The sequence below is a fragment of the Ammospiza nelsoni genome, chromosome 1 (genome assembly GCF_027579445.1).
Source record: "Ammospiza nelsoni isolate bAmmNel1 chromosome 1, bAmmNel1.pri, whole genome shotgun sequence".
Lineage (NCBI taxonomy): Eukaryota > Metazoa > Chordata > Aves > Passeriformes > Passerellidae > Ammospiza > Ammospiza nelsoni.
In genome coordinates, this window is record NC_080633.1 from 69514200 (window position 1) to 69800025 (window position 285826).

At 43.1% G+C, this 285826-nt stretch overlaps 8 protein-coding genes across 11 annotated transcripts; 3 read left to right on the top strand and 5 right to left on the bottom strand.

Moving 5' to 3' along the window:
- Window positions 1-42782: 42782 nt before the first annotated feature.
- Window positions 42783-151563, top strand: SLC22A23 (solute carrier family 22 member 23). Of its 2 annotated transcripts, XM_059470931.1 has the most exons (11): window positions 42783-44120; window positions 60798-60901; window positions 66120-66274; window positions 116418-116586; window positions 121794-121921; window positions 128313-128402; window positions 133915-134017; window positions 137008-137240; window positions 139876-139908; window positions 141701-141824; window positions 147154-151563. In XM_059470931.1, exons 1-11 carry the CDS (start codon window positions 43590-43592, stop codon window positions 147503-147505), a joined length of 2022 nt encoding a protein of 673 aa, XP_059326914.1. In that variant the 5' UTR covers window positions 42783-43589; the 3' UTR covers window positions 147506-151563. The 2 variants fall into 2 exon arrangements, with proteins under 2 accessions (XP_059326914.1, XP_059326922.1); XM_059470939.1 differs by lacking the exon at window positions 128313-128402.
- Window positions 151564-152535: 972 nt separating this feature from the next.
- PSMG4 (proteasome assembly chaperone 4) lies at window positions 152536-158587 on the bottom strand. Of its 2 annotated transcripts, none has more exons than XM_059476827.1 (3): window positions 158358-158587; window positions 158174-158249; window positions 152536-153073 (listed from the first exon to the last, which is right to left on the bottom strand). In XM_059476827.1, exons 1-3 carry the CDS (start codon window positions 158532-158534, stop codon window positions 152952-152954), a joined length of 375 nt encoding a protein of 124 aa, XP_059332810.1. In that variant the 5' UTR covers window positions 158535-158587; the 3' UTR covers window positions 152536-152951. The 2 variants fall into 2 exon arrangements, with proteins under 2 accessions (XP_059332810.1, XP_059332819.1); XM_059476836.1 differs by having other exon boundaries at window positions 152536-153069; window positions 158358-158585.
- Window positions 158588-172083: 13496 nt separating this feature from the next.
- On the top strand, window positions 172084-174691 carry LOC132078547 (tubulin beta-2 chain). Its single transcript, XM_059480772.1, has 4 exons — window positions 172084-172212; window positions 172701-172809; window positions 173080-173190; window positions 173399-174691. Exons 1-4 carry the CDS (start codon window positions 172156-172158, stop codon window positions 174457-174459), a joined length of 1338 nt encoding a protein of 445 aa, XP_059336755.1. The 5' UTR covers window positions 172084-172155; the 3' UTR covers window positions 174460-174691.
- Window positions 174692-186239: 11548 nt separating this feature from the next.
- On the top strand, window positions 186240-188981 carry LOC132075669 (tubulin beta-1 chain). Its single transcript, XM_059476301.1, has 4 exons — window positions 186240-186354; window positions 186997-187105; window positions 187383-187493; window positions 187702-188981. Exons 1-4 carry the CDS (start codon window positions 186298-186300, stop codon window positions 188760-188762), a joined length of 1338 nt encoding a protein of 445 aa, XP_059332284.1. The 5' UTR covers window positions 186240-186297; the 3' UTR covers window positions 188763-188981.
- Window positions 188982-189120: 139 nt separating this feature from the next.
- On the bottom strand, window positions 189121-208104 carry BPHL (biphenyl hydrolase like). Its single transcript, XM_059476314.1, has 7 exons — window positions 207934-208104; window positions 204911-205014; window positions 202757-202923; window positions 198472-198625; window positions 196032-196163; window positions 192324-192447; window positions 189121-189342 (listed from the first exon to the last, which is right to left on the bottom strand). Exons 1-7 carry the CDS (start codon window positions 208041-208043, stop codon window positions 189255-189257), a joined length of 879 nt encoding a protein of 292 aa, XP_059332297.1. The 5' UTR covers window positions 208044-208104; the 3' UTR covers window positions 189121-189254.
- Window positions 208105-216127: 8023 nt separating this feature from the next.
- Window positions 216128-239477, bottom strand: RIPK1 (receptor interacting serine/threonine kinase 1). The gene is made up of 12 exons (XM_059474719.1): window positions 239255-239477; window positions 234732-234943; window positions 233005-233158; window positions 231954-232091; window positions 229413-229641; window positions 228414-228563; window positions 227173-227249; window positions 224051-224141; window positions 221322-221882; window positions 219738-219809; window positions 217752-217904; window positions 216128-217078 (listed from the first exon to the last, which is right to left on the bottom strand). The coding sequence occupies exons 2-12, from the start codon at window positions 234881-234883 to the stop codon at window positions 216792-216794; spliced, it is 2064 nt and encodes a 687-aa protein (XP_059330702.1). The 5' UTR covers window positions 234884-234943; window positions 239255-239477; the 3' UTR covers window positions 216128-216791.
- Window positions 239478-242865: 3388 nt separating this feature from the next.
- LOC132083709 (ribosyldihydronicotinamide dehydrogenase [quinone]-like) lies at window positions 242866-252382 on the bottom strand. 2 transcript variants are annotated; one of them, XM_059488555.1, is made up of 7 exons: window positions 252284-252382; window positions 251891-251950; window positions 250328-250492; window positions 249378-249508; window positions 246552-246665; window positions 246067-246168; window positions 242866-244904 (listed from the first exon to the last, which is right to left on the bottom strand). In XM_059488555.1, exons 2-7 carry the CDS (start codon window positions 251895-251897, stop codon window positions 244731-244733), a joined length of 693 nt encoding a protein of 230 aa, XP_059344538.1. In that variant the 5' UTR covers window positions 251898-251950; window positions 252284-252382; the 3' UTR covers window positions 242866-244730. The 2 variants fall into 2 exon arrangements, with proteins under 2 accessions (XP_059344538.1, XP_059344529.1); XM_059488546.1 differs by having other exon boundaries at window positions 251891-251943; window positions 252284-252348.
- A 4111-nt stretch (window positions 252383-256493) lies between these two features.
- Window positions 256494-262876, bottom strand: LOC132081111 (ribosyldihydronicotinamide dehydrogenase [quinone]-like). The gene is made up of 7 exons (XM_059484646.1): window positions 262825-262876; window positions 261573-261737; window positions 260571-260701; window positions 259519-259632; window positions 258109-258201; window positions 257044-257224; window positions 256494-256713 (listed from the first exon to the last, which is right to left on the bottom strand). The coding sequence occupies exons 1-6, from the start codon at window positions 262829-262831 to the stop codon at window positions 257051-257053; spliced, it is 684 nt and encodes a 227-aa protein (XP_059340629.1). The 5' UTR covers window positions 262832-262876; the 3' UTR covers window positions 256494-256713; window positions 257044-257050.
- Between the last annotated feature and the right edge of the window lie 22950 nt (window positions 262877-285826).

Sequence of the window (285826 nt, forward strand, 5' to 3'; positions counted from 1 at the left end):
TGCTGGGCAGACACAAGCTGTGGCCTCTCCAGGGTCTGCTTACCTGCAGGCAAACTTTTGTTAGATTTGATTAAGAGTTCTTCTTTTCTCATATGATGAGCAGCAAATTTCTAAGTCCTCCGTTAAATCAGTGTGTTCAAAATACTCCCAGACCAACAGAAGTCTCAGAAAAAAATGTCATCTTCCATAAAATATGGCTGAAGTTAATGCAGGTGCTGTCTTGAGTCCATGATAGTGAACACATCCTCAATCAAACAAATTGAAAGGAATTGCTCAGTTTAGGAGGAAAACGTTGATGGAAAGCAGCTGAGGTGAACATCCAGAAACATGCCCTCTTTCCAAAATGTAAGCATTTCCGTCTACTGATTTTGAAGAATGCATTATCCAGATTGTTAGCATTGCAGGAGTGGTGCTCAGATATACTTGCACACGTTATCAAGTTTGAAATTACTTTTCCTCCATACAAATGTATCTACATGTAGAGTCTAGCTATAATCTGCTTCTTTAAAGTCTCTATTGCCTTATAGTAAGCTGAAAATTAGATAAGTGAGTCTGGCTTTACAGTTTGAGCTCTTCCTGACTTCCCTATGATATAATGAACTATTAAGTACCTGGACCAGTTTTGCTGAACCAGTAAGCTCTGAAATATCTTCATTTTCTTGTGCTGCCTTAGAAACCTTTTGCTCCTGTGTGGAACTCAAAGATGCTTTAATTTTCTGGGATATCTTTAAGAGATACAGGCAGAGCAGATGGTAATATATTTGTGTACCTGACAGTGTCATCAGCATTCTAAGAATGGTTGAATATCTAATACTATATTCTAATACTATACATATTCTATTTATAGCATATATTCTATACTATATACTATTCTAATACTAATATTATAGTCTATAATGTAATTGTATATAATATTATACTATCTATTCTAATACTATACTCTGAGAAATTACTCTCAAAGTAAATGTTATATATGCTATGTTCTGCATGAATAAACCAAAATACATAATTAAGTTTTGAGATGTCCAAAGGCCAACCAATGATAGTTATCATTTACTTTCCATTCTAGATTTCTTTTCTGAAAGCCTTTATCATACAAATTCCTTTGCAATTACTTACAAGACTTGCTGATGAGCAAGGGCAGCTAGTTTGAGTCCTCCTAACCATTCTTACTTCTTTTTCTTATCTTTATTATACTGTATGGCCAAGTGACAATCTTGACTCCTAGTGGAAAGAAAAGGGTGTTTGGTTTTGTCCCTTCAGGTTTAGTTTCTAGTTTGATCAGCTATGGTGCCACTTGAATGTGGTTGTATATAATTAAACCTCTGTGTGTGTTTTTGTTTTGCTTGGGTTTTGTATTTAATGTAAGACCAGTGCCTGTCTTGGCTGTGGCTTGGCTTACACTGGTTCTGCAGCTTTGTAGCAGAACCCTGAGAGCTACTCACTCAGAAGAGGAGAAGAGAAACCATTAAATTCGCAGGGTACCAAACTGCATGTGTTATTAGCATTCTGCAACATCTTTCTCTGGAATAAGGAAGCATCCAGGAGCCTTTCCCAGGATTAGCTAGCAATGTGAGAGTGAAGAGTGGTCTCACCTGCCCAGTGCAGAGCACTGATCATGGAAGCAGGTTAGGAATGGGATCATGAAGTCTGACTGTGGTTATTGCCTTGGTTAATGAGGCAATCTCTCAAGCAGGATCTACTGCTTCAGTGCTTAGCCTATAGCTTGAAGTCATGGCTGCACAGAAAGCCTAGAGGTGCAGAAATCTCCCTTGAACGTGTAGCAACACTGAAAAGATTTGATTCTTTTTTGTTAGGTTGGCCCTGAGAAAAGAAGTAATGCTACAGCTGAGTTAAGCTGTGAGGATCCTTGTAAGCCGTAGCAGGAGGCTGGAACATGCCATACTCCATACCAACATTTTTAATGGAAGTTATTATAGGTTTATTTAAAAATTCTAGAATTATTTCCTGGAATGGATTGGAGTGGAACATTTTTCCAGGTGAAAAGAAAATAACTGCCACTGAAAAAGGTGAAAAAGCTTATCTGGAGAGTAACTGAATAAAAATGGTCCGAGATGTGGATCTCAGCATAAGAGTTGCCGTTGAGATGTCAGACTGTAGTAGAGGCAAATGCAAGAAACCTTCTTGCTCGTTAGCTTTTAATGCTCTCCTCTGTCACTGGTTTGTAGGTACAGTGTTTTACTTATTTATGCCCAAGGTGATATATGTGAATGAGAGCTGGCAGCAGCTGCTAAATAATGGATGAAACACCCGAATTCTGCTGGTGGCAATTTCCACAGAACGGGGAGTCGGACTGAGGGCTTGCTGAGCGCTCTGCTATTGCTTCCCTGGCAATGGCAAGAAACTTCCAGCAAGTCCTGGGATGTCTCAGTGAAGAATGTCTTTCTGCAGAGTGTACCTTGACATCTTACATCACGGTCTGTTTAATTTTCTAGCTGATTGCTCCCATTTCTAATGAAGAGTCTGACCAGCACTGGCATGCAAGAATAGCAATTTCCCCTTTCCACCACCTTTTGCAGAGCTTTCAAAGTGCATTCTTAAAGCCTTTATGCACAATTTCTAATGAATAAGCTTTGCTAAGAAAGACAGCAGAAATGTATTAATTAGAGTAACCTAATGGGCTGGCTGAGCTCTGAATACAGCAGTGGCAGGAGATCACTGAAAAGCTTCTGCCCTTATCTGGCCTTAATCATATATCTTGGTTTCCAGGGCACTTGAAGGCTTTATTTTGAGTGCTTCACAGATACACTGACTAATATGAGAACAGGGTCATTAGTGTAATAAATCTCAGGTAAGTGTAGAGGTACCCTTAGGAAACCTTTCTATATTTGGCTGCTGATAGCAGTTGTCGGACAAGTCTATAAAAAATAAGTGTTGACATATGGTGTAGGGTACTGATACACACAAGTCAAATGGTAATGCTGCCATTTTTCCAGCAAAATGAGGCCTGGCAGTCTAAGCTTTGGCAACATGGCTCTGCAACATGCCTTGCTTGCCCTGGAGCAAGCCAAGCTCCTCCTTGCTGGGCAGTGGTGTTTGTCTATACAAGACAAACACTAAAGGTCTGATTACAGTTCAGTGACTTGCTCACAAAATGTTGGATTTTTCTCTCCACTAACTGAGGGACTTGAGTCCATAGCCCAGCTGGCAAAATAGGTATTTTTAACCTCATTTGTAGGAGGGACAGGAGTTGGTTGGGCTACAGCAGCCTGGTTAAAAACATCTGACCATCCCACGAGCTGTGGTCCAGGATTCACTCTGCTTCCTGTTTTAGCCAAGCAGGGCTTGACTTCAGTGGGACTTCATTTGCCTCACCCTTTTGATGACCCTGGGCTTGCAGGGTGTGTGGGAGGGGTGCTGGCTGGCTTGATCTGTTTTGCTCTTCAGTCCTGAGGGCTTATCTAAAAGTTCACACCGGATAGGAGTGGCTGGAAAACGTGTGTAGAGGAAGAAGAGGAACCAGCCTGTTGTGGGACTATCAAAGGGACAACCCAGTGACATTTGCAGTAAACCAGCTGCCCTCCATCTGGAGCTGCTGTGCTAGGCAAATTGGTGGGAAAGGGATTTTAATCCTTACCTGCCTAATCCCAACCTGCAGGGGATATCCTGCAGTACAACAGTGATGGAGAAACAGCTACCCTGCCTCAAGTAAAGCTGTCAAATGATGCTCAAGGATGTTTGAAAGCACACCAGCAAGATTGTTTAGTGGGCCTGCCTTTGGACAGTGTGATTGAACTGCATCCTAATGAGTTTGTTGCTAATTCCACCCCAGCTTGCTCTGTTACTGTAAACTGATGGAGATATCTCTGCTGGCTCCCTTGCTCCGGCACACAAAGGCTGCTCTGTGTGCATGTCTGCAACAGTGTCACTGTTTTCTTTCTTGTTTTTAATCCTTCATTCCCAAGTGATTCTGGACAGATTGTTTTTCTTTCTGTATAGCTTTGTAAGGATAATGAAGTAGCAGAAGCTGTGGGGGGGCTGTGGAGGAGAGAATTAACACTCTGTTCCTAGCTTTAGGATGACCAGATGCATGAGGGGGACCTGACCCAGGGAGGGCTGTTCCCCCTGCAGTCCCTGCACAGCTCCTGCTCTTAGGCTGGGACACAGCTCCACTTTGATTAAAAACAAAAATGGCCAAAGAAAGCTGAAAAAGGAGAAGGGGACAGTGCTAAATTGTGCATGTGTGCCATTGGGTAATCTCAGAGGGACAAATGCACAAAATCCAACACAATGGTCCTGGGACACAAGTGTTACCTACCTCTTTGTGGCTCTGTGTGTGTCACTTTTGTCATTACTTTTCACAGGTCTGGAAGAGTCTCTGTTCATCTCTGGGTTTGACAGCAGCTGCTTTTTTGGCTGTGGCATGTGCCCAGCAGCTGAGGGGGATGGAGACTGGGGGTAGATCCTGTACAGTGAAGCAGAACCACAGGGTGCAGGGGAGTTCAGCACTGTGGATTAGAAAGCCTTTCTGTAGGACAAGGTGTAAGGGATGGCATCAAAGGGGCTGGGGAAAACAGCCATTTTCTGCAGAGCCATGGTGGCACTGCCCTGACCTGCTCTGCACTGCTGGGCAGGCAGTTTTGGTAGTGCAAAGTCATCTTCTGTGGAGGGTAAATGGGGCATTGGGTTTGGGGAGGGGTTGTCTGAGAAAAATTGGCTTCCTTCTCCATTACATTATAGCATGAATGAGGAAGGTAAAGGATATGTTACCTAGAATGAAACCTTTGGTGCTGGAAATACAGCCCCCTCAGACCATCCAGAGGCTTTCATTTGGTCGCAAAGATGTGTCTTTCCTACTTACTCTGTCTGAAACTTCTTACTAAAATTCCTGACAGCTTTCAGAACATCACAGACCCACTCTCTTCCCCCTTGCTGTGGAAAATGAGACTTTGGTGTCTCCTAGTCAAAACAAAACTAGTTAATAGGTATTGGGAGTAAAACCTGCTTTCTAGTCCCTCTCTTGACCACCAGCCCTGGTGGCACAGGCTGCTGTGCTCTAAAGAGGGAAGCTGGCTGCTCACAGGTACCTGGCTCACACTAATAGGGCTGCTAGCAAATATTTAGCAAAATATTTAGCAAAAAAACCAAAAATCTTTAAGCAAATATTTAGCAAATGTCCAGAGCTACCAGTAAGAAGGATGTTTTTGAAGCAGTTTAAACAATTCTGATCCTTTACAAGGTAGTGGTTGTAAGGGCTGGGGATGTATTCCAGCTCTTCCATTACAAAGAATGACTGTCATTGTTGTGCATTTTTCAGCAATATCCCACTGTGTGGGGCTTCCCTCTAACTTTAAAATTGTCCTGCTCACCTTTAACCCACAGTGAAAGTGCTGATTCAGCATATAACTTGTGCTGTGGTGTACCTTGCCCCCTTAAACTGAGTTAGAGAGAATGAAGAGCACTTTGGATTGCTTTGCCTTTTTAATCTCTCCAAATAATAATTTTGCTTTAATCTGGATTTCCCAGTTACCCAAAATATTTGTTTTTAACAGTAACTGGGGAATCCCACTTCCGAGTGAGAAGTTAGTGTTATTTATATTAAACATGATCAGGGTTTTTTTATTTTTGTATTTATGTTTCGGATTTTCTATTTATTTCTGCTTTTACCCACCTACTTCAGCTTTCTGGAGGGAACTACACCACTTGTCCAGCAAACAGTTGTCTCTAAAGCCCAACTGCAGGCTTGTCATGAGGCATTTTTGTGGGACTTTCCTCCATGGACTCCTTCCAAGGCTGCCTGTGCTGTTCCTCCCCAGTCTCATCTGTTTCACTGCAGAGTTTGCTTTTTATCTTTGGTATAAATGGTCATTGTTCAGCAGTAGAAAATAATCAGGCCAGAAAACCTGGCTTTGTTCCATCAAGTCAGGTGCTTTTTTTATCCTGCTTGGGAGTGGGGGTGGGGGGATGGAAATGAACCCCTCTAGCTCTGTGTTCCAAATGGCTTTTTCACCTTCTGTGGTGGTTCTTTTGCCTTATGGATGCTGATAGTTGCGGCTGGAGGAGGAAAGCATCTTATCAGTGCCTCTCAGGGCTGCAGTGAGAGAGAGACAAGGCTGACCATGCTGGCAGCTGCCTGTGCCTGAAGGTACAAAAATCTGCTGCAGCACTGCACACGTGCCACACCACAAAGGATGGCTACTTCTTCCCTTTGGGCAAAACACAAAAATGTTATTTCTGAAGTGAAGGGGAGGAGCTACAGCTTAGGGGAAGGGTGATGTTTTCAAAAAAACAGACAAACCCAAATGCATTCTTTTTTCCCTCCCTCTACTCTATTTGCTAATGATATGACTTCTCCTAAGCTGTAAACAATATTTGAAAGTCTTCCAGTCTCTAAGCTTGAGAATGTCAAGGAAAAAAAAAAGGGGGGACAGGGGGACAGTTTGGCAGGAATGCTATGGACCTCTTCCTTTACTTTCTGAAAGCAGTTCAGGCAGCCCCAGGGACACTCATGCTATAGTTATTAGTCGCACTGAGTGCTCAGTCTTTCAGAGCCTGTTTACTCTCGGTAAGAAAGGGGAAAGTCCAGCAACAGTAAATCTGCAAACATGAACACATGCCTTCATATTTCCTTGGGGTTTTATTCCCAGATTTGGCATTTCTGATGACATAATAATTAGAATGGAGTACTCTGCATAGTTAATCTGCTATTGTTTACTGATAGATGAGACCTAATTTAACAAAGATCTTCTTTTCTTCTTCCTTGTCCCTATGTGTATTTATCCTTTCCCTAGTTTTTAAGTGCCTAGGGTTGCTTTTTAACAAGTCTGACTATCACAGGAATTAGCAGTTGTTCTCATTGAAATTAGCTGCTGCTTTTCCAAATATTCTCTTTCCCTTCTTTATTTAAAATTTAAATATTTGTTCACAATGTCTCTGTTTAGTTATCTGGACTGCACAGATGTCTGGAGGCATGATACAGGTCTGAAGGTGTGGTATTCCTCCCAGTGGGACAAAAACTAATGCAAGCAATGCAGGCACTGATGACTCCCAGGGCTAGGAGGGTTACTAGAGTACAGCTAAAAGCCCTCTGAAAAGGAGCCAAGAGGTTGACCCTGCAACTTCAGTGTCATGTCAAAAGGAAGGTGCCAAGAGGATTAAACTGTCTTTAAAATAGAGAGTATTTTTAGAGAACTGGGCTTTTAAGTTACATCTGTTTTGCTCGTAAACTGACTCTGGTCTGATTTTGCAGAAGCTCGACTGTTAATTTTCCTGCAAAGCAACTCTGAACCTCTTCACTTTGTAAGGTTTCAAAGCATTGCTGTGTTTGAACACGTCGTTCAAGTCTGATAGGTCCAAGCTGAAGTCATTTTGCCGGCTGGATGAATTTGACTATCCTGAATGTGCAGAAGGTGGGGTCAACCTGATCCAAGATTTTCAGTAGCAATAAGGAATTAATGGCAAAATGTGAAATTTCAGACCTTGCAAATGCTTGTTTTAGCAATTCATAGATATTGTGTGGAAAAAGCACTCTGAGCATTGCAGCTGCTAAGTTTTGTTTTATTCTGTGGAACAGAGCTATCCAGTGGATAGGGAGAATGTCTTTTAGTGTAGTCTTTTATTTGTGCTTTGTAAGATATTAGCAGAGGAATATCCAAATGAAGGGGAGGCAAAAATCAAGACCAAAAATCACTGCCTCATTAGTCATGTGAGCAAACAAATTTCATTGAGGGGTAGGAATGGAACAAAAGCAATAATTGAACACTAATGTTAACGTGACTTTTATATGGCTGTTACTGGAAACTATGTGATCTTGCTATGTAAGACTTTTTTCAGATCCTTAAGTTCTTCCACTAAAAAGAAAAAAACAGCATTAGGAAATGCTGACCTAGCTGGTATCTATGAATAGTCTTCTCGGTAAGCATTCCAACTTGTGAGCAAAGCTTTGAAATCTTCCCCTGCTTGTAATGGAGCTGAATGAGTTCAGCAGTAAATATGCAACAAGTGTAATGCCCACTTCCTCTCTTTGTTCCCCCGAGAGTCATTCCAATGAAACAAATCCAGTGCACACTAATAAAGTGGGTAGGTAGCTATTGCAGCTTAATAGCTTCTGCTCGACCATTTTCCTTGGCAAGGAGCTTAAGGAATATTTCCAGTGAGGTCATGGTATCTTCATCATGGGCTCTTATCAGGAATTGCCTTTCCTGGTGTCAAGTCCCAGTGCTGCAGATACGCTGCCCTTTGGAGCCCTGGGCTGCACAGGAGACACAGAGTTAAACACACAGCTGATCCCCACAGCCCATTGTTATTGCTGCAGCCTTCTCCACTTGCGCTCAAAATGTTTTCCAAATAGAATATTTATTGGGAATTGTTCTGCTTGATTTGCCCCTTTTTTTTTTTAATATAGCTGGCAATTCCTTGCATCTTGCTAGAAAATTTTTAGCAATGATACCTCCTTTCTTCAGCTTCATTTTAGTGAGGTGTAGGGTAAAAATATTCTACTTGTGCTACCTCCTGAATGTCGTGCTCCATCAGGTCCAGTGCAGATACCTGAATAACACACCCAAGTGTTGAGCAAATTTACTGAGCTACAAAGGATGATGAGAACATATCTTCCTTTGGGTCATCTCCTGCCTGCAGGAACTTGCCCAGTTCTGCTGTAGGATACCAGATAAACAATGGGATCTCGGGGTGGGGTAATGCAGGAAGGTCTAAAAACTGTTTCTCACTGCCTGCAGGTAAAATAAGTGCAGACAGAGTAGAGAAAAATAAATTGTTAGTCAAGATATTTGCATTGTATCCATGCACCTTGAGCCATGAGCTTGTTGAACACTCCTCTGCAGAAGAGGACCTGGGCCATAATTTGGCCTGATCTTGTGCCAGTGTTGCTGCATCTGATCTGGGCAGTGCCCCAGCCTAGAGCTGTCACCTCCCTGCCCAGTTCAGGGACTCCTTGGTGGAGGCTCCCTGTGCAGGCAGGGGGTGGGGACAGCAACTGTTTGAGCCAAAAATGCTGCTGGGTTTTACTCAGTGAGCTGTGCCGTGAGTTCCCCTACCCACCCCCTGAGCAGATCTTATGCTGAGTAAGTGTTAACAGTGTGAACCTCCTCAAAAGAGGAACGGAGTCATCCTTCATCTGCAAAAGTGCGACTGCCTGTTCCCTCTTTGGTCTTCTAGGGATCTTTGGCAAATGGTGAAATAAACTAGAAATAAATGCTGTGGACTGAGGAGCTGGTAGTGCCTTACCTTCCAAAGGGTTTGCGTTCATAGCTTGGCATCTCTGAGATTTGTCCTTCTTTTGATGGTTTTCCATCCTCTAGCAAGGTGGGAGTCTGCATGGCACCATTCTCCATGGCAGGAGATTCATGTGGGTCTGCTTAGGGCATCTCCACCTGTTTGGACCCTTACTCTGATGTTTTAGGTATAATAAGCATATTGAAAATACCCAAAGGAGTCCCTAACTACCAGAGGTTGAAAAGGAGGTAAATAATGTGACTATATATGCCCCTTGCTTAGAGAGACTATAATGCTGATAATTTGCTTGGTGTCCTCTAAACTGATGCTCTCTGTTCAGTTCTGCATGATTTTCTTCCTAGCTTGGTATAAATGCATGCTCTGCTCCTAGAAGATAGATTATCTAGAAATCATGCCTGAAAGACTTTTTTAATTTGGCTTCAACATCGAAAAGGAACTCAAGTTCAGATGCATAATATGATTAAGTGCAGTCCAGTTTCAATCAGAACCTGTTATTTTTGCCACACAAACTCCAAATTGAAAAGGGGAAGAACATTTCTGATGAGCAGCAGACTAATTGAAAAATTTAGAACATAGTTATTTAGTATCCTGGGTCAAAGTCAGTCAATGGCTGAGTAGAATAAAAAGATCTTGAAACACTTATGTTTAGAATATATTTTAATGGTTAATTGCTTATTTCAGAAAGTTTCTCAAAATTGCTTAAGCTTTAGGAAATCAAGCCAACATAAAACCGGAATTTCTCCATTACTTTGTTCTTGGTTTTTTTTGTTAAGAAGTAAACATTTACATCTGCAAGTTTGGGCACGGAGGTCATGCTGACAGGCCTGTAGTTCCCCAGATTCTCCTTACAGCCCTTCTTGTGGATAGAAAATAATTAGCAATAATTGTGCCTCCAATTAACCTGGTTGGTTATATGACCCCATGCAAGGCAAAGCCCGAACATGTTACACATCCAATGCTGCTACTAGTAACTTGTTCAAATTTTTACACATGGGTGGCTACTATTTATAACGGTTTCTATAGCTGAACCCTCAAGAGTTACTTTTTGCCTCCCAGAACAACAATGTCTAAAATGTTGTGCATCAAACTCTGCTTTGGAGGTTGGTTTTATGTGCCCAACCTTTTGAGAAGATTACTGATTTAAGGAGTTCTGCACAGTCCTTGCAGCTCCTGAAAACCTGGCCATTGTCATCAGTGCTCACTTGTGGATGCAGGGCCTGACTTTTTAAGCCAGGTAACTTAAATGTCTGCATCACATCTTAGAGCATATTTCACATAGTCCCTACATATATTTGGTGCATTCTGGTACTCTCCAGGCAAACACACAGCTACTCAGAGCCCCTCCCCAGAGCCATCATGTTCATAGTTAATGGTCTTCAGCCACCTGAGAGCTATGACAAGAAGTTTCTACTATTTACACTTGCCCCGTAGGCCGCAAAGTGCTGCCTCTGGCATGGCTATCTACAAAAAGGGCTGGTTTTCCATCTGTGGGTGTACTGTGCTCCCTTTGTGGAGCACCTGATTCCACCAAACTGTAGAGGAGCAGGAAGCAGTGGTGGAGTGTGGATCTAGGTGCTGCACCCTTCAGGGTGCGGGCACTGTGACCACACGTGGTCTGGAGTGAGCAAGGAAGAAACAGGAATGGGTGCCCATGGTCTCAGCAGAGGAAAGTGCTGCAGAGGTCTGTAGCACCTCCTGCAAACTGCTGCAGTTGTGAGGACTCGCTGCTGTTGTGAGGCTGCTGCTTGGTGGTCTTCTGTCCTGTTAATGCAGGCAGCAATGGGCTGCCTAGTCCATCCTCATAAAGGAAGCCTGTTTTGTAGAGGACATGATGCAAAGAGCCTGCAAGCTTGAAATATCTGGATGTCTTCCAATTTCTATTCCCAGAAGTCTTGTTCTAGCAAATGCTGTTGAATGTACACACAGTACAAAGGGGGTGCAGGGAGAGGCTCAGCAGGAGATGGGATCATACAAAACATCATCAGTCTTGGACTGTCACAATTAAATAGTCTGCTCTAGATGTTTTTAAGTCAAGCTGGAATGATTAATTGTTTGTGGAATCCCATTACCTGACAAAGGCTCCAACCTGACTCAAATATATGATCAGCTACAGTTCTGCATTTAGGGGCTTGATTTCCAGTCTTGCTGTAGTCATGCTTTTGGACTTCAGGATGCAGCTAAGCAGGAATACCCAACTTGTGTGACAGCCATTGGGAAAAATCCAGATATTGGGAGAATCTTCACCCACTCCAGCAAATGGATAGTCTTCATTTGTCAGTCTATCACAAGGGAAAATAAACAAAGATTTCCCCCTTTCTCAAACACCCAAAATTTCTGCTTCCACTGAGTTCACAGCAGTTGATAGTCCCTAAATTGCCCAAGACTGTAATTGTTTCCTGTTTATTTAGGTTTAGATATTCATAGACCCAGTTTGAAAAATTACTATACCAGAGTCAAGTAATGAAGTTTGCTTAAGGAAGTCTTGCAGTCCAAGCAAAAACTGGAAAAATTTTCCCTCTTCTTTCACCAGCTGAGGGTGAACTATTGACAAGTACAACAGAGCCAGGCTCTCTCCAGCCTCATTTAATCTCTTTAAACCTCTGCATGCAAGAGCTAGGTTCCTTCCCCATATGCTCCTGGGAGCATGGGAACAAAAGAGGAATTAATGAACTACCTTGAAAAACCAGCAACTTGGAAAAAATAAACCATAGCAATATAAACGAGCAAAGGAAGAAGAGCAAAAATGTATTAGTCATGTTTTAACTGCTCTCAGAACTCAGTACGCTTAACAGTTCAAGACAGAAACCCCAGCAGTTTCATGTTCAGTTCTAAACATTAGCAACTTACAAAGAAATGAAGTGAGGTCTCCTGAGAATGAAATTGTTTATGTCTATTCATATGGTCAAACAAGGGTTTTTGCTGTTTGCAACCTCCCTGCTTACTCCTTCATACTTTATTGTGTTCAGGACTTCTAGGCAAATTCTTTTTATAACAGTAGACAGCTTTGCCTGGGTTTCAAGAAAACTTATTTCATAGTGCATGACCTGAGTGTGCCAATATGTTTTTAATTTACGAAACCTTTTGAGTGGATGAACTTGAGACCTGAACAAGAGCTCTCAGGCTTGAATATTTTCTTGCTTGAAGAAACCATACATCAGAGGTGAAGACACTTAGAGAACCATTCAATCCAGCAAAGCTGCCAGGTGTCCATCAAAAATTGGGCTCCCATCTTGAGAGTATTTTCATTTCTCAGCTGTCAACAAACTCTGTAATTTTTCATGCCATATCTTCACCACTTGTCTAACTCCCTTTCTCCTCATGATGCAGTAAACATAAAGGAAATATTCAAAGTGAGACTGTGTGCTTTGCATTTAATAGATGTTGTGATCTGACCACAGGCCCCCAGTGACTGCTCATTGTTCTCATTCCTTTGGCATATTGACTGTGCCAAAAAACATCATCCTCTGTCTGCTATCAAAGACATTTCCCCCTCCCTTTCCTTCCTCTCACCAACTCCCTTTTTCTCTCATTCCTGCATTATGCTCTCGTAGTATTTCAGCTTTCAGGAGTGTTTGGTACAATTTTTGGACATCCACTTTAATGGGCTCATTCTTTGCATCCAGTTCTGATTTGGAGGCATTAGACCCTTCGTGCATGATGTGCTGGAGTTTTTTTTTTTGTGGTAGTCTTTTTAAAATCAATATCTGTGTGTATTAATTGCAGGCACAGGGTTAATGCTGTGGGATCACAGGTGACCTTTAATTTTGCTGTGTTGCTTCAGAGCCTCAGAGCCTGCAATTCTAATCAAGCAGGTTTGCTGTCTTTACTGTGTTTCCCATAGGATGTTGCTTGCAGTGATATTTGGATGATGGAGAAAATTACATCTTGGGAAAACCTTTAGTGATTTTATATACGTGGCTGAATTAAGTGGTAGTGCATGAACAGCAGTTGCTATATGAAAATTACCAATGATAATGTTTTAAACTGAAGTGACATTTCACACTATTTTCTTTAAAATTAATGCCTAGTGCCTCATTTAGCTATTTCACTAAGAATGCGTGGAAGAGGGTATTTCCATGAGTTTTGAGAGTACTTTTTAGCTGTAGATTAAGATGTTGTTTAAAAAGGGGCCAGAGTGATGGCCCAGCCTTTTCATATCTGATCACAAGTCTAGTCTTTCTGACAGTTGTTCAAGAGTCTCTCAAAGAGGAAAAAAAAGGTCTAGAACAAAACCTTAAATCAGAACTCTATGACTGGAGGTCTGCAATTAGATTTGGGAGGTCTGCCTGGTATTTTGGTCTGAATCCAAGCTGTTCAATGTCAGCACCACATTACCATCACAGATATCAATGTGGCTTATTATTTCAAGTGCTGGAACCAGCAGGACCTGAAGAAGCTGTTCAGCCTCAAAAGTAACGGTCCATGACCCAAAAAAACTTCCAAGTGAGATGAACAAAACCAATGAGAATTGATCTAAAAGAAGCACAAAGGCACAAGACTGACAAGACTTGTCAGCCCTGGAAGCAGAGACCTTGAGGCACATGAACTCAGTGGTCCAGGTGCTATATAGTCCACATGGCAGAGGGGACAGAGCAAGTGAATGAGACGGATCCGTGCTGGCTGTATGGAGCTGGGTCTAGTTATGGAGGACATCCCATGGAGAGGGCGTGAAGATGTTTGTTCCATTCTCTGGTAAGAGGCCTATGAATTGGCCTTTGCCAATAGGAAGCAGAAATTCAGACTGATACGCTCTTGTAAAGAGGCTGGTGACTGCCAAAGACTAGTGGATTTGTCTCTGTACATTCATCACAGCTTGGAGAAAGCTTGAGTGAACAGTATGTCTTGCTATACTAGTTCCAGAATGAAGCATAATTTCCTTCTGCAATGCTCCTAGTCTCAGTGCACTTCATTAGAGCCACCAGCCTGAGATTTGCTCAGTGGGAGCAGTGGCATTTCCAGCATCTGTTGAGCTGACTTTCAGCCCTCTGCTGCCAGTAGATTCTGTAGGTAACAGTGGAGACAGCAGAAATATCAGCATCAAAGAGAAGAAATTAAAAGAAAGAGTATGGGAAGTGGGATTTTAAATACAGTTAGTTTTCATATCTATTTCATATCTACTAATCCTGTATTGCTGAGAGCTAGCACTTAAACCAAGGGTCACTGAAGCAGAATAAATGGGCAAAAGATTTTGAGCAACACCTGAGGAGTAGAATCCCCACTATCGACTTTGAACAGTGGGAGCAAAGGAAACTTTTTATTTTCTTGTATGTATCCGGTGTTACAGACCAGGAACCTCCCCTTGTTATGTCAGAGCAACTGTTCTCAAGTTTAGCTGTGAGCAAGGGAAGCTGGGGAATAAATGTTTCTCTTAGAAACACAGTTCACAGTGTGCTGGACTTGACTTCTAATCTGGAGACATGATATTGGCAGCACTGACAAGCTACAGCTATGGAGGGAGTTCTGCCTTGCCCCAGAAGGAGAGAGGGGGGCAGAGCATCACAGGTGGGAGCCTAAAAACTTCCCTTGGGCTTGAAAGGCTGAGCTCTACAATCACTCTAAGCAAAGCTCCAGACCCACATAACATAAGCTGTGTTTTACAGTCAGTGACTATGGAAAGCTTATAGCTTTTGAGTTGCTTTGGTGATTACCTGTGTCTGTCACATGGCCCTGCAGCTGAATGGCAAGATCACAGGACAAGCTAGCAGGGGAGAAAACTGACATTATTCCTGGTGGAATATCATGCTGAGACCCTGGCTTCCTGTTGGAAAAACAGGAAATATTGGGGTTTTTTTCTGGAAGGATGGACTAGTTTCAGTGCTGGGGCACATTCACAAAAGTCCCTCTGCCTTTACAACTGGGCAGTTTTTTGTTCCCACTGTCCTCAGAATAATAGCTAAAAAGAGAAAAAGCTTTTGAGTAGGTTCATTTTATCTTGCCTGTAAAAGACTGAGACCATGGGAGTTTGTATGCTTTGGGGTTTTGGACAACCCACTCCTAAATGACCCAGCTGGTTGGACTGCTACTAGCTGTTCAGAGACACCACTATATAAAGTGCTTCACTGTGAATTTTTTTTTCAGTATTGAGCTTAAATTTTCCTTTTGGATTCTTGCTGCCTCTTCCTAGAGCACTTAAACAACAGCCAATCAACTGCAAAATTAGGAGTAGGGATGGACAGGTGGTCCTTTCCTTAGCTTCTCAGCACTGAACTGTCAAAACTACTTGTCTAGTTTTCTGTTGTAAACACGCCTAGGTGTGAATTGCTAAAGAGCTTTTTTTATGAGCAGCAATGAAGTTGATTGTTTCAGGTGATTTGAAAAATTTACAAGGTACATTGTTAAAAGGCATATGCTTTTTTTCCTTCTTTGTGATTTGTATCCTCAGTCTCTTTATTATTAACAGAATTTGTCTGTATTGATAAAATTTGAATATTATTCTTTGAATATTACTCTTCTAATTGAGGGAATCTGGAAGGTCAGCTGTTTTGCATTACTGGTTTGCATTTGTGGGATGATGATGCAGAAGTGGAAAGGTTCTTTTGTAGGTATGTGCTGACAAGTTAAGTGTTTGGTACAACTCTGGGGCAATGAAATTACTGCTGCAAACTTTTGCAGCTGTATCACAGAACAGAAATACCTACAAAGATGGAATACAGTGTACACACAAGATCTAGAAGTTTTGTTTGCTTTATTTTTTGAGCCACGCATTACTTCCTTTAAGCGTAGTGAATGACATAAGTTATCTCTTTCTATACTATTAAACATTTTAAATTATCATCCCCACTCATCCTTAACATATATACACTCCTGCCTCAGAGGTGTTTTCAGCAAGCTGAAAGTACACCCTCTTACAAGTAAGTGTGGCTCTCCAGGCAAAAGTCCAGCCCTCACAGTGAGCCTCATCCTGGGCAGGATGAAGCAATCAACATCAAGATCTCCACTGAGCAGAGACTCACAGAGGGAAACTTGTTGCTGTTTCACTCTGCAGCTGAAGAAACATACAGTAGTGGCAGGGAGCCTTGGGGCAGCTGGTTTAAGGATTGATTTTGCAAGCTGTTCCTTACTATCTGACATTCATAAAATTCATCTTGAACAACTGGTTTTCCTACTGAACTCTTCAACTCTGACCAGAAGAGGATCCTGCTGGCTGGACACATTCAGATCATTTCTGGAGCTACACAAAATGGTACCAGATGCACTGAGATCAGTGAGTAGAGTTTGAGGGGTTTTTTTTCCTGTCAGTTGTAAGAATTTGCTCTAATCCTTCCCTGGGAACTTAGCTAATGTGAACAGTAAAGGCTCTCCCCAGAGACAGCCTCCCATTGCATTCAGCTCTGTACTCAGAAAATGGGGCTGGATTAAAAGAGCACAATTGCTGCTGGGCAGTTGGTTTGTGGCCAGCCGTGTGGTAGAATAGCTTGGACATAAATTTTAATTTAATGCAGAGTTGCTAATCAACATCAAGCATGTGAATGTCAGTGGCTGATAAATTTAATTGGATGTTTGTTTAAGAGCATTAAAGGAAGTATGTGCTTGAAGCATCAAAGAGTAAGTCTTAGAACTTCAAACAATACTCTGGTTACATTTTTGGGAAGGGCTGTCACCAGATCTGTGCTCTCTGGCTGCTGCAGTGATACTCTATTGCATCAGTTTCTGAATTTGCATGGCACTTACTAAAATATGTGTGAACATAAATAGGTTATGAAGGACAATATACATGTACATAAATACACTTTGGAAGAATGATGTCAAAAGAACATGGTTGTGGTGGGCAGCAAAGACCTAGCTAGCATCAGGAATGCCTGCCAAATCCTGATTTGCTCCTCCTGTCATCCCACCACCATGTATTGTGGGCGCAGTTCTTGTTTGATCACACACTGCATTCCTAGCAGGACCATGAATGCAGAGCATGGCTCTGGTGAGAAGCTGGGACTGTGGGAAGAAGCCAATTTCTCCAAAGGAGCACATGTGTGCTCTCTCTGTCCACAGTAGGTAGACCAAAGTTTTTAGCCATGCCAAGGAAATGTAGGTCAGGCTTCATGAAGAAAATGCAAACAGCAAAATGCTGCCATAGAATTACCTGGAAAGATGGAAGAATTGCTGGTCCTGGAGCTCAAAGTAAGGCAGAGCAACCTCTTTCTGCATCATGGGAAACAAGCGGACTAAGTGGCTTCCACTTTCTTTCCCCATATTCCCATCCCATTGGCTCTGAATCCTTGTTTTGTGCCTCTTTTTCACTAAGAACTAAAGTTAGGAGATAGATGACAAATGGGGCAGGCATTGGTAGAAGGGGAAAGGAGCCTTTGGCAGCTGAATATGGTCCTAGAGAAAGGCATTCCTTCCCATCCTGCAAGGCACTGCAGAAATTTTGCAGCTCTTGGTTGCTTCCAGTTGGCATTCTGTGTGTGTCCACCTGCAGTCTCATGTGAAGGATTAAACCCTAAATGTTTAAACTGAAATAGCAGAATATGCACTCTGAATATGTGATGTTGACCTTCCCAGAAAGCTGCATCCTTCTGTGCACCAGCAGCTTTCCTGTAAAGTGAGGGTAATACAGCATTTTCAGTGGCATTGCACAAGAGGGTTTGTTAATACGTCAGAGCACTTGGATGCTGTAGGGATGTGTGGTGAGGATGAGGCCATAAGGAAAGGATTAATTTTGTCCCTACAGTGGGGACTGAACAGTGCACCATAAAGAAAGCCAAGGGCTACGAGCTGAGTGACAAGACAAAACATTGAATGAGTTCTGATTAAGTGACAATCTTTCATTCTTGTGTTGGATGATGCAGGAACACCAGGGGAAATGCTGTATGGAGTGTTTTACTGAAGATTGTACAATAATTCAGTTTCCAATCACATGAGTACTAAAGTGGGTGACTTGCCTCTTTGTGAGGAATGCAAAACCACTCCTAAAGCACACACAAGCATCTACCTTAAACAAAGAAATACAACCAAAAAGCTTCATCTTTGTAAATTTGAAGTCTGTGCCATTTGCCAGGTATTGGATCCTTCAGTCCTGCACATAGACAAGATGACAGCAATGGCAAGCTGATGTTCTCCAGGCTAGTAAGTGCTAGAGGTCTGGAGCTCTTTTGCCAGCAGCTGAGTGTTGATAAATGTTGATCCATAGCAGGGGATTTGGATAGCCTGACCTTATCCCAGATTTGGGAGGGGGCATACTGAAGAAGGCATAGACTTTTTTTGTTGCAGTCTTTGTCCTATGCTTGTTTTCACTGAAAAGATTTTGGTACCTTCTATTACTGTCTTGGGCTGCCCAACTACACTGGATCACCTTAGACATACATTTTAAAAATTATCATTTCTCATAACCCCATCCTGCATAAATGGCCAAACCATTGTGCATTTTTTGTGGGAAGTGTCGGGTATATTAAATGCAGTTTTGTCTACAAGATCCTGTCAATCTGTATGTACTTGCAGAAATGGCTTGAGACTGCGAGGCAGAAACTGTAGGAAGCTTTAAAATCTCTTGCTGTAACAACCATGGCAATCAGCAAACCTAAGTCATGCTCTGACTCCCAAATTTTCTCTGAACTTAAGAAATAAATGTAGGGCTTTGTCAATCATCTAAGAATTGCTATGCATGGTGTAACTACATGCCAGAAGAAGGGAATATCAGCCTCTCCTACAAGATCATACTGCTCTACTTATTTTAATCACTCCGTTAGTGGTTAAAATTCAGGGATAAATCTGAGTGTCCTAACAATGTCCCTGTGAATGTACATCTTTCTAGGGGAGAGCATGAGTGCTTTGTTCTTCATTCCAATAACTTGTCTCCAAACACTCCTACATCTTTATTTTGCAGGACATAAACCAGGATGTCAGGAAATGCCAGGCATGAGAAACACAGTGAGAAACACTGCGATTCCCCCAAAAAAGTAGACTGTGCAAGGGACAGAGTGTAAGGTACCGGTTCCCACAGGGATGCAGCTGGCATACCAGTATGACAAGGTATAATGATGGGCTCCTGACTGATCACAGCTAGGCTTTTGTCAGCCCCTTCAGGAAGAAGCTGAAAGAATGATGCAACCTCCAGTAAAACACATCTCATTCCTTCTTGCTGTCCATCTTAGGCAAATGATGCAACACCTGGGGCTGCTGACACATTGAGCTGATCTCACAGCTGACTAAGGAGAGGCAGTCAATGAAATGTGAGACTATGCCCACAGCACAATTCAACGGGCTTGATTCTTTTGTACAGTTTCTTATGATCAAAAATTATTAGATCAGCAGAAAAGAAGACCAAAAGAGATTATATTCTCCTAGGACTTCCTAATTTTAGATTACAGAGTGAGTTAGTCAGATGAGACACATTTAGAATGAATAGGAGCATCTTTCTGTGCATGCTTGGGAATTCCTTGCTCCAATCACAAAAACCCACTAATAGAGCAGTAGCAAAGCAGGAGCTGAAATTCTCATTTCAGTCAATTTCTGCCCCCACTTACCCCAGTGCAGACACATTTCTGCCTGGTGCTCTGGCTTAGCTGCAGCCAAGGACTCGAGGTCACGCCTGGAAGATCTTTACTGATGCTATTGATGCTTGTACTGCAGAGCTCCCTGCCCAATTAGATATAGAAAAATCCATATTTTAAATATTTTTTTAACTTGAGCACATTGCATCTAGTGCTTGAGACAGTGTAATTACAACAATTTGTCACTGTCTGTAGTGTTGCTTCTCTGAAAAATAAACAGAGCTCCTACAGTCTTTGAATATGTGCTGACATTAATCAGCTTTTCCCTGATTGTAACTATCATCCTCAGTAGGTATTCAGTTAATGGTCCCTCTTTCGTTGTGAAGCTTGAAATAACAATATTTGGAATATAATGCAAATAATTTCAAGGTTTCTTGCTAAACATATTGTAACCCTTTTTTAGTTCAAACAATGATATTAATGATACTTTAGAGGGAACATGGAGCTCTTTGACACCGTACTCCAAGACTTCCTGGTTAACAATAATAAAACCTTTCTGCAGTGTGATACTAGCTAGACCTCTTGCAGAATATCTTCAGGAGTGGAATATTGCTCCTCTGGGAGCATAACTCCAACTCTGTCAGCAGGGCAGGCCAAAGCCAGCACCTGCTCAGGGTGCTACCAAGGCAGCTTGCAGCACCATCAGCCATCTGTGGCTGCTGCACCACCGGTGAACAAGGAGTGAATCCTCAAGCACTAGCATACATTCAAAAGCAAAATCCCCTAAATCAAGTAAGTGTCCACAAAAGAGGGAGAGAAGAAATGGCAAAAAGGTATTGAATTACCTCTGGGATATTGTCACCCAAATATTAATAGAAACCAAGAATTTCTAGGCCAGGTCTCTAAAGCAAGCCCTCAGAGTCACATTAGTGTGTATGTGAACTGCAAAGGATTTCACAAAACCTCTCACCTGAAACAGACAGCACACACAGGCTCCAGCGTCTCCTCCCCAAGAATAATGCATGGAAGGATGTACAAGAGACACGTCCCATCTCAGTCCCACCCTGTTCTCTAGTAATTGTAGGCTGGCTAAAGATCTGAAGTGCAACACTTAATTTCTCTTCTTAGGTTTGTGTAATTATTTGTAGCTTTATTCCCAGTAGTCAGAGAAATGGTTTGGTCTCTCTCTGAATTCTGCTGTGATCACTGACACCCTGAGGCACAGAAGCTCTTGCTCTTTGTGAAGTCCTTACCCTCCCAATTTTGTAGTCATCACCTTTTAGAGCCATCAGGCCTCTCCCGTGCCATTGTGTCTTGAGTTAGAGAGAACAGAGTTTCTACACCTTGGATCATTCATAATTTATTATTATTTTCCACCTCCCATTTCTAGCTCCTCCTTGGAACAAGAAATGACACCTAAACTTGAGCCTTTCTAGGTCTTTGGCTGCCCCTCTTTTTCCTTTTTGAAACATATTTGGTTATTCAACAGCCATTTTTTAAGATACGCAGCACTGAGCATGCTGTTGCAAGAGGCTAGGCCATTCATCACTCCTTCATTCCTCTTAAACAATATGACCTTTTGGCATGATAATCTTAATCTTGTCACTTATTCTTGTTTCCTTTTGACAGAAGTTGGAGACTGACCATAAAACTTCACTGAACTGTGTAGATCTTAAAAACGTGTCCATTTTTCCCTAATTTATCTGTAAATTAAGTTTAATGAAAGAAAAATCTGGGTAGAGGAAAAAAAACAGAATTTATTTCTCCTCTACCCACATGACAGTTTTTACTGTTCCATGCAAAGTTTAAGGATTTCAACCACAGATGTGTTGTCTTGACCTGATGTGTATGCTTGAGATAATTAGGAGCAGAAGTAGACAGTTGGAAAACCTACAGGTTTTTATATGAAATAAAATCCATACCAACCTAAAAAGCTAAGATAAACAGAAATGCTAATCTTATTTTCTTTTCTCATAGTATATTTTCCCCCAGACTTTTATTTCTGTAACTTTGCAATACTGCAACAAATAAAGAAATCACAGTTTGAGTCAAGCTATGGCCAAATATATAAGATGCAGAATCCTGGAGACATTTGACATCACAGCATTATTAACCTTTCATTTCATTAAGATCTAGTGGGTAACTGTACTTCCAGGCTTTTGCATATAGACAAGCATTTGGATAGCAGGACATGTGATTATAAATTTGTGCTTATACAAAAGCTTCCAATGTATCAGCCATCCCCTGGATGCTGTTTTACAGTGTCAGCAAGTTTAATGTTTATTAACCATGGGGTGAAACAGAAATGTCAAAGCAATACTGCTTCTCAGTTTACTGTGCAGCACTCACAGGCTAAAATGCACCTGAAAGCAGAGGAAGGCTCATGCAGTATTCAGGACCCAGCCCAGGTGAGAAATTACATGCATGACAAGCTTGATATTCTGCCTGGGTTTTGCACAGTGAGGCTTGGCTCACAAGAGCTGTGCCTGATGTAGGGTTTAATAAGGCAAGGGAAAGGAGGGGGTGATGGGGAACCTCACCTAAAGCAGATTAGGATGCTGGGCTCATACTGCTCTGCAGGCTGGCACAAAGCAGAGCATTGACCAGAGCCAGCCAAAACTCTTGTTTCGTTGGTGGTTGCCAGGTAGCGTGAGCCTTCTGAAGGGTTTATTATCCAAGTAACAAAAGAGGAGGGTGAGTTTTCACTGACACAGAAAGATTACATTGCTGAGGTTCATCTCTGCACAACAATTTTTTCCCCTGTTGTTGCTTTTTTTCTGTCTTATTCCAAGTAAAAAGAGAGCATGTCGGAAGTGGGAGAGCAAAAGCAAAGCTCAGCCTGTAAAAAGACTGGAAACTTGATCTTTGAGTGATTTTAAGATATTCCAGAACTTTTCAGGGACCAGGAATCTGTAAGTAATCTGGGGTGAGCTACTGCCTCACCCCAGGACTGCATTTAAGATTGCTGAAGTCAGTGAAATTGTGGACTGGTCTCTTATCTGTGGAGAAATATGCATCCCAGAGTAATTGCTTAAATGAAGTAATGGTTGGTATGTGTATCCCAGCCCAGGGTTTCCCAGGTTAAGGGACACAGCCAGCATCTGTATGTTTGGCAACAGCAGGACACACATTTTTACTGCTAGTGCCACCAGTGCTTACAAGGACATGAGCAGGTTTACCAGGGAAGGGAACAGAACAAAAGAGGTTTCTCTGTTTTTTTATCAACTCCTTGCATGACCTCTTGGCCCATCTATCTCAATTAAGAATCACGTTTAAACTTGCAATGCTTTATTTGAGCTGCCTACTCTCAAAATGCAGCCTCCAGCTCTCAGCTATTTTGACCTTCACGTAGCTCAAAGCAAATATTGGAGGGGGGAGGGATGGGTATGATATTTAAACCTTACAAAAGGCTGGGAAAAGCCCAATTCTCTTTCAGTCTTGTTCCCCAGAACACCAATATCTCCAACTGATAGCTATTACACAGGCCACTTACTTTATCCTGACAGTCTCTGCTGGAGTTACTGACCACAGCTGGACTCCTGTATTTCAGAAATGCTCACTCCAGAGCTCAATTGTGTGTTGGGTGAGACAGGATCTGACTGCTGTAGGAAGCAGCAGGGCTGAGCAAGGCAGACACAGATGCTGAGGGCTGGAATGCAGAAAGTTTTGCCGTCTCTGGTCTAGGAATGTAAATGAAATAGTTATAGCAGAAGAAATTACTATAGCAAGCTAAGTAATCATGATGCAAATCAGAAAATTTTTTAAAAATTACTGCATCACCAGTTACTTTGACTTCTAGTTTCTTATCCTTCTGTGCTACACAAGAGTTTCCCATAAAGAATTATTTTTACTGTTGTTATTGAAATTGTTAACAAGAAAGAGCTTAACTTACAAAATAATTGTCACTTCCTGCAGTGTTTTTTTTTATTTTTTTTTATTCCATTATGTGCAGCACTCCAGCCTGGCCACAGGCTCCAGTATAAGTTTTCTGCTTGCAACAGGAATTTACTCTGCCTGGTAGCTTCTCTTTCTACCCCTCAGCAGCAAGCCACAGGCACTGAATGGCCAAAAGTGGCCCATGTTGAAATTTGTTCTCCTGAATGGATCATACTTGTCCTGGAAATGGCCAAAGGACTTTTGTCTTCAAAGCCCTCAAACCAGCAAGTCCATTTTGAGCACAAGGCTCAGAGGGCAGGGCTGCCTCCTGCCCTGGTCAGATGGCACCCAGTGCCGTGTGAGCACACCTGGCTGAGGGCTTTTCTTCAGTATTGTGAGTCAGTCCTGGCAGGAGAAGAGTTTTTTGAGGGATGAGAGAAAGGACTTGGAATTGCCATGTCTTTTGTGGGATTTTTTGCCTGCTAACAATACTTCCTATGCAGACTGCTTTTCACATTGTGTTTTCTTCCTCCCCCTTGGGACAAACACTGCTTTTCTTTACCAAAAGGAAGGATGTAGTTGCTTACAGACCTGGGGGAGAGAGAGTTTGCCTCTGCTGTCTTTGTTGTATTCGTTTGTGGGTTTCGTAGCCTGTTTCTTAAGATAAGCAAAGCTTGAACAGTCATGTTTTCTGTCTGTCTCCCTACACAACTATTCTTGAATTTGTTGACAAATGCAATTTTAACTTGATAAATGTTCTTGAGATATCAATGATACTGTATTTCTGTAAGTTTTCAGGAAATAGATGGTAGTCCAGCAGGAAAGATTGTGCTAACATTCTAAGATGCAAGGTAATAAATTGACTCTTTACAGCGGAGAATCCACATGGAAGAAAAAACAGGTGCCTGTAATTCTTCCATCTGGATAGCTGCTATAGAAAACAGGAAGAGGGCATGCAAAAATTAAATATGGTATTGCCAAGACACGAGCAGCACTAATTATATATATATATATATATATATGTATATATGCAAGTGGACCATACAGGGTATGCTTAGGAGACAAGGTGATGGTGCAGCCACTTCACTCAATGGGCAAGAGGAAACTTATTTAGGGGAAGGGTCAGGAGGTAGTTTAGTTAAAAATGCTGGCTTTGGGAGTTGAAGATGAGGGTTTGAGTCCTTTCTTCCTGAGATGGGGTAGTGGGTAACCCTAAGAAGGGGATTAGTCTTCAGTCGTTGGCTTACAAGACCAATGTTTTTATAAACTATTAGAGTTAATTAGAGTTTGAGTCGTTTATTTTCTAGGGCGGCCGCAAGGGGGAATAAAGCTAGAATGATTGTGAAGTGAATGAGGCTAGTTGGCCAATGATGATGGATGGGTGTTCTACTGCTTGGCTCTGTCCCCAAAGAAGAAGGGCATTCTGCAGCCCCATTTGTGCAGGCAGTGGCCAACAATCCTTCCTGGAAACAGGAAACCTGCTGAGGAATTTGGGCAATGGCTACTTACTAATCTAAATTAAGAGCCTTGGGGAGGACTCACCAGCTTTGTGCCTTAGTTTTCATATTTGAAAGTGAGCTGTTCTGAGCTCTGGTGAGGGTGGTGCCTGCAGCATCTGTGCTGTACCCAGGCTCTGTGTCACAAATGTTAATCAAGAGCAGCAGCATGAAGGGCAAAGGTACTGGTTGTAGAAAAGGACAGTGGGTCAAAATCACTTTTGTCATCCCCTATAAATCTCCCAGTTCTATCTCTAGGACTGAAACCTAAAATTGCTGAGTGTGCAACTTCTGTGTGTAAGAGCACAAACCTTAAATTGCTAGCACTGCATTACCCCGCACTTGAAAAGCCACTGCCTGTATTTTTAACTGCACTTAGGTTGCACGCTGTCAAGGGAAGCTAAAAATTCTATCTCTTTGAATTCAATGATATTGATGATCCTTTAAATATCAGAGAGGTAATTTCTCTGCAGTGTGCCAGCTTCTGGACTTTTGTGACTTTCCAGCACATGCAGATGAGGAAGATCTGTGTGTGCTTGTCTATCATGGATTATCACCAGTCATTACAGAATTATTTCTCAATATTATTGCTCTAATTTGTGACAGTTAGCTAAGATAGCTGGAATGTTTTAAAAATTATTTTTTAAAAGAAAAAGGTTGTTCTGGTAGAATAATCTACCAGATGTCTGTAAATAACAGACAGCTACGATGAAGCCACTTGTGGGCTGAGAGCAAGTTCTCCACTGAGACGTGAGGAAATCATGGGAACATCTGCCACTGCCCATGCAAATGGCAGGTCCCAGCTGTGCGTGACAGGGGAGGGAAGGGAAAGGAACCTTCAGAGGATGCACCTGGCTGAGGTGAAATATCATACTGTTGCAATTAATAAAAGAACAGGCACACTTGTCCTGGAGTAAATGTACTGGGGTCTAAGATACCTTCTTTCGAAGAGTAAAATACCTGCCCTATCCTGATGCTCTTTGAATAAGGCTGTTAAAACCGCTGATGTAACTTAAATCTAGAATTCAAGGCTGTTTGGTGGCTTAATGCATTGGGCCCCTTGCTGGCTTATGGAGGGACTGATATAGACTTCCATTCCCACCCTAAATCCTTGATCTTGCCCTTTCAGGGATATCAGTTCATGACCCCATTGGTCACTTCAAATGAGCTACTTGACCTGAGTGAGCAGAATAGCACTTGGCCCCATGGAAAATGCTGCACAGGCAACACAATGTCTGTCAGGGGAGGAAATAAATCATGTTGTTCCTAAATGATCACTATAGTCAATTTAAGAAGGAGTGCTTATATTCTGAAAAGTAATTGCTGTCCAATGGGTTTTTTTGCCCAGCCATGACCAAGCACTTTCTCTCTAGGAGCAGCAGGGCAGGAGGAAGGGATTGTTTGTCAGACCTCCAGTGGGAAACTGGAAGATTTGCAGAATAAATAACATCAAAAGCCTAATCAAAGTTGAGTTTTTCCTAGTAGCACTTCAGGGTCCTGTTTCGCTTTTTGCTGTTTCCAGCAGCACACAATTAGTGACCAAACCTGCCAATCTCTGAGAGCTGGACCATTTTGATGGAATAATTGGGCTTTATTGGCTGTCTCTTGAGGACTCATTATTATGCTTACAAAAATGGGCAGTTCAGCACAGTCCATATTCTCAGTATATTTTACTGTAGTTCCACCATAATTCCACCACCACTGCACCAATTACATGAGTGGTGTGTGAGGGGGGCATGGGAAAAGGTTTTGCTCAAACACAATTCTTGGGTCTGGCAGCTCTTGACTTTCAGAGGGGAAATGAAGTTAGGGAAGGTGGAGGGGTGAGGAGAGACTTGTCTGGTGTGCATTAGGCCCCCAGTACTGACAACCAAAATCTCTGCATCCTCATGCCAAACTTGAAACTGTCATGGGGTAGGACCTGTGCAAATCATTGCTCTGTGTGCCTCCCCCATCACTCCCTCTGTGAAATGACCCTGGTGAATATATTGACATGGCAGGCTGCAAAGAATAGGCTTTGGATGTGGGTTTATTATCTTGGAATGAAACTTGCAGTCCATGTAACATTTAATAGTAAGCAGAGTGATGGTGTGCGGTTTATTTTATAGTTGTGTGTGTGGCCTAGCAGAGAAAGCTTTTATTAATGTGAGTTTTGCCTTGTGGTAATTTATCCATGCACTTAACTTTGTTGTTGAAATTTCACACCTTTAGCTGCTCTCTGTGTTAGACAGTGAATGTCACCCAACTATTCCCCAGCTCACTGCTATGCACTAATTAGTTCAGAATAGAGCTCTGGTGAAACTAAAGCCTAGTCATATGTGGAGATGGTAAAAAGTAAACTGAGACAGAAGTCCAGGGGTGTGTCACAATGGGCTCTGCATCAAGGGACAAAACAGTCAGAGTTTGTTTACAAAGGACTGGAATTCAGCTATTGAGGATTTAAATTCTTATGTATTGTGTGACATATTGCTGTGCCAATTACCTACCTGAAAGAGCTAACAACAGAATTCAGGGGCACAGAGACATACACAGTTTTTCTGCTCTATCTTGAAGAAAATAATTTCATGTTCCACTCAGAAAAAAATATTTCATAAAAATAATTGTCTTGTATAATTAGAACTTAGAGCCAGACCACCACTGGATCTAGCATGTTATATTAATATTCATTTGATTGCATTTTTGAAATATTACATGGACCTTTTTTTTACCCTCTTCTTTCAGGAGCTTTTCTCTATCTACCCAGTATTCCAATTGAAGATGACAGCAATATTCAAAGTCTAATCTATTGAGTCCAATTTATCAGTTTACTTGTGCTGAACCGATAAGCTGCACTCATTGTTTAAGATAAGTTCTTATATTTCAAGGAGGCAATATGAGCTCACTCATACAATTACATGAAACACCACTTGGCCTGTGGGGACACTCCTGCTGTGTATTGTTTTCATCTCATCTGTTTCAATGGTATCATCACCATTTGCAGACAGCTGATGACACCAGCTACTTATCAGTCCATTTCTGCTCTTGCTGACAGCTCAGTGTAAATTGCCTAAAAAGGGTTGTGCTGGTTTTCTTTGCATGTTGCACCTGCTGGAGAAGTTAAACTCAGCAATACAATTACAACACACAGCTACGTGCAGCTATGTGGTACATTTAAATATCGACAGTGCCTTCAGACTCAAACTCCAAAATGCATTTGTACCCATTCCTTAATTATTTCATAAAATGCCAGAAGCTTGAGTGAGCTATGAAAGCATGAGCTTGGGATCTGTGGGAAGCACTGCTGGCTTTGTCTTATTTTCAGCAAACAAACAAAACTTGGAGTGTAGTTCACTCCTGCAAAGACTATCAGCACAAAATATATGCATATTAAGCACCTATTATGAGGACTCAGCTAGGACTTAACTGGTACATTTTGTGGTAGATCTTTACTAGTCACAAATTTCACTTCAAGTGGGTGCAGCTCCAAACTCACTATTTTGTTTGTTGGACTTAGTTTGTTTTGAGACTTTTACTTTTGCTTTCAAGAAGAAAAGGCTGAGTTCTTTTCTATGGCATAGCAGGAGAACTGTTCTCAAATTCTCAGTGAATTATGCTGTTTAAATCCTTAAAAAATCCCAAGGTTTCCATGGTGTCACTAAAAGGAAAGCATCATCAAAAGGAATGTCATTGCTCTTGCATAAACGAGGATGGAAATTACTCAAAGAAAATTAGTTTTTACCCTCTTCCACAAGGAGTGAAAAAAAACCAAGAAAATTCTCCCTTGTGTGCAGTCTGTGACCCCAGACTGCGTCTTTAGCAGGGGCAATTAGAGAAATTATCTTTTCGTTTGCTGGATTACACCATCCTGCTGCTATTTCTGCTGCAGAGTAGAATGATGCTTTCAGATGTGAGCTCCAAAAAGAGAGGTGGGTAGGATCCAGGGCATACTGAACTTTATCCAGCTAGCACAAATCCCAAGTGTCTCACTCACCTCAGGACAGCTGAGAGCACCTCTTTTTCCAGGCTATGAATGTGTTGGTCCTCACAGGTTGGCACTGAACCTCACAGGTGAGATAACACAAGAAAAGTGCTACTCCAGCCCAGCACAGCTCCTTGGAAAACCTGTAAATTCATTACTTTTTTTTTTTTTTTCCCAAGGATGCCTGGAAGGCATCACTTTTAAAGGCAGTGGCTGTCATGACTAGTTTAATTAGTACTTTTGCACTCTAGTTCTACTAAATTTAGCACCTCTGTCTGCTAATTTACAGTGCAGCTGGAAGGCATTGGATATAGATGGAAAATGAAAAATAATTGCCCTGGCCTTCGGGACTATAATGATGACAGAATTTAGTAAATAGCTACATTTTTTCCCTCTCAGGAAAAAAAGCCAAGACATGATCACAAATACCTGGAAACAACCAATGTGTTAAATAATTGCATTCCATGTACAACCAGCAGAGTGTACAGGGTATTATTGACTCCTTTTCAGATCGAGTCCCAAGCAGGATTGTACAGACTGATCCTATTAATTACCACCTATTTGTTATCTGGAAGTAAGAAAAAGGTGGGGTTTGTATGTGGACTCTGGTGGGAAGTCAAGGTCTTTTAGTCCTTATTATCTTCCCCTGCTGTGCATAGGGACTGACAATTCACTGCCAGAAAGTTCCTGTGTGCAGGAGGAGAGACACATCCTCTTCCTCTACTCCCAGGGAGAACAATAGGGTTAAATAGTTCCATGTTATTTTTCACACTCTCTCCAGAGACTCATAAAAGTTTTCCTCCTCATGCCCAAAGGAGCACAGCCTCCTAACAGCCTCGGAGGAATTTCAGACAGATCGTCTCTCCCCAGGGTATCAGCCAAGCCTTAGCAGCACAGTCTAAGCTGAAGATCCCTGGGATGTGTTGTGATACCTCTCACCCCTCCTTGAAAAGTGAAGAAATGAAGAGGAAAAAGAAATTAAAAGCTGGAAGTGGATGCCACATTAGCTCTCAAAAAGAGCTAGTCTCTCCTCGCCGCGTCCTCTCCTCCTGGACCAAGTCCCTAAGGGAGGAGATGTGGTCACTTTTCTCCTCACAGATCCAAGGCAAAATGAAAGGACTTTGCACATTCCCAGCTCTCCTGTGGCTGGGTGGGAGCCCTCATCTCACCAAGGAGAGTGGGGGAGGCAGGTAGCGTGGGAGCCCTGCTTCCCTGAGGCTTGGTTTTGCAAATCATTACTGAAGACTCCCCGTGCCAAGACACAAGGGATGGAGGGTGTCACCTCACTCTGCCTCCTAGGTCTTTGGGGAGTTCATTTTGTAAGAAACTACAGAAGTCACCTTTTCAGTACAATCCATAGCTAAGGAACATGATTTTTGTACCTCACTATATATTAGACCTTGGGAAAAAAATAATGTGTGTCTGTGCATGCACACAAAGCCAACAAAACAATTCATACTAGCTGGATATTACAGATGTTTTTGAAAATGCATTTTCCTTAAGATCCTGAAATCCTACACTATTCCTACTGTTTAAAGAATATAGAGGAAAGCACATGCTTTATTGTGCCCTGTGCTAGCGTGGCTGACTGAAAGGATTGGGGTGGATAGACATGTAACAACCAATGTAAGGTAGCTTTGTGCACTCAGTGTTGCTCTCTGGAGGCATCCAACCCTGACCTTCAGCTGTAAAAGCATGCTAGGCTCCTACCTTCAGGCATCTGTGTTGGATTTAAACTAGATGCTGGAAGGGCAAGGGAGATTGGATAGAGATCAAAATTTCCCCCACCACCAGCAATTACAAATGCCAATTGCCTGTTGGGGAATTTGAGGTGCTTCATGGTACTTTAGTGGTACTTTGTCAGCCATAATTTATGCTTTGCTTAATCTATAGTTCTGGAAGACAACTTTTCTCTGTTTGCCCTGGGGTTTTTTGTTTGGTTTGTTTGGAGTTTTTTGGTTTGTTTTGGGTTTTTTGTTTGTTTTTGTTTTGTTTTTATCCAGCAGTGATTCTACTATTCAGAAACCCAGTGACAACAGATTTAGTTTCTCTAACTGCAAAACTCAGATGCAAATTACTTGTAACTTAATGTCCAGAAAAAGCTTTTGTATTGTTTCTGTCTTCTCTTTCTGGGGGAAAAGAAAAATTGCTTGAGGCAAATTCTAGAGGTGTTGGGCTTTTGTATATCCCTACAAAATAGATGAGATTCTTCAAAGTAAACAAAAAAGTCAGTGATACATTAAGTTTTCTGAATTCCAGAAAGGAAAAGGGAAATGGGAATTTCCTGATTGAAATACAATGCACTTTATCTTGGGGGGGAAAAAAATCTTACTAGCACTGTCATTATATGCTGAGCAAGATGAAAATACATCCTTAAGTGGAGATGTAGACTTGAAACTCTGTTCAGCAGCCTTGTGTACAAGCTGTGACCCTGGTGTTTCAGAGCATCTCAACAAATGCCCAACCTCGCTCGTATAAAATGAGATAATGGGAACCATGGCTCTTAAAACCACAAGGGAAGTTTTCCAAAAAAAGAGAAAGGACTAAACTGTGTTGGGCAAAATTATAGCACTTTATAAAAAAGTACAAGTGGTTCGGTGCCTGCTATGTGAGGGTAACAGCAGGAATGCTCCCAGATCATTCACTGGGTATAGGAGGTGTTTTCAGGATCTGGATAATTCCCACAAACACTAAGGCTTACCAAATTATTGAGAATAATATCACAGTAAAGCCTTTGCAGTCAGGGAGGGCTGTAAGCTGGGAATTTGGCACACAAGGAAACTGTTGCAGAATGTATTTATCCAGGGGATACTTTTGAAACTGTTAATAAAATCTGAAAACAGAACGGATTTAAAGCTCCTCCTCAAGGAGAGGCTACAAATTGGGACATGAAATGTAAAATGTTACAGTTTGTTCCTCTCTACACAATACAACATCCTGCCAGCAACAAAGAAGTTCCTCTTCTGAAAACTTTGTTGCATACTACTTGTTGTGGGAGGTGGAAGGAGGTTCGGAAGTTCAGTAAATACCTACGGTCAAATCAGTGATGAGTCCTTAGACTCCCATCCTGGAAGACCTTAAATTTCCCCAGAATATTGGATTCATTCGAAAAGGGGTTGCAAGTACTATGGACTTCATGAAAACTGTGTCAGGTACCCTGAAAGGAATAGGCACATAAATAAAAGAGAGTGAATTCACTTGTTTCAATCAATGACCTGATGGAATACATCCACCAGAACAGTAGGAATCCCAGAATTTCCCTCCTTCTGAGGAACTGGAAATTTCCCAGGAAAATGCCTACAGAACAGGATAATCCCAAATACCCTGACTTTACAGAGCATATGCCTAAACTCATCTCCTCCCAGAGATATGTGTAACATACAGTTTCCCGTCAAAATCTGATCAGAGGCTCTCAAGGTTCTTTTGAAGCCTGAGAACGTCACAATGTCAATTACAAGATGTGCTACAAATGTATGGGTTGGATTTCAACCCCGTGCAACTGGTGACTCAGCTTTGCCTGTTTCAGGCCAGCTATCAATTTGCAGAAGGTCACTGAGGTCCATTCCAAAATATTTTTTCTTCAGCCAAACCAAATGCTGACTGTTTTGCAAAAAGGTGAAGCTGACATTAATGTTTTCCATGACAGTAGTGGCCAGTCCTTAAAATGGAAGGAATAGAGATGCCTAGTATCAGTCACAACTCAGGAGCTTGCAGCTTATACAATGAAAAGTCTGATTCAGAGCTCACTGGAGTTTTAGGTAAATTTACTTAAAGAAAACAACAGCCCCTGAACTTTGTCCAACTTGGACTCTGTTCCCCTTTTTCTGTTTTTAAAAGAAGTAATTATTAGTTTTGTACCATTCCTACTTTGTCCACTTTTAAGATGGTGAGGAAAAGAAAATTTTGTCCTAAATTTTAAAACTTACTATCTGTAGTTTTCTTCACTTTTTAGTAAGGTCAATGCTCATTAAGCACTGCACTGGTTTGCCTGGAGGTTTTGGAGCTGGTTGGATGCTTCATTCCCAACAGAGTGAACAACATCCTTTACATCTACATTCATCAGCTGGATAAAGGCTTGCCCTCAAATCTGAAAATAGTGGAAGGATGTGTTTAAGTATCTAAGAAGAAAGTTTTAAAATAACTGGCTTCAGAAGCATTTTCCCATAGCAACATGCTTTTAAAAATAATTGAGGGAGATTAACAGAGAATTCCTGCATAATTACACAAATACATCTTCATCTTTTACCAGGGGGTTCTTAATCACAAAAGCATGCTGCAGAGGAGAAGCTGAATGGGCACCAGTTAATCATCTGCTCCAGGTGGGCTTATGGAACTAAGCAGGAGCCAGAGAGGTGCCTGGTCAGGATAACAGTCTGACACTGAATAAGGAGACCATGAGTAGGTCAACACAACCAGCCTAACAATCTCCCTCCTGCCTAAAGCCCAGGAATAGTGTTACAGCTAATTACCATACAGAGCCTTTTGTCAAAAACCAAATTACCAGGAACATTTGATCCTTACGGAATAGAACTGGAGATAAGAAATGTCCTGCTTAAGACAGCTGGCAGGACAGCTGAAAGAACACAGAAGGCTTTTGCCAAGGTAGGTTTGGGCTCCCTGCCTATCTCATTCCAAACCACCACAAAACTGGTGGAAGCCTTTGATGTTCTCCTGTGACGCCATCACAAGCAGGAACAATTTGCAACATTTGCCATCACTAGTGCAGACTTTTTACTTTGTAAGTAAAACTCTTAAAACTCATTGCCCAGCTGATGTCTTCCTGAGGAAAATGGCTGGGCTCCTGGCATGGCTGAAAAGAATGTTTACTTGACACCAGGTACAGGTTTGCCAGCAAGACTCGGCCTCCTCCTTGCCAATTGTGGCCATCAGGATTTCCTGTTCTGCTGGTTGACCATCCATTGACCACCTGAGTGGGCAGTGGGAGGCAGGGAAAGGCCACAGCAAAAACTGCTCATGAATAATCCCTTGTTATCTCTTAATTACAAACAGAAATCTTGTATGGATGAAAGTCTAATTACTTTTTCCAACATCATCCTGTACCAGGTCTGCTTCTTCATGCAATTGTTTACAATCTGCTGTTTTCTTTGGGTTTTTTTAAGCCTGGGGAGGTTTTGTTGCTGTTTGTTCCTTTTTTAAGCCAAACCTCTCCAACTCCAGATGACTCACCCCTTGTAGCATTTCTTCTTGATCCAGGTGTAACATCTCATTCTCTGCTTGCTGCTGGCAGCTTTTCCATCCTAACAAAAACTTTTCTAACTAGATGTCTGCAGCTGCAAAGGAACTTGAGTTTCCAGACTGTCTTGTGTATTTTCAGACTTCTCAGACTCAGCAACCTCACTGGACAGCAAAAGGAAAAAGCTGGGACAAGTCTGCAGTGGGTTATTTGTTGAAGTATACATGGTATGACTAATGCTCCTTACCTTTCCTCAGCTAGCTGGGTGTGTGCTGAGCAAACATCTTGGCAAGCTCCACGTGACAGCCAGACCCTACTGGTCCAGAACAAAGCTAGCTGGAATTTCACCCTTCAGCTCACATGCACCAGGTCCTGGGGTTCTAGTAGTGTAAAATATAGAGCTCATTGGATGAATAATGGGGCCTACCTCTCTCCTTCTCTCCTTTTCTCCCTTTTTCTCTCTGTTTTATTGTTATTTATTTATTTATTTATTTCAGGAGTCCAGAGACTCCTTGATTTCAAGCTGCATAAATTCAAGTAAAAAAAAACTCAATTATGATAGAAATGCTTGGCATTTCCAGGGTAGTGGTTAACAGCTCAAGACAACCATTGCTAGCATGCTGGAAAGTGGGTTTTGACCTTTATGAGGTAAGATAGAAATCAGTGGTTATGCCTGAAGAGACAAAGTCTGCCAGACTGACCATACTGCAGAGCTGTATTTGCACAAGCTGCCTTGGCTTCCACATAATTACAAACTATTTAACTGTAGCAGTGCAAGCCTCTTATCTCTCAAATCTTCAAATGTTTATAGGAAATACAACCAAAATGTTAAATATTGTGCTATGATTTTTCCCCCAACTTCTTTTTTTCCTCTTTTGTTCCTAAGATCATTATTTTGTTTAATAGGAGAATCAACATGCTCTTTCCACAACTGGAACTAATTAATGCTCTTATTTTCCTCTTAAGCCTTTTGTGTGCTGCCATACTTGGTTTGTATGTAGACAAGAGAGAACATGCTCTTCTCCTTGACATTTTGGAAAGGATTTATCAGGAGAACAATGAGTTGAGCTGTGAGCCACAGGTGTAGGTATCCACTGTGGATGGGCAGTGGCAGAGTATCAAGGGCTGTGCTTTTTCAGGTCAAATGAGGAGAGGAGAGAGAAGGAGAAGGGACCTACAATGGCCAGCCAGTCTATCTGCAATCAGGTCTTGGAGGGTGCAAGCAGCAGTGAGTGCCAGATAACACACAAATAGATGGGTATATAGATGTCAACATCTTTAACTGAGACTTTGCTCCTTCTCAGCCTCTCCATGTGTAACATCCTGCTGGGCCTGCATTGAAGGATAGAAGAAAAGGCTAAAGTCCTTCTGTTGTACCTTGAACCAGCTCCCAGCCCATGTCTGACCCCATCATGGACTCGGGAAAAAAAACATTTGGGTGCTAGGTGAGTCTGAGCTTGCATATACAATATAGGAGCAAGCAGGGAAGGAAAAACTCCCCATCAAGAATGCTTCTTAACCAGGTGTAAAGGGGAGAAAAAAATCAAAGGCAAATATTTGATGTGCAAATAAAGTTCTTGATTATAGGTTCCATTTTTATTAGATATTCCAGTTAGGTCCTGCAAGATTGGAAAACTTGGTGATTCATACATTTTAGACTTTGAGTTCCTATCCTTATATTTGTTCGGTTACTTTCTGTAGCATATACATGTGCTTGCACAGTTAATCTGCAAGCAAGGTGTAATTTATCTGTCTGAGGACTGCACTCTGAGTCACTGAGTTCCCTCAGGGTGTCCTGGTTCCTTTCCTTCAATAATCCTTAAGGAATGTCCTAGGTGCTGTCTGGTTTTTGCTTTCCCTTTAGAAACTGAGTTACACAGTGAAAGCGACAGTAGCCATCTGCATGAGGCCGGCTGTGACTCCCATTATAGGTGAAAATGTGCCCATCTTGCTCCTGAAATAAGTATTACTATTTCAGCCTCGGTATTTCTGTTAAGAATCTGTCAGCAGCCTTAGAGGAGGATGCAGAAAATATACACATATTTTTGCACTAAGTGGTTTTTCAGCATCAGATGTTCAGCTACCATGTTATGACCAAGGGAATGTAAAATGAATGCTGCTAGAGACATTGGTCTTTTGAAGCAGAAATCCAGCTCAAAGCCTATTTAATTTAATTTAATTGTTCATTTAATTTCATTTATTTAATTCTACTATTTGAAGTCTGTTTGAAATAAAAAAGCCACTGGACTGACTTAATTTCTACTTGATTTCACTGCAGTCCATTGAGGCATTCAAACAAGCTGTGTCTAAAATTATGTACACTGTAGAACTTGTGTAAGCATTGGTTAATGTTTTGCATTGTTTTAATGTATACACACAGACAAAAAGCCCTACATCTAAACACCATGAAGAATGCAAAATTAGGCACTTGAAAGCCAAAAATTACTAAAATAGCTCGTGTAAGTCCAATTTGGCTTCTTTGTGTGTTCACATAATGTCTGTGTGTTATACACATACATATATATATATAAAGTATATAATACTTGTGTACATACAGTGAGAAAAGCCTTTAATTATGTGACTACTTTTTTGTCTACAGAGTGTTTGCTTTATGGAGTGAACAGGATAGACCTGCTTTGCATGTGGGTCACCTTACTGGGAAGCCAGCTGTTCCCAGTACAGCAGTGACTCGTTAATTGTAGAGACAGGTGATTCACAAATGAGGTGGGAGACTGGATGAAGCATCACTGCTTCTCCAGAAAATGAAATTCATCACTTAAAAAGTCAACTGGCTAGCTGCTGACAGGTATACAGAGAGAGCTCCTGAACTGCCCTCAAGGAAAATTATCAGGACAAGGTTATGCAATTCAAGTTGAACCTCACTGTTCTACATGACTGTGGGGCAGGGGATCCATGTAGGAGCTGCCCTGAAGGCAGGTTGGAAGGGGAACCAATTTCTAGCTAGGAAATGGTCAGAGCAGCTGATGGAGGTAAATTCTTCTGGTGGCAACAGTGGGAACAGCTTGGTCCAGGTTGTGAATCTCCATCTTGCTGTACAGTCATTAAGAGTCCACATCAGTACAATTGCTTTTATTATTAGACAAATTCATAAACTTAAAAAAAGAAAAAAAAAAAGGTAGTAGAACCAAGTTTACTTTCCTTAAACCTTAAGTCAGATTAACTGACTCTAATTATCTTACCTAGTTTTAATTCTTTATTAATCCTGTGCTATATCAGCTGCTCCATCACTTGGCCCAGGAGTGATCTCAGGCTTCTCTCTCTTCCCCAAAGGACTGTATGATGCTATTCCAGTTGCATTTGTCTAATTTGTGAGTCCATGCCTTGAGACTCTGGAATTTGTTTTGCAAAACCACTGCACAATCACAGTTGCCAACAGGATCTGGGCTTCAAAAATGCAAAATGCTGCACTGTAGTCTAGAATGTTAAACTGCTGCAAGCACCCAAAACATCAAGGTTTTTACCTTAACCCATCTGCCTCTGAGATTACCAATATCAAAAGAAGGTAATAAACCTTCCCCTTACAGAGACACCATGAAAATAAATGCATCAATATTTGTGAAGCACTTGGATACTTCAAAGGGGAGAATTATAAGTCCCATGATGGCATTAATCATTAGTTTTTGAGAGCAGGGTGGAAGATAGTAAATTAAATAAGTCATGGGGCTCCATACCAAACATGGAGAAAACAAAGTATTGAAATGCTTCTCATTAAGACACAGATACTCAAAGGTATTTTAAGTGCTGAGAATCAAGCTTCTTAGATGAGCCTCTATTGGTTTTTTATTTACTTTTATTTTTAACTGAACAAAACAAGAGATCTGCAAGAAAAATTGTCAGTGATTATGTTATTATAGGTTGTAGCATAATGCACTATTCAATAAAGTTTGCATCAGAATGCATGTGCACCAGATCTAGGGCACAAATTGACATTGCCCAAGCAATCTTAGTTTCAGCATTTACCAATGTCACATTGCTTGACTTTGCAACACATACGGTTTTTTTTCAATAATTAGTGTACAAATAATTTTCTCTGGTTTTAGGATAATACCCAAAGTCATCCACATTCCTCCATGTGGCCACACCTGTAGGAGACAGGGGATGGGAACCCTTCTCTTGCTTCATCCCTCCCTATATGGGGTACATACCTCTGGCAGCAGGGTAAATGACACAAATAATTGGTTGTCATCTTTTTTGAATCAGCATAGGAGGGACAGAACATTTTGCCAGTAAGTTTCACCAATGTTTGCTGACATCAGAACAACAGTGGAAGTCAGGCATTGTTGGTTCAATCAGGATCATAAGAGGGCACACTGAAATAAGCACAGGCTTTTCTAGCTGCTCCTCAGGTGGCTTCGCCCCTTTTACCACTTTCAACTCATTCTTCTTTCTTTTGATTTATCTTACCTCACATCCAGCTTTGACAATACTCAACTGACCCTCATGAGCTGAAAAATCCCTTGCAGCATTTTGATAAAGCACTACACGTCCAGATCCAACCCCACAGCTAATCCTGTTTCAAGAGCAGGGGAGACTAGAGACCTCCTGATCTTTTTCAAATTGAATTTCCATATGATCCTATGAAGACACCATGCTTTCCTCCAGTATTTAAATAGTCTTCATTCCAATAGGTAAGTTTATTGATCAAACTTTGTACCAAGTAGCTTTGGTTAATACATTGTCATAATTCCACCTCTACAGTACAAGATTCCTTTAGACAAAAAAGGCAATGAAGCATGCATCCCATAAAACAATAAAATACAGCTAAGGTTGTTGCTATGAAATGAAGTTGCTGCAAATTCCACATAAACCAGGAATTTATGCCAGGAGTTCTTCAAAGTACTGTGGCTGGCCTTCCAACAATGTGAAAATGTTAACACCAGGGCTAAGGGAGCTTGATTTTTTTTTTCCTTCCCTTGTGTAAACATGATAATATTTCTCTGTGTCCTGGTTTGAAAGCCTCTTGAGCTGCAGTGGGTGCCAATAGACAGGATGTTTGTTCTGCAACAGGAGGCTTGTTCTGCAACAGGGCAATCAAACTGCTCCTGTCAGAGTAGGTCATAGTCACCTTCTCTGTTCCTCCACTGCAAACTGTTGATGACCCAGGTCATAATGGTGCACAAATTTTCTAATATAACGCAGTGAAGGTGGATAAAATAAACAATAACACATTGATTTGTTTTCTTCTTGAATACAGCTTATTTTTTAAACTGTATCTTTTTGTATTTCTGTGAAGGATTACCCCACTCCTGGTTCTTCTCTCTCACGTCAAGAAGGCACTGCTGGAGAAACCTTACTTGACCACAAAATGTAGCTCCTCACGAAGCCTTGCTCAGGAGACAGAGTTTTGATGCTTAACTTCAGCATTTACTCCTATGTAGGGTCTACCACCCATCTGAAATATTCCTTTAAAACAATTTTCATTTCCTCATTTAAACCAAAAAACAGTTTTCACAGGAGTATGTGAAGGCATTTCTCTTTTTTGAAAGATTTTTTTTCCCATAACATTTTGCTTCAGTAGTACTTATTCATCAAAAATTTATTTCTTAGCTCCTAGAAATGTGTTTTCTTTCCTCTTTTGTCTGCAACCTTCTTCTACTCAGAAACAGTCTCTTGAGGATCACTGTTTCAAGGGCAGAACTTCTACTATGCAAAATATGTAACCCTCAGGAAAATGCTACCTTTGAAATTTTTCCGTTCCAAACAAAAACTCAGGATGTAGAAGCAGCCCAGAAAAGGTGTTTGGGATGAAAATGTTTGATCAGTTTGAGTAAGGGTTGTAACCTCTCATTACACATTTTTCATTGTACTGTATGACTTTATTCTCTTTCTACAGCTCTACTACACCTACTTGCTTCTCTCTAATGGTTCTTTTCCTTCCCGTTTCTCCCCAGTTTTCAATTCTTTGCTTTCTTCAGTCAAATTTCTCTGTCCTCAGAACTTGCACTTGAGACCTCCATTCCTAAAATTCTCTTCCCCTCAACATTTTGATCGAAGTCATAATGAGGCCTTTTCCCCTTAGTGGGAAAAGACAGTGAGTGGTAGCTGGGAGTTTCTAGAAGACCTGTCACAAATGATCACATTGCAGAAGAAATGTAGGTATTGGGCTAATCATGAGCTCACAAAAAAACAAGCACAGAGAAAGCAGATCTTTTGATGGGATGAGTGCAGAAATGCTGCTTGGCAAGAATGGGTAAGAACAAACACAAAAAAACCCAATACAACAAATAAAACTTAACTAGAAAGAGCATCCCAAGTAGTGGGAAACCATTTGATAAGTACATCAGTGGTAAGAGGAAGTCAAAAGCAAGTGGATTACTCATCAGAGAGAGAAAGATATTGACTGATGCCAGAGAGGGCTCAGACTGCCTCAGGTCTTCTTTGCACCAGCTAAAAGAGGTCACATTTGATCAGGGGACTGATGTGATACACATTAATGACAAGGGAATAAGGTTTTCAGCCCAGGCTGGGGCAGAACAAGAATACTTAGGTAACATCAAGATGTTCAAAGCAACAGTCTGGCTGCACTTTATGCCAGGGTAGTGAAGGAAGTGGCTCAAACAGCATTGGAAACACTCATGTTTATCTCTGAGAATCCAGGGAATAAATAAGGGCAAGAAATAAGCAAACTGATGCCTGTCTTTAAAAGTAGCATTTGAAAATAAATAAATAAGCCAGTTTTTCACCCAAGAAAGCATCTAGTACAAATAGACACATGATTTGTAGACAGGTAGAAGGAAACAATAGGGTAAGCAACTATTAATATGAACTTGTCAACTAGAAACTGGGACAATATGGGTAAATTTCCCTTAGCAATGGGGAACAGAGAATGTTATGGAAGAGGGGATAGTGGACTCCACTCATCTGTGCCTTGATTAGCCTCTATGCACATGCTTATGAGGAAGGGAGTTCAGCTTGTCTGAAAAATTTAGGCAGGGGGTACAGAAGTTTGGAAACAGCAGTTGTCAGTGTTTTACAAGCAAGAGGGTGGATTACAAATGCAGTTCCAAAGGGGGTGTTTCGTTAGCAGCCTTCAGAGATGGCACTAACTGGGGAGCAACTGTAAACACATTGGAGGATGACATAAGAATTCAAAATAACCCTAAGAAGTTACTGGGAAAGCAAAGAACATGACTGAGAAGCCCTGTGATGAATTGTTTTTGCAGGCAGGATTACCCCTCTGCACACAGAGGCTGGGGCACTGCTCAGCACAGGCTGCAGACAGCAGCTGAGGAGAGAGCAGAGAGCTGCAGGCAGTCCCTGGCCAAAGAGACTGCAGCAGAGGCAGACAAATTGCAGCTGGTCATCTTAAAGAAAACATGGCACAGGGATGTGATAGCAGCCATCAGATGTAAAAGGACACTGCAACACAGAAAGAGGAGACTTCCCTTGGCAGGGACCACCACATTCACATTTCAGCAAGGAATATTCAGAGAGGAGGATAAAGTGTCCCCTGGAGAGGCTGTAGGGCCTCTGAAGTACTGGGTGTTCCTCAGAGCAGAATCCAGGGAAGCCCCACAAAAGGGACACAGAGACACACTGAAGTGGTGTAGATGTGAAACCTTTCTGGTGTCCTCTGTAAGACAAAGGGCTAAAGGGAGGGAAATCTAAGGCATTAATGGTGTACAATAATTTGCTAGCAGAGATGAGATCAAGTACATGAAATTCCATCAACAACTTGCTCTTCCATTTATATTTGGCAATGACACCCATCCTCTTCTAATGCACACAAGCCTTTTCTGCTCACTAGCTGTGTTCACGTGTACAAGCGTATATTGATCTGTTTTCTCTCCTTCCCCTCTTACAAAGGAAAAAATAACTGCAGAGTTCAGTAATGCACGGGCTGTGCTCTACGATGAAAATAGTCTGAGGCACTTACACGCTGAAGTAAATTTAGCTTAACATAAAAATAACCTTCACAAATTTGAAATGCCTATTTTACCATTAACGTCAGGTGCTAACAGGATATAATTTTCTTCCAAGTGTGTGCTGATGTGACAGGCTGACTGAAGAGATGCAGGCACGTCTCCTCGCCCCCCTCTGGGTCTCAGAGATGCCCCCTTCACCTTTCGGCTCTTCCCTCCGAGTCTCGTCCTTTCCCCGGCCACACAGGGTGCTCGTGCGTCTCGGCGATGCGGTGCGCTCCCGCCCAGCCCGCTGCAGCCGCGCCGCGCCGTTAAAGGCGCACACACCGTGTAAATAATTGATACGGAGCGGGCGCGCTGCGGAGCCCGAGCGCCTCCTCCTCCCGTTCCCCAGCCCCGGCGCTGCCCGCCCCGCAGCCCTACCTGCCCCGGCCGCGGAGCGCGGCGCGGCCGCGGGGCGGCGCGGAGCCCCCGCCGAGCCCCGCCGAGCCCTCCCCGCCCCGCGGCGCCGTCCCGCCCCCGGCGGCGGCGGGTCCCTGGCGGGGGCCGGGCCGGGCCGGCGGCGCGGCGGGAGCAGGTGCGGCCGCCCGGCACGGCGGGGGCGGAGCGGGCCCGGCAGGTGGGGGCTGCCGGGGGGCGGAGGGCGAGCAGCCGGCAGGGTTCGTCCGCCCGCCCGCCTCCGGAGGCGCGGCCGGCGGCACGGCGCGGAGAGCGGGCTGCCGCGGGAGGCGCACGGCGGTGGCGGCGGCGGTGACCGCGTCCGCAGCCCGGGCCGCGGAGGGGCCGGCGGGGCCCCTTGCTGCAGAGCCAGATGTACGGGACGCAGGGCTGCCAAGGGTCGGCGGGGAGGTGCTGGGGGCTGCCGCCGCCGCTGCTGCCGCGGCCGGGGGGGAGCCCTTAGCTGTGCGGGAAGCGGGCAAGCCGCGTCGGGAGCTGTTATTTTCCCCTCCTTCCTTTGCCTTCCCTCTTGTCCCTCCTCCCCCTCCTCACCAAAACCGGGAGAGGAGGCGTGTTCGGTGCCTTGCTGCACCGGTTTTGCTTGGTTTGTTGTTGCAGGGCTTGGTTCTCAGGGCGGCTGGTTTTTTTCTTTTTTTCTCTTTTCTCTTCCAACCTCCCCGCCTTCTCCCTTCCTCTCCTTTGGCCCATCGCATGCTCGGATCCGGCTGGATCCTTCCTTCGCTTTTCGGCGGTGCCTCTCGGAAGGGGGAAGGGAGAGCTGGGATGAGTGCAGCTTGACGCACAGGCGAGGAGCGGGGGGGCACCGCCGGCAGCTGCAGCGGTTCGTGGCCGCAGGCTGCGGGTGAGGAACGGAGAGAGCGAGGGGGCTCCCTCGGTGCCTCCCCTTTCTTCGCCCCTGTCCTTCCTCCCATCCTCCCTCTCTCCCTCCCCCATCAGTCTCCTGCCGGTCCGGCTGGGAGCGTGTGTGCAATACCTTACGCTGCAAGGTGCGCGAGTGCGTGCGCGGAGCGGAGGGAGGGAAGGACTCGCGAGGGAGCCGGGTCTGCCCCGGCCCCCCCTATGTGAGCCTCCCCGGGCGGCTGCATGGCGATAGAGCGGCGCCGTGAGGCGGGCGGCGGGGGCCGGCCGCTGCCCGAGGAGAACGGCTCCGTGCCGGGGGCCGTGGGGGGGGGCGCCGCCGCCCCCCCGGGGCCTCCCCCCGCCAACGCCGCTGGGGCCGAGATCCAGGCGCTGCCGGTGCCGCCGCCCGCCGCCGCCTGCAGCCCGCTGCTCCTCGACTACGACGGCTCGGTGCTACCCTTCCTCGGGGGGCTGGGCGGCCGCTACCAGCGGACCCTGGTGCTGCTCACCTGGGTCCCGGCGCTCGTCATCGGTTTCAGCAAGTTCTCGGACTCCTTCCTCCTGGACCAGCCCGACTTCTGGTGCCGGGAGGCGGACGGGCAGGGCAACTGGAGCGGGACCCTGGCGCCGATCCACGCCAACCACAGCGGCAACGGGAGCATCTTCCCCCCGCCCGGGCTGCCCACCCCCGCGGGGGGCAACGCCAGCGAGTGCGGCTGCCGCGAGTGGCACTACCGCATCCGAGCCGGCCTCGTCCAAAACGTCGTGAGCAAGGTGAGAAAGGCGACTTCCCTCGGCCCCCCTCCCTGTCCAGCCCTCGCGGACCCTCTCGGCTCTTTCCAAGGCGAGGGGAGCAGCTGGGCACGATGCGGATCTGTCCTTGCATGCTGTAGTTGGGTCAGTCAAGTCCCCGTGGGTGAGCCTCCCAGCCGGGGAAAGCCAGTCCCACGGCCGCGCAGCCCTTTCCCTGCCGGGGCGTCGCACCAGGTGTCCAGCCTGTGGATTTGTACCCGCACACTGGCTGCAGCGCTAAGCTGCAAAGTTATGTCCTGAAACGGGATCCTGTGTGTCTCTTTGAGCTCCTGGTAGTGTCCTGCTGTCTCTCGGTGTCTGTGGGCAAGATGCTGGAGGCAAGTGCCCCAGCTGATAAGGGGAAAGGGTGGCGGAGAGGGCTCCGGTTCATCTTTGTGCAAGTATACTGAAGCAGCTCTACACGCCAAAAAACAGGTTGATTTTTGGGGAAACTGAAGAAATGGTGACTGTTGTGTGTAAAATAAGTCAAAAGTTCTCTTGAGTTTTTCTGGTTATGTACTTATTCTCTTGAAAACTGTCTTGGCAGAGGAATTGAAGAAATATCTCACTCGAGTTTACTCCAGAAGCAAAACGTGCATGCTGCTGTGTTTTGTGTTTCCCCATGTAATGACTAAAGTGGAAAATTTCTAGTGAAGAGACTGTGCCGCTTTCTGCTCTTGCTTTGTATTTGCTGAGTAGTGCATATCAAAAAATCACCTTCCCTTTTAACCTGAAAGCTTTTGCTTGTTTATATTATCAGCCCTGCAAAAGACCCGCTGGCTGCAGATGGGCCTTATTGATACTAACAGGCAGCTGGTGCTCCTGGAAATGTAAAATGAAATGGTTACACCGGGGAAGAAGTTCCCTTAATCTCAAGACCCCCCTCCTAAGATCAGCAAAAATTACTTCCTGCCTGGGAGCAGTGTTTTAGCTTAACTGTGTTTATCTAGTTGGGATAAAGAAACGAGGTAACAGTCAGATGAGCAACATAATTGTGCTTTGGTCAGCCAGCATGCACTTATATTGAATCATTGAAAATCATTTCGGTTTCTCTTTGTGTCCCTTGAAAGAGTGTGCAACGGGAAAAGCAAATCCCTCAATACCTTGAACCCAGAATTAAAAAGGAAGGTAGCCCAGCTACATTCCTTTCATGAGAGAAACATAGGCACATGTTGGATCTGATTGGGTGTGATACAGAAATGCGTAAGAAAGTTAGATATTTAAAAAGGTCAGATTTTCTTCTGTTTATATACAGAGACTGAGCTATTCATATATTTGGGGGTTTAACACTAAAGTTTTAGCATGAAAAAATTATCTTGAAATATTTTTTTTAGGCTAAACTTAAAAAATTTTTTTTTTTAAATGTTTGAATCTTTTGAAGGTCATCGTCAAGTTGGCCACAAAAAGGTCAAGGGAGAGTTAGTTTGCTGTCTTGCATGCTTCTTTAGAGATAATAAAAAAAGTGTTCTTTGGAAGAACTTGCTGTAAAGGGCAGATCAATTTTAAGGGATAAACAAACATCTGTGGCCCCTGCTGTCTTGTTTTCTATTAGAAAGAATAATAATCATCTTTTGAGACTGTGGGTTTTTCCAGTGTGGAGTTCTTATTTTTTTGTATGCTCACTTCCAAAAGCCTGGCAGCTTTTTTGCTTTGATTTGTAATCCCATGTAATTATAATTAGATTGTTTTCTTGAGGTCAGGATTCCTCTTTAGTTTGTGCTTTGTTTTTGTTTTGGGGGGTTTTCTGGGTGGGGGTGCTGCCTGTTTTTATTCTAATGGAGAAAGAGAGGAAAAACCCAGACAGAACATCATCACAGCTTGATTTGGACTTCATTTCTTATCAATCCCCAGGAGCTCTGATACTGTGGGAGCAATTCTTGTAACTGCTGACTCCTCTTACATGCATCTCACTGTCCTTTGTGAGAAAGAGCTGCTCTGGATGAATTCAAGAGACTGGATGTTCAGATCACCCTTAACTCTCCTCAAAAATACATTTATTTCTGTAATGTATTATGCAATGTTCTCATCTTTCTAAATAGAGTTTTATTAAATCTTAGTCTAATATATGCTCATCTGTGTAGTAGCCAGGGGTTATATTGAAATATCATAAAGAGAGCCAAAAGTATATTAATAAAAAATGTACTTTTGTTTGGCAAGTAAATCCTCTCGTACTTACCTTCAGTGGTCTGAGCTAACAGCTGCTGGATGCTCCATCATTGCCTTGTATTCAGAAACAATGAAGCAATTCTGGTTCTTTAGCACAAAGCACATTTGATGTACGTACGTATGAGACATCACTGCTCCCCCCATTCCTCAGGGGTTGGATAGCTGTCCTTAAACTGTGTTAAGTTCCACTGTCTCCACAGCCTGTCTTCTAATGGTACACCCCTCATCAGATGCTGTATCCCTGTCCAGGCTTTCTCAGCTCTCCCTTCCCTGGTGCCTATTTTCCCCCAGCCTATGTCATGCTTGGGATTGATGGAGTGGAGGTCTTGCTGTTTCCAGCCCTGCTTGGTGCTTTGTTTAGTCCCACTTCTCTGAGTGTTTGCTGGAGCCAGCAGTGGCCTTGCACCTTTCTTGAAGACTGGCATTGCTGTGTCAGACACTGTCATTATCCTGACCTGCTTGACTGAGTCACTGGGAGCGGTGCTTTTTATAGTGCTGCCAGTCATTAGAACTGGAAATGGTAATAAAGGACATAGTGCTTATTATTTAACACTGCTGAGATACATGTAGTGAAGAGGTCAGATGCATAATTTAACCACAGGGATTCCCGTGGCCATGTTAAATCACCCTTCTGAGCTAATGTCCTGACTTGGCACATAAATCTTGGTCTTTAACTTGGATTGTACATAAATATCTTCCCTTAGCACAATGCACTTGCAAGGCTTTTTCACTGCTAAATGATTCCTTGAAGATTTTCATCTCTTCCTTATCACAACATCAACATCACCATACTGTTATAAACAGAGTACACATGTATTTCTTGAGAGGTACACCCTAAACCAGCCCTTAGTCAAAAGGCTAGAGAAAAGCCTTTTTAATGGTCCATGTATCATCTCACCTGTGTCCAAAGGAAGGATGCTAAGAAGCACTCTCTATTTTTATTTTTTTTTTGTGGGAAAGCCTGAGATCTCCTTTTAGGCATTTGCAAAGTGGTGCTTCAAGTAAATTATTAGCATTAACACAGTGAGCAACGTTGTGATAACTAAATGTATGTAGTCATGAAGTTTAGCAGGGCTGGAGTGTGCGTTCAGCAGGGACTTTTCTAACTCTCCCACCAGTGCCTGCATCTTCTGACCATCTGCAAAGCCAGTTGTTATCCTGGGACAATGTTTTCATGGAAGCTCTTAGTTACAGGATTGATGGTTGTTGGTTTTTTCACTCTGTTTCTAGGATGACCCATCCTCTGTGTTTGATTGCACTAAGTGGTGGGGTTGTTTGCTGTTCTGCACGCTGATTTGTATAATGGAGACCAAAAGCTGGTGATGGACAGGGACTGGGTTTTATTAAATTGCAGAGGTTGATGGCACAGCATCCCTCTGTGTGCGCTTGCAATGTTCCAGATCATTCCACCTCTTGGGGTTGGCGTAAGAGGGAAGTGGTTAGTTTAGTGGCTGCATTTTAATCACTTGGAGCAATTATGTAATAATATTTCATGTCTAGTCACAAGGGAATTCCTGTTGTGACTGCTTTTATGCTCCAGATGCCTTGTTTTCCTGCAATGCTGTTCACTTGGCTCTCAACTTCCCACTTGATTTGGGTTGAGTCATTCTTCTTTCCAAAGTGATATGGCAATGGGTTTACCTATTTGCCACTGGTTCAAACATTCTCATGCCAATTTGGCTGAGCCTCTAGCAAATTGTCCCTGCCAAAAAAAAAGTGGAGTTGAAGTCAGAAGAGCCAAATGGTCCAGGGGCAAGGATGTCTGAACTTGAATTGGTTTGGTCTATGATTGGTGCTCTTTGCTCCTGCAAGGGGAGATGTCTGTGCTTAACTGGTCTTCCTTCTCCTTGCTCTTATTGCAGTTCTGGCACTTTTCTGGGCACACCTTCATATGATTCAGCTTGTTAGCCTGGTAGAAAACTTCCTCTTAAAAGAAACTTTTTCTTCTTTTCCTGGGTGTTCTACTGGGTTAATCAAAACTAAATTGTTCTGTGCAGTAACGTGTGCTTTAGTCTCTGGTATTGCCTCGTGGGATTATTGCTGGTATCTGCAAGTAGCCAGAAATGATAAAACAAATAAATTTCTTCGTGATAATAGTGATGATGAATTTGGCACATTTTGCAGAATAATATTTCTTGGGGTAGAGGATAGGTGTACATTTTAAATGGACTTTCAGAATACAGTTATTAATTACTTTGAAGGGATCCCTCTGACAAGGTCCTTCCCAAAATAAGAACTATGCCACCCTTATCTACTCCCATTTGTGCCTGTAATCTCATTTGTTTCCGCATATTCTCTAGTTGGCTGGCCTCTGCAAAGAGACTTAGAAATGCTGATGCTTCTTTTTTTTTCTCTGCAACTGACAGGATTTCTCTTGTCAGTGTTAGTTTCTAGCTGACTGGCTTCTACCTAGTCCCAAATCAATGAAAACCTTGAGTTATTGTACCCACTGCAGTAGCTGGGTCAGAAGTGGCAATATTGAAGCTACTGCATCATTTTGCTTCCACTGAACAGATTGAAGGGGGTGTAGGGACCTGCAAGGCCTAACTTGCAGAGGGCAGAAAGTCTGTTCTAAATTTCTTTCAGCCTAGGCTTTGGAATGACTCTCAGCTTCTAATGGGTACTGAAGGTCTCAACAAGTCCCTATGCTCAGAGGTATCCAGAAATACTGCCAGACCAGAGCAAACATCTTCTACTATTTTATTTCATGGCTTCCTCAGCTATGTGAGAGATCCCAAACTATTTTTTCCCCTTCTTCCCTCTGCAAGTTAGCTGATAAAGAGTCAGTGGTTACTGCTCTGAGCCTTCACAGACTTGAAAAATCTTTCTGTTAAGGAGGAGGCAAAGGGGAGCTGTTGGCTTGTCCTGCTTGCACACACACTGAGTGTGGTGATGGAGTCTCCTGATTATCAGACACAAGTGAGCAACACCCCAAAAGAACAGGGCGAGTTTCTGGGTCAGTGGCATCAAGGAAGGGGATGGGTCTTTTGGGAACAGCACCTGCAACTTCCCATGTGAAGAACTGTCCTCTGCCTGCAAACAGTAAATAATCTGATGTTTGGAATAATCAAGTGTGATGTCACAAGGCTTCTTGTTTAGTGAGCCTAGATACCGGTTTTGCTGATTTGGGGGTGTTATGTAGTGGCCAAAGCCTTTTAAAGTGGTTGGTTTAGAAAACAGAGACTGGATTAAGACTGATACTGACATGGGAACTCAGGTAGTTTTGAGTTTTTGTCTGGCATGGATTCTTTTTCACTACAGGAAATGTACATGCAGTTCATGTTTATTATCACTCTTAAGATAAAGCCTCTCAGTTACAGGAATCTGATTTCAGCTTGCCATAAATAGTTTGTAGTGTTGCTCGAACTAACAATGATCCTTCAGGAAGGTAATTCCGTATTGAAATCTCTTTAAGATGTTCTTAGCTTTCCAAGGCTTGCTATTGAGCTTTTCATCTCAGTAATTTTTTGTGTATATGTCAAACAACTGCCTTTTTTTTTTTTTTTTTTAACCTCCTGGATGGACGTGATGTTTGAAATGCTTGGGGTTCTGTTTGTTTTTGTTTCCACTCCCTAACACATCCTGTATCTCTGTCATGTAATTTAAATATACCGACCCTGCCCATGTTGTGACAGAAATTGCTGGCTGTGGTGAATGTTTACCAGCTGTGCAGGCAGTCTAACCCCAAATTTCTGAAGTGCACTAACAATTTTAGCTCTTCTTACCCTGGCTACAAGACTGCAGTACTAAAAGGTGACCTCGTGTTTTTTTTAAAGCATTTGTCAAAGAAAGGAACTGGCACTCAGGAGGGCATGTAATTTGGAGCCAGTTCTGATGGTAATGTGAGATGAGGCTTACAGGACAGCCAAACTTCAGGGGTTCATTTCTTAATGAAACAACATCTGGAATAGCACAAGATTTATGATTTTCTTGAGCTTCAAGACTTCGGCCATACTAATGGTGAAAAGTCTTAAATTAAACCTTAATAAATCAGTTCTAGAGAGCCGCTAGATTTAGAAAATGCTAAAAGAGATAGATACAGAGCTTTTTTTGATATCTCTTTGTGTATCTTTAGTTTTTTCTGCCAGTCTATTTGTTCCTGCCCACCCGTCATCCCTGCTCAGGACAGCTACTCTCGCTCCCTCCCTTTCATATTCCTTCCTCTTCCCGCTTTTCTGCAGCGCAGCCAGGCTGGCGCTGGCTTACCCGCAAGTGGCTGTGGAATTAATTAGGCTGAGATCTTGCTACAGAACAAAGGACTGGGGCTTGCTGCAGACAATGGGTAGAAGATCAGAGTAGCCTGTTGTAGGAATATGCTGCAGCTTTGCAGCAGTGTTGAGTGTTCAGTTCTTGCACGGAATTCCATCAAAACAGCCTTTTTCAGATTTTGGTCACCTCAACTCAAACATGTACTTAGTTGTTGTAATGTAATTTATTTTTTATATATTTTACTGGCTGATTTTGACAGCAGATGACTTTGTGTGCGTTCTGAATTCCCTTTTAAAGTCAAAGGGAAAGGAAGGCACTTGAAGGAGGAAAAAAGGAGTTTCAACACCCTTTCAATCCATGTCATCTGGGGTGTGTTGCAGAGGTTTCCAGGCAAACCCCATTTCTGTTTGATAACTGCTCAGCATTACTGGAGTTGCTCTGGTCCACACCCAGTGTTGGTGCTGGGAAGCCTGCTCCCACACCAGCCTGTAAAAACTGGCAGGCAACAGGGATTATTGCGTGGGTTGAGTTATTCCTGCTGATCCATGCCGTGTCATACCTGCTGGGAACATGCAATAGGTTTGTAGCTATTCCCACAAAGAAGGATCAGTGCTGTGCTCGGTGTGACTGGCATGCTTAGGGTGGAACCTCCTGCCTGTCCTGTTGGCTGATGAGGAGAGGCTAAATGTGCTCTGGGCATGATGGGCTGGGTAGGAAATTTCAGTGGGTAGTACAAGACTTTTTTAGCATTTTTTATTTTTCTTATAATCTGGGAGAGGCCCAATTGCCGGTTGTTAACACTGAACAACAAGAACAAAAGATTAGGTAAGTGGACGTATCCTGATCCTCATTTCTGGGATGCCTATCTGGATTCCCCAGGAGCAAAGCTGTGAGAACCAGGAATGCTGCCTGTGAGATGCATGAAGTGGTATGTTCGCCTTCTCCAGTGATTTATTGTTACCCTTGTGCATTGTTTTCGGAGCAGAGTGGTCTGGTTCCCTAAAAAAGGTTCTTTGCCTCCAAACAGTGGTGAAGGAATTCATTTTGGCCCAAGTACTGTCTCCCTGCTCCTCTGCAGCACTCTGGAGCTGCCTGCTTTCCTCCTGGCCTTCAGGCCAAAGCCCATGATCATGCAGACAGTGTTGCAATGTCCACCCTACAAATATTATTTGGATTAAAGGATAGGGAGTGTAAATTAAATTGTTAGACCTTTTCCCTACTGTGTCTTCCATGGCTGTATAAAATGTTGTCTGCTTGAACAATACAAGCTTGACAGACCAGTTTCACCTTCTGATTTGTAAACCAAGTGGAATATTTTTCTCCCTTCTTCCCTACCCTTAATATTTATTTAGGTCTGAATTCATACCAGACCCTGAGGGTTTTTTCCTCTCTCCTTTTATTCTTGCCTGGGTTGCAATAGCCATAGTTTGCAAATGATGAGAGGGCAAGGTCATGGCAGCAATAATTGCATATCAGAGTTAAGGTGTCTGATCTTTTTATCTAAGGTGGCAAGTTTTTGTCATGAGGAATGTCTTTCTCCTCTTGTCTACCACTTCACCCTTTTCCATATCAGAGTTTTATGCCATGCTTGAATTTGTAGGTTTTTTTCCCCTGGATTTAAAAAAGGGCAACAAGATAGTAAACTAGATTTTGCTGTGTCAGCCTTGTCAAGACTGCAACATATTTTGAGCATGCATGTTTTGGCAACCTGAAAAATACAAGTCCACAAAGCATGAACTTATTTTTGATAAAGAGATGATAGTGAAAGTTAATATTTAACCACAATGTTGCAGGGTTTTCTTACATGTGGCTTCTCTTTTCAGTGCTTAGACCAGTTCTAAATACAAATTTGATGGCTAGTTTGTCTTTTTTAGTTTGGTTGCAAAGTCAGTCCCAGCAGCACACACCTTGTCCAGAATATGCGTGGTCGTCAGCTGGAAACTGAGGAATGGTACTCAAATGCCACTTCTCAGTGTGTGTGTGTCTCAGTCCTAGGGATGGGCGTGGTTGTTCATGGTCTTTTCATGCAGCCAGAGGGAGGCTAGCAGCTACAAGGTCTTACAGCAAAAAGTAGACTGAAAATTAAAGCCATTTTTGTGGTGAAATCTTCTAATCGTGTCAGGATACATATAGAAAAGTTACTTAGTTGAAGCACAGAGACGTAAAAGAGATGTTGAAACATCCTGCTGCTGCTCTGAGGAAAATTATTAATATAGTATTATGAATACTCTGCAGGAAAGCTGCAAGCAAGATTTTGTATCTCCCAACTCTTTGATGTTAGATGACATTATGAAGTTGGGAAAAATTAGGTAGATCTCATCATCTGAGAAACAAGTTAGTTGACTAATCTGTGGATGGCAAAGGCTGGAAAAGATCTAGATGTCTCAGAATAAAGGGAACTCCTACTGAAAATAAAAGTAGTAGTGATGGAGAAGTGGGTGGTACGTGGATGCTACAAAAGTTGATTTAATCATGTTGAGTATTCAGAAGATTGTCATATGATTAACAAATCATATTTTAATTATTAGCATATTAACAATTATTATTTACTTAGCAAACTTCCTTCTTCCCTCTCCTAATGGGGATAAAACCAAATCTGTCATGAAAGCAAGTTTGGGAATAAAAGAGCTAATTGTTCCTGACTAAAGTGTGAAGTTGAAGGGTAGATGAAATTTTTCAGCTCTGCATTGTCTCAGCGGGCATTGTCTTAGGAGTCTCTTGATGCGCCCAGTGGAGAGCTTGAGAGCTATGGCATAGGCTAAGGAACAATTTAGTGCAGAACACTAAATTTAAAATCTTTTCCAAGTTAGTTTAATGGCATTGAAATGGAGTCAATATGTGTCCTTTTGCATATTTGAAATTCCAGGCTTGTTTTGTGACTGCAGTGTTACTTGAGCCTTCTCTTCAAGCTGGGGATATGTCCCTTAAAGGTGAGCCATGACTGAAAGGCTTTAAAAAAGGCCTTTCAGCTGCCTGGGGGGGAATGGAGCCCCACACATGCTGCTTGTGAGCAGGACAGCATCTCCCTGTGGGGCACAGTGGGCACAGCCTGCTTAAGCTGAGGTAATTCATATAAGAGGCACTGTGTCTCTGCCTCTCCAGTTTCAAGCAGCTTGAGGAAACCTGTGCCTTAGGTTTCCCATTATGATGGCAGAGTCAAAGTTTTCACACCAGGAGGAAGTGCTGCTGTGCTCTGTATCAGTGCTCACACACTAATGCGTGGCACCGAGCCTTTGTGCTTTATTTTTAAGGCTGAAATATCTGATTAAAAAATTATGCACTTAAAAATTAATGCAGAAATTACAAAGCTAAGACATGCGTATCAGAAAATTGTGGTTTTGAAGGAGATGTATTTCAGCAACTTAAACTATGATAAACTTCAGAAACCATTCAGGAAACTTGTGAAGTCCATGGCTATGCAGTCCTGTGCTATTTTGTAGGGATAGAAGCTGTTTTCATGGTTCATATTATGCTGCACAATCTAATTATATCTTTCTTGGAAGACAGATAAGCACATGTCCCCTGGCTCGTGTGCCACCCCCTCTTTTTCTCCCCACTCCTCTCCCTCCTCATGTCCTCAAAACCTTTGTCCCTGTGGTAGTATCAAAAGTTGTTTCTTTGTTTTACTTTTCAAATGGTGCGTTGCCCAGGTGGTCAGCCATGTCGATAGTTAAAGCAATCTGACAATTTCTGTGTACATGACCTTGTGTGCACTGTTCACAAGTCATTTTTCTGGGCTGCAGTTTTCCTTGCCAGATGTCTGCTGTGGTCAAAAATGGTTTACTGGTTTCTGAGAGTGAAAAGTACAGAAAACATTGTTTCCACTGTAAAGAAAAACAAATTGGGAAAGAAGCTGAAGGAAACAAGCCCTTGCATCTGTTGAGTTAGCAAGCTCCAGTGTATGGTGATAGGGACCCCAGGTTTGTTAGGAGTAGGAAGAAGGCAGATGTTGGGCTAAAACTCATACTGTGGTACCAGCAATATTCCTCTTGCCACCTGAGTAAAAGTTCTTGCAAATATGGATGATTATGAACTTCTGAAAATACCAGTGTGTACTTGCTCAGTAAAAATTTTGTTTTGAAGTATTGAGGTTCTGAGAGCTTAGGCACTGTTCAAAGATCTCAGCAAAAGCATCCACTTATGATAAAGCTGGGCAATGTTAGATGTACTTGGCTTTTAGAGGTCTAGCATCATAGAGAGAGGAAGTAGCTTGAAAGTCAGGTGTTGACTGTGTCTTGGGTTGAGGCGTTCCAGCGTAGGTGTGGTGTGGGCTTATTTGAGTGGCTGTTCCAAGAAAACAAACAACCAAACCTCTCAATAACTGGTTTGTTGTTTTTCTTGTGTGTTGTGTTTTTAATGACTCTTCTGGTTTCCAGTCCATTTGTGTCTGATGAAAAACATAAGGAAAGTTGTTGTTTGGGGAGGTTTGGTTCTGAATGTGGCTGGCAAAAAAAAAAAAAAAAAAAGATAAAATTATTAATTTTTATACCTTCTTCTCAATTCTTCCAGGATTAATTCTATTAGTGTTTTACTCTACCTAATTTTCTTATTTTCAAATGTGATCTTGATATTTCCACTCAGCTGATTGTACTGATGGTCACAAAAATGCCATGTATTCTCAAGAACACTTTATTGACACTTAAAATACAGATCAGGAGTACTTTTCCCAGCTGTGAACTCCAAGGAGAGGCACCCTTACTCTGAACCCTGAAGGTTAAATAGTTTAAATGCTCTCATGTTGCCGTGGCTGAGAAGGAGATACAGAGATGCCTGAGGCACTAAAACCCCTCCCCAGCTTTTGGTGTTGCAGCTGGAGCATCCCTCTGGGAGGCTTCTTCTCCAACCTCCCTTGTGTGTTTTTACTGCACACTTATTTCCTGTAGAGTTGAGCATCACACCACTTTCTGGGTCTCATGCACTTTCTTTAGGATTAAATGCTGACAGAGTGTCATTTTTGCAGGGGGCTGAGAAAGGGAAGAGGGAAATTATGTCCTTTAGCAGTCTAGAGGGAAATCTTGGTACAGTGCTGTCCTGTGGCTGTAATTATGAGTACTACTCAGATTATTCAGTTCTGTGGAAAGGAATTACTGGTAGGTATATTGTATTAGAACTACTGACTGCTTGCTTTCCTATTTGTTTTGGGGTTTTTTTTAAATAGCACTTGGTCTGCTGACTTGGAGCTTTTCCTCCAGGAATAAGTACTTGGAGACTGTTCTGCCTTTTTCAATGTATACTGTATGAGAAACAGAACAGTAGTTTTTATTATTTTATTATTTTAAAACTAACTTTGGTTCAGATTGTTGAGGAAAAAAACACTGTAAGATAGATAGTTTTTTTTAGGAAAAAGAACACTGTAAGATAATATGAAGGCATCACAAATTTAAAGTCTCACTGGGTAAGGTGTTTGCATACAAGATGGATTCTAGTTCTAGTGCAGGGTAAATTGACAGGGTTTGGTTATAAAAGATGGAACAGTAAGGAGAGGAACAAAGGAAGGTGAGACCCAGCATACCTCATTGATGAAGAATTGATTCTTATTTTCATTTATTGGTCCTAAAATCTTTCCTGGATGAGCAGGCAAGCTGGTGGCTTTTCCCCAGGCAGGGTTTGATGCTGCTGTGACACACATGGTATATAGAGGACAGGGCTCCCTAAGTGTGACCTTCACTCAAGAGATTGGGAGGTCACAAGTGGCGTGTGAGGCATGAAGATGGGGAGTGTGAAGGTGCTGCCTGCCTGGGGAAGGACCAGGGCTGCAGCTTCATTCCTGCTGACAGGCTTAGGGCCTTCCAAGGCAGCAGCTCTGCTGATCCTCTGATGTCTTCTTGCTGAAACCACTGCAGAGAGCAGTCACAGCAGAGCTGCCATCCGCCTGTTTGGGAAAGGGGGTGCTTTCTTTCAGCAGCAACCTGGGCATTGAGCAGGGGAAGTAAACTCTGAAACCACAGAGTGGGAAGTGGGGATGTGTGTCCAGTGCCCCTCTCGTGGGGTTTTTGTGCCACACTCTGGGTTAGTGTTGTACCAGAGAATCTCTCCTGCTTTCTCGTTGCTCCTTTTTAGGACAGAAGGGTCTGCCTTTGGCTGGTTCTACCTTCACCACCTTATCATATCTAATGAAGGTAGAACCAGCCAAATCCTCAACAGGCATTACCTGTTAGCAGGGCATATTCAGTGTGCTTGGGTACAACAGACAGCATTGTGATCACTGGAGTGCAAGGGCTTTTGAGACAAGAGCGCTTAATTCACACAGCTTGTGTTTGTAGTTACAAGCATGCAGCAGACTTCACTTTTATAACTTATAGCAGTGCAAATAGTGATGCACCATGGGAGCCCTGTCCAGATTTTCACCCTTTGTAAAGAAGTTACAAGATGGTTCCTATTTGGGTGTGTTACCTTTTGCCAGGTGCCTTCCCAAGCATCCCATGTTTTAAATAGTCCTCCATCTTGCCATGAATTATAGTGAGTCAGAGCATGGGTGGTGACTCACTGATACCAGTTGAACATTAGGCTCCTGAAGGTGTGGCTCCTTCAGCTTTGACCAAAATACCCTGCCACAACATGAAAAAATCACTTGCAATACATTGCACATCTGCATAAGTGGCAAATTCTCTATGTTGCTGTACTGTTATGAAAAGGAAGCTTTTGCTCTTTAATGTTCCTTTTCCACCAACATATTTTACATATAGTTATTTTTGTTTTGGCATAACAATGCAGTTCTTTTTGTGTAGCAAGTCACTTTATCTGATCTCTTTCTTGTATTGGGAGGACGAATGGAGGACAGAAAGACTTGGAACACCCAGGGGCACAGAGAAATCCCAGGGAAAGGTTAGAAGCATTCTTTCATCAGGCTTGACACTGTCAGCTCCCAAGTGGGACACCAGGGGATTCAGCCAGAGCAGTTATAGGATTTAATGGTTTCCCTGCTTGTAACAGATTAATCTACCCTTTACAAGTGGTGGTAGAGGATTACTGTCCAGTCTCCTGCCAAAACAATCTCCCAGTGCAGATTTACTTGGAGTGCCACTTGAATTGTCACCAGCTCTGCCCATCCCAGTGTTTTGTTCTGCATGGGAATTTGTCACTCCTTTCTCCTTGGAGCAAATCTAAATGTCATCTTTGCAGGATGAAACTACTGGTGCTGGGAGCAGGACCTGCCATGGCTCTGGGCACAGCTGTGCCACGTGGGCACGTGTCAGCTCTGTTCTGCTCTGCTGAGCCCAGGTGTGTGAGGGGAGGGGCAGCACTGATGTTGTATAAAGGTTCCTGCTTTATTTCTAGCTCTTCAAAGATGGGGCTTTTCCATGGGGAATGAAAGGGGGAACACAGGTCTCTGGCAAAATCACAGTGCTTTCAGCATGACAAAGCTCTGCTGGTTTGCTCTGCTGCTGTGTTAAGATATGTGGAGATGATATGCTTGCTATTAAATATGTATTTTGTCCTATTAATGTCATCTTTACCTGAGGCTGCTCTTGACTCCAGCATCCATTTTTCTTCTTTCTCCTTATTCTCATCTCCCTTTGCAAGCTGAATGCTCTGGTGGCACCTACAACTGTCCTGTCAAATTTATTTTGGGTAACTGCTTCATGGTGACCTCTCTGGTTTGTGACAGCTGCCAGAGGAGAAACCAGGATATAATTCAGCTCTTAGTACTGAGCAAGTAATTTGGGGTCATGGCAGGTTCTCCAGAATTGTGTGTTAAAGCAACTGTTGATATGTTTCCCTATTTGTGTATTAACAAATTGGGAGGGTTTTGCAGAGGGAGGTGTTTTGGGAAGGTCAGGGCTGCCTGGTCTGTCAGGAGTCTGCCCGTGTGGAGAAGAATCAGCTCCGATTTCTGCTGGCCTGAAGTGAGGCTTAGCAGAGGGCAGGAAAGGGCCAGATGCAGGGCTTGCAAGGAAATAGATGTTTTGTTTTCAGAGCAGCTGGGGAGTTGGACAATATCCTCAAAAACAAACAAACAAGGGATGACTTGCAGATAAGTAATCAGAGGAGTGGGTGTGTTTTGGGCACCACTGAAGGACAGGCTGATAGACTGACTTTTCTCCTGTTTCTAAACTCTTGCTCTCTGTGCCAGTGTGCCAGAGGGGTTTGACATCTGTTGTCCTGGACTGAAATTTCACAACAGCCCTTGATGAGATTTTGGCTCTTCCAGCCAGGAGCCTTTGTCTCCATGTAATCTGGTCCTGCACATTCCCTGCCTGGGGCTTGTGTAAGGGCCGGCTAGTACTGGCTAGCAGCAGCAAGCTGTGAAAATGGAAAGGCACCACGATATCTCCCTTTTCTTTCTGCACTTGGAGGACACTACTGTTCCTCTGACATCAACTAATATAAAAACAAATGTTTGAATTTTTAAATCTGTTCTTGTATAAATATGAATATTTTTTTTAAACTTAATTTTTTTATCTACCAAAAAATGGATTTATCAATTTTAAGCAGCATATACACCTTCTGGATTGTGAAAATGAATCTGGAGAATTTTAAAGCCTACCTCTGCCTCAGATGTATCTTCTAAATTTTGTTTTGTTTGTAGCCTGTCTGGGCAGATATTTTTGTTTGCTAGCTGGAGATTGGTTCTAGAATTGCTAGTATTAGTAATTGCATATCCTCTACTTGCTTCTGAAAAGTCAACATTTTTGGAGAGCAATCCACAGTGCCTTGCTGAGTTCTTTACTGCAAATTATTCATAGCTCTGGTGGAAAAAATCCTTTCTCATACTATGGTTCTTTAGTGCCTCCGGTCTGTAGGGTGAATGATGGGACATATATGTCCCAACTTTTACAAATCATGAGTGGGGAACTCAAAGTACATTTAGTTTAAACAAAAAGCCTGAGCCTGAGTGCTGGCACATTTCTTTCAGCCACAAAATTGCTATACCTCTTGAAGAGGTGTATATTGTATCGAGGACATCTGTGGCGTTGGACAGAGGGCTGAGTCTTGCCTTGTTTGTGGAAGGGCTGTGCATCATGGAAATGCTTAAAAGTGCAGTGCACCTAATTGAACTCTTTTGAGGGGAGTTTTTTTTGAAGTTGCATCTGACTTAAAAATAAATTGCATAGTTTTACTTTGTGTTTTTGGCTATGAAACCTCAGTTACTGGTGTCAGAAGAGCTGCTACTATTACATTACACACAAACAGCCATTTATTCTGCAATGTTTCAGTTCTGGAGGATCTGACTCTCCAAAGTTAGCTGTACTTATTTGTCATGAAAATTGTGTGGCTGCCATTACCATCAATATTTGAACACTTCACAAACCACGGGCAAACATATCCTCTTACACTTATTCAAGGGTATAAGAGTAACTATCCACACTTTACACATAAGAAAGATTACATTTCATATCTGAGGGCAATGAGGATGTTGGGCTAAAGCCAGGAATGCAGTCTGGTTCTTCTGGTTTCCTCTGCCTCAAAGGAAAATGGCTTGGAGTTTAGGGAAGCCTCACTAGAAACCTTGCTGTTCCCACCTTTCTCATGGGGATGAGGCAGTGCCCTAGTGCCAGGTTGCCTGATATGGTCCATTTCCCCTTTCTTTGGACAGAAGGATTAATTTCAGTATTAGCACAGCTTTATGGTGGAGGTTCAGATCCTGTCTGGTCTCTGAGCTGTGAAAAGTCCCTGTGGGGCTGCTGTCCCAAGAAGTTGCACTGGGACTTCCAGCTGCTCTGCCAGGCCCCATACCAGAGCTTGTCCTGACAAGCTGTGCCTTTATTCAGTCTTCATCTCCCTTCCACCACCTAGGGAAATCAAGATGCTTTTCTGCAAGCGAAAGCACTGTGACACTGAGAGCCTGGAGCAAAGGGCCATTAGGGCTCTGTGGCAAAGGAGCTGCTTTTCCCCATGTTTCCAAGCAGCCCTGAGGAGGTTAATTGGAGCACTTGCTCTTAAATTGTCGGGTTTGCTGCTGGTGGGCTGTGTGGGGCTCTGGTAACAGATGTCTGGGGCTGGGATGGAGAGATGCTCCAGCAGCACCAGTACAGGTACTGCCAGCACCTGATGGAGATTTCCTCTGAGGCTAACCTTACTGTGGCCTGGAGAGGGGAACCCTTGAGTGCTGGATATTGCCATCTTATGATTAAGGATCTGATAAAACTCACTGAGGTAAATGAGTCTCTGCATTGCTTCTTGGGGTCTGGGGTTAGACTTGACAGGGAAAGTTTTCCTCTGCCTTTTCCTTGCACTTGGATTTACCTTTGGAAAAAACTCTACACTGTATTAGTATGTTTAAACACATCTGAGGTACTAATTTATTTCAATTTATTTATATCTTTTTTTTTTTTCTTCCAGTGGGATCTTGTTTGTGATTCTGCCTGGAAAGTCCACATTGCTAAGTTCTCCCTGCTTGTAGGACTAATCTTTGGCCACTTGATAACAGGATGTATAGCCGACTGGTAAGTGAAAAATCTTTTAATGCGATGCAACTATAAATAAATAACAGTATTAAATATTGTTTTGAGTGCCTTCTACTTGATATTCATTAGGAACCTTTGCATAATGGTTTTTAAGGCTCTGAAAGAATCATGATGGACAAACAGTGTAAAAACGTGTTAATTGTTCCTGAGTAATTTAAATCAAGCTCAGTAGCACAAACTATTTGATATTTGGCTTACTTGTTTCCCAATGACACAATTTATTGCAGCTGTAAAGCTAGTCTAGAATTAAGTATTTTCTAATTATACAAGCAAAGCCTTTAGTTTAGGATTGGGTTTAGTTTTCTTAATGAAGCAAGAGGACCAAAAGAAATTGGAAGCTGCATTGACTTCACTGAATACATGACTAATGTCAATCCTGTGCTTGCACAGTACCTTTTGGTGAGTTGAAGGCCATTTTTTGCAAACCTTTTAATTGTTCTTTTTCTAGAGTTCTTGTCAGGCAAACATTGTGATGTAGTGTTAAGGATTTAACGCTGACTTATGTGCTGCTAGTTTTGGGGTATTAAGCTTTAAAAGAGTAAATCATAATTTGTTGAATTGAGGCAGTTAAAACGTTATTGGATACCCCAATGATGCTGAGGATTCAGCTTTAATTTCAAAAGGTGGTCTTGTACTGCTGAAGATTGGAGGAAAAATTACATGGATGACTCAAGTGATTTCAGTGGAAACTTGAAGCACCTGAAACAATAGCTCTGCAGTGCTGTCCCAGTCACTTCAGTGCCTTCCAGCACAGTTGCCAGTGCTGGTGCTTTTAATGGCCCCAAGTTAACTCTTTTACCATTCATTAAAACAGGAAAAGAAGAAGAGTTGTCTGTTAGGGAAATCTTATAAAACCTCAGCAACTCGCCAGCCAGTTGGGAGAGAAAGGGCCCCCTGCAGCACTGCAGTAATTTGGATCAAGCATTCCTAGCAAAATTGCATCTTAATTCCTGAATAGTCACTGAAAATTTTTGGGGAAGAGACAAATCATGACTTTTCAGTGAAGTAGGGAACATGCATGAAATACAGTTGAATTTGATTAAAATACCCCAGTAAAATGGGGCTCCAAGAACCCATAGAAAGTATAGAGGGGAAATGAATGAGGGATCTTGCTTGGCTTTCCTAAAATGGAATCAGTGAAGAGAAAGCAGACTTATTACCAAGTTAGGAAAGTGCTGCTATAATTGACAAATAAGCCACAAATAAGTGAACGACTTGTTGCCTAAGGCACTGGCTTGGAGAGAGAACTGCAGTAAGCAGATTTAATAGCTCTGTGCCACCAAAAGGAGCATCCTGTGTTTCCATCCATTTCTGTCCCCAGTGTGTACTTTGTGCTGCCACATGAGCTTGTTGGACCCCTCTGCAAGCTGCTTAGCTGAGCTAATGCAGCATAAAATTACCCTGATTTTCAAATATCTAGAAATGCCTAGTGAATTTAGGAGAGTTGGTTTCCAGCTGTGGTGCAAAGGAGAAAAAGGGTAACTTGGTGGCTGGAGGGAACAGTGACCCTTTTGTGGATGACTAGAATGGACATGGTTTGCTGCCACCAAAGCTGGTCCTCATACTCCTGTTTAGTCCACATTGCCAGCTGGTGCCCCTGACACAGCAGAACTCCTGTGCTCAATAAGTTTTTTGCTGTTTAGCAGTAGCATTTGGGGCTGGTAAAAGTAGACCCAAATGGAATTTAATTTGCTATTTAATCACAGCTTGAATTTCTGCTAAAGTGTGGGGTTGTACAGATTGTACCTGATAGAAAGAGAAAATTAAGGAAAAAAGATGTCACTCCCAAGGAAGAACCAGGGAGATTAAACAGAGTAATGCATAAAATGTGTTATAAAAATTCAAATTCTGTTTTCATTTCATTTATATAGCACTCTCCAGTTCAGATAATTAGAAGATGTTTTGGGGTTTTTGTGCCATTAGGGGCTTTGTTTTTCTCTTTGAAAGAAGCTTTTAAAGCTGAATGAGGCCAAAGCATAGAGTGTATTAAGGCAATTTGCTAAGTAAACTGAGTGCTCCATGCTCAAAACACAGTAGGTGTGCACACTGGGACAGCTCTGTGAGGAAAATCTATAGGAGGAAGGTCTGCAAACATGCTCAGCTGTGGGAAGGCCAGCTGTGTCCAGTGCCTGAATAAGTCACTTGTTCCACAGGCAGAGAGTGCTGCTGGCAATTCTGTCTGCTCTGGACAGAGCCTGTTGAGGTTTGTGTGGAAAGTTTCCTCCTGGAGCAGGTGGGCACGGTGTTCATGTAGCACCAAGAGAGACAGTAGGTCTGTACCTCTCGTTGCCCTGTAGTGCCCCTGCTTTGCTCCTGCTCTGATGCTTTTTGGAGCCTCTGAGTAGTTCCAGTCCCAAAGGCAAGAGAGGGCCTGCAAAGAATGGCATGGGAAGGGCAACTTGACCAGCAGTGAGAGCAAAGCTTGGTTATCTCAGGGTGACATGTGTAGGAGTGTGGGAAGAGCAGCTCTTCTCCTCAGCCCAGTCACTCTCCCCCTGCAGGGCAACTCCGACATCAGGAATATCTTTTTGATGTATTTGCTTATCATACCGTGTGGGGGCTGCAGATTCTTCAAAAGCCTGGGGTTGCTTTGTATCCCTGGTTATTTACCTGTGCAGGCAGCATTTAGCATTTGATCTAGATAGCAGCGTGCACTGTAGGTGGAGACTTCCATGCTACAGTAATCTCTCTCTGGAACAGTTTGGATGGCAGATAGCAGATAGCATCCTGGGGCTGTTTTTCCAGGGAAATTGTGTATGGTTTAATTTCTCACAAGCATTTCCATGTACTGTTAGACAGATAATTCTGTCTGCATATAAAAGGCGCTTTTTTATGCTCTGAGACACCATCCTGTCAAAACACTGCTGGATCACCAAATATATGGCTGATAGCTGCCCTGAAGCTTCAGTTTTTTGAGAAGTGTGCTGCATGCCTTGGTGAAGAAGATGACTAGGTTTGTGCTTGTGAGGAAATGCCTCTTTTTAGAGGGACTTTCTGGCCTCAGTTGGCTTTTATGGGCTCAAGAGGCTCTTGGATTTTCTGATTTTTTTTTTCATTAGCAGCAACCATTCATTTGTGTCACTTGTATAATGGTAGAAGAACTTCTGTGTCCTAATGATGGGTAACCTTGAGTACAAGGGGTGGGAGGAGGGGAAGAAGGGAACTGAAGTATGCCAAGCATGAGGTCTTTTTCAATCAACATCAGGGAATGGCAGGTCAGGCTTGTGATGAGAATTAAGTTCCTAATTCTGAGTGTTTGCATAATGCCTTTCATCTGCAAAACACTTCCACAAATACTAATTGGTATGAATTACAGCTTGGCATAACAAAAATGGGGCTGCAAAAGCCTGTGCAGATAGCTGATAACACTAAGTTCATAGGGGTTTTTTTTCTGTATTCAAGGTTTTACATGAGGTATTTCCCCTCCCTGCCCAAGGGCTGTGTTCCGTAAATGCAAAATCTGAAGCACAGGCAGCAGCCACTCCCTATGTCCAGCATGCCCCCAGTGTGCTGTGCATCACAGAGTCAGTGCTGCTGTGTTCCCACCCTCTGCCCCACTGCAGCTCACCTGCCAGGGGGCTGTGCTTGTTCCCTGATGGAGAGCAGCCTGATTTGACCTTGCTTCCTTCAGCTTCATGTTGGTTGTGTTTTAAAAGCTTTGAATGACTAATGCCAGCCAGTTAAATCTTTGAGGGGCCTCACAGGTGATACTATAGCTGAAAATAATAATAAACCTGTTTTCATGCAAGGAGTCATGACAACATTTTCTTAGATGTGACTTTGGAAAAGCCTGACTGATGACTGGTCCACTCTTCCAGTTCCCAAAATGCACAAAATTATAATGATGTCTCTTTTTCAGCCCTTCACTCCTTATTTTATTTTAAGTACTGCAAAATCCAAAGTTCTAATTGTGAATGCATATGTATAATGTATTTTATAACTGCTGGTGACAATCTGCTGAAATAATTGAATAGAAATGCTACAGCATGTGAAACTGGACTGAGTTGTGAGATTTAAATGCTCTTTATTGTGCTGACATTCAACCTGATGGCTGGCTTGCAGCTGACAGTCTGCTTTGAATGGGTCTGTGAAAGCTGCCTACGAAAAGCAAGTTCATGTATTCTTTGTGAAAATGGCATATGGAGCTGACTAAAAGGGATCCTCAGTTCCACTGGAAAACTTGTGGGAGTTGACAAGTTGAAAAATTTTGGAAATCTCCACATAATGATCCAATTCTTGCTTAAAAATAGCCATGTGCTCTGGTGCTTCATATCATTCTCCTTGCATAGAAGGAGGGGAGAGAAAAGGGAATTATAAACACTAAGCATAAGAAAAAGAGATGTTAAAAATGCCATATTCCTTGGACATGAAAGCACCAAATTCTGCAGTGGCTGCCCCCACATCCAGTGGTAGCATAACTCTTCCTCCTCGTCAGCACTGTACCAATACATGCAACTACAGCTTGCAGCTGCAAAGGAGGGCTGCAAGTCCTCTGCCCCTGTTACCTCTAGTGGTTTTTGAAGTGATTTATTCCTCACCCTACCCTCCAGTCAGGCTGGTTTTGTGGGTCTCTCCAACAGCTATGAGGGCACAAAGTGGAGGGGCTTGGAGCTCACAATTTTCCTGTGAGTTATATTATTTACTCTCTGAGGCTCAGTGGAGTGACCTGAGCCCTGTTTTGTGTTCAGTCCATGTTTGTTAGGCTTCTCCTCAACAAATGAGACCAAGAAAAGTAGTTTTCTGAGCTGGCTGCTCTTGTAGATGAGACTGAAAAGCACATGTCTCTTGGGAAGAGGAAACCTCTGCAGCAAAAAATACATTATGCCATGAAATATATAATATGTCCTTCTGTGCTACTACAGAGAACTCTGAGAAGTTGATTTCCATCTCCAAAGGACTTATTTCTGGGCTTACAGTAGTTCCTAGGTTTATCTTTGTTGTTCGAAAAGGCTGGTTAAATCAAGCACCAATACAACGTGTTTAATCCTTTCTGAGATGGACTTGTCAATGCAAAGCTGGCAGAGAAATCTGGGATTTAGTAAGAAAAAAAAGGAGAAGAATGGAACAAATGTTAAAAATGGGTAGCAATATTTGGAAGGGATTGCCTGACTTGTTCCCCTCTTTGCCAGTTTTAATGATCCAGCATTATGTCCATCCTGGCTTTTAACACTGTTTCTCCATACTTCCTTGCTTTCAGGGTTGGTCGACGGCCTGTACTGCTCTTCTCTGTCATATTCATTTTGATATTTGGACTGACTGTGGCACTCTCAGTGAATGTGACCATGTTCAGCACACTCAGGTTTTTCGAGGGATTTTGCCTGGCTGGAATAGTCCTCTCCCTGTACGCGCTGCGTGAGTATTCCTTCACTGCCCATACAAATGGGTTTTATTGAGTATGGGCTTTGCTGCTCTCTGGCTTCCTGCTTTTGTTCAAGCAGATCAAACCTGAATCATATTGATTGCAAGAAATTTAGCCCACATTTTTCTAAGGAGGATTTTTGCAGCTGTCTATTTAGGTTGCTACAAAGCAGTCTGTGAAGCTGTCTCAGAGTTCATTTTAGAAGTTAGAAGGTGGTTTGGGTTTGTCTGTTGTTTTTTAAACCTAGAAGTTACCTGGGTCATAGCCATAATGTATAATGGGAGTAGATTTCACCCTGCAGTATTGAGCTCAGTGGGAGACTGACCACTTTGTCTGCCTCTAGCAGTTTGTACTCTGGCACTTTTTCAGAACTTCCTCTGTTACTTGCAGAAATATCCTGTGTCCCTGCATCAAGATTGTAAAGTTACAGCAAAAATATGTTAGAAGACTCTGAAATCCTTTTATCAATTCTCTTTATTTTTTGGTTGGGCGATTTTGGGTTTTGTTTGGATGTTGTTTTTGTCTGTTTCATGAGGAGGAAAGCAATCTCTGAGAGAAACTTGAGGGAAAGCTTGTAAGAAATACCTACATGCTCCTATCTGAACCGAGTAGTAAACTTGTGGCCAGAACACTTGAAAACCCCCTCTGGAGGCCTTGCCTTTGGAGAGTGCATCCACAATGCCACCAGCCTATCTATGTCCCTTGGATAGGTTCCAGAGAGCATCTTCTGCTTCCTTGGCTGTTTGTAATTAACAGGTAACACCACAACCAAAGAAAACACAAAATTTTCTCCTCCTTATTATGGCTCTGGAAAAGTATTATCTAATTATATCCTGGAAGTTGCTGTACAGATCTTCATAAAATTTTATTTACTTCCTATTGTGGATGGTATCTAACCCATCGAGATTTAGCACAGTATCCTTACTTTGCACAGAGTATTTCGTAGTGTTAAGTTCCACAGTTTTTGTTTTATTTTTGGTCTGTGCCATGGGGAAAGAGGCCTGACTGCAACAGACAAGAGTTGGTTCTGTATTGCACTTCACTGTTATACCTGATATGGTACCCAAGATACTTGATTTTTAAAATTCTCTTGCGTTTGTTCATTTAATCTATAGTGAGAATCTTACACCAAAAAATGAAACTACCACTGAAGACATTACACTTTTATTGAGAAGTAATTTAACCTGTGTGGTTCCCATGGGCTTCAGCGATTACCAGTGTGATGTTGAGCTGGATAATCAGCTTGTCAGGATTTTTCACAGCCCAGATGGAGCATGTTAGTTTGTCTTATTTGATTAGGGTTTTTTTTCTAACTTTTAAGAGATTGCTACTGATGATTTTCATGGGGAAATGCTGACTAAGTAGAAGTTTGATTCTGGACATTTTTATGATTGAAGTGAAAAAGCGTAAATGTTGCTTTAGACCAGACAATAGCTTATCAGCCCAGGCTTTCATTCAGAAAATGGCATATTCTGGTTGCTTCATGCACTACTTGGTCCAAAGCAATGATTTGAGTCTGCTCTTTTATCCCCACCCCCTCTAAAATTCAGGTGTTTGCTATAACCACTGCTGTCTGGATAGACAATGCCTAAACAGAGCTAGTAGGTGTTAGGAGAGATCTGTGTGAAATTAGCTGCAGGCTGAACATTGGTACACTTCTGTGGGGGTGAGAAAATGTGAAAGATGCAGCACCTGCGCCTCTGATAAATCTTCTGACCTTCTGTTTCGAGAGATGAGGGGAGTGAGTCTTTACTGTATTAAATAATGTAAACAAAAAGGAAGTTTTCACCTTGGTATAGAGTGCTTGGAGAGAAGTAACCCCTAAAGTCTCAAGAGAATGGGAGTTGTAGGGTTTTCTGTTTGGTGGTGGTTTTGGTTTTAGTTGACATATAATCTCTTAGGCTTCCTCTCAGTCTTTACTTCCTACTGTCTTTCCTGCTGGTATCAGAAAAGTGTGTGAAGTACTCTTATGATTCATAGCTTCTCTTCCCTTTCCCTTAATGGCCTTGATTTCTTCCCCTGGAGATTTGTTGCCCCTGAACTCCCAGCTGGTTGCCCTGAACAGAACAATAGAAAGTGGCAAGTTTGACCTGTTAGTGGCAGCCATTAGCCAAAAATTCCAAAGCTACTGTGCAGAAGAAAACTGCATAGGCTTGCATAGCCTGCAATGGTAATTAGTCTGCCTCTGGGATCCTTTTACACTGTGTTGAGCTTGCTAGTTGTGCTTGGATTTATGGCATGCCTGGGGGAAATTGTAAATAACAGTTCAGGATGCTTTGGGAGTGAGAAGAGCACCAAAGTGCTGTCTTTAGAACACAGAGCTGCTGAGATTGACTTGCCTTCACCATCCAAACCACACACTTCTTCATAGCCTAGTGTGTTATCCATGGTGCAGAGTGTGCCAGCGACGAGCCCTGCCTTCCATGGAGGGACAGCATGGAGCTGCTGTGCTCCTCTATGGGTTTTCCTCAGTGCTGTGCTGAGCTCACCTCTCATGGCCTGCAAGTACAGCCTCCTCTTGCCTGGAGCTGCTCAGGGCTTATCTGAGGGAACTACCTTGGGATGTTGATTTGTTAAACTGAAATTTTGCCTGCAGCTGCCAAAGTTTTGTTGGAAGAGGTGTTTCAGGTGAAATTTTCAGTGAAGCTGCAGGAAGAGACAGGCTTTGTGCAGGTGATGGTGCTTGCTGTGAGAGGGGGAAGCAGAGGAGCAATGAGCCCAGGACTTTCCCCTCCTGGCTGCTGTGAGTCCTTGCATCATCCAGGAGAATGAAATGCAGCAGATCCTATTCCACTGAGCAAACACATACAGCTTTGAAAGGCTTTTCTTTCATGCTGATGTGGAGCAGGAGGAGCATTTACTGTCTTCCAGAAGTGTTTTCCTGCCTGGAAACGGGTTTTCCTACCAGTCTTCATGGGTTCCTGTGCTTCTCAGCAGTTAGCACACACCTTGTATGGCCAGGGACCAAGAAGAATCCTTAGTGAGCTCTTCCCAGGAGGCTTCAGTGTCTCCCAATATGCCACGCTCAGCAGCAATGTGATGCACAGAGCAGGTGCTGCCTGCTTGTGCTATGCTGGGTGGGTCCCCCACCATCCTTGCTTAGCAGATTTCTGCAGTAATGGGCCACCTCTTGCTGGAGGAGGGTGCTGGGACCATTGGCAAAATATCCTGGAGAGAGAAATGGAGAAGGGATGAAGAGGAGTGCTCTGGCCATGTGGCTTGGGGGGCATGTATGGCCTGCCCAGCAGCTAAATGTAGAAGAGAGTACAGACTGGAGAAAGACAGGTTAAGAGAAGGCAGGAGAAAAGTTGTTTTTTTCTCGGGGTGCCTTCTATCTGGTATTTGTTGCTGTGTGCATATCCAGAGAGGAAGGATGGGCATTGTGCCCCTGTTAGCTCAGATGCATGCATGGTGCCACACCCTGCTGCCCAGCCAAAGGACAGGAGGTTTGACTTTACCCATTGAGGGGAAAGCCCTAAGATGGCCCTGAGAAGAATTGTCCTTTGGACAGGCTGAGAGGGAGAGGAAGAGGTGTGGGAGCCCTGAGCAGGGTCACGGGTGCCTGAGTAATGCCTCTGCTGGAATCTGTGTATTTGCAGCAGCAGCCAGGCATGCCAGTCTTACTGCAGATAGCTCTGCTTGCTGTTGCAACTCACGTGGGTCCAAGTACACTCAGCAAATGTGGAAGTCATGGGAGAGAGCAAATCTGATTACTTTGAGGGTGGGGAGGGTGTTGCATCTGGGTCACTTTCCTCTCACTGGGTCACTGCCCTGAGCACAGAGCTGCCCTTTCTTGGGTGCCTGTGGGGAAGGGCAGATGCTTTGGCTGGCTCAGCACAGCTCCCTTCCTTAGGGCTCCTTGCCATCAGCTGACACCAGAGCTCTCATGGCTGAGGACAGGAGTTCCCCCTTCACCCCCTCTCCTCTCACATACTGCTGCCCAAGTCAGGCTGGTGCCAGCATCTGCCTGAGCCCTCTGCCAGGCAAGCCATCCACCTTCCCTCCAGAGACCACCAAGGGTGCCAATGTCAGTGGATTGTGCCCTCTGGTCTCGTCCCCTGCTTCCTTTGGGAGATCTGCTGGGCACAGTGTCTCTGGTGCTGCCTGAGCCTGGGGGATAGAGTGGGACTGGGGGCTCACACTGGGCAGGGCCATTAAATGAGCAAAGACAAAAGCCTTTCCTTCCAGCTGTTGGTGTCTTAAGCTGTATCTGTTTCACGGCCAGGATCCCTGATTTTGTCACTTTCTGGAGCCAAAGCTAGGACTTTGGTATTAATTAAACTATTTAAGGGGAAGGAGGGGAAGTGAAGAGATATTTTTCAGGCAAATGCTCCTGGCAGGTTTAAAGAGCTTCCCATTGAAGAGCTGTATGCTGTTGCTAATGACTGTACCTGAGCTCAGGCAGCACCAGCCCCGGTGTGGATTTGCACACAATTGCAGGCTGTTCAGCAGTTTCATGGGTGACTGAGCTACAGATTATGCTGCAAAATTAGAAAGTCTAGACTTGAATGAACTGGTAAATAAGCTCTGGAAATAGCTTTGTTAGAAAGAAGATGACATCTCAGGTTGGAGCAAGGAAGCAGGGATGTCCCTCTGATGCATAGTAGCAGAATGAGTGGGCATGTTTCTTCTCTTTCACTGTTGGGAGAAAAAAGGTAGAAACACTGTTGAAAATCATAGGTTGTGTTTCAAAAGCCTGTGGAAGCTTGGCAAAAGCTTTCAGACCAGTGAGGATGTCCAGCGCTGATGCATCTTTCTCATTTATAGCTAGGTCATTCTAACCTGTTACTCCTGCAGATTGCACAGGCAGTGATCTGAAAGGCTAAATGTGGCTTCTTAAGATTTTTTTTTTTAAACGTGTGTCCTGGAAAGCTAAAGCAGAGTGCTAGAAAGTTTACCACTGACTGAAGAATGAGCAAGTGCCAAAATGGAGCAGCTCTGAGTGTTGAGCTGCAGTGATGTCAGATTTTTAAAATACTTTTGCTTCCAGTCAGGTGTTAATAGAAAGAGTGAGATTTATGTGTGTGGGTTTTTTTTTTCCTCCTTTATTTTTCAAAAGTATATAGGCTCTGAAATCCTGAAGCATTCCAAGTTTATAATTGATTTCATTCTCTGTTTTCCTCTCATGACTCTTCAGTAGCAAGCATGGCCTTGGCAAGGCAGGTGAAGCACTGGAAACAGCAGCCTCTGAAGCTGTTCTGTGTAAACTGAACTGGCTCAATAAATAACTCTGCAAAGCATTCCCAAATTGTAGGATGTGGAAAACATCTGATTCCTTTCCAGTGTATTGACATGTGAGTTAGCTCTGCAGTAACGTGCAGTTCTCTCCACTGACAGGTCTGTGATAAGATCAAGGTTGTTAAGCCACCTACCTTCTGTTTATGTAACCAGCCTGCCTTTGTCTGAGTCACTCGAGGCAGATCTGGTAGGAGTGATCACAGAAGGATCCACTGAACGAAACATTTTAACTGGCTCACCTTAAAGTGACCATTAATTGTTAAATGATACAGAACCACTTTGTTTGTAGAGCCACCACGGGCTGTTCTATCACTGAGCCGGGATGTGATTTTCTGGAAACAGCACTGCTACAATTTTCGATAGCTCTGTGGGAGAGCTGTTAAAAAAAAAAAAAATAGTATGCAGTAGGAGCTCTCCAGCTGCTCAAAAAAAGTGCTGTGCATGCCTTTTATCAAGTGCCTGGGGGCTCAATTTATGCAAGAGTGGAAAAGGTTATTGGAATTACAGCACTCTCCTTATAAGTATAAATCTTCCTGTTCTACACTGCTTCCCTCGCTGTAGTCAAATCACAACTCATAATGGTCTGTTTGTCTGTTTTTCCTCAGTACTTCTGCTGAATTTCCTTCCCTTTCTGATGGTCAGAGTGGGTATAGGCCCTTTGAGGGACACAGTGTCTGCCATTAGGGCAGAGGGGACCCTCATCCTTATTTTAACCCCTACACAGTCTTCTGGAGCAGAGGTGCCCTTGAAGCATTGCTAACATGTTATCCTGAATCCTTGAAAAAGTGTAGCATTGAAGGCAGCCCACTTAGAATTAATTTATACAAATTCTCCAAGTATGCCAAAGGAGAATAAAAGTGGGCTCTTTCTAAAGCTCCTTGGAAGGTTAGAGCATGTTTTCTTGATGCAGATATTACAGCAAATGTAATTTTAATCAATTTTTCCATTTCAGTTGCTGAAACTCTTGTGTGTTGTCAATGTGACAAAAAGCCTAAGGAATTAATTTTATTTGAGGTTCTTTTTGTATGACTGGTCAATTGTGAATGTAATTAAGATAGAACACTGCAGTTGTTACACTTGTGATGATGACAATCAGATGAGATTAGAGTACACTTGCAATTTCCCCGGCTCAGAACACAGCTTGCATTTTTACCATTTAAAGTCTGTCTTCTAATTGTTCCAGAGCAGCTCCAACACTCTGGGTATGCTCGGTCTGCAAAATCTTACCTTCTGTCATGCCACTTGAAACTGTTCAGAACTATAATTACACTTCTAGGGATTTTTAAATTTTTTTCTTTTTTATTCTGAGCAATGTCAAATAGATTCATAAAGCTGAAAGCTTGCTGCCACTGAAAGGAAATGAGAGAGGCTTTTCTCTTCCTCTTCCAAATTCCTTTGCATTGTCTCATCTGCTCACACAACTAATGACTACACTTTAAGGGAGTGTTTAAAATGGATCGTTAAATCCAAAAAGTTGCCTTTTACTTGCAACTCTTTGACCCAGCTGAAGTGGTGTTATTCACTGTAAGAATAAATTGTGAAGTGTCTGTTCCCTCTGCTGGTTTGTTGGGTTTTTTCCCCTCTTGCTGTAAGACAGCTGCTAAATGGCTTTTTCTTGCTACATGGATCCAAGCTCATGTTCTGTGTTGTGTAGGGTAGCTAGTAGTAAAATCTTCCTGCAACACATATGCATCCATCCATGCAGGCCATGTCCAGGTGACTTTGGCTTTTCAAATCTTACTAATTTTTCCTACCAAGAAACTAAAATTTTTGCAGAGAGTATCAGAGAGAAGTTGTACATATAAAGCCCGTTGTGCTGGGACTGTTGGCTTATGGAGTTTTAGTTGCCCTGTTCCTCATCTGTGTCCTGGCATTTGGCAGCACTTGAAAACAGGATGGGCTGGTGTTGGAAATGAGAGGAGCAGTGACATTCTCAGGAGTTGTACTTAAGACAGGCAGCATTCAGGGTTGGATTTGTTTTTCCCCCAGATGCTTCTTCCAGTGAGAGCACAGACACATGCACATTTTTTTTGTATGTGCGTGTGCCAACTTTCTGCTGCAGAAGGAAGGATGCATAGGTTCATAAATCACCTAGGAATGAACACTGCTTTCCTTCCCTTTCCTGCCTACCCCTACAGGTTAGCTTGTCAGGAAAAAAAGCCACGTTATAGCAACAGGATGTGCATAGAGGAAAAGCCATGTCTATGTAGAAGGTGCATTTAGAAGTTATCTGTAGTGACTTTGCTCAAGTCCAGCAACAAATGTCAGTGCACAAATTCACATAAATATTTATGTGTCTTTCAAGGGGAACCATAATTAAACAAGGCTAGACAAATTCCCATCCCTAGTCATGCAGACATGACTCCTATTTTCTCACTTACAAATAATATAACCCTGTGGGATTTTTACTAGTTCAAGTTAATTAAATTTAACTCAAAGCATGAAATTTGCAGGCAGTGCTCATTGCAGTAATTCTGCAAGTGTGTATTATTTAGTCAGATACAATAAAAAGTTCACTTTTGTTTTAATTCTTCATTTTATTTGTTGACAGTGAACAGAATTTATCATACAGACCACACCATACCAGTCCTTGTATCACTCATTTTTCCTTTTTTTTAAAAGAAAACTCCTTGATGTAGCATTGTGAATGAATTTGTTCATAAGTTATATGCTGCAATTATTGATGGATCTAACAGTATGAGCTATGCTGTTGGCTTTTGAGAACATCTGGTCCCTTCTTAAATGACTTGTACAGACACTTTTGTAGTTTTTAGAGATAAGTTAAGACCTAAGTGCTTGCTAATATCTTGGAAACTTGTTTGTTCACATTCTTTGAATTCTGGTTATGGTATGAATTGTGAGAGAAGAAATCAGTTTACTGAAGTCTAATGGATGATGTGCAAATCTTTGCACTACTCCAGTTTTGGATATATCAGCTGTTTGTCTGCTTTAGTCACCTATACATTCAGTATGAAATCTTTCAACTTTTCTTGCAATAATTATTGAATTTAGGCCTGGTAAAAAAGCCCAGACAGTATACTAGAGAAAAAGGGTGTTTGAAGAAGGTTCAGTGGCTTGGAAGTATAGCTGTCCTTGATGAAGTGCCTGTACTGAACTGTGGAAGAAAGCACAATCCAGTACTTGCATCAGAAATGGATCCGTTTGGATCCATGTTCTTGCACCTCTCTGGGTGATGTCTCCAGCTCCTGGATGTCCCAGCATTTCTCTCTGGCTAGTGCTTGGAGGAATTCTTGGCAGGCTGACAATTCTTGTGGTCTCTCCTTCCAGCTTTCTGCCCTAGTTCCACGGCAGAGACCACTCTCTTGTACAGTGATGCCTCAGCCCCCTCCCTTGCAGTCAGGATTTAAGTGCAAATACATCTCTATCAGTGCTTAGCTCACATAATCAATGCACTAGGTTAAGGACATACATTTCATTCTGCTGTTGTTTATTCTCTGAGGAGAATAATCTCTGGCAGAAGCAGCAGGGGAGAGCAGTGTTTGCGCATGCCTCAGCTCGACTGGGACATGCGAAGTGCCGTGGTGCAGTGGAGGAAGGCAAGCTCTGCTGGAGCACTGTGCACTGGAATTGTGATTTTGTTAAAAATGCAGACTGGAGAGCCTGTGTGCCCTGGTACTAAGACATAGATAGGTTATTTAATGTTATCCAGACACTTGAGATTAATTCCCTGGGGAAGCGAGGAGGGCATTTTCTCTATGAGGCGCTGAGTTCAACAGATATTTAAGGACCAGCGTTGTTGTCCAAAATAAATAAGTAAATGGATCCGTAGAGACTTCTGCTTGATGTGAAACTGCTGTCCAGAAGGAACAAAGTGTCAGCCTGCCAGCTCTGCAGGGACTTTTTCCAGTTCCACTGCTGCTTCCACTCAGATTTCAGTTCTTGTACTTGTGGGCACTGTAGCTGTCTCCTGGATATGGAGCACTCGATTAACAGAGTCAGAAGAAAGTAAAGTAACAAAAAAAGCACAGGAAGCAGGATCAATAATGTGGTGAGGCAAAAAGCAATATAAAGGAAGAATTTCTGTGGGGTTTTATGCTATTATTATAGCAAACAAAAATGGATTGAAGGCAGGAAGGAAAAATAAGAGCAGCTTAAAAACTGTGTAATGCTGGAAGTAGTTTATGTGGTAAAATTGCAACCAGTATTCCTAATAGCTTCCCATTTTTTGTTTCATTTTTAGCTTTGACTTTGAAAGGTTTGGTTGGGGTTCTTTGCCTAGAACTTGACTGACTTGTTTTTCAATGTAGAAAGCCAAATCTGTCTTTCTAGGAAGCTTGAGGAAAATTAATTAAAGAGCTTTTGAATTATAGATCCATTAAAAATGACTCTGCTTTGAAAGTTAAATAAATAAATAAAACTGTCAGTGTTTGTCATCTGTTGAAAAAAAAATTATTTCTCTTGTATCTGTACAACGGAGAAACCCAATTACTGAGCTCCAATGCTTTGGAATGTGGGCAGGAGAAGCTTTGATTACATCAACCTTGACTGTACTCATATGAGTCTTTTCAGGTGTCATTTGTGAGTTTAGAATAATGGATCAGCCGTTGTCCCATTCTGTCCAATCAGTTTTCCCATTCTGCTTTTTTTTTCCTTTTGTGTCTGTGCTAAGTCTGGAAGAAAATATGCAAAATCCGCTCTGCATCTTGCAAACCTTTAACCTGATAGATTTGAATTCTGCAGGAGACAGACTTCATCCTTTTTAACTGAGTGTTTTATTTCAATAAAAAAAGCCTTCATGCAGGTGCCTTTCCTCCCTTCCTGACCTTTTCTTTAATGGTGGTCTTTCCCTGAGGATAAGTGTTTCATATGGGTCTAGGGTTAGTAACATGTGCCAAAGCAGAGGGGAATAGCTAATGCATGACCCAAAGAGGAAAATGAACCCCAGACTATACAGAATGTACCACAACTGCCTCCTCTCTCATGCTGTGATAAAAGACAATGTGACAGATATTTTTCTAAAATAAGGAATCTGCTCCAATCCAATGAAGAAAATAGCAGCAATTAAATATTTTGTGCCCTAGCAGTTTTGGAAACAAAAAAAAAATGGCCAGACAAAGCTGGCAGCACGTCATGCTGGCATGTGTGGATGTGAGCAGCACTGCTGCCTTGGTGCTGTCCTTTGCTGGGATCCTGGTTTTCAGTACCTGGTGGGATTTGCATTGGGCATACCATTGCTTTTTCCTGCCAGGACAGCTTTGGATTTGACTTCTGACTAGGATACTTGTATTTGCCTACAATCTCCATCCCTCCTTCAGGCCACAGAAGCATGTCCTGCTTGCCCAGTGCTGCCCAGGTGCCAGCCAGCAGCTGCAGTGTGGCTCTGCCCACAGCAGTGCTGTGCAGGTGGAATACCTCAGGAGTGAGAGGCTTCTGGGAGAAATAACACACCTGCCTGTCCAAGCAGGACAGGGCCTTTTGTTTATGTGTCTGATCCTTTCTGCCCTGATTCTGGGAGTAGTTAAAATCTCAAAATGACAGTGCAGGAGGAGCTGCCTGGAGCTGTTGCCCTGCAGGAGAACCTGGCAGCTGCTCAGGGACAGCCTAAGCTGACCTGGCTCTGTCTGTTCTGGGAATGTCCATCCTGTCCTGGCTGGTCTTCCCACCTACTGCTGGTCCTACTGATTCAGCAGTGTAAACAAGCAGAAAACACCTGATTTTGGTTGTTTTGTTTGGTTTTAAGTCAGTTTTCCCCTGGTCTTTCTCATCCCAAAAGCTCACTGCAGGGTGGAATAAGCATAGGCAAAGGTGGAGAGAAGGACCAAGTGCCTGGGGAGTCAAGGAGAGAGGAGAGACTGCAAGTGCCATGGTATAAATTTGCCTTGCCATAATGCCCTGCTGTAGAAGCAGTTTAAGAGCCCTTGTGGCTTGCTTGAAGTGCAAATGAATCAATTCCTGCAAGCTTACTGCAGCAACCTCGGGTCAGGAAATTCCCTTGGTGTAAACAGATTAGTCTGTTGCAAGTCATGGTGAAGCTTGACTTAATTCAGTGGGGGTCATTCTCAAATGTGGGATTTAAAACTTATTTCTTGTGGGCTTCTCGAAAATTAGACATAGTTTAATTGCATCTTGGCAGAGACAGCAGGTCTAATACATTGAGAAACATATGTCTTGGACAGGTTGATGTTCCTTTCAGGATAGCTGTCTTTGAAGGAGTAGCAGATGGAAGTCCTTCCACCTTTTCTAAGCACTGACTAAATTCGAGAAGAGCAGATAAACTGGCAGCAGAGAAAAGCAATTCTGAAAAATAATTTACAGAGATCTGTATGGCTTTAACTTTATTTATTTAAGCTTTCACAGTGAGAAGCCTGGCTTTGGATTTATTGAAAACTTCTGAAGCTCAGTTGGAGAACCAAATATGATCAGGCCCTAGTTATGAGATATCCACTTTTCTGGCTGGCTTTTCTTAGCAACATCCAAATTAGTGAATTAATAAAACCCTTCAGTCTACTGATGACAATGAAAAATCTGTGATTCAGACCAAAACATCTTGATCATGAACTTGGCAGTGCTAACCTTGGAGAGCAGAAATGCAGACCATCAATCTCATATTTCAGTACTGTAAAGAGTTGCTTGAAAGGGTCATTTTGTTGCTGTCCCATCTGTTTTACTCAGTAAATTTTACCCTTCAATGAGACTAAATTTTATTTTTTTGCTTTGGGATTAGAAAGGTTAGGTCTTGAACTGGGGGGGCCGAGATGATGATGTTTGTGTCTAGAATAAAGATGCTGAAAGATGTTCTCTGTACTGAATTATCTGTCAAGCTCCTATAACCTTGGTCTTTTACTTAGAACGTTTTCAAAGTCTTTGGGATTGTCAAAGTTTGCGATGGTTTTGGTTTTGCTTGTTTGGTTTGATTTTGGTTTTTGTGGTTTGGGGGTTTTGTTGTTTTCTATTGTTTTTTTAATTTATTATTTCTGTCTTCTGAATTGATTTTTGATTGCTAGTTAGGTGGCTGCCTGAGAATGTCATGCAGCATGCTCATTTCTATTTTAAAATGTACTGTGTGAAGTAGGAAATACAAAAGGAAGTTTCTGGATTTATATGTTTAGGCTTCAGATGTGTCTCCTGTTTGTTTTTTTATAAATGGCCGTACTGAAAACTACTCACTGAAAAGTGAGTTTCACTTTCTCAACAGTGGAATGAAATAGTGCTTATTCTTTGGAGAAGACATCTATGAGAAACGTACGCTACACCACTTGTTATGATGTATTAGGAGTATTCACTAAGATTTATCTGAAAACAAGTTTTTCCTGATGATTTTGAATTGTAATACTGGTCTGCAAAATGTTATGCACAATTCTAATTTCAAACAGAATTTTAGTGACTTAAATTAAAGCTACTACTGCAAGAAGGCTAAATGCCAAAGCAAACAATATTTAAGCTGATTTTTGTAATAGACTGCAGGCAGTCACACTTGTACAATGTGAAATTGGTATGAAATTTTGGTATGAAATTTGGTACTTTTGAAATCTAAACCTTGAGACAATTTCAAGACAGGCCCTCAGTGTAAAATTCATTAGGTTTCATTTCACTTAACAGTAAATGTAAAATTATCACACATTTAGATAACCTAAACATACAATTTGTTGCAAGTTCCATTTCCTGTTTGTTCTGCAAACTGGTGAATGAGGATGGGAGCAGGATGCGGTTGGCAAAGCCATTGCATGTTGTCTGTACCTGGAGATCCTGGCAGCAGCACATGTGCCTCTGGAACAGCCCAGTCCTGCCTCAGCACAGGCACCTGTGCAGAGAGGTGCTGTCACTGTGCTGCGGCTCTGGGTGGCCATGGGCCCATTCCTCAGAGTGCTGGTGCTCCCCTGAAGGTCCTTAAGGAAAAGTCTTTCTGCACAGGAACTGTGATGCTCTTAAGATACCAATGCTCAGTAATTATTGGATATAGCTGTTAACAGGATATTCCTGTTAATGTGCTCACCCTGTAGCAGAAATGTGTCTGCATTCCTGTCACTGCTCCTAAACTCCCAGCCTGGGGGAATCCCAGCAGCTGCTGGTGCAGGGAGCAGCAGCCTTGCTCACCTGCATTCCCCTCTGCATCTGCTCCCTCTCTACTGGCTTAGTTCAGCCACATAATCCAGCCAACAAATTAACAAAAATTCAATTTGTGGAGCAGATTTCCTGCTCTTTTGTTGAAATATCAATTTAGGCAGCAAATATATGCAAATGTTGGAAGTAAATGTCAGGGGAGGTGAGAGTGCTGGGAGGTGGACTTTTGTGATGGGGTGACAAACTGCATCCTGACCAGCATTATCTCCTGAAGCTAAATCTGAAAATTGAACAATAGTGTAGCCATACATTACAGCTCTCAAAAAACACTGCCAGTGTCAGAATTTTCTGCCACGTGTTGACACCTCCTGAATTTTGCCAATTTGGCTGGTTCTGTAGCTGCACTCAAAATCAATTGTGCAAGGTGATGTGGCTTAATCAAAATAAATCAAAAATACTTCTCGAAATATTACTCCCACACTGTCTGTTTCTGTGTTTTTTTGACAGATCCACCCTAGGATTATTGTGTGTTTGCAATAGCAGTGGAATTGGGAATAAGGGAACCATAATCAGTAGCATGCTCTTTCCTTCTCATACCACAATGTCTCTGTGTTCAGGGTGTGCTATACTTCGAGTTTCTTGTGTACTGCAGAGTACACTTCAGGTGGAGCAAAATCAAAAGGGAAAAAATCAGAGCACCCTTCTGTGAGGAAAATTGAATTCTTGAAGTGTAAAATTTTCTATTGGCATCACACAACCTTGTCTGACATGGCTACAGTCTTTGGACGCCCCTAAAGGAAGTTAAAGAAATGATGGCTGAGGAATAGTGCATGTATGGATTGCAGCTGAGCTGACCACCCTCCCATGGAAAGGTCAGGGATAGGAAGTGACTCTCACTGAGCTGTTTTTAGTGGCAAGTTGTGGTCTTTTTTTCATTTGGAATTCTGGAACACTAGGAGCAGACCTAGCAAAGATAGATGAGTGAGTGAATGGCAGCAAACAGGTAAAAGGCACATGATGAAGCACTAAAAGGAAATATGGGAGGATGTGTCATAGAGGAAGGAAAGATTGCATATATATGTACATGTGTGTGTATATGTATACACATATAACACACATTTCTTCTTTGAAAACTGTACTCTATTGTGATAGAAACATTCTACAGAAAATATTTGGCTTCTCTAGCATCTCCCTGTGCTGGAAAAACCATGGATGTTTTGTTTTGGATCACATTTAATGTCTGTGGTCTCTGGAGATAATGTGTTATTTTCAAATGCAATAATGTGTTGCTTTTAAATGCTGTGTGCATTTTATTCCTCATGTCTGGATTCTTGGATCACGTTTTCATTGCAGATTCTTTCCTTGCCAAACTAGTCTGTTGTGTCATGGGAATCCTTAAGCAACAAGGACAAATTCAGTAAAAGCAGATGTCAAAATATTAAAATTTCTCATGGGATAGAAACTCCCTGTCCCAGACAGACAGCAGGTATGATCTATTGTTGGCATAGTCTCCCAGGCAATTCCTTCATATCTCTTCCTCTTCATCAAGTCCTTAGTGACCAGAGTGGCTTTCAGAAGACACTGCAATCCAGACTGGCCTGGGACAGACACAAGATCTGACTCTGGGGGATGTCCTGTACAGCACTGAGTTGGGCTCCATCCTTGTGGGTGATTTCCAGCTCAGTATGTTGTGATTTGATACTTGTGTGCAGCATGGACATTTGGTGGGAGAGGCAGCTGCTCCCCAAATCTGCAGGTATCATTCCTGGTGTCCTACACACCACTGGAATTTACTGAAAACAAATTCCCAAGTGCTGGCGTTGGCATTTTCTTCTTTTCTATTCTGTCTTTTTGCCAGGAGTTGGAAGCATTTAGTCTTTTTATGTACCTTATCCCCTTAAAATAGTGTAGTGAAAAAGCACAGCGCAAACTTATTTATTCATGTGATGATAAAATTGATATGCATGCTGTGCAGTGCCTGGTCAGCGAGTACACAGGCATGTGTGACACAAGAATGTTTCCTTGTATGATAGCCACAGACTAATGGAATGTGGCTGGAAAGCACAGGGAGCATGTGGGTGGGTTGTGGAGGTGGTGTTTTGACCTCTAGTCCAGACTGGTCTGTCTTATGCTTTCCTAAAGCAGTAGAAATTTTTGGTTTCTGGTTTATGTTAGCAAAGGGTCACATAAATTATGCATGTGTGGATGTTCTGTCATAAAATCATAAAAAAAGCACAATGGTAAAATCAAAAGTCCTGGATTCTCTTTTAATGCTTTTACATTCTAACTTGTAATTTCCAAATTAGAATGTAAAACTGAATTATTTCTCAGCTTAGGGAAATTTTCTTGTTTAAAAAAGAAGTGGAAAAAAAGGTGAAGTCCCAAATGATGCTATTGCCTTTAAATGTTGGTATGGAAAAAGATTATGGGATGCCCTGCAGCCAGCAAGTCCGTTTTGATCTGGTTTGAATGCTCCTCACTTGACCAAAAGCACATAATGTGTAAGTGTGTTTCTGCATTACTGTTGATCCTAATTTCCAGGCAGTGCCACTTAATGGCTTTTGCTGTTTGGAGACAGGCCTGGGCTGACTTTCCCAGCCGTGCCAGTGTTGTCTGTCCCTGAAATGTCCTCCACCCCAGCAGCCACCACTTCTCCCCAGGGCGTTAGCATTGCTCACTGCACTCTTGGTTTCTTCCTTGACACAGCTCCTTAATGAAACACCTGATGAGTCAGTGTTAACTAATCTCACTTGGGTGCATGGCTGTCACCTCCCTGGAGAAGTTCTGTCTGTGTCTTGAGAACCAAGGAGAGGTGGTTTGCATTCAGCTGCAGCTTCTTTCTCCACATCATTTTAGAACTTGGTACCTGTCGGGATAGCAAATTGGAAATGAAACTGGCCCAAGCAGAAGGAAATGTATATGTCTCTTACTCCCTCAGGCAGCACTTTTACATAAGAGGGACACTTTAGAGATGCATATTGAAATTTATTTCATCCTTCTGCCCCATTAAACAAGCAATTGGTTTTCAACAGCAGCTCGCAGATGAATCTGAGTCAAAGCAGGATGATTAACTGGAGGACAGCCAGCTTGGCCATTGTTTGTCCTCTCCTATTTAATACTCAGCATATAGTGATACACGCATTAGAGACTTCAAGCTCCTCTCTTTGAGAGACAATAAGTAAATTAATCTGTTGAGAAATTGCTGAGACTCCAGCTTCCCTACCAACATTTCCATTTAACCATGTTGAATACTGCTAGCTGGAGTTGCTCAACTCAATGACTCACAGCCAAACACTGTAAAACATTATTTTTGCTTTTCTGCATTTCCTATCTATAAATGGGTGGTTTGGAGTTCAGTTGCATTGAATACACTGAGGTGAAACTTAATTCCTGTCAGCTGATAACAACTATTCTTCATTCAAACCCAGAATATGCTCTGCTTTCTCTCACAATACTGGGTGATCTTTGCATGTACATACCAGCAACCCCAAAACTACCTTGTCTTGAGGGCACGTGTGCCCATCCCTCTTCTGAATATCTGAGTTTCGGGTGTTCTAGTGACTAACCTGACTTTAGAAAGGCAAGGATGATAAGGAGGGTCTCTTCAAACGCCAACAGGCCTAATCTCTTATATCCCAGTATTTGCCATCCCAATTATTTTAAAGGAAAAATAGGTGTACTTTAAAGCCCTTAATCATGTTCATGGTCCCTCTTTTGGTTTGTTGGTCAGGGAAGCAAACATACTCTATACTTATGGATGCTGACAGGAGAGAAGATAGAAAGATGCAGGAAAATGCTACTGCTGTGTACACGGTGCCTCTTACCCAATTTAAACCGCCATTTTCATCAATTTCCCTTTGTAAGAACAATTTAGAAAATATAACTGTTGCTATCCACAGGGAAGGGGAAGTGAATCTACAAATTGAAGTTCAAGGTTATTGCCACTCTTATCTGTCTATAATATAGGTATATGTCTCTGAGCTGCTGAATATTTTTATTGCTGCTCGTTTAATAATTAATCTGCCCTTTGGAAGCTGCAGGCTTTTTGCCTGGGATTAATGCACTCTTAACATCCCCATGTCTACCACCTTGTCCTGAAAGCTAAGTGGTGCCACAAGAGTCTGCTGCAGGGGGCTTGTTCCATCCTTGATCGTGTGTTCCTATGTCTTCATAGAAAGCATTTTAATCCCTCTCTGCTGCCAGGTTCAGACATAAAATCTGCAGTGCTGTTCTACAAATCTCTTCTACATTAGCTTGGAGGGCTGGTGCATTAGCAACTAGCAATGGTAAATGGCAGGTTTCTCTGAACTAGGCAATGAAAGAAGGCATGTGCGTGACTGAAAGGGCTGTTGAATGTCTGTCCCCAGCTAGGAGTGGGGAAATGTGTGCCTTTAAACTCAAATCTTGCTGCCTATGGGATAAACTCCTTCCCCCATGCCAATGACTGGGTCAGTTCAGGGCCTTTCTGTGCTTTCTTGGGAAAGACCTTGCTTGGTGAGATGTTACAAGGACCTGTACACAGGCACTGCAGTTTTTTGGTGCCTGTGTACTTTGTGTTTTTCCTCTCCTGTCTCATTGGTGTAGAATTAGTATATAATGTCTGTTACAGTGAAAGTGGGGTGAAGCAGGATGCTCAGCTGCTCCCATTTGCTTGTGAAGATCCCATTATGTTTCCTGATGGAATTCTCTGAAATGAGGAGCTCTTGCTTCTGTTAATTGGGGAATCAGTACTGTGTGCCATGCTCTGCCCTGTTCACCATTCTGATTTCCATCAAATGTAAATTATGCCTGCCATGGATTGCATGTTGTACATGCTGCAATGTGTCATTCAGGGGGAAGAATATCCCTCCATCTGTGTGTTGACCATCCTGCTAGGCAAGATGGGACGAAGGAAAACATCTTTTATCCTTTAAGGTATGCTTGATGTATTTCTGATCCCTGTGATAATGGGAAGAAGAGAAGTGAGGCTGGGATGTGGGATAACAGAAGTGTGGAGAGTGACAGAGGCAGCACACTCATCTCAAGGTTGCTTTTTTGCTTCTAAGAAGGAAGTGTTTTATTGAAGGCAATTGCTTTGGGGCAGCCAGTTATGCAAGCCCTCCTAACTATGAATAGAGGGATATCTCTGTGGGAGAGTGCATGAAGCAGAAGAAATGAAAATAGGAGCTGCTGAAGCTGCATCTGTGCACTGGGGAGAGGGAAGGACAAGGAAACTTAGGATAGACACAAGTAATAACAGGATTCTGACTCTGTCATGTATTTCTGAAACACTGGAAAGAGAGATGAAAATGTGGAGTCCTGATTTTTAACAAGACTTGTTTTCAGCTAGTATATGGAGTGACTTAGTGGCCCATATAAGCCTTTTGAATAGATCCCTTTCCTGTTGTGTTTGCACTTGATTTTTTTTCTATATACAGAGCTTGAATTCTGAAGGCCTCTTCAGCTCTTCCAATTGCATCTGAGCAGAATCTTCCTTGGTGGATTGTGTTTTTTCCCTATTTGTACCAGCAGGCCATGATGTTTACCTTCATGGCTGAAGCCATGGTTTTAATCCAGGTTTCCAGAGGCAAAATGTTATGGTTTTCTGCCTCATTGAACTGTTTTTAATTCAGTTAGGGCATTCTTCAGTCTCCAAATGATGCTGTACAGGCTGTCTAGAAGTAATGGAACAACATGGTTGTACAGGTTCTACAGCCTCACTGGTGGGCAAGTTTTCCCTTAAAGCAGGCCTGTGCTGCTTTGTTCCCTGTGGAGCTGCTGTAGCTGCACACACAAGGAGCACTGGCTGCAACTGATGGCTGGGAGGAACACTGGTACTGTTTTTCAATCTGAAGTGCTTCTTTCCTCGTTTCTGTCAGTCACCAGCAGAATATCTGCCTCTAATGCAAGGGTGCCCCATCAGAACAAAGTCATTGCCATTCCCATGGCAGTCATAGAAATACAACATTCCTATTTTTATTTTAACTGTGGTTGAGCACACAAATTTCTAGATTTGCAATGTTATACAATTTAGCTGGGTCGGTTGCTGTAGCAGTGACACTTTAAACCATCAGAAATACTGGTTTTTTGTTGTAAAGCCATGTGGATTTTACATTATAAACAGTGATTACTAATTTCATTCTCTGAAATTTAGCTTTCTGTAAGGAATAGTTGTATAAAATGAGAACAAAGCCCTAATAGCTCACAGTTTAGTTGTGTTGGTGATGTGAGTTGGTTAGCACAGGCTCAAGTACTCGTCCTCCCAGGGGCTGAAGAGGATGACTTTGTGCTGGGATTCGACACAGCTTCTCTCAGGGAGCCAGTTCCGTGTACAGTATCCATGGATTCTCAAGAGGTTTGTTTTGAAACAACAAACTATTATTTTTATGCTGCCCTGGCTGTAGTCCATCTGCATTGTAGGGGTAATAGGGTGTCCCTTCCTGCTTCCCTTCACATTAGGGACTTTATCCATTCCCCCTGTCTACTCCACATGCACCACACAACTTGATATTGTCTGTAATTAGTATTTGAGCTGTTCTCAGCTTATAACTATTTATTTGTCTTGGAAACTGGCCAGTGTTTTCCATGGAATTACCTCTCTTTGATATAGTCAGGATGGTTTAGGCAAAGCAATACAACAGTTGGTTTTGGGGCACCAAAGGCTAATTGAGGTCTCAGAAACCTTGGTTTGCAGCCCAGAAGTGCACTCTGCCCCATCCATGGCAGATAGTAAGGGCTATCTCTTGCACATATGCAATTAATATTTTGTCTTCCTGCAAAACATGAGGGTTTTACTTGCAGGGATCAATGCTGGTTTGTGATAACAGAGTGTGCTGTAGGAGATGATTGTACTAATTTTTGGTTAACTGACAGCAGAACAAAGTAAAGCAAGTTTTGGGTTGGTGGAAGGGCAGAGCTAGCACTGAAGGATTACCATTTCAGTGGTCTGGAAATGCTTACTTTATGGACATGGGACAACATTTTCTCAGTAAGAGTGTGGATAGACCTAATTAAGCAGTTCTCTCTGGACAGTGTTTGTTTCTCAGGTCACTGCAGTGGTTGTTTCAATCAGGTTTCTCACTTGTATTGAAACTGCCCTGGAGTGCCATGAGTGCAGGTGTCAAACTTTGTCCCTAGGCAACGATTTTGTTTATTTGAAGCCAAAGGAGTCCAAGAAGCCAAGATAATTTAATGTGGGCTTCACCCATGAGGTTTCTGCTGCTTTTATTTTTTTTCCCCCATAGCAAAAGCTGGTGAAGTGTAGAAAGAAATCTCCATGACCTCATAATTGAATAAAATGAGACTGCTAGTTATGTCTGGGAGGATTGTAGGTTGTCATCAATATTTCTTGTTGCATTTAGGCCCACAGACTTTCTTTTTTAAGAAGAGAAGGATTCAGGGTGGATGTTACTGCAGTCTATAAACTTTACTCTTTTTTTTTTTTTTTTTTGCTGTGTTGTTTCTGCATGGATTTATTTGGGAAGGTTAATTGCTGGGTGAAACTATCTGCCTTGACAATCAATGGTCCTGGGCAAACAGAGGGTTATAATTTTATTACCCTACAAATGAGACTTGAAAGGTTTGCTTTATCTTTGCCTCCCTTGCCCTCTGGACAGAAGCAGGAAGAGATGCTGCTCTTTGGTTGCTGCCTGCTTGTTCCCTGGCCCTGGAGGAGTGGGAGATCTCTTAGGAGGAGCACCACAGAGCCCATGGTACTGTGAAGGCCCTTCTAGCTGTGTTACAGCTTTTCAGGAATGCAGAGAGGGGAGGAAGCTGCTGTGCTTTGTGGGTATTTCACTCAAACCAAGCTGTCAGGAGGAGGAGGAGGCAGCTCGATCCAGGTTGCCTGTTGTTCCCCCTCATCTGGCTGCATTCCTCTGCTTTCCTACCCCCTTATGCCTCTCCCTAACTTCCTGGCATGCTCTTGTCACCCCATTTCCTGGCATATTGCATGACATGCTCTTTTCACCCCATTTCAGGCCATGCAGTAGCAGCACAAGAGAGCCTTTGTTTAGCTGGAGTGCTGTATCTGAATGCTGTGAAAAGCATTGTGCAGCTGCCTGTGTTTGAGACTGTGCTTGGGGACGTCTCCGAGGGGATCTGTGTGGCCAGCACCCTCTGAGCTGAGCAGCTGAGCTGTGGGGAGGCTTTAGGGGTACAGGAAGGGTGCTGTAATGTGACCTGCATGGAAACACACTGGCTGTCAGTGCATGGAAGTGTTTCTGCAAAGCAGCTTCTCTGTGTTGGTGTCTCAGCAAAGCGAGTCTAAGGATATCCATGAAATAGGAAAAACTGTGACATCTGACCAGTGGTACAGAGGCCAGAGAGAGCCGTGGTGGCAGTTCCATCACCCACTTGCAGAAGGAATACCAGTTCTTGGGGAGCTTCTCAGGGCTTCCAGCAAGGTGTTTTCCTTCACTGCCCAGCTCCTGGCCATGCTGTGCCCCAGAGCCAGCCCGTGTCTGTATTGTTGTGGGCCACCATTCTGTATCAAAAGCCATGGAGCAGGGCTGCGCTGGGGAGGCCACTCGCACTACAAGAAGCCCTGTTTTGAGTCAGTGTGTTGATGCTGTGCTGCAAGTGCATCTTGTTCAAAGGCTGTACTAATTATAAATTGGTCTTGGGAGCTGAGGATAAAAATATCTTTAGTCAGCCTGTCTCTGTAAACAACCTGTGATGCTATTTGGAAATGTGGTGTAGTTTTCATGTTGCAGGGAGTGTGTGTATGTGAAGGACTTCAGCAGCCAAAGTGCTGAGCTTCCTTGTGGTCAGGCTGACAAAGAAAGCAGTGAAGGAATTTTTTTGCATGCTCGAGATGGCAAAGTGGGTATTCACGACATTCTTTTCCACGTACTTAGGAGAGAAATTCAAGTTTACCTCAGGATTGTAGGAGGAAGGGTGTTGATTATACCAAGCATATGCTGTAATAGTACCTTCTTTTTCATAAATAAAAAAATGCTTTTGTAACACCGCCTCTGTTCTGGCCATATGAATTTGGGTAGACTCTCCCCTGTACATTGCAGGAGAGGATTTGCTTCTGTGGTGGAAGAAATCAGCTGGTTCACTGCTAAATCAAATGCTGATGTGTACTGTCATCTGCAAGGTAAGTTTTCCTACTGGGAAGGGGATGCCAGAGGCAAGAGGAAGAGCTGGGTGCCAGCTGCCAGTGACAGACACCCAGGGGAGCACCCATGAGAGAAAGTGATGCTGGATCTGTTACAGGAGCTCTCTGCACAGCTGGAAGCTGCTGCAAAGGTGGTGAGAGGAAACCCCTCAGACTCCTTTGGCTGTCCTGGGGCTGATCCTGACAGATCTGTCCCTTGGCTCCTAGTGGAGCTGAGTCCCTGTGAACACCCCCTGACCATGTTTCAGGAAAACTTTCAAATGCATGCTGGCTGTTTGGGAAGATGAATTATGTGAGCATAGTTTTCAGGGAGGTAAAGCACTTTGCTTTTCCTTTGTTCTTCAGCTCCACTGTGACTCAAACCAGGATGGTGCAATGTTTGCAGTTTCCTTAGGGTAATGCATCTTGCTATAGGTCCTGGGCTGTCCTGTGTTGTGCATTCTGCTTTTTACAGAACAGGGGAAATACAGGGAGAGGAGGGAGAACCAGATACAGCCCCTTTTGGGTGTCTTCCAGTTCAATACTTTGGAACCACATCCACAGGCTTGAGGAAAAAATGCCTGTATGTGAAAGGGCTTGCCATCGGAACTAAATTATTCATCAGAATATTAAAAGAAGAGTGTGCAAAGATGTAAACTGAGCACACCCCAATGCAGGCTGTAATGAGCTAAAATTATAGTTGTGGTCTTGGGAAAAGACCACACTCTCAATTAGCTCAGTGCTGGCAGCTGCCTGAGTGCATACAGCACCTTCTGCATAAGGATGATGCCAGGCATTCATCAACTTTGTACTTGTTTTTCAGTAGCTTAAATAAAATAGGATTCAGTCTGTATCAGCAATAGATTACAGCACTGCCAGTTAAGAGGGTGCAGTAAATCTGGAACCTCTTTGCACCTGCTGTCTTATAACTCTCCCAGCTTTTCTCATTTGTTTTTCTCCTTGCTGTTTGTCCTGTAAATGTGTGTATCAAGGTTTCTTGTAATGTCGGCCTCCTCTGTGTCCCCTTCTTGCATCAGCTCTGTTTCCAGCTGTTAAAAGTATGTGCTTGAATCTGTCTCCATCAGTGTTTTAAAAATTGATGGCTTCCTCTTTTAGTTCACAGCCTCTCTCTTTTTGATCATCGCTATTCAACAGTCTATTTTCTGACTCTGTTTTAGAGGAGGTGACTGCCTTGCCTCTCTTGCTGGAGTGTGATGATTGGCATGCATCTTCTGCATTTCAGAGCAAGGGTGAAGGATGTGTTGAGAGCTTTGGAATGACTGAGTGACAGGGTTTTCCTCCTGTTTATTTTGGTCTTTTTTAATGTTGTTGTGGTCAATAACCAGGTCTTTGCAAGGTTTTTAAAATCCTGTTAAGTCTGTTTTCTCTGTTTGTCACTAGTAGTGCTTCAGGCAATATATTTCTCCTCAGGAACATGAAGGTCTTGCCTTAACTGATGACAAGCTCAGATGTTGCAGCAGTGTGATTTAATTCTGAGAAATGCCAGGGCTTTGAGTGGAAGTCAGTCTGCATTCAGGGTAGTAGTTAATATGCTTGAAGCTGTAAGGGGATGTGTTTGCCAGGATGATGCTGCTCCTCTGTGCCTTTCTCTGTTCACCCCTCCCCCTGACCCCACTTGTCTCTCTGTTTCTCTCTTGTATCAATTAATAATAATCACTGTGTGGGTGGGCATTTCTAGAACCAGAAACTGAATGAACTAGAAATGACCCAGGAAACTTCTGCCATTGTGGATGTATATATAGCTCCTAGACAGCCACAACAAAGAAGATACTGCTAATTATTTTCCAAGTAACTTTGACAGAGACATGAATAGAAAAATGTATGTGAATATTTTTGGAAGATCATCTGAGCTAAAACTCTAAATTTAGAATTTGCTTGATCTGTTTTTAAAATATGTGCAAGAAGTCTTTAACAGAAACTTTAAAAAATGAGAGGGAACTTTTCTCTGAGGAATAACAATCAATTTAAGTTTTAAATGAAAACCCAAACAATTTGGACAGGATTTGTATTAGATATACTTGGGAAGGTTGGGGGAAGTGTGAAAGAAGTATTTTCCTGATAAGTTGTACTGTGTGTACTTGGTAGAAATATCTCATAGGACGCAGAGCTCATCTGAAGCAATAACAGGAAAAGAAAGCTGTACAGAGAGCTGTAAAACATGCTGATTCAGGGATAAGAAATTCTTATTTGGAACATTCAGGTTATGATAGTATTTTAGGCTTCCTTCATTTTTGATAAATTCATTTATATTCAGTGATGCTGCTTGGCAGTATCTTGATTTCCACGCTGCAGAAGAGACTGATTCTCAACCAGAAAAATAACAGTGGAGGAGGGAGAGCAGGGAGGTGTAGGTAGGTATACAAATAAAGTGTGAATGCCTTTCTGCAAAGGGGAAGACTATCATCCAGGGCCTACAGTGGAAGCCACTGTTTTTTCTGTATATTATCTGTAGCCTGGGAGATATTGCAGAGACTCCATGTGAAAATGGGAAAGCAGATGCACATTCCTTTCCCCAAAATGATTGTCCCTACCTACTTCTTCTGAGAAAATATGCCTGACTCTGTCAATAACTAAATAGTTATCCCCATCATCCTGTGTTGCTGCAGCTCTGAAGTGCACTGGTTTTGGTGGATGACCTCCTGTTTGTGTCCTTTGAACATCGTTCTGGTCCTTCTGAATTTTCATATTGCCTTGGGACAATACTCTAGTTGATTGCTCTAGCCTGGTCCACTTCTTGTATCTTTCAAGTCACAGGAGGCTTCATTTACCTCTGTTCACCATCTGCTGAGTTCAGGCACTTCTTTATCTAATGTAGTTTTGGCTTCTTGCTCTTAGTTTGTGTTCCAGCTAATTTAGAAATGCTCTGGTTTTCTGTCACTTTTGGCTCTTCTGCACAGGAGCCCATTACTGTTCATGGCCCAAAGGAGTGGGGTGAAAGAGAAGTGTCTTGTGGCTGCATCCACCAGAGCTCTCTGTGGATGTAGGGCTGTGACAATGTGGCTGAAGAGGTGTATTTTCTGCCAGGATCTAAACTGTTTATGTCCACTTCCTCTTGTAGAAGGATAATGTTCTTGACTGTAGTGTCACTCAGATCTTTTTTTTTTTAAAGTGAGAATCAGTGAGATGCTGACCAAACTTTTGTAGTTCTGTTTAATTTTCACCTGTTCTTTGGGATTATTCCACTCCTTCTTCAGAAAGATGAGCTTCTGAGGGAAGACTCATCTCAAACATAAAGACTTTCCTTAAATGTATGGACTTTTTGTATGGACTACCATTCAGAAGAGCAAACTTTTTTTCTTCAGGTTTTTTTACCTTCCTTCAGTCCAGCCTGTAGTCCAAGATGACGTGGGCAGGTTGACTGTGGGAAGAGTTAATAGCATTTATTCTTGTAACTTTGACATTTCCAGCGTTCTGACGCTAGAGCTGATGTGCTAGCCTGTAAGCAGTGATCTGATGGGGTGTGTGAAATCCCTTACTCCCTGCAGCTCGGGCACTCTTTGGCAAGTAGGAGAGCCATGTGAAGGAACTGGATGCACACTAGCTGTTTGCTTTATGCAGACCTGAGCTGCACATCAACTGCAGTTTCTTCATGCTCAGGGTGAGATTCTCTGCCCACTGGAAGTTTTACATATGGGGAGGACAAGTCGCTCTGCATGAAAATTGAGAGGCATCAGCAAATCTTAATCTTCAAATCCATTTACTTGCAAATGAGAAAGAAAAAACTCTTAAAAAAAAAAAAAAAACCCACAACAACCCAACCAAACAAAAATAAAACCTACAAAAAAACCCACACAAACCCTACAAAAACACAGAAAAGCTTCCCGAACAGAGATTCCCACTGCATGTGGGTTGGCTGTGTGTTTGTGGGTTTTTCCTTGTTGTTGCAATATATATTTCTCTCTGTTTATTGTTATACAGTTTGCCTTGTGAAAGACCAGCAAGTTGCATACTGAGCCTCTGTTATTTAACGGAATTTCCCATGTATTTTTTATTAGTATCATCATATGCCTGTGAACAGGGAGGTGACACATAGGAATAGGTGAAGTAAAAGTAACTGCAGTGAAATCAGATAATTGACAGGAAGGTGGGAGTGCAGGGAAGACAGCTTGCTTGGCTGCCAGCTTGACAAAGCATGTTAGTTCACTGGAGTTCCTTTTGTTTTATTTGTTCTTGATTTTGATTCCCTATTTGAGCTCTGTTTCCACCTGAAGTGTTCATTATTTATGCACGGCAGCACTGTTATTCCTTCAGGGCAAATGCTTATAGCTGCTTGTGCCAGTAGAAGGACTGGGCCTGACAGACTTGATGCAGAAATACAGATATTAGACTGGATTTGTCTAGTGCTGTAGGTTCTCCATACTCTTCTGGGCATTGTCACACCCAGCTCACTGCAAAGAGCATTGCTTCTCCAGTGTGTTATTGTAAGGTGTTTTCTCTAAGCTGCTTCTCAGGTGCTGAAGTGAAATCCAGTTTGCTAACTTATCTGTACCACTAAGCCTTTGGAAAGAATGGGGAGAATACCTTGTTTTGCCTTTGTTTTGCCCTGTGCCAGACAGAGCTGATAGAGTGTGACCACATTGAACAAACCCTGGGGAAGGCAGAGAACCCCTGCAGAAATGGGGAGGAAAAAAAAGTTCTTCCTGGTGTTGTGTTTGCAGTGCTGAGAGTGTTGAGCAAACATGTTTGCAGAGATTTAGCAGTTTGCAGGTAGTAATATAAAGGGTTGGGTTTGGGTTTTTTTCCCAGGTATTAAGTACTGCATAACTAAAACTTTGTTAAATTGTTGAACCAATTTATATATCACTCTCAAAAGCAGGGGTCAAGCTTTCTTGGCACAGGCAAACATTCAACACTTCTTTTTATTTAATCCAAACAATCTTTCCTGCTGTCAGCCAAATTGCCTATATCATTTCATGTTCTGTGCTGCCAACACATTCTCCCTTCTCCATAGTACATATGATCTCATATTGTGTATAGTAACTCCAGATTTTTAATGAAATATCCAACCAGCTTGACCTGAAGGAAAGACAATTTTCTTTTTGCTATATTGATGCTTTCTATACATTTTCTATATTAACTGATTCTATACTCTTAGGATAAAATCTGCCAGTAGAAAACAAGTAGAGAATGTAAGGAAAGAGTCATGAGCAGCTTATGGTAACTGCTAAGATTAGGTGGACATCAGAGCATAATATCCACCCTTGCTGCACCAAGGCTAAATTATGGGTATTTTTAATGGGTTGGTAGCTAATTTTAGCAGCACAGCTCTTCAACTGAACTTTTTCATGTGGTTCTTTCAGGCAAGTTTTGCAGCTTACTTAAGCTGGTAACAGAGTAAATTAGTGTTAATCAGAATCAAGCCATTTTAAATGCTCTGACAGGTCTCCATGTGCCAAGAAGGGCAGAGCACTCAGTCCTGAAGGTGTGACAGCTCCCACAAAGGCGATGAGCATTTCCTCTAGCAATATCCTTTCTCTGGCTTTGTAGTTTAAAAGCAGCTTTGTAACTTGTCTTCTGTGGCTGCATCAGATGGGGGCTTGCCTTGTAAAGTAAATATCCTGAACAAAGTCTTGCTCTATGCTTCTACCACAGGCCACAGTCTAAAACAGTACTTCAAATTTTGCGTCTTTGCCCTAAATTTTCTGTGTCTCTAGGCCAAGGTGCTTGTTGTTCCATTTAACTTAACTTTTTAAAAACTTGTTGTCCTAAGAAAAATCAACTCATGCAGCCCATTAACCCACAGTGTATCTTCCTCCTTGCCCCACTACTTTCTCCTTTTCCCTGTGCCTGCATCACTTTTGAGCCTGTTGACCAGATTGAGTCACACAAAAGCAAAACAAAATCCTCAAAGTTTTTTCTCAGGGTGAAGGAAGGACCTGGCATGGTTCAGGCTTTTTAGTGGCTCTGCTTCCAGGTAGCTCCTTTGGTCATCAGAAGCCACCCAGAGAGAAAGACAGGACTAGATGACCAGCACAGTTAGGAAGAAGATGCCTGCCTTCTTCTAAGCCCTAACTTGGAGTGGAAGCTGAATTTACAAGCAAGAAAACGTGGGCTGCCCCAAGTACCATATATACCATGGTGAATCATGGATCCTTTCTGGGGATTTGGTTTATCCTCCTTTATTTACAAGGATCTCTGCCAGCAACACACCACAGACTTGGCATGCAGCTCCTCCTCGTTACCTTGGCCTTCTTTCTGAAGCCAGGCTTGACAACTGGGGAGTCAGAAGGAGAAATCAAAGAGGAGCTTCATCTGGAATTGGAGAGGTCAGCTGACCTACAGAGCAAGATATATTGGCCCAGCTTTGTGTTTTGTTTCAGGGCAATACCATCCCACCAACTCCAACACTGTTGGCATTTGACACCTTCAGAGGGCTCTCAGCTTCAGCTGAAGGGCAGGAGGAGGCATTTGCACGTGCTTTAAAAGTAACTAGCTAAATAGGTAAAAGCTCATAAGGCATTTAAGCTTTGCTCACCACTGCCAAGTTTCCACATGTTTAGAACATTGAGTGCTCCTGTAAACAAGATCTCAGCCCACACCCTCCTCCTGTGTAGGTGGCCATTGAGGTTTCCTGTGTCCAGGCCTGTGTGTGACCAAGGCAGTGACTGACCTAATGACTCTGTGACTGGACTCTAGTGATCGAGCCTTGTTACATGACTGGCAAGGCTGCAAAACACTTGAGTGTCTCAGAGCTTCCTGGACAAACTGCTGTGATGTGAAATATTTCCCTCTGCTGGAACAGAAGAGTCCCCTAAAGGCAGCTGAATAAAAGAAGCTGCACAGCCTGGAGATGGAAGGAAGTGGCCTCTCCTTTTGGGTTAAATAAGTAGGTGTGGAGCTCTGAGGCTGGTGGCTGTTCTGACTTGTTTCACAGGAGACTCAAACCCATGCTGGGCAGGGCCTGGGGTACCTGGCTCGTATGAAGGCTTTTAGAGGTCTGATGAGGGGTGCAGGGGGAGGTAATCTGCTGGTCAGAGGTGGCTGATGCCTGTTGAAAAAATACATTCAAGCGTGGCAGCTGAGTTGAGCCAGGGGCAGCACAGCAGTCACGGTGAGGTGTCTCCATCCTCCAAGCAAAAACCACTGTCGGACATTGTCTCCACATTTTTCCTGCCTGAGCAGGCTGTTTGTGAGGATATGTAAACTATGGACTTCCCCTTAAACAAGAGGATGAGAAAAATGAAATTTGTGTCATGATCATCAAACTGAGCTGAATTTGTGTGTCTGGCAGTAAGACTCTGTCTTGGGAAATGGAATGGATCTGCTTAGGGATATATTTAAAGAGTGTTTCAATTCACTTCCATATGCAAGTGAATGTAAATTTTATTTAGTGTATTTAAATATGTTTGTCTAATCTCTCTGAGAAAAGTATAATTTGCTCTATAAATGCATTTTACCTGTTAGCTTGGTTTTGTGTGGGTTTATATGTGCGCTGTCAATTTTTGCCCCTGAGATATGAGCCTGTTTCTTTTTTTTTTCCTTTAATGCACACTTAAAGCTTCACACAGAGTTGTCAGAGTTGTTTCTGAACATTGTCTTTCTTATATCTCCAAACATAAAAAGTTAGAGCAGTAAAATAAGCAGCCCTCCTCACTCCCCTCTCCAAACTAATTGAGGGAAAAGTTTCTAGTGTTAAAAAATTTCAAGAAGTTGTAGCAGTGGTCAGGTCTCCTCTTGCTGCCCCATAGCTGCACAGCTCTTTGTCTCAACAAAACTCATATCTGTAAAATATAGTTACAGTGGCCTAGAATATTAAGGTTGGATGTTTATGATTCAGTAAATCTGGATTTAAGATGGGATCAGAGGCACCCTGCAACCGTATGGTCTTGATGGGTTTATTCAGGACAATTTCGTGCTGACAAATCTCTTTAGCTTGCATTAGAGTATATGAACTCTATTTTAATTTTTTTAATACCCCACCTCCTCCTCAGAAGATGATTTTGATCCATCCTCATCTGTCTACCACTGTAACTCTGCCTGTCAGATATTGCAGTCCTGCCTTGGACAATGTTGCTCAAGCCTGTCCAGCGCCAAACTCGGCTGCTGGTTGTAAGAGAGCCATGAGTGGTTTTGCACACTTGACTGTGATGTTGATGCTTCTTAATGTGTTTTTAAAACTTAGTCCTAAGACTAAGGCTTTGCTGGCTGTATGAAGCAAGGTCTAAAGCTTCACTTGACTGGTTTTTAGCATGGCTGGTGACAACCATCTGAGCCAGAAAACCTTCTTTTGTCTGTAATGAAAGTTTTAAAATGGAAAGGTCTTGAATGTTTTTTGTGTCAGCCAGAATTCATGAAGAAATTGGTGGTTAAGGGAGGAAATTAAGTAGGCAGAGTGCTTCATGTAATACCAAAAATTGCAGAGTGTCTGCTAGTTGGTGCATGAGGTTGTTCCTGTTCCTCCAAAATCCCAATTTTGGAGCTTAAAGTAGACAAGGTATTTAGTATGCAGAAAGTTAGGGATTTGGCTATAGATTTTATATTCTTGCCTTCAGACAACAAGGCTGAAACTTTAAGGTAAAGTCAGAATTTCATTATTTAAGATGCTTTTCGAGAGGAAGTAGGTGGTCACTGGCTGGTAGTAATTCAAATGTGTGGTCTTGTAATTAAATATGGTTGTCACATTCATTTGGCACTATTCCTGGAGAACTGGGTGGGTGCTGCATGTGTGCATGTGCTCACTGAAGTTGTTGTAAGGCTCAGCTTGCACTTGCTCAGATCCCTGATTAATGGTTGTTTTCCCTTGTGGTTTTTGCCAAGATGAGTTTGGATGGAAAATGGAATTAAAAAGCACTTCATTTAAAGACTAATTATTAGTGAAACAAAAGCTTGTTCAAATGATCTTCTCTTTGAGCAAAACAGAAGTTTACAAAAATATGGTTTTGCTCTTTCAAGTTAATATGTCATTAAACAAAGGAAGAATTGTGGTTTTTTGTTTCTGGTCATCACATCCTTCAGAGTCGAGATACAGTAGATAATATAATGGATACCGGAGGGAAGAGAAGCACAAGCTTTCCACATCCTGAAACTTCCCAGTTCCCATAGCTTGCTTTCAGTGGCAAGTTCAAAGCCCATAGAAGTATGTTAATTTAAACAAACTTATATTTTCAAACTGTGTTTTGGCCATTTGGGGGAAGTTTAGCTGCCAAGAGCTGAGTTAGACCTTCTGCAAACTCTTGTTTCAGAGCATTGGTCCATGGCTTTTGCAAGCTCAGTGCCAGCCTTGCTTGAAATCTTTGAGAACCAAACCATTGTTTCCTTGAAAAGTGTTTTGAATTAATATAGTTTTAATTTTTTTAGAATTAATTTAATTTATGGTAAGGGTACTGTTTTTCAAATATAGAATTAAAAACCAATTTTAATTTGAGATAGAGCTAATATAATTCTATCTTTAAAAGTGCAGAAAGGTGTGATTCGTATTTAAAGGGTTCCCACTCACTTCCTAAACCCCCACCCACCCCAGCAGCTCTTGCTTTGCTTGTTAAGCTTTTCTGAAAATAAGAATCAGCCAGCTGTCATACCTGAACTATCTCCAGATGAAAAACCACACACATGAATGAGTTTTCTAGAAAGGAAAACTAGTCCAACATATTGCAGTCCAGTACTGGAGATAAAAAGTGAGAGGCAGGGGGGGTATGTCTGAAAATAAGGTGAGGTTTTCTTGGGCTGTCTGGTATTTCTGCAGCGCACTTAACTTGTCAGCAGGTTAGAACTGAAGCCTGTCATCAGCTGCTGCTTGTGTAAGAAGGAGCATCACTCACCCCATCTCAGGAATGTCCGGGTCACCTCAGGGTGTGCGAGAGCAACAACAAAAATGTCATTCAATGGATTTGACTTTCTAAATTTACCTTTGTACTTCATCTGACTCCCGTGCTGTGCGGTAGTTCTTGCATCAGGGAAGGCTATTTGAGTGGTGTTTGCAGGGAGATTGGCACAAATCCTCTGTCAGGAGTTTGGGATGAGAAAGGTCAGTGTTTATGTGAGTGGGTGGGTGGGTGTGTGCCCAGTGGGGAAAGGAGAAGCACTGGTTTAAGAAGAAATGATAAGGATATTTTATTTTATACATTGAATTTCTCTGGAGGAAAAAACCCAAGTGGTCTCAGTCTAAAATGTTGTTTCCATTCTTTAAAACAACAAAATTAAACTCAAGGAACAGTTAATTTTTCTTTTGTCTGAATGAAATTGCCAAGTCAAAGGTCACTAGCTTACTTCAGTGCAGTTTAGGATTTCAGCAAGCTTTAGACATGATTTAAAAGCATCTGTATCAAAGCCAACCTTGAAGATGCAAGAGAATAGAAAGTGTTCTCAGGTGGTGGAAACAACTTAGCTATAGCTATAAAAATTGGTACAAAGGATGATAAGTCTGTACCAGAAGCAAGGAATGTCTGGGGTGTATGGTATTTGGCTATGGGAAGGGATTGGGTGCCAGGATGCTTGGGATGTAGTTCTTTTGGAAGAGAGAACTAGGATCTCTGAAAAATGATGCTTCCCTTTGGTCACTCCATATCTCTACTCAGTGCCCAGACCTGATAATGCTACCTGGGTTTGGAAATGAGCAGGACTGCACCAATGAAATAGGCAAATTTTTTTTGCTAATATCTCCAAGGAAGAGAAATGTCTTAATTCCTTCCCATCACCACTTGTGCTCCTTGATTTCCCATGCAGAATACATCCTCCATCTTTCTCTTGAGAAAGAAATTACTGTTCTCCAAATTCTCACTTCTTCAGACACTTGCATTTGTGTGCTTATGATATGTAGGAGAGGAAGATCTTACTCTTTGAAAGAGCTATCCCAGAGGAGACTCTGGCCTCTCTCAAAGAGGCATCTGATGGCACCTGCTGAAGCATTTGCAATGCATGTATTGGCAAGGCTAGATTTGGGAAAAACACCATCAAGCATCTAACACAGAAGCAAATAGGAAGAGGGAAAGAGGGCAGGTCAGGCTGCTTGTTTTGGGGGATTTGTTAAGACTCAGATCTATGCCTTTGGATTAGGAGCAGATTTGGCCCATGACACTGAGTCTGTAACACCACAGATTGGTATGCCTTTGTTTTCTAATATAAGATACAGAAATCTGCTGTGTTGCCAGCATTGTGAATGTACTAAGTTTTTTCTCTCTTGCCTCTCTTTGTTTCATTCCAAAGATGTTAAGCACCTTAGTGTTCCAGGCTGTTATGTTCACTCCAAGAGACATTCACATTTGGAGCTCATACAGCGCTTTGTACTGAGCTTCTCATGGGGAATGCAGTCACAGAGAACTTAATTTTTTCAGCCATGTCTTTGCTTTTTTCTAATCCTATATAAAGTGCATTAGATCTTGGGCTTTGAATCTTCATATCCTTCAGTGTGTAACTTATTATAGGGATCAGTTGGTTCAAGGAGTAGTATGTGTGGGAAATGCTGGTAATATTAGACTTTTGTGATTTCTTCTGTGAAGTGCTTCATCTAAAAATCTATAGCACTTGCAGACATCACTGGTTATCTTAAAGCATTATGGAAATGAGACTTTACCCACCCCATTTCATCTGTATTTGCACATGTATTTGGGAATTCAGTGCTTTGGTTGCTCACTTGACAAGGAAAGTGATGAGGATCATATCTCATGAACAGAAGGTACTCCTCTGCTATGCCTGTGGTGCTTTGGTGACAAACATCATTCCCCAGGGCTACACAAGCAGCAGTCTTTCTGACATAACACTTGCTGCTGAGACACCAGTGACATGTGGTGCGGTAGGGTTAGCCCCAAATTTGGGCTTTTGTTTTCCTCTTTATATTTAGAGAAGGTGCCTCTGGTTGCTGCCATCCCTGCTCCCCCGTTTCATCTCCTGCTCCCACTCCTGTGATGTGCTCTGTTCCCCACGTGCCCTGCACCATTGTCTGGTGTCAAAGCAGCCCCAGGACCTGGGGCAGGCACGAGAGCCCTGAGTGGGTTGGCATTTGTGCAAATACCCAAAACTTCTGTGCTGGAGGGATGCTGCTCATTACACCGCGGCCGTGCATGGCTTCTTCCAGGCAACCTGTGGCCAGATCAGTGTGCACAAGGTGTTCTCAGATATATTTGCATTTGCAGAAAGGTCTGCCACCCCCCTACTGGAGACTGCCCACTCCTGCTCTTGCTTATCACTGCTTAATGCTTGCAGTAGTTTTGTGTTTGTTTTTATTAAGAAAAGACAGCAGCGAAACCAACCTAACAAAAACCCCTCTTAATTGCCAAAACAATTTTCTGTTCTCACTGCAAAAAAAAAAAAATTTGAAAGAGGGATGAAGTTCACTTAAGTGGAAGAACTGCAGTCCAGTTTCCAGAAAGGGGGATCAAATAGTCTGAGTGTCCCAGCAGCAAACAACACCCCAGAGAATTTTGCAGTTAGCTGTTTTCAAACATGGTTTTAATTAATACGATATCTTAGTCCTGTTGAATTCAGAATGAAATCATGTCTCAAATATTGCCTGTTGCTCTCAACTTGTAGCCATCTGAACTTTAGAAAACCTGCTTCAGCTATTGTGGGGCCCAGCTTGTGAATCTTTAGGAGACTGGATATTTTGAATTACCTGGTTTTTGGAGAATGCAATATAAGTCACCTGCAGTCTGATGCTTACTAATACTGAAGCATGTGTAGTTTCCCTTACTTCTGAAGCATTATGAATTGTTTCCAAAATCCATGGGCCAGTAGTAGTTGTCCTACTTGAGTCAGAAAAGTCAGGACATGAAGATGAAATACTTTTCCCTCAGCCCACCACCTTTCTGGCAAGATGTGAAAGAGAAATCCAGACAACTTCATAGTGAAGGTGTGTTACAAACCACATTCATACCTAGGTAAATTCACTTTCTCATTTCAAATAATGGTTTTTTATTTTTGTGTTTGTTCATTTGTTTGTTTTGGGGTTTTGTTTGTTTTGGTTTGGTTTTGGGGGTTTCTTGTTGTTTTTTAATTTGCTGCCATTCTGAGCTGGAAAGGAAGTATTGCAGTAGATTTGTACAAAGCTGCTCTACCCTGTCCCAGGAGCTGGTAGCCCCTAAGCAAAAAGACTGATGCATAATTTGAGAGTCAGTAGTTTTTGTGTTAGGCTCCTTTGGTGATACAAGGTAGGTAGTGGAAGTGTGGATAAATATTAAGTGACTGCCTGTGCTGCAGCACATAGTCATTAAGTGGTTTATGTGTGAAACCATGGAAGGAAGGGGTTGGAACAGAGACACTTTCTCCTTCCTGTTTGATCTGAAGTACCTGATGGTGAGAGATATAAACAAGAGAAACATGTTCGTAGGGTGGTTGGATATACACTGTACTCTTGTTTTAATTAAGCCTTGTCTGTTGCATTTGGTGATGCTTGCAGTGGTACAAATATCTGTTTGGCTCCTTTAGCATCCAACATGTTTTGTTGAAGCAGAAATAGTGTGGTCAGTCACTAAGTGGAAGCACAACTGAAATACTGGGTCCAGGTCCTTGTTTCACAGGCTGCAGGGGTGGTTTTAGTGTAAGACTACTTCTGGGTGTACTTTCATTAGCTAAAAATGTTTGCAGATGTTGTGATCATATGGGTCTTTCAATATCAAAAATCATGCCCAAAGTTATTTTTTATGGAGCTCACTCTGCTGTTGGCCAGTTAGGTGTCTTGTTGCCTCATGTTTTGTTTTAGTCATTAAAAAAAAATTAAATTCATATATCTTTATAATTACAAATTCCTGTCTGTCTCTGAAATAAATTGTGCCTTGTTTGAATGTTTCTAGGAGGTTAATGAATAATTGGCTTCTGAGTAAAAGGGAACATCATTTTAACAGGCAATTGAATCTGGTGTGATATATGAAAATTAACGGTTAGGCTTAGACCTTTAAATGTGATATAAATAGTTTTCATATTTAGACATGAAGATGTCCTTATTACCAAAAATTTCAAACACTGTTATTTATTTTGTATGCCTCTCAATGAATTCAATTTCACAAAAAATGAAGGCTAAAGTTTGTGTATTTAGGACCTGTACCTGAATGCTCGGACCCTTTTTATGTTATTTGTGATTAGGTGAGGGAGAGCAAGTCTGGATTTGTGGGTTTTTTTCTTCCTCCTTAACATTTTTTCCCTCTTTGTTATGATTGTGGAGGCATTTAGTCAAATTGAAAAGTCACCTCTTAGTCTTTGTACCTTCTAGGAAGGAAAAGTGTACAGTGATTTTTAAAATAGAAAATATTTTACATCTGTTGCTTTTATAGTTGGTTTTATATGTTAGCTGCTGATAAGCCAGTAATAAATCAGTGCAAGCCCTGCACGCCTACACTTTTCCTTCTTTGAACACAGCTTGGATATTTTTTGCTCCCTGCTCTCCTCTGTGTGGTGAACTGCACAGGGAGTTTTCCTCTGTTGCAGAAGGATTTGGAGATGAAGTTGCTGCCACACTTCAGATCTTAATCTTCCTTACTGTTTGCAGAGGATTCTTTGCCAGTCAGCTGGGTCAATATTAAAACCAAGCTATGCTGCCTAAAACCTATCAGTGCATCCAATTTCTCATATCTGGAGTTCTGAAATTGGCTGTAAATTGAGTTCCCTTAAAGGGAGGAAGGCCACAAGTGACAAGGCTCAGCCATCTCCAGCCTGCCAGTGAGCTGTGCTGCCAGCCTGGGGCAAGGCAGGGCTGATCATTTGCTTTGTTCCATTTTTGTTTACCAGTGTTTGTCTTCTCCTTTTAGGGGCTTGCATGCCACTTTCTGCCAGTGATAACCGCATATATTTATGTGGCTGGGTTGTCCCTGGGTAGTGGTGGTATTGGTGTTGTTATATTGATGTCTTGTTCTCAATTCTACACCCTCTAAAAATTTAGAATTTTCTTTCTGTTTTGCTTTTTGTTTATGTGATTATGCAGAAATGTTGCTGGTGATACCAGACCAGCAATGGAGATGGCAGCCTGACAGTAGCTAGCTCAGAAATTCTGTCTTTCAACCTCTCAGCCCTTCTGTATCCATTTGTTTCCATTTCAAAGGTGGTCTGCCTTTTAGTTGACTTTATTTTAATCAAATGCATGTGAGTACAAGGCTGTGTTGTGGATGTGTTATTTATAGCCCTACAGCAGTCAGGTGCAAAGTGATCTGAGCAACAGCTCCTGGTCAGGTTAAAAGAAAAACCACCTCCAGATGAAGGTTATACAAATGACTTAACTCTGTGTAGACAAAGGTGCGGGTGTGTGATGTCTGGATTTTGGGGTGAGAGAAACTCATTCCTGGTAGTGAAGCTGTTGGAGGCTGGTTGTGTGTTTTTGGAGTACCCATCCTCTGTGTTTACTGGCAATTTACCCTCGGGCAGTGAGTGCTGGAACATACAGGCAGGGAGGGAGGGCAGGGAGTGAGCTTTACTGTGTCACAGCACATGCTGGTGCCCTGGGAGCTCAGAGTCTCTTGCTGCAGAGTAAACAGAGGGCAACAGCTAATTAGCTGCTTTGCAATTTTTTTCTTGATGAAAAGGTAATTTTTTATTTCACTCCCAGTGCACTGGTTCTGCATAATGGGTGCAAGAGGCAGAGCAAGAAAAATAACAGGACCTTCCCTGCTTGCTGCTCCAGGATAAGGTGGTACCTGTGCCCCCTCCTGGCACCGTGCTGAGATTGGATACAAGGCTGGGCAGCTTCTTGGGCTGCTCCCACATTTGTGATTTCTGCTGCAGATATCTGGCACCTCACTCATCTGGAGCAAATCAGGGTGTTATGTCGCCCAGCCTTTGTGCATGCCTGACATTTCCTCTCCTTTGGGCAAGAGCTGCAAAGGAAGTTGCTTAATTTAGAAAAGGGGTTTTTTTTGTTTACTTCTGTCTATTCATACTCTTGGTAGAAAAGATATTCCTGCTTCCGTGTGAAACATCTGGCTAAATTATAAATGTGAGGAAGTGGCTGAAGAAATGGCTTAACTGAATTATTTATTTGTTAATTTTGTAGCTCTAATTTCTAAATTCTGTATTTCATTGTGACATAGCCATATATAGCCTCATATTGCTGTTAAAATAAGCAAACAGTGATAATACCTGAGCTTAAATCTGGTGTCCTGCATTGAGGCAGGCAATGCTGAAGGAAGGTTCTTCCCCATGCAAAGCCCTCAGGAGCCACCTGGAGCAGACCAAGTGTTCAGTGGTTCCAGCCTGAATTCCAGGTTTTCCAGTTCCTCTGGCTGTGGCCTTGTTTTTAGATGAGAAAATGGTGATTAAAGCTTCTCTGTGTCTGGGAATGTCATGCAAGTGGGCAGGGATGTGTGAAGACACCTGCTTATTGTCCAGTGCTGGACAGCCTCATGCAGCAGCTTTCTCTAGGGGTCTGCAGAAATTCAAATTATGATTAGAAACATGGCTCAGCAAGATGGGAGAGCAGTTTTTGTCTTCTCTACTTCCATAAACATATACAAATATAAGAGAACATTAATTTTATTTTTTCAAATTACGTGTTCACAGACTTTGTTTCAGCAAAAACAGATCTTTAAGATTTAGTTATGCTTACTTCCCATGTAACCCAGAATACATTTTAGATAAAGTTCTTTAGCTGCTAACTTGGTAAAATCTGGACATAAGCCACAAGGTGGTTTTCCTAATTGGACTGTGCAACTTTTCAGATAGGTTTGTAGCCAGGAATCAGTTCCTTCTTGTTCCCACAAGTGTTTGAGAAAGTAGTTTGTAGGTTTGTGGTGTGAATGGTCTGGCAAAGGGCTCTGCCCTCCTTTCCTGGGGATGCTTTGCCCTTGAGCCATGTGCCTGGTGCTGCTCTGGAGCCGTGGAGAGTGTTTCCTGTCCTGTTGGATGTGTGGTTCCCTGATCTGGGAAACATTCAAGCCCTAAGACATTCCTGTGTTGTTTATGGCAGGAGGAACCCATGCCCACAGTGTGCTCAGGTTTGCTGTGTGCCTGCAGGTACAGGGACCTGCCCTGGGAGGTGCTGGTGTCTGAGCCCTGCATGGGGCTGCTGAGGATCCACCATCACACCAGGAAAGGCAGGATCAGCCACAAAGGCTTTTTTCCTCCCATTTTTCTCATGGATAGGAATTCTCATGTAGTTGCCCACATTCCTTTATGTGATTGAATACAGTTAGGAAGCAAACCAGTGTTTGAATTGAGAATTGTATCTCACCTCCTGTACTTTTCCAGCTCAGCCCTTTTTTATTCCCTTGCTGGCTCTGCAAGAAAATACAAAGGAAAATTTGAAAACAGTAACTGAATTATTTCTGTTGCGTCAAGCAGTGGAATGATTTATTCAAAGCTGAGTGTGGGAAGGAAATCTGATATGATGAGCCAGGGGCACTCCTTCTGTTAGTTATGTCTCTCCCCTCCCATGACCATAATCTTCTTTTTGTCATTCTCTCTCACTCTCCCACCTTCTATACATTTTTTCTCTTACTACAAAAGGGTGGTAAATATAGGAGGTTTATTTGAAGTACCTGAAACTGTTCCCTTAGCAGGGATGATCTAACACCACAAACAACGCAACCCTTGCATAGGAAACAGCACATAAGATTCGTGCTGCCATTTATGTACTACAAGCAATCAAAGTATTCATGCCCAAATAAAAATACAAATAATGGAGAAAGTGCTTGAAGTATGTATTTGTTTTCAAAGTCAGTAGCAGAACTAACTGCAGGGAGAACATCTCTAAGATCCTATGACCTTAAGAGTACAGCTTGACTGTCCCTAGGCAAGGTGAAGTCTACACCAGGCTCTGCTGGGTGATCTCCAGGACAGCATTACCTCTATGCACAGCTCTTATCTTTGGCTTTGTACCTCCACAGGTACAGCAAAGCACCATTTGAAGCAGAAAATCACGTAGAGAAATAGTTTGGTGATGCTTAGAGAAGCTTGAGAGTAATTCATTTTTCCAGGTGTGGATATGGGCAAATATCTTCACAATTTTAGCCATAGCTGTGATGTGTACAAAGTCTACTGCTGTTGTAATCAAAACAAGTGAAATCCGCTTTCATGAATTGCAGCTGGATTCTTTCCAAGGAGCTGAGTTTCCTTTTAATGTTGGGCTATTAATTAGCTCAGCAATTCATTCTAGTTTTATTTGGAACAACTCAGCAAGTGTTGCCATATTTGAACTCTTCTGTAAGTGGCAGGAGTTTTCTTGAAAGAAGTCTTTCACTGCAGAAAAGTGAACATACCCATGGGAGGATGGCTTCTACTTGGGAAGATCCATCTATTCCCAGCCTACTTGCCAGCTTCCATGGAAGGAAGATGTGAAGAAACATTGTCTTTCTCTTTTCCAAAGTTATTGCAAAGCAAGAGGCGGCTTTCTATCCATTCAGCAAAAACATTTATTTCTTACCCCAGGTTTAACAAGATATTACTATTTAAAACTGATGAAGCTGCATATTCATCTTGGCTGTGAGCAACTCTCCAATAAACTCACACATTTTTCTGAGTTGATTCTGGATAAACTTTGAATCCCAGTGGATATTTCTGGGTGGTCTGGTTTGCAATTTACATGAGATGCTGGAGGCACTGTAATGCCAATTCCCTTTTTATTGTTCTTCACTGTCTAATCAGGTTTTACCAAGTCAAAGAATTCTGGTACTTAACAGGAAAACAGCTTTCACAAAAGCTATTGTCTAGTATTTTTAAAGATAGCAAGGAAGAAATTTAAGGAATATTTAAGCTTTGGCAGTGCTAAGGTCATTTAATGTTGTATGTGACAACAGCACAGTGAGGGATGTTCCACTGTGCTGACCTCTATGTGCATGCACCTGCAGGTACTAACCTGCTGAGTTACCCTTGGCTTGAAGAGATGTGCTTGGAGAGGGCTGGAAAGGGAATGCTCTTTCCCTGACAGGTTTTGTGCACCATCACTGAGCCCATTGGATCACACTGTGCTGCAGAACTGCCCACAAACCAGCCACAAGCAGACCCCACAGTACAGAGCCCTCTGTGTGCACAGAGTGGTGGAGAGTGTTCTCTACAGTACAGAGATCATGCATTTAACATAAGGAATAAAAGCCTGTAACCAGATACTGAGGACTTGATTTTGAATGAAAAATGGAATTGTTATTGCTTCAGGAAGCAGGTTTTCTTCCAAGGTTGGATGTCATATCTTTTTCACTTTAAAATCAATTGACCAAAAGGAAATCTTCACTGGTCTTTCCTCTTCTTGTCCTAGAATATATTTTTTCTTTCCTTATGGTAATGTTGCTTGGAAGATAAAAGCTCACTGGGAAATGGAAGAGGAAAAACAATATCTGTACTTCTTCTAACTGTGCACCATTTGTTTTATATCAGGAGAAGTTTCCTCACCATCTCTGCATTACCACAGCCTCATTTTTCTTTTTGTATCCTCATCCTCATGGGATTAAAATTAGAGGTCTGACCAGGGGCTGTCCTGCCTGCTCTTGTTCAGGCACAGTGGCTGTGTGCAGTGTTTGGCATGGCTCTCTCTTGTTGGGTGGGTGTCCCAATTCTGTCTGCCTGCCTTTGCCTTCCCCAGACCTGTGTCAGGGTTAATGCTGAGCCATGGAGACAGAATTATTAATGCAAAAGTCACCCATTAGTCTGAGTGGCACCTCCTTCTGCAGTGAATGCATGTGCTGCTTAGAGCACCCAAAACACAGCAGCTCATTGGCTCTGCATCCCTGCACTTCCCCTTTCACAGTGTTCATTAAATATCTATCCAGAGTGCCTGGCATAAATCTTTAAAAACAAGGCTGCCCTGGGGGCCAAATGTGTGACAGCCCTTCACAAAGAGGCTCACTAATTGCCTTTGATTAAATTGCCTGCACTTCTGCTGGCCCTTGTGCTCTCAGCCAGCTCTGTGTGTTCTGGGCTCTCTCTGACATGGTGGTGCCACCAGAGCAATTGAGGACCCCTGAGATGGGATGGGTTATTCAGGACATCACCCTAATTTCCACTGATTGCTTCTGGCATCACAGGGGGACCAGGGGAGGAAAAGGAGCTAGGGGCTTTTTGCCATTTATATCAGTGTGTGTATGTTTATGTATCTGCACACGTGTATGGGGTTACAATTGTATTTATGAGAGTTTAATAAACAGCACCCAGTGTTTGCTCAGACTCTGTATGTAATCCCATTCAAGGCTTGTTATGAAGTTGACACAAGAGAAAGGAGCAAGGTGCTTTCCAGGGGTTGAGCCTCTGGATGTGAGGAGCTTCAGACAAGCTGTCTCCCTTTGATCTGAGGGAATGGGTGCAGGGCAGGCAAAGCTTTATTATGACCTAAAAAAGCACCAAGTACTTTTCTTGGTCCTCCATTTAGTTTTCTTCCATCCTTGTCTCTTCTGTTTGATAAGCCAGGCTGCAACCAACTCAAGTCTCCTGTTGTCAAATTCTTGTTAGCAATGTGCAGTTCTGCTGACAATGTGCTCAAATCCAGAGCTCAGTGCATCTATTCATTCATCCAACAGCATGATGGTAATGGTGAAAAAATCCTCCTTGGAGGAGCACATCATGTGGAATCAGTGCTTGCAGAGACAGGGGCTGCCCTGCTGTCTCTGTGAGCTGGGAAGCGTTTAATAGACCTGAAACAAGGTGTTATGTTGTTATTTCTTTGTTCCTGTTTCTTTGAGGACCATTATCCATCTAGAGATTGCAAACTGAGCTTTTGAAACAGCTGCTGTTGAAATGCTGTTAGTCAGTTGATAAATTAAGAGAAGTGCAGATTTCCAGCTATTGAATTTCTTCTCTGTTCTTATTTTAAGTAGCTACAATGTTGTTAAAAATTCACTAACAAATACAGATGCAGATCCCTTTCAACTAAAGCATCAAAGTAAATGAGCTCCTCTGATACATCTCACATCAGTTTTTGTTTCAGCTTCTCTCATACACATTCCTGTCAAAAAGATGTCAATAATGATTTAGATCCTGCTAAGAGAAAAGGCACCAGCTGTTGTGAACAGCAGAGGTGTTAGGTTTGCAAAACATTGCTGTGACCAATTGTGCATTTCCTTTAGAGAAAGCCACCTTTTTGGAACAAGAAAGAGTCCCATATATTTCTGTGCAATCTCAGTTTTTTGCAGAAATAATCAAACATTTATATGGGTTTGGAGAGTATCTTAAGGGGGATAGGAAATTTTAGACTGGAGGTGGGAGAGAATTTTTTTTATAGATGGCAATTAGCATGCCTAAAAACATATGTCATGGTAAAACTTTTTAATCACTTTTTAATTGCATTTAATTTAAGCCATCTTTATACTGAAATTAGTGTGTTCTCTATCTACCCATTTCTCATGCTCCTTGTCCCTGCTGTTTAGGTTTCCAGGGACATTCTCTCTATGTTGTTTCAGAATGCTGTTACTCACATCCAGGAGCTGTCACCAAAAGTCAGTGTTGGCTGGGAGCTGCGGAGATGCTGCTGCTGCTGCTTTCCTCTGGAAGTAGGAGAGATGGCAACTGCAGCACCTCAAAAGTGATTTAACATTTCTTTGGGTTTATTACTTTGTATATGGCAGGCAGCATGGTGTATTAAAGGTTTCTTATGCAGTCAGCCATCTGTTTTGTAAGATGTTGTTTGTCTTGTGCAATGTAAAACTTGGCAAATGCAGATGCCATGGGATGAACAGGGGAATGACACGTGCTTCTTTCCCTGCCACTGATGCTCCCTGGGCAGCAGCTTGCATCCAGGGCATGGTTGCAGACATCTCTGCATCCACACACTGGTCAGGCAGCTTCTGCTCAGGGTCTCCTGTCCCTGCAGGAGCTGGGATCAGCCTTGTCCTGCCCTGCCCGGCTGCATATACATTGTGCCTGGGAAGTCCACAGCTCCTGCAACTGAGTTAATGAGGATTAAGTAAACACCCTGCATTGAATCCAACCTGGCTCTGTGCTGGTGGTCCAAACCCTCCACTTGTGGGTAGCTACAGACTGTCTGCAGCTCAGAGAGCTCCTCCTAAGATACTGTGACACAGCTGAGCAGTATCAGGTCTGGAATAGGGATGGTGTGTTACTCAATTGTGCCTTACAGGAGCAAGTCAGGCATGTGGAAAGTAAAGAGAGGGAAGGTTGCACCTTGTTTTTTAGTTGGATTTTGCATGAGAGGTATAGCTATATTTACTTTTTTTTCATGCTATGCCTCTCTGTGAGGCTGCACAGTGCATCTAAAGGGTATTTTGCCTGGCATTAGTTTTGGCACTATCCTGGTCTTTGTATACCAGTTGGTCACCTGAATTAGTTTTGATAAAAAAGAATTCTGTTCTGATTAGATATTTCCTTATCAAGACAGCTCCATGCATTAGATCCAGGCAATCTATTGAGGTCAGGAATTAAGTGTGCTGCTGCACATCTGGTGAGGTGTCGTGCTGGCTGCCTGCCCTGGTGCCAGCCTGATGGCTCCGTCAGCTCAGCTTATGTCAGTGCTCAGGGACTGATTTGACACATATTAAATGTGTTAATTAAATGGTGGGCTAGCATCTGTTCAAAAGAACTCTCACCAAATTGATGATGTGTGGAAAAGTACCTTGGAAGGAGCACCTGTGTCAGCTCACAGGTGTATTTTAGAATAACTTCTGTCCTGATGTGCTGTTAGGGGAAAATAATACTATTACTCAGCCAGTGGAGTTTGAGTCTATTACTGTTCCCTTTTCGTGGCAGTGGATTGGATTTCTCCAGAGAGGAAATTAGATTTTTCCTTCCCTTTCACTCTGTCTCTGTCCTGTGCTTACATCAATTGGTGGCTGTCTGTGCACGGCAGTGTGTGTGATAACCTTTACTTCCACAAGTTACTTCATTTGCTGTTCCCTAATAAACTGTGTTTACACATGATGCTTCTTTGCTTGTGGTGCCAGCAAAGGCAATCAAGATGATGTGCTCCTTGTCTGAATTCATGCAGGAGTGAGTGTTGTCTTAGCTTGGGCCATTTCAGCCAGGACTGAATCAGAAGTGTGCTAACTGAGAGATGGAAGTGTACGTAGCCCATGGGTAGGGCTTGCAGCTCTTAGAAGTTTGTGTCTGGTAACCAAGGGGAAATTTGTGTATATAAGCAGATATGTTGGATTTTATTTTCCTGTCCCCCTAGCAGCCAGCTGTAATCTAGTCTGGGAGTTATTGATAGTTTTTTGCTGCAATTTTATCTGGTCAGCTAGCCAAAAGCTACCTTGGGGGCCATGTTATTCCAGGAGAATCCAGTGAGACGATTTGTTTACAGCAGAGGGCAAATCCCACAGAGAGTGTTGGAGGAAGACAAGGTCCCAGAGGTTTGAGAGAGCTTGTTGGGAATTAGGAAACACAGCAGCAGCAGGGACAGGGTCACCTCCCAGCAGTCTTCAAGATCACTGTGACGGAGGTGGCGGAGCTCACCATGCCAAAAGGGTGACCTCAGGGAGCACAGAGGTGGTGGGACGTGCTGGAGGTGCTGAACAGCTTGGGAAACTGAATACTCTTCGAGGCTTTTTCCTTTCCTTTTGTGCTCTGATGAAAAGCAGAGTCCAAATGCAAAATTCTTTCTCAAGGTCACATCCTGCGCTTGACTTTTGGCTGAGCAGGGCTGAGGCAAACACAGCCTTGGTGCTGTAGGCTGTTACTTCCTCTGGGAATTTCTGGTGTCCCACATTTTACACCTAAAGCTATGTTGCCAGGGAATCCTTCTCAAATTATGAGTGTTTTTCACCTGAGTCTCATCTTTTTCCTCCCTTTTGAAGAGGAGGAATGTCTCAGAGCAGTGCTAAGATGGAAGGAATTGAGAGTATTCGGTGTGCAGTAATATGGGGGAAATTGACAGAAACTGGGGGGTTTTGTCTGTTTTTTTTTAATATAATGTGCAACTGTGAGTGTGAATCTAGAATCAGACTGTCACTGTCTCCTTGGGGATTTTTTTCAGTGTGAATGCTGTTGGCCAGCAGGTGCTTCGTCTTGGCCATTTTCTCCAAGGGATACTCCTATATAATTACAGTCTCGGTGGCTTACAGATGGAAACTGGGCAGGGAGAGAACACTGGAAAGGCACAAAAAGCTGCTACCTTGTGGTTTCAGATGGAGCTAAAACTTGGGCTGCAGAACAAGGATTGCTTTGTGTTTTGGGTCTGGAGATGGGAAGGTGAATGCTAGAGAGTTGTTCAAGCAGTGCAATGTAGCCTCTTTTTCCTCTTGATATGCTATTTGCAAATGACTTAACTTCTTTATTTTTTTTTAAATAGAAGTATTTGCCTTTCATCCTTGAGCAAATATTCTGAGAATAAATGTCAGCCTTCTAAGAAAAACGAGAGGGTTTCTGAAATGTGAAACAGATTGTTAGCAGTGTGGAAGTGCAAGATGGAGTGAGAAAGGACAGGATGTGGATCTTAGTCCCTCCATGGCAGGGACAGCTTGCCTGGTGGGATTTGGAGGAGATGGGCCATGCAGGGCCATGCTCTGTGGCTACATGAGCTGATGTGAACCCAGTAATACTGCAGTTCTTCCCGGTGTCCTGTCTGTATGTTCCCAGACTGCTCCTTCCACAGCTGCAGATGGAGAGAATGGGAGGAAAAAAAACAGTTGGAAAGGGGAGAGGACAGCATTTCAGATATCAGGCTGTGGCATACTTACTGTGATTTTGTCTGACTTTGCCATCTTCTTTTCAGAAGAGGTTGCCTGAAAAACTGTTGTAAAGGATACCAGCCTAGTTTGTCCATCCCAGTGCCAGGGAGAGAAGCTGTTAGCAAAGACATTTTGCCCTTTCTGATGTAAAGTCCTTGTACCTATTGTCACCAGTGCCTGTTCCATTTGCCTGGTTAAGCTGTTGTCCGACCTGTGGTTTTCACTGCCCAGAGCAGTGACATCCTGCACAGAGCAGTGGGGCTGAGCCCCAGGGTGCTGCAGAGCTGCTTCAGTAGCTCCCTCACTCACACCCCAGCAAACCTGAGTGCTCGTGGACATAACACATCTGGCCCCAGGAAATCCAGATTTCCCAGCCAGAGGTGCAGTATGCTGTGCATGTCTCATGTGTTCAGTGCCCTGTGCCTGGGATGCCGGTGGGTCCCAGGTCTGGATCACACCTGAGGTAAGACAGCTGCCCTCAGGCTGGGAGCAGTTTTGCCTTAGGGGGTGTCTGGGTCTGGGTTGTTTGTCCACTGTTGCTGAGTGCTTATTGCCTGTGAGAGAGTGAGTCCCATGTGTCCTGAGCATGATAGACATTGTGAGAGAGTGTGTCCCACATGTCCTGAGCATGCCTGATCTCACTGCCCATGTACTGCAAGACAGCTTGGCATGCAGGTTTCAACTTGCCCATACAATCACTTGCCTGGGCCTTAGGGAAATTAGGTCTCTGAGTTGGATGTGCTGCTCTGACTGAGTAGGAATGCTAGGAAAGGAAGCAAAATCCTTCCTATGCATATCTCCTTGCTCACACAAAATTTTCCAAGTGGAGCAAATGTATGTATCTGGGAGTTTTTGGTATTGATGATGATTTCCATGATTAGTGTGTATGATGAGGGTTTGCTCCATGCTCCACCAAGTAACTGAGATGGAAACTTTCTCATTGATTTGGGGAGCTGGAGCTTGCTTGCTCAATTTGCCATGGGTGGGTAAAGCTGATCTCAGTCTTGGAGTAATTTGATCTGAGCTGGTATTTTTGTCATGTGAGCTTGGTGGAAATGGTTGCAGCCACAGAGGCCTCCTGGGTGCATGGAGCCCCAGTGTGAGCATCAGCTGGGTGCCTTTCCTGCTGCCAGGGCAAGGCTGCTGCCGAGGGTGGCTCTGCTGCAGGGGTGGGAAAGGGTTCACTGAGAGATGCCTGCTAAAAACTGCAGTGCTGAATCTTTTATCATATGAAATTGAAGCTAGATATGTTGGAAAGTCAGTAGGCTGTCCTCATATGTAAAGCATTTCAACAGAGATGTGGTATTTCATATGCTGCTGGTGTTGCCTAAAAGTCACACTCACCCAGCTAGAGCAGAGATTATTTTCTTGTCATCTCCAGCTTTTTTAGAGGAAAGGGCAGAAACTGATCATATGCATGTGATAATCCAGAGAAGAAAATAGATGCTAAACAATCTCTGAAGCTATTTCCTTTCTATACAATGAGTAACTGCTGCATGCAGAGTTTTTTACTGTGCACCAGTGACTTAATAAAATATACTTTTATTATTTGGTCACTGCTTCCTGACTTTATATAGAAGTTGATATCTCGGTTATTTTTATTTTTACCTGATACTAACCTGAGCAATGCAATTGAAATGCTAAAGCCTTACATATCTAATGCAGACTTCCTGTTTCTATGGCAACAAAACTCGACCTTGTACTTAATGAAGGAATATTGAAGTGTGAGTAACTGTTACTTTAAGGTTTAGAAAAACAAACAGAAGCACTTTATATCTGGAGATTAGAGAAATAAAACGGAAATGACCTCTTTGCATAGAACAACAAAAATTTCCTAGGCTTGGGATACTTCATTAGTAAGAATGAAACCATATTAATGTCATAAGGAGCTCTGTGTTTTAATCTTTTTTACCAATTTAAAATGTAAAAGCCTTTTATAGCATGTGAGAGTCTTTGAGAGCTTTTTCTCCCCTTTTTGTTTCCAAAGCTGCTGTGTTTGTGGTTAGGCTAATGAAAATTTGGGCTGCCTGACAACAGATACAGTTTCTTTTTTTATTGGCAAAAATCCATTGGTAGTTTTTGTATTGGCTGAAAAGAAAGGGAACAAAATGTGTGGTGTTTAATCCTACATTTGATCTACAAGCTAGTTCCTGGTCAGTTAGTTTAAATCTGTGTTACAGTGATAAATGCAAATTGCAGGTCAGAGAGTGAATGAAGGAGCAGCTGTCATCTCTTCCTATTTTCTTAGGGCTTTTCAGTTAAAATTTTAATAACCATTAAATTCTAATTTAAAACCACCACAGAAAACATCCCATAGAAAAGCAACAATGCTGACAGCAACATATCACACATGTTTACAGGCCTCTTTCTGTATCAGCGTTTCAATAAGTGCTACACAACATTTGTGGCAGGTTTATTGAGCTAAAGTATTAGTCTGTGCAAGTGAATGTGGGCAAATGGGAAATATGATATAGAGGCTTCCATTACAATCTTACTGGTGAAAAGATTTCCACAAGCCAGTACCATTTTTGTGTTTGCTATTTCTTCTGTGACTTTTTAAAAATTTTGTTGTTAGGCTGTGATTCTGACAGATTCATCTTCTGACTGAATAAAGCTAGCCAGGGTTCAGGGTTTAAGGAAATATTTGACCTAGTGAACTGAGTTTTATCTACTCACTTGTCACAAGACAGCTGAGGCAACCAGAGAGACCAGTGATGGTGGTAAATTGCCCCACAGCAAAAGGAAGGATGGAGGGCAGGATAAGACAGATGGGAGGTTGGCCTGTTTGAAAGTTGATCAAGATAAGCTATTGGGAAAAGCAAACCCAGAAACAACACACTCAGCAAAATCCAGCTTGGAATTGGCTGAGTCAAAGCATATTAAGTGTGGGCAGGTGGCATCCCATTTGAGCTGGGTGCCTGAATCCTGCTGAGAGCTGTGCTCTTCCAGCTCCCAGCAAACTGTTTGGAAAGGCAGGTGGTGTCTCTGAGATGTGTGAAAAGCCATGACCCAAGATCTTTGGCTTGTGTTTGACCATACATTCTCTTTTAAAAATAAACACCTTGTTGTTAAGTAAAATGCTTCTCTAAGCAGATACTGAAGGAAATCTGGCAGTGAGGATGCAGCAGGTAAATGGAAGTTTCACCACAGACAGCTGGGTGAGCCTAAATATGGGAGGAAGCAAAACTTATTTGATTCTGCAGAGCTTTGACCAAAGCTCCTGCAGGACGTGACCTCCCTTAAAGTTTCCTGGAGATGCTCTGGGGGTGTCTTTGCTGGTGGGGCTGACTGTCTGTGTGCTCTGTGTTTCAGGGATAGAGCTCTGTCCTCCCGGGCACCGGTTCATGATCACCATGGTGGCGAGCTTCATCGAGATGGCAGGGCAGTTCCTCATGCCAGGGCTGGCTGCCCTCTGCAGGGACTGGCAGGTCCTCCAGGCAGTCATCATCTGTCCCTTCCTGCTGATGCTGTTTTACTGGGTGTAAGTATTTCTTCCTCCTGCCAACGAGCCCCTGATGTTGGACTTGGGAGATGCTCCACTCTCAGGAAGAGTGTGTGCTTCACAATACATATTCCTTTCCCCTTGTTCTTCCATCCACCTTGTGCAAAGCTTGACTTTCAAAAAAATAATAACTTTATAATCTGCGGTAGCATGCAAATATGCTACAACCTGCAACACACTGGGCGCTTGGGAGACAGTCCCCTTTCACTGAGGTGAAGCTGTACTTTGTTATTATTCTGGCTTTCACGTCCCCTTTAAGCACTAAAATAGTTCTTGAGAAGATGCATCCCAGCCTGGCTGTTGTCAGATTGTGACTGCATGGCTATATTTTCCCTTAATACTTATGTTGTGGTTCTGGACTGACACTGTTGGTTTCTTTGATCCAAGAAAAGTTACAAATAACGTCTGTCAGCCCTGGAACAAGCACGCTGGGATGTTTTGTATGCCTGAGGTAGTCAGCCCTGAACTAGACTTGATTTTGCCCAAATTAGCACATGCTATGCTGAAGTCGGGTGGCTGGTCTGTGCCAGGCATTGGCTTGGGATTGTTCCTACAAGGAATTCCCCACTCCCAACCAGTCCCACTCATCTGTGCCTGTGGCACTGTGGTGTTGGTACAGCTGTCTGAGAGAAGTAGGATGGCTTTCACCTTGGGAATAGTGCCAGGTCCATCTCCACCATGACTTTATAAACATTCAAAAAAATTCTTTCTTTGTTGCTCTGTCTTAATAGTGACACGCAGTGGCAGCATAAGACAACAGAGGCTTCTGAGAGTAGTGTCGTACAAAACCATAACAATAAGAACACTAACAAGTCTAAAATATTTCATTATTGTACACTGAGAAGAATGCACCACTCTGTGCAGGACCAAGCTTGTTAGGTACCATGGTGAGCTAGGCTGCTAGTTGTAATGCCTGACAAGTTACAACATGTAAAAACATGTTGCACTATGTAACAGTTATATTTTTGTATTAACTTCTTACAGACCCCTCCTGTGTTGATGGTGGTAACCCTCGGTGGGGATTTCACTGCTTATTCCCAAGGCAGATATGCCTCAGCATGGGCAAAATGTGCACTCAGGAGAGTTAAAAATCCCTTGAAAATAATGACAGCAGGGGCAGGGCGTTACCCCTGTATTCCAACATATAGAATTTAAATAGCCTCATCTTGACAGCCTCATCTACCTCTTTGATGAATAATGAAGAGTGTTTTTGTTAATCTGTGACGCTGTTCTTCTCTCCCTCACCTGCTGTATGCTATACACGTGCTGGTCTGCTCCAAAGCTTCATGTAGTAATGCCTGCCAGCTGAAATACTTCATGTCCACCACTGGATAAAACACAATATCAAACAGAGTATTTACAGACATTTGTGTCCAAAAGGATGGTGCAGTAGTATGGAGATGCCTAATGAGCATGGGGGATGGCATGGAGAACAGGCATCCCTCAGCAGTCTTCTGGAGGCCACACATTTTTCGGGTGGCTTTGGCTGGGTCTCACACATTCCTGTTGAGAGGTCATTCCTGAGTGACATTGAAAGGGATAGGAAATGCCAAAAATTATGCTGTAATCTGCAAGAACTCTGTGGCTTTTTAGCTGGACAGGGCAGGCAAACCAAGCAAATAAGTCCCCCTTATATATTGTGGAGCATAGCAACTTGAGAAGTAGTGGTAATAGCCAGAGGATGGGGATTTGTGTTGCCCAAGGTTTTTGCATTTGCAGAAATGAACCTTGGTTGAGATGCCTCTTTAATTATATTGTCAGTACAGTATGTACTTTTCTCTTAGGCTCTTTGCTTCCATCTGTTGCATATTCTCTGGGAAGTGTTACCATTTCATTACCTCTTTCTTTCCTTCCAAATGGAACGTGGACCCACAGCGGGTGTTACAGATAAAGGAAGAAAGCTAACTGATTGGTAATAAAAGAAGAACTGGAAAACTGCACTGCTTGCTAATTCCCCATCATGTACCCAAAGCAGTGAGTCAACAGATGCTGCAAATAGCCCCTGCACTGCCTCCTCCTTTTCTGTACTCTCTTTACTTCCATCTCCTGCTGTGAGAGTGCTGTTTGCCCCTCCAGGCTGGGGCTTGGCCCTCTTCCCACCCATGGTTTTGCTCTTCTGTTGGCCACATGCACATGGCAGGCTACGCAGTCCCCAGGAGGTGCATGGCTGAGTGGATTGGGAAGCTGGGCCCAGATGGGAGAAAAGGGGAAGGCAGCATTTTTGTCTAGGAGGGTTGGGGAGATGGGCTTGGATACAAAAGTATGGAGCAGATACCCCTACTGGGCTCTTAGGTCATTCTGGAAGGGCAGAAAGGCACCCATGTACGTCAGACATGGGCACAGGGCGTTGTGACAGGGGTATAAAGATAATTTAATAGAAGTTAGACTCCTTTCAAGTGTGTGTATGTATTAGAGCCATAAGGGAAGTGGAACTCTAACTATACAGAGACCTTATTTCTTCTCAAAGGAAGCTCCAGACAGGATGATGCCATGAATGTCAGTAAAGGCATCAATAATTTGAAATAAACTGCTTCCCTCTAACCAAAACTGAAGAAATTGAAAGAGTTGGCTGGTTCTTTTCTGGTGCTTTTAGATAGGATTTACTCGCACCAAGACACAAAGTTGCAATTACTGTGTTTGTTGACCTGAGGCAGCCCCCTAATTGACAACACATTGCAGCCTTTCCATGGGCATCCATTTTCCATCCATCTGCGCAGAATCACAGTTCTTCCAGCTACATGTGGTACCTTCCTGGTCTTTATCAAGGATTCTTTCCTCTTAGGATTTCTCCCACCCCCAGTTCTTTCCTTGCCTGTGAAAGCATGGCCCTTTGCTTACTGATGGAGGAGATAGCAGACTATCAGCCAGCTATATGAGGAAAATACTGAAAATCAAAGGTCAGCAGGAAGGAGCGCATGCATTGGCTGTGGTTCACCAGGGACAAGCTGTCTGCACACCTTGGAGCAGGAGCACTGAGGGAGTGTGATGTACTGCTCTAGGGGAGGCAGGAAACAAAGGATGGAGTGGCACAAAGGGCTTGTGGTCATGCTCTGTTTAAAACAATGGAGCTGATGGGAACTGTAAGCCAAAGGAATTACCCAAAAGGTGACCAAAAGCTGAACTTTGTGACATTAGCTCAAAAATATGTATTATTTTTTACCCCCTCATATGCTAATGACTGAAGTCACAAAAATTCCAACCTAAACATGAAATGACATCACCTGTAACTTTACCTTTCCCTTCCCTCAAAGAAAACATTATAATTGTAGCTTAATCGAGGAAGGAGGTCAGAGGAGGCTTCGCCTTTGTATCCTTGGGCCATCGATGGGCTATACCTATCTCCTCTCTCACCACCTGTTGTGTGAGACTCGAACACTCACAAATACTGAGTGCTTTTTCAGGAAATTCAAAAAGCAAGCTTGTGTTTGTGATCATACTTTTAGTGCTACTTAGTCATCTCACAATTTAATGCATTTGTCAATGGCTGTCATTCATACTGTAAGTATTATTGGTGTGTGCTTCCACAGACAGTGTATTTATCACCAGCAACCCAAGAACAATTCCTGTTGCTTAGTAAGTGATACTTGCATCTGGCCATGAGATTTATTGAATGTGACCGGACTTCTACTCTGGCCATGAGAGTCCATTGGGTGCAACCAGACTTGGTGTGTCACACTGTTGGAGAATTTGTGACCATGGGAGTTCTTATTGAATGTTACTGGATTGATGGCCTGGACTCAAGGCAGCCCATGGACTTTTAAGTGTCCCTAAGGAATCTCTCACTGCTCACACTGAGAGATGGAACACCTGAAAGATGCTAGGCTTCAGCACTTCCAGTCTGAGCAACTTGCAAGACCCAGAAGATAAGAGACATGTTTGTGCCCAGCCTGTGAAGCCCATCCTTGTGGCTCCTTTCCTTTCCCTCTGTGTGGGTGGTCATCACAGGACTTGTTGTTTGGAACCTGTGAGCAGACTGCTGAAAATCTAAAACTTACAGGCTGGTGGCTGAGGCTGTACCCTCACCACGGCCAAGCATGCAGAGATTTTGCATTCAAAAAATTCTTAGTACTTTAAAAAAAAAATGCTTTTTCTTTACAAGACTTTCTGCTGAAAGATGTGCTAAATCATCTGTGCAGCACGAGGCGTAGTAAATAAGCTGTCAAGCTGAATGGCTGTCATCATAGTTGTTACATGTTTTTATTGGCTGATATAATTTAGATTGCAGTCTGCCTGATTTCTCTCCTTTTTATTTCTTCTTCCAAAAATAATTTCTGTGTCTCAGTTGGAGGCTTTGCTAAGGTGTTTTCCAAATTGTATCAGCCCTCAGAGATAGTACGATAATGGTGCAATTGGCTGCTTAGAAGGACAAGAACTGGGCAGCATCCACAGCAAAGATCAGTGTTTTGTGAAGGAAGTTTGAGGGTTTATTATGTATTTGAAGTTAAAAGTAGTTGTTAAATTTGTTTTTAATACGGTCTTTTGGAAGAACAGTAAAAACAAAGTCTCAACATGAAAAAAACCAGAGTGAGATCTGAAAGTTTTCATGTCTTTTGTATTATTGAAAAAAAAAAACGAGAGTGACCAGTTAAGCTCATTGATCTGGTTAATATCAGCACTTGTAAGAAACAATTGGATGGAAAGTGGACTTTTTTAACTGTATGCATATATATGTTTTTAAGGCAGCTAACAAAATATTATCTTTAGTCAGGGAAGCTTATGATCCTAAGAAGTAATTCTTCTCTTTCATCTGTCTTTAAAAGATAACCCAAATTACTTCTGTCAGCTGTTTTCTTTCTTTGGTCTGAATTACCATGTGTGAACTGCTCATCTCATTCACTCCCTTTTTGGCATCAAATGTCTATTGCAGACAGCGCTGCCTCTTCCTCTCATTTCTTTCAAGTTATATTAATGGACAGAGCACCTGTAATATGTTATAAAATTCCAATGTGCCGTATTTCCATGTGATAGGATACTTGCTCTATGATTTGTGAATCAGGGTAAAAGAAAATATCATAAAATTGCACATTCTAAATCTGTTTTCTCTCTTTTTTGTTTCATAAATTATTCTTCTGTATTTTGAAATAATTACATAGCTTCTGAGTGGTTAAATAAGCAACCAAAACTCTACCTGTTCATCCTCTGACAGAAAACTGGAAGCAGCCCTAACCTGTTTTCCCTCTTTAAAGTATTTTCCCAGAGTCTCTTCGGTGGTTGATGGCTACACAACAGTTTGAGGCATCCAAGGAGCTGATCCTTCAGCTCACGCACAAGAACAGGATGAGCACAGAAAGCGACATCAAAGGAGTGGTACCTGGTGAGTTGGACAGACAACTGCAAACCCCCCAGCTCTTCTCCAATGGCTGCATGTGGCATCACTGCCCAGAATTAAATTGTCCATTTATTGCCTGTAAATCATCTCATTCATTCGTTCATTCATTCATTCTGCTCTTGAAAACCCATTCCAAACTCCAGCACTGTGTTAAAAGCTCCATGGCCTGTTGAACAGTCCTAGTAATTATAGTCTTGTCTTGCAGTGCCGTGTGTCTTTAGAGACATCTCTTGAAGAATTTTACCATGGCTACAAGAGTGCGCCTTCAGCTCTGTGTGCCTCTGGAAACTGGGGTTTAAGGAAGCTGCTTGCTGGGATCCTGCCCATCACCCAGCACTTACTCTGTTGGTTTGGAGAAGCAGCAGCACCCAAACCCCCTATTCTAAAGTGCCAGCCCCATGGGAAACTTAAACCACGTTAGAGTTTCTCTTTAAAGCTTTGCTCCAAGAGCTGTTTTGCTCTCCTCTCCTGCATCATCTGAGTGATGCTGCTTTAGGGATGGAGGGTTGCTGCGAGTGACAGTGGTAGGGTGCAGTTTTTGCTTGAGAGTCTGAAGTATCAATTCCTTTGTTTACTGATGCTTTTAGAAAGAGCTGGCTTCCCTCATCACCAAAATTGTCACTGAAAAAGCCAAGATCCTGTCTTGTGGATTGCTGTGCAGAAGAGACTCTGTGCATGTGTGTATGTGTGTTTGTCTAATTACAACAAAGGAAAAGAGCTTCTGGATCTTTATCTCCCCAGTGCACCTGTCAGATTTAGTTCAGGCTCCCCTTTTTCTTCTCACAGGCTTGATTCTGCCCATAAACACCCATTTTGCACTGTCATTTGCAATCTGTATCACACTACCCACTTGTCAGAAGATGGTGGAAACATTTCCCCTGCTTTTCCAACACTAGCTGCTCTGACCTCTGCAGGGGCTGCAGGGGAGCCTCAGCCAGTAGCTCTGCCAGAGGGCAGAAGTGATGGTTCTGTGCTTGTCTGATCCTTATTGAGGATCTCTGGGGTAACTGTGGTTTCTGTCAGTCAGTGTTAAAGCCGTCATTCAGCGCTGGAACAGGCTTAATCCAAGATAGAAAACTGTCACCATTAACATCAGTGCCTAATGAATAAATCAATCTCCATCAGTGAGGGGTGGAAAGCCCAGTTCAGGATCTCTGGTACACATTCCCAGGTCATTGGTGTGGTTTGTGGTGCAGTGAGCACACTGGTGTTAATTAGCTGGCTTGCATGTAATTGTGTGTCTGGGGTTACAGTTCCTGGATCTGCATCACACAACGTGGCTTTGCAGTGTAAATACCATTTTTCTGGTAAAGTTTTGGAAAGCATTAGGGGTGTGAGAGCTGTCATTAACCTGTTGATATCCTCCCCACCTCATGTTTGCAGGTCTTCCTCAGGATAAATTATGGATCTTGAGAAATGATGGGTCCCTAAGCCAACAATTGGCCTTGGAGTTTCCCAACCAATTCCTAAATTTGGCTTTTGTCAGTAAGCTTCTTGAATTTGCAGATGAAATAAAACATATTTTAGGGGAAAGAAAAAACTAATTACCTATGTTTCCTTTGAGGAAAATAATAAAGACAACTGTGTGCTGGAGGGATTTATTTAAGCTATGTATAATGATATTGCCCATGGAGGAATGCTAAATTTCAAAATGGCTTTGTGACTATTATTTGTGACTGATTACTTTTCTCAGCAATTTCATGGTAGGAGCACACTCTTGTTTAAGGAAGGGACTCCCTTTCATGTGGAAAAACAGAACATTATTGCACACCTTGATACTATGGATCCTCTGACTGCAAATACATTTAGATATAGCAGTTGTCAGTGCAGCACCATTTGCAATTTATAAATTATTCAGAACATGGTCATTTCTGCCTCCTTGTTGATGATGAGATTGTTGGGGTATTTTATTACTTCTTCCCTCACTTTTTCTCTTTAAACTCTTTCTGCAGCCCCACACTTAAAGGCTTTTCTGATGCAGCCCTGGAGGGAAGCTGCGTTTCTGTAGGAAGAGTAAGAGAAGAGCAGTATCAAAAGAATGAAATAAGATTAACTACAAACTGCTGAAGGAAGGATCACCTCTCTCATTCTGGGTGCATGGGGGCATTGATGGTCTGAGCGAGGACAGGAATACAGTAGGATTGTTGAATTAAGAATGTGATCAAGCTGCAGGCCTTCAGTGGGTCAGGAAGGAGAAGGAACCCTTTCTCTGCTCTTGTGTGCTGCAATAACATGTCCACAGCTGCTCTAGCATGGATGGGTAAAAAACTGGTACTTGTCTGGGAGAAAGGATGCATTGAGACTGATGCAGATATCCCTTGTTTTCCCTTTATTCCATTGTTGAGCTTTCCTATCTGTGTGGAGGGATTTTTGTTTTGTGATTTGTTTGATTCTTTGTTTTCCATCTGAAAGGGCTGGAAAATGTTTTGCTTTAGTTAGGGGCCATTGTGTTGCTGTTGATTATTGCTCACTGCATTGTTGTAACAGGCTCCTGTGATTGAATTACTCCCAATGTATTTAAATGACAAACTGCTCACTTGCAGTCCCTTCCAGCTGAAAATCCCACTGTAATTTTACTCATACATACCAATCAAATTAGTGTATCCGATATAACAGATCATTACAGGAGTTACAGGTGTTTCATATATACCTATTTTGGCACTTGATATGAATCCCATAGTAAAAAGAAGCAGTGTTCAAGAGGACAAAATAATTCTGGGATGCAAGAAAATTTAATTTTCAATTGCTCTCCAAGCAGTGAGCAGGCTGATATTCCTTTCTGAAGAATTACACCATTTCTATTGCCTTCTGAAGGCTTTTGCTCATTCATTGGCTACACTGCCTGTAGTGTGAGTGCCACTAACCATCTGTAGGGCCTCTGCTCCGTGGGGAGGTGGCCCATGTGTAAGGTGGGGCAGGGGGGAAAGGAAGCAAAATTTATCTGCTGTTTTTGACAGTCCTTTGGGCTGGAGTGGTTGCCAGTGCTCTCCTGGGAGATGTCTCTAAAGACAAGAGCTAGAAGTGCAGACAGTGCTGCAGCTGGAAGGTCCAGCAGCTGCCACAACAACCCCTGCCAGGGGAAGATGAGGGTGGGCAGCTGATGGGCAATGCCCAGCCAGCAAGATGGAGTGGGAGTGTGCTTACATGGGAAACAAATTAGAGTGAGACAAGGGGTGTTGATAGCAGTCTAGAGTGCTGTAAATTTACATTGCCCTTATCTTCAGTAGCCTGTCCCAGGGCTGATGTTGGTTGCATAAAGGGATCTTTTTCCTCAGAAGCTTTAAGTGGTTTTATTTTTGAGTGCTTGGTGTACCTTGTGATTTTGGGCAGGAATAATTTGCCTTTATAATGAGATTTTTGGATTTATGTGGTTGCGTTTTCTTCCTTAATGCTTAAGAAACATAGGTGAATTAGACCTGGTTAAATTACCCTGTTATGTTTTCACTCAAAATTTCACCAGTTGGCTTTAAATTTTGCCCTCTTTTAGAAATAAAAGTTTAAATCTGTTTTTGCATCAAGGAAATTATTTTTATTCAACTGTGTATTGAAATGTCATTTTTTAAACAGGCTTGTTGAATTTTGTTGACATATGTTTCAAAGCATTACCCAAAAAAGTCAGCTTCAATCATGAGCAAATTAAATATTTTGATAATATCAATTCAGTACAGGTTTTTCACTACCAGTTTCCCCAGAAACTTTACCATCTCTCCCTTGTTTCCCTGTAGAATGAGAAGCAAACATAAAATTCAGTGCAGCTGTGGCACAGTCATTTTGACCTTAGTGTCATAAATGATAAGGAAGTGTGAAGATTGTTTAAGAAAATGGAGAAAAGAATGTTCAGGGGAATTGGAAATCCTAGAGCACCAACCATAACCTTACACCTTTTAAAGGTGTGTTGCACTTTAGGTGGCTTTCATTACTTTTATGGAATTCATTCTCTTTCTTTGTGTGGGGTTGAAGGGTCTGTTTGTTGCCTGCAGCAGATTGTCTGCTGCAAGCTGGCCTTGGCTGCACCAGCACCCAGCCCTGCTGTGTTTGGGTGTCCTGGGAAATGCTCCACTGGAGACACTGCTGTGTCAGCAGCTACCCAAGTGTCACACATGGTGCTTCCATGGAAACCCACCCCTGGGCAGCTCTCTTTGGCTTCCCCTGTGTGGGGAGACATTTCAGGTGGTCCTTAACATGAAAATAACTGCTTGGCCAGCTTTGAAAAATCAAAGCTCCCTTTTTGCTCATCTCTGGATGGAAACACAAACCAGTGGTGCTCCTGTGGGCAGAGAGCTTATAGCTGTTCCTTCCCAAAATTCCTTTCTAAGCTTAGAGAAATAATATTGATGTAATCACCAAAGGTGGACAGCAAAGGTAAAGCAGCCAAATAGATGCCAGTACTTTTGCATGCAGGACACAACATGGAGAAGATGCAGGGGTAGGTGGTTATAAGTACTCTGTGTGTGTATGTGTGTGGATTGCAGTTAGGAAAACTGTGGTTTTCAGGGTGTTCCTCTTTGAAGAAAAAAAATTAATACTCTTTCATCTTTCTTGCTGCTGAACAACATGCTCCCATCACTTTTCTTTAAACATAAGCTATTTTTCTGTTTTGTTTTGCTATGTATATTTTTTTCCTAAGCATGAGGCTTGAATCTATGTAATTATATGCATTTTCCTTTTCCACTGGGTAAATAGCAGAGGGAAGGGTGAAAATGCCTTATGTCTGAAAGTCAGTCTATTTCCCTGCAAAGCTTTACTCATATCCTTAGACCATCGCACCATCACTGCACTACTGGCTTAAAGCTTGTGATAGATGAAGAGTGCACTAGCTGGAGAAGAAAAGCAAGTTTCCTGGTTCCACAATATAGGTGATTCCATGTGATAGTGAAGTACAAACCTGCCAGATGTCCTTCTTTGCCAGATCCTGTTTCTTGGGTGTTTAATGGTGCTAAACTTAAATGCTCCATGCAGCTCCCAGAGCGTGGTCAGGTAAATGTGGGAAATGTAATCAAAACAATTCAAGGTGTTGCTTGAAGGCTGTGTGTCAGCCACAGAGATTTCTATCTCAAAATTAAAAAAAAAAACAACCCAGCCAGTGATTTCTGTTATTCTCTTATATATTAAATCAGTTTCAGGAGGGTCTGGGTTTCTCCTGCTGGGCCCCTGTTGTCCAGTAGCTGTCGTGGACTTTGTGCAACTCATTCAGGATGTGCTGCACATGATAGTGATGAACAAAAGCAAAACTTGTCAGTTAGGTCCTCTTCTACTGGCTGGGTCTACAGCAATGGAAGAGAAGAGCCCATGCATGCCCTGAATGTGTCCTCAGCAAAGGTAGCAGTGATATCTGACAGTCTCAGATTTTGGAGGGATCAGGGGGAAAAGGGTGAGAATGTGCCTACTGAGAATGTGCCTTTTGATGCCACTGGGAGAAGCCAAATATGCTAGAAAATTTAAAGGGGAAAAAAAGAAAAAAGAGAAGGAAGAGGGGGCTGTCAGCCTCTGTTTCAATTTGAATGATTCTTTCTCACTAGTTGAGTCCTCTGCTGGCTGCACTCCCGCCTGTTGATTTGTGCCCCGCTGGCACACTGGCTCTTTGTGCACAGGGCTACCTATGCTCCCAGAGGAGCCAGCTTTACGGGCCAGGAACCATGTGCAGAGGGCTGGCAGCAAGCCCTGGTGCTGCTGGCATTTCCCCAGCCCACAGGCACCAGAGGGGAGAGGGCTGGTGAGTCTGGATGTGGATGTGAACGGTAGGAGGGAGACCTCGAGAACCAAGTGGAAGTGGAGAGCAGTAAGAGGGGACCAGTGGCCAGAGAAGAGAGGAAATAAGACACTTTAAGAAGTGTGGGACCAAAGAATAAAGATAGCTGGAGGGGACTTAGAGAGGCAAGGGCAACAAGGGACTGGGGGAAAGCAATGAAGGAAGAGCAGAGGAGAGCTAGAGCATGGAGACCAAAGGGGCTGCAATCATATGCATTCCCCTCCTTCCAGAGCAAGCTGTCAAGCCCAAGGATTCATTCTTAGAGCTCTTCTTTTGCAAAATCCACTCCTAAAATATTTGCTTCACCCCTCCCTGCTGCCCAACTTGCTTGCTCATCTTGCTGAGGTTCCCTCCATAGCTTCAACAACATAGAGCAGCAATGCATGTGTGGGTGCCTGCAACCTCCTGATGGCCACAGCTCCACACAAGGACATTGGAGGTGCTCTTTGTGTTGTTGTTGGTGGTTTGTTTTTTTTTTAATACTGGTGACACTAGAAAGCATTGACAAGTCATGCTCTGGGAAATGCAAGAAGTCAGGTTGCCTGGGCAACCCCTGCTTGGCCTCCTGGCATGAAGGCATGATGATCCAGCCTTTAATAACATGATTACAACCTATTTTTTCCACAGGGCATAGGATGGACGAATCAGTGCATAGGATGGACGATGATGTGGGAATGAAGCTGTTGTCTGTTCCTCATTTGTTGCAGAATTTGGAAGGTGTGTAGTGAATGAGGCAGAGGCTTGCAGAAAGAAAAAAGACAGTGCTGGGGAAATGAAGCTGAATACCTCCCGAAGAGCTGTACTCATTCTCTGGGTCTGTCAGGGATGTTCTTGTACCATGATGGAGATTTCCCTGGAATCAGGCCCTTTCAGTGCTGTCACTAACCACAATTTCTTCAGTGTCTGTCTCTAGCGTGTAATTCTGGGGCTTGTTCTGCAGAAAGATGGGAGCATTTATATCAACACCTAAAGGGGTATTGCTGCATGATTTTTTCTCATTATGGACACAATTCCTCTCTATTTTATCTCCCTGCTTCCAAACAGGAGTAATCTTTGCTATTACTCTTACAAGAAGTTGGTAGAGATTTGCATTTATGAAGTACATATATATTCTGACAGCACTGTAGGAATGTCTCTAAGGAAATCTATGATTTTTGTACTCACTGGGAAGTTTGGCTAATGAGGCTGAGGGGTACATGTTGAATGGGAAAGGCAGAGATGTCTTTAATAGCTGCTCCTTGGATAACTGCAGTGAACATTCTGGGGGAAAAACTAATGTGTGGTCATCTAAATGCTGTGTCATAATGCACATGAGCAACTGAAGATTGCAACAGCAACCTTATGTCTGACTTTTCAATCTTATTTGAATGTAATTAGAAATAGAGGATTCAAATAAATCCTTGCAATCAGTCCATAGCTATTAGAGTCCTGGAGTTACAGAGTTGCTTTCATGAAAGGAGGTTCATCTTAAGTGTTGTTAGTTTTTATGTCCAGTGCTTTGGTTAGAAAGCCATTCCAGTCTCCATATTCCTCTTGCACTGCAGGTGCATTTTAGCATTCAATTCAAATACACTATTGCTGTCTGGGTTTGTTCTTTTTTCACTTTCACTCCTGTCTATGCCTATCTTAAATCTCTTTCCTCATGCTATGTGAGAAGAGAGCAGCCCTGTTCCTGTACTGAGATGAAGTTCTCTATCTCCTCTCCTTTTATAAATACAATACTCTGGCTTGCCAGAGCTTTAGTTTCTCAAATATTGTAAAAGAATTCCAGTATTTCATTGTCTGAATTGCAAATACCTCATGGCTGCATTAAACTGGTGCCATATAGTCACTTGTGTTCAAGTAGTACATAACCAAGTCCAACACAGGTTTTGCTTATCTTCCACCAGGGACATTTCCCCTTAATCACTGAGAACTTCACATTGAATTTCATATTTTCACTTGCTTTTGCCACATGCTGGATCTCAAGCTCACCCAGTTCCTCCAATGGCCCATTTGCATTGTACTTATCTTTGACAGTAAGATAGTGCCTCACTTTGTCACCAGCAGACCTTGCTGGTACCTTTCTGAGGTTTTTGCCAAGCTCCCCACTCAGATTATTAAACAAGATTTTTTTTTCTAAATAAGATGAGTCATCCTACTACTAATGTCCTGCCATCCGCTCATGATTTCTGTTTTTTCTGTCCCTTATCTCTCTCTGCCCATCAGTCAGTATTTTACCTATCTCATAATTTCTGTATATGGCTTGAGAGCTGGACAAACGTCCTGGAAGGTGTAAATAAACCTGTGTACCCGTAACTCTGCCTGCCTGAGAATAGATTGCTTCACCTCTGTGTTTCAGACCGCTCCATCTCCTGCTGCAGAGCTGTCATGCTCCAGGGATTGATTGAGTCTCTGTGCTGGGCTTCCATAGATCTTTTCATGTTCAAAGAGCTACTGACAGTATCGTTTAGCAGCCAGAAAAATCCAGCAAAAGTTCATCACCACAGGACACTCGTCATTTTGGACATAATTTTTCTGTGGCTTGATTTGGGCTTTTGTCTGTTTTGTCTATGCCAAGTGGTGCAGAGATGGGTGGCTTCATCTGAAGGCTCTAAAGATACTTTCTGATTTTGAAAGGCATGCTCCTGAGATGCAGAGGGTCTCTTGAGAATTCAGCAGCTTTGAGAGCTGGGAGCTGGTAGGGTTCCCCTTCCCATGAGACTTTCAAAGTCTGCCAGTGAATAGTTCTAATTTCCACTAAGATCTAAAGAGTTAGCTTGTTGACAGTTTTCCTACTGAGTCTCTGAATAGGAAGCCTAGAGTGTGTGTGGGCTCTGGAGTATGGGAAAACTTATTAGGGGCCTCTGAATAAATGGATAGAAATATTCTTATATTCCACACTCTACTTTTTGGTAAATCAAAACTGAAACATTTAATGCTAATTTCTCTGTACTGGTGACTTCGGTGTAAAATCAAAGAGTAAGCTGGGGGTACAAGGAGTTTTTCTGGTGTTAGATCTGAAAGAAAATAGTTTGCTTCCATGAGGCTTTAATAGGCTTTGGCTTGCCTTTTAATATCTTAACTTTGACCTATGAAGTTAGCCTGAGAGCTGCCACTCTCCTGATGCTCATCAAAGTCAGTGGAGCAGCTCCTTTCATGCAGGCAGGCTCCCTCCAAAGACAGCAGGTCACTTACATGACAGCCAGTTCTGTCTTTGATGACTTTTTTGCAAGTCACATAGCTTATTTTTTCTTATTAGAATGATATTTTGGTTATTGCAGGCCATTAATTTTGCAGTGGGGATTTTTGGTGAATATCTCACTAGTATTAATAGAAGCAAAAGAGAAAGCCATCAGAAAGATAAATTGTGTTGGAGACTTGGAGGCAAGTCATTCTTCTAAAGCAGGTGACTTATATTTGGAGTTTTAACAACATCATAGAGAGATGGAGGCGTAAGTAGCTGGTAGAGTCATAAGGCTCTCAATAAAATGCTAGGTTCTGTTTGCATTCTTTGGTGAAAGATTTGAGACTAGATTCTTTTTTCCCCCTTTTTTTTTCTTTTTTTCTCCTTGTTTTTTTTTTTTTTGGGTGGATTTTTTTTGCTTGTTTGTTTGGGTTTTTGGTTGTTTTTGTTTGTTTGTTTGTTTTAATGCTTATAATGCTGTTACATCTGGAATCAAGACATTTTTGTATGATGCTGTGATGTGTCCATGGAGTGTAACCCCCACGAAAGCAGATTAAGGGTCCACTGCAGAAAGACTGCTGCACGAGTAGGGTAGAGAAGGAGTGAGCTCCCCTGTCATGTGTGATCCTCACTGCAGCTGACACAGGAGCTGTTGGACAGTTCACATAACCAAGTGAGCCCTTACCTGAGGGCAGAACAGCAGCTCAGTGAAAAACACTGGTGGGAACTGGTTCAGAAGCACTGACTTGTGAGAAAGGTTAAAAGGGGGGCCTGAGTGCAGGTGAGAAGGATGCATGACAATAAACAAAGTACACATGCATTACAGGAAGACCTAATGTATGAACAAAGCAGGAGTGGAGGGCATAATAATGGTTGGTTGCAAATGAAAGTGTAGCCAAGTTGATCATTGCTTCTCTTGATTTTATTGAGTTGTGGCTCAATACAGCATGTGTTTACAAGTAAGTCTACCCTCTGTCTTGAAAGAAAAAAGTAAAAATTTCTCTGAGAAACAAACAAACAAAAATCCCTATCAGATTAAGAAAATCTGAAGAATATGGCATATTTACCTTCTGCTGACAGAGGATGAGATGTTTTACTTTAGAGGCCAGATCTTAGTTTGAGAGTGAACCCTTTTGAAATATGTGCAATATGTGTTGTTTGGGTAGTGATTTTCATTGTTGCCCTTCAGCTGAAATAGTAAACACCCACCAACAACCTTTCAAAACCTTGTGCTTCTCCTAGTGTTTGCTTTGACTTTTTTTGCTGTAGAAAGTTTGGCCTGGGCTCAATCATTACCTTTACAATTATATTTTATCTAACTGCTTCAGTTGTTCTGAATTATTTTGTTCCCACTTATTCCTTCCTAGAATTTTGCTATAGAAATTATTTTGACCTTGTTCTTTGAGATTAGGCTCCAATTTTTTATTGCTTATATTTTAATATGGCCCCGATCCATTGCTGAGTCTAAAGAGGGTTTCTGTAATACAAATACTAATTTAACTATTTTTTTTCTTTTGCTCCACCTTAGTTTTTCTGCTTTTGTGTGCTTCATGCTGCATAAGTTCAGGGGAAAAATGGCCATTATCAGGTTGTTAGGAAAGTAGTGTAGCCATATTCTGCCTAAATACAATCACTGATGTAAAATACACTTTGCTGCTTTTGTCAGAAGCCTTCCCAGTAATTACTCTAGAGAGAAGACCAGGAGTGACCTGTGAGCAGTTAATAGATCAAGCATTTGCATGTAAATAGTGTTTGTTTGATTTATTATTTTTGTGATGCACTTTTCAAATAATAGCTGGCAAATGTGGCTTTTGTTTCGTTTTTAAATTCAGGTGACCTTTTTTTTTAAATCCCCCCCTCCCCCCCAGCTTGCTTTTATTTTCTCCTGTCTTGCATCTCTTTAGGAAGTTGCTATTCAGCAGAGTAAGGCAGAGGTCAGGGCAGGCCAGGCCAGTGTGGGCAGCTGAGGACACCGGAGCTCATTGTGTATGCACCAAGAGAACTCATGCACCCTTCACAACAGGGCCACGCTCCTGCCTTAAAAAAAAAAAAAAAAAAAAAAAAAAAAAAAAAAAAAAAAGCAGTAGTGAAAGCCTTTACCCCAGAAAACAGACCTAGTCTGTGCTCTTGGTAGGCATTATTTTTGTGATGCTTCTTTATAGCTACATCTTCTCCTGCTTTTATTGGACTTGTTGCCCACTGATCCGGTAGCTTGGAAACAGTGGCTGCTTTGGCACGCTTAGGTAGGTGTTCAAACTCCAACTTAAGGATAATTGGGAAATAAACAGTGCCCTTCATTATTGTCCTGTGCCAACAAGGGTATCAGAGGCAGCATTTGTAAGGCTTGTTATTTCAGCATTGCAAAGAAAAGTTCACTTGAAGCTGCCCAGAACTGGAAGGACATGGTGGGGCTTTAGTTCTGAAATGCAAAGACTCCACAGCTGCTGATGCCCAATGATTTTTGTTTAAGAAAATGTCTTAACGTTTAGGACATCCATCAGAAAAATCTTAAATATTTGAAAAGGGAGTGGAGTTGAAGATGGATGAGCTGACATAATGTCCTAGCTACTGCATTCTCAAACTTGCATTTGAACAAACTACAAAAGACGACCCATGAAAAATGAGTTTGAGCTTCAGTCCTTTCCATGGCTTTTTAGGTATGCATTGCACAATGGGAGCAGAGCCTGTAGCTGCACGAGTGCAGTCCTCCCTGTGGAGGGTTCTAAAAATTAACAGAATCTTTAAGTTCTTCAAGAAATTTGCTATCATGCTTGTTGGGGTCAAGCTCCATGTTGCTCCCACTTTACATTCACATTTTTAACTGGGAGGATGTTTGGAGTATGGAGTTCTTGGTTCTTTTGCCCCAAGAAGATGAAGGGAAGCCTGGAAGAAAAGGAGGAACCTGTGCTGGACTTTAGGCAGGTAGTTCAGCGTTTTTATAGCTCCCATAAATGTAATTAATAGTGTTCTGCTCTCCAGAACATCCCTCAGAATATTTTAGTTCACAAGTAAATCTTCTCATTCTCTTCAGTGAAATGATAATTCTGATTTGATTTGTTTCAGAGCTGGAAAAGGAAATCACCAGGAGACCAAAGAAAGTCTGCATTGTTAAAGTGGTGGGAACAAGGAACCTGTGGAAAAACATCGTAGTGTTGTGTGTGAATTCGTAAGTGCAATCTCTTTGTTTAAATATCTGTGTGGTCAGTGAACTGGAGCAGCAATGGGAAGTGATGAGGGAGCTCCACTATTTCCTACTGTGGGACCCTTCACTAACATCTTTGATAAATGATCCTGGGAAAATACCAGCTGTTGCAGGGAACCAAATTTTTATGGCAAACATGGAGGAGCTCAGTGGCTCTTTCAGGCAGCAGAGCTGCATTTTCTCAGGTGCCATGCTGCAGTTGTGTTGCTGTCACCAGTGGTCTGGTGTGGCCATGTGCTGATAAGTGCTCATGCACACTCACATGTGCTTTGCATCCCAGGTGGGAGTTTGGAAACTATTCCTGCCCCAGGAGCACAGGTTCAAGTTGTGTACATCTGACAGGGCTATGGTGCAGAGGAAGATGGTGCTTGCCAGTAAATACAAGTTACTCCCTCGTATAACAGCTGTGCTTGGTGGGTCTTCAAAGCAGATTACAAAGTGCCTCAGCACTCTCAAATTATGTGCAGGGGGTCACAGGGGGAATGTGCAGTCTCCAACAGGACAATGTGATGCTCACCTCCTAAGGCTTCAGTTTGGACATGCTCATGTGGGCAAAAACAAGCATCAGCCTGAGGGTTTTACAGGTTACAGGTTCTGAGATCTTCTGTCCAGAACTGACACCTTGTAAAGAGGAAATACATTGGCTTGCAAACTCTGGAAGGGCACCAGCAGTGCATTTTCTAATTTTTCCATCTTGTAAAATGCCCACTTGAATTTTTCATGGTTTTCTTTTCAAATGGGAGGTGGGGCTGGAGAAGGCTGGGAATCACCTTCCTCTGCTAGGTTTCAGAGTATGTAGTTCTCTTGTGGCTTTTTCTTCCTCACTTCAGGGCACTGCTCTGCAGCCCTCACTGCTGTTAGCAGGCTTGTGGATCAGTCAGCACCCAGAGGGGACAGCCCCCATGCTGGGCAAGAACCCATCCAGAAGCACACAAACTTCAGGGGTCAGTCTCCAGCATAATTTATTGCAGAATCCACTCTGGTTTTATGAGTTTTGTGTCTCTCTTCCACCCACCAGTGAGGGACTACCTCTGTTCTGAAAGAGTTCTTTCCTCTTAGGCTCACCAAGTACATTTGGTAGACAGTGTTAAATGTATTTGTGAAAACTGTTTGCATGGGCAATTCTCCCCTCCTCCCTCACCCACATCATTTGCATATTTGGAAATTCCTTAAATCAGATCTAGGCAGTCCAAAAAATAATTTCTGGCATTAGCACATGAAGGCTGTTTGCATCCAAGCAGAGCATGAAGCAGATGTACATATGAGGAAATAGATTTCATGTTTGTTTTTAAGGAGTGGAAAAAAAATTAATTTTACTTCTGTTACTCCTGTTAGACAGGGCTGTGCTAAATTTTTAGTTATATAGAAGGAACCTTCTGCAGGGAACAAAAAGAAATTTGGAAAGACAAGGATTCAATTTTAAAAGTAACTATTCTGAGCTGCTCATCAAGTGAAGAGAATAGATTCTTAGGGAACAGCCTGGAAAGCAAAGTCCAAATGATTAAATAATTTACTTTATAAGTCATGGTCTCAATAGCAACTTCTGCAACTGTATTTGCATGCATAGAAGAGAAAGACAGAAGTAAAGCTGATTAACTCTGCCCTTTTATTACTACTGTTTTGCTGATTGATATTTCTCTTAGGGGAGGAGTCAGCTATAATCTAGTTATTCAAAGCAAATGTCAATTTTGTGTAACAGGAAGCACTTGTATTAGGTTTTTATCAGGGGCAAGGTGTTTGGTATTAAGGATGGGGTTTTGAACTAGAACATTGATTCACAAGTTTGCAAGAAAAGCTCCTCAGGCCGTGGACTGTCATGCACTCAAGGTCTGCACAGCCCCACAGCTGTTTCTATGCTTATTCGGATACTCAATTTATACTGACAGAGCTTCAAATTCCTGAACTTCAGAAGTATAGAAGTGTATCAGTGTAATGCACCTGCCTTTTTTTCTTTTTTTTTTTTTTTTTGTTTTGTTTTGTTTTGTTTTTCTTTTTTTTGGAGACCTGGATCTGTGCCTCCCACTCTCTCAAGCACTGTTAATTTGTGCCATGAGATTTGTCTTGTGTAAGTGCCAGGGACAGGAGGTTCTTCCTGGCAGAGGAACTTGAGCTGTGATGGTGCAGTTGAGAGCACTGACCTCTCCTGTTGCATCCCTGCTGCTATTTTGTGTTTTGTACCACATCAGGGGTGAAGCTGGGGCTTCTCATCAGACTTTTGTACCTTCAGCCCCTTTCTCTTTCTTCCTTTTTTTCTTTTCTATTTTTTGGAGGCACAGGGTGAGACAGGAGAAGGATGTGATGGTAAGATGTTGATCAGTGACATTTCAAAGAAATTTTTTAAAGAGGAGGAGACACATTGTTTTGAAGGGTGGTGTGAATGTGTAGACTGAATTAGATCTTGTTGTTTCATGATTGTAATAATCATTGCAGCACATAAAACTTCAAACACTCCTTTCTCAGGGGCTTTCAGTTTTAATGGGCTAGCTTGGGAAGTGAGCTGTAATGCTTGTATTTAGTATGACCAAATGTCACAGGCAGGTGGGTATTCCTGGTGTTTTGCTGTCCAAGCACAGAGCTACTTCATCACAGCAGTGCTGGCTCTGTACTCTCAGCAGGTGCACCGGGAACGGAGAGATGTGCTCCTCTGGGAATGAGATTTCTCAAATACAATGGGAAAACCTACCATGCACTAGGAGTTCTAAAGTTCCCCATGCCTTGATCATACCATGAGCAGCAGCTAAATGAATAAAACCAGCAAATATTTGGCTGAATGGAGATTTTTTTTCTTTTGCTTCTTTTTATCAATGCTTATTTTCACAGTAGCACCTAGAGATAAGTCTCTTAACTTAGGGTGTTGTATTCCTGCATCAATTCCTCCCCACACTGAATAACACTGCAGTGTGTGTTCTGCCCTCTCAGCAGTGGTGTCTCTTGCCCTCTCCTGTTTCCCCCAGGCTGACTGGTTATGGCATACACCACTGTTTTGCAAAGAGTATGATGGGGCACGAGGCGAAGATGGCGATTACCCACAACTTCTACGCGGACTACTACACCATGGCCGGGATCGCGCTGGCATCCTGCCTGGCCATGTGCCCCGTGGTCGGCTTTCTGGGCAGGAGAGGAGGACTCCTGCTCTTCATGATACTCACAGCTCTGGCATCGCTCCTGCAGCTGGGCCTTCTCAACTGTAAGTTGGAGATGAGAGCTTTTCAGTACCATGCAAGCTTGATATGCAAATAAGGGACCAGGAAATACCGGCATTTCCTTTGCCTGTCCCGGATTTGTCATGTGATACACCTGCATAGTTTTAGAATCTGAGTTTGTTTGAAGGTTTCCCCAAACACTTGTTTCTCAGGCTCATTAACAAAAGGCATTGTATTGTGGATGATTCCCATGGTGAAGCTTATTGAGCTTTGGTGCTGTATCTGGGGTAGTCTCCAAGAAAACAAGCAAGGAAACAAGAAACGCTTTCAATTTTATTTTGGTGAAACATCTGCCAGGGAAAGAGCTGTATCGAGATTGGGAAGGCAAAATTTCCCACTCAAGTCAGCTTCCCAAGTGGCCTCCAAACCATGCAGAAGTTAAAGCAGTAGGTGTATGTCCTCTGCCTGCTCTTAGCATCTTGCTATGAACAAGTAGTAAAAAGGTAGCGCAGAAATCATGCAGCTGAAAGACCCCGCTTTTAACATACTGTACGTATAGTCCATGTGAATGTATACCCATGATTTTGGAAAGTGACACATTTCAGATGCACACAAGCATTTCAGATGGCTGTTCCTGCAAAAAGTGAGTGTTCCACCTCTTCCTTTGCAAGCAGTAACTTTTGTGTGGCCCTTTGGAGCTGTTTCAGCTATTAAAACTGCTATAGAAATATTCCCTTTCCTTTTTCCATTTTATTTCATTCACCTCATTTTTTGTTCCTTGAGGAGGTTGAACTTGTTCAATCAGAGAGCTGTTGAAGCAGAGGGAATCTGGGATGTGCTTTGCCTCTCTCACAGTGTGCAATCATTAGACTCCTGTCCCATAAAACCCCACCCCAAGGAAGGAGGAAGAGGGTTGAGACGTACTTTGGACAAACTGGATGTGCGACAAATACCAGAACACTGGCTATTGCTGGTTTTAATTTCTATGTTTAGAAATAATTGAGGGCCTTAATAAGAAAGAGCTTTTTGCATTGAGGATGGAAATCTTTCACATTCTTGCATACTGAGGGCAGCTCCAAGCCAGCAGGAATTGTTCATATTTACAAATGCCTCTGTTACCCAGAGGCATTTACTAAGTTCGCCTTTAGCAAACAAGCTATTTGTAGGAGTATAGGAGGGAAACAGGGAACCTCTTTCATGTAATGGAGGAAACTCCAGCATCATGTGTGTTTGCTCCCAGCTTGGCACAAATGTTTACATTTCCTTTGAGCACATATTTATCATGTCCAGCAATGCTGGCTGAGAGTGGGAGAAGCCCTGTGACTGCACCCTCACCATGTCTGTTGATGGACTGAGACCATTCACATGCAGATTCACACTGTGCATGTGTGCAACCTCCCAAAGCTCCATGTTCTTCTGGGGGTGTCCATCAGGGTGTCTCTACACTGAACTTGCCCATTTTAATTTTTGTTTTCAGGATGGGAGATGTTTGTTGAGGCTGTCAAGGCAATAAACACACTCTGCCTAGCTGAGAGACGGTGTGTCAGAGCCCTTAGTCTGCTCCAGAGCCACGAAAATCTGGTTGCATTTTTTCAAAATAAATTTATGAGGGAGGTGGGAGGCAACACCCTGTAGGACTCATTACAACCTTTTCCATAACAGGTTTAGGTGGTTTTGTGAACCAAGTTGCCAGAACTAAGATCAGGCATGGCTTTAGGTGCTTTGTGCTACACTGGCACTCTCAATGCAGTGCCCTTGTCAGCCTTTCTGACTCCACTCTTTTCTTTGTGAGAAGAGGAGGGAAAGGCAACCTCAAACTTCAGAGCAGCTCACCCCACTCTTGACCATGGCCACCTCTTCCTTAGAAGAACTAGACATTGTTTGGAGAGAAGTAGTGACCTTTGTTTATTATGAAATCTGTCACAGCATCTTGCATGCTTTAATTTAGCATAATTTGGGTGTAATAGGAAAATGAAATCAGAATTTGAGAATGGTGAGAAAGGGAGATATTCTGCACCAGCCACAAACCTGCAGCAGACCATGAAGCTCTCCTTGTTTGATCCCTCCTCTGAGCTCTGGAGTGTCACCTGGAAAGTCACAGAATCAGGATGGGAAATGAGGAGCAGAGCTGTGCCGAGCTCATGCTGATGCCCTTCCCCTTGCTGCCCAGGCTGCCATGTGCTCCTGTGTGGTTAGTGTGACACAGGGACCATCAGCTCATGCTTTTGGAGAGGGATAGGTCTCCCACCAGTCTGACAGCACTGATGCCCAGATTTTGCTGTCTAACCCAAGCTTCTTTTGGCCATTCCCTCAGGGCTGCAGCAGGAGGGCATTTTCTCTTCTCCCCCTTCATTAACAACAAAGAGGCCTTTGTGTTAGTCCCAGTGGTAATTCTGGGGCTTTTAAATATGCTTTACTGCTGGTTTGTTATCACTGTCTCATTAGCATGCTGTCCTCCAGCTGAGATGTGCCTGGAAACAGCATGTCCTATCTGGTGGCCAGGGAAAGATGGGAAGGTTTTGGCATGGGAAAGAATTGGGAGTCAGAGGGTGGGGCTAGGGTGGCATGTGGGATTTACCCTTGTTTTTCAGATAAATAAACATATAAAAACTGTATGTTCTTGTTTCCTCTCCCTTTCTCTTTTTTATCTTTCTCTGACTTCCATGGTCTTGGATCCAGTGATTGGAAAATACAGTCAACTTCCAGACTCAGGTATGGTTTACAGACAAATCTGTATCATGTGGGAAGCACTCCCCCAGGAACAGGTAGATTCAAAACGCCACACTCAAAGCACCCAGAGCAGAGCTGCTGCCACAAAGGGGTGCAGGGGGAAAGTCCTTCTGTGCATGCCTTGAGACCCTACTGACAGGCACGCCTGCTCATCTGTGCTCAGCCTCTTTGTTTAGCATCCCCTCCACATAGGCTGCATGTCAAGAGAAGGTGCAGAGGTCCCCCAAGGTTTGACACACAGGGTGAGGCTTTCTCAGAAAGTCTCCTTCTGAGATGCAGCATTCCCAGTTCAAGAATCTCAGATTTTCTTTTTTTTTTCCCCCCCCAGAAAAGAAAAGGGGACTAAAACACCTTAAGGACTCTTTAAATAAGGGGAGTTAAACACCTTAAAAGATGCTTTCCCAAGATGAAGTTCTGTAGGAGCAATGCAGTAACAAACCTCAGGGGAACAAAATGTACCTTTGTGTATCAGATTTGATGGACCTGTCCTTGCCCAGTTTTTCCAAGGTCTGTTCTGCTGAGCAGCCACAATTCCCTGAGGGGATCAATGGTGTAGCCTCACTTGCTATGCAAGAGTGGCCTGAGACCTGTGGTTTGCAAGATGCTGTGCCCACATCCTCATCAGCTGGCAGAATTTGCTCTCTCACCCAGACTTGGGGTGCATTGCAGAAAGAGCTTAGCCCTGAGCAAGCTGTAGCACATTTCAGAAGATGTAACCAAAGAGCTCCCAAATACCTTTTGCTCTCTTGACAGCTGATATATTCAGCAAGAACAAAAGCAGGTGTTAATTTTCACTGGATCCCAGCCAGACAGTCCCTGCTTGGGACTGCACAAAGCAGTTCTTTCTTCAGGCAGGGCTTGGGACGTGTGCGTGGAAAGGTGAGAGAGCACAGGCTGCAAAGTGGCAGTCCTTTCCCCAGGGCTCCTGTCAGGCATAATGTGTCCCCTTGTGTGGTGCAATGGTGTCTGTGAGTGATGTGGCCTCCTTGCTGGCCAGGACAGGCCACGTGAGCTTGTGCAACCCTGGTCAGAGATGCCAGCCCTGCCCACAGGAGGAGGCGAGCAGGGATCCAGTGAGAGATGTGCTGTCATCATGGCCAGAAACAGTTTCCTTGAGCTTTGTTTAGATTTACTGGGGTTTCTGCAAGTGCTTGATAGACACTGTTTGCTCCTGGAACCCTTGCTGCCATCCAGCTGTGAGAGGATTGAGCAAACAGCCCTGGCTTAAGGAGTGCCTCGCCATCCTTGGCATCAGCTGTTCTCGCCCACACTTGTCAAGCTGGGAGTTACAACAGAGGTTGCAGACTGATCTCATGCAGAGGCTTAGCACAGAGATGGGAGCACTTCTAGCTCTTTCCTCTCTTGTCCTGGAAGCCTCTTCAGTGCCCAAGCCCCACTGCACAAGATGTTTGGCAGCTTGAGGAACACTGCCTGCCTCTACTTGTCTGTCAAACGTGAGAGGAAAGACGCTGGTGCCTAAAAGACTGACCAAAGGGTTTGGTTTTTTCATGGGTTTTGCCTTTTCTGTGGTATCTGAGCATAAAAAAATCAGAGATCACTGCCATTTATTGGCATGACATTATGGGTTTTTTCATATGTGTTTGTATCTCAGGTGCTTGGAGAATGGATTTTATAAATACCACTTTTAAATTAGTATTACAAAATTACTCCAATTTCTACTGAGGGAGAAGAGTAATAGAAATTTCTCTGATTGTTTTCTTCCTTAGAAGTTTGACTTCATTCTTACTTTTTGTGAACACACTTGTCTTGCCAGGTATGAGTGACAGTGTCAAAGACAAATTCTCTGTTGCATTTTCCATCGTGGGTATGTTCTCTTCGCATGCTGTTGGAAGCCTCAGCGTGTTCTTCTGTGCTGAAATCACACCCACAGTAATCAGGTGAGACTGGAACCCCCTTCAAGAGATGGGGACAAAATTATCCTCATTTAATTGATAATGGGCTGTGTAACTTAACACATTGTATGGGAGCACATCATTGGAGACCTCACAGCAACTTGGGGGCTGCTTTTTGCGGTGGCTGCAGTCAGTCTGTGCAAGTAAATGCATATCTGTGTATAGAGAGGCTTTGTTTTCTATGGCTCCACCTTGTGTCTTGTCGTGGTGATGATCAGCAGGCCTGGCAGCACATGAATTGCAGCTTGGTAGGGACTTAAATACTCAGCTGAAGCAGTTTTTGTGGTTGAGCATTGTCATTGCTTCACTAACGCTGCAGGGTTTGTTCAAGCAGCAGTTGGGTGAGTCTGCATCTTGGTATTAAAGGAGGAATTCCATGACTCTGCACAGGTGCCAGCAATCCCTGCCTGCATAGGACAGGTTAATCAGGACAGCTGCAGGGTGCTTCAGTGGAGGGAAGGTGTTGAAACATGTGGTTTAAATGCTTTTGGTGCATAGAGGTTCTCTGCAAGCCTGCCTCACTGCCTTAATTGCAGACAAAGCTGTCTTTCTCTTCACAATCAGACCTATCTTAGCAGAGGCTCAAAGTTTTTCTAAAGAGGAGCACTTTCATCCTGGGAAATAGGAGAAATCAGAAAAATTATCTTTGTTGGAGAGTTTCTCACAACACATCTTTGTATGGTCAGGGGTTTGTATAATTTTGTACATGCACTGTTATCTTTCACAGCACAAAGGTTGTGCTTCTGTGTTCTGGATTATGCTTTCAGCAATGCCACAGCAATTCAGGAGTTTGCTCTGATTTCACTGAATTTCCCAGGAATGTAGGTCATAAGGGTGGGAGGGAGAGAGAGAGAGTAGAGGAAAGAGGATACTTTTATTTTGTCCCCTCCAAATTATATGCCTTTTCAACTACTTTGCAAAAGTATTATTGCAAAACTGTCATCTGAGTAGCCAGAGTCTCCTTGCTTCATGGTCTTTTTTTTCAGGCTATCTAAATTTGTGAAAGTATTTTGTGGATAACATTAATTCCACTGGAAAAGGCAGTGTGAGGAGTAAGATTATACAGCAGCCTGAAACACTAACAGCTGTTTATTTATGTGTGTGTCAATCAGTTTGGTGGTTTTATGCCTTTTTAATTTTCTCCTTGGCTCTGTTTGAAAGACACACAGATAAGGAATTGACCATGTCAGCCAGAAGAGAATCTGCCAAGTAGGGTCAGATGTGCAGTCTGAACTTAGCAAGCTTTTTTCCCTTAAATCACTTTTGTTGCTACAGGCAGGGGGACAAAATCCTGGCTGGGAGCCAAAATTCTGCTTCCCCTGACTCTGCTGGGTGACACCACAGCTAGATATGCCTCAGGGTCCCTGTTTATTTATAGAAATGATGACACTCTGCACTGCTTTGTGATCCTACCACCACAATAAGATCCCCTCAGGACTGTAATTAGGAGGTGTAACTCAGGACAGTGCATAAACCTGTCTCATGCAGAGGTGGGTTTAAACTGCCTTCTGTCTTGCCTTTTGGTGGGATCTGGCTACTCCCTCATAATCTGCTTTCCAAAATGCCACCCTGGATGCCTTTGGGAGTTGGAACTAAATGATCTTTAAGGTCCCTTCCAACCCAAACCATTATATGATACTAATATGCTTTTGGTTACATCTCAAGGAACCTTAAGGAATAGGAAGGCAAAGAGAGCACTGAGACTGTCTCTGGGATTTCCCTGATCAAATCCATTGTCTGCAAATCTCTGAGAGTGGAAAATAGCACTGCCATTACCTGGGGTAGCCGTGGCATGATAGCAAACCCACAGCACTCATCCATCTCTGCTGCTGTGGTGCTGAGATGAACAATTCCAGGAGGAGAACAGCCAGACCCTCATCACTAAGAGATGACACCTGCTCCAGCAACATGAACATTCCACACTGTCATGTGTCACAGAGGGGTCCTTGGGATCTGCGCACTGCCCCCCAGTCTCTTGGCAGTAGGCAGGAGGGCTTTATCAGGAACTATCCTTATTTGTACCTGGGACTTCAGTGCAGACCTCCATGCAAATGCTGAATTAAAGCACCAAGTGTCACTGATAATCCACATGGAATAATCTTCACACCCTACAGCCTGCATGTCTACTAAATAGGAATAGGCTGAACAAAACACAGCATGTCCTCTCCTCATCCTCCACATTCTCAGTTATTACCAAGTGGAAGATGGTTCTGGCTTTTTCTCCCAGTGCCCTGCTTTTGTGCCCACCCAGCCAAAGAGTGGGCGGGATGGCTGAATTAGGGCTTTTTCCCATCAATAGCTGCCTCAAGCTGAATTTCCAGTTGTTGAGGAAACTTTCCTTTGTGACCACCCGGGAGCCACTTGGCACAGTCACCTTCACACAGAGGTCTGCACCAGCTCACAGCCTCTCCTCTTGGCGTCCCATCCCCCAGGGATCAATCTGCAGCTGACACCACACCTTGCCCACCCAGCTACCAGCACTGAATGTATTTCTCAATGCAGTGGGATGCAGGGCTGTTTACTGGGACCTGAATAAGGCCTGGCTTCTCAAAGGTGGTGCTTGCTCCATGAGGCCAAGGGTATGCTGGTGTATTACTTGAATCTCTGGCCTAGGACTGAGTGCACAAAATATCCCTTATGGCTGAGGAGGTTTCCAGGGACTGACTTTAAGAAGTGGCTGAGCTGGAAAACCTGGTCTGGTTTCAGTTCACCTGATTCCTGCTTTGTGCAGGAGGCTGGACTAGGTGCTCTCCCAAAGCCTCCTTTAGCCTGGGCATCTCTCTGGCTCGCTTGTACTCTGAGCCATGTTGTGTGTTGACCTATTTGCTCTATGCAGACATGGCTGTCTGAAGACAGGGGTAACAAACCTCTGCTCTCCTGAGGAGTGCTGAGAAGGACAAGACCCTTCCCTTAGAATGCCAGCGTGGATGTCTTGCTGCTCTCTGGCAAAACACTGAGGTAGCAAGCAAGGAAATTCTACCCTATGAGCAAGCAGGACCTTTCTGAGGACAGAATTTTGAATTTTGTGATTTGCCCATGTTAGTACCATAAACCCCATGCAAACCATCCTCCCCAGTGTCAGTGGGGGAGCAGGAGTTGGGAACGTGGTCCTGATTGATCATCCATGGGGCCATGCCATAGGAAAGCCCCCCCAGAGCAGGCACTGGCAGGCAGAGGTGCAAGGGAGAAGGCTGGGATCACTGTGGGTGCCAGCAGCCCTCGCACTCCCTCTCCAGGCTCCACTCTGCATCTGGAGAGTGTCTGAAGTGCAGACGCTGGCCCCTGCCATGGAATTCCTTGTGCTGAGGAGGAGCAATGCCCCAAAGCACTCAGAATGTTTTTCTTTTCCACTTCCTGCCCCTTGTCACCTGCAAAAATGGTGTGAATCATGAGCTTGCTGCCTCTTTTATCCTATAGCTGTTTTCCTGATGTGCACGGACACAACAGAAAGTTCCTGAGAGTATTTTCAATTTTCTCTCTTTTTTTTCCCTTCACATTTCACATCTGCAGTGTAGTTAAACCTTAAAGAAACCCCTTTTAAGACACACACTGAAATGCACTTTCAAGCCTTCTTCTGCCAGGTTTTGATGGCACTGGAAAAAGTAATGCCTACTCTAATTACTGACGTCATACGGAAAAACTTTCCCCCCCCCCCCCCGTAAATCTGAAGCCACTTGACCCATAAATGACAGAGCCGTCTTTGTTGCTGCCTTTTCCCGTTTTCTTTCAGCTTGCTTGGTGTCCTTCTACAGCAACATTTAAAACTCACCTCAGGTCCTTCTCAGGGGGGTTGAGATACAATTTAGCGATTGCAATCACTGATGTAAATGAGCCAGGCTTTTGTTGCTCAGGAGCCAGCTTGGAGAGAGATCTGCCATGCATTTGGGACTGGTTGTGTCAATTACTCATGTGAGTGTATTAATGAAGTTGCAGGGAGGCCAGTTGCACAATAGTTGCATTCAGCTGGGTTTCTAAATTGCCACTGGAAAGCTGGCAAGTTTTTAATAAGGGCTTTTGCAGCATTTGGGGAAGTCACTGTTGTCTCTGAAAGATGCTTTGCTGAGTCTGAAGAGTTGGAACATACATATGTGAATTTTTGATCCAGTCAGTGTCCCAAGAGCATCTTTTGAAACCCATGTTTGCTGTCCTTCAGCTGTCAAGCAAGCAGCAGTGGATTTTGGAAAGGATTGAGTGAAGATTAGCTTTAACACTGTGGTTGGCTGAGTGAATTTGGCATTTGTAGGTTTATTTGTACAGTGATTTCCAGGATGCTTAATAGTCAGGGAAGCTGGTTTTATGCCAAATATTTGACATAAAGCAGTCCATTTGCCCTCTGCAAGCCGTCTTCTGTAAGGGCCAATTGTTGTTGATAGTAACAGTTCTGCATTGGGCCAGGAACTGAACCCCTCTGATCTGCAGAGGGTTTGGGAATAGATGGCATCTCCCAGAGGAAGTGTAGGAAGTGTGCTGCCCTCACAGGCTTGGTAGGGAAGCAGGGTGCCAGTGATTAAACTCACAGGGAGGTCTCCCTCTGCAGGCAGCAGTCTTTGGAAAATGAAGGAGGAGCTGCCACTCTCACAGATTTTGTTAAAATGAGTCATTTAAGGACGACCCTCTGCTGGCAGGAGACCTCAGTCGTGTCACAGCAGGAGGGTATGTCCTGCCCCAAAGAAACACCTGCAGTGCCACTTCTGCGTGGGGACACCCAGCAGAGACAGCCCCAGGACTGTGAGGTGTGCCAGGCCTCCTGCACCAGCCTCTGGAGAGATGCTGATGAGCAAGACAAGGAATTGCAAGAGAGTTTGCTTGCTTAGCCAAGCATCAGGAGAGAGCACTGAACTGGCCTTTCACAAGCAGCGTCTGTGCCTCTAGCTGGAGGAAGATGAGTCTATTTTCACACTTTTTCCCCCCCTGAAAATTATGCATTTTGTTACATCTCCAGAGTGTTGAGAAGTTCCAGCCATAACATGATTTCTTGTAGAAAATATTCCAGCAGTCCGTGTTTGGTATAATGGATTTTAAAGTCTAATCTCCTGCCTCCACTGCTGAGTGGTGCCAGGTACTTAGAGGCAGCCAAAATTGACTTCTGCACTTACTGCTCCTTGGTGTGTCTGGTCTAAGTGGAGAAGGGTGGCATGCTAAGCAAAATCTGGTTTTCCCTCACTGAATGTGAGAATACTTAGAACTGGGAGTACTTTAGAGTGCTGTCTACACACCCACATGGTAAAGCCTCTCTTTTTCCTATGTGGGGGAGCTAAAGGGGTGTAAAATGATACTTGAGTGTGATCATTTCCCCCTGTGCTTGTGCTTGCAGGGGCGGCGGGCTGGGGCTGGTGCTGGCCAGCGCGGGCTTCGGCCGCCTGACCGCCCCCATCATGGAGCTGCACAACCAGAAAGGTTACTTCCTCCACCACGTCATCTTCGCCTGCTGCACACTCATCTGCATCATCTGCATCCTGCTGCTGCCTGAGAGCAAGAACCAGCACCTGCCTGAGAACATCCCAGACGGGGAACACTACACGCGGCAGCCGCTGCTGCCGCACAAGAAGGGCGAGCAGCCCCTGCTCCTGACAAACTCTGAACTCAAGGATTACTCTGGCCTCCACGACTCGGCAGCTGTGAGCGACGGCATCTCCGAGAACACCACTGCCAACGGCATGAAGTAGATGTAACTGGGTGGATTTTTTCCCTTCTCCTTTTTTTTTTTAATTATTTTATTTCCCCGTCTTATATTTCTTCTCTTCCTTTTGTATTTTATTTGATGCTGTTGTGCGGGAGGAGTTGCACTTTGGGCAAAGGTGTTTTGCACGGATTTTACAAACCAGTGATGGAGCAGACACAAACTTAGAGGAATTCAACTCTGCTACTAAAGCAAATTTTGGCATCTTCAACAGTCATGCAGATTACTTTTGAAAAGTTTTGGGGGAAAAGACTCATTTGAGAAAAGACCTGGCTGGCAGTAGCCCTTCAGAACTCTTTTTTTCCTGCCATTAAATATGTATATTTATTTTGATTTATTCTCAAGAAGCACTTTATTTCCTTTTCCCTTCATAGATCACAAAAATGAAGCCATCTTTTAAGAGGTGCAGCCATTCCAAGAAAGAAACCATGGGGGGAGGGGGAGTGTTGTTTTCTGTTTTGTTTTTGTGTTTCTTTAAAGGAAAGAGGGATTCACTGCAAAGTTGAATTGACTTAAACTTAGACTTGTGCAACATTCTTCTGCCTGTCTAGAAAGTCCAAGTGCCCAGATTGCCTGCTGTGTTTGTATACAGTAAAAAAAAGAAAAAAAAAAAAGAAGAAAAAACAAAGCAAAACCTGTTGTGACTCAAACTCTGACTGCATTTTAGGCAGCTTATATTTGTCTTTATAACCCATGTGCACTTAAAATTACTTTCTAAATTAGTCCTTTTTTGTTTTCACTGAATGCATTGGAGAAAATCCTACCCCACCAAGCTGATTTTTCAATGAGAATCAGCTTTCTGCATTTTAAGAATATATTAATCTATTTTAGGTGGTTGCCACCGGTCCTTAATTGTAATGTAGATGATGCAAATAATTTGACTAATGATGCAAAAATGAGTTTTGTCTAGAATGGTTGTAATTATCAGGAGGCCTAGGATCTCTGACTGCTCCAGGAAAAAAGCATAGACCAGCAGTGATAAATAATAAGGAGCATGGGAAATTATCTATATATATAATTATTTACCTTTATTCCAAAAGGCAGCATAGCTGGGATATCTGCTCCTGGGAAATGAGTGTCCTGGTATTTATTGTCCTAAATGTTTTTAGAGCCAGGGTTTGTGTTTTCAATTTAAGTGGGAAAACTGCTTAAATAACTGTTGGAAAGGAATTAATTGATAGCCTGTGAATAATGACTTACTGAGCTGTCTTGCGCTCTTAGAGATGTGTTCTGGTTCTGACCCAAGAATATACAATGATTTCACCCTTATTTCCTCACTTTCCTGACTGCTCTTGTAAGATTTTAGTTCAGGAAAAAAAAGTTCAGGAAAAATTTGATTAATTCTACACAAAGCGAACATCCAGTTTACCTCCTGCTGTGCAGATGGCACTTTGATAGTGGCCACTTGACTTCTCTCCTCCAGCACCCAAATTATTTCCTTTGGCCATTGGCTTTTGGTTCTCACTCAAGAGAATATTGTGAGGATCTAGTTCAATGCAAGGACTCTGTAAACAGCTTTCTTGCATTGTAGTTAACTCTCCCCTCTCTCCCTCCCTGTTCTCCTTCCTCACTCAGGCCATCCATTTGTGATTGCTCGGTAGTGCAGACATTCAAGCAGAGCAGCAGGATGTCAATGTTGTACTGACTGTCTGTATGATTGCCACTTTGTTTGATGTACATCTTGCATTCAGAGGCAGAAAAAGTGCTCGTTTGCACTCTCCTCCTGTACCTTCCCTCCCCCTTCCTCCCTTGCTGTATATATTGTCGATTAACTACTGTACCTAACAATTTCCATCCTCCATTAGGCTGCCAATGTCCTCTTACAGCTCCCAATAAATCAGAGATCCACGCTCCCCAGCAGGCCATGCAGTAAGGTAGCACAGCCTCAGATGCTGACGGATGCAAGGGGACAGGCAGACCTGCAGAAGCAACAGAGGTGGTTGCATCCAGAGTAACAATGTTGTCCTAAAGCTGCTAATTTTTACAGAGGATGATGTGGACATTTGGGTTCTTCTTGAGCCTGGTAAGAAACACTGGACGAGTTGATGGTAGTTTTGCCCAGAGTTACACTACTGGGTTTTTTTCACCCTTACTAAACTTGCTGTGACAGCAAGAGCCTGATCTTCCTTACACTCAAGTTTTATTGTCAGGCTTGAGTGCGGCTGCTTCTTTTTGTTCTGTGCTGAGACCTTTGCAGTCTGTGTTCACCCGAGGAAAGAACCCAGCCCTTCCCCACTCGTGCAGTATTCTCACACCAAATTTGTGCAATACCTTTTTGCCTTCGATGCGAGATGCTTGTTGCAAGCCACACACATTCGGGGATGAAAGAAATGGGTTCATGACAAAAAGCTGAAGAAGCAAAACAAGGCTTCAGGGAAGAGAGAAAGGGCCTGGGAGAGGAGAAGGTGTGAGCACAGAGGCAGAAAGCAGCATCTGCCATCCATCGTGCTGTGGAGCCAGGGGCTCCTTCCCTCGTGGTCTCCTTGGTGGCCCGTGTGCTCAAGCTGCAGTACAGCTCTTGCAGAGCATCCAGGCCTGTGAACCCGGCTGCTTCCAGCACTGCCAGTGCTCCTGGCGAGCTCACTGCTGCTGTCCACAGCGCTTTAGCGGTTCCTACTCTGGTGGTTGCTCTCCGATGACAGGCACAGGGAAAAGAATACTTGTTTAAACATATCAGCATTTAGACAGTAAATACATTAGGTGACAGAAACATGCAGCAATTTTTTTTGTTGGTTTTTTTTTTGGTTAAGAAAAAAATCTTAGGAAGTTGACTTGATTTGCTGCTTTTTTGCTTGAAACCAGGTAGTCGGTACTGATCTGCAATGAAGGGAGCCCCAGCTTCTCTAGTCAGTCTGGCCCTCTGCCTCTGTCACAACAATAAAGCAAAAACTAACTTCCTGCCTTGGCAGTTCCAGTTTTGCTCCTTTTCCTGAAAACATGAACACTTCTGTGATGATTATGTTCTTCCACACATGCTCATGGAGTTGGAAAGCTTTCACTAAACCTCCTCCTGTGGAGGAGCCAAGAACCAGGTGATGTAGCAGGGCAGAAAGGAAGCGTGGGGATGCTTGCCCTGCCTTGTCTAGTCCTGCAGCAGGACAGGGCTCTCTGCTGGAGTCCCAGCCTGCTGCACTATTGGCTCCTTGGCCTCATCTCCTCTGCAGCCATCACCAGGAAAGGCTTTTCTCAGGCGGCTCTTTCTGGCCACCACAACAGGGGAAGCAGTCCAAAGCTGTCCTGTCTATTTTTGGCCTTTTTCTGTGAACCTTCAGTAACCTCTAAGCCCATTAGTAGATTTTTCTTTGGGTTTATCATTTAAGGGCTTTCTGCATCTTTGTAAGTTCAAACAAAAATGTGAAGTGACATTATGCTTGATCTTGGGGGTTTTGTCCCCCTTTGTAAGATTTCAGTACTGCTTTTGTTGCCAGACACACTGCAAACAGATAACCCTGTTTGCAAGTGGTTTGTGGCCACTCTGAAAGAGGGTTGTGTGATTTACTTTTGGGTTTCACTGAGCAGGCTTTTTTTGTTGTCGTCCTTTTTAGTGGAAGTATTTTACCTAACTGTTGCCACTTCCTGGAGACAAACACTTTATTGGTCACCAAATTGGAAGCAGAAGTGCCATTAACTGAACTCTGTGAATGTCAAGTTGCGCCTGTAGCTGGCACATAAGACAACACTATTGAGTGGGGGGATGATCGCCCCCCTGTCACTTTTTTTTATTTTATTTTTTAAGAAAAAAATGAAATTACAAACCTCATTTTAAATGTGTTGTGTAAAATGTTTTGGGAAAGGAGTACGGTGTGTTTTGTCTAGTGGGCGAGATCTCCCTCCCCATTTCAGTTTCTGATGAAGTTTTAAAGAATCGTGTTACTGTATGTTTTGATCATGAATAGTCTGGTGGTGCTTCCTCATAGCACAAGCTTAAATCAAGTACTGAAAACAGTCTTACAAGCTAAATGTCTGCATGATGTTACATCTGTTGTACCTACTGAGAAGAACTTTGTATGTAAATGTACAGAATAAAATGATGTTGTCCCATCAGTTTGCTCTCCCTGGTCTGGCTCCCTTGCAGTGACTTCTCAAATCCCCCGCAGCAGCTGATGCCTCAGCAAATAGCCCTACCCTGCCCTACAAACAGAATGAGCTGTTTGTAAATCAGGCTAATTAAAACAGCACATTGATTTGCAAGTAATTATCCTTTACAGTCAATTACAGAAGCATAGTTGACTCTGTTTCCTCAGTGGTGTAAATTGAAAAGAAAATACCCTTCAACAGTTGCTTTTTGCTATTCTCATCTTGAACTGCAGCCAAGGACAAGCAGCTGTTCCTACCAGGTAAGGAGGGGCCCTCTGCACCCACACCAAATCTGAGACATTGAAGCCACTGGGTGTTCAAACTCTTTTGGACAAGAGACTCAGCAGCTGTGCCTCCTACAGCAGCAGCCTCTCAGTTACACGTTTTAATTGCTGATTGTGGCACCACAGCAAGGTAAATCCATCACTTTTCTGTAGGTGCTTAGGACAGCTGTCTGGAAGCAGCACCAGCAGTTTAGTTTAGGTTTGTATCAGAAGCTGATGCTTTAGCACTAGTCAGGGCTCAACGCAGAATGAAAGAAAAAAAACACCAAAATCCAGATAGTTAACTCCTGGCTGCCATCTCACAAACAAAACAGCCAATGCCCTATTAAAAGATACCCATCCTACCTGAAAGTAAGCCCAGAGATGTAGCAGCAGGATGCTTTCACTGGTGGTCACAGTAGTAGACCTCTCTGATTTTATGTATATGCTCAATTTACATGTGATGTTCTTCTAGCAGCCTGACAGCTTTATCTATTGCTCCAGAACTTGGCTTGTGCTTTTTCCTTCTATGTAGTCCTCAGAGATGCATAAATAACCCTTTGTGAAATCCTTCTCGTGTTCTGAGTGCCCAAGGGATGGGAGGAAATCCACTCTTTAGCACCAGTACTATAATCAAGAGAGGCTAAAAGGACAAAAGTAACACTCATGTCACAGCTTTACCATACAAAAATGTGGGGGTTCTTTATTTGAACACTAAAAGCTGCTATACTATGTTCAGTGCTGGTACACAATAGATTAATTGTACAGATAGCATTTGGAACTGATTTGCCATCAGATCCCAGTACTGTGTGGAGGCCACACACCACATGCACTTTTTCAGTCATGTTCATCCATTGCAGCATCCATTTGCTATCCTACTTGGCAGGGTAGCAAAAAAAAAAAAAATTGCTTTGAAAATTCAAATTCTATTTGAAAAAAAAGAAAATCCTAGTCAAGTGTATCTATATTTAATAACAACCACAAATTCAATCAAAACAATACAAAAGAAATATACTAACTTAATGTCAGTGTGAAAATTGCAATAAGATTTTCTGAAACAAAACCTTCATCTTCTTTTACAATGATGCACAATCAGAACTTGTCTGGAAAAGCTGTCATTTCTTCTTTGATCCTGTTTTCTATGAGTAAGGTGAAATTGCTGTCTGTGTTTTGAAGATTGTAGCTGACAAATATCTGCTTTTTGGTCTTGCTGGCTAAAACACAAAACAGAGTAGTCAGCCAGAGTTTACTCTTATATAAAAGTGATTATGGTATTTGAGCAAGCCTCTAAAAAAGCCACATCATGCAGATTTCTAAGATGTTCTCCATTCTTGCTGTGCTGGGTGCAGTTATAAACGAAAAGCAGAAAAGTCAATGACCACTGGGGAGTTGGGCAAGATTTTGCACATCACAGAAGTGAGCAATATAAGACTGGTGACTGTCAACTAGTTTTTGACCTGACACAAGACACCACTAGCCACTGGAGAGCCTTGCAGAGCTTGTAGTGGATTTTTGGACACATCTTAAATATCTTACAATGTAAGTGATACCACAGACTGTACTGGACTCTTAGCACTGAAATTCAGAGTTTGTAAATCTGTGCTGTGTAAAACATCAGAGGGAAAGTGCTCAAGAAAGTCATTGGGCCTAAATTAATTAAGTTCTGGTTTTTTAATGAACCTTAAAAGGTTCATAAGCCTTAAAAGGCCCCAAAAAGCTATGCACCAGTTCTGTCTAAGCTTGCTATCAATTTTGTTTCCATTAACCTTTTTTATACAGAGTCCATGAATGCTCCTAGAGGCTGGAGAGCCTTTGCTGAACATGATGAAGCCAAGCAAAAGTTCCAGGCTACTGGAATGACAAGTACCTAGAGAGAGGTCCTACAAAATTAAGAGCTGCCTTCCATGACAGAGCTAATTAACAGTGACAAAAAAAAAACTGTCCAGTGGGACAAGAAGACTTAATTATCAGAGTAGAAGAGATAACACCAAGAACTGTTTTATAAATAAAATACTTAGATTTTACCACAGTAATATAGAAAATTTGTGGCTCTTCTTATATATTACTGAAGCTAAACTTTTTGAAAAATGTAAGCACTATACAGGGAAAATAGGCACTAAATTTAAATTGAGTTGTGTAAAATAGAAGACAAAAAATTGTATTTGGGTCACGAGATATTCTTGTCCAGGAATGAGCTGGGAGCTAATGACCCCAGACACAAATCAGACTGTTCTGCTGAATATTCAAAAATGTCATCTGAATTTTCAACACTTCAAAATAGAGACACTCGGACTTCTAAGATTTTAATCTTTTCTAAATAGGAAATGAAATAGTTAAATATAGAAACCCATACAATGTATAAAATGTAGTTAAACAACTCCTTTAAGGCATTTTCATTATGCAAATGATTTTTTTATTATTTTCTATCCTAACAGGTTACCAGCTTCCTGACTCAGTAAGTAAAGCTGCTTCTGAAATGCAAGGATCCATTTGCCTTTTAAGACTTGGCACTACAAAATGCTGAGATAATGCAGCGTGGTGCTCTGATTGCAAAAATTAGCACCTGGCAGTAGATTTCTGTGGTACAAAGCAGCATGTTTTGTAAGCATTAGTGCTTCATCATCATGCCCTAAATGAATGCAATGCTAATTCTGAACTAATTAATGCTGTTATCCGAGCTAACAAAACTACAGAGTGCGCTGCAGTGTCAAAACTCAACTTGTTAATTATGTTTGCCTATAGAGTCTCTGGGATGCTGCTCCAGTTCCCAGAACAGTGTGAATCTGGGAGTCTCTCTGGGCTGCCTGTGCCAAGGACCGCTGCTCCCAGGGCTCTGGCCCAGCTCTGAGGGGCAGGGGGACCTTTTCTGTCCCTGCTTCCTGAGGATTCAGCTGGACATGTGCACTCCTGCGGAAAGGACAAAAGAGGGCACATCTCATGCCTCTGTGGAAGACCATCTGCAGCTTCAGAGTAAAGCAGAAAACTGCAAAGGACAAGGCTTACCTAAAAAGCCCTCCAGCAGGTCTGCTTCCCATGCAGCCTGGGTAATAACCCCTGTTCCACTGGCTCCTCAAAGTGGAGGAAAATCATCCTTGACAGCCATCGGCCGGGATGTGCTGAGTGCCAGGAGAAACTACAGCAGCACAGATCTGCTCCTACAACTTTATGTACTGAGCAAAGGCCCAAACCAAAGCTTGAAGAGGAGCCCAGCAGGAGCAGAAGAGGCAGGACAAATGTTAGACATGAGTTTGTAGACTATTTATGCTGGAAAAGAGGTGATCAAAGTGACCAGTGCCCAGCTGAGAAATACTGAAAGAAAAGATTGAGGTGATTTTCACCAAGAGTCTGCCAGTCCCTACAAAAGGAAAATTGAAGACATGGCACTAATCAGTACTGCAGCCCAAAGCACTGTGATTTCAGGACATGCACATGAGGGAGGCACTAATGGGCAAGGACTTCTTCAAGAATTGGCCTCCAGTATCCTACAGGAAACTTTCTCAGGATTCGGGTTTAGTGAGACACATCTTGTGCCAAAGCAATCGGGCAGGGTGGTGGGAAACAGTCCCTGCACCTCACAAAAGCAGATATAGATATATGTAGAAAGAGGACTAAGAATGAAGTACATGCGTCTTCAGCAACAGAAAAAACTCAGAAATAAGGAAGGAGATAGAGCCAACACACAAAATGCAGCTGTTGTGGCTAGGACCCCTATCAAACTGTCCAGAAAGCAAAAGGAGAATGTGTGCAATGTGATGCACAGCAGCACTGAAACTCGTGCTCCAGGGCAGGAAACCTGGCATTGCAGAAATAGTTATGGGCAAATGGCACTGCATGCTGCTCCTGCTAGTGCCTGTGGAGACAAGAAACTGCACAGAAAAAAATGATGGGGGGAGAAAAAGTGAGAAAAACTGGCTGCCTGAAGGTTACCACATGTCAGGATGGTTAAAAAGGCTACCATTTTTACCTTGGAACTACAAGTTAGACTTGGCTGTGAATAGCATCTCTGCTATTACAGATTGTGTGGGTGTAACAGGGATTTAAATTCCCAGAGAAAAACTAAACACCAATGACAGCAAAGATGGGTATTTCTAGTTGAGGTGGAGCACAGATTTCCTTAGCAAGCACTTTGTGAAACAAAGATAAGGGATGCTTGTTGATGACCTTGCAGATCCACTGACCTCAGGGTAAATAAATTTTAAAAAATAGATGAATAAATAAATAAATTTGGACTAAGTGACCATGAGTTGACCTAAATTGCTGGACTGTCAAAGCCAGCCTAAAAACTATGATGTGAGATTTCAAAAAGATGTATTTCTTTTCCCTGAAGCTCAGGTAAAGAGCAAGCACAGTTATTCAAAGCCATAAGTGTATGATAGACTTACAGACCTTTTTTACCTTTGGTTCAAAGGGGAAAGTAATTTTCAAAATAATATGCCTTAACCAGGATCACAGAAGCAAGAACAGTACATAAACATAATATGAAAGGAGCTGACTGGCAAGGAAACCTGTAACCCAGTGGGTAGATGTCATGGATACAGAGGAACATGGACCAAAAGCCTAGCTGGGCCACATCTGGCTCAGAAGTTTAAGATGAAATAACAAGAGACACCTAAAGCACTCAAAGAAAAAGAAAATAGGAAGGTGCATAATAGTCCAAGGATAAAGAGTAACCTATAGGCCAGTACCAAGCAACAGTATCAGCTCTCAGTAACAAAGTATGGGAAATTAGAAATGCAAATAATAAAAGCGCTTTAAGAAAAAAATAAAAAAGGGTAAGAAAAAAAGGCAGCAAAACTGAGACAACTCACTAGGAATTGTCAGAAAAGTCAGGTGACTCAGGCAGCCTCTGTCCTAGAACACTGAAAGAGCTAATGGAAGAAATGGCAACGCCAGCTTATGACCTTCAGCTATGAGACATGTAATAAATCCTTTAAGAGAGATAGCAAGCACATGTACAAAAAGAAAAAACCCAAAAGAAGCATGGCAATCAGTAAGATAACTCAGAGCTGTCAGCCAGGCTGCAATGCTACACAGAAGATTAGAGCAAGATTCAGAAGAAATGAGTGACAAGGAGACCAAATGGAAAGAGGAATAAACTCTTATACTTTATCCCACATAAATCCTCTCTAACTACATTTTTACTGACTTCCTAAGCATAAGGCACTAATTACACATAAAGAAGCTGTGTTATATAGTACCCCATAAAATTATTACTTGAGGTGGAATGGATTGAACTCGGTGTGTACAGAAAATTGTGCCACCAGGGTCGACTAAAACAGTCTCTTACTTTCATACAGAAGTTATTGTGAAGAAGAAAAGATGCTAACACCGTTTTTCAAAGATTAGTCTTGTGAGCAACCCTTTTTTATATAAGGCCATGGAGAAGAAGGTGTTGCAGACTCATGAAAGTGCCTGACAATACAAACTCAGGACATACTGTCTGAAATGGAGATCAGCACACAGATCATTAATAATTCTGTGGCCTTTCCATCTGAAACAGAGGAAGTAAGGTGACACTGATGCTGCTTTTAAAGCTTGGTAACAAGCACCGCAGCAGTTCACCAGTAGGAGCTGCATCAGCCACTGGTGGGTGATGATGAGTAACCAGCATGACACAGCTCTCAGAGCTGAGAAGGTGCTAGGATGTACCAGGCCGTGTATTTTTCATCCTTTTAGTATGGACATGGGAGTTTGCAAGCTGTCATTAAGATGCAGGATTTCAGCTACTGCACATAAGAGAAAATGAAGCATCCTGAGCGGAGCCCATGTGGGTCAGTCAGATCAAGGCTGAGCATCTGTGAGACAACCCTGGGCTTCCCAGGCCAGAACTTCTTGCAGTGTGGGGGCTAAAAGGTGCGAGATGTGATGCGGGTTGGCTTCATCCTCAGGTGAAATGCACATGCCTGGCATGACAGCCACCTCGCCCACCAGCTCAGCAGTGTCACAGCTTTACAGAGAGCAGGTCACTTGAAACCCCACTCGACAGGTGCAGCATGTGCTGCCCCTGCCTCGCACCCAAAGCCAGGATAAGGACAGCAAATAATTCACTTCTGGTAGTGCACAGCGTGCCCAAGGCCGCTGACTCAGGTACCGCAGACTCGTACACGGATGGGAAAACTAAAGTGACCCGGTGGATTGCATGGAAGCTGCCGGAACCCGCAGCAGTGCCGGCCCTGCGGCCGGGGCAGCGAGCACCGCGTCCCTGCGCCCCCCGGGCCGGGCTGGCGGCTCAGGGACCCCAGAGAGGCCCGGCGCGCTCCCGACCCGCGCGTGCCCGGCGGGAGGCGGCCCCCGCAGCGCGCCCCCGCACCTACCCAAGCGCTGCGCCAGGCAGGAGGAGGCGGTGTCCGAGGGGTCCCCCAGGAGCGAGGCGGCCACCGGGATGCTGTCCTGCAAGCGGAGCACAGCACAGGGCACGGCTTAGTCCCGGCGGCGCGGGGTGCAGGCGGCGGGGCCGGCCCTCAGCGCCGCGGGGCTCCGGGGGCGGGCGACACTCACACGGGGGCTGCACATGGCGACGGCCAGGCTGGCCAGGGCGGGCGCGGCGCCCACCCAGAGGAAGAGCGAGTCCCGCAGCCGCATGGCGTGGAAGTGCACCCGCTGCTCGCCCAGCTGCCCGCTGAAGTCGTGCAGGGCGATGCCGCCCGCCGCTCCGCCGCCGCCCGCCGCCTCCATCGCCGCTTCTCCCGGCGCGGCCAGGCCCGAGCACGCAAGGCCCGAGCGGGAGGCCCGGCCCGCCCCGCGGCCTCGGGGAGGCGGCGCTCGCTCCGCTCCGCCCGCCCCGCCGGGAGACACCGCCCTCGCCACCGGCCCTGCGCGGCCGCCCCGTCCGGCTCCTGGGGCTGCGCCGTTCCCACTCCCCCCGGGAATACCCGCACACGGACACGCACGCCGGTGCCCGCACCCCGCTCCGTGCGCGCCGCTCCCCGAGCCTCCCCTCCGTCCGTGCGCAGACCCCGCCAGCACGAACACGCCCGGGTACAGCGCCCCGGGAATGCGCCCCCTCCGTGCCCCCTACCCCCTGAACTTGCACTCTCCTCGGTCGGTGCACACCCTCTCCGTTTCCCACTATTCCCCTCCCATCCCAAAAGACACAGCCCCCTCCCGGTGCGCCTGCTCACCCCCCTGTGTGGGAACACAGCCGCAGCCCCGGTGGGCACCCGCTCCGAGCGCGGCTTCCCGCGGCTCACGCCTCCCCGGGCTCTGCCGCCCGCCCGCCCGGCAGAGGGATAACGCGAGGCAGCCGCAGCGATGGGGAAACCCCGCTAGGTGGCAGGTGAACCCCGGCGTGCGCGCCTGGCACACCGACGGCTCCGGGGAGCCACCCGAGAGGAGCCCCGGGGTTCCAGACGAAAGGGAAAGAGTTCAGCCTTCCCCGTGCAGCCTCGGGAAGGGAGAGAAAGGTCACAGCGACCTTGGTTTCATCCATCTATAGAGGTTTTCGGCATCGAGGATCACAAAGCAAGTGATTCGGGTTTGCATAGCTCTGGAGAATATGGAGCCGTGAATAATTAAAAGCCCTACTTTGGGTGTGAATTCTGTGCTCATCGCTCTTTCCGCCGCAGCAAAGTCGGTCATTACTGGAGAGGATTTTCAGTAACTGTACCGTCTGTTGCTGATAAGAATATTGTCGGGTCCCCGATGGCCGTGGGCCCTTTACAATTGGAAACATGCATCTTCACGCCACCGGCAGGGCAATCATCGCTGCACAAAGAACAAGCACCTTAGGTGCAGGTTGGCTTTTTAATCAGCATTTCCTCTGCCTCCCGTTTCCTACATATCGCCGGAAATCAAAATTCCCATTTCTAAATGGTAAGATTTCATTTTCCCATTGAAAAAATGGGTGGAGAGGAAAGAACCCTTCATCACTTTTCTTCCCTGAGCCACTCCAGTTCTCCTGGCATCTGCCAAAAGAAAATCCTCAGCCCTGTGCTAATTTCTGGCCATGCTGCTGCACTGACACTAAATCCCGGGAGGCAGCTAAGCCCGGCTCAGCTGCCATACCCCGACATCCCATGGCACAGGATCAGCTTGGAGAGAGGGGGGGGTCGCACGCCACCCCCCCCGCCCTACATTTGTCACTTGATTCTTCTTGCACAAAGCATTATGGGATGTATGGTGTCAGCCCCCCACTATGTCTGTCCCCTGCCTCGCTGCTGAAACAGCATCAGGCTTGTGCTGGTCCCCCATGCCCCCCACTCTACAGCCAGTCCCGACCCCTTCCCTCCATGTGGGCTGGCCTCCCACAAGATGAGGTACTGCAGAAGCTGGGAATTGTGTTGGGGCTCAAAAACCTGTCCCCACAGCCTGTTGCAAGCTGACACTTTGCCTGTGGCAGCTGTGAAATCAGACAGGCAAATAGGTGACAAAAGCCACCTTGGAAGGGAGAGAGCGTTGGTTGCATGCACTGTGCTCATTGCAGCTGCAGGTTCACTCTGCAGCTGGGAAGGCAGACCTGGCAGCTAAAACAGCCAGGAGCCAGGAGCATTGCAGAAATAAAATTCTAGGAACAGGATAAAATGTCTGCTGGGAGCCACACAGGTGGTGGTGATGAGATTCCTGTGGTTAGACACCTGCAGGTGATGGAGGAATCTGCCCCAGGCTTGTTTGATCGGTAGAGGGAAGAGGGAATATTAGGGCACAGTTCAGCTGAGCTGCTTTAGGTCTCTCTTTTGAGAGTGAAGGAATGTCTCTTGACTGGTTTCCATTGACTTGAAAGGAGATGAGGGTGAAAGGTAAGGCATTGCACAGCTTTGCAGACAGATTTATTCATGCAGGTAAATCCTTCTCTAAGTGTTCAAAGCTGGTTTCTTTGCTATGCTGGGCCAGAGTTGACTTCTGCAATGTAGTCCTAGTGGAGGATCTGTTCTAACAAAGTTCCAGCTCAGGGTGTCTTCCCACAAAGTAGAAGTTTGGGCCTCCCTTGTGTGCTGAGCCTTTGTTAAAGTCATCTGCTGGACTGAAGTAAGAGTTTTCTTCACTGCTCTTTCTACGTCAGGTGCAAATGTCTGGTATTGCTTCTGAGGCTGTCTCCTGACTTGTTTCTCTCTACAGGGAACTGCCCCTATTTCATCATGCTGTGATCTGTTCCTCTTCTCACCAGGAGTCTTCTCCAAAGTGCCTGTAACTTCCCTTATACTAAACCCTGCAGACCTCTAAAATTGTCACAGGGCTCCTCTCCTTGTTAGCAGTTCTGCGTATTCAATGCTTTTCTGTGAAATGCAGCTGCTCTCTCTAAATCATGCTAAATCCTTGTTTAAGCTCAGAAAAGGAAAAACATTCATCTAGTGACTAAAATGCTGGTTAAGCATTTTTATTTACAGTGCAGGTGTGTGAGTAGAGCTGTGCAGAACCAGACCATCAAGTGTGAAATGAATTTCTCTATTACAGCACTGCAAGGTCATGAGAATCCCTACAAAATAAGAAGGGAAAGCACTCTATATGTGTATGGACCTTCTTGCATTTCTTTTAAAATGCTCATTTTTTTTTTCCCTGTGGCCTTGAAAGCAGCACCCATAAGTCTGCCTTGTTTGTCAGGGATGAGGCTGCAATGAGCCTCAGGTGTAGTGACACAGTCTGGAGAGAAAAACAATGATAAAGCAAACGCACCTTGGCAAAAGCACTGCCTGTTTATATGGATGTGTATGTGTTCCTGCTCAGGTAAGATCCAAGCTCTGGGAAGGGTGATTTAAAGGTATTTAGGATTTAGAGGTACTTCTATCTACCTTGTTCTTCTCTGAAAGTTAGGTGGCCCTTAAGAGTCACTAGATCCTAAACCTTGATTTTTCTAGATCATCATCTCCCTTCCAGTACAGTTTTAAGTGAGGAGTAAATCTTCTTCCTGGTAACTGTGAAGTCAAGACCCATAAAGTATAGTTATGAACTGGGATATCACTGAGAGAAGCAATTGTTTCTGATTCCAAAATGTGCTTTGGCTCCTGCATGAATAAAGAGTGAATCTGACATGCAGGAAGGCAGGTGACAATTAGTGTGTGTCAGTGAACCTCCTGTTGATGCCTAGGATGTTCCAGTTTTCTTGATTTGCCATCCTTCTGTAGAGGAGTAAATCACTCTTGATAAAGCCAAGCAAAACCTTCCAACTGCTCTGCTAAGGCTCCATGACACCAGGCTGCTGCTGTGGTAGCTGTGCTGCAGTCCCAGGCTTCCAGGGATCTCCTCTGTTTGAGGCTTGGATGCTCATTGTGTGTAGACTTCCATCAGTGGCATCAGATGTCTGAGGGGCTCTTTGCTCTACCTCTACATCAAGGCACCTTGAGGATCTGGAAAAAAATACTTCCTTGTTTGTTTTTTGGGAGGTTTTTTCTGTCATTGAATGGTTTTTCTCAGCTGGATCTATCCTCTGATGTAGATTGTTGTCCCACTGCTCAAAAACTTGTGCTGTCATCATTGAGGGCAGAATCAGGCAAGCAAGAAAGGCAGAAGTGTCTCTGCTTACACTTTAGCATTACCATGGTTGTGAGGCTGTGGCCATCTAAACCAGTTTAAGCTGGGGCTGGCCCAGTGCATCTAATATGATGATGAGTCAGCATCCTGGCATGGGTTGTTGGTTAGCTGTGATAGGAAGTTGCTCCTGAATCATCTAACCACGGCCATAGGGGTAACGTGAGGACTCAAAACCCTTTGTCAAGTGTTGATCAGCCTGAATTGTAGTCCCAGAAAAAGCGATGGAAAGAGAATCCAGGCTGGAACTTCTGAAAAAGTTGCAGAAAATGGAGGAATCTGACTTGTGAACTTGTATGAAAATCAGTTTAAGAGGTCTGCAAGGGGACTGCACCAAGTTCATGCTATGAATCTCACAATCCAAAGCACTATCAAAGCCAGCCCTCTCTGAAAAACACTAGTAAGCAGATGCAAAATATACACATGCAAGCAATTCCATACCTGCAGTAGCTGCTATGACAGTGTTAGCAGAACTGCTACAACACCTCCTCATCATACATGTTGGTACCTAGGCAGGCACTGCTGCAAGGAAATTAAGTTCCTGATTTTCAGAAGACTTAAGGTAATGGATTTGGGTTTTTTTCTGGGGTTTGTAACCTCAGCTGTTAGGATTTCCATACATGTGGGATGAAGCCTGGAATGCAGGTGGCACAGCAATTCTCTGTCAGTTGGATCCTCTGCACAGTGTGTTTGATTAGAAATCGTGTCTGTTAGGTTTTGTGCTTGACTGACCCAGTGGCCTCCTGCAAATCCCTTCCACCCTGTTTTATTTCACTCCTCTGCAGACTAGAAGAGTACAGTAATTGTTGCCTATCTCCCTGCAGCTGAACACAGCTCCGTGTGACACACAGCTTGTAAGGACCTTTGTGAGCCCAGACTACATTTCTGCTGATATCAAATCAGACAGTTTCCTTTCATTGTCATATGAGTCATTGGAGGACCTTGCCTTAGATCTGCTGGAGCATTTCAGACTCGTGGTGTCGTAGCTGCTGGACGGGAGGCACTAACACAGAGTGACTCATTGCTCCCCTTGGGGACAGGAGGTTTATGCAGTCAACTGGAAATCATATTTTGTATGCAGATAGACCACTTCATGGTGGAGAATCCCAAAGAATCTCACCCACACCCCTACACAGATGTCAGCAGCTGTAGTGAGATCTGCAGGAGCAGTGGGTTATTACACACCTGTGACCTGACAGGGAAGGGCACAGGTGGGAAAGGCTAATGGAACTGACTTTTTGAAAGGCTGAGAAGGGAAGGAAAAAACCCCATGAGATAGTACTGAAAAACATTTTCCTTTATATTCCTCAATTCAGTTTCTAGATCTTATGTGACATACAAGACTGCTGGTGGATCCTGATATTCTTCTGTCCCTGGGTCACCTAGACCAGTGCCAAGCCAGGGCAGAGAGTATGTAGTGTTCCTGAACCAGAGGGAACATCAGTCTGCTGCAGACTCAGGAGCTCACTTGTCTGCTCAGCCTGAACGTGACAGAGAATCACGTTCAAAGCCATGGAAATTACTGATTCAACATGCAGCACTGGCAGCCACATAAACAAAGGTTTGACCGAGATTCAGGCTGCTTTGGGAGTGGAATGAAATTCCTTTTTTTGATAGATAGTTTGCTGTTGCCATGGTTATGGAACTTGCTGCACTTCTGGTCTCTTCCCCACCCCTCTGGGTACTTTCCTTCTGCTGATGCCAGGATTTCCATTTTCCATTTTTCCTTAACCTGCAGGTCTGACTGGGCATGCCTGTGTGTGGCTTGTCCCATTCTCCAGCATGCCAGCAAGGGCCTGCCTCTCAGTCTGGTTCTCCAAACAGCCACTCTCTTTCATTACTCTTTTAAGTGATGCCATGGCCTTTTCATTTTTCCATTTGCAAGCAAGCAAAACTAGCTGTACAAAACCAGCCTTGATTATTTTCCGTCCTCTTCCCTGAGCAAGGCAGGAAGCTAACAGACCTGGCATTGTCCCTTAGCAGCCTCCCAGTCTTCACTCAGAAGTTCCTCAGCTCGATTCAGTTTTTTCTCTTGGCTTTTCCTTCCTGCTCTGTTGAACACAATGTTTTAGCCAAAAGAGTAAATATCTCAAACAATCATTTGTACATTACTAGAGAGCAGCAAATGTCACCTGATCCATAAGAATATGGTTGCTTTGGCCAGGATCTCCAAGTTCCTAGTACAGTTCTTGAAAATCATGATTTAGATCTGGTGTGTATTTTATTTTCTATCACAAGTATATCAAACAGCTACTGTTTGCCCCCTCATCGGTGTATCTGGTGTTATTGGTGATTACACAGGATATAGCTTTCCCAAACATCACTTCAGTGACCTGTTTCCAAATTCCTGAGTTAAAAACATTTAAAATATTAATTCCAATTAGTAGCCAAAGATAGGGGTGTTCCCTATTTGCATGACAACAGAACAGACAGAATAGTTTGGCTGTCAGAACACATCGCCCTAGGAAAATGTTATAAATTCCTTTACTGCATTTTCTAAGTACAATCCCAAGAGGCTGAAACTGCATCTTCAAAAAGTCTGTGTCCTACCCTTGAACAGCAGCTGAAAAATATCCTTCACTGCTGCCTCTCAGAAAGCATGAGAAATTATGTCCCTTTTCTGCTTTTGTGTTTGAAAAAGCTGGTGCCAGGCACTGTTGCTGCTATTTCAGTGTCCTGGTGTGGATTCTTTCTCAGGATTGAAAGATCTGTGTACATGAAGTTAAATGTTTCTTGTGAAGCAAACACAAATTGGTGAAAAGTATCCCTAAATCCTGTGAAGACCCGTAAAAGGGAAAATGGGAGGAGAGAGCAGGACAAAGGAATTAATGCCATTTGGAAGTGATACCTTTTTTTAATGCGTTCAGAATCTGAGCCAGCCTCCACACAAATCAATTGAAAAAATACCTGCTCCTGTGAGCAGAAGATAAACCTTGTAATGATGAGCCTCACTTAGCCATTGTGTGCAATGCTGCAGCCATGTGCTCAGAGGCAGTGTTGGATGCTTTGCTTACCTACCTGCATCCCCACCTGTGCCAAGGTGAGGCCTCAGCCCATAAACCCAGGCAACTCTGCAGGCACGGGTTGACACCCTCCCTAAAAGTGCCTGTCAGTCACCTACACAGATGCTCCCAAGTGACAATGTCAGTACTGGCGCTGCTGTCCTCTGCCATCACACCCCAATTTTGCTGCCTTTTCCTCATCACTGCAGCTCCAGCGCAGGGATTCCATAAAGCACAAGGGGAAAGAAGGGATGGAAACGGTGCGGTCTTGATGAGGATGCTTCCAGCTTTAATAAGCCAGACGATCAAAGCCTTTGTGTAAATCCTGCCACCAGGAGAATGGCTCTGCTTCTGCACTGACAGCACAGCCCAGCCCTGCACAGTTCCCTCAAACCCTGCTTTTGTCAGCTGTGAGCTCCTCACACCCAGATCATCTCCCTCCAGCCCAGCACCGGACGGCAACTGGTGCCAGGGACAGAGACATGGCTCAGTCATTTTCTTTGCCAGTAAGACAGATATCTAATGCACATATGAGTAGTCTGGGGACCAATCTTTTTCAGCCTTCAAAATCACATTTCTTTCCACTCTTCTGAAAATGCTTATCAGAGGCACCTGAGAGGCCAACGCAGCTGCTTGATGAGGTCTCTGCGATTAATTTGCACGATCATGTCTTTAGCAAAGGCAAAAAGAAAAGTGTTAACGAGTTGACGAGCACACTCTTCCGCAAGCAGCGCTGCCAGCCGCAATGTAACTGCAGGGAGGAGAGAGCAGGGTGGTGGCAGAAGACCTTGAAAAAAATTTCTTTGTTCAAACCGGTTACAAAGGCTCCTGCTTCCCTAACATACCAAATCCGAGCTGGTCGAGAGAGGCAAGGGATTCAGTAGAAATTAGACTTAGTACTGATGCAGGGCAGCGTGTTGCTATCGCGGTTTCAAGGATGAGTCGTTGGGGTGGAAAGAAATTTTTTTTAACTGAGGAGAGTCAAAACAAATAAGGAATATTTGCTGGGCATGTGGCTCCTGTGTGCTGCACTGCCAGATTCTGACCTGATGGCTGCAAATGACGGTCATGCCAGCGTTTCTACCCTCTGACAATGCCATTTGCAACAAGACCTTCAAATTGTGCAAATTTGTCCAATTACTTGAGCCCGAACATACACACACACACACACAAAAAAAATCCTGTTTATGAAAGAAAGGAACAAGACCAGATTTCAAGAATAACTCAGACAAGCAAGTGAATATTTTCTTTCATGCCCTGCTCTTTTGCATTTACTGAATTTGTTCCACATGAATGTAGAAACAGCTGCATCAGCAACAGTACTGAGGCTAGAACCTTATTAATATTTATGCCTGGCAAGCAGAGCACACAGGAATCAAAATGCTTTCCCATCATTGGTTCAGGGACCCCAGCATCCATTCAACATCTTGCCACGTTTGGGGCCAGGGCAAGCGGATTTATTAGAGAGCAGATCAATTTCTCATCAACACTCTCACCCAGTAGCAGGCAAACTGCCCTTTGCCTCTTCTTACCTGCTCTTTGCTTTTCATCATTTAGTAATTTCCTAATTAGAGAAACCATTTTTCATCTCTCTTTTGCACTTCTGTAGTTTATATTCCCACATATTATAGGTTCTTGAAGACTTTATAGATGCTTGAATTATTATTATTAATATTATAATTTCCTTATATGGGGGCATACCCATCAGCCTTATTGTGAATGAGATGAACCAGGAAATAACATCGACACAGGTTCATTATGAGCTATGGGAAACCAAGTGCACAATATGTGGCACTATGCACATGAAAGGTGTCATGTGGTCCTGGGATGTCCTTTAGAGCCTCCTTTGGGGCTTTTTACTGCTGTAATTTTTGCTGACAAAGTGCTGCAGTGAGAGTCCTTAAGCTGAGACTGGGGGGTTTCCTTTCTGAGAGCACTGAGTGGGGTTCTGGCTGACAGCCTTGCTCCAGCTTTTGTTTTGTGAAAGCAACCCTTACTTTGTGTAATAAAGAGGAACTGGTGAGCACACAGGTGCTCTCAGAAAAAATTTAACAGTCACAGAGTTTTAACTATTTGCTAGGAACAATGATTTGTAGCAGCAGTAAAAGAGAAAGAAATTATCTTGCAATCTGGCTGAAGCCCATTGCGGGGAGGATGCACCAGAAGTTCCTGGCCTTAGCAGGGATGAGGCCAGGATGGGCAGCACTGGCAGGGGCTATGGGGCAGCTGCCCTGGCCCTGGGCCCTGCTGGCAAGCATGGCAGCACTGTGGGGGTGACCCTGTTCCCCTGGGGGGCTGCCTGGGGGACATGGGGGCTGTGAATACAGCCCAGACCTCACCCACTGGGTTTGTTGGGTGACCAGAGCCCACCCAGCAGACCGGATGGTTTGGGGCCACTGCTGACAGTGTAACCACCCCTCACTGTCCAGTCCTGGGTCACTGTGTGGATGTCTCATTGGGACACATTGGCATTAACCCTGGGTACTGAGGCCTGAGGCAGCTTGGCATTGATGAGCTGTGGGGTTTAAGCATTGCACTGATGGGCAGAGACAGACTCTGGTGTGCTGGCCAGGCAGCTGCAGGCAGAGGGAGGAGGGCTGGACTTTGCTGCTCCCATGAACATTGTTGATGCATTGCAGTTTTCTGCTGCCTTTCTGCTTTCTTCCTTTAGAGCCTCACAGCTTTCCATGCTGGTGTTGATTCTACCCTGTCCTTCAGCCACTGATGATCATGTTCCTATAATCTTCTCTCTCCCTGCATTTGTACCTTTTCTTGTCAGGCAGGGGGCTGTGCTGCTGGCTTTCCCACAGCTTAGCAATTTTCTCAGGAGTTTGGGTCCAGGCAGTGCTGTTGGGCTATGTTACAGCCAGGGGTTTTGTTGGGAGCAAGGGTAATGAGGGTCACAGCACAGAGCTGCGGCTACTACCAGCCTTGTCCTTTCCCAGCAGCTGGCATGGGTGGCTCCAGCCACTGACACAGACTGCAGGCAACCTGTAAGCAAAACCATGAAGACATGTGGAAACAGAGATACTCAACAACATTTTGTTTGCCAAATGTTCCTTCTCCACCTGCACCATCCTGAATTCCTCTCAAATGTACCCAGGGTCCTCCCAGCCCACCCCTCACCGACCCTCTGCTGAGCTATAATGATTCATGCTGAGGAGCAAAATATTGGTTTGCCCTAAATGAACTAATGAGCCACCCTAGATGTCCAGCTTGGTCGATGGCCTAAGACTTCAACTCATGAGAGTCCAAACTTCTAATTTTTGTATAATGCAGCATCCTTTCTCTCAATATACAGAAGGTCTTGGCGCTTCACTTGGGGGTTTGGGCATAACTTCAAGGTCTGTAAGGAATTTCCATCCTTCTGAGAGGAGCCACAGACAAGGAGTGGGATCTCCATGAAATGTGATGCTGAGCCATGGGACAGGTCCAAGTTTCATTTTAGAAAACATGTTCTAATGACCCACAAACTATGCTGCAGCACGTCCCACAAAAGCACGTATTTTCTATTATAAATTAAAATTACTAAGTCTTTCTCTTGGGCTTTTGTTAGCTGGCTTTTGCAACCTTCTGCATCTAGCAAGGAAACCAGGACTTACTTTAATCAGTGCCCCCTTCAAGAGCGTAAGACAGAGGCTCTGACAGTGATCACACCCAATCTTGTAGTGGGAGGATGGGAACCGCAAAAGGGAGTTTGGAGAGCACGTTAGACAAAACTGGGTTGATCTTCTGAGTTTCATTAAAGGAGCTCTTGACTGCGATTGTCTCATTCCTCCTCTAATTCGAGAACGACTGTGAACAACCTTGCAAGCTGACATTTCATCCGCCCTGCCGCCGTTCCCGCAGTCCCCTACCCACAGTGCTTTTACACCCTGGGAAATCAGCCTGGCGAGTGAAAATGTTGCAGCTCTTTTTTTGTTGTTCCTTTTTTTCCTGCCGGGCGGGGGGGCGGTTGCCGGGGAGATGGGGATGGAGCAGCGCAGCCAGGGCCGGCCCCGGGGCTGGGGCAGGGGCTGACAGACACAGCAGTGTGAGGCAGAGCCAGAGGGGGGGAGAGGGGCAGGGCAGCCAACAGCTGAACACTTCATTTCCCCGCGAGTCATTCACAACAAGCTGTGCCGAACCTTTGAGGAACTCTCCGTGCCAAACACTCACCTTAGAATTAAAGTGGACTCTGTCTGAAGTCTCCCGAAGTGACTTGAACGGCTGCATCCACCTCTAAGGAGTCTGGTCTGGGGGCTGCAGAAAAGCTGACCTGGGTTTCCTCTCTCAACCCTCTGAAAAACAGCTATTTATTTTTAAAATAAACATTTCACCTATTTTTCTTTTAGTTTCAACAAGTTCTGTATAGTAGATATACTTGAATCCTCCCTGCTTCGAAGAGGTGTATTAATTTATTTTAAGGCAAAGCTGTTGGGGTGGGTTTCTTTCCTCCACTGTTAATAATCTGTTTTCCTTGAATTGGATTTTAAAATGGCTTCCTTTGAAGCCTCAAGCTGTTAGGAATGAGCTTAGCGTAGATATGGAGGATGTGTAAAATCAGCTACTCCCCTTCACACCGAAATGTCTGTTATTCTCCTCTTAAAAAACTAATCTGCAGTGTACAACAGGCAGGATACTTGGAAATAATAGTAGCAAAGAGTCAGAGTACCTGTATTTTGCACCAGCTCTGCTGTGACAGGGTTTTCAGGAGCACACCCGCCGCAGCCATGGGAAAGGCTGGTATTAATTTGAATCATTACCTGGAGCGGTCAGTGGTCCCCTGGAGCTGCTAATCTGCAAGCTATTCTTGAACAAATAATTATAGATGAGGATGTTGACTATTAAGTTAGCATGCCACAAAAAATGTACGCTTGGAATTACAGCTACACATTGTTTGTGAAGTGTAGTCAACCAAATAATTAAATTGTTCTTGGCCTGGGCCAGTAAAAACAGATTTCACAGGGACTGCAAATGATAGGATTAATTTTTCTCAAATTCACTACTGAAGAGACAAACGTGAGGCTGTATTTTCTAGCACGCGTTTTGGAGATGGGATGCCTTCTCACCGTAAAGCAAACAAAAGAAAGGTGTGGATGCGTTGGCATATCAATCAGAGGAAACCGGGTTGTGCTGAAGATTGCCTTGGAAGAAGGTAAAATCAGATCTGGAGTAATCCATATGCAAGGTTATCGATCTGCATAAACCAGGCTAGAGAGATTAGGGACATCGGCACGTGTGTAGAACAAAGGAGGGGGAAAGAAGAAGAAATACACCGAAGAAATATGGGTGGAAAATGGTGATGTGCTTTAATTTGCACGTCTAGAGTAGCCAAGTGTAGAATAGACGAAGTAGCCTACATCTAGTGGGTCACTAAAACGGGGTTTAGTGGAGTCCCGCCCGGCGCTGGCTACGGGGAGCCTGCCTGGGCAATCGGTGGCTCGGAGCAGCCCCCCGAGGGAGCCGCGCCCTCCCTCCGCTGCACACGCACACCGAGACCGTGGTGAGAACCAGGCGATGCCGAGGAGGAGCGGGCACGCCGGGCTGACCGCCCCGAAGGGTACCGGGCACGGCGGGAACCGTGCCGCCCTGCCCGTGCTCTTCCTCCCCGCCACCTCCTCCTCCTCCGGCGGCGCGGGCAAGTGCCGTGCCCTGCCCGCTGCCGCGGCCCCCGCCCCGCCACCGCTGTAATGCCCGCGGTGATCTACGGGCTGCTCAAAAATAAAGTGAGGGACAAGAAATCATCTCTGGGGACCACATGTTCAACCCTCTCCTGCTCCCCCCTCCCCTCCTTTCTTAATCTCTCAGCATCTGTAAATCCGCAAGGAAGCGCCGAGGAGCGAGAGCCGCTTGCTGCAGAGCTGAGGGAACCTCCCCCCTCAGCCCCCGGCCCCGGCCTGCAGCCCCCGCGCCATTGTCTGTCTGCCGCCGGGTCGCGGCTGGCTGCGGCCGGACGGGGCACAGCGCGGAGCAGCGCGCTTGGCTGGAGAGCGGCTCCTTGCTCAGCTTCACACCAAATCCGACCTTTTTAGGCATAGAGAGAGAAGCCGAGCTCGGCACCGAGGCGAGGCAGGCGGGGACCGCTCGAGGGCAGGCAGGGCTGGCGGACTGGATCAGCGCACAGCCCGTGCTGGAGGGAAGCCCACCCGCGTCGTGCCGAGGGTGGATAAACCGGGTCAGGGCGCGGGGCTCCTGGCTGCCGGTGCGGGCTTGTGCGGGCACACGGGCGGCGACCACAGGCGCCTGGTGATGCCGCCCGGTGCACGGTGCCTCCACGGGGGAGGGAGTCTCCCGCCGGTACCGTGTGAACGGAGACAGCGGCGGGGGGGCGGGGGCAGCCGCGAGGTTCCCCCTCCCACCCCCCCGACGGCAACGCCCGCTGCTGCGGCAGGGAAGACTGCGCTTCACGGGGAACAAAAGGCTGCGGCGGCAGCGGCCGCGGGAGGGCCAAGGGTGGGACGGAGGCCGCAGGGAGGTTCCGCGGTTCACACGTGGGCGGCCCGGCCCGGCTTGGCCGCCCCATGGCGGCGCTCGGCGCCTTTGTCCCCGCTGTCACGCCGGACCGGGGCGGTGGCGGCGCGCCCCGACCGCTCCCGCCGGCCACGCCCCGGCCGCGCCCCCCGCACCCGGCCACGCCCCCCGTGCGGGACACAATGCCCGGGCCCGCCCCGCCCCCGCGCGCTCATTGGCTCCGCGCCGTTCCCGCATGACGTCACCGGCGGGGCGGGGCGCGGCGCCCCATTTAAGGGGCGGCGAGGGGCGCGGCCGCCGCAGCAGCGAGTGCGGGAGCGGGCGGAGCAGGCGGTGAAGGCGGCAGGAGTAGCGGGGCGGCACCTTCGGACACCGGCACCATGCGTGAGATCGTGCACATCCAAGCCGGGCAGTGCGGCAACCAGATTGGCGCTAAGGTACGGACCGGCCACCCGCTCGTCCGCCCGGGATTCCGCGCGTGGGGCGGTGCCCGCTCAGCCGAGCTCCGCGTGTCCCGGGGATAGCGCTGCCGAGAGGGCGGGACCGCGACTTCCCGCTACGGAGCACCCTCGGGCTCCCCCATCCCTGCGAGGGTCCGCGCGGGACGGTTCCCGGCTATTCCACCTTAGGGGGAAGCGCGGTGGGGCATCCGCGCCGTGGGTACGGCGCGCCTTGGGGAAGAAGGGTAGGGCGGGGGACATCGGCTGCTGTCCATCAGCCCCTCGCGGGCTGCAGGGGTCCTGGGCGGGCGGGGGAAGGGGCGGTGGCGCGGTGCCACACCCCTCCCGTCGGTGGGGGGTGTGCAGGGCGCGGTGGCGGGGGGCCGCACCCACGCGCGGCGAATCCCCGCGCGCCACGTGGCGGGGACTTGGCCGGGGGGCGAGAGAGGGGCGTGGCGGCACTGACCACCCGTCTGTCCCCTCAGTTCTGGGAGGTCATCAGCGATGAGCACGGCATCGACCCCACGGGCAGCTACCACGGGGACAGCGACCTGCAGCTGGAGAGGATCAACGTCTACTACAATGAAGCCACTGGTAATGCCCCTCTGTAATGAACTTCCCGGGGGAGGGGGAGTAGGGTGTGCAGGCAGGGGTCCCCCAGCCCTCTCCGCAATGGGTGACGCCCCAGCACAGCTTAAATGGCTGCTTTGTTTTCCCATCCCTGGATTTTTGCAAATTCCCACACCCTCCATGCCCTCAGCAGCGAATCATGGGGAAGCGGAAGGGAGCCCAGCAGGGCTCCTGTGACACCGGCTGCCTGCTGCAGGGCTGTAACCCTGCTGCTGCTGCTGGTTCCCCCCACAGGTAACAAGTATGTCCCCCGTGCCATCCTCGTGGACCTGGAACCCGGCACCATGGACTCCGTGCGCTCCGGCCCCTTTGGACAGATCTTCCGTCCTGACAACTTTGTCTTTGGTGAGTGACTGTGGCACGGAGGAGTTCCCAGAACTCCACACACAGAAAAGGCTCAGAGCGAGTATGCAAGTGACCCTGGGGAGCCTGAATCCCCATGGCAGAGTGGGGATGGAGAGAGGGGAGGGGCCCAGAGGGAAGGGGCAGTGGCATCACCTGTGTCTGTCCCCGGGGCGCTGATGTGGCACGCGGCTTGTGGTCTGGCCCGCAGGTCAGAGCGGGGCTGGCAACAACTGGGCCAAGGGGCACTACACGGAAGGCGCCGAGCTGGTGGACTCTGTGCTGGACGTGGTGAGGAAGGAGTCAGAGAGCTGCGACTGCCTCCAGGGCTTCCAGCTGACCCACTCGCTGGGCGGAGGCACGGGCTCCGGCATGGGCACCCTCCTGATCAGCAAGATCCGCGAGGAGTACCCCGACCGCATCATGAACACCTTCAGCGTGATGCCCTCGCCCAAGGTGTCGGACACGGTGGTGGAGCCCTACAACGCCACCCTCTCCGTGCACCAGCTGGTGGAGAACACGGACGAGACCTACTGCATCGACAACGAGGCCCTGTATGACATTTGCTTCCGCACCCTGAAGCTGACCACTCCCACCTACGGGGACCTCAACCACCTGGTGTCGGCCACCATGAGCGGCGTGACCACCTGCCTTCGCTTCCCTGGCCAGCTGAACGCCGACCTGCGCAAGCTGGCCGTCAACATGGTGCCTTTCCCGCGGCTGCACTTCTTCATGCCGGGCTTCGCCCCGCTGACCAGCCGCGGCAGCCAGCAGTACCGCGCCCTGACGGTGCCCGAGCTGACGCAGCAGATGTTCGACTCCAAGAACATGATGGCCGCCTGCGACCCCCGCCACGGCCGCTACCTGACGGTGGCCGCCATCTTCCGGGGCCGCATGTCCATGAAGGAGGTGGACGAGCAGATGCTCAATGTGCAGAACAAGAACAGCAGCTACTTTGTGGAGTGGATTCCCAACAACGTCAAGACGGCCGTCTGCGACATCCCCCCGCGCGGCCTCAAGATGTCGGCCACCTTCATCGGCAACAGCACGGCCATCCAGGAGCTCTTCAAGAGGATCTCGGAGCAGTTCACGGCCATGTTCCGCCGCAAGGCCTTCTTGCACTGGTACACCGGCGAGGGCATGGATGAAATGGAGTTCACGGAGGCCGAGAGCAACATGAACGACCTGGTCTCCGAGTACCAGCAATACCAGGATGCCACTGCTGATGAGCAGGGCGAGTTTGAAGAGGAAGGAGAGGAGGATGAGGCATGAAGTTGAGATGGGTAGGAGTTAAGTATAGTCTGAGCAGGCAAGTATTCATTGAGAGAAGGAATCTGTGCAGTTGTGCTGAAGCATGCATTTTTTAATTTGGTGCTCTCCACTGTTGCTTCTGTCAGCAGTTTTGTATCCTTGACTGTCCAATGTAACAGTAGTTGCAAAATACTTCAGAGTCTTCTGTTGAAATGGTTAACTTCTCAAACATAAAGGCTTTTTGTGTCCTAAACTGTCTCCTCTACTTTATTTCTCTCTAGATTAAGCAAGTAATTCTTGTGTAGTTTTCTGTAGCTTCGCTTCTCAGTTTATTCCTGAACTTCAGTGCAAGGTTAAGCTCAATAAAACAAGAATTCTCAGGCTGTGAATTTTACAGCACATGGGAGCTATAGTAGCTCAGCTGAAGATGCCAGGTATTTCTTAGGAATTCCTGTGTTTAACAGTGTGGCTAATTGTTGAGGCAAAAGCTGCTTTATCTGATAAAAACAAATCGCTGCACTTGAATCATGAAATTCCTCTTTATGGACATACATGGTAGAGAGGTCAGAGAGAAGGTATTGAATTCCACATTGCAGGCTGTCAAAACTGATTTGACAGGATAGCTGCAGGCTTCCCTTCCCAGGCTGCCATTCAGCAGCTTATTTAACTTGTTCCAGGGACCATAGTGCAGGCATATGGGTGGCTGATTGGGATTTGACTTGATGCTGAGCTCACTTGTCTTCCCCTCAACTCTCCTCTCTAAATACAAAAGTTCTATGCAGAGAAGCATAGGTTTGTACCAACAGGCAACTTGAGAGCTCAAGTAGAAACCCAGGCTTTTTCTCTTCAAGAATAAAATTTGTGTTTCCCAAAAATAGCCACTAATCTGTCCTTAACTGTAAAGGGATTGATTCTACAGGGCAATCAATTCCCTCTAGGAGACAGGAGATGCTGGACAGATTTCTAGGCTCAAAGGTACCATATGGTACCAGAGCATACCATGCAATCTTAGTCACCTGTAGATCCCCTGACAACAGCTGTGTCCAAGTTACATGTTTACAGGGCAATTGTTTGCTCCTGGTCCCTGCAGCAGGAGATGAACCTCTACCCAGGCAGGGGAGAGCAGTGCAGCTGCACCCTGCTGTGCAGCTTTGCAAAGGTAAGTGTCATTTCTTTACAGTGAGGGAGGGAGGGGGGATTGATGTTCCTATCTTCTTATAGGATGCAAGAACCCTGAATGAATCTACAACGTTCTTAACAGCAGTTAGCAAAGTTTCATAGATCCTAATCCTCCCACAGAGCAAGAGTGAAATCCCTCGTGGAGTTTAGCAGTTGCCCAGCATGTAAGCTTAGTCCTTAGTTGATTCAAACACTGCTTACGGGAGTGGTCCTGCACTAGAAAATGTGTTGCTAAAAGAACTGCTACCAATGCTACAAGTGCTGCAGTCCTTGCTGCTCTGAAAGAGCTGGTATTCACATGTGTGCAGCCTCTATTGTGATCCTTTGCTGAAATGCTTGCAAGGCATTACTGGAATAAAGAATGAAAAGGGAACTGCTGTGCATAACTAATATCTTGCCTGTTTTGAGTCCTCTGCCTGTGGACACTGCTCTGAATGTACGCTGTTCTTTGCAGATGGGCCTGGCCACGCTGGTGTGTGCAGGACAACAGGCACTTGCTAAAGCTTTTCTCTCATCTGTAGGTTTGGTTTCTGGTGTGCAGAGGAGTGAGAAGCTCTTAAACTGCCTGGACTGTCAGTAAACAAACACAGTCCTGTATACCTACAACATACTTGTATTTCTTAACACTTGAGCCGTTCTAGGATTAAACATTAGACAAATTGAAGTTGTTTTTAGTAACTGAGTCAATACATGCTGCCTCAGGCCCTTTGGGGAAATAACACTGTATCTGGTTGTCACAGTAACCTTGCCTTGAAATTACCTAGCTGGGTTGCACTTGAAGCTGTTGATCATACAGGTTTGAGTCAGCAAATGAATCTAAACAGTTTCACTAAAAGAGAAGGCTTTGGTCTTTGATAGTAGAGATCTGCCTTTCAGCTGTGACACTGTAGCAGTTTTCACTAGTATTCAACATGTCTAGCATCTAATTCTTAGTGTAATTACACTCTGTCTCTAGTAGCTAATCCTTAAATATAGCTACCCAAGTGACACATTTCACTACAGCTCCCTTACTAGAAAGTAGGACACCATCCTACATTGCTTGCCTGTTGTTTCTAGTCTGGCCTTTTTTTTTTTTTTTTTTTTTTTTTTAATTTTTTTTTTTTTTTCTGTTCTAGAGGAAGAAAGCCCAGAAATAGAAATACTCTATAAAGAAACATGTCCTTTCATAAATTCTACATGTCTTATTTGCCAATCATAATCATTAAAAATTAAAAATCAAGCCATCATTTCAGTGGGAGTTGAGAAATATAGAAAAAGGGGATACTGAAAGATTTGAAGGGAAGGTTCAAAGCCTGGTAGGAACAGTAAGTCAAATATAAGGGAGGTTGAGTCTCATTCTGGGCCTGGGACTGCAGTACCTATTTTTGTCTGTCTTTGATCTTTAGCTGTATTTATTGCCCAGGAGACCTTTCATTATAAAAACTGGAGCTGACTGCTATATGCAAAACAACAAAGAGGTGTATTCACAGGTCTTTGTGGTTGCAGTATTTCTGTTTCACAAAGAAAGCAGAACCACTGGAAGGATTTCAGATGAGGTTATCTGACTGCCTTAACCTCTCCTGGGTGAAGATTTGTATTTGTTCATGTAATGAACATTTAGGGCTAAAGGTCTTGCATGAGGCACCCTGTTTGGAAGAAATGGGGATAGATAATATAAATTTAGTGGTCTGCAGATTAAGCCACTTATAATGACTGATTTGTGTTGAGATATAAGTTAATAGTATAAAGCAATCTATTCTCATTTCAATACATCAGTTGTGGCCTGAAGAGAAGCATTCTCTGTTGACAATTAGAGCTGATAGTGTTGGAGATGGTAACAATCTCTATTTTTTTTTTTTTAATTCCCTCTGTTAAATGTGTGGAATTTTTAAGCACATTAGTAGAGTGTCTTGACCAAGGGAAACAATCAATGCTTGATTGCTGTTAAGTGCAAGAGGGTAAAGATAAATAAGGCTGTAAAAACAAGGCAGCATGCAGGTTTAATTTGAATAGAAATGGCAGGAGTCATGGTAGTACTGGGATGCCCTCTCTCCTAATTTCTCTTCCCTGGTTATTTCTAGAACCTCAGTCTAAACCATTGTAGCAACAGTGTTGTGGAAATATGATCCAGTATGTGGTCTGATATTTGAAAACTTGTAATGGGATTGTAAGCTTACATCTGTTTTCCAACATATGCTTTCCAGTCTTTCAAGTAGGAGCAATAATGATTCTCCTCTTCCCAAGATACATGAAGTGCCTATATAAATCAAAAATTGGGTTGCATTAAGTATAAAATGACATGACAGACTAACAATCAAACCAGAGGCCCATTCTGTTGACAGGTGTATCCTTCCAGAAGGTATGAGGTGATGAACAGAATAAACAAAAGTAGCAATAGGATTTAAAACCTGAAGAAAAAATCCAGATGTTTGGGGTTTCTCTCCAGTGAATTCCATGCAAAAACAGGGCAGACCTCTAATCTGTGCAGGGAAATTTGCTCATGGATGATGCTATCATGTGCTACATAGCTCAAAAGTGTGTGGTGCTAGTAGGTTTCTCTAGATATGCAAGTTCTGTGGGCTTAAAGAAAGTGTGATGGACTGACAGAGTCCTTATAGGATGGTGCTGCCATGCACTACTGCAAAGCACAGCTCTGGTGCCTGGAGCGACTCTGGCAAAGTGGGGCAAGAGGGACAAGTTTTCTTGCCTCACTTGAAAAATTCGGGGTCTCTTTCTAATGCAGGGAGTATTGTTAGAGTTCTCCTCTTGTTTCCTTTGTCCTTTGCTGTCCCTGCAATCCCCATAGCCAAGTTATGTCTAAGATCAGGATGAAACCCAGTAATGGCTTTCAGAAGGGCAAGTTACATGGCTGTTGCACTGAAATCACTTTCCAAATACCCTCCTCTCTCCCACCCAAAAGAACCCAAACCCAACCCCCCACATCTCATTGTTTTATTGCTATTTTTTTCAAAGAAGGGCTGTTAATCTATATTAGATTCTGCCTCACAGTGGGAGGTGCTTTAACTACTGCTTTCTGTTTAATGAATCCGAATATTTTTCTTTGCTATAGTAGCTATGAGGAGGTAAAATCTTCTCAGGAGAAATCATGTGACTATCCCTTATTATTTGATACACAACTTTTCTCCCAAAGGATGCTATTCTGCTTTTCCTCTCCACATCAAAGCATAATGAAGAAACATGTTTTAGAAATGGTAGCCTGCATGGGAGTTATAGGTTACATTATTCTCCAAGCCTGTTCATTGTAGGGAAGGCACTGTTTTTTGCTTACAAATAAACCCCTTCTCAATCTTCCCATTTGTTTTTTCAGCTGCTTCTACATTTCCACAGAACAAAGCTTGTGACACTTTTGATGCTTTATGTGTGCCTGGGGTAATCTGAGTAAGGTTATTTTTTTCCCCTTTTCTTCAGCTGAAAATAAATCTCCACAGAGAAGGAACTGATTTTGTATCAGGCATAAAAAGGAAAAAAAATTTTTTTGAGAATTTTTCACCTTCCATTCTAAAATCCATTCATACTAAGCACCTGCCTTTTGATACTTCAGCAATCACCTATCCTGGGCTGTTTGTTTTTATTAAAATGGGAAAGAGCAGATATTTATTCTCAAATAAGACCCATTTAAATGGGAGTGTCTTTAGCTTGCCTACAAGAAAATTCAAAATCAAAGCATTTGGTCAAAGAAAAGTGCCTCAGGACATGATGCATTTTGGAAAAAGACATTTCTTGGCCCTGAATCTCCTGGACAGCTGTCCAGCTGGAGCCCTCTGAGCAATGGAAACCAAAGCAGAGGGAGGATGTGGGGTTTGCTGTGAAAGCCTGCTCATCCCCAGACATTCTGTCAGCAAAGGACACAGTGCAGGTGACAACTCCTCTCCCTGGGAAGCTTAACAAGAAATGAACTGTTTCCCTGCTGCTAGCTTCACTCCTATTTTCAGTATTTTACTTGTGAATCTGCCAGAAAGAAAAATTGTGTCTCTTTGAAGTGTGTGTATAAGAAGGCTATCTATTTACAGTATCTAGGTAAAAAAGGAAATAATTTAAGAGTAGGTCATTCCCTCCTCCCCACTCAAAGTCATTTTTCCCTTATGAGCAGAATTCCACTTGTAAGGGAAGAAATCAAGTTAACTCTGTTAAATTCTTGTTTATTAACATTTGATTCTTCTAGTGTAGAGATTTTCCAACTGGTCTCAATTTATCCATATGTCATCCTTTATAATCAGGTTATTTTTCTCACTAGGCCTCTTTGGAAAGCTTAAGGCATAGGTTTTTGTTGTTTTTTTTATTTTTTTATTAGGTGGGTTTTTTTGTTTGTTTGTTTTTTGGTTTTTTTTTTTTTGTTTTTTTTTTTCATTTCTGGCAAGAATCCCTCTATCTTGGGAAAAAAAAAAATTTAAAAATTCAGTTTAAGCCGAATGTGAAAAAAACCCACACTTGCTCCAGAGTGGCTGAAGTGAAGTGGCTACCCTGGCAGAAGCTGTGTAGCTTATTCAGTAAAAGGTTCTGTGTTGTTTTGCAGTGAAAAATGTTTTCACATTTTCCATGAATGTAATAGAAAGATACTGCCTGTCTCCATAGTGAATAATTAAATGAGGTTTCAAGCAGAATTCAAATGGTCTCACAACAAGCTTTACAAACACTTAATGAAATTCAAGCACTGACTTCTTACAGCAGCTTCACTGCATCCAGCCTATTGCTGGTCTTATAATTAATAAGTTAATTGTGTGGCTCTTTTTTTTTTGAAATTTCAGCAAAGAAATTTCCAGCTCCACCCTAGCAGGCAGGGACTAGAGATCTTATTGGCATTGAGAAAACTGCCACTTCCATAGGTGGGGCTGATTCAGTATCCTCCAGCTGCCAAAAAAGGATGGTCCTATTCCCCTTGTCCCTCTTCGGGTGTTACCTCTGTGTCATTTCCTCTACCAGCTTCAGGGCATGTCTGACCTTTTCACGAGTCTTTTCCTTTTCCTTAGCTCCGCAGTTAAGGACAGAAAATTGAGCGGCTGGAAGAAAGTTTTTCTTCAATTAGGTGGTGTGCCAGAGGGAGAACATGTGCAAAGAAGGAGGGAAACGTGGGCAGCTGGAAGCAGGAGAGAGCAAAACAAAGTATTGTTTGTTGATTCAGCCGCCTAGTGCAACATCACCCTGAACTCCCCTGCAGAGAACCCGGGCAATTTTAAACAATGTACACTGAAACCCACCACAAACTACTGCGTCTCTTAGCAGACCTCACAAGATGTAGTTCACAGTTTGCCCAGTGTCAGTTTGAGTTACTTGTAACTATCAGATTGCAAGACAGCAAGGAGGCTAAGGAACAAAAGAAACAGTAACTAGCAGATCAAAGTCTCTATCTGTACCTAGTTTTCGATGACGTGCAGGAAGTGAACTGCCCTGGAAAACATGATAGCAGCATTTCGTTTCTATTGGTGCTAGATCTTAGGCATCTTTTGACTGGAGGACCCAGTTCGTAGGGATATCAGATGTGTTTGATCTACTGAGCAGCCTAAAAAAGGTAGATGCAGCCTGGATGGGGGCAGGAGCCATCTGGCTGCTACCCCATCACATCTGGTGTGCCAAGAGGAAATAATGAGAGGCTGCATTGTTTTGCTTTTCTTCTCAGTAAATCGCTGCCTGATGATGATCACCACATTTTCCCCTTTTGGAATTGTTTTGTGACATGTGATCATGTTGATTATGGTAACTTTGGAAGCCAGAGAAGCAGGGTTCTGTTTGCTATGTCCTGTAGAAGCACATGCACAGAAATGCCTGACTCTCAGAGGTTATAATCTAAATTCACAAAAGGAACCATATGGTATGGAAGAAATATTAGATTCACTGAGAAGCTGTTCTCCCCTCTAAAGGTGCATGGGTTATTTCAGAATTGACTGTGTCCCGAATTGCTCTGTAATGTGATTTTTCTCTCACATGCTTATCCTCTCTCCTCTTTTGTTCTTTGCCAAACACACAGACCCTCAGGTATAATAAACAAAAGTTCAGAGGGCTCTACAATGAAGCTGCTTTTGTTCATTCATAAAAACATGCTCAGCATTGCTATATATAACACATTGAGTTAAATGCCTACAGTGAGTTGTAATATTGAAATAAAAATAGATTTCCCTTTTAGATATTTTATTACTAGCATTAAAATCACTTTCACAATCATTTCATCTTCTTGCTGGCAGAATATTCTTATATCTTAATGCACATTGCAAATGATTAAGCATTGTGTTCCAAAGGTGGCCTCATACAGTCCTCATCAGTGGGAATGTCATAGTTACCAGGTAGAAGGCAAACAATAAGGTAACAAACAGAGCCTGCTCATTTGAGTACCAACAGAAAGCCTCAAAAAGCCATGTATTCTCTGATAGACATAGCTGAGCAACACATGACATTAGCCAACACAAATGACTGAGACTAAAGCTGTGGGCAGACATTTTGTGTGCTTGAGAAGCTTTCCTATGTGTATGCTCATGATTCTTTCTCAAACAATGGGAAATCACAGACAGACATGAAAATGTTGTGGGATCCCTGTTGCCTCCCTTGAGCATCCATCGCCAGGCTCCTTGTTGCCTTGGAAACTGGGTAGGCAGGGCTTGATGCAGGCAGGGAGGAGGCTGTGGCAGAGTTTCGGCTGCCAAGGGGTCCAAGGGTGTTTCTGAGCACATGCCCTGCCTTTGTATGAACAGGAGAATTTTGGCTTTCATTTGCAATTCTGACAACTTAGAATTTATAGAGCTATATTTAAAAAAACCAAAACAATAGGGAACTCCCATATCTAAGTATCCTTGATGGCTAAGATTTGTTAAAGTGTTTGCCATAATGAAACGCTGTGAATTGACATTCAAGTAGTTGACATTTAGTTCGGTTCACTGTGTGTTCATGGATGTTCAGCATTGTTGAAGATGAAGGAATTTGTACACAAAAACATGTACTTCCCTTTAGGTACTCAGAATAAAATCTGGAGCTACACCCTCACCCTGAAAGAAACAGTGGGAATCTACAAAGAGACCAGTACTACAGTATCTAAGAATTAGTTTCCTAATAAAAGAATTCTTAGTGGAATAACTCTAAAGGAGGTCACCATGTGCATGTGGGAAGACGAAATCTCAGGGAGTGTCCAGGTGTCTTCAAGAGAAGAATCATAATGCTTCAAGCCAGGACTTTGTGGATTGCAAGGAATATTCTGGACCCAAAAAGCTCTTCAGTGTTTGTGTGGATCTCTCAGAGATGCAGTTGTGTTGCAGTCCCACCTTGTAACTTCCTGCTGCTGCCCAGAAACGTGGGTTACACCTAGAGCAAGCACACATGTATATGCCTAAGTGGTGTGAAAAATAACAAAGGCTGCCTGTGATTAAGTGTTGCTGAAATATGTCAAAGGAAAATACTGACGACAGCTGGGCTATAAAGAACACAAACTCCTAAAGAATTTGGTAAAAATATCTCAGTGCCAGCACAGTCCTGAATATTTTGTGATTGCAAAAGCCACATGGAATAACACCACACTTAATTCCCTGTGTTGCAAAGCTTAAGCCAATCTCTGCTCATGACATTTCACAGCAGCTGAGGTTTCTGCACTAGGGAAGAAAATGAGCTACAGTTGATAAGGAAGTCAATTCGCTGGAGCAAACTGAGAGGTACTTTTGAAAATATAGTCAAAGCACTATTTCAAGGTCACAGCAGCCAAATTCCAGGCAAAGATATGGTAGTTGTTTAGCCACTAGTATTTCCTGCTGTTGATGGAAAAAAAAAAAGAGTGAAAGTGGTGACATTGTGCATTGATTTATATTGTATTAAGCACAGCTAACCTGAGTATTATGTAAACTATTCTGATCATTCTGACTTTATTCTTGATAGAGGTAATGATTTCCCATATCAATTATTACCTCACCTTTGCAAAAATCTTCATGTTTTGAAGGTGTTATAATTGCAATATAATGTTATACTGCAGTGACAAACTGAGATTAATAAACTGTCAGTCTGGTGTTGCTGATCACACATAGCCTCCCACTCCTTTCTTTCCCTTTCATACAACCACACAATTGTGGAGGTTGGACAGAACCTCTGGGATCATTTAGTCTAGTCCTTTATTTCGCCTGACAAGGTCAGCTAGAACAGGTTAAGCAGGGTTGTCCCCACTAGGGTTTTGACTGTCTCCAAGACTGGCACACCACAATCTCTCTGGGCAACATGTACCAGAGCAAAGTGATTTTGGTTTTGTTTTTAGGGTTTTTTTATGTTCAGATTTCTGTATTTCAGTCTGTGTCCACTGATATCATGTGATATCATGTGTTGCTCAGACATGTCCACTGCCTCTCCTCCTGTCACTGCACACCTCTGAGAGGAGCCTGGTTCTGTCTTTTTTACTGCTTCCCATCAAGTATTTATACACACTGATAAGAATCCCCTGAGCCTTCTCTAGGAAAATTGGTCCAGCTCTCAGCCACTGTGTGTGACAGATGCTCCACTTCCTTAACTGCCTTCATGGCCTTTCATTGGACTCACTCCAAAATGGCCATCTCTCTCTTATATTAGGGAGCCCAGAACTGGATGTAAAACTCCAGATGCATCTCACCACAGTTTATCCCCTTCCATGACCTGCTGGTAACAGTCCTCCTTAAACAAGGATGCTGCTGGACAACCCTTGCTGTTAGGGCACACTGCTCACTCATGTTCAACTTCGTGTCCACCAGGATCTCCAAGCTGTTTTTGGCCTGGAGGAAAGCTCCTTCCCATCTGCGTGGTCCTCAGCATGTACTGGTTCAGTGAGTGCGTTGTTCCTTTCCAGCTACAGGACTTTGCACTTCCCTTTGTTAAACTGCATGAGGTTCCTGTCAGCCATCCATTTCTCCATTTCTCCGGCCTACTGTGGTCACTCTGGATTGGCAGCACAATCCCATGGTGTGTCAGACCTTCCTCCCAGTTCTGTATCATCAGCAGACTTGCTGAGGGTGCACTCTCTTGCCATTAAACTCACAAATGAAGCAGTTAAATGGTGTTGGCCAAGGATCAGCCACTGAAGTACAGCACCAGTGCCTGACTTCAACATGAATTTCATGTTGCTGATGTCAAGCCCTTCAGCTTGGCAGCTCAGCCAGTTTTCACTCCATCTCACTGTCCATTTATCTAGGCCATACCTCATCAACTGGCCTACAGGGATGTCATAGGAGACATTTCAAAAGCCTGCACAAAATAAACAATGTAAACTATGCTGAGCCTGTTGATACTTGGGAAAGTTTTAGAGCTTGCATTACCAGGCTGTCCCCTTGGTGCTTTTATGTTGCTCTTAAGGTGAACTCTCTCCAGTTCCATTATGCTGAACACAAGGCACATTGTTTTGCTTCCTCTTTACCAACCTATTCCTTGCTTCACTTTGGGCTGTCATCTCCCTTCCCTGGTGCTAGTGTAAAGCTGTCCTCAACAGGGTGGCCAGATGGGGAGCAAAGCTACTTTCACTTCTGAAAAAAAATTAGACTTGTGAATCAAGTACTATTTTACAATCAAGTTCAATAGTTTCTGCACAATCAGTTATAGACCCTGCTGAAATTTGTTTCTCTCCTTGGCAGCAGTGCAGATATCATTGTGTATCACAGTTGGTTAGTTGGTTCAATTATATTCTCCTTGTTGTCCTTGAACTGCTCCTCCTTCCTTGGTCATCCACCATGTACGTTTCTCAGTTTTTGTTGGGTTTTTTTGTTTTGGTTTGGTTTTTTTTTGTTTTTGTTTTTTGGTTTTGGGTTTTTTTTTTTTTGTTTGTTTTGTTTTGGTTTTTTGTTTTTTGTTTTTGTTTTTTTTTTCCTACAAGAGACCAAGCAGAGATGCTACTAGCAGGATTCAAAGTTTTCCAAAATGAGATGTGGCAGGTGTCTGGTAACAAAGAAAACAACTTCACTTTCAAAAAAAAAGACATATTCCATTCCTGTATGTGGTAAACTGCTATCTCTGCTGGACAACTCCCAGAAAAAGCCATTCTTTAGCAGCAGCATAAAATTTTATGCCAGCCCTCTATGTTCCTGAAATTAGAGCCTCTTGTATACAGGTTTAGCAGCACTACCTAAACCAGAGTTCTCTGCTTGAAACTGGCTGTGGGCTTGAACATCACCACCCAATCTTTGCTTGTTTCAGGTGCCTGAGCTATGGAAAAATTATGCTTGAGCTTCAAACATATTGAAACATGATTAAGCAGGCCTGAGCTAGAAATAAAGGCTTGAGAGTACTAATAAAACATAGCAGCACGTGCTTTGCTGCTGTGGCGTAGTAGAGGCGAAGGAAGCAAGGGCACGAGTTCCAACAGGTGTGCAAAGACGAGTTAGGCGGTTTTGTTTTCTTTTACACTTTTTCACTCCAAGATAAGCCACGTCGTATGCGATCCCGGCCTTTTCCCCGACGGCTGAAGGCGAAGTTCCCCCGGCACCCCAAGGCAGCGGCGCTCAGCATGCGGACGAGCCCGCAGCCTGCCCCTCCCGGAGCGGACCGGACCCGGAGGCGGACGCGGAGCTCGAGCGGGGCGCGGGAGACAATGCCGGGCCCGCCCCGCACCCCGCCATTCCCGCCGCACGTCACCGGCGGGGCGGAGCGCGCCGCCCCATTTAAGGGGCAGCGAGGGGCGCGGCTGCTGCAGCTGCGAGTGCGGGAGCGGCGTGGAACGAGGCGGTAACAGCAGCGGGGGCAGCTTCGGACACCGGCACCATGCGTGAGATCGTGCATATCCAGGCCGGGCAGTGCGGCAACCAGATCGGCGCCAAGGTACGGACGGGCGCGGAAGCGGGGCGCTCCCACAGGTCGCACCCGCGGGTGGCGCTTCCCGAAATGAAAAGCGACCCGGGCTTTGCTGAGGCGTCGTGACTCCTGCCCCTGTGCCGGTCCGTGCCGCTCGGAGCTGCCGCGGGGCCGGGCGGGGCAGGGATATGCCCGCGCTGTCGTCCGGCGTGCCCGGCCTGCTCGCGCTGCCTCGCCCTCTGCGGCCACGGCGCCGGCTGCCGAGGGAGGGAACGGGAGTGTTCCAGTGCCACACACTGTCACCGCTGAACGTGTGCGGGTGTTGCCATCTTGTAGTGGCTACAGGGTCTTAAGCCAATGCTAGACAATGGGAGGATGACAAATTGATATAGCCAGAGATGGCTACCCTTTGGATACAAGCTACAAAGGAATTAACTTGCACTTCAGGGCTATGGCTGCTCGTCAGCGTCTTGCTAGTTCAGCTGCTGCGGCCAGCGAAGCCCTTGTGCACTGACTCACCTTCCCACCCGGCAGCTGCTCTGCCATGCGAGGGAGTGGTCAGGGCCGCGGAATGCATGGGGTGCACCGAGGGTGTGTGATTGGCACTGGCCAGCTGTTTCCACTGGCACTGGAAATGGCTAATTGCCATTTTTCAAAAATTTCCTTTAGTTCTGGGAGGTCATCAGCGATGAGCACGGCATTGACCCCACGGGCAGCTACCACGGGGACAGTGAGCTGCAGCTGGAGAGGATCAACGTGTACTACAATGAAGCTGCTGGTAAGTGCCTGCTTGCTCAGATGTCCTCAAATAAATGGGGCAGCCATGACAGCTCATTGAGGCTGGAAATATCCCTGAACAAGTGCTGTCATCTGCCAGCGACTCCTCTAAGAGACCTTTGTTCTCAGAAAGGCTCTGATAACACGGTAGTCTTGATTGTGACAGTGTCTCTCCAGAGAAATTAAGGGAGGCGGAAGGGAGCCCAGCAGGGCTCCTGTGACACCGGCTGCCTGCTGCAGGGCTGTAACCCTGCTGCTGCTGCTGGTTCCCCCCACAGGTAACAAGTATGTCCCCCGTGCCATCCTCGTGGACCTGGAACCCGGCACCATGGACTCCGTGCGCTCCGGCCCCTTTGGACAGATCTTCCGTCCTGACAACTTTGTCTTTGGTGAGTGACTGTGGCACGGAGGAGTTCCCAGAACTCCACACACAGAAAAGGCTCAGAGCGAGTATGCAAGTGACCCTGGGGAGCTTGAATCCCCATGGCAGAGTGGGGATGGAGAGAGGGGAGGGGCCCAGAGGGAAGGGGCAGTGGCATCACCTGTGTCTGTCCCCGGGGCGCTGATGTGGCACGCGGCTTGTGGTCTGGCCCGCAGGTCAGAGCGGGGCTGGCAACAACTGGGCCAAGGGGCACTACACGGAAGGCGCCGAGCTGGTGGACTCTGTGCTGGACGTGGTGAGGAAGGAGTCGGAGAGCTGCGACTGCCTCCAGGGCTTCCAGCTGACCCACTCGCTGGGCGGAGGCACGGGCTCCGGCATGGGCACCCTCCTGATCAGCAAGATCCGCGAGGAGTACCCCGACCGCATCATGAACACCTTCAGCGTGATGCCCTCGCCCAAGGTGTCGGACACGGTGGTGGAGCCCTACAACGCCACCCTCTCCGTGCACCAGCTGGTGGAGAACACGGACGAGACCTACTGCATCGACAACGAGGCCCTGTATGACATTTGCTTCCGCACCCTGAAGCTGACCACTCCCACCTACGGGGACCTCAACCACCTGGTGTCGGCCACCATGAGCGGCGTGACCACCTGCCTTCGCTTCCCCGGCCAGCTGAACGCCGACCTGCGCAAGCTGGCCGTCAACATGGTGCCTTTCCCGCGGCTGCACTTCTTCATGCCGGGCTTTGCCCCGCTGACCAGCCGCGGCAGCCAGCAGTACCGCGCCCTGACGGTGCCCGAGCTGACGCAGCAGATGTTCGACTCCAAGAACATGATGGCCGCCTGTGACCCCCGCCACGGCCGCTACCTGACGGTGGCCGCCATCTTCCGGGGCCGCATGTCCATGAAGGAGGTGGACGAGCAGATGCTCAATGTGCAGAACAAGAACAGCAGCTACTTTGTGGAGTGGATTCCCAACAACGTCAAGACGGCCGTCTGCGACATCCCCCCGCGCGGCCTCAAGATGTCGGCCACCTTCATCGGCAACAGCACGGCCATCCAGGAGCTCTTCAAGAGGATCTCGGAGCAGTTCACGGCCATGTTCCGCCGCAAGGCCTTCTTGCACTGGTACACCGGCGAGGGCATGGATGAAATGGAGTTCACGGAGGCCGAGAGCAACATGAACGACCTGGTCTCTGAGTACCAGCAATACCAGGATGCCACTGCTGATGAGCAGGGCGAGTTTGAAGAGGAAGGAGAGGAGGATGAGGCTTAAGCTGCCCGGTATCAAAGGAACTTCTGTAAAGCAGGCATGCATCTGAATGACTTCTGATAGTGGTGGTGAAGCATGTTTTCTAGAAACTATGTACCCAATTATCCTCTCAGCTTTTGTGACTTTGCCAGATTTCTCAGTGTAACAGTTCTGAATCCTAATTCTTACCATGTTTTTTGTCCTTTAATATTAAGAGCACATAAAGGCATGTATTCAAGGTCACGGTTTCTGTCTTTCTTAACACCTCATTTGGACAAAGAACAGCTGTTTAGCCTGGGTGGCAACACGTAAGTTTACAGAAATCTTGCACTACAGTGGTATGCTCTGATTGCTGAGGCTTACATGTTCTTAAAACATATGCTTCTCATGCAAATATGTTTAATGTTTTTCTTACATGACACAAACCTACCTATAACTCCATTGCAATGGAAATTCCAACCAAAATTCCCAAACAAGGCAAAGGCTAAGCACCTCTGACTTGCTTTACAGTTCATGTCAGCGTAGGAAATTTTCCACTTCTCTGTTGAAGTCCTTTGCAAAACGCAGGTGTAAATTATGCTTTCCTTCTGGCATCAGAAGCAACCTTAACAGAGAAAAAAACCCCTGCTGATTATGCATTTTATTCTGTGAGGATAGGTAATTAAAATGCTTGTTGCATTTTCCTTGCCCTTGGTTACCCAGTAAGGAATTGTAGTAACTCATTTTAAGTACTGTCCTTATGTGTGTGGTTGGAATGTGAACCACAGCAACAGTTGGAACAGCAAGCATACTACTTGTCCCACTCTGGGGAGGATAAAATAAGCCTAAACCAAATTTTTGTGCCCTAGACCCAGTTTCTAGAAAACCTTCAGGTGATCTTCAGAGAAGATAAGTTCCAAAACTTATGTAAGATGCATCTTTGAAAGGTATGTAAAGTACCTGAGCACTTTTGCTTCTTTCAGAGAACAGTAATTGTGACAGGCAGTGAAACATAGAGTTCTTGTCATTACCCAAACTTGGTTAGTATTTGTACTTTGTCTAATCTTTCTGCAAAAAGACAATTGTAATCTAAAACCATTCATCCATTAAAATAAAAAGGTAAGTCTGAACTTCTCTGGCTATGCCAAAAGCTTAGAAGTAGTACCTGTGAATAAGGTTAAATTTTTATAATACAAGTATGAGTTTGACATGCCTAAAATTCTGCTTACTTTTGCTTTCTATCTGAGACAAACTTTATATATCAGGGATGAACACTTCTTTATATGGAGGTGGGAAATTCTTTAAATTGTCTTGTTTTGCCACATACCAAGCAGTTCCTATAGAGCTAAAACCATTTTGACTTATACTATGCTGCCTTCACATCCAAGTCCCACTATAGCAAGAGGGATCACCTCCTTTTGGTGGTGCCAAGTGCTGTTTTGTTTTGGGAAAAGCGCAGCAGCATGTGAACGTACCCAGCTTCTCTAGTGAATTTCATGAAGTCTGTTTCTTGTAAGGTAAGCAGCACACAGATGCACAAACTAAAGCACTGTGCATGCAATCTCCTATTGCCATTAATGTTTCTGACTATTGTAATGCTACCAGACTCCAGCCATGCCATTCAAATGCAGAATGATGGCACACTCTTTCACCATGAGAGAAACCAGCAATGTATCTACACTGTAATCAGAAGAAGCTTTTTCTACTTTACTACTACATAAAAGTCAAGGCAAGAAAAACTGATGGTGGAAGCATGTGTTACTGAAAACATACTGAATATAAGATTTTCTTTCTGCTTCACAATGAAAAATTGGCACCTCTAATGCAACCAGGAAAGAATAGGACCATGTGCCCAAGCATTAATTTCTGAGAACACCATTAGTCTGGTTTCTTTTCTGACAAATAAGCATAAACGGGAGCACTTCAGCACAAAGGCATGGAAAGAATCACTGTTTAACATTTTATTAGATAGCAATTTCTAACAGTGTTTTCTCTTTAACTTGTCTTCCAAAGGGAAGCTATCAGATTCTTGTCTATTTTCTTGGGATGATTTGCCTTAGTCAGCAACTAGAGTATTTTGGAGCTCAGTGAAATGAAGCAGGATGATAAGTGTTCTGAACAGGGCATGTAGGAGTGACAAATCAGCAGACATGAAATCAAACACCTGCATGAAATTGTGAGGAAGATGTCTTGTTCTCATCTTTCCTGTAGCAGAATGTATTACTATGATCAGCAGGGCTGACTTAGAGGTATCATTCATTTTTGCACTGAGATGACATCAGCAAAACAGTTCCCTACACTCTGCATTCATAAAAATGCTTTGCCCCCCTCCACTACTTCTGTTCTCCATTGCTAATCATCACAGTCTGTTATTAAGTAGTAATAGAATGCTTGCAGTTGTGTGCAAATTCATGAAGAAAATTCAGGTGGTAAAATCCCAGCTTTTTATAGGAAGCCTTTCTGGAATTTTCATGTTGTGCTGGATTTTGGCTGGGATAGAGTAAATTTTCTTCACAGTAGCTGTTATGGGGCTGTTTTAGATTTGTGCTGGAAACAGTGTTGATAACACAGAGATGTTTCTATTATTGCTGAGCAGGGCTTGGACAGCATCAAGGCCTTCTTGTACTGCCCCACTAGGGAGGAGACTGAGGGTGCACAAAGAGCTGGGAGGGGACAGAGCTGGGACAGCTGACCCCAACTGACCAAAGGAATATTCCATGCCTATGGCATCCTGCTGAGCATACAGAGCTGGGGGAAGAAGGAAGGGGGATGTTTGGAGGGATGACATTTGTCTTCCCAAGTAACTGCTATGTGTGATGGAGCCTGGCTCTCCTGGGGATGGCTGAACACCAGCCTGCCTGTGGGAGGAGTGAGTTAAGTCCTTGTTTTACTTTGCTGGCATTATTGGCTTTAGCTATTAATCTGCCTTTATCTCAACACATGAGTTTGGTTTTTTAACATTTTTACTCATCTGATTCTGTCCCTGATCCCGTGAGTGAGGGAGTGAGTAGTACTGAGTTGCCATCTGAGGTTAAACCACAACACACATGAAGCAGATTTTTCTTGTTTATATAGTAATGTTTCTGAGCATGCTTGCACATTTTTTTCCTCATTCTGCTTTTCTTAAAAACATGGAAAATTCATGGGACAGGTGGAAACAGAACTCTGAGGTTGTTCACATTATTAGGGCAGAGCAAACAGAAGTGAACTGTGTTTCTCTAATAACTGGGAATCTCTCTCCATTCATAGCATCTAAATTCCTTGTTCTGCTGAATAGGACAGAAATGAGGTCTCTTATAGCAAAAGGAATGCAATGGTCATAACAACTTTGCTTGCTTTGATAAAGCTTAGGGAGTAGTAGTTTGTGTAGTGGAAAGAGGAAAAGGAACTTCGTTTCACTCAGAGGGCTTTAGGAAGGAGCTCATTAAAATACTTCACTTTTTATACTGCAAGGAAAGTCCAGCTACCCAATTTGCATTGTAACTTGCTAGGGAAGTTTAGAATAGCTCTCTGTGTGGCAGAGAGAACCTGTCCAAATACTTAAACAGTGAGTTTGAACTACATTTCTTCAACAAGGGTTTATAAAAATTCCATCATTTAACTTACCGAGAGCCTTTGATGTGCTTATGAATGTATTCTGCATGAGCTTGTGGGACCAAAGGGTCCTTCTCACCATGAATTATAAATGTGGGACATTTAATATCTGGCAGCAACTGTTGGCAGATACTACCTAGGGAGAAAACAAACGAAGGTCACACTTTGGTTTAAAATTGTATGAAAGATGAAACTGCTTCCATAAAGGGCTCTGAACTCCATTGGGCTCTAGCTATTGCCTCTCCTTGTGGATTGTGTGTGATTAATCTACAGAACTATGTAAGCAGGACTATAATTAACATCTCTTTCTCCAAAATCTTACTTCACTGCAATTTGCTCTATTAATGGATACTAGCACAAAAGGATACAGAGAATTAAGTACTTCTGTTCCACATTTCCCCCAGGCTCCCTTTGACTCCTCAAAGCCAATACATGAATCTCATTCCCAGCTTTGTTCTTCTCAGCCTTAGAGTTTTATGGCCCTCAGCTTAACCTACATTTTGATACAGCAGTTGTCAGGTTACAAGATTTGCTACTTTTTTAGAACAAATTAACTTAGGCTGCACTCACACCTGTTGCACTTCCCAGGCCCATTGCTGTCTGCAATGTTCTAATGGACTGATCCCAGCTGGATGCCAAGCAACTACCTGAGCCCCCCATCACTCCCTCCACAAGTGGACAGGGGAGAGAAAACAGAGTAAAAGGTTCCCAAGCTGAGATAAGGACTAGGAGAGAGCACCCACTGAATACCATTGTGGGCAAAACAGAGTCAGCTCAGGGATATTAACTGAATTTATTAGTAACAAAATCTAAGCAGGATCATGAGAAGTAAAATAAATCTTAGAAGCTTCTTCCTGGGTTCTACCTTCTGACTCTCTGTGGTGCAGGGAGATGGGGAGTGGGGGTTGAGGTCAGTTCATGACAGGTTGTTCCTGCTGCTCCTCAGGGAGTCCTTCCACTGCTCCAGTGTGGGGTCCCTCCCACAGGCAGCAGTTCTCCATTAACTTCTCCAACATGAATCCATTCCACAAACAGTGGTTCCCCACAAATTGCTGCAAGGTGAGTCATCTTTCCACAGGGTGCAGTCCTTCAGGCACAGCCTGCTCCAGCCTAAGTTCCCCACTGGGTTACAAGTCCTACCAGGGAACCTGCTCCTGTGTGAGCTCCTCTCTCCATGGCTCTGCAGGTCCCAGCAGGAGCCTGCTCCAGCATGGATTTCCCACAGGTACACAGCCCTTTCTTGGGCATCCACCTGCTCTGGTGTGGGCTCCTCCAAGAGCTGCAGCTGGATCCCTGTGGACCTCCATGGGCTGCAGGGGCACAGCTGTCTCACCAGGGTCTGCACCATGGGCTGTAGGGAAATCTCAGGTCCTGGAGCACCTCCTTCCCTTCTTTCTTCACTGACCTTGGTGGCTGCATAGTTGTTCCTCTCACTTATTCTGACCCTGCTCTTCTCTGGCTGCAGTAACATCTGTGCAGTAACTTTTTTCCTTCTTAAGTCAGTTTTCACAGAGCTGTTACTGCCATCACGCCTTGGCCAGTGGTATGTCCATCTTGGAGCAGGCTGCCATTGGCCCTGCCAGACACAGAGGAAGCTTCTAGGCACCCTGCAGCCCCCCTGGTACCAAAACCTGGCCATGCAAACTCAGCACAAATGCATAACCATTTGATATGAATTGTACTAAAGCTATTCAAAAGTTATTTTCCCCACCCGTTCATAATTTTGTTTTCTAGTCATTAATCTCATTAGAAGGAATTGTAATGGTTTTACTTAGAGACTTTTCTGAATTTTCTCCCCTTTTTTCCCTGATTTCTTAGTAACCCAGTTTTCAAACTCACTGCCTAACTTCCCACATTCTTGCAAAGCAATCTTTGGGCAAAACATCTTCAAGGGGTTTTATTTTCTGTTTTTCCTTGGGATAACTTAGTCTATTTGCAATTGTCACCTTGCAGCTACCAACAGCTGCAAGATTAATGCTCATACATGCACATTTTCCTTAGCGCTAAAGTCAGAAGCTGTCTCACAGTTTTTCCAATTATTTGGTTATTTATGCAGCCTTTGTTTGGAATTCTACTGGTTAAATATTTTCATTTAGAATATTTTACCCATAGTCCTCTAATACCTGCAGAAATGTTGACTATTTTTCACAACAAGCTCCAAGTAAATTTAGGTTATTTATCTAGGAACATAGTTCACAGTCAAACTATTATTTCCTTGTTTTCAGTCCTAAAACTGTATTGTACTAAAACCATTAAATTATTTTTATTCTAAAAGCATGGGAACAGCAAGAAGAATCTTGGATGTTGCAACTTTATGCAACTTACTCAGTTTCACAAATTGTTAGCTCCTTCTAAAAGTTCATTTCTTATGGTATTTTACACTAAGAGCTGTCTCATTCAGGGAAAACAGTCTAGTTTTAAAAAAGCTTGAGGTTTTGGCCAACATTGGGTTTGCTGTCCTCCCTTTATCTCTGATGGGTTTTATTAACAGCTTTTCTTATATCTGCTGTATCTGTGCCTTTGTTACAGTGTTTTAAGTTTAATTGCAAAGTGGCCTGTCTGTAATCCAAGTTGGAAAACTTGTTTTCCCCTGGAAAAAATCCTGCAGTCTGATGGCTGCTCGTCTCTCGAAGCAAACATTAGGCTTCTCCCAATATCTGACCCAGTTTCAGCATCTAGATAATTCAGCTCCTTGTTACATGTTTCTTGGTGGCTTCTTTTTCACAGTCACTTTATCTCAGTGTCTGAGGCATGAGCAGGCAGTGAAGCAATGTCACAGCCACAGATTCACCAGCCTGGGCTTTGCACTTCAGAAAAAAATAGTTTTAAGGAGATTCCAGAAAAGCTAAAATAAAATTGCAACATAATTTGTTACATCACATTACTAGGAAAAGTCCTAGTCCTGTGTTGATCCTATACAAAAATTTATGGAAAAAATATGACATGAAGGAATATTTTCCCTGTAGTACCTGCTGCCTGTTAATGTACATTACCTTCTATCTTTCATTATCAGAGTTACAGAAAAATGTGTATATGAGTTACAAACTCCTTTTTTTTAATACATTATGAATTACTGCTTTAGGCAAATTAAAAGCAAATTCACTCTGAATCAAAATAGAACTGCAAATTATTATTCATAGTATCCTTGGCTGAAAAGGTCTATAAAGAGTAACTGCAGAAATCTTCAGGGATAAAAAGCTATATTGTGTAGTTTTGTTTTTGTTTTATTTTTAAATACCTGAGCTGCTTCAATAGTGTTTTTAAAATGTGCTTTTTAAATTTTGAGTTATCAAAATCTGAAGTCCCTTCTTTTTTAACTCACATGCTACAAGGTTTGAAAGAGTTCTTCAGCTCTGTTTCGCAACAAGTGAAAGGAGCATGCTTGAAAAAGGAAAGGAGAAAGGAGATTCTGCTTGAGCAGAATCCTTCCTATTTAATCTGCACAAAAGCAATGGCTTAATAGTGCAGTTTTGTGGTGGAACAGGAGGAGAACCTCAGCAGCTAATGTTTTCCAGAAATGTTTTCCTTTGTACCTTTCTGGTTCTGTGAACCATCTACAGAGTAATTGTGTAGATGAGTGTGAGTGTGAGTCAGACCCAGCTTTTTATACCATATGCAGAGTCCTTCTTTTACTGGCTGCTAGAAGTACTATTACATTTTTTTTTATCCAGAACTGCCTGCTCCTCTACTTGCCTCAGTTCAATATTGTGAAAGCCTTACCATCTGAATTTTCAGCAAAGCGTGATATTCCATCTACCCAAGCCTCACAGGTTTCTGCAAAGTACTTATGGCCATACAGCTCTTCCAGTGGTTTCCTGACCTTTTCACTCCATTTTGAAACATCTCGGATGCCTGCACAAAATAAAGTTGAAATATGTTATGTCTTTTCCAGCAAAAAGGTCCAAACCACACCTAATATGGAGAAGTTCTCAAACCAGACTGCAAATATGTATTTCAAACTTGAAACTGCAATGAATATTTCAAATAATTCATAGTATGGAAAGAGTGTAAAAAAGACAGTAGTACAACCTCTGCTGTGGTCTTCTCAGTTGTAGAGGAACATCTTGTTATTATTTTCCTTGTCACAAGGAAAACCAGAAAAAGCATCCTATTCAAAGGACTCAGTCCTAAAACTTCTGATGCTTCTTTCTGGAGGGCTTTCACAAGAGAAGTTCAAGGGCTACCTTGTGTACAAAAATAGGATTTTTTCATAACAGTGTTCTAGACCTGGCAGTTCTTTTTCATATCCTCCAGCCTTTTGCATCAACTCATGGATGGAAGTTCTTCCATGGCTCCTACTAACTCTTAGAGGAAGGAAGCTCTTACTAAGGCATTCCAGCAAGCTGACATCATGGTACATTTGCCATAGTTTTACACAAAAACAAGTGACTCAATAGAGATCTGTGACTCATGGCAGGCTGGCTAAAACTGTACAAATAATCTGACATTTTAGTTATTTATTTATCAGATTTTTCTATTTTTTCCTCTAAAATTTTTGGTACTGCTCACAAACTAGCTATTCAAAAGGGTTCTTTTCACTAAACTACATTCCAGCTGTACAGCTTTGTACTGACAAAATCTTAAAAAGTTGGCACAGCAGAGAACAGCACAGTACTGAATCATCAAACTGCAAAACATGCCACTAGCAAAGGTTTTAATTGGTTTCAAAAGGGAATTAAGGGAAGAAAGGAGTGAGGTGTTAATTAACAAAGAGAACCTGTCCAGCCAAATGACAGAGGTAGCAGTGACTGAGAGTATTTTATAACAACATCTGGTTGGAAATGAGTCTGCTCACCCCAGGCTAGGTGCTACTGAGCAATGGTTTCTCATATAGAACCTACTGTTTTATCCTTGTGGCTGGCATTCATTTAAAAAGAGAAGGGAGAAGCCAATGTTGAAAGGACACGGATACCAAATCAACACCTTTCTTTCCTGCCAAACCCTCCAATGCAGCTGACATGCACTGACGAGCCAGTTGTAGAAGACTTGTGCTGCTAATCTCTGAGCTCTATCAGCCAGGGAGAGATGTTGAAAGCAACAATTTACAAAGGACAAAGGCCAATATTGCAGTGGGTGCTCCATGTAAATAGGGCACTTTTTGTTGTTGTTTTTGGGGTTTTTTTAAATTTTTCTTTTACATTTTAGCCTGTTGTGTAGGGAGATGTGCATTTCATAGTTATACAACAAAAAATCATAACTATAAAAGCATGTAAAGAAATAAAGCATTTTACAGAGCTAAAAAGCATTTTGCTTTCTGAACTAAAAAATATCTTACTACTGCTACTGCCAATTTTAGTTTTAGTATAGGTGAGGTAAATACAGATGTGCAATACATACACTTGTAATTTTGCTGAAGCAAGAGAGATTGAACAGCTGGTATAAGTCAAACTCCACTCACTAAAATGAAATCATACTGGGTTACATTTGTTGAGAGCTGACATGGTTAACTCTTTTCATTTCTATGTTCAACAGGAAATATGGCCCCTTTCTGAGTTCACCAGCCATTTCTTCCTAATTTTCTTTATAGTGAGCAGTGATCTCAGATTCTATTTCACATGAGTGGAATAAGGATCAGAAGTCCCCTATTTCTTTACTTTGCAAAGGTTTTCTAATGATAATAATTAACTCTGAAGGAATGCAAATGGTAAAGACACCTTGGGACATTTACTTGAATGATTCATTTGTTTCCTGAACTTAAAAGGTAAGTTATGAACTTATTTTCTTACTGTCTATATTATATAGCCCCTTGAGGCAAAAGCTGTAATGAGCTAGCCCAGTAATTATCTGTGGACCTGGTTTTAAAAAGGTTGTGTAAGATGTGAGATAAGAAATTTGATAGCACTATTTGGAATTTATTTTTAGAAATTTATTACAACAACAAACCTCTGACTTCCTGAAAACTACTGATAAGATATTGTAACTTCTGCTTTTCATCAGGCTAAGTTGGTAAGGACTTGTTAAAAAATCTATTATATTACCCTTCGAGTAATTGTTAGAGAGTTTCTCATTATAACTTAAATCTATCCCTATACCTCACAATGCAGTGAATTTTGTGTCATGTTTCTTTAGGTTTGTTGTGTCCTCAGCTCTGTCTTCACTTAGCTGTCACATGACTAAGATCCTTGGGTCAAGTAGAAAGTAAATGAATTCATTTACATACCATTGTAAATTCTCACATCCTCTTGAGTAACGCTGGCATTTGCTCCCCAGACAACCAACTTGTGGATAAGATTTGGGTATTTTGCAGCAGCAATGAGAGCTGTAATTCCACCATCACTCCACCCCAGCAAGGAGAACTTCTTAAACTTCAGTGCCTTGATTCATACAAGAAAGTTACATGCAAATCATCAGCTGGATTTACAGCCAAATGTCAAATATTTCTTGAAAATGAACTGTAATGTTTTAGGCACAACACCATGTAGTTGAACTACAGTAAGTTTTTATAATTAGAAAACATAATTTTCTTGCTATACATAAAAATGCTTTTAAAAAGTCAAATTTAGAAAACAAGAAATTACCCCTGCCATTTCAATTTTCTAACTCTTTAATGAAATGGACAGTAGTCCTATTAGATTCTTGCTGTGTTTTAAAAAGCCCTTCAAAAAAAGAAAAGCTGATTTAAAATGGAGAGTAAAGACCTTTTCAGAGAGCCTGATGATTTGAAGAATCTGTGTAAAAGCTGGCAAAGACTACCACAGTGTGGATGGTAAGATTAAGCTAAACTTAAGAAAAAGAAAAGTGTAAGATTTGAAAAATGGAAGCCAGTGATCTGGTTTATTGATGCTATCTGAGCTTAAAATACTCTGCTTTTTGGTAACAACCAAAAATGCTTCAAGTATTTTCTAAAGGATTTTATCAAATTTTAGTTGCTTATTCACATTTTTTGAAGTTTGTATGTTTGAAATGTTACTTCACGGCCAGTTGCGATTTGAAACATTAACATCTAAATTCCTCTTTCTTCAAAAGGAAGGCTTAAGGCAAAAAATATGACAACCAAGACCTTAACTCATTCTGACCAGTGACAGGACCCAAGGGAATGGCATGGGAAGAGTTGGGGGAGGTTTAGGTTGGATATCAGGAAAAGGTTTTTCACCTAGAGGGTGGCGGGGCAGTGGTCACAGCACCAAGCCTGACAGAGTACAAGAAGCGTTTGGACAACACCCTCAGGCACATGGTGTGACTCTTGGAGTGTCCTGCACAGGGCCAGGAGTTGGACTCGATGATCCTGATGGGTCCCTTCCAACTCCTGTTCTGTGATTCCATGATAATGATTTCTACTAGAATTTGAAAACCTTGTTTCCTTATAATCACTATAGGTCATAGGGAGTACTGACAGTCACAGGTGAGAGAATTTTGTGTGTGTTATGTGCAGTGGAGAAAGAGTGGGGAAGGTAAAGGCACTCATCTGAAGGTTGTAGACGGATGATGGTGGTTCAATGGTTAAGCAGTACTTGAAGTTTTGCATATAGGAACTGCGGTTTGTGAACTCATTCACAAGAAAATATATTTTGCAGTGTTTTTTTGCTTTTGTTCTGCAGAAATTACAACCTTTTAGATGTAATCAAGGAGTGTATTGTGCTTTTGCAGGATAAACGAGCAAGTTAGTTGAATGAGTTGCTTTGCTGCTTGGTGATGTCGGAAGTCCAGGCCCGCTTTGTTGTGACAGAAGAAAGCAAAAATCCAGGCAATGAGAGAAACAACTACAGAGGGAGAAAAAGAAGTTTCTACTTTGCTTGTAAACTTAATGCTCAAGTGAGTCACAACTTTACTAATCAACTCAATATTTAGCAGACTTCTATCCCTATAAGGCTTTTATTTTTTCGCCTTTATCCTCATTATTCTGCTCACTGTAGTTTCCACCAATTTTAGATTTCACTCTGCAAAGCTGTAATTACTAAACAGAAAAGAAAAAAGGTAGAGGAAAGAAAGGGACATGTAAAGTGAGAGCTCAATAGCAAGAAAAGAGAACTTTGAATTTTTGCAGTTGATCAGAAGTTGGCCCTGGTCTGATGAAGAAGTAGTTCATCTTAGTCCAACTTTCACTATTGTGCTGCTCAAGGGCTCCTGGTGTCTTGGCAGATTTTGGGGGTTTGCAGCAGTGCTTGTAAAGGTTAAATTTTGATGTTGCTACTGTTTCTGTACTGCCAATAACAAATGATGTAGCTCAAAGCTGGCTGAAGGATGGAATAGCTGATTAAATTTTTGTTCTTCATGCTAGGTTATTTGAGATCTATTTGCCTCCAGTATTTCTCATGTTTACTAGCCTTTATCTTGATGCATTCTTTGGGGTATCTCAGGATGCCTTTCCAGCAGGAGGAATTTAATTTATCCTTTGCAGCCTTCAGAAAAACAATGTGATGTAACAGATGTGCTGAATAAGGTGTGCACTTTTGCTTGCTTTAATTTTTAACTATTTACAGTACAGGTTGCTAATGTAGCATGGGCAATAACCTGAAAAAATAACTGATTGCACAGCAGAGTTTTATGGGTGATTTTGTGCTGCCTTTACTCAGTGAGTGAAAAAAAATCTCTTTAGAAGTCACCTCCTCCATCCAGGCCTCTGTGAAATGCAATCCAATGAGCACATACAGCAGTGAGCTGCAATACAACATCACTCTGCACTGCATGTATGTTTTCACTGCACCACAGGGAGTGTAGCAGAAGCAAAAGTTGCAGTTGATCTACAAAAACGTACAAAAGCTCAAGGCCATCCTTTTGCTAGGACAGTGGCTCTGAAGAGTAAGAACTTCTTAAATATCAACACTAATTATTTCCCTAATGACTGTTTTAATGCTATTGACTTTGCTAGCACTAAACATTGGGGTGGAGGGCAGCAAAGTGGGCTCAGGTGCATTATACTCCTTTTATTTCAAGTAAAGTCCTTCGCAGAACACACACACAGATACAGAACAGAGCCTTCTGCATAAAGGTCCTAAATACTCTGCAGAATTTCAGCTTTTGTTATTTCACAGAAACCTTGCATCACTCACAGTTCCAGCAGAGACACCAGAATCTGAAGGAGACTAGAAAAAAGTTCTGAAGGCTCGCTCATATGGATGTGTTTTTTGGCTGATTGTAGGCTGGATGATGTATATAAACCATTATATTCTTGAAATCATAGTTGGAATGATTCCTTGGGATTTGTGCTATCCTTTGTAATATCCTAAAATAGCAGCTAGTCTCCCACGCTTGGAAATACTTTAGTAAGTTGTTATTATATGCTTATATTGAGAAACATCTACAAAAAATCAGGATGCTATGCCTCATTTGCTTTGGCAGCTCTAGAGACTGGTAGGCTGCTGTTCTGTTTGGCTGGAAGCTACGTGGTTACATTCCCTTTGGGGAAAGCTCTGTTTAATATTTTGCATTTATTAGTATTTGATCAGAGACAAGAAAGGGGGACAACCATTTAGACTGCAAGTTTGTCACCTATTCATGGCAGCATCTTTATTTTCTTTGCTAGTGTAGCAGAAGAAATTGAAGATTTACAGTACAGAGAGATAGCTTTTATGGTTAGAGGGCAAATCTGTGTCTTAATCCCGATTCTGCTGTCAGACTTACTTTGTTTCACTATGCAGAATCCACCTGGAAGGCCACATTTCCAGTTTCAGATGGGTTTTCAGAAAGGTTATTGTTTATTATAGAAATACAGTTGGACTGACTGTCAGAATCTTGCCTCATATTTTTGGAATTTTAATGCTCCGCCAATTTTCTTAACATGACCAAAGAGACTGTATATCCTAATATAAAAATGCCAGAATATTAGCTAAAGCTAAACCAGAAAATAGTGTCAGCAGTTATAGGACAGAATAAAAGAGAAACACAGATTTGAATAAAAAATCTGAAGGATTTTTCAAGAAGGATAAATCATAACAGCTTTAGGCCATATTATTTATAACCACAATAGCTGTATTAATTAGTAAGATTTGGTATGGTCACAGGAAGCCTTTGATTTCCCACAAAAATTACTTCAGTAATATGCTGTAAAATGCAAAGCATCAAGTTAATTTTTAGAATCAAATGTTGCTTATAATGGGCTGCTCAAGGCAAAATGCCAAGATTCTATTTGATAGAAAATTTTCTAAGAGCCTTCAGTATGGTAATCCCTTCAATTAAATTACTTTGCATAGATTTTGTTTCTTACACACACATTTAACTACACTTATATGGTTCTTGGCTGCAAACCTCTTAGGGCAGGGTCTTAGAATAAAATCATATTGCTCTATATTAGTTCCTACTGCTGAACCTCTAAGCATCCTGCAGAATAGGTGGAAGAAGAAAATATTTTCTGGAATAGTGTGTATATGCTCACTTTTAAGCCTACATTTGTATGGTCTTTTCATAATTTGCTGTCTGCTGGAAACAACATTCCTCCTTCTCAACATTTAAGGAAAACAGCTTAAAAAAAAAAAAAAGAAATAATAAAAATTTAATAATAGATTTACCTGCATAAGATCCACAGCATCTTTTGCATCCCTCTCAAAGAAATCTGGAGGAAAGTCCCGAGATGGAGGAATGGACTTTCCATAACCCCGAGGATCCCAAGCAACAACTGTGAAAAGTTGCTTATTCATAGACTTAAGCTGCGGTCCAAAATCAGTTTGACCACTCCCTGAAACATTGTAATTTTTCAATTTTATTAACCACCATACTGCAAACATAGTATACATACTCTAAAGGGAAACTGGGGAAATCTTGTAACTTTATTCCAAATAAGAGATTACCCAACAAGTGTATTCTTTAATTGTCAGTATTCGTTGCCACTCTTAGACAGGAAGTGCCACAGCTAAAATCTTTAGAAGCATCTGCAGTACTTTCAGAGCAAACCCTTTCTGGTAGGTATGAAAGGTTATTCAAGAACAGCATTCTCACATATGATTAAATACAGTATCTGAAACTGAAGTACCTGAGTAGGGATTTATATTAGACAGATTTAAATGTGGGCATTTAATTGCCCATGTTACCTGGGCAATACAGGGGAAACTGAGAGAGCAGGAATATTTTGCTATAAATTTGTAAGTGAAAAGTACTGTGCCACACAGTTATGATTTGATAAAGCATCTCTATTGGTGCTTAAAGCTGACCTTTAAATACTTTGCTGCCTGAGGAGACTGTGGTGACACAGAAGCATAAAATTATATAATTTTATTTTTCTAGTATGTAGAAATAAGCCAAATACAGCCATTTTTCTGATGCAGAAACATTTCTTTCATTAATTACTCAGACCTTCAAAGGGTTTAAACATGAAGTACTCCTGTCTATTGCACTAAGCTATCTATGAATGAAGGTAACCTAGCATGAAGGTAAGACTGCAGTCTGTGTTGTTTGTATTGTGGTCATGTGGTAATAGTATCAAATGCTATTTGATTAAAACTTGTTCAAATTTAATGTGCTGAAATATGAAATACATCCATTGCTATATTAAAAAGGTCATTTAAAGGCATGTAAAAGGTTATTGTTTCTGTTTACTTGGACAAATCAGTCCTCAGATACCCTCAACAGATCTAAGTTATAAAAAAGGCTTTATATAGCCTGCTATGATGATAGAAATGTATGCAAAATAATAATAAATAATCATCAATAACAATAATATTGCTCACAAGTGAAGAAATATATTATTTCTGTTTAAAGAGTTTGTATTGGCAATAGTATTGCTAGTTTAAAAAGCTGCTTAAAATCAATAGATTGAAATATATTTTTCATATTTTGAAATACTTGAAGGATGACTAGTATTAAATTTTTTCCACTCTCCCCTTGAGAATTCTTTGAAAGAAAGAACCACTTCATGAAGACCTGAAAACGTTGCTGCCAAGAAGAACAAAAGTTTCCTGCTCTTCAGTTCTTGACATGTTATCATCTTATCCAGCAATTCAATTAATCATTTGCCCAACTCTGAGCACAGTAACAGTCCTACTGACAGCCTGCCATGAACTGTTGGTAAGTCTGATGGATCCTTTAAAACTGCAAGAACCCAGAAAAAATAGGCTGTGTTAATTTTAAAAGGCTGATATCAAAAACAGCATTTTCAATGGACAGAACACCACTTAGCCAGCAGAACCTGTTGTCCATCTCAAAAAACCACTGAGAATCTTAATGATGTGAAAATACATCTTTAAGCAAAAAAATTAATGTTAACAGTGAATTTTTCACAGTAAACTGTAAGGGTTACATTATGTCTATAAATTCAGTTGAAATCCATCCAGCTTCTAAAGAGGAATGCATAATTCACTCTGTGTAACAAATATAGCTGACCTGATTTTTTTCTCCCCCTTCTGCTATTTTCCACTTTGCGTAGCTATTTGCCACCTGTCCTGGACACCATCTTTGCACAGTTAAATCCAAAAGTGCAAGTGACCGCTAGGTAAGTCAAGACATTGTATAAAAGGTGACTGGTAAAATAAATGAAACCTTCTAAAAACTGTTAACTGATGGCAACAACTCTGCATTTCCCCTTCTGTTTTAAGTGTAGCAATTTTTTTTAATGGCAGTGCTCCATAAATCAGGTGTTGAATACATTACAAAATAGTTTTGTGCATTCTTGCTGGAGACCAAATGGATAAAGAAGTGGTTGCTCTACAAAGAAGATAAAATCTCCAAACCTAGCATTCCTGGAAGCAGAAGAACTGCATGGCTTCCTTCTCCTGTTTGCTGATAATGCAGGTGGACTCCATTCACTTGGATTTTGGCAGATGTTATTGAAGTACTAGGTATAGGGAAAAAGGAGAGAAATAGGAAAAGATTCAGAGAGTTAATTTTTATTACTTCCCAGTCACTCCAGGAATACAGAATAAATACTTTTCCTAGATATTAATGACAGCACTGTGAGATTTTAATGGGTTGCTTGCCTTTCATGGGTGCATAGAAGATTAAAAAAAGCTTCTCAGGAGCAGAGAATTATTCAGTTGTGACCACTATGACCACTATGATATATATTCACACCTAGGCTAAAGGCTTAATATACTTAATATCCCTAGGTATATTCCTACCTAGGCTAAAGGCTTGGGGGTGGGAAAACAATCTTGATGGTACAACCAGGAATATACAGAAGCAGCTTTACATGGCTACAGAAACATTGAAATAAATACATTAGAGGGGAGAAACCTCATTCTGTCACAGCATAACTTTCAACATGGCTCATGTTCACCTTGCTATTACTAAACCGAGCCTCTTCATCTGCCAGAGAAACCACAATCTATTGTTGCTGTTCCTCATGAACCACAGGATCTGGAATGAAAACCATTTTGCACTGAGATGAGAGCAGAGAAGAAGAATGTGATAATAATATTTCTGTCAGTGTAATCTCACCAGGATATAACACTTAATTGGAAAATACCACATGAGCAATAAATCCACACACAAAAAAACCACCACAGAAACCGACTGCACAGGCCATCTCTCAGCCCCAACACTTAGACCCCTACACTCATCTTGAGTACAAAGCAGGACATATCTGTAAATGCAAATAAGTGACCCAAGAAACCATGTCCAGATACAAGCCCCTAGTGAGAAGCAGAAGTAGCACAGATTCAAAGTATCTTCTTAACAGTATAAACTATTACATCTGTTCTCCCAGGCAAATTTGTGCCCTAATGGTTGCAAAACATCTTTTCAACAGCCTAATTCATTTTATTTAAAGCTAATATGATAAAAATCTTGCAATTTGGTTACCTATTGAGTAGCCATAATTTTATCTAGATTAAATACTGATGTCCCATGAGTTCAATCACTGTGAATTTCATGTGCATAGAGACATGTTGTTTTCCAGTTTTAGATACAATAACAATCTCTATTCCTTGATATGCACTGAGCAATTCATTAACAATTTAATTTAAATATATAAAGTCTGAACTAGTTACAGTATGTATAGAGTTGAAAGTGGTGGATTACAGGTAAAAACAATCCCAATAATTTACACCCTTTTTAGAAGAAAAATGAACAATAGCTTGCAGACTCATGTTCCCAATACATAGGTGGCAGTTAAACCACAGAACCTCTTCAACACAAAGCCAATTTTGATTTTACACAAAACTTGGGTCTATGTAACCCATCATGCCACATGCCTCAATAAAAGCTGTGACTGTGCAGAATAGTATCAGCTTCTTATGTACAGATCCAATTTGAGAACTGGAGTACAAATCTGTGGCAAGAGTACAGCACAAAGAAATTATTTGTGTAATTATCACTTTGGTGAGTTTTGCTGAATTGCTATGCTAATGGGATCCAAATGATAGTTTGCTTGTAATGCTAAACTTCCTTATAGTCCATGTATCATATTTGATGTGGTTTATACACCTCACAATTCAAATTTTGCATGTAGCACTCATATGGCTGCCTTAGCCCCTTTTTGAATACTGACTTCCACTTTTTTCTTTATATGTTTTTTTTTTATTTTTCATATGCCATCTTTTAGTTTGTCATTAATTTTAACAGGTATTTTATTATAGTACTTGCCACAGTCTATCAGCACATTGTTCTTATAAAATTTTAATAATTATGTGTTGAGGTTTTATGCCTATGAGGTTTTTTGCTTATGTTGAGGTTTTTTGCTTATAATTGCCAAGCCACTTTCAGTTCCTAACAAAACAGAAATAATCAACATCTTGTTACTTTTTTAAAAACAGGAACATACAGTTTAATAGACAGAGTTATATATTCTGCTTTCCTGATTCAAATTTTTTTTCACATAGTTCTACGTTTTTAGGATTAATTATTAACATCAGGGCCTTGAGAATTTTGCTGAGTCTGTGATGCTTTTCCATTCTTGGATTATGCCTCGGTGTGAAGTCCACTGAAATGCAGGAGGGTATTTTCAATACTTTTTGGACTATCAACAAATGAGTTGGGCTTTTTATCCACTGAGAAATTGTATTGGAACTGGCAACACCTCAGGTGTACTTAGTCCTCGCAGTACCAAACTTCTGTGAGTTTGAAATCACTTCATCAGTTTACTTGTCATCAGGATGACTTCACTTCTGTTAAGTTTTCATAAAGAATGTTTCTTTTGTTGGTTGACAGAATTGGAAACTCTGGTAAAACAAAAAACCCACCGTGATATTTCGAATCAGGAACGTTAATGTGTATAACTCTTTGAGGAGCATTGGATACACACTGCCTACGTTTACCAAGGCAGCACAGATGCAGAGTGGGCAGATCTTGTGCTTCACCTCGTACCCTGCAAGAGCGCAGCTCAATCTGGGAACTACCCCTGTTCCAGCTGTGCTACAATACGACCTGCTCTTTATCTGTGCAAGGGTAACAGGCAGCACTATGTCAGTTTTCCTCTGCGGAACAAGCAGCATGATCTAGATTAGATCCATGTGTTCTCTTGGCCACCCTTACCAGCAGCAGGTGGCCGAGGGCAGGCGGTCAGTGCACGTCCTGCCCTGCGGAGCCCTGGTACGGATCCTTGGGGATCCTGCAGGGAAAGCAGGAGCAGGCTTCTCAGGACACGGCCCGAGTCCCCGCTTTGCCACCTTGTCACCCTCCCGATCCGCTGCGCCACCCCCTCTGCTAACACGCCTCGTCCATCCCGCCGCCTGGCTGACAAACACCCCCTTCCCCAAGCCGCGGGAAGCGAGGAGGGAGCTGGGGAAAGGGAGAAGGAGGCGGCTGTGGATTTTACCCGTAGCAGGCGGCCGGTCCCCGGGCCGTGAGCGGCGCTGCCCGGGCGGGCGGCTGCAACTGCAGCAGCGCCAGAGCCCGGAGGGCCCGGCCCGCGCTCCGGCAAAACATTGCACACAGTGAGGCCGGTCTGGAGGGGAGGGAAGGAGAACGCGGGCCGGCCTGGCGGGGAGGGAAGGAGAAGGCGGACCTGCCCGCCTCCCGTCCCGTGTCCCGCCTCCCTTCCCCTCCCCGCCGGGCGGGAGACGGGGCCACCAGCGGGGCTTGTGCAGGGAGCGGGGCGGTGCGCTGTCCGCGCTCTGATTGGTGGCTGCTGCTGTCACTCAGGGCAGGACGAGAAGGGTTTGGCTTCTATGCTGTGGCCCCGCCCCCCGTGGCGCTGATTGGCCACCCGGCGGGAGTGGGGGGCCGGAGCAGGTCTGTTGGTCCCTCCCGCCGGGTCGTTCCCCTGTTCCTGATCCCGCCTTGGAGCCAGGGCAGGGATAGTGCTGCCCCCGTTTGAGAGCACGAAGCGAGGGTTAAGGGGTTTGCTCTCTCCAGCCGCCTCCAAGAGCAGAGCAGCGCCCAGCGCCGTGCAGGTGCTTGGCTGCACCGTCGGGGAGCAGCGCGCTGTGAGCGCCTCCCTCCTCTTCAAGAGACGGAGACGCGGCAGCGGCCGGAGTGCCTGCGGGGAGCAGAGATCCCAGCCCCGGGAGATAACGGGGGCTGAAGCCATGCACTGCCCCTCCAGCACTGCCCGTGATGCGGAAGCTCCTGTGAGAAACATAGGGGACACGGGGTCGTGTGTGGCTCCAGGTGTGCCGGGGAATGGCTCCCTGGGTGCAGGGACACTGAGGGCAGCTCTGGGCGGTGCAGCCTCCCCGATGGCCGTGCCCTCAGCCTCTCAGAGTCCAGACACTCCCAGCCCCGGGCAGGAATCATTAACCCTGCCTCGCCAATGCTATTTGTAGGGCCTGCTGGTGGTGAATAGGCTTTGCCCTGGCAAGTGCCCGTACTGATAAGGGCTGGGCGCTTCTGGAGCAGCCTGGCTGCTTTCGTTTAACGCAGCACATGGCCTGGCTTTCCTCTGCACATTCTCACAACTTGCACATAAAACACCAAGGAGACCAGCTGCTTTCCTTGGTGTCCAGCTGTGTTCATTGTTGTCTGTTTTCCAAGCATGGAGGAGAATGGATGAGTCTGAGTCACAGCCAGCCAGGGTGATGATGGAGAAGATGGTGAGGAAAATAGCAGAAAGCTGCAGAGCTGATACAAAGCTTGGAACAGACCTAAAGATCTCCTGCCTTATACCTGGATGAGGGGAGTTTCCTCAGGACAGGTCAGTGTCACGTATTCCAGTCCGGCAGAAGCTCAGAGACTGCCCTGAGAGTGAATAGTTATCAGCTTTCCCACCCCACTGCCATATGTGTGCATGGAACTAAAAAGTCTTAGAGACGAATGACACTCGTAAAAAATCCCAGTGCATAAAGAGATTAACTCAACTGTGTAAGCATACTGGTTCAGTTTATCCCCTGAGCAGATCAAACCATTTAAGATTAAGGTCTTTAGTAGGGATAATTACAAGATATCCTTCATCAGGACAAGCTGCCTTTGCTCTTGCCTGGTGACATTTACAAGCCCCTGCAGTTTCCTCAGTTCTTAGGCTACTTTCAGAGGCTCATCTTTGTTGTGAGTCTCACTGTCTAAGTTTCTTTCTAGTGGAAAATGACTGGAGGGAATGGCTGACTATTCTGTAGGACAAAGAAGTAGCTTGGTCTACTGCTGTAAAAATGTAAATTTTTCTCTGAATTCTGCATTTTCTTTGAATCAAAAGGAGCTCCTACCTCGTGTGTCACTATGAGCTTTTAGAGGGAAAGGTCTCCAACTTGTATGCAATTTCATGCTGGTTAAAATGCCTTCCAATCTATTCTTCCTCCATATCCACTACTTACTAAAGCTGAAGTAAACATAAATTCTCAGAATGTTTGCTGAAGGATGAGGTAGAAAGGGTTTGTCATACAGTATAAGGGTGGGGGAAGAGGTAAGTAGAAAGGTAAATCCAAATGCCCTTCCTAGATGAGAGAAAAGGGAGATAGGGAGATGGGGAGATGTATGTACCGCCTAGACCTGGGAAAGTTTCAGGTGGGTTAACTCCATTGTCAGAGTGACAGGAATTGGGAGGTCCCTCTGGAAAAAGGCTGTCACAGTGGAGCTGTTGCACTGTGTGTCATCTCCAGCTGCAGTCACAACTCTGGAGCATTGGAGGCCTGTAAAGTGGACATTCCTCTCCCAAGTGCCTGCACCATGCAACCCCTTCCACAGGCAGTGTCCTGTCTGAAGAGAGAAAAATAGTGTGGCATTTGGGCAGAAATGGCATTGGCAAAAGACCCTTGTCTGTGTGTATGTTGAAGGACTGGCTTTGTGACAGGAGCAGCTCAAGGAGAGTTGCTGTCTGGGCCTGAGGGAAATGGCCCCAGGAAGAGATGTGAAAGTAGGACACTGCCAAGGCTGAATGCACGTGGTGGATGATCTGAGGACAAACAGGGTAAACTCACGGATTCAAACTGTGTTCAACCTACTCAGTTCATCAGAACATCCAGTCTTGTTAATAAAGCAGATTTGCACATAATGATGGGCACCTGAGAGAATAAAGTATTTCAGTTCAACTATGTCCTCAAATATGTTTTCATAAATTACTGGCTGAAAGGAGAGGAAAAGCTTTGAGCAACTCAGACACAGGCTGCTCAAAGCTTTTTGCATTTTGGCTTGCTTTTACACACATGAAAGAGTTGAGAACTGGAGCACTAGTTTTCCTGACCACTCCCATAAAATATTTTTTTTTGTCCAATTACTTCTGATGGTTCAGGCTGGAAACTACCCGTTTCTGGGAGAAGAGGAAGAGAAGAGAAGAGAAGAGAAGAGAAGAGAAGAGAAGAGAAGAGAAGAGAAGAGAAGAGAAGAGAAGAGAAGAGAAGAGAAGAGAAGAGAAGAGAAGAGAAGAGAAGAGAAGAGAAGAGAGAAGAGAAGTAGCAGGTGCTCAGCAGGTGATGTGTTCCTGAGGACAGATTTCCCTTTTAACCACCCTGTCATTTTTTGACCCCCTTGGTGTTGCACCACTCTTCACTGTGGTCACCTACTACTGGTAGGGTTCCCCTCATATCCAGGTAATGCTCTGCAGGACATCACTGCTGCACAGTGGCACTTTGTCACCTCTGATGAACCATCACAGTCCCTGCAGCCAGGCTGCACTGTTGGTGCTGCATGGATTTGTTCCTTATAGACCTGAACACCAGGGAAGAGTTTTTCACAACTTCTTGTAAGGGACAAAACTGCACAACATTGAGAATTTCAGTATGCCTATTAAATTACAAGGAGGAGTCTTCTGACTCATGATTGGATAGAAAAAATGTGTCTACTATTTTTGAATTTCTGCAGGTTGTAGAAAATCTAGAAAAGACCTAGTCAGTTATTGACATAGTGGGTCCCTTGAGATCTGCTGGATCATCAGGCAGAAAGACTAATTCCAGTTCTCAAGAGGCATTATTTTCACCCACACAGGTGATTCTTCTATCAGGAGCTGCGATCCCATACAAGACACTGGAATCATCAACATTAGCAGGGATTTAACTCTGGAGTTTTCAAGAAGAAGCTCATTTGTCAGGGCCCTTGGGGCACTAATTGGCTTTAATGGCCACAATCAGCCTCAGCTGGGGTCTCCCCACACCCTGGCTCATGGAGCCTAATTTCAGCTCAGAACAGTGCTATCACTCCCTGCTCTAGCTGTGCTACAGCCATCTCTGTGACTTGGGGTCTCCTGTGATCCAGGTACTGTTGTAGACTTTGGTTCCTGAGTCTGTGAACACACTGACTGTTTATTTTTGCTTAATTTATTTTAGCTGCTTCTATGAGGGGAAATGTCTTGCTACTTCAGGACTGTTTTGTTGCTTGGGCTCTTGTGCCTCTTGGATGTTGATTGTTATGTTTTCACCTTAGGATAAAAATCTTGTTGCTTCAGCTCCACAAAAAGGTACGATTTGGGTAGTGGGGAATTGCCAAATTCAGAACAAAGATGTGAAAATACTGATACTTCTGTGATTTGGTATTGACCTTCCAAACAAGAAAGACTGAATATGACATGACTTTTGAAGCTGTGAGGTGTGGGGAGTGGCAGTATGTGGTTTTGTAGCAGGAGGCCTGTTCAGTTAGAATATTAACCAAGCACAAAGGAAAGGATGCTTTGTCATAAGCAGAACAGATAATAGAAAAGATCCCAGATACCTTGGCTCAAAGAACATTTCAGACTGATGAAGAAACTAAAACACAATATGTAATGATTTTCTTTGCTTGCCTGCAGTTTTCTTATTCTAGCAAAGGCTAGTGTCTGCCAACTGAAGCAGTGTCTGTATATCTTTTGTATGTTCATGAATAACTGCATTATAAATCTGACACACCTGTACTTGGGCACTTCAGTGGGAGGTGGTTTCATAATTTCAAAATTGAATATAATCTCAATCTTGTAAATCCAAGCATAATCTTGGTATAATTTCTGACCATATTTAGGACATTCTAGACCCAGAGACTTGAAATTACTCCAGATACTCAGCTATGAAGGAAGAAACAGCTTGTCCCTTGGAGAAGGCAAGAATATCATTTAGAAGATAGTTCTTTATTGGTTAATGGAAGGGGTTGTGCGAATCTATTTTGATGAACTTGGTGACCAAGATATCCTTTCCAGGGCTGCATTTAGGTTTCTTAGCTAAAGAGAGAGGGGTGTGTGTGGGGTGCACAGGAGTTGCAACCCATCATTCAAAATCCAGCAGTATTACTGGTTTATGAAGGAAATTAGTGTGGGTTTTTGTTTCAAGCAGCTCTTATCTCTCAAGTGTCTCTCTGAGCTCTATAGGCTGCAATGCTTATTATCAGATCACATCTTAGTTCTGGCAGAAGTTAGTATCTGTACCAAAAAGATGAGGAAACTGTGCTAAAGAGTAAGGAAGTGACCTACTTTAGAGTTGTAGAGGAGGGGGAAACCCAGCATAAGTCAGAATTCTGGTCTGCTGTGTTTCACTCATAGGCAATACTTCCTCCAGCACAAAGATCACTTCTAGTCTCTGCAGCCTATTCTGACTCTGCCTCCCCCCTTCCCTTTTCCCCAGGGGCTGTGTTAAGGGGCTGCACTTTCACTAGCTGCTCATGTGCATTGAGGAACAAATGAGCATGGTCGGCTGACTCCTATTGCTAATTGGTATGCTAGAAGGGAAACCTAGCATGCTGCAAGGAGCACTTTCTCTAGCCTGTAGAGACTGCAATGAGGAAAGGGTAGGAAAAAATGCTTGGAGGACACTAGGATGCTGTAAAGAAAACTCTCCCAAGTGCTACTTGGGAGCAATGTGTCCCTGCTTGTACTGGATGATCCTTCCTACTTTGTTTCCCTGTAGCTCCTTCTCACTGTGTACATGGCTGAGTTTGCCTAAGCCTCTGAAACATCTCAATTTCCTATGTGCCTCCATGCTGAAAGATGGTTTTCATTTGTTATTGAGCAGTGCTGAAAAATCCATCAGAGAAAAGTGGCATAGTTTACTTAAAGCTGTTTGATTAGTCAGAGGTTAAGTGCTGAGTGTTGCCTCTCCTTGGAAACTGGCCTCTGAGGAAGAGGAGCTGTATGTAGCCAGCTCAGCTCAGCGGTCACATATCAAATACTTGCAACAGTATCTGAGTTTTTAATGCAGCATTATTAATTGGTATTATTTAGCAACTCTTTTGGAAGGAGTAAAAATTCCTCATATTCCTTAGCTACTTGTACACTGTTAGTGGTGGCATAGTAACAAAATTAAACAAATTAATTGCTCTGAATGACATGGACTCAGTCCTCCCTGCATTTAAGCGTTTCAGCACAGATTGAGTGTTGTGTGATAAGGGTAGCTACTGGGCAGGGGTTGTACTTGACTTGTATTTGATCTAAAGTCTCCAAGCACTTACTCTCCTTAGATGGGAAAACATAATGTCCTTGTGCATAACTGGATGAGTTCACCTCCTGCTCTTCAAGGAGAGACCATAAGGAGGGCTGCTGCAACCCACAGCCTTTTCCTCCCTGTCTTGCACCTCACCAGTCTTAAGAAAAATCTCTGTAAGGCTGCTGCTGCCTCTGCCCTTGAGGCTGATGGCTTGCCAGTTTGATGTGAAATCACTCTTCTGTCCTTTCTCACCTTTGTTTTGCCATGAAAGGTATCAGATCTATCCCATAATACATCACTCTTTTTTCATCCTTGTCCCCATTATTTTCCTGCACTTTTTATCTCTCATGAAAGGTTGCTTTTCAAAACTCAGCTCCATCCTTAATTTTTTTCCTTGGTTTTTTTGAGCAGTGGGAGAGGCATAGGGGGTGGTGAATGAAACGTGTAATCCAGTAAGCTAGTATTAGCTTCTCTCTCTTCCATACTTAATGTTTCTGTAAATTTTTAGGTCAGGGAGAGCACCAACTTTTCCTTGGACCTCTTGTACACCATTTGCTTTTACATGTCACTTAGTTAACCTTGTATTGAGACTTAAAGCTTTGATTTCAATTATAGCTGCCTTAAGAAACAAGACCAGTCTTAATTAAGAGGTAGTAAGAAGATCCACAGACTCCCTAGGTAGTTTATCCCAGTAGTTCATCATCCTTATTATTGAATATGTATTCTAATTTGGCATGCCTGGCTGCTGCTTTCAGGCATTGTGTCCTATTATGTGTTTTTCCACAATATGCTAAAGGACTTGTGGTATTTTAGCCCTTCTGCCCAGGAAGCTGAATGCTCTCTGTGATTGAGTTCTGCAAGGGCTGTAGTGGAGGAGTTTGTCTCCAGGTGAGTTCAGCTGTGTTCTGTACCATCTACAATGTCACATGAACTATGAGCACTACTCTAGAACCAGACTTGACAAGGACCAAAGCTAAAGTACTTTCATCTCCCACGTCCTGCCTTAAATATCTAGGACTGCCCCATGTCTAAGTCTTGTTCTAAAATGCTTCATGTTTGTGCTCTACATCTCTGTTCTTCTTGTTTCAGAGAGTAAGGTCCAGATTTGCTTTAATAAAGAGGAAATGAAGCATTTAATGTAGGCCCGTTAAATGATCACCATTCATTCTGTGTATCAAATAAGAAATCAAAGATCTTATGATTGAAAAATTGCATATTGTTTAAATAAAGACTGCAGATATGGGAGACTTTAAAAACCAATGGAGGCTCAGGAACTGATGTAGCAATACAGTGCAACCAGCATTAACAGGACATAAATGGACTTTGTGATCTGTCCAGGGATCTGTTTAATGAATTATCACAGTAACTGCTGGCTGTAGCTCTATGGACTGACGTAGAGAAGACACCCTATACCCCATCTCTCTATTTGCTTAAAGAATATTTTTTCTTTTTCTGGGAAGTGTATGCTTATTACATTAGACAGATAAACCACATCATTATATTGTACTCTAGAGTTTATAGAAAATTTAGCATGTTGCTAAGTCAAAACTGTAAGGCAATGCACTATATTTTAAGTAGGTTTAAAGATGACAATTATGGTGATGCTTGCTTTGATTACAGTTTCATTTTGCTTCCACTGAAATGGTGGGTATCAATGTATCAAGGAGCAGAAATCCATTCTAACTGCACTCCATTAAGTTATTAGCTTTTTTTTTTTGACAATTAAAATTAATAGTTATGAGCACTGATGAACACCTAGTGCTCTATGCACAGCTTAAAAAATTACCAGCTCCAAAACATCTGCTTGAAATATCTGTAAATCTGATGGAACAGGAGGCGTTGTCCCTCATAAAAAGAATTTGGCATAAATCTTCAGACAAAAAACTTGCAGTAATTCTTCTTTCACAGATACTGCACAGTGAGATTATGTCAATATTAGGAAGTCAGAGTGACAAGGAACATTTCCAGGCACTGGGATACCATCATGTAAACTATAGATCTGTTCCAGTGTTCTCCAGAAACAACCTGAGTGCTGTGAAATAGTCTTTGCACAGCATTTTGGAGGTTTAAAGAACGTGCTACTCTGGCAGCAGGCTGTAGCCTGTTTACCCTTGGCATCCAGTAACATTTCCAGGCACATTTAACCAACTGATATAAATGCAGCCTGAGAGATCCAGAATGTAGTGACACTGAGTCTCCAGAGCAGATAGGAGAATGGGTCTTCAGTCAAGAGGTAATAAGGCACCTTTCACTTCTCAAAGCTCTTGTATTCTTGAGATTTTAATCTGGATTGCATACTGATTTAACATATTTTTTCATTATTTCATAAAGCTGATGAGACTCTTACCCTGTAAAATCTTTTCTACCAAACAATGTAAAAATATAATGCAACATTATAACTATAAAATATCAATTACAGAGTTTTAAAGCCAGAAATAGGTTTTGCTTTTATTTATGCTGGTATTGTGCATAATTCTATACATCTATATTTAATTAAAATTATAAAAATATCTGAAAAATATTATTGACATCAACCAGTCAAATATTGGCATGATAAATATTGGCACTTTTAGCAAAATGTAAGGGTTGATTTTAGTTTCTATACAAGTTTTTCAACCAATAGGTCAATCTTCGGAACTGAATGAGACTACCAACATGTTTCAAGAGTAGAATGTAGAAATTTTGAGTAATGCATTCTCCTTGAATTGATACTTGTCTTGTATTTTGTTGTTATCATCTTTGGACAATCGTTCTATTTGAAAGGAAGATGCTTTTTTTTTTATCCTTTGGAAGACCAAAATAATGTGATGTGCACTTTTTGATTTATTGGAGGTATTAACTGGTTGGTAAAAAAATAGGTTCAAAAAAAAAATAGGTTCCAAAAGTGTGCAAAAGGAGAGCTCTGGAAAGTCTGTTCTCAGTAAACTTACTCTTCTTGGGTTTGCATCAAACTACTAAGCAGATCCAGTCTTTGGCAGCCAAAGAGGGCCTTGGCCAGTTTTCCAACTGTAGCACCTTTGGCACCTTCCCTCATCACCCACTTGAGCAGCATTTGGTAAACTTTTTCCTTTAGTCCATCTCGTTCGTAGTCATGATCGATTTCATCAATCTCGGGATCACTGAAGCCCAGTTTCCGAGCACAGTGCTTCCACTGCTTAGCCAGCTTTTCCCTCACTAGATTCAGATGCTTTTCTGTCAGGACAGTAGTATTGTCTGCAAAAAGAAGATGAGTGTAACAAAATTGCATCTTTCAACAGTTCTTCTGTTCCTTTCACTCCCTCTCTCCTGTCCTCCCCCAAATACTTATTGGTAATATCTACAGACAGAATCTTAGTGATGCAATCAGAAGTGGATTTCATGAAGGCAGCATAACCTAATGATGGCAGGCAAGAAATGTCCAGACAGAACATGTGTATTCACAGGTCAGTTGCTGGATTTGCTCTTTGATCTGAAGCTATCATAGGTTGTCACTTAAACCTGCAAGATTGAAAAAGCCTTTTCTAGAATTCCTAAAGAGTTGTATATGTTTTATATTCTGAGACATAAATGTTACTTAGGAATACACTGAGATAGTTTAATTCAGCATTGACCAATGAAAATAAATTACGTTTCAAATTTGTCCAACTTCTATCTGAATGAAGTTGTTGTGGCTCTTGCTTACATGGTTTAACTTTTAGTTTTCCATGTGTCATGTCAGGCACTGGACTCTGTGATCTGCATGAGTCCATTCCACCTCAGGATATTCTATGATTTAAACTATAAGTCAGGTGAGGATCTCCAATCCTAGCCTTGCTTCTGCCTGTGTGTGTTTTATACATTCCAAACCAAATGATTCTCAGGTAATTATGAGGTGAATACATGAAAACTAGGGAGGTATTTCTCTTACCAAATACACCCACTGCTTCATAATGAGAATAAATATCTTCCATAGCAACAGAACAAGTGCTGAAATGCGGATTCTGATCTTCAATTTTCATGTGATTGTAGGATCCAATTTGAATTCCAGAGCTGTTAGTTATGTTGTACTTGATTGAATCATCTGTATAGGGAACGTTAACACAAATTTACAAACAACAGCATAAGGTTCAAATGTCAAGAAGTAACATAAGGAGGAAAAAGTTCCACTAATAAGGGGAGTGATATTCATTGCACTTGATGTAGAAATAATTATTTACTGGCAACTGTGAGTGTATTTTCACTGTGCAGTGATACAGATGTGTACTTTAGTGAAAGCCCAGTCTATTTTATGACAGAGTGCCACAACCAAGCTGATAGTTACTAGACTGTAAATAATGTTCTCTGTGCCTTGGGAATGCATCGTAGCAGTCTTGTTTTCTGCTGCCTAACAGCTTCAGGAGGTCAGCCTTGATTCAAATGCTCTTTTTGTTTACATTTTAAAGGCTCACCTCTGCCTGTCAGCTTTATTTTTCATAGATGTAAGTGCAACTTTACAGTTATGACTTCTGAGTTCTGCGAGACGACAGCAAATGTAGTTTCACGTTGCTCATAAAATATGATTAGTACAACACATAATTTGATCTTTGGTTTACTGTTGTCTGATTTCCACATGCAGCATGAAGCTAAGTCACTATTCAGTTTAGGAGAGGGCAGTTTTCTGTTCTCTTGACAGTGTTTTCTGAACTCTGCTTGGATAATTCTCCACTAAACATTCTAACTCTAGCTTAACTGGTGAATCTCATAACCTGGGTCTAAAATTGAAGTACAGACACTTAAAATGATACACCAAGCTCTGTATTTAATCACCTGGTATCATGGTTACATCCTTGCTACACACTCAGTTGCAATGTGAAGTGTGAGCATCTATAGTTATGTATGAAAATCTGATTAAGAAAACTTAATATATGCTAGCCTGGGACTGCAGGGCAGAAAGATCATATGTATGCATTATTAGATGAGGTTGAAAAAAAGGAATGCATTTTATCATGCCTCATAACATTATTACTTCTACTCATAACATTATGATTCCTGTAATTTTTTTAAGAGCCAGAGGACTCAGGAAACACATCATATTTGTAGTTAAAAATAGAAAGAAATCTCATGTTTGCTATGTTCTTATCTGGCAACAAAATGAATTTAGCATAACATATGAAAATATATACACATACTTTGTCAATATTACAGTATTAACAGGAAAAATTACTACACTTATAAATCTCCTTTCCCAAGCCTTTACACTTTGCAGCTTCTTAGGTTTGGGTCATCATTTAAAGGGGGCAGAGTCAAGAAGACAAAAACCTCCTCTTTCAAGTTTTCTCTGTAGTGTAGACCACTTAGAAACTGGACAAGCCTTTGAAAGGGTTAATGAAAGAATTCAGAGTGCCCCAAGCAAGACAACTTTAAAGGAGCATATATTAATAACTCCTGAAGGATGTTACATGACTTTAGGGGTTCAAGCCAGTAGAACTGTAGAGACCTGTGCCCCAATGAAGACTGATCAGCATGAAGCCTGTAGCTAGAAATTTGTACTAAAATGCAAACTAAGATAGGACAAAGTGTTCCAGATGTGTGTGTGGTTCCAGAGCTGGGCAGAGTGACAGCAACTTGAAGTTTAATCTAAGGAAGTGACTAGGTTAGGTGTACAGGAGATCTTGCACTGCTCTCATATTTTTAAAGTTCTTGCATTAAAGAATATATTGTCCATGATTTATCAAAAACACATTTAATGCTGTGTTTAGGTCCTGATAGAGACAGGACTAAGTTTTACCTATTGATACTGAAAACTTCAGCTATGGTTAGAGGTATTAAGCAATAACAGAAATTATTTCAAGTTCCTGAAGTCTTTTGTTTTACTGGTCAGGATGCAATGCACAGCCTGTTGGCTACCAGGGCAGATGAAGGCCACCGCACTTACCTAAGCTTACTCTGGATACACTAGGATAGTATGCAAACGTTCCCCTTGGGAAAGAAGTGGAATCCCTGTAACCTGTAGAAAGAAAAAACCTCAAAGAAATGCCAAAAGCATTATGTAAATAGAAAAGTAGATATACTTAACAATGGCTGCCATATTTGTGACAATGTGAGTATACAGTGCTCTTAAATACAGAAATGAGAAGCTTTTTAATTAGCAAGATTGTGTCTCCTTGAATAACTCTAGTTTAAGCACTGATCTTATGAGGTTTTGCTGAGTTACTAATAGCCTTAACCATCCTTGGATCTCAGAGAGGACAATGGGATTCCATGTGGGTGTAGGAACACCGGGCAGTGTGGGATCAGAGCACACTGAAGTCACAGACTGAGCTGCATGTATGAGGTATTCAAACTGGCAAATTCCAAGCTCCCAAGTGTGAGTTTTTGGATACTCACAGATGGGCGCTGCAACTCATACTGGGGCAGCAGGAGCATATGGGTTAGAGTCACTCAACAAGTCAGTGAGGAACTGAAATGCAGCTCTTGTGCACCTCAGTCTGGTATCTGCTACACTATTTCACACAGTCTTCCTATAATAAATGTTTTCTTTATTTCTTTCAAACAGAAGGTTTTCCTTTATTAGTGATGTTGGAAATTCTAATGCATGTCTTCTGACATGACAGCCCTCGGATTCATGTCAGTAAATAAATTCACATAAACAACTAATCACAGCCTCTGCATTAATAATTCAACAGAAAAACACTTTTGTGGCATTCTGCTTGTAAAAAGCTAGGCATTTTCTTGTGAGATGACCTGGAAAATAACACCATGCTAAAAATACTCAAGAGTAGGAGCAGGCATCTCATGCTGTCTCTAGTTCCTCAAAGTTTTATCTTGTAGGTCTGCAGTTACCACTTATTTATATGCTTTGTTAATGCCTGATATTCTCTTCCTTCTTTGTCTCCATACCTTTCTACTCCATGGCTTACCAGCAAACACCAACAGCAGCTCTCCCTCAGCACCAGGCAGAGCTCTCTGGAGAAACCAGTTCCAAACCTCAGCTCCTTGCTGGCTCCCTAGGTTCAGGATCTCTCACCTTGCTGCAAGCCAAGCTAAAAAATAGCCATATATTTTTTGAAATGCTACAAGTGTTTCTTCATGAGTAGAACCTATGGTATGAATGTTACAGTTTTGAGAGTCAAAGTTCTGGTCAGCTTTACTAGAATGACTGGTAGCAGCTCCTGGTTTTTGGGAGCTGCTTTAGCAGTACTTGCTGTCTGCTCTTCCTTGGCTGTTGAGTCAGCTGTTGGGTCTCATACTCTTTTGTTACACTGATGCTTTAGAAATGGTTCATTTGCAATTGGCAGCCTGACATCAGTGAAAGCAGCATAATGAAGTCAAAGCTGCAGTGTTTTAACTTTGAGTCAACAAAAAGAACTTAATGAAAAGAATTCACCCTTTCTATATTACACATCAGCCTGCAATAAGCAGGTTGTTCCCTGAGCTACAAAACTCTCTTGACCACTTCACTGAATAGAGGAAAAGTGTGTTTTCAGAAACATAAGTGTTGCAAAAGGAGGAATCTCACCTGTATCTGTGTCTGAATTCTTTGAATACCAGTTTACATTGGTCGGTGACGTCAGGTTTTGTCCAGATTCTGGCACAGGATGTTTACTTAGGCTAAAGTTACTGGCTGAACACAATCCATAGGGATCCACCAGGTTTCCTGTTGGAAGACTGTTGGGACTGGGCCCATAATAAACATCTACATTCTGTTTTGGTGTTGTTGCAGCTGCCGGTGGCCAGAAATATGGATTAGTGTTTGATCCTATTTTTTCAGCTCTTGGATACAGTTCACTCAGTTGAGAAGTAGGGGATGGCTTTGCAAATGGATCGCAGGAAACTCTCCTCCTCCTCTCCTCCTCTATCATTTCAGGGCTGTACAGCACAGGTGGAACTGCTTTATCCATCCGGCTCCCAAAGGCGTGGTAGTTGTATTCATGCTCAAGTTTTCTTTCCAGATTATCAGGAGGTACAAATGAGGTCTCACAGCTCTCAACAGGCTGGTTCTCAGGGGAGGCAGCAAACAGGGCTTCATTAACCTCACTGGTCATGGGACCCTGGGAGCTGTGCAGAGAATTAGGCTGATCTGAAAGGAAAGCACATTAAATGTTTGAAAACATTCAAATGCAAGTATTTAACTTGTTGCAATGATCTATTAACCCACTTTATTATTATTGTATATCTAAAAGGTTTCAATAAAACATTACTTCCAGCATAAGACATTCTATAAAATAAAACATAGCTTTACTGACAAATAGAACAGATTTTTATCTAGGAAGTACAGGTTTGCTTAAGCTATCAGTGTTAAAATCTCACTAGCTCGAGTAGTGTGAGAATTCACTGTGTACTCTACTTGTATTTATATCAAGTTTTCAACCACTGAAACAAACATTCCTGGAGGCATTTGTAGGATCTGCTTTACTGGTGTGTCTCCTCTGGCATTAACTGGAGTTTGATCAGTTCAAAACTAAGGTGTAACAGGATGGAAAATAATGTCACTGTAATAACAGGTGTAATTTCATACAGCACATATAATTTGTCATTAAAATCTTATTTAAAATGATTATGTAAAATGTTCTGTCTGGGTATGTCATGATATGAATACTCTTCCAAAGAATACATTTTTACAAGTAATGTCTACCAGATAAAATAGTTTGTGTCATCTATACCTTTCAACCTAATTGTCAGTATCAAAGGAAGCTCTACTTCAGAACTGAGCTAGATGGAGTATAATCTGTATGATGCTGTAGCATTCTGAGACTAAATAAGAAACATAAAAATATGTTTGTTGCTACTTGTAATTATTTTTTAAGGGTAGGACTACAGATGCTTTCTTAAAGTTCTGAAAGCTTCACACTTTTCTAGAAAATATCATACATTGCTTGAAGCAAGGGACACTTACAGAGCACTGTAAAACTGGAATGAAGTGTATGTATGTGCTTCTATTTAGCTCAGATAATGCTAGTGAACTGGGGTCCCCCCAAATTACATTATTTCAGCCCGTATTAGGCAGGACCAAAACTGGTTCCTTTGGGTGGCTGCATATTAGAGCACCTTCAGTAGGACTTGCTCTGCTTGTTTTGCTATCACTGCTAGAGAGGAAGTGGGAGGAATGGTTAATACAGAAATAACCCCATCCAAAGTGACAGCTCTTAGCAATTCAGTGTTAGCATAAACTATGTGGCATCTGCTCTCCAGGGCAGGCTTGAGATAGATGTATGGACAGATCCTGTGGGATGCCTTCACTGCCACTGTCTGAGTGATGCCCATTGACTAGAGAGAAACCCCTGCCTTTGACTGACAGGTTGGCAAGATAGCATCTTTCTGCAGTGGAGATTCACAACAAAGTCTCTGGACTTAAAACTTGAGAGCATCTGCAAACTGCAGCAGTCATACATGACTCTTTCTGCACAGGAAATGTAACTACACTCACTTAAAAATAGAGCAGTGGGGCTGCCCTGAGTCCATCAGTTCTACTGAGGAACAGTTGTGGGAAACCTGGCTTTGGGGAAGATTTATTAGTTGCATGTTACAGTTTAACATTACTAATTTAATCGTGATAACTCAGCAGAATTTTATTTTTACTGGATTGTTTTATTATTTCTTGTAAATCAGTGTTGCAAATAAGATCCTGTGTCCCTTGACATTAAGAAACTTTGGTAAGAGAATTCCAGATACACTACTACAAAACTCTAACTTTATCATATTAGATATATTATCACATATTAGAGAGCCAGCTCTATAAAATGGAGCTCATCCAAGATTTGATGAAAGTATGACAGAAAAGAGAAAAAAACCTGTCTACCAGTGTTCCTCAGATTCCTTAGAGAGCAAAGTCCTAAACAAAGGAATAATTTACAATTATGTATCTTGGTCATATTCAAAGCATTCATAAGAAAGGATGGAGGGGGAAAAAGAAAGGTCTTAATGAAACTAAAGCCTACAAACCAAGCAGTTGGCATGACTAAAAGATGAGAAGAAAGATCAAGTATGAAAAGTAATTAACAAAGTGACACTGTAAAGCTGAATGTTGAACAAAATTTTTGGCATGGAAGAGGAAAGCATAAGAGCGTAAAAGGAGATAGAAATTGTAAGTGTAACTTCTGGGAGCAAATAACATCATCTCAGTGATTACAATTCTTTGAGGTGCTGAATAATTGAGTCTCTTCATAACCCTTAATGGTAAAGTTACTTGCTTTGTACACAACTTTATCTTTGGCAAATAGACAGAGTAATTATGTGCTGGTGACTTACCTACTTGACCATTGCTGCTATCTGCTGGTGCAGCATCTATTTGAAGGGATTCCATGCTATGCAGCAGTTCATTTGACTCAGGCTGCATTTTCTGCACATGAGAACAAATGATCAAATTATAGGCAAAGGCTTAAACAAAGGGAGTACCTGTAGAATATGAAACAGCACAGCTTCACTGTGAAGTGACCTGGATGAATAGACTCTATCAGTCTCTGGGAAAAGATTCCATCTCTTTCAGAGAGCACAGCCTGACAGGAAATACCCATTGCTTTGCTACAGGTGGGCAAAATCTTTTCTTCAATGAAGGGAAAGAGGACTGCAGTATAACAGCAGTATATAATACTCTGACTTGACCAAACAACATCTTTGCCTACATGAATGTGACCTTAATCCAGAGTGGCTCTGGATTGTCTGACTGGTATTTAATTGCCAGACTTTTCGCAAGCAATCTCAGTGAGGGGATGCTGCTGAGGTAAAGGTAGTAAACATGCATCCTGATTTGTGGATCTATATTTAATAAGCTCATTCATCAACAGGGAAGAAGAGGTGAGAAATCATTAACATTCAGGTTTAGGCACATTGACTTTTATGAAGATTATTAGAAATTAGGGGTTTAGAGTAAATTTTCAGAAAGAAGCAGTGCAATTTCCTTTCTATAACCCTCATCCTCACTTAACTAGAGTGAAGGCAAAATCTACTCTTTTGATGTTCCCATTATTCGGGCTTTGCTGGAAGTAATTTTTTATTAACCTGCAAAAATTATTTCTCAACTTCCCCAAGTGCTGCTTACTCATAAAATAATTTCCAAAAGCAGAGTTTATGTTAGTATTTTTTAATTAAACCAAATAAGTACTTTCTCAGATTAAAAATCAACAATTCCTACCTATCTCTTCCCAAAAAATATACTTCCCTCCAAAAGCAAAAGGTAGCATTCCAACACACATTACCACAGGACCATAGGTCCTTAAATTTTACTTGAGTAATGGAATTGTTTGAACAGAGGGGTTAAACCAAATGACTTCTGGTTGCTTTCTTCCTCAACCATTCTGTGATTCTGTGATCCTTTTAGTTAGGAGGCTTCCATGATTGCTGGGCAGACAGCAGAGAGGCTATGCCCAAACTCTCTAAGCCAGGTTGCTACTGAAGCTGAACTTGTAATTCACATAATGACTTGCCCAGGATCCACTTTTCACAATCTGTGCCTTGATTGTAATGGATGCTTTCCTTCCTGAGAAAGTAATAAACTCACAGCCCATTTCCTAAATAGTCATTTTGTCCCTATGATACGAGAGGTGCATCTGTAGACAGCTAATGCATGTAGTAAAATTTGCCATGGTGCTGATTTGGGGTTGCTGTCATAAATTAGACATATATATATATAGTTCATAGTGGGAGTTTGATCAAATCAGTCCAAGAGATCTGCTTTATCAGTTTCACTTTGCAAAACTCTCTTGCTTTTTTGAACAGTTACTGGTGCTTCATAAACATCACATGAAATGAGTAATTTTTATTTCCACAATTGAAGACTTGGTGATAAGGAAGCATTTAAAAAAAAGTGAAAGAATGGTTTCACAAGGAAGTTTGTTTTGTTTTGTTTTTTTTCTCAGTTAAGAATACTCTCTGTATTGTCTGTGAGTGAAGTCTATACAGTCAAGTGATGAAACTCATAGTATCTGTGATAAAAAGGTTCCATTATCAGCCCATTTTTTCAAGAAGTTATGATTCTCTTATTTTCAGTCAGGAAATTATTATTTTAATCATAATTTTAAAACTTACAGCCAGAAAAGTAAGACAAACCAACTTGGACACAGGAAAACGATCTGATTTTAACTTTTACCTGTTAATATTACTGTGGAATACCTTCCTGGTCTCAAGCAGGCTGAGACTCATGAGACACTGCCTGAAGACAGGGCAAAAATTACCAAGAATTTATGAAGTTACTTTAAATTAGATTCTGCCACTTTTTAATTTATATGAATAACATTTTGTGAGTGAGACTTAGTGGATATATGACAAGCTTTTGCAAAATATCATCATAGAATCAGTGTGCCCCTCAGGTGGAAATAGACCTTGGGCCCACCTCCTGCTCAAAGCAGGGTCACTTATGGGACTGGAGTTGGTAGCTCAGAGCTTTGTGCAGTCAGGTTTAAAAACCTCCAATGATGGTGACTGGACAACCTCTGTAGGTAACTTGTGCCACTGCTCTGTTCTCCTCAGAGGGAAATGTTTTGGGTTTTTTTAATTTCACTCTTACATCCAAGTTTGAGTCTCTCTTGTTTCTGTATTTGTCTTTTTTCTCTAGTCCTCACACAATGTGCTGCTGTGAAGAGCTTGGCTCTCTCTTCTCAGACTCCTCACACACAGGGGCAGGCTGCTATTTCTTTGTCCTCCAAAGCCATTGCATGTCTGGGCTGAATTGCCATCTCCTACAAGGACTAACAAGGTCTGAGCAGACCTGCTGCCTGTGACACTGCTGGTGCCAGGCAGGCTCTGGCTGGTGCCCAGGTCGCTGCTCTCCACCACCCTGAGCTTCTTCTTGGCAGTGCTGCTCCCTGGCTGGGCAGCCCCTGGGTGGCACTGAAGCCAGGGGTTATTTAATCCCAGCATTCCTCCTGTGCCTTCTGAATTTCACAAGGTTTCTGTCACCACATTCCTCTAGCCTGCAGCTATCAGCCTTGTCCTTGTGACTGTCTTGATTAGCCCTTCTAGTTTGGCGCACACCTTATGTGTGTTCATTGTTTCTGTCAGGTCACTGAGAGAGGAGTAAACCAGGTCAGGTCCCAGCCCCCTGCACTCCTGCAGCTGCTTTTGGCCTGCAGGTGAAGTAGGACTCATCAACTGCTCTGGGACTCACCATCCAACCTGTTTTCACCTGCCCATCCAGACAGCAGCATCTGAACTTGGATACAAGAGTAGTTTGGGAGAAGAGTGCTGAAAACCTTCTGAAGGTTGAGATAAATGCCATGCACTGCTCTGCCCTCATTCACAAATCCAGCTATTTTATCACAGCAGGAAATTGTATCAATCAAGCATGATCAGTGTTGAAGTGGCAGAATCTGGCCATAATTGGGGTTGGGAAGAAGCAATGTGGGGAACTTTAAAATGCTTAGAAAGCTACTCACTTTTAAATTCTTCAGATCTTCTTCAATATTTTTTCCTAGCTCTTCATAGTAAAATGGCTTGTATCTTTCACTGATTTCTGCAAAAATAAAAGAATTAAGTGAAAATGGTTTTCAAAGGAAATTAAAAGTGAATTGTACTGTTAACAATCTTGATGGAAAAGGAATGACAAATGAAGACTTCGATGTCAGAAACAAGAAAGGTATACATACATTTATAATTTGTTATAAATAACATGGTACATTTAGTCTCAAAAAGTGACAAGAACAGGATGACTTCTATGGATTTGTTGTTGTTGTATTGTTTTTTATGGTGAAATCTGTCTATAATCAGTGGCTGACAACATCTTTCCTTGGCTTGCATATGGGGAAATCAGAAGCTAAGATCCAACACAAGCATAAACTTAATCTATTAGCACTAGATTATATATGTTTAATATGGAGATAGTAGGTGGGTTCCTCATGAGATACACATTTCCTCTGAGCATTTAAATACATGCCTGTATATGAAGTTGTTGATGCCCCAGTCTAAATACAAACCTCAGTTTCCTGTTATTTGTTGGGGTCTTTTTTGCGGGTTGGGGTTTTTTTTCCCCTCTTTTTGTTGTTTTGGGGTTTTCTGGGTTGTTGGGGTGTTTTTGGTTTTTTGGTTTGTTTGGGGTTTTTTTGGCACTATGTATTGAGGCAGAAAGGAGAGACAATGAGATACAGAATTTTTACTTATTTATTCTTAGCCTCCTTCCCAGACTGTTCAGCCAAGACTTCTACTGACTGGAAGTGTTTTGCCATCTGACCATATGAAAGGATGATTAGCTATCAAAGTCAGTCACGTTGCTTATGGAAGGATAACTAGGAAGCTTTTGAATCTGGAGTATTTTGAATAGGGTATTTTCTCAGTCATGGTCAAGATATAGTATATCCCTTGATGTTAGTTTTTATGTAAGTTTCAGCAATAAGGTTATACTATGCTGAAAAGAAATTATCAAGGATAAAGTGTCTTAATCAGCTCCATTCACTTACTAGGATTTTTCAAATCTGCAAATGCTGGATCAGATCCCATTTTTGGTCATAGTACAAAGAGCATACTTTGTACTGTGACCAAAGAGAAGATTATGTGCATGGCTATTTCAGTTTTCAAAAAACACCCCATCTTATTTCAAGAGGAAAATACTCTTGAAATGTTTTTCTGCATTATAAGCTATCAATGGACACAAACAAATACAAGTCCTAAAGTAATGCCTTACCTGCAAAGGTCGGACGTTTCTCTGAATCTTCATCCCAGCATTGCTTCATTAAGTCAATAACTTGCACTGGACATTTATCAGTGATCTCCTTTATGTCTGGTCTGTTTCCATTCATGATGCCAAAGCAAATCTGAGTTTCATTTATACCATCTGAAAAATAAAATTTCCTATCAGGTTCTGCTCATGGGTTTTGCTACCTTTCCATAGGTAAAAGAAACAATGAAATAGCTCCCTGTCTGTTTCTGGGTATGTAAAACAGGATTTCAAAGAGGTCCAGGTTACAGTTAAAAATCTTTTACATTAGTGAATTTGAATCCACTGCCCTGACTTCCATGGATTAGAGACTTATTTTAAGATCAATGGATTTACTTTGATATGTATGACATGCACAGTGTGAGTAAGGGTGACAGAGGTACCTCTCTAGTACCTGCTTCTCAGGTGCATCAGCGCTGCACTAGATATGAACACAAAGATGGCCACGCAGGCAACATTTAGCCATTTAAATAGCAAAAATCCATTCTAAATTATAAACGTGTTACTCTGGAATTCCACAGCTGGCTCCTATTGTTCTACATAAGCCCATTGGTACACATTGAGAAATGTGCACCAATTGAGCACCACACAGCTGAGAATCAGTAACTGATTGTGAGATCATTCTCATTTCCACGTGTAACTAGTCCACCTCAGGAAATAGTGTCCGTCAAAATTTCCATCCTGGCCCACCTGAGGTTTGCTTAATTTCTGCCACCAAGTCTGGTTTGTACCCACACCATGTAGATGTGAGTAGATTCAGCTTATGGCTGCATTTCATTCAGAGGTTCTTGTCCATGCTGAGAAGTCAGGAATGATGCAACTAATTCCTCTGACTGGTCATGAGGTGCCAAACCAGTGCTATTCTAGGCCATGGCTGATGCAATCTACTAATCTTAATTTTATAACATTAAATGCTTAATATTTGTAACTTATTTTTCTGATAGCATCCTTTGGGAAATAACGTACTTTCGTATGGCTCTTTGTTAGCAAAAATTGCCCAGATCACAATGCCAAAGCTGTAAACATCTGATTTCTCCACTGGTTTAGCATTAACACAGCGTAAATGCTCTGGGGCCATATAGAAAAGAGTCCCAGCATTGTTCTGGTACGTGCTCTTCATTTGCTTCTGTCGGACAGTTTCTTCTTGGGTCAGCCTGCTCCAGCTCTTAAAGGAGGCAACACCGAGATCTGCAATCTGAAAAATGAGACACATCAGAGCTGTAATGAAGAGGAGATAAACAAGTATTGCATTCAGTGTCAATTTTATCAAGTCTTAATACAAATCTAATAACTTATCTAAAAACTAAATAGTGAAAAAAATACAACTTAAAAAAAGAAAACGAACTATTTGGTTTTTTTCTTGTTTTCCTTTGGTTGGTTGGTTTGGTTTTTGTTCTAAATAAAGCGTCACTGCCACTTGGGAGCCATAAGGCTGAACTTTTATTATTTCTTCTATCCTCATATTGTGTAAGTGTAGAACATTTGCACAATGTGAGGATAGAAGAAATTTGGTTTCACTCACATTAGCAAACTTATTTGAAGTCTGCTTGCAGTGCTCACAGGAGAACAGAAGATTCATAGGAGAAGAATCTAAGATTCAAACCTAGAATCAATCTATGAGACAGGCAGATATGCCTCCTCTCTCACTGCCCTTCCCATTCAGATTCCATTTAACTCAACCACCTTAGATCTTCCCTCAGAAGAGGGAAAGAAGAGAATCTAAAATGATGGGATATGTATGACAGAGACGTGGAAAAGAATAGCATGGAATAGATTAAAGCAGAGATACCTGGGTACTGTGTGTTGACAATGTGATATTATTGAAACTTTAGGGTGCAGTTTTGCAACTAGATTAATGGCTGGTGATGAAGAAAGTAATCCTTCCCTTCTCTCCCATTTCCTATTATGTGCTTCCTCTGCTCCTCTTGTTCCAGGACTGACACCTACCTGGGAAGACCTGGTGCAAGGCAGTCAAGCAGCCTGCTGAACCAAGCGCTCCCCAACAGAAGGATAGCACTGCCAACAAGGTAAATGGTAATCTGCTGCTTTGGCTTCCTAAATCAAGACAGGCTGTTCTCATTAGCACCAGTGCTAACACAAGGGAACAGGAGGTCAACAGGAGAGGAAAGCTGAAAGAAAATGGGCATGTCTCTCTTGGCCACAGGCAGCTGTCAAACAGAGCTGAGTAACTCAATTACTTCAGATAAAATCAAGATGACACCTTGCCTCACTTCTAACTCACTTATTGCCTCTAACTAGCTTATTGTTCCTCTTGAGTTTCTGCAGCCCTGGGCTATGTTTAGAGGTTGTGTATTCAGTGGAAAATCTGGGCAACAATTCTGCTGAGGAAGTAGGAGTCCAGGTTCATGTGTAGTGATAGAGAAGGATATGACAAATCTTTCTACACTTACAATTTCCTAGAACCACTATTTCCCTTTCTAATGATTGACAATGTTAGACACATTCAAGCAGAGATAATACAACAGCTGCCTTAAATTATATTTTTGATCAAGTTACTTAAGGAAGTCTTATCTGATTCTGAATTTGATCCTGTGTTCCAGGTCAGTTTGTCATGAAATGTGATGATAGCCTAGTTGGGTCCTGTCTATATAAGAGAGATGAAACCAAACTCCCCATACAATTTACATTTAAAGCAGATCATGATGAGTTTTTATTTTTGGAAAGGAAATTAATTTATAATTCTTATTGCAAGCTGCTCATACTACCCTTGCTACTATATTAACCTTGTGGAAGAACTACTTACTAATTTATGTGTGAGAAATAGAAAATGACAGAGTTCTCTTCACAGAAATTAAATCTATAGTTTCAAACTGTAATGGGGTCATTATTTCAACAACTCACCTTGGCCAGAAACAGGATATTTGATGAGGACTGCTGCAAATTCCCCTCAGGTTTATTCTGCAGTAGCCTCTATATTTATGTGTCTTGATCCAAAACCCCACTGAAGTTAATAGAAGGGCTTTGGAATAGGCTTATAAACCATTCTTTGAAGTAGTGTCCTGATGGGGTTTTTTTGTAGCTCCTGGATGTCATTTTAAAATGGCGACTAAGGGAAAAGAGGGATACAAAAGAGGAGAAGATAACAGAAGAAAGAAAGAAAGGAATAAAAAAAGGAAGTGAAGGCAGGAGGAGAAATTACAGCAATAAAGGACAAAAGACACCATCCATAAAACATTCTATTTTGTTTTAAACTTCGTATTAACATTTTTTTAATGTAATTGTTATGTTATTTACATTATTTTTTTTAATGCCCTCAGTGATTTTTTTTTCCCACAGTTGGCGGAATACTGTGCAAATCTCACACTCAGAGGTTGTATAGGCCACCATAATTCAGCAATCCAGGGAACACTCTCTCAGTGATAATTCACTAAACTACAGAGGCATTCATCTACTGATTCCGCCAAATTAGGAACTCTAACCAGCATGGCTATGATGGGTTCTTCAACCCAAATCACCAACCTTCTCCATTCACATTTTAACAATTACCTTAATGTGGAAGTCTCTGTCCACAAGGATGTTTTCTGGTTTTAGGTCTTTGTGTACAAAGCCTTGCTCATGCAAATAAAGCATTCCTTCTGTGATTTCCAGCACGAAACGCCCTTTCACTGACAAAGGTAGTGAGAGCTAAAAGAAAGAACAAGAAGTGCCATCTGTTAAAAAATGCAACTACAACAATCAACTTAAAACTCAGTCTTTAAAAAAAATTCCTCAGTCCCAAGGGTACCTCTGCTTAAGCTATGGTAAGAAAAACCTGCATCTCCAGTTTTTCAATGAGGGAGGTGATTGTCGCACTCTACTCCACACTGGTATGGCTTGACCTTGAATACTATGTGCAGTTTTGGCCACAAGTTAAGAAGGATGTAAAGCCATTCGAGAGCCTCCAAAGGAAGGCACAAAGATGGTGAAAAATCTGGGGGGAAGCCATATGAGGAAGGGCAGAGGCCACTTGGTCTGTTCAGCCTGGAGGAGACTGAGGGAATACCCCATCATGGTCTACAGCTTCCTCATGATGGGAAGCAGAGGGACCGGTACAGATCTCTTCTCTCTGGTGGTCAGCAATAGGAATGGTAGAAAGCTGGATTAGGCAAGGTTTAGGCTGGATATTAGGGGAAGATTCCTCACCCAGAGGGTGGTTGTGATTTTTGGGGTTGTCCTGTGCAAGTTGGACTTGATGATCTATCAAGGTCCCTTCCAACTAGGGATATTCTATGGCTCTAAGGTCCTTCTTGGATTGAAATTTTGGCATTAAAATAATTCTAGAGTCACTCCATACTTAAAAATATTTGCTACATATTTAGCAAACTCTCCACTTATCTCTACAGCCCTTCTAGAACTTTTTAATCTGCAATTGATCTGCTCCTCTGTGATGCACAGGAAAGCCATTGCCTGCTGTCTCTAGAGAAAGCAGTTCTGCCACTGGATTTTTAATACAAAAAGAAGAAGAAATTCAAGACTCCGTTCTCTGACTATGGCAGTAACATCCTGTCCCTTTCAGACAGCTCACCAACCCTAAGGGAAGAAGTAATTGACTGCTCACATTTTGTAGCACTTTCATCATGTTTCCCCGGTCCACATACTCCATCACAAGTGAGTAGTTTCCATCTTCCAAAATGACACCGAGCAGCTTTACCACACGGTCATGCTGCAGTCTGCGCATAATCCTGCCCTCTTCAAGAAGGGAAACATTGTACCTGTAAAACAGAAATTACACTCAATTTAGGTGCCAGCCCAGAAAGAACAAAATGATGAAAATCACACTGATTCAGGCTGAAAACCATGGCCAAAAATGTCAACAACCCTAGAACCCCTGCAAGATTAACCATACTTCAGCTGTTTTTAATTGATACAGATCTGTTCATGCCAGGTTATATTCTCTAAGACTCTGCTCAAATGCCTAAAACAGAGACTGTTCAGTCTGATTTTAAGGCCTGCTTTTCAGAAACTGCAAAAGCATTCTTCTTGTAGGTAGCTGTGGATGTCCAAATCTTTTAACTGGGGTGACAACTGGGCAGAGCTGAAAGAGCCTTGGAACAAGAAGGATCAAGATCCACTCCACTACTTCTTGTACAGGTAACTTACAGAGGTCTTATTTCCAAAGGGCTTCATGTTCAAAATGGATTTCTTACAAGGGAGCCACACACATACTAATGATGACACCTACTAAATGATGACAGCATTTGCTAACAATTACTGGTTTAACAATTATCTTGGCCTCAGTACAATCCATCAATAATCATAGGTACATAGCTGGGAGCTCACTAAGGGTCTTAAAAAAGGATAATATCCATTATATAATGAATAGAAAAGATGGTATTTTTATTATTGTTCCTGTTCTAGTCATCAGACGGAAGGATGTAAGAAAATATTGAAACTATACTGCTTGCTAATGCTTTTCTACCCTCTGACTTAAAAGGAAACTGCTTTCTCCATCTGTGTTCCCCTGTATTACTAGGGAAGAAACCAGTTGTTTTGTTTGCATTAGGCTCAGTTTAAAAAATTTGCTAAAGACTTACCATTCCATATTTTAAGAAATAAGAGAGTTATGAACCTGTGTAATGAAAAAATAAAAACACAAACCTAAAAATACACTTGGCAGTCTAGTCCATTCTAACTGTGGTCATCCCAAACTGCCATTGCAGGCTGCAAACTACTAGAATCTCTTAATTTGCTTTCTACCAGCAAAATAAAAATTCAGTTAATTTATTTATCATAACCCAAAGGAGAAAAAACATGAAATTTTGTCTCTCTCTAGTGGATGACTCATGGGAGAGTTTTAGGATTGTTATGGCTGTGAGGGAGTAGAGCTGCAATGTGACCTGAATACACTGAAATAGACATTCAATCTTTGAATTAAATCAGTGGGCTTGGCTCACTCTGCTCTTTCTCAAGGGAGACGGGTTTACATTTGTGGTATTAACACACATGAGACTGGAGTCCTGCTGATAATTTATGTGCATTTAGTTCCTAGTGGACATCTACAGTTGGATAATTTCATTGAAAACATATCTGCAAGTTTGAAAATATCATGTGGCCACTGAGTTTCTGCATTTCCTTAAGTGTGCAGGAGTCCTCTTGATTCTTAACAAGAGGGGGGAAAAAAAAGAGAAAATTTGCAGGACAGCTGTTAGTATTATTTTCTTTTCCCCACATAAAGTATTTCCAGAAGCCAAAGACCTGAAATTATTACACTCCATTTAGGTTTGTCTTAACTGAATTTAGAGGACTTAGACCAACTGAAAATCAGAACTGAGATCTGGAACTTACTCAGTGCGCTGTGGTCCTGTATACACTTTTTTTAATACTACAAATCCATATTTCTTGTGCAAGCATAAAGAAATTGTTCCAAATCCTCCAGCATCTAGTTGCTTTTTCTCAAGCAAATCCTTGGTGTTCATGTGGATATCTTCCAGAGACATGGCTGCAGTCTTTGTGGCTTGGCAATTAAAACAAAATCAAGCACCCTCGTGCTCCTGTTCCTGCAGTATAAAGGAGGGAAAATGAAGTGTCATTGAAAGCATTCAGCTGTTCCACTAAATAAGTGTACATTGAAGGAGTGGGACAGAAACATTAAACTGTCATGACCCTTATGAATGCTCAGTTAGAAACCAAAAATGCTGCAGTTCTCACAGAATCAGACCTAAAGATTAATCCTGTCAACCCACTACTGTTATATTCAGTTGATGTAAAATAATTTATTCACCTGAAGATCTCAAAGTGCTGCCGATAAATAGTTTTTATCTATTCAATATACAGTAGATCTGTCCCTACACTCCATATGTGCAAAATCCAAACCCCACAAAAACCAAAAAAAAAGCCACGGTCCCAAAGGCAGGTAGTGCCTAATGATTCTGATAGGTATCTTGTTTTCTGAATTGCCTGAACATGGGCTGTCAGGGGCCCAGATTCCTACATAACCCTAAGCTACCTTTTAGGCATCTTTGCAAACCTAGGTTTAAAGGATTTGCTTAAAGCTTAAACCAAGCAACTGAATGGAGGGTGAAATGAAGGACTCAGCTTCTGAGGGAAACTTATTTGCACATGATCTCAAGGTGACAAGTGCTAGGAAAGAATACATATGGCAACTTCTCCTCTGCCCATTAAAAAGAAGGGGAACAAAGAAATTATGAAGGCTTGTAGTAACTCCTAAGTGCATCAAGACAAAAAAAGAGTTTAGGGGATCCTATGAAATGGGTAAGTAACAGATAAGTAATAGGTAAGTAAGCACAAGTGGATGCCAGAATAATTTTAATCCTTTGATAAGGCTGCAGTACTCTCTTGCCTAATGTTTCCCAGTCTAGACAGCCCCTGCCTTCAGCACATGCCAGCAAGCTGCTTTGCTAGCACTGGTGCAAGCCAACAAGCTCTGCTTTTTCCCCCCTCACTAAGTTTTTAACTTAAGCACCTTACATCAGGTAAAGAAAGAGTTTGCTGAGAAAAGACAAAGTGCAAGAGACTGGCAGGGCTGTTCATTTTCCACTCATCTTGGGTAACTACAGCACAGATAGATGGAGCTGGGAGAAAGGCACCACCTCTAAGTGCCACTACCAGCAACAGTAGATTGGCTTCTTTGGGTAACTAAGAGCTCTAAATTGTGTAGCAAAGGGACTCCCAAGTTTTTTCCAGACCAACAAACGACTGCCAATTCCTGTAAACTATTGTGCATTTGTATCATCCAATCTCTAATTGAAAAGATTGCTTAATGTTGTTGTGAATACCAGCTGCAGCCTAATTTTGACTGCCTCATGACCACACCCTCTTTGGGAAGTCTGGGATCTAAGGACTTAGTGTGTGTGGAAAGTAGGTACCTGAGGAAGACAGACATTTCAATGCTAAGCTGGAAATGGTCTGATCAGTTCAATACTGACAAACCAAAACAGGGAAGAATAAATTAAATTTTTAAAAAATTATGAATTGTGCCTGTAGAAGAGAGAGAGCAAGAGCTTTCTTTTCAAAGTACATATAGAGACTCTATGGGCTGCTGTAGCACAGATAGGGAACAACCTCCCTACACCCAGAGCAGTATCCTCTCTTCAGAGTTTTCTGCTTTGGCTTTATGGACTTCAAAATGATGAAAGCTTTGTTTTGCTGCAGTGCTAGCCTGCATTATGAGCACAGGCCTTAGGATATGGCTGCATTCATTTAGTAAGAAGGTAAGTCTTACTATGACTAATAATGATCAGAGGAAATTGTTCTTGTTTTGTTTGTTGTGGTAGGGGTTTTTTTGGGTGGTTGTTTTTGGGTTTTTTTTGGTGAAGATTTTTGTTTGTTTGTTTTTGGGGTTTTGTTTTGGTTTGTTTTTGGTTTTTGTTTTTCCTTTACAGCCAATCAAATAGCAGGCAACAAATAACTCATAGCCGTGCCCATTGCTGCTTTCATAGCTGAGCTTTCATCTCCCTGGAAGTTTCTGGTGATGGTTCTCTGGATTTGTTGGTGTGGTCATACTGACTTTTGTGCAGATGGGGTGGATGTCACATATACAAGAGCCTAAATTCAGTCATCAGAGTCAAACATGGCATAAACTAGCATCTTGCTTCTTTATCTGGGTCTCCCTTCCAAGAATAAGTTTGAAGTCACTTATGTATGTTAATTTTTCCATGCTAACAGCAATTATGCAGCTAGGTAGTAGTTGTAAGACTTGCACGTGCTTTTCTTGTGAATGCAAAGTAGATGTGCATTTTTGAACGGCGAATCTCCAAAGTTGCATTAATACCACTGATAGCTTGGGACTGGCATTTGATACCATATAACCTGGTAAAAAATATCTCTGCCCAAAACTGCAACAGATGCAGAACTTTGTTCTTATTTACAATGTTAATTACCTGTTCCTTCCTAGCAAGCCACATGTAGTCACTATGACCAAAAGTCTTGGAAATTCAAAGGAAGTAGTAACTTCTAAAATCATAAGGTGTCTGTTGAAGTGAGCTGGGTAACATTTAAGAAGAGGGAATTTTCTTATTGGATGGGAGGGAACCTTCCCCCTTGGGCATGGTAAGATGCCACTGCTTTTTTTTGTGCTCTTATTAAGTAATGAGGTACTCTGAATAGAAGCTGTCTGATCTAATGACTTATTTCAAACCCAGAGTTTTGTTTTGTTTTTGTAGAATGAATATCACAATGTCTAGCTAGGCTTTGAAGCAAAGACTACTTATTCTGGTATGCTATTTAATATGAGATATTGGCTTATGATAGCTTGAAATATCAATTTATAAAAAACCAAGGACAGAACCTCAAAGGCTCAGGTTCACTCCAACCTTACTGCTTCTTATTGAAATACAGGGTAATTTATATGTACTTAGGACACACCAATTCATGAATTAAGTATCTGTGGTTAAGAGAACAGAAATTTTGCAGCTTAATTCAGCCAACCCTTACAGAAGCTATGCATACTTTAGTGGTTAATTTATGTTCTGGAAAGTAGCTGTCATCTGTGTACTTGATTCATTATAAAGCAGTTTCTTCTGTATACTATTCTGAACATTTGTATTCAGTTGGGTTCATATATACCAAATACCAACATGTGTTATGAAAATTTTTAATACCAGTTGGTAGAAGAGAGGAATTTCAGTCCACCATTATGGCTGGTGTTCTCTAGAAGAGGACAGTGCAGCTCTAAGTGGCTTTGTGGCATTTTTCTTTTTAACACCATGGTTATGTCCTCTCCTTTAATGCCTAAAGGGCATATAAATTCACAAGGATCATAACCTGGACATTAGCTCATCCTGTCATATTCCTAATCACTGTTCAAAAGTGCTTTGCTCAGTTCTAACGATTTGTAACTGATCTGATGCAGTTACAAATCTGTAATGATGTGACCTCCATGGTTAAGGAGGGCTGAGCACATTAGCACAGTAATATGACAAAACATGGAGCCTTTGTAGTCTAATGATGCTCCCAGCACGTAAGTTCTTAAGAGGTACTATAAACTTTAATTGGAGAAAATTAGCACCTTTACAAGTAGCAAAATTCGTGGCCACTGAGTTATCAGTCAGTAATGGAAAGGAATAAAGAACAGAAGCCAAAGCTGGTATACCCAAAGGACCAACAGGAGACAAGCAGAAGGGCTGCTACAGGTGATAACAAAAATATTGCCTGTGTCAATGATGATTCAAAACAGGGTATCTCAGATCTGTTGCTGTAAATATCATAACCCACTCCATCTAAACCTTTCCCTTCTGCTCAGATTTTTCACCGGATGAATCTTTTCACTAATAAAGGGTTTTTTTTTCCCCTTTTTTCTCTTGGAAATAGCAAAGAAAATACCTGTGTCAGGCCGCCAGCAGTTAACAGAAAGGATTCCACGGGAAGGGGAGGAGAAGCCAGTTCAAGGGAAACAAAGGTGTTTTGCAATAGAAGTTTCCACAGGAGTAGAGGCAGCGTGGGAAGAGGAAAGGATGGGATCTGTGCAGTAGCCAGTACCGGTGCAAAGCTGCTCCAGTCGGTTCTGGTCACAGAAGCGATTCCGTACGGCAATCGGGAAGGGCTGTCTGGCTGCGGCGCCCCACCGGGCCGCAGCTGTCGGAGACGGGCGCTCCCGCTCGGCCCCGCGCGGCCTGGCCGCAGCCAGAGGCGCCTACTCCCCGAGGAGCCGGGAAGCCCTAAAGCACAGCTGCTCTGGCCTAGTTCCTCGTTGGCCGATTTACCATATCGCCCCTCTCCTCCCGGCGGCTTCCTGCTGCCGTCTCCTCTCGTCCGCACCGCTCCCCCGCCCGGCGCTTCCCCTTCCCCGTGAGCCCCTCCAAGCGGTGCGGGATGGGACGGAGCGCTACATCGACACCGAGCCACCTCACCTCGGAACCGTCAGCCCCTCGGATCACACCGCGGCGACGCCTTCGCACCCCCCTTGGCGGGGTCGCCGCCGTGGTTTCGGTTTCGGTGCAGCAGCGCGGCCTTTCCAGCTGCTCCCGCTCCGGGCTCCTGCCCTACCGCGCTCTGGCCTCGGAGACCCCGACAGCTTCCCGGGGCGCCGCTGGCAATGGGGTTAGCCCCTAATGCACCTAAAGTTATGCCTCCGTCCCGGGGAGGCGGAGCGAGGGAGGCGGCTTGGAAGGTTCTGAGAGGCGCGGGAACCGCCCAGTCAGTGACTGAGTCATCGCCCGAGGTCTACGAGCACTGCCATCGCTGCCGGCAGAGAATCTGTCACGGTCACTGCCTGAGCCACTGGGCACCACGATCGTGGCCACGCCGTGACTTTGTCACCTGTCGAGCTCTATGGGAACTATGGTCGGTGCAACACCCTGGCCCTGTCACCTGTCGAGCTGTCTGGGCACTGCAATCTCTGCCACAAAATGGCTCTGTCGTCTGTCGACCCCTTTGGGCACTGCGATCGATGGCACACGGAACTGTGGCACTAGCTCGAGCCTCTATGCATTCAGATCCGTGGCACACCCTGACTCTGCACTGCCCCAGCCCCCTGGGCACACCTTGACTCTGTCACTGCCCCCGCAATCTGGGCACTGCAGCCGATACCACACGGTGGTCCTATCGCTGCTTTCTGGGCGCTGAGATCGGTGCCACATCGTGGCTTTGTCGCTGCCTGTACTCTAAGGAGCTTCTCCCCCTCTAGCGCCCCTGACTTACCGTGCTCTGGCCTCTGGGAACCCTGCCGCTTCCCGGGGCGCCGCTGGCAGTGGGGCTCGCCCCCACCGCGCCACCACTTAAATAATCTCTGAGTCCGGAGCGGGAGGCGGAGCAAAAGAGGCAGCTCGGAAGGCTAGAAGCAGCACCCAGTGGCCGAGTGCTCTCGGAGCACTGCGATCGGTGCCACCAAAGAATCTGTCACTCCTGAGCACTGCGATCTGTGCCACACTGTGCCATGGTCACTGTCTGAACTCTCTGGGAACTACCATCGGAGCCACACGGTGAATGCAATAGAATCGTTGCCAGATGAGGACTCTGCCCCAGCCCTCTGGGCACTGAAACTGGTGCCACACGGTGGTTCGATCACTGCCTCAGCTCTCTGGCCGCTATGCTAATTCCCAGAGAAGCGACTTTGTTGCTTCCTGAGCTCTCTGGGCGCTCCAGTTGCTCCCCCACTGTGGCCCTATCGTTGCCACAGTGCCTCTCTTCGAGCACTACGATTGGTGTCACACCTTCACTCTGCTGCTGCTCCATCTCTTTGGGGGCTGCAAACAGTGCCACACTGTAACTCTGTCACCTGTCGAGCTATCTGGGCAGTCTGATCTGTGCCACACGGTGACTCTGTCACTTGAGGTCCCTGGACACTATGATCTGTGCCACATGGTGACTCTGTCACTGCTCCAGCCCTCTGGGCACTGCGATTGGTGCCGGTAGAGAATCTGTCACTCCTGAGCTCTGTGAGCACTGCAAACGGTGCCACACGATGGTTCCATCACTGCCTCACCTCTCGGAGCACTACGATCGGTGTCACACCCTGACTTTGCCGCTGCTCCATCTCTTTGGGGGCTGCAATAAATGCCACGCTGTAACTCTGTCACCTGTCTGAGCTCTCTGAGAACTACGATCAGTGCCACACTGCGGCTCTGTCACTGCCTGAGCTCTCTGGGCACTACTATCGGAGCCACAGGATGACTGTGGCACTGATCAAGCTCTCTATGCAGTAGGATTGGTGCCAGATGTTGACTCTGTCACTGCCTCAACTCACTGGCCACTATGATAATTCCCAAGAAGGGGTTTTGTCACTTCCTGAGCTCTCTGAGCACTCCAGTCGCTCCCACACTGTGGCCCTCAGTTCTCTGGGCACCATGATTGATGCCACACTTGACTCTGCCACTGCTCCATCTCCTTGGGGGCTGTGATCGGTGCCTCACTGTAACTCTGTCACCTGTTGAGCTATCTGGGCAGTCCCATCAGTGCCACACCATAACTCTGTCACTGCCTGAGCTCTCTAGGCATTATGAGCCTTGAAAATGTGGCAATGTTATTGAGGCTGAGAGCAGGTTGGGAGTTCAAGGCATGTTGGAAATGCCTTTGTCTATGGAAGATTTGGAGCTGGATATCAGGGGATTTTTTTGTTCAGGAAGGCCTGAAGTAGGCTTTTGTTTGCCAACAGAGTTACTATCACACATAACAGTCCTGGGACAGTTGCAGGAATACATAACCAAAAGAATTACCATAAGCCAAGTAGTTCAGCCTCCTCTGGATGTCAGGTGTGTAGTTGATACAGGTTCTTTACATAAGGGCCATTGCTTTGCCATTCATCTGTGAAAAGGATGGTGATGACGAGTGTCTAATGTCTTTACTGTGATCTTTCCCATTCTGGAGAATTGTTGAATTCCCTATGGTGCTTTCAAGCGGCAATGATAAAAGAGCAGTGGCATATCAATGGGGTAGGGCAGGAGCAGCCCACAATTATGTTTTTAATTTCTTCCTTTGATGGTCAGCAATGCAGTATGAATGTTCCTAAATCACCCATCTACCCTTATCTGCTCTTCCAGGGATGGCACTGTCTGCTTTGTGCCTCGTGCTGGCCCACACGTGCATCTGCCGGGAGCAGGGGCTCCTCCCTTCCGGCCTTCTGGAAGGTGTCTCATGGGAAAGACAGGCAGGACACAGAAGGATGCGGGCGGCTGTGGCTTTGCAGAGATAGGACAGCCTTGGTGATCACTTCCAAGATGAAGTTTTCTCTCTGAGTATCAAAACTGCCCTATGATGGACAAACTGAATAAACATCTAGTTTCTAAGATTTTGCAAAAATAAAAGGAAAAAGAAGAAAAATAGAAGTTGACAGTGGAACGAGTGGAACTGATGTAGGACCAGCACATTCCTGTTTTCCATTCATTCTGGATCAGCTGGGATTGAGAGAACAGGAGTTGAATGCTCTGACAGCTCCTGATGCAAGGGCTGATCCCACTTACTGTAAAGAGGAGACTCAGGACCAAATGTTGAATTGTGACCCTGAGTTCACTGTAGTTTAAATGCAGTGATTTTGTGTCCATCCACACTGTGAGGTGTCACAAGGAGAACATTATTGAATCTGCAGTCCAGAGAGACTGGGACATTTGTCAGGTAAATAAAGCAAATGCAAATACAGATGTGCTATCTCTGGTGGGCCAATTGTTCAGTTTTGGTCTTCTGCAAACCCAAACATTACAGAAATCTTTTGATAACACTTGACCTCTGAGGGTTTTTTTCCTTTCTTTGGTTGGTTGGTTTGTCTGGTTTGGTTCTTCTGCTGTTTAGCTTTGCATTGTGTATGGGGCCAAAGGTGTGGTCTAAAGGCAGGAAGAGAGATGGCTGAATTTATTTGAATTGCTTGGTTAAAAAACCTGTCAGTCTCATTCTGTGGTGATTTGCCAACAAGCACTACACAAAGAAAGAAACTGTAATTTATATGTATGTATGCTTAGAGGTCAGTCTTGCCAGTTATGACACTCCTTTTAAATGAATAGCGAAAATAAACTGATCCAGAAATGCAATCTGAATTTACAGAGAAATGTCTTAATTCTTATTGAGGAGAAGGAAAGATTATCTTGAAATTGACAAAAAGTTTGGTACATTTTTAGTGCTTTTCTCCATAATGAATTGATCTGAGCAGAAGTCTTCAATTTTAGCATTAATGAGAATTTAATAAGGCTGTTAGTTTTCTTTTAATTGTAACTGAACTTGCATTAATCTCAACCATTTACATACTTTGTACTAAAAATCTCAGCCATCTTATTAAAATTTAGTGCTACCATATGTAGGGGAGCTGGCATGTGTCTGCCACATAGTGTCAAGCACAATATCCTCAAAATACAGGTCAGTCTGGCATTCTTCATCTAATAGTTAACCCCACTAAGCTCTGCAATTGATCTAAAGCAGTAATGTTGGTTTGACATTGGAACTTCTGCTTTTACCTCAATTTCCTTCTTTCCTGAATAGTCTGCTAATTGAACAAAGTGAGAAGGATGATTTCTCTTCTGTGCAATTTTAAAATTTGTCCTCAGATTTGTCTCAGTAACTTTGTTGTTCTCCTTAAGTTTTTAAGGTGTGAATCTGCTTTCCCCACAATTTAGATGAGTAACACTTTCTTCCTTATTCCCTTTCACTTTCCTTTTCCTATAACAGAGCTGTTGAGCCAAAGCAAATTTCCTGCTTCTGCAACCTAAAGACTTTGGATTACATGCCCCACAGCAGACATCTGCAACAGCTTGGGGCAGCTCTGCTTCCTGGGAAATGTCTCTGCTGGATGTGGCCCTTCACTTCATATGGGAGCAAACAGGAACACTGACCCTTTCCCTGTGTGGCATTTCCCAGTCTGGTGTATCAGCTTACACTGAGCCTCCAGAACCTCAGAATGTTTATTACCCAGTTAGTCCCCAAGGAACTGTAAGGCTGGGGTGTGACAAGACTGCCACAAAGCAGGTATGGCAGATGCACAGAGGCCTAGGTGTCATTTGACAGTGACTCAGGGGACGAGCTCTCACAGAGGCCACATTCTTTTAATATCTAAGTGCAAAGGCAGCATTTAGGTGAGCTGGTCAGAACAAGAAATTCAGTAGCTAAGTGAGACCCCCCCCCCCCCCGCCTTGCCATATGCACAAACAGGTTAACAACTCTAAAGCACAAAAATAATCCTGCTACAGTTCCAGGTAAAAATCCTGGCTATTAAGAGCCAGAAAATTCATTTGTCCCATAGATCCTGACCAACAGACAGACAGCTGCAGTCTACAAAGGTAGGCAATTCATGCACTTATCACTACATTCATATTTAATTTTTCCCTTTTCTGCTATCTGTCCTAGCTTTAATATTGCTACATAGATAGGATCTGGAGAAGCCTAGGGCTGCCCACAAGGCTTTCCAGCTGTTAAAGACACTTTGCAATGGTACATCCTTTTGCAACACTACTCATGGTTTTGTTGCTCCAAGGCACAAGTGTAGCGCTATCACAATCCATCTTGGGCTTTTAAAGGTTGAGTATGGACACCATATTCCCTGGTAAAGGAAAAAAAAAAGTGGCAACTGGTACAAAAAGTGTTAAAATAAACTTGGCCACATACTGTTTCACAAGCAGCAATGGTACAATCTACCATGAAATATCACATGTGCTATCAAGCACAGGAAGCAGGATGACACCATTTATGTGAACAAGGAGAACAAAACAAAGAATTTTGCACCCATCCTTGAAGGGAATCTCTTGGGAATCAGTGAAGATACATGCCATGTTGTTAGTTAAACTGCTAGATGTAGTATTCAACATTCTTAAAATATATTTGAATTAGGAGATTAGTGTCAGGTATTTAGATAGAGCATCAAAAAGAATGGAGAAAAAGAAAATCTCTCTGTAGTCTTGCACCTGAACATTACTTGAAATACCACTCAGGAGAGCAGTCTATGGGCTCTTCCTTCCAAAGAGTCTTCAGGCGCTGGCTCCAGGCAGCCAGCATCTCCTTCCTCTTCTCCTCAGAGACATTCTCTGGAGCATAACAGATGTGAGGTTCAAGCACTTTGACACCACAGAAGTGCATGATTCCATGCTGGATGCAAAAGAAAAAAAAAAAGAAAAAAAATAAAGAAATGCCTCAGGAAATATTTCAATATTTCCTCTTACTTTCATTTGAAGAAAATGCAAGATTCAAGTCTGTTCTGTTTCTTTGACCCAATATCAGTCAGGTTCTCTAAACCTGTGCATTTGTCAGGAGAAGGAAAATAAATTGCAGAAGTTCGCTACTTATCCAGGCAGTCACTACTGAAGGCATACAGCAGAACGGCATACAAGATACAGAAAGGTAAGGGCAACTTCATTTATTCTGCTCTGGAGAATTTATTTTTAGCTGCTGTTAATCCCACAGAATCGGGGATTCTATCCTCTTTGGCAGCTGTTGACTGTTCACTTTGCAAGGATCACAGGAGGCCAAAAGTTCATTGTTCAGTTTGAAACTCCTCAGATGGGTGTCTAACTGCAGTGTTCCACATCTACTTCTAAGGTGGGGTTTTTTTAGCCTTTTGCTTCTGGCTCAGCCAAAGGTTCCTATAGAAAGGCTAGTACCTGTGGAATCGGCTCAACTTGCCATTTTCCCTCATTGTGTTTCTGAATTTAGAGTTGTGTTTCACGTTTTTGCCATGTTGACCTGCGAGCTCTGCAGTTGGACAGCTCCACAGGAGCAGGCAGCTGGTAACTGCACGGGAAGGAGACCATGGAATTTTAGATCATCTCCTGTATTGCATCAAGAAGAAGCTGGATAAACATGCCTTACTACCTGTATTTCCAAACCAGGCTGGATACTTCTGTAAAAAGAGGAATGCTAACTTTCGTGTGTTGACTGTTACTGCCAGGGTAATGTGTGGCTCCCCTCCTACCCTGCCTCCTCCCATGGGAAACCATGGGAAACAGAAATCCTGCATGGCTGAGCTCAAGGAAACCCTGTAACAGCAGGGAAACTGAAAAGGCTGGCAGTGTTAAGCTTTCTCTACATTTTAATCTGGAGGACGGGGGGACAAAACAATTTTAAAAGTCAGTAGACTTGTAAAGTAGTCCCAGGATTTTAGGTAACAGTCTACAATCTGCAGATCATTGGAACTGACAACTTGATTAAAAATTATTATATTTCATTTAAAAACCTCAATAAAACAATTGTTAAAAATAGATGGAAAAATAAAAAATTATGAAGACAACAACCAAATGTTCATATATTATACCTGCATGGGCCACAGGACATAGCGAATATCACCACCGATACCTTCTTTTGAATACATCTCTTGGCCTCCTCCCGTGGTGAATGAAAAGAGGGATAATTTGCCCTAGAATTAGGAAAGTAGTGGTTAATTAAGACATATTTAAAGAAGAGCGCCTGCATGGTGCAAGAGATATTCAGGTAAACCTGGACAGCATGGATTTCTAGGGGAGAGGGTGACTTCTTCTTTCCCAGACCTTACATGAAGTGGCAGTTCTGAGGCCAAGATTGATGCCATACAATTAGACAGTGGACTGTGTGTCTTTGGGAAGAGATAGGTTAAGGAAAAGGAATTATGTGTCTGACACACTTGTGTGAAGCAGGGCCGATACATTACTTCAAATTAGTGGAAAGTGAGAGCTCCGAACAACTACAATGGAAAAGAATGAACAAGCCCCCATAGAACATGGTGCAAGCCCTGACCTTAACAAAAAAATTCCAAAAACATACCTGGAGCAAACCACCATCGTAAGCCTTTGACAAATCGTAAGCAAAGCCTTGGACCAAAACTCTGTCCATCCAGCCCTTCAGGATTGCAGGCATGTTGAACCAAAACAAGGGAAACTAGGCAAAGAGAAAATTACCTGGTTAGCACAGAGAGTCTGGGCCACCTTTAGGCCTGGTTTACAGGACTAATCCTGTCCTCCGAACCTGCTCAGATCCTGCATGTACCTCCTCCAGCTCTCTGTCAGTAGAGGCTGTAACTGTGCCTGGCAAATAAGCTGAAGTGCTTTCTGTTTGTGGTAACCTCAGGGCCAGATCTGAGCATCTACAGCACACCAACACTGTGGTGCATGTGAGGACTTCCATCCAGAATCAAGTTGGAATAGGATGAAGTAGGAGGGTGCCATTGAATTCAGATTTAAGACTGTACAGAATCCTGTCTCCTATGGCTGAAATGCAAAAGAATCAAAAATCTTAAATATCTGGTGATCAGCTCTGATCTGACAGTCTGGTGACAAAGGCCAGGAGATCATAGGAAAGACTTCTTTTCGAACCCTGCTGACATCATAACCCCAAATCCAATACTGAGAAGAAAAAGACTTCTTTAAGATTTGGACCTTTGATTTCTAGATTTTCAAGTTAGCCCATGGGATTGCATCCAAAGCTGTCATATCCATGGCCTGAATGGGCTCTTTCTTATACTTGGCTGCATCAGTACCTCTAAACCTTTGTACACACTGCACACAGAGGAAGAAATTCTATAAACATGTAACGACATGTGGCTTAATGGTGAAATGGTGAAAACAAAATGGAAACTAGGCAACCACCACAGTAACTACAAGTGGTGAGTTTAGTCTGTAGCAAATTTTGAATTCCTTCATGATGTCCTTAAGAGGCTTTTTAAAATTCTTTTTTATTTTCTCCAGCAGAACACACTCAACTCTTCATAGCATTTTACACATGGAAAGTAGAAGGCAACCACTTCCTTCAGGGGATGTCTTATGGTTTTTATCTGGGAAGTGATAGTCTGAAAATGACAATGACTTACAGTGAAATGCTTAATTGAGATATGGCCCCATCCTAAATTCAATCAAACCTTGTAGAGAAGAACATATAAAGAGATGTCTAAGGCCAACAGGGACACAAAGAAATGTAAGGCTACTACTTCCCTTCACAGTACTTTGGGATTTGCAAACAGGGACAGAGCTGGCATAGTGGAGAATGGACATGGGCTGTGAAGCTCTGTTATCAATTGCCAGTAGTGCTTCTGCAAACCAGCAACAAATGAGAACAGTCTACTTGGGAAAACCCAATTCCCTGACTTCACTGGCTACTCCAGCTCCTTGACCAGGAAATAATCCTTCCCCTGCTTTCTGCCAGCCTGGTGACATCCATGGTCACATATATCACAGAATCACAGAAATTCTAGGTTGGAAGAGACCTTTAAGATCATCGAGTCCAACCCATGTTCTAACACCTCAACTAGATCATGGCACCAAGTGCCACATCCAGTCTTTTTTTAAACTCTTTGAGGGATGGTGACTCTACCACCTCCCTTGGTAGATGATTCCAGTATTTGACCACTCTTTCTGTAAAATACTTCCTCCTTAATTCTAGCCTGTATCTCCCTTGGTGCAGCTTGAGACTGTGTCCTCTTGTTCTATCTGTTGTTGCCCGGAGAAAGAGACCGACCCCCAGCTCACCACAGCCACCCTTCAGGAAGTTGAAGAGAGTGATAAGGTCACCCCTGAGTCTCCTTTTCTCCAGGCTGAACAACCCCAGCTCCCTCAGTCGTTCTTCATATGGCTTGTGTTCCAAGCCCCTCACCAGCCTCGTTGCTCTCCTCTGGACACGCTCAAGCATCTCAACGTCCCTCCTAAAGTGAGGGGCCTAGAACTGGACAAAATACTCCAGGTGAGGCCTCACCAGTGCTGAGTACAGGGGAAGAATGACCTCTCTGCTCCTGCTGGCCACACCGTTCCTGATACTGGCCAGGATGCCATTGGCCTTCTTGGCCACCTGGGCACACTGCTGGCTCATATTTAATCGACTGTCAACCAGCACCCCCAGGTCCTTTTCCACCTGAGCACTGTCCAGCCACACCGTTCCTAGCTTATATCGTTGCAGGGGGTTATTGTGGCCAAAGTGCAGGACTCGGCACTTGGACTTGTTGAACTTCATCCCATTAGATTCTGCCCATCCATCCAACCGTTCCAAGTCCCTCTGCAAAGCCCTCTGTCCCTCTAACAGATCAACACACGTTCCCAGCTTAGTGTCATCTGCAAATTTGCTAATAAAGGACTCTGAACCCTCATCCATGTCATCAATAAAAATATTAAACAGAACTGGGCCCAGCACAGACCCCTGAGGGACACCACTGGTGACTGGTCGCCAGCTGGATGCAGCACCATTCACCACCACTCTCTGGGCCTGGCCATGCAGCCAGATCTGAATCCAGCAAAGAGTGCTCCTGTCCAAGCCATGGCCTGCAAGTTTGAGAAAAAAAACATTGCAATGCCATACTTCAGAGAGGGTTGGTAGAGCACCAGCTGACCTGCACCAGCCAGGAATCGAACACGGGTCGCAAGAATGGGAAGCTTGCATGATGCCACTACACCACTGGTACGCTATATCTTTGTGCATCCATTGGGAAGTTTGGCCCAGTGTTGGGGAGCTCATGACATTGCTGTTGTTTCAACCTGCATCATTGTGCTACTCAGTTACTGGATTTGCTGTAATAATGACCCAGCTAATTGTACTACTGATCTGTAGTTTTTACTGTACCATTACCTAAAGTTAGCATCACAACTGAATTCTGTTTGAACTAATGACCTGGAAAATCAGCAGGTCTGCTTCCTGCACTTTCTTCTGCTCTTCAACCAGGTCTTTGGACAAAGCTCCTCTCTTGTAAGCTTCCCAGGTTTCCACACCATAATTGAAGGCTTCTGAGTTGTGCAGGTGACCTGTGGGTAGAAATGAACAGTCATTCCTTGCCCCCTGTGCAGTATCAGTGCCAGATAACAGCTGAGTGCAGGTTGCCATTCACAATTCTGAACTGGGTTACTGCTTTCCATTTTTCCTACGTTCTTGTCTTTGCTGGATATTCAGCACCATCCCAGCTGATGGTCACTTGATTTTAAAAAGGAAAGGAATGTAGGGTCACAGAGTTCTGAAACTTCACCTTCCTGCAGCAACACAGGAAGTGCAATATGAGGACCTAAGCTTGCCTCAGGACTCTGGGCATGCAGGTAGAAGATTTAAGAGAATGTTGTGAATTGTTCTGCCTCTGCCTTAGGGCTCCTTGAGGCCATCCTGCACTTGTATGCACTATGGAGCTGCTGTCCAGCCTCTAAAACTGGGAAATTCATCAAGGGATGGGGGACCAGTACTGGCCAGCTCTACTGACTCCATGAGCAGGTCATTAGTCTCCAGCAGAAGACAGGGGCAGTTGTAGCTTCGTGAACTCAACTCTAGCAAGCACCAGAGAGGTATCTGAAGGCATTTCCTCTCCATGAGAAATGGACTTTAGAGGCTGATTATGGACACATGTTAATGTTTTTCCTCCTGTCAGTAGTCTCACTGTGATACAAAGGTCATGTTCAGGAGTGGCCTTGTAAAATTAATCTCTTGCTGATCTGAGGGCTGGAGCACCTCTCCTATCAAGACAGACTGAGAGTTGTGGTTGTTTAGCATGGGGAAGATTTCAGGAGACTTTTTTCAGCCTTCTGAGGGGGGCCTTACAAGTCACTGTTTTTTGAGAGGCATATTTTGGCTGAGCTCACCAACAATGTCGTTCCTTGTTGCTCTGGGCTCAAACTGCATGGCGTACAAATCCGACACGGTGACGCTGCAGCCCTGCTTGGTCAGCTCTTCCACAGCAGTCTTCAGCAAAGATCCATTGAAGGACTTGGGCTCTTGGTGTGCATAGACTATGAGGACTTTTTTCCCTGGAGGCAGAAAGGAAACCAGGAGACCATTTGGAATGTAGGAGACAGGTGCAGAACAGCTGGTAGAGTTGGGGCTTGTTCCTGGCTCTTTCTGTAGTGTCTTTTCCCAAGGACACAGAAGCAGTGAAAGCAGAGTGGCAGTGGCAGCATTTGACTGCTGCTCAGCAGCACTGAGTGACTCCTGAGGCCCTGATTGCTGCCTGTGCCCAGCCCAGCAGTTCTGTGCTACACTGGGCTTTCCTAGGCGGAACTCAGTGGACAGAGGGGCTGTTCCATAGCAGGTCACACTGCCCTACATCAGCAAAACCCAGCCCCTTCTCCTGAGACAACATTTCTGTTGGTCTGATTCCACTACCACCCAAAAAGTAGTGCTAGCTAGATTGCCCAAAAGGGTCAAGGAAACAACTTCTTAGAGGTCAGAACACCTTTTTATCGCAGTGATGGACCCCCTCCTGCTCTTTCATTTCAGTGCAAGTTATAACACTGGGGTAGACATTAAAGATGGTCCTGTCCCACTTCAGCACAATCACAGTAACTTCTGTAGAGAGCAACAGGTTTTTATATTCTTAGAGAGTAGATTGCCATGTGTATCTCCAACTGTTGTCAAAGTGGATTCAAGGTAAGCTAAGTGGCCAAGCAGGTGTGCAGGGATGGAATATCTTGGAGGCATGTAACAAGGCTCTGCTCAAAGAGCTCCACGGTGTGCTCAAAGTTTTATTGAACATAGGCCTTACAATTTTAATAATTCTCTTAAAAATCACTCATCAGTGAAACAAAAGAAAGATTCTGTATGGGGTTGTTGTTGTTTATGGATAACCAGAGAGGGAAATTTACAGGGCCTATTGAAAATGACAAGGTCTTACAAACATGCAGTTCCTGCTTCCTGACTGCCAAGACAAAAACTTAGGCATCTCCTGAACTCAGTTTCTCTGCAGCACAGCTTCTGGATGTGGGTACATAGCGTCCATGAAACTAGAGCTATGCAAAAAAGACTATTAAAACTTGCAGGTCGAATGCTATTAGAAATTCAATGTGTCTATAAACCCTTGAAATCCCTGCTCCATACTGTATTCTGGAAATTTCAGTACCAGTTACAACTTTGCTGTTCCTGCCAGATCTCAACAAATGGAGGTCACTGACTGGACGTTATCACATACTCCAAAAGGTGCTAAGGTTGATTCTGCAAAAATGCTGATTTGTTTCCATTTCGGTGGAGCTGGAGGCACTTGGGCACAGTGTTTGGAGAGACTGGAGTTTTCCAAAGCATCACTTACTGAGGTAATTCCAGTCGTTTGGAAAAGTAAGACCTCAGTGTCCCAAAGGCCCAGAGGCCTCATCCCTGAGGTGCCCATCGGCCACTCTGGAGCGAGCAGCGTTTTCACCCGCGTTTCCTCTTACCTGCCATTGCTGGGGAGCGCTGGGGAGCTTCACTCTTGATAATCGGGTACTGCCTGAGAACTCAAGTGAGAGATTTGCTGGTGAGAAACATCAGGACCAGGAGCGGGGAGAATCGCTGTTTCAGCGGGAACTCAGGGCACTCAGCACAGCCGGGCAGTGGCCGAGCGCGGCCCGCCGGAGCGGGAGGGAAGCGCCCGGCTCCCAGCCCGGGCCCTGGAGCAGGAATTCTCCTCCGGCCGCCGGACCGGCGCCTGGCGGCGGCGGCACGGCCGCCTCGGCCCGGGGCTGCGCCGGGTGCATGGCACCGCTCCCGGTCCCGTGCCGCCCTCTGGAAAGCGGCTTCGGAGCAGCCCCCGGAGTTCCGGAGCCCAGCGCAAGCCGGGCTGCCCTTACCTGCTGGCGGGGCCCGGAGCACATCTGCGAGGGCTGGGAGCGGCCCTTCCAGGCGGCCCCGCTGCCCGCCCTTCCCGGGGCAGCGCCAGCGCGGGGCGGGATCGGGACCGGCGCCGCCCGCGGCTCCCGCTCCGCTCGAGGCCGCGCTCGGCCGGGAGCGCGCCCCCGCCGCTGTGACAACGTGGGACACCTGCAGCATCTCTGGATATTATTTTTATTCTGGGTTTCTGCTCTTCTCCAAGTACAGAGCTCGTCCTTCATTTCTGCCAGCAATGCAGTATGGGCGCTCCTAAACCACCCATCTACCCTTATCTGCTCTTCCAGGGATGGCACTGTCTGCTTTGTGCCTCGTGCTGGCCCACACGTGCATCTGCCGGGAGCAGGGGCTCCTCCCTTCCCGCCTTCTGGAAGATGTCTCATGGGAAAGACAGGCAGGACACAGAAGGATGTGGGCGGCTGTGGCTTTGCAGAGATAGGACAGCCTTGGTGATCACTTCCAAGATGAAGTTTTCTCTCTGAGTATCAAAACTGCCCTATGATGGACAAACTGAATAGACAGCTTCATTCCAAGACCTTGGGGGAAAAAAACCAAAACAACTGAGTGCAATCGTTTCCCCTGGACAAAGTTGACAGTGGAACGAGTGGAACTGATGTAGGACCAGCACATTCCTGTTTTCCATTCATTCTGGATCAGCTGGGATTGAGAGAACAGGAGTTGAATGCTCTGACAGCTCCTGATGCAAGGGCTGATCCCACTTACTGTAAAGAGGAGACTCAGGACCAAATGTTGAATTGTGACCCTGAGTTCACTGTAGTTTAAATGCAGTGATTTTGTGTCCATCCACACTGTGAGGTGTCACAAGGAGAACATTATTGAATCTGCAGTCCAGAGAGACTGGGACATTTGTCAGGTAAATAAAGGAAATGCAAATACAGATATGGAATCTCTGGTGGGCCAATTGTTTGGTTTCAATCTTCTCCTGCAATCCAAAACATTATAGGAAGCTTTTGATAGCATTTAACTGCTGAGATTTGTTTTGGTTTGGTTTTTCTAATTTATAGCTTTGCATTATTTATGGGGCTGAAGGCTGAAAGAGAGATGGCTGAATTTATAAGAATTGCTTGGTTCAAAAGGTATGTCTCATTCAGTGTGGTTTTGCCAGCATGTACTAGGCAAAGTGAGGGAGATATTGCCATCTATCTATCTGCATGTGCTTCAAGGTCACATCTTTGACATATAGCTGATTTTTTTTTTTTGCCAGCAGGATGAAAACTGCTGTGTGAAATTTGCAGGTTTCTTTGCACTATTGGAAAAATTGTATGGTCTGATGAATAAAAAGCAACAAATCTCCACAGTGCTAGACCAAGGCTACCTGAGGTGCTTACCTCATTCCTTAATCTTAACTAAAAAGTAAGCTTGTGCCAGGATGGGAATGTGTCACTGTATCTGTTTTCCTGGTATTAACTTTATGGGCTGTACAGTAGTAGTAAACTTTGCCAACAAAGGTTTCATTATTAAGTCTCCTTCCTCTCCTCTTGTAGTTTGCGATCAGGTATCTCTTTAGAGACTTTTCCCTCTCCGTTTCTCTGATGAATTTCAAGTTCTGTAGGGACCTGAGCATAATTATTCTCTGGCTGTCCCTGGCTTAACACTCTGCTGGGCCCAGCAAGGATAAGCATTCTCTGACACAGGAGATTTCCAGCTCTGGAAATGACTCAATGCTGGAATATTAATTCTGGGCTCTATACCCTGTCCAGAACTCTGAGGAGGGGGATGATTTGTGGGCAAAACTCCGAGAAAATACTTGTCTATAATCTTTCTGTAAAGTGCCTTTTAATATAACAGTAAAGCATTATCTGGTCTGGTTGATCCCCCTGCTGTCCAAAAGCCATGAATATTATGTGGTAGAGCTGATTTTAGAGAAAGAAGCTGTGATCTTAGTTAATTTTGCATCATTTGTGCACCAAAACTCATATTTCTCTAAACCCTCAGAGGGCTTAGGTGGGTGAAACTGCAGTACCTAACAAAGCGGATGCTTATGGAGAAGGGTTGCATCCCCCTGGGGAGTATGAATGCAGAATGGGAGGCTCCTAGGGCCTTTGGAACCACTGTGGTTGGTGACTGGCTGCAGCCACAACTTTTCAGTGCAGTTAAGTTCAAAAGAGCACTCCCTGACATTTCCCATGGATGCTGAGCTGTGGCCTAGCAAGAGATGGCAGAAATATAAGGGTGTATGCATAGAGTACATTGAGAGGATTTAATTTCCTCTTGGAATCTTGTGGAGGGATAGAATATAGGAAAATAGTGCATAAGGTAGTCTCACACCGAAGGAGTTCCAGCTGCACTAATTACCAAAGATTAAGGAACAGGGCTGCCCTTAGTAGGCCACAGCTGTTTTCAATAAGAACATGAGTGCTACAAAAGAGAGTTGGCGTTTATTGGCTGTGCTGTGAAGAGGAAGGAGTCAGTGCTGCAAGGAGCTGGCCATGAGAAATCACTGAGAAGGTATGGAACTTTGCAATAAGATAACAACAGATTCTTATTGAATTCCATTGAAGAGCCACCTTTGATCTGTATGTTTTGCTGGCATATGATTGTATTTGCAGTTTTGGCAATCTGTTATGTGGACAAGATTGTTGGGTCTTGGTTTATTTTCTCTGTTGTGTGTCAATAGAATGCTTCCTCATTTCATCAAGGGCAATGCAGAGAAAGCTATGGGGTATTTTGGCTCCACAGTCCTTGGGAAGAAGCTGGTCTTTTGTCTCCTTCTTGAGTTTTTCTAACATATCAGACTTCCTTTGTATTCAAGCTGCATGAAACTGAGCATTGTAATACTCCTAGAACGATGAGACAGTTATCCAGCACTGACTTGAGTGTAGCGTCAGCTTAAATTCGTTGCATCTTTTCAGTAGAATATAGCCTCTTTAGGCTTTAAGATATCCAGTGACACAGTAGGATTTTTCTTTAAAAAAAAAGGAAATAATACTTGCATTGTGCATGGTATTAGTTATTGGCTGTTTCTCTCTTCAGCACAAATTTTTGATGAATAGTTTATTACAAACTATATTCCTCTGCGAGCAGGCAGTTCACCTTAGTGATGCTGCTTCAGGAACACAATATTAAATGACAGAATGAACTACACCTGGCTTTAAATGTCAGTTTTTTTGAATCCTGAATTGAAGGCACCTTGCACTGCAAGACATCAGTCTTGGTTTCTGTAGGCTATGAGGCTTCTTGGTAACATAGTTCCAAGGGGTATCTGTTTGTTTTCCTCTGTTGTTCTGCAATTGCAAGCATGTTTGACCTGCCACTTCAGAACACCAAATACAAGAAATACTATCGTGATTTCCAGAAAAAAGTGTCATAGGACAAGATCAGACCACTGCCTAGACACCTGTGGAAGAGCAGGACCACCAGCAACAAAAAACAAATCCCTGAACTAAATGTGGAAAAGCATATTCCTTTACACCCCTTTCCCCAGCCTGAAGCGCAGCTACAAGTTACTCACCCAATTCTAGTTCCATTCTCATGCAATCAATGCTGGTTTGGCAGGGTGGCATTTGACTTTTAGCATAATGCGATTTAGAAGGTCAATTATTCTGTAGTTCAAAATGGCTGTAACATTTCCAGTGCTGCGAAGACAGCAATACTGCCACTTCTTTTCTCTCTCCTTACTAACCACAGATGAGTGTCGGTTGGTTTTCTGTGCAGTAAAACTCTGCTGAGTTTTGGAAAGGCATGTGTCAGAACACATGTGCAGCCCAGCACAATGCCCTGCAGAGCACACACTGCAGGAACATCAGGACAAGGGCAAGAGCCCTTGGCTCACCACCCACTATCACTGCACAATTGATGGCTTTCAAAGGATTGCAACAGCAGCACCCTTGTGGAACCTGAAAACTTTGGCTCACATGCCCAACATGCAGACATCTGCAGCAGCTTGGGGCAGCTCTGCTTCCTGGGAAATGTCTCTGCTGGAGACACTTGTGGCCCTTCACTTCATATGGGAGCAAACTGGAACATGTGACTGGTGTGAAAAGGCAGAAAAAAAAAGTATTCCATTATGTCTCTACAAAGGTGAATCAAAATAGAGAAGTCCCTTTGATTTTAGGAAGCTGCATACTTTACAAATGGAAGTTGTAGTCTACCAAGGAAGACAATTCATGCACATACCAATATATGAAGTCTGCTTTTTTTTTTTTTCCCTTTTCTGGTATCTGTTATGGCTTTAATATTGGTTTTTAAATATATCTAAAAGCCTAGGCCCGCACACAAGGCTTTCCAGCTGTTTGAGACACTTTGCAACAGTACATCCTTTTGCAGCACTACTCACGATCTGGTTTTCTTGCTCCAAGGTGCAAGAGTGGACCTCTCACAACCAATGGCAATTGGCTTTCAAATGACAAGTTGGGTATGGGCAAGATATTCCCTGGCAAAGGAAAAAAAAAAGTGTTAAACTTTGCCATGTAAGGTACTGTTTCACAAGCACCAATGATATAATATGCCATGAAATATCACATGTGTTATCAACCACAAGGAGGCAGAATGACACCATTTATGTGAACAAGGAGAACAACACAAAGAGTTTTGCACCCGTCCTTGAAGGGAATCCTTGAAGATAAATGCCATGTTGTCAGTTAAACTGCTAGATGTAGTATTCAACATTCTTAAAATATATTTGAATTAGGAGATTAGTGTTCAGGTATTTAGAGCATCAAAAAGAATGGAGAAAAAGAAAATCTTCTCTGTAGTCTTGCACCTGAACATTACTTGAAATACCACTCAGGAGAGCAGTCTATGGGCTCTTCCTTCCAAAGCGTCTTCAGGCGCTGGCTCCAGGCAGCCAGCATCTCCTTCCTCTTCTCCTCAGAGACATTCTCTGGAGCATAACAGATGTGAGGTTCAAGCACTTTGACACCACAGAAGTGCATGATTCCATGCTGGATGCAAAACAAAGAAAGAAATGCCTCAGGAAATATTTTCTCTTACTTTCATTTGAAGAAAATGCAAGATTCAAGTCTGTTCTGTTTCTTTGACCCAATATCAGTCAGGTTCTCTAAACCTGTGCATTTGTGAGGAGAAGGGAAGTAAATTGCTGTTAAACACGTAGGTTTGTCCTCTGTGGATGCTGTATGCTGTTCAATTTGCAAGGATAAGGGACAGTCTAAAGTTCATTGTTTGGTTTGAACCTCCTCAGATTGTTCCTGAACTGCAATGTGTTTCACATCTACTTCCATGTTGGTTTCTTGGATTTTTTTTTTTTTTTGTTTTGTTTTGTTTGTTTTGGTTTTAAGCTTTTGCCTCTGGCTCAGCCATATGATCCTGCATGAAGGCTAGTGCTTGTGGAAGTTCAGCTTGCCATTTTCTCTCTGTGTGTTTCTGAATTCAGAGTTGTTTCATGTTTTGCTGCATTTACTTGTGAGCTGTGCAGCTGGACAGCTCCTCAGGGGTGAGGAGCTGGTAACTGCAGTGGGGAGGAGATCATGGCATCCTTCACAAATTGGGTAACCATGGGGAAGAGAAATCCTGCATGCTAGGGCTAAAGGAAATCCTGTAACACCAGAGACACTGGAAAAGCTGACAGCAAAAGCTTTACACAGATTGCAAACTGGAGGAAGGGGGACAAAACAACTTTAAAACTCTATGGACTTTTGAAGTAATCTCAAGATTTTAGATCCCAGTTTATAACCTGCAGATGCTTGGAATGGGCAACTTAATTATTTCTTATTATGTTTTGTATAAAATAATCACTAAAACAATTGTTTTTAAATAGCTGGAATAGTAAAATTAAAGCAAAAAGTAATCAAATATTGATATATTGTACCTGCATGGGCCATAGGAGATAGCGAATATCACCCCTGATTGCATACTTCTCTTTGCTTCCTCCCGTAGTGAAAGAAAACAAGGATAATTTGTCCTAGAATTAGGAAAGTAGTGCTTGAGTTAGACATGTTTAAAGAAGAGTGGCTATATAGTTACCAAGATATTTGGGGGAACCTGGACAGCATGAATTTCTAAGGACATGATGTTCTAAGGACTGGCAGTTCTGTCATACAATGTCATACAATTACATCAATGGACTGAGTGTCTATGCTTTGGGCAGAGATGGGTTAAAAAGAAAACCAATTGTGTGTCTGACACCTTTTTCTTCCTTATGCAATATATGGCAAACTGTAGCTGGAAAGTCCTCTGTTACTGTGAAAATCTCTATTCCTGTCCTCTCTGACTGCAGATACTTTTTGCTCAAGTCCCCCTTCAAACTTGGGTTTGCTTAACCACCCTGTTTCTTCTGCTCCTGTGATTATGGTATTAGCCATGTGCTCAGCTTCTCTCATCTCAGCTTTAGCTTCTGTAATTGAACTAACATTTTTCGAGTGCAGTATCCAAAATGTCCTGAGCCTGTACTCCATCTGAAGCTGTGATCATTGGGGATTATGCCTATTTCTGTTAGCAAGGCAGCCATTTCTGAAACTTAAAGAAACTGAAATGTTTGAAATTGTTAAGAACATCAGAACAAACAGAGATTAACATGCAGTGAAATAAATGTGAAACTAATATTGATTGCTTTTTGGTACTGCATTTGTTACCAAATAAGATCTATCAGAGATAGTGGGCCAGAATTTTCCAGAGATATTCCCAGTGCAGTGAGGAATAAAAAATGTATGATTTGACATACATTTTGCATCTTGCCAAATTAAAGGCTACAGAGAGGAAAAGGGTCAAAGTAGATAGTTGTGACAGAGGCTCATACTCTGAGTATTTCAGATCTCAGATTAAGTTTTATAGTTCAACTCCAACCTTTGACATCTAATCCCAAAGCAGGACTGACACATCTAGTGTGTCAGTCATTATAGATAAGAAGAGTCCTATAGTGGTGGGAAGAGAGTAATTATTGGAAATGAATTGATTTAAACTGTTTGCAAGCTGTATGCTACCACAGTACGCTCTGATACTTCTAATAAATGATAAACCCCACAGAGCAGGCCAAGAAAGATCTCTAGGGGATCACTTAAATATTTAGGAAATGCTGCAGTCTCCTTATTTTCTTACCCTTCAGACAGTGTGAACAACCCAGAAAATAACTCAACATCTTACCAAAGCATTATTTCAGAGTAGTGAAAAGTGAGAGCTCTAAACAAATACAATTGAAAAGGAAAAAAAAAAAAAGAATGAACAAGCCCCCATAGAACATGGTGCAAGCCTTGACCTTAATAAAAAAATTCCAAAAACATACCTGGAGCAAACCACCATCGTAAGCCTTTGACAAATCGTAAGCAAAGCCTTGGACCAAAACTCTGTCCATCCAGCCCTTCAGGATTGCAGGCATGTTGAACCAAAACAAGGGAAACTAGGCAAAGAGAAAATTACCTGGTTAGCACAGAGAGTCTGGGCCACCCTTAGGCCTGGTTTACAGGACTAATCCTGTCCTCCGAACCTGCTCAGATCCTGCATGTACCTCCTCCAGCTCTCTGTCAGTAGAGGCTGTAACTGTGCCTGGCAAATAAGCTGAAGTGCTTTCTGTTTGTGGTAACCTCAGGGCCAGATCTGAGCATCTACAGCACACCAACACTGTGGTGCATGTGAGGACTTCCATCCAGAATCAAGTTGGAATAGGATGAAGTAGGAGGGTGCCATTGAATTCAGATTTAAGACTGTACAGAATCCTGTCTCCTATGGCTGAAATGCAAAAGAATCAAAAATCTTAAATATCTGGTGATCAGCTCTGATCTGACAGTCTGGTGACAAAGGCCAGGAGATCATAGGAAAGACTTCTTTTCAAACCCTGCTGACATTATGCCAGCAAGCCATGTCTAAGGCCAACAGGGACACAAATAAATGTAAGGCTACTACTTCCATTCACAGTACTTTGGGATTTGCAAACAGGGACAGAGCTGGCATAGTGGAGATGGGTTGTAAAGCTCTTTTATCAATTGCCAGTAGTGCTTCTGCAAACCAGCAACAAATGAGAACAGTCTACTTGGGAAAATCCAATTCCCTGACTTCACTGGCTACTCCAGCTCCTTGACCAGGAAATAATCCTTCCCCTGCTTTCTGCCAGCCTGCCTGACATCCATGGTCAGATATATCTTTGTGCATCCATTGGGAAGTTTGGCCCAGTGTTGGGGAGCTCATGGCATTGCTGTTGTTTCAACCTGCATCATTGTGCTACTCAGTTACTGGATTTGCTGTAATAATGACCCAGCTAATTGTACTACTGATCTGTAGTTTTTACTGTACCATTACCTAAAGTCAGCATCACAACTGAATTCTGTTTGAACTAATGACCTGGAAAATCAGCAGGTCTGCTTCCTGCACTTTCTTCTGCTCTTCAACCAGGTCTTTGGACAAAGCTCCTCTCTTGTAAGCTTCCCAGGTTTCCACACCATAATTGAAGGCTTCTGAGTAGTGCAGGTGACCTGTGGGTAGAAATGAACAGTCATTCCTTGCCCCCTGTGCAGTATCAGTGCCAGATAACAGCTGAGTGCAGGTTGCCATTCACAATTCTGAACTGGGTTACTGCTTTCCATTTTTCCTACGTTCTTGTCTTTGCTGGATATTCAGCACCATCCCAGCTGATGGTCACTTGATTTTAAAAAGGAAAGGAATGTAGGGTCACAGAGTTCTGAAACTTCACCTTCCTGCAGCAACACAGGAAGTGCAATATGAGGACCTAAGCTTGCCTCAGGACTCTGGGCATGCAGGTAGAAGATTTAAGAGAATGTTGTGAATTGTTCTGCCTCTGCCTTAGGGCTCCTTGAGGCCATCCTGCACTTGTATGCACTATGGAGCTGCTGTCCAGCCTCTAAAACTGGGAAATTCATCAAGGGATGGGGGACCAGTACTGGCCAGCTCTACTGACTCCATGAGCAGGTCATTAGTCTCCAGCAGAAGACAGGGGCAGTTGTAGCTTCGTGAACTCAACTCTAGCAAGCACCAGAGAGGTATCTGAAGGCATTTCCTCTCCATGAGAAATGGACTTTAGAGGCTGATTATGGACACATGTTAATGTTTTTCCTCCTGTCAGTAGTCTCACTGTGATACAAAGGTCATGTTCAGGAGTGGCCTTGTAAAAATGCAGATGTCGGGTCATGAATAAGTTTCTTATTAATGAAAGAAGTTTCTCATTAATCTCTTGCTGATCTGAGGGCTGGAGCACCTCTCCTGTCAAGACAGACTGAGAGTTGTGGTTGTTTAGCATGGGGAAGATTTCAGGAGACTTTTTTCAGCCTTCTGAGGGGGGCCTTACAAGTCACTGTTTTTTGAGAGGCATATTTTGGCTGAGCTCACCAACAATGTCGTTCCTTGTTGCTCTGGGCTCAAACTGCATGGCGTACAAATCCGACACGGTGACGCTGCAGCCCTGCTTGGTCAGCTCTTCCACAGCAGTCTTCAGCAAAGATCCATTGAAGGACTTGGGCTCTTGGTGTGCATAGACTATGAGGACTTTTTTCCCTGGAGGCAGAAAGGAAACCAGGAGACCATTTGGAATGTAGGAGGCAGGTGCAGAACAGCTGGTAGAGTTGGGGCTTGTTCCTGGCTCTTTCTGTAGTGTCTTTTCCCAAGGACACAGAAGCAGTGAAAGCAGAGTGGCAGTGGCAGCATTTGACTGCTGCTCAGCAGCACTGAGTGACTCCTGAGGCCCTGATTGCTGCCTGTGCCCAGCCCAGCAGTTCTGTGCTACACTGGGCTTTCCTAGGCGGAACTCAGTGGACAGAGGGGCTGTTCCATAGCAGGTCACACTGCCCTACATCAGCAAATCACTGTCCCTCCTATTGAGTCAACATAGAAATACTTTCTATGCTGTAGAAGTTGTTTATAGTTAACCAGAGAGCAAAATTTATAGGGATTTTTAAAAATGACAGGGTCTGCAAAACATGCAGCTCCTGTTTCCTGTCTGCCAAGGCAAAAATTCAGGCATCCCCTGAGGTTAGTTTCTCTGGTGCACAGCGTCAGCCTGGAGCAACACCTGTCGAGTGACAGGCAAGTTTATGGTGTCACAGAAAACTAGTGGAAATTGAACTGTATATTTGATGAAACAACAGCTCATTTTCAACGTAAATATTAAGGGGCAATTATTTTGCGAGGGTGCACAGTGTCCATGAAATACAAGCTATGCAAAGAAGACCATTCATACTTGTGGGTTGAAATGCCATCATAAATTCAACGTGTATACAAACTTTTAAAATCTTTGTCTATATGTTATTCTGGAATATAAGAAGCCGTCATGTCTTTGCTAGTCCTACCAGCTCCCAGCAAACAGGGAGCTCTAGGGAGTGCCTGGAGATGGACAAGCTCCTCAAAGTGCTAAGTTTGATTCTGCAAAGCTGCCAGATTTCTTCCCTTTTGATAGAGCTGAGCGTGCTTGCGCAGAGTGTTTACAGACACTGGAGTGTTCCAAGGCATCACTTACTGAAGTAAATTCAGTCGTTTTGAAAAGTAAGACCTCAGTGTCCCAACTAAACACGGCGGAGGCACCATCCTTGAGATGCCAAGCGGCCACCCTGGAGCCAGCAGCATTTTCATCTGGATTTGCTCTTACCTGCCATTGCTGGGGAGCTTCACTCTTGATAATCGGGTACTGCCTGAGAACTCAAGTGAGAGATTTGCTGGTGAGAAACATCAGGACCAGGTGCAAGGGGAATCGCTGGGTTTCTCCCACCGCTCCCGGTCCCGTGCCGCCCTCTGGAAAGCGGCTCCAGAACGGCCCCAGCGCCCGCCCGGCTGCCCTTACCTGCTCCTCGGGGCCCGGAGCACACCTGCTGCAGGGCTGGGAGCCGCCCTTCATAAAATCACTGAATATCCGGAGCTGGAGGGCACCCACAAGGATCACCGAGTCCAACTCTTCCCGGCGGCCCGGCCCTAGGGCAGCGCCAGCGCGGGGCGGGATCGGGATCGGCGCCGCCCGCAGCCACGGCTTCTTTTCCCTCTGCATCTGGTTTCATTTGACACCCCAGAGTTGTAGCTCTTGTACTGTGAGTGGCAGCGAAGGGTCAGTCCGTGCTCTTCTCCCCTGTCCGCTGGTGATTTTGTGGACTTGCAGCGTGTGCCGGCTGAACCACCCCTTTCCTGGACTGTTCTTCGGGAGCGATCTGTTTTCCGAAACCGCTCTGTACTTTCAATCCTTCCCAGCACTCTTCTCTGCCCCCGTATCGTTTCTTGAAGCGAGGGAACCAGCTCTATGCATAGTTTTCACACTGTGGACCTGCCTTGCATATACCCAATGGTCTGATGATTTTCTGCTCTGTGGTGCATATAATTCCTGATGTAAAATTTGTACTTTTTCGACTGCTATGGAGCATTGAGCTGGTGAGTGTGTGAAATTATCTGTCATAATTAGAAGATTTACTCCTGTGTGGTGATAGACAGCTCAAAGCCCTTTATTTTAAAAGTAAAGCCAATCTAGTTGTTTTGTCTTCCATAAGCATCTCTTAAGGTTCACAGGGAGTAAAAATAACTTTCACTTGTCTAACCTCCTGAGCAGCATTCAGAGCACTGTGCTGGTCTTAGTTCTCATAGAGGTTAGAAACAACCCTTATGCTCTATGAACGACTTACCTATTGGAGGAATTTGGCACAGGTTTGTAGCCTAAAGACTGTTCTTCAGATATATTGTAGGTACACTTCCCTACTGCTATCTAAAATACTTTTACTCTTTATTTGTAGCCTCAAACTCTCTAAAGATTAATAACTTTCATTCCCTGAAAATCTAATCAAGAAACTGGATAAAAATTGATTTTCTATTGATTTTCTTGGGGCAGGCATTGGGCGCATAACAAAGGAGGTTGGAAATACTTCTTTTTTTGAGAGCTGCAGCAGTTGCTTATTGGTCTACTTATTTAGAAAGTTTATGAGTTGGACTTAATTCTGTCTTCAGATTGAGGGGAACCAAACACCCATTCTTAAAGAATGACCCCAAATCTTTGATTGTTTATTCTGCTAGTTGTTTATTCTGCAGTGGGTACATCATCAGTTCTTGTTGAAGCTGTTTCACTACAGAAAAATACTTTATGTTTTGGTGAAGGAAAAGAGAAAAAGTGCTTATCATTTTATTACTTAGGCACTGGGATGACCTTGGAACAGGAAAGCTTCAGTCTTTATGTCAAGAATTGCTGAAACATTTAACATGCAACAGCAGATGAGTGCTGTAGTGATGCATTGCAGAAGGTGAGGGTCATCCAAGTTCTTGTTCATAAATCCCTTGGGGAGAATTAGAGGGGAAGAACACTGAATGATTGGTAAAGGATTGCTTCCTAATGTCCAGTCTGAACCTGCCCTGGTGCAGCTTTGGACCATTCCCACTGCCGTTGGATCCGGGTGGGGAGAGCTCAGCACTTCCATTTAAACCACTCTGAAAATGGCCTGGTTTGTTGTTTCAAGGCAGCAAAGAGTTGAGTCATAAACACAAATTTCTTCAGCAATTGAACTAGATGAAAGTTTTTGCCTTCCACTTTATCAGATGACACAGCACACAATGTTGTGATGCACAATAGCTGTTGTATAAATTCATGTGGAAATGCTAATACTGTATTAGTGTGTGTACGTGTGCATTTTCTTCTATACAAATTCCATACTTTGGGTTAGAGTGCAAGGGATGGCATCTTAGAAAAAAAATTTCATTAGGATAAATGAAATATATTAGGTTATAACTGCGCAGGAACTGTTCTTATGCCTTTTCCTAGGATTGATACGAAGTTTACAGTATATCAGTGCTTTAAAGGTGCATCTAAAGGATATTTGTTGTGCCCTCTACCGCCCAGTGTGAGGATTTACCCTCACAGCAGAAGTGAAGCCTCCGCCACGGGACGAGCATTTAATCCCTAAAGCAAATTCCGCCCCAGATAAAATGTTTTAAGAATCTTTGCTGCCAGTGATAATAAACAGCAAGGAAATCGATGCTAAAAAACCATTAGTGTGAGAGAAATCCTATTTCAGATTTGTTTTCTGTGACTTTTGCAGAGAACACAGCCACTGCAGGAACAGTTCTAAGTGTCAGTACTGTGGTTCTGCACTGAAAAGGAAGAAAAAAGGAGAAACTGAGAAATAATATCTAACAGAAAATAGGTCTAGCCCCCCATACCCATCACAATGACAGTGTAGCTATTCCTAGGCTTGTTTTGTCATGTAATAAAGATGACAGTCACCCTTGTATTGATCTTTCTCCTTACAGCAGAAAGGTTGATGGGCTTGTGCAACAGGGAGGTAGGAAGGATGGACAGATGGACAGACTGTGGGACTAAGAGCCTCTCACTGTGACCTGTTTCTTCTCAGCCTGTCTGTATGGTGATGAGCAACAGAAATTGAAAATGGTAACCTCTGGGGTTAAATCTGTAATACACTCTCTAAATCAAAAGCAAACCAGGAACAGGGATAATGTCCCAGAAAACATCTCTTATCAGTTGTTTAGCTTATTTTTAAACTTCGTGATGTTAAATATTTAACACTATGAAATGCTATAAATTAAATATCTGTCTAAGGCTTTTACCTGTTTGAAACTGAATTGCAGCTTTTGCTAGCAGATCTTTGCCAGGGTGTAAGAGGACTAGTTCAGTCAAATACAAATTTGTTGCTTTCAAATTTTTAATCCCTTCTGTAATTTTTGATTGAGGAGTCTGGCCTGAGACGCTCTTTTGAAGAGAGGCAGCAGTTTCAAATCTGACTATGAATTCAGTCTTTGTCTGTAAAGCACAGCATATCTAGGATTTGTCTTTGCATCTGAATAATAAGAATCTTTGCGTAATGTGACTGTCTTTATTTGCCCCATTTGTGATAACAAAAGGCAATAGGAAGTGTCTGCACTCTCCCTCAACTACTTCTGGAATATTCAATGTGAATATAGAGTGAAATTAATATTGACTGGTACTTAAAGAGGCAATAAATAAGCAGTTTAATTTCAGGGCAAGGTACTTCATAGCGTATTTGAACTGAGAATGACAATGCACTAGCTATGATAGTAAAGAACTTTAATACATTTGAGCATTGTTTTTTGAGAAGGTATTTTAAAATCTGCTGATATTTTACAACTCTACCTATCTGACTTTGAGCAAGTTTGAAACACAGTTTTAAAGATTGTGGGCTTTTTCAGGAGAGAGGTGAAGAAGGGACTAAGCAGATTTTCTATGCCAATAATTCTTCCCTTATATGAAACAAAAACTTGGGAGACCTGTTTCAATAGTCATTGCACTTCAAAATTGCTTTCTATCCCCAATGTAAGGTTTGCATTTGTCTGTTGTGGAGAAAAAAACCATGCATCATGTTGGCATTCTGTTTTCATATTCAAGCTGATGCTTCTTTGGACTTGAAAAGTGGTGCTGGAAAGAAGCCCAGATGCTGCCTGAAGTCTGTTATGGTGAGGGATAACAATCCTATGCAGCTGATCAGCCGTGGACAGGCAGCAGAACGTAAATAAGGTGCTGCTTCTGGTGAGTCCCATGACATGTGTGGCATTATGTATTTCAGAAGCAACTAATTTTAGATATTATTTCCAAAGGAATTTTTACAGGTTCCTCTCACATGCCAGAGTACTAGTCTGAAACATAGGCTGACAGGTGACTTGCAACGGCTATGGGGAGAAAAGCCAGGGAAATGAAGAGGGAGCACCCACTTTCTGAGCGTGCCATGACCTCATCCTGGCAGTTTATGGGACAGACCCATGACAGTAAATTGATGATTACTTTCCAGTTGCTGTTGAGCATTTCATTGACTTGGAATCAAGCTATGATATGGGATCAAGTCCTGGACAGGAGCACGCGATCCCATGAGCGGAGCACTAGCCATCCTGGTAAAAGAGTCATCAAAGGAAAATTGTTTTAACACACAGTGCCCTGCCCAGGGCAGGATTAACAACCTGGCACTGGAAATAGTGAGCAGCTCAGTGACAACTGGTTTCAAAACAAAGCCAGCTACTTAGCCAGAGCTCAAAAGAATAATGTTATGCAGATTATAATTCTGGGGGGAGGCCCCTCTGGATTTCCACCAAAACCAGACTGTCTAAGGCTTCAGTAGGAGCAAAGCAATGTCTCATTTTCTTTAGTGCCCTGACACCAGCTACCTGAGCCTGTTGTGAGCGACAGAATAGCCAGGACGGCGCTTGCCCTGCCGGAGCCCGGCTGGGGGTGCTGGAGAGCCGGGAACGGCACTATGAGGTGCTTTAAACTCCTTGAGCTGCGCGGAGCAGCAGATCCACCCCCGCACCAGGGTGTTTTCTCCCTTGTCCGTGTAGTTGCAAAGCAAATAGTGAATTCAAAATCTTTCTTGTGTTTGCCAGGTGTGGCTCTGCTGAGCAGATGTTTTGTTGCTTCCACCATCCTTTCTTGGTCAATTTTTATATGGCAGATAAAGAATCTAGATATCTTGGGTTTCACCTGTACATTTAACAGTTTACTCATAGAACAGATACTGTTATCACAGTACTTGATACAAACGAGGGTAATGATTTATTCTTGATGGATAGGCAAACTGATGCTTAGAGGCTAAGGGAGACTTGGCAAAAAGATACAACCACCTCCAATCTGCCTATGGACAAAACTTCAGCCAATTAAACTGTGTGCTGTCCAATCTGTTATGCTCAAAATCCACCAGGAGAAAACTTCCTGACTTAGGATTTGACCTGGAATTTTATAGGTAATGATTGTATAGCGTGAAACACAGGGAAAATCCCTGGAGCCAGAGCTGGGATCCACACTCCTCTCTGCACTACCGGGACCAGCCAGCAGGCCACAGCCATGCTGTGCGAGAGCTGCTGCTGCCTAAGCTCTCTTCTGCAGGTGGGAGTCTCTCCAGCACGGAGCTGCTCTGATTCCCCCCTGTCCTCACCTCCTGCTCTTCTACAGTTTCGCGGCTGAGGTGCCCTGAAGTATGAAACCTGTGATAAAATTATCTCCAGGGAAACAGGGTTTCAATTCCAGTCTTAATAATTGGGCTATAACATAGAAGGAGAAAAATAAAATAATGAGCACGTGCACGCTTGGGAAAAGATAAGTGCTGACTTCTGTGTGTGAGAGTGGAAACCTGTTGGTAGATGTCCCCCTGGGATGTACCAAAATGGCTGGAGAAGCAGATGATTCAAGACATTTTCCTGATATCTCTTGTTTTTGCATTACTGTGGTCTAGCTGTAGATAATCTGACTTTCTGTGGCTCTGGGACTCCTGAGCCCGAAGCCTCTTTGCCAGGATGTCCGTGTTGGCCCTTCTCTCTCAGTCCATGGACCCTGTGCAGGCTGCAGCCAGCAAAGGGCTGCCCTGGGAGCAGTGGGGGTTTGGTTGGTGGCCCTCTGGAAAATGACTGCTTGCATCCCAACTTCTTAGCCCCTGCCAGGTCAGGGCCCGAGTGCTGCCAAGGGCTGCTTATAGGCTGTGATTCTTTCAGACAAATACTAGGTTTATAACATTGATATGGTTTATAACAATGTAAGCCTTTGCCGGGCTGCAGTGTTACTGTGTCTGATAGCTACTACTGTCCCCTTGGGATTCCAGTCATCAGAGGTGTGCAAGGGTAGTACTCCCAGAAATGTAACCACTACCCATATATGCCTCCTCCCCATGCAGGGAAAGGAGGAAGGCATTCCCACATAAGGTGTTCCTGCAATACTCTGCAGAAGCCAGTTTGGTAAGGTGCCCTGAAGGATAGATGTTACAGCCTTACAGAATGACCAATACAATGTTTTGGCAATTGACCGAGTGGAGGTTAGAGCAATGCAATTACATATTCATACAAGTTGTTATTAATTCAATGATTCCTTTGTGTTTTGGGAGTTCTTTGAGCTTTGAGAAATATTACATTTGTTGCTGTAGTATGAACTAAAATTCACACAACTCAGGGTGCCCCATTGCTTTAGATTGCTTCTAGCTTGTCTGCATGGAAGAGTTGGCAGAGACTTGTGTATGGCTCAGAAAGGTCTGTCCCAGGCACTAAGGGCCATTAGTCATACAGCTGTATGCATACTTCTCTCTTTTCATGTTGCTGTGGGCTATCCCCGTTTGCTCCCAGACCTCCCACGCAAAAGGCACAAGCACAAAGTTACTTCCCTGCAGCACCCTAACTAGCAGTGCAGATCCAGCACTGCTGACATAGAGAGAGCCCTCACATTTGAGAATTACTTCCTTGCCACACATGTGTGCTGCCCAGCCCCTTCCCCTCCCCCTCTCTTTGCTACCTGCACTATTGCAAACCCCAAGAGCAATGAGCAGAGCTGAGAAATCCCCCAAATTCAGTTATCCGTGCAGCTACTCAGCATGACTCTCACAGCACTCAACATGTGCATTGCTTCCCCCATTGGGTTTTTTGACCTTTTCTGTGGCCTATTGTCATCTAGCATCCTGTGTTCACACCACCTCACAAGCCAAAATAGTTTGTTCTGGATTAATTTCTGTGGTTCAGGGGTTCAACCTGACGAGTTAATGTAGCAGCAGTCAAAGCTTACAGCAAAACCCCAAGTAGAAAATTGAAAGACATAAGTTCCTTTCCCACTCCACCCTCTGCAAACTCAAATGATCAACCTAAAGGATTCTCCATACCTTTTTGGATAAAGAGACATCATAGCCTTTTTTCTCCCTTTGAATTGCTCTGTCCCATAACAGTATCCCTCACTACTGCAATTTTAGCTTGTGGGAAGATAGCATAGCAAGGTATGTGTAATTTCTTCCCATTCTTGAACTACTGCAATGATAGCACAATTGTTCCTGGAAAAGTGTGCATTAGTGTTTGTGATAGTGAATACACAAATATGAAAAATTATTGTGGTTTAGAGGTAGGACAGTCAAGGGAATATGTGCAAGCTGGGGAAGTAAGAACAATTCATTTCTTCCACTGACAATGTCCTTGGCCATGGGAAAGTAGCACAGACTCCTGTTTTGAGCAGTCATTCACTCAAGTTCATTTATCTTGATTTTTTGGATGCCTATCTTGAAGCAGATGAGGTGGGACCACCAAAGAGCCACTCAGCCCTTGTATCAGCATAGTCCTTAGAGAACCCTTGGCAATAGGCACTCATGAGAGCAAGCTTGGGTTGAGCTCTCAGAAACAAAAAGCTACTTTTGAAAGAAGGGCTTTAAGGCTAAGGTTATGAAAATGCTGGTTATCATGAATGCTGATTTCAAAAGGTCAGCTAGTGCCCAAGATGAGTGTTCCAGGAGTGAGGGGAGGAAGGGCGTCTCCCCTGCTGCTGCTGCTGTTTCTCTGGGGAATCACAGCCCACAAGTGACATGAATGCTGACAGCATCCTGCCCCCCTGCTTGAACAGGGGCCAAGGGTGATGAAGCTTGGATGCACTCTGCTCAAGACTACCTTTGCTGTGACCGAATGTTGCTGCACAACAGAGCTGTAAATTATGACGGTGGTTTAGAGCTGATCTTAGGATGCCTTGCTGCCACATAATAGGGTTATCTCTTCAACCAAGGTTGTTTTAACTGTAAGAAAGGATAGGAAAATATAAGTAGAAATATGGGAGAAATGGGAACAAGAATGTGCACTACATGTTCCTGGGCTGTGTAAATGCATCAGGAATTGAGTTTAAAAAAAAAATAAGAGAATAGGAACCTCTATGTGTAAATAGTCATCTGCTTTATTAGTGATACAATAGGATTTGAACAGGAACATTTAGTCTGGGACTAACAGAAACCAATTTTTTCCCTTCTTTTTCTCCCAAAATCTTTAACCAAGATGTGCATACACTGCTCTCTTTCAAACATCTCTGTTTCATGGCAGACTTCAAACTTTTTACTTCATCTGTTGCAGTACAGGCAGATTTGGATGTAATAGAATACATAACCTGATGGTTTATGGATCATACTTGGATTTCCCTGAGCATTGCTCCAACAATATCATAGAACAAACATTGAACTGCTTGCATAACCTTGTAGGTGTCAGTGGTTTTGCTGCAGAGGCATTTAGTCAAACGATTCTCCCCAGCAATGTGTTTTGGAGCACAGTGGTGTTTTCAGGCCTGCTGGAAACATGCCAGGCTTCTGCGGAGCCTCACATGTGCTGGGGCATGATTTGGATTAAGGCTGTGAGAATGTATTGCCTTCAGTGTTCACTTATTGTAATGGTTTCATCCCTTATGATGTAGTGACTAATCTCTTTATTTGCATGGACATGGCATGTAATACTCCTAAAGCTCTTCTTACAGTTTCTGATGAGGGCTGATACTTGACTTTCTAATGCTCATGTCCTCTCCTCATGACATCGCTTCTGGAACGTCTTGTTCTCAAAGACAAATTTCAATTTCATTTTGATTGCCATATCCAGCCTCCTTGCTTGACTTGCCACCCTGGAGCAGTATAAAACCTAAAATCATTCTTTCACTATGTTGAAAGGTCTCTAGAGAAAAATGACACTGTGATAGTTCTTTGTGTAGTACATGGCATCTATTAGTTCCTTTCTCGCTTGCACAGCTCAATTGTATTTTGGAAAACTGCCTGCTTACAATTACATGCTGGGATTTATATAAAAGATTATGAAAATAACATTTGTTTGAAGCAGATGTTGGACTTCATGCTTGTGCAGGCCTCCAGGATCTCTGTGTGTGAGCACCTTGCTAACAATTTTTTTTTATCCATACCATCCTACTCAGCAGCTGTACTGAACAGTTGTACTGTTCACTTTCCTTTAAACCCTGCTGAGATCTTTTCTTGGGGTGGAGAATTTGTGTGATGAGAAGGAAATGGCAGTGGTCTAGTCAGATGTCTAGACTGCATCATTTTTTCCTGGCCCCCTGCAGAATGTAGAGGTGAGGGCTGAGTAGATGAATGATTTTAGGCTGAAGGTTTGTTACCTGACATACTAACCCCTCTGTGCTACAGGACATGTTGTGTAAAGGGAGAGCTGGCTCAGAGCCAGCAGCATCTAAAAAATGCAGAAATCATGTGCTGCCATGTGTTAGGGGTGCTGCTCAGGGAGGTTTCCTCTGGCTTCCCCTAGAGTTAGAAAGACACATGCAGAGCCAAGGGCTGAGCTGCAGCTTGTGCAAGTTTGGACTTTGGGCTTTAATGATTAACTCTGTTTTTCCCAGAGCTCAGGACTGTGCAGTATCACGTGCCAAACTGTACTTATAATTTTGGTTCTTAAATGAAAAATGTGGGTGTGTGGAGGGAAATGATTGTATGTAAATGATGTCATGCAATGTGAAAGAAGAGAAAGTGAGCCTTTGTTTCCCTCTGTATGTGATTTTCCAAATAGAGCAACCTTTGCTGCATTCAGATAGTGTAGAGGACTAACAGGAAAACAGCTGTCATCATGAAAACCAAGAACAAATCTTCTGTAGGATCCTGAATCAAAACTAAATAACTTGCATGAAAATAAGACTGTGAGTCTTGGATGTAAATCTTCACTATTGATAATAAAATAAATATTTTTTTGTCAACAGAAAGGCTCATCCTAAACTGGGTACAAGTCTTTACTTAATCTTAACATTTGTGGGGTACAAAGTTTAAGCACTCAGCTGAGTTACCTCAGTATGTAATGTCAGGTTTTATTACTTGATAACCTGTGTTCATAAAGCCAACCTATGCAGTCCAAGATGCCATTTCTGTTACCTGCATAAATATATTAAATTTTACTGGCAGTTCCTAATGTCAGAATTTTAAGAGGGCCTGGATTAGCATTAATTAGAATAGCTAACAGTTACTTCAGACAGTCTAAATACAGCTGCAATTACAGCCACCTCCTCTATAAAAGTGAAGCCAAAAGATTTTAACCCAATTTTTAATGAAGTTATATCTCTGTGTCTGTATTCCAAAACTCTACCTTGGAAATGAAGCCATATTCAGAAAAAGTCTCATATCTTTAGCTCATGTTTGCAATGTGAAAGGAAGGATGAGCTGAATTTCTTGAGATTTGAATTGCTACTGTTGTTAAATCTAAGAGGAACCTAGTGACAGAACTCCAGCAGACGTACTTCCCCAGTAGGTGCATCTGTAGGATTTGATCCATGGAACACTAATAAATAATATTAGGATTCTTGGCAGTTTTCTGTTACAGAACAAACAGACATCTCACAATCTCTGTCAGTCAACACTTTTATGGAGGAGCTGTTATAGAGGAGTTGAGATCAGGTCTGTTCTATAGTGTCTTTTCCATGTAACTACCATGCAGGAAAAAAAAAAGGCACTCAGAAAAAGACAAAAGCTTTTCAAAGTACCTGCCTTAATACTGAACCCTGTGAATGAAAATCCTGTGAAGTTTTTGATTGCATCAAACTGCAGCCTGATTCTGCAGCTTCTCACTTTACAATGCTGGCTTGTAAGAGCTCTTGCAGGAAAAGCTTGTGAAAAGGAGAAATTGTTTAAAAGTCCTGTCCTTCCTTCCTTTGTTGGACTGCTGTGGAGGTGTCTAAGTCCTCCTGAATACTTTGGGGTTTGTTTGACTTTGTATTTGCCTTGCTGAGGGTTACGCAGAAGGACTCTGAAGAGAATAGGCTTTGAGCTCACTTAGAAAATGCAACAAAAATGGTGAAGGCTGCATGAAGGGATTAAAAAGGGTCAGATCCTGAGCAGTCTGGCAGCCATGTAGAAGCTGGTCCCAGTGTAACAGTAGTGTGGTATCTTAGCATACAAGCTTTTGAAAAGGAAGTTTTGAGAGAAAGCAAAGGGACCACATACGTAATGAAATTACATTATGAGTAACAAAAGTGCTACCAGGCCTGTGGGCCTGCCTTTCTCCAGGATCTGTTTGAGCCTTCATTTCCTTGTAACTGTATTCTGTGACTGGGCATTGTTTCATTTCCACGCCTGTTTAGAAAGCCTTTCCCTTTTTGGTGGCCCAGACTGCCTCACACACAGACAGTGCCACGATGTCCCCTGTGGCAACTTACAACATGTTGGCCAGGACCAGCCCAGTGCCATCCTAGCCCAAGGATGTCAAGGCTGGGTAGAGGTAGACAAAGATGGAAGAATTGGAAAATGAAATTAGGTGGAGCTTAGGAAAGCCTTCAGATGCTCCTGGGGCAACAGAAGAATGGTGGAAGCAATTGCTGCTGTTTGCCTGATGGTTGCTGCCTCTCTGAGTATACCCATCCCTTCATCAGTCTCTTGCCTTGCTTTCCAGGGGTTTGAACAAGACAAAATTGGTCACTTCAATATCTTTCCTGAACTATATGGATAGCATTTTTCCTTTGAATTCTTCAGAAATTGAGTGAAGCTGTAGATTTCTAATTTTACTATTCGTATATTCCCTGCAAGAGCTCCCTGGGCCCAGCATGGTCCCAGCAATGGGATTCTGTGTTGCCTTTTCCAACAGACAGAGAATTAGCCACACTTGTATTGTGATTTTAATCTAAATTCCTGAGAAAAGGCCAAGATCCATAGTTTCACCTCAAAAATCTGAACAGGTGCATCATGCTGTCTTGTATCAATTTTCCTGCCTTCTTGTTCTATTGCTTTAGAAGAACTTTGCCTGAATACAGAGGTATTTCCTAGTAACTGAACAAATCTCAAGTTTACTGATGAGTGTGAAGTCTTCCTGCCTTGAAACATGACCCCTCTGGCTTGGAATGGCTGAGTTCTGAGAAGAGAAGGGAAAAGATAAAAAGGCTGATCTCTTAAGAAATTCATTTGTGGTTTGAAGGAATTCTAGAAGTGTGTGGGGAAATAAACATGAGATGAAACCTAAACCAAAACTCTAATAATTTATTTTGAAACCAAACTTAAAAAAAAAACAAAAAAGGTCCTAAAATCTCATTATGTCCCTTTATTAAAGGCTAACACTATCTGCGAATTTTCGAGTGTTCTTTTAAAAAGTTAAACCAGTATGGTTTCCTCTTGATCTTTCTTGAGTTCAACTTGTGACTGTTACTAGGAGGAAGTCGGCTGCTGATGTTTTGCATGAAGTTATACTGCATTGCTGATATGTTACAATTTACACAAATTGAACTTCTGCCAATTACTTCTGTGCTCACCATAAGAAGCTGAATCTTGATGTCAAAGACAGATCAGAAATAGGATAGTGGTGTACTGATGGGGCTTCCTTTGATGGATGATTGTTTAGTTTTTGGGTTCTTTGGGTTTTTTTTTCCACAAATGCAGTGTGCTAAGAAATTTTCATTGAACTTTCTGTAATTAATTCCATTTAATATCAAGGGTTAGATTTGTAGATGCTACTCTAGTCCTTTTTAGACCTGCCTGGAAAAACACTATGACAAAGAAGCTCATTATATACTCATGATTTTCCCATCAAGGGAAGTCCCCACTTGATGGTGAAGCAAATCTAGACCTACCTCTTGTTTGGAGGCATGGAAAAAAATTTGCCCTTTGGTATATTGGCTCCAGGAAAGTCCTTATTCCTCCCAGTCTTCCTGCATAATTATGGGGTTGGGTATATTACAGCTGTTACAGAAGGCACTTCTTGCCTTGTTGCTTCAGGTGTGTGCCAGGCACAGTTTCATACCCAAGTCTCCACTGAAACAGTATGTAAGATTAAAACCAGCACATCTCTCCAGCCAGGAGAGTCTGCAGGTCCCAGCCCTGTGCTTGATAACTCCTATGCAGGCATGAATGAGATCCAAGGCTGTGGTATGGAATTGTTCAGGAACGGTTAGTTTTGCTGTGAACTGTGCTCTCAAGCAAGAGGAACATATTCTACCAACATTTTCTGGTAACCCACAGCACCCACATCCTCTGCAAGTGAGAAGCAATAGGTAGCAAGGATGATAAAGGTGCTGTGTATGCTCCCTGCAGCTCACAGGTCACGACGAGGTTATTCATGATAGAAAACTCCTAAATGTTAGCACTCGGCTCCCAGTGCAGGGCAACCACTCTTTCATTCACCTGCAATTTTTCTTTGAAGAGCACATTAAAGGTTGCAAACAAAATTTTATGTTTGTTTTATGATATCTGAATTACTCCACTGGCACAGTATTTGCTATTACTGTACTCAGGTGAAAAATAAATTGTTCCTGCATTAGGCTCAACACAATGATGAAACAAGTTGCCCAGCACTATTCAGAGGAAGTCTATGGCAAAACAGCTTCAGATATCTTGCAAGTGTCACAGATTTGAGATCACCTTTAATCATTTTGTGCTTTCGTCCAGGTTTTGAGTGAGTGGTAGTAGAATGACAGCAAAAGGCAATGTTGTAAAGAGAAGTTTCTCAGGGACCAGTCAATAAACTGATGACAGCAAAGAAAATACAAGAGGCCCTGCTGTGGAAGGTTTTGTTTTCATTCTGTGTGCTAGGAGGAATCTGCTTCCTGGTTAGTGTGTAGAAATTGTGTGGTGTTTCTTTAAATAGCTGTCATTATCTGGTGCATTTCCCGATCTGAACTGATTTGAAAATCACTGTGGTCCTTCTACCACAAGTAGATGAACTGACATTTGTATCAATAGAAAACAGTTTGTATGAACCCTAGAGTGCTAATGGAATTTCTTTAGAAGATGTTTGGCTTGGGCATGAAGGAAAGGCATTTAGAGTATCTCAAAGATTTTGGAAAATATAAGCTGCTTGGTTGCCCCCATCTGTATCTGGTAGTTGGTCATTCTCTTCAGTATTTCAGGACAGCAAGAGACTGAATGGTCAATGATACCTAAAGTGAGCCTGATTTTGGTTGGAAAAGACTGTGACTTGCTTTTCCCACAGGCTTGTTTTCCTGGTGGTACTTTCTGGAACTTTGCTGTCCTGGAAAGTTCTCTGTGCCTTGCATCTCATCACAAGCTTTCTCTGCCATCTGGCACTCTCAGGAGCTGAGCCAGCTTTCTGCCTTGTCTCCCTACTCCCACTCAGAAGAGTTTTCAGAGCAGGGTAGAGTTGCACATACAATTGCAAGGGGGTCCTTTTTCTTAACCTAGGACAGCACTGTAGAGATTTTCCACTCTTTTTGTGTAGGTACAAGTGCTTTGCACAGTCTGGTTGACAGGCCACTTAGGGAAGTGGAGAAGGTGGCCGTTTCAGCTGGTTTTGCATTTGAGTTCAAGTGGCAAAAAAAGTGGCAGGCTCTTCATTTGCCACACACTTGCCCATTTCGAGGAGTAAGAAACACATCATGGCTGGTGAAAGAAAGGCTCACCTGTCTGAAGTCTCAAAATAAATCCTTGTTTCTTGGTGACAACTGGCAAAAGCCTTCTGGAGGACATAATGAATGGAGAACCAGAGGTGTCTAAGGGAATTTGCCCTTAGAACAGGGTGACTTGTAGAGGGGACAACAGAGCAGCAGATGGGGGAGAAGAGTCAAATCTGTTGAGGGGTTTTGGTACATGGTTATTACACTAGAGGCAGCTACTGGTTTCACCCATAACTGTGCTACACATGGCAAAGTTATTTGAAGATATAATGTGAGCATATTTGAATAAAACCATGCAGCATTTACCCTTGCCTTGGCATTTAGCGCTCCAACTTGCTACCTAGCAGTTTGAAATAAGTTATGTACTTATTTCAAGTAAGAAAATAAGTTATGTACCTATTTCCTCAGTAGGGTACAGTAGCAGCAGGCCCAGGGTGTGTGTCAGGCTAACCAAGAGGTGCATTCTGGTGGCTCTTGCAGAACTTGTCTTGGGTCTTTCACTGAGGTAAACCAAGACATGGCCATGTGGCATGATTGCCACCTGGATCTGGGGTGTTTTTTCACCCCAGAGGGGAAGGTTTTTTGGTGCACTCAAATCCATAATGGAGCAAGACTCTAGGAGAAAGATTGCAACAGATTATAGTTGAAAAGGCTTGACATGAACACCTGCACACAGATCTCGCTGCACTGCTTAGTAAAGAGTCACATTTATTTGCCATGGGTCTAAATATTCCATTATATCATTTGTTCACTGCTTATTTCATCAATCTGAAGAGAAAGAGAGCATAATATGGACCCAAATATCTCCAGGCAAGACTGGTGTGTGTAAAGTAATGTTCAATCTCTAACTGATACTCATTTTACTGCTTTATTTTCTTTCATAAAATTAAAAATTTTTCTTAGTGTAAAATATCAAAATAACTGTTTGACTCTGACCAGCATTTTTACCTTCTAGGATTTTTGGTTTCACGTTTGATTAAAGTTCATTTTTTCTTTGGTAATGGAGTCACTATTAAAATATCTGTGCATGCAAAAGAAGAGAATATTAAAATTGGGTTATTGAGATTCATGTTATTAATTTTTAATTTCTTTAATTTTTGTATTCTTCACATAAAAGTCAGTCCCTGATTTAGACTGTGATATATTGACAGACACCCACAGGAAACTATTAATACAGATTTTTTCCCCTGTGGCTCTTTCTCAGTCATGCCTACTTAAAGTATGGGGAGAAAGTAATAACATGGATTAGTATCTGTGGCATAAGGATCTAGTGAAAATTTTTCTTCTCAAGATGCAGTGTAGAGGCAAGAAAGGAAGTAGGATGTCAAGTTGGAAGCTTCAGGATCTGATTTAGAAACAGAATATTTAAGTTATTAATTTCAGTGTTTGTCTGAATCTTCCTTTCATCATTGATACATGAGAAAAGGCAAAACTGGAATTATGGGTGGAAGAATTCATACTATGTAATGTATACCCACTGAAGTGGAGCTACAAAGTTTGCTCTTCACAGCAAGAATAAAGAATATTGGTTGCACTACTTAAGTGTAAACAAAAGATGTCACTATCAGACACAAAAAGCACTGAGGTAATTAAAGCTCGTTCTGAAACTCTTCAGATCTTACCCTTAAGCTTTAATAATGATTATTTTTAGTTTCTTTCTTTCTACAAAGGGAAACCACTGAAGACACTCTGTGAAACTACTTCATCTGAAAAAAACCCAAACCCCTACCCCAAATTCTTGTTTAAAATGTTCCTTTTTGATAGGAATGTTTATAGAAATGCTTCCAAGTTCCTGTAAATGCCCCCATGTTTCACACATCCACCACGTGAAGCTGGTCTTGACCCCAAAGAAGATGCGACTGAATCATTAAACCAAAATGAAAGAAGAAGAATATGGAGAATAGAAAGTGTGTGAATTGTGAGGACAGAACACAGAATAAAGTGGAACAAAAGGGGAAGTTCCAAAGTAGTAGATAATAGAGAAAAAATTACACCAAATGAACAGATTTTCTTCTGCCCTCATCCACATTTCAGTGAGGTTAAACTAAATGCAGCAGGACAATGTCTGGTGCAGCATGGATCTTGATTTTCATGATCCCACGGATATCAAAATCCTATTGATTCTTCAGAAGTAGGGCTGGATTAATGTGTCATAATCAGGCTAAGCAACAAGGCAGTATTTTTACAAAAGTAGCATCATTAGCAAGAAAAATGGACCTGCAGACACAGCCAGATCCCTTCCAAGGTCAGTTGGACTGGCCTCTTGTTCTGATTTACTTCCTCCAGAAATATCTTGGGCTGGATATGAAAGTTGTTACATGGGCCAACTGTCCCTGTTCCAGCTTTCCTGAGAGTGTCATCTCTCCTCTCTGCTTCTCAGATGTGAAAGAGCAGAATGTGGTCCTCAGGTTGTCCTCAGCCTTTATTGAGGCTGAGCTCCCAGGGGCCCAGGCTATTTTCTCAAAACCAGTATTAGGCAGAAACGCCATATCTGCATGCATGATCCTCTTTATCCCTGCTTCCATTTCTGACTGTGCATCTCTGCTAGGCTATTGAGGTTCTTGTACTTATTTTTCAGTCTTTGCTTTTTATGTGTTTTTTTTCCTTCTTTCTGAAGGGTGAGCACAAAATTCAGAGAGGAAGTAGCTCATGGGAAGAAAATAATTGTCCCTGTTAGTCCCTTGGGGAATCTTTTAGATGCTCAGTACAACTGGAGACATGCATTTATTTCTCTGTAAGTCCTGTCTCTTCTGGGGAACTTCCCCATTTAGGGGGAAATCCACACTCAGCCGCAGCTGGGGGAATCCCAGGCAGCTGGACAAGAGGTGAGAGGGGTGTAAAGGACCTAGAAATTGCTTCAGAGAAACTAAGGCATCTCTGTAGGCACTTTTCAGTGCACACCGGTAGATGAAACTGAACTTGGAAGACCTGTAGACTTGAGTCCTAAGCCTACTAGTTGTTCCATGGTGAAACAAGCTGGCATCTTGGTCCCACTCCCTGGAAAAAACAAGTTTGGAAAGCTGGTGAAAGCACGTTGCTGAAATTGATGGGAATTTTTGCCTCACAAAGCAGTGGGGAAAAGCTGAGTGAACATGTTGAGATTTCATCAGATGAAAGAAGAGGAGAGGAGGCCTCTGATATTTGCAGAATTAAAAAATGAAGCCTAGGTTTACTAGTAGGGATGCAGGAATTTCATGTACCAGATGTGGTCACAGACTGGTGAGACATCATGCAGGGAAGATATCTGTACCTGTACATGTGTCAATACCTGGGCGGGTGCAGTGGGACAGGAACCAGCTGTAGCTCAGCTCCTTGTGAATACATCTAGAAATTATTTCCACATTTATTTCCAGGTCTGCTTATGACTACAGATCTCTGGGTCAAGTTAACTGTGGACGTTATCTTATGCTGTGTTTAGGGTGAAAATTTATATAAAAGTTTACCTTCATTTAAACAATTTGTTCTGTGATAGCAACTCAGAAAAAGAAATAATTTTCAACCTCTCCAAACCAAAGGAAGTTTTTCTATTTATTTCACAGCATCTTTAGACCAAAGTATAATTTTCTAGCTGAATGATAATGGAAAAGTTAGTGGTTTGAACTTACTATAGATGAAGGGCTAGAAAAAGCACAGTGCTGCTTTTTTCCCATCTTACAAAAACTATAAGGTAGATGACAGCAGAAGATGTATTAAGAAATAATCAAATATTGATAAAAACATTTATCAATTTTGGATCCTGTAAGAACTTCCTGAAAGGTGAAAAGCACAGGTTTATTTTATTTTCCTTATCTTGGCACCTCCTTAAATCAGGTATGTCACTCAGCAGAGTGTAGTGTTACATTCAATATATCATGCCATAGAGCATTTAATGAAAGCAAACTCATTAAATTCAGAAAAAAATCTAAAAGTCAAATTACTTCTGCTTCTTAAGAAGTTTTCATAATGTGCAGAATTTTTATTTCCTTAAGCTATTTCTATCATTGCCATTTTTTCCTAAATTTTTTACATATGCTTCTGTAAAGTGGTTACATGGTGTATTTATAAATGTTCTTTAGTTGCCAATTCACATTTTTATTTTCCAGCAATTTTAGGATATTCTTCTGTAGCAGTTCTTTCCAATTACACTATTATAAAATTTCATATATAGATCAAGAATTTTCACTGTTTAAGTAAATCCTTATATGCAAAGAACTTTTATTTTTCTGCTCATGCAACAGCATAGTCACTTCACTTGGCACTCATATCATATTCCAATAGTTAGCCTATGTAGACATTATCCTGCAATGCTGATTTATAAAAAAGGTATTCTAAAATAAATCTGCTCAGGTATAAGTGTTAGGGAGCTCATCAGAGCTCTTAATTTGTACTGTATTTATTAATGGCTTATTGATTCCCAGGGTTTCCAGACTGAGCATACATATTCTATGGAGTCATTTTACTTGACTGTGGTGAAATATGGGATGCATCTTCTCTAGTAAGTAAATAAGATTAAATTAAATAACTTGATACACAATTATTTGCGATGTGCAAGCATTTATAAGTCTTGCCCAGAGTACTATTTTATAATATATATATTTAGGAACTCTGTACAGAAGCATACAATAATACAAGGACAAGACATTATTAATTTTCATATATTTCTATTAAAATTGGAATTGTTACATAGGTACCATAAACCTCTTTGCTTTCAGGGTGGTTCTTTCATCTTGGAGCTTATAATCTAAGAGTAACCCAAAAACATAACAGTGGAACACAATCTGGTAAGGAAGATGGAACTTAAATTATCTCACTGTTTGCGTAATTGGGACTCACATTTGTTGTAATGGAGCATTTTGCAGGGAAACATGAAGGCACACATCAGCAAGATAAAAGAAAAAAGCAAAGGTGTAGATCTCAAAATGTGACAAATGTAACAAGATACTTGAAAGGACCTCTCATACTCAGCATTTCAGTAGGAAACATGCAGTCACTAGATTAGGGTATAGACTGTGATCGGTCCTACTGATTGGGTTAAATTTCACATGATTTAAAAAAGCAAGAATAAGAAGTGTCTCAAAAAATGGGATGAAACAAAAAATCTTATTGTGGAAAGTTTGTCTTTGCTGAAACACTTGTGTGGTGCAAGACTGTGTTGCCAAAGCCAGGGAAAGCAATTACTGGGGGAGAACAATTAACCATATTAAGCTTCCACTGATGATTACACAGCCAGAGTGAGCTGTTGGGAAAGACAGGCTGAGTTGTTAGCCTGGCTAAAATGATTCATGCCTAGAGTGGAAATGTGGATCTGTAAGTGATGAGTATCAAGTTGTTAAGTGACCCAGGGGAGTGATTATTCAGAGGTAAGGGGCAGGAGAAGGGAATCAAACCCAGGATTTGATAGAACACCCCATACTCCTTGCAGTGCTGGGGTGGAATGAAGATGCCTCCAAAGAGTTTGTGAGCTGTCATAGAGGGTGGAGGGGAATCAGGAGAAAATGGAGACCCTGAAACCTATGAGTGTGAAATTTTCAGAAATGATGTGGTTGTGCCAAGAACAACCAACAGACCAAGAACTGGAAGCCTGCAGTGCTAGAACTGTAAGCTGCAGTTAAGAAGCCACTAGAGACTATGATGAAAACAGTTTAGTCGAACTCAATTGCCAGGAACTGAACTGATGGAAGCCTGGGATGTAATTAAAAAAGCCAGCTCTAGATAGTGTGCTTACAGGCACCATGTGCAACATACCTGGAGTATCCAAAATGATCAGTCAGGTGCATTTGCTAAGTAGACACCATGTTACAAAATAATTCTAAAAGAAAGAGCTCTTCCATGTTTCAAGTATCAAGCCTGCAAGAAATAGCTGTATTTAGTTATGGGAAAACACTGTTAGTGTAGGATGAATTAGTTGAAAGAAATTAAAATGCATTAAGGAAGAAAAACTGAGTGGATGGTTTGGAAAAAGCAAACTCCACCCAGCATGAAAACCTCACTGATGCAATGTAAACAAATCAAAACAAACCCAAACTAATAATGGTACATAGCGGGAAAAAAAAAAAAAAGGAGAAATAACAGAGCAGTTGGACAGTAACAACTAGAAATAATTGATAGAGTAAAAATACATTTTTAAAATCAACAGGAAAAGCTTTGTTTACATTGCACTGATTTCAAGGAGAAAAATTTGCTGCTCACATTTCTGTCAATGTCCTGTATGTGAATATTGGCAATGTGTATGTGAATTTTAGGCATTTTACTAACTGATAAAAATTGTATTTATCTGCTTCCTAATGAATCTTATTCCAACAGAAATGAGAGCAAAAAATCTGTAGAAGTAGCAGAATTAAGAATAGACCATAATCAAGGTTATTTGTGTTGGGAGGAAAAACAGGCAGACAAGAAAAGCTTGTCTGCAAAAGAGACCAGGAGCTGGAATAGGAAAAGATCATGATGGCAAGACAAGATGTTAAATGAGGAAAGCAGATAAAAAATAATACTTGTGAGGTGAGAGGAAGGAGAAAGCCAAAAAAAAGGCATGAGCAATTGAAGGCAAGCTAAAGCGAGGAGGAAAATCACAGTGTGTTTAACCAGTTATCACTGGAAAGAAACTGGTGGCTTCTGGTATGATTTACTACGTGTTCTATGACATCTTGAAAGTTCTCAGCCAGAAAAGAGATCTATTATATTACACACTAAATAGCTGTAAGGACTCATTTTAATAGCTTTTCCTGCTGGGCCTTTTTTGTGTGAAATATTTTTTTTTTCCCAAGTATATTCTTTCTGATCACAAGTTCCAGCTCTAACTTTACATTTGCCCTTTTCTTTTATTAATTTTTTTTTTCATATGAGAAAGATGGTTAAAAGCATTTACTTTGTTCTGGAGTATTTGTTCACTCTTCAGCTCTCACTTTATGAAACTACACTCTTGTATTTGAATGTTCTTCTGCTGACCACTACTGAATGAGTGAAATTTCTACACGGAAACATAGGGAAGCTACCTTTCATCTTTTCTTTCTAAAATGGTATCAAGAATCTGCTTTCTCTACAGGTTCAGTTTTCTTCAGTCTTGTTAATTCTGTCTTCATTGCCTGTGGTGGAAGATCAATTTTTTATCTTCCTTATTCAGACTAAACGTCTTCTGGAAATCACCAGATATGTTTGAATGTGGTCTGTATCTCAGATACAGAAGTAATATTTTAGGGCCAGCTTCACAGTAGAAGGCCAAAGGGATAGGTCTGAATGGTGAAATGAAACTTGGGAGTACTTGGAACATCGCAAGACAGCAAACCAAAATACAATACTTTAGGTTCTAATTGGAATGCACCCAAAACTAGCAAAATGTTTCAGTCGGGAGAAAAGGGTGAGAAAGGCTTTGGGAAGTTCCTGCAAAAGCTGAGATTTGATTAAAGCTAATCTTCAAGTTCCCCCACCCACATATGTCACCTGATATTCAAAAATACTCTCAGAAAACAGAAACTGTATGGAAGATTTTAGTTTCAGCTGCATTTCCTAGCCTAACTTACAGGACCAAGATGAAATTACAGAAGTTACTCTCACTGATTTTCTTAGAAAGTGGAATATCTTCTGAAAGGCTGCAGCATAAGAAAAGATGCATGTCTTAAAAGGCTGCCCTTTAAAAACTGAAGCAGTACAACCTGATGGTGGTGTTTTGTTGTTTGGGTTTTTTGGGGGGGGGGGCTTTTTAAAAAAAATTCTGTTTAAATCTCTCCACTCGTTCAAAATAGTGGATATCCAGTTATTCCACAGAAACATATTTAAATTATATTCCTTGCTGGAAAGATGTTAAAATTGTCATACTCTGAAGAAGGTTGAGAGTAGAAATAGTGCCATCCCTATTTTTCTGAGGTGCAGCTTTCAGTTATGCTTACCCTTTGGACTTCAATAGGTAAATAGATACCAAAGGCAAGTTTAAATAAAGGACTCTGCTTTCAAAATGTAAATTAGATGTCTCAAAGTTTTCATGTATTTCAACTGAAGCACTCCTAATTCACATGAAGCTCTGCACTGTGGACTTTATGAATCTTAAATTCACTATCTTTGCAACCACCCTTCCTGTCATCCAATAGTAAAGATATGACATGAGAACTAGAAGGAGAGCTAAGACCACGGTATTAATCTTAATTTTAGTTTTTAGAAATTACCTTTTTTAAAAAATTGTCTGATTAAGACAATTAAAAGATTAAGCCTTTTAATAAAAGAAAAAAACAAATGGAAAGCAGAAAAAAAATCTGTGAAACTGTAGAATATTTGAAGTGACTCACCAAAATGCAGAAAAAACCCAACCAAATAACCCCCACAAAATGATGTACAGAAGTAGATGTAATACTAATATAAAGCTCACATCTCTGGAACCCTATGTTAGGTCCCTCATTACTGTCAGGGAGGAATGAGTTTAGGAGATTTAATGTACAAAGAAATGGCAATGTTTAGATTCAGCTTGAATATGTAGTCTTAAAAAGCTGGACAAGAAAAAGATGGTACCTAACGTTGGGACTGAACTGGAGAATTTTGGAAGAAAAGCTTGAAGTTCTGTCTGTGTTGTCTTTAAACTGATGGTTAG

Excerpts from the sequence above, each read along its gene's own strand:
- LOC132078547 (XM_059480772.1), top strand. The coding sequence starts at position 172,156 with ATGCGTGAGATCGTGCACATCCAAGCCGGGCAGTGCGGCAACCAGATT. Across the intron at positions 172,810-173,079 it reads CTACTACAATGAAGCCACTG|GTAACAAGTATGTCCCCCGT; the intron begins GTAATGCCCCTC and ends TTCCCCCCACAG. Across the intron at positions 173,191-173,398 it reads TCCTGACAACTTTGTCTTTG|GTCAGAGCGGGGCTGGCAAC; the intron begins GTGAGTGACTGT and ends TCTGGCCCGCAG.
- PSMG4 (XM_059476827.1), bottom strand. The coding sequence starts at position 158,534 with ATGGAGGCGGCGGGCGGCGGCGGAGCGGCGGGCGGCATCGCCCTGCAC. Across the intron at positions 158,250-158,357 it reads TCGCCATGTGCAGCCCCCGT|GACAGCATCCCGGTGGCCGC; the intron begins GTGAGTGTCGCC and ends CTCCGCTTGCAG. Across the intron at positions 153,074-158,173 it reads CTGCCTGGCGCAGCGCTTGG|CCAGCAAGACCAAAAAGCAG; the intron begins GTAGGTGCGGGG and ends TTTGTGTTTTAG.
- LOC132081111 (XM_059484646.1), bottom strand. Across the intron at positions 260,702-261,572 it reads AACAAGGAACGACATTGTTG|GTCACCTGCACTACTCAGAA; the intron begins GTGAGCTCAGCC and ends TTCTACCCACAG. Across the intron at positions 258,202-259,518 it reads ACGATGGTGGTTTGCTCCAG|GACAAATTATCCTTGTTTTC; the intron begins GTATGTTTTTGG and ends TCCTAATTCTAG.
- BPHL (XM_059476314.1), bottom strand. The coding sequence starts at position 208,043 with ATGTTTTGCCGGAGCGCGGGCCGGGCCCTCCGGGCTCTGGCGCTGCTG. Across the intron at positions 192,448-196,031 it reads CTTTGCTGAAAATTCAGATG|GTAGTATCTGCCAACAGTTG; the intron begins GTAAGGCTTTCA and ends TTTTCTCCCTAG. Across the intron at positions 189,343-192,323 it reads AAGCACATCAAAGGCTCTCG|GTTGCTTCTGATGCCAGAAG; the intron begins GTAAGTTAAATG and ends TTCTCTGTTAAG.
- SLC22A23 (XM_059470931.1), top strand. The coding sequence starts at position 43,590 with ATGGCGATAGAGCGGCGCCGTGAGGCGGGCGGCGGGGGCCGGCCGCTG. Across the intron at positions 66,275-116,417 it reads CCTCTCCCTGTACGCGCTGC|GGATAGAGCTCTGTCCTCCC; the intron begins GTGAGTATTCCT and ends TCTGTGTTTCAG. Across the intron at positions 116,587-121,793 it reads CTGATGCTGTTTTACTGGGT|TATTTTCCCAGAGTCTCTTC; the intron begins GTAAGTATTTCT and ends CCCTCTTTAAAG.
- RIPK1 (XM_059474719.1), bottom strand. The coding sequence starts at position 234,883 with ATGTCTCTGGAAGATATCCACATGAACACCAAGGATTTGCTTGAGAAA. Across the intron at positions 232,092-233,004 it reads TGATGAAAGTGCTACAAAAT|CTCTCACTACCTTTGTCAGT; the intron begins GTGAGCAGTCAA and ends TCTTTCTTTTAG. Across the intron at positions 224,142-227,172 it reads AAGATCTGAAGAATTTAAAA|AAAATGCAGCCTGAGTCAAA; the intron begins GTGAGTAGCTTT and ends TCTCATGTGCAG.
- LOC132075669 (XM_059476301.1), top strand. The coding sequence starts at position 186,298 with ATGCGTGAGATCGTGCATATCCAGGCCGGGCAGTGCGGCAACCAGATC. Across the intron at positions 186,355-186,996 it reads GCAACCAGATCGGCGCCAAG|TTCTGGGAGGTCATCAGCGA; the intron begins GTACGGACGGGC and ends AATTTCCTTTAG. Across the intron at positions 187,106-187,382 it reads GTACTACAATGAAGCTGCTG|GTAACAAGTATGTCCCCCGT; the intron begins GTAAGTGCCTGC and ends TTCCCCCCACAG.
- LOC132083709 (XM_059488555.1), bottom strand. Across the intron at positions 249,509-250,327 it reads AACAAGGAACGACATTGTTG|GTCACCTGCACAACTCAGAA; the intron begins GTGAGCTCAGCC and ends TTCTACCCACAG. Across the intron at positions 244,905-246,066 it reads ATGTCCTGTGGCCCATGCAG|CATGGAATCATGCACTTCTG; the intron begins GTATAATATATG and ends TTTTGCATCCAG.